Below are 288,358 nucleotides of genomic sequence, written 5' to 3' on the forward strand. Positions count from 1 at the left end.
CTTTTGCTCTTGGGATACACACAATATCAACACCATACCACTCCTGGTTACTTTGACTGTGTCCACTTTTCCCAACACCTTCCTCACTATCCTTGTGACTTCAAAAGGGTTTCCCAAATGAACATCCTTATCCAAACATCCTCCAACAAGCAACGATTCATCAGACTCATTTTCCACAAACATTTTAGCCCTTTTTGCTCCATTCTTGGACTTCACTGTTCTTGGACTTCATCTTTCTCACAAACTACTCGACACGCTTTCATCTTCAAACAACACTTCTGCTTCCGCCATTGCAACTTCTCCCGATAAGATAGCCAACTTACCTCTATTTTTGTCAGCCATCGTTCACCTTTCACCATCCCCTTTCATCTCTATGGTCAAAAATCCGGTTAGAGAGCAGTCGAGCAGTGATTGGTCCAAAAACCTGACTAATTGTGTTTCAGTAGACGGCTATGTTCATTGGCTACAATTTCCCCGTTATAAAATTATAGTAAGCAGTTGCGAGAGCAAAATGGATTTTGGATAGCAAACTGGAAAATTGGTGAGGGAGAAAGATACATTTGTGCTCACGGCTCCCATCCTCTGCTTGCTTGACCACAGTTCTCTCTTGACTCAAGTGTTTCTTCTCATAATTAAGTTTAATCTTGCTCGAGCACAAATCGGAATTCACACCACAAAGAATATTTGTTTGTCAAATGGCAGTCAAGCATCGATCATCATGTCAGCAGAATAAGTCCTTTGATATTTATCAAAGGCAGCATCAAGCTCATCACGCTGCACTTTTACCACCCTGTAAAGTTCATCTATTTAATCTGTAGCCTAATAAACTGCATCCTACTGAGCACAGATGTCAATTCAACATTGGTTCTTCAACGTAATTTCATGTAAAAAAATATATATTTTTGTCATTTTGCAGATGCTCTTGTCTAGAGCGACTTACATGAGCAATTGCTCAAGGGCACATTGACAGATTTCAGTTATTGTCCCAATGCTCTAGGCTACCTGCCGACCTAGATGACATGGAAACAACGTTGATTCAGTCAGTGTGTGCCCAGTGGTTGGTTTCCCAAGGCGTTGTGGGCGGACTACACACCATATTATCGCTTTACTCCAAGTTTACTTCAATATGATGGTTATTATATCAATATTTCAGTATAAAGGTGTTTCCACTGCCCTTTCTCGCTTAATTCATTTTACCGACATAAAAAGATCCCACCATGTCAAACAAACAAATTCTGTTTGCATTTATAAAATGTACCGAAACTTCCTGTTTCCCTCATAGGTGTTTTTTTTTTTGTATATACGGTATGACTTTACTCACATAACTGTGGATGGAAACGTGGTTAGTAATAGACATAACAGATATTCAAACGGGACAATCCGACAGGGCATAGAAAACAATGGAGAAATACTCTTGGGGGACTATCGCATCACTAAAAGTGTCAGCATGCTTCCGTCATGGCTGTCGGCTAGCTGAGCCAAAGAGTACACTCGCATACTCCCTTAAAATACCTTTGCTGAAAAACAATTAAAATGCAGCATAGGGTACGGTTTGTCAATTTTGAGTAGCCAAAATCAGAATGAATCTAACTCAAGAAATCTGTCATTCATTTTAACGTTTTTGCCGAGATCTTAGTCGCGCAACTTTACATCTAAGATGTTTGGTGCAGTGTTTCTCAATGAAAAAACATGCATGAAAATGAGTCGTCTCTTGTGGAATGACAACAAAGACTTCATTGAAGAATCCCTGTTGACCAATCACTGACAAAGGGCCGTAGACTTCGGCTCCGAACTTCGGCTTGCCTCCAGAAAAAATGTGCGCCCGAACAGCCGAAAAAACCCTCACAGAAGTCCGAAACAGCACAAAATGTAGTCATAATATATGCACAAACTCTTCTGAACTGTTTTGGCTGGAAGCTTATGGACACTTTAAGCCTCGACACATTTCTACTTAAGAACATATTCCATTTCACCATTTCAGAATAATTCTCTAAGAAAACCTAAGGTAACCTCCCTCTGAAGTTTTCTGTGGAACTTCCAAGTTAGTGAGATGGTACCTGGATTGTTTTCTCCCATACATCAGTCCCAAAATACCAGAACAGTAAACATAGATATCCAAAACCACTATTTGGTCTGATAGCAATGCCGTGCAGTGCAGAAGTGCCGGCCTTCACTGGAATAGAACAGACCTCTTCCATGGAAATGAGAACTGAGTTGACAAATAATATCACCAGCACTTACACACAAATTCTTATCATACTCAAACGTCAGTGGTAAGACATTTTGTCACATGTGATAACCATCAGAGCTTCTGGGTTGAGGACCCTGGTGGTTAACAAAATTTCTCTGATTGCTGTTCCTCTGAACTCCAATTAATGGCTACATGAGATTTAATTTTGGTAGTAATAGCTTAACAGTGAAAATGTGACAGTGCTGTCAACAGGCCTCTTGCATACATAATCAGAACAGATGTTGATAGTAACGCTAATTTAATTCTCCAGAACAGAAGGATGATGGCGACAAATAGGCAGGTTATGTACATATTTTAATCACTCTCCATACGGGCAATCAAGAAGCCATTTTTTTCCTACTGCCAATTAAATCGCCAAGTGGAAGATCTTGTATCTTAATACTAGGATTTGTCAATTATGTTTAAAACATATGGTTATATGTATGCAGTGGCCACACTTGCGACTTACCTGGCTGCTGGCCTCTGACATGCAAAATGTGTTTGGGTAAGAGTAGGGTAGTTTCCCCTAGACGCTAGGGTAAACTTCACCCCGCAGCAAGTTTGGAATGACTTCAAATGTTTGACTTGCAGCATTCCATCTGGTAAACAACCCAAAATACAATCTTTGTAAACAATGACATTTAAATCAGGAAATGGTTTTATATAACATTTGAACATCAGATACAGAGGATTATGTTTTTCTATATGTATAAAAAAATACATACAATGAAGGAAGTAAATAAATTAGAAAAAGACATTTGAGAGTGAGAGCAGGTGTTCAAGTTGGTAGATGAAATACAAAAGGCACTAAATGTACTACATTCCAGTTAAGACATCGAACAGAAGAAGAAAAATAAAATCATATAGTGCTTGTGGTCTTTGATATGCGGGATATAGTGCAGGTTTTGCAACATACAATATTATATAAACAAGCACCAAATGACACACACTATATTGCTACTTAACAGCTAAACGTACAACTTCACACTTAAGACACGTAACAGTGGAATGGGTTTTGTAAACTGTACTTATCCAAACTTAGACACCGTAATTTTTTGAGCATTTGAGCTTACTGTAAACTAAACACTTTTTCATAATGCATAATCAAGGACAATACTACTTTAACTATTACCACACACACACGCACTAATACTGCACAAGCACAAGATAAGCTACAGTACTTGATACATTTTTTGGAATGTAAATTGTCAATTACTTTTGCTATATTTTGCAGGACTAGTGGATAAGGCAGTTTTGGAATAAAGGAATGACGCTTCCTCTAGCACTCTTGGGTGATCAAAACCATTTTGTCAACAGCGAAAACAGTTAAAAACACTAAAGACAGATTTTTAAGACATGACAGTGGAGGGCTCAGCATCAACACAGAGCATTAAAAAAATAAAAATAAAATAAGATACACAATATCAAATTGGAATTCTGAAACTCATAATTGATTATTTTGCTAAAACACCAAGAGATACTACCATTGAGCAGAAAGGAATGAATTACAGTAAGGAGCACTATATTTTACGTACATTAAACTATTCATATGCATAAATGTTGGTCGGGGTAAGACAACTGCATTTAGGAATCAAGGAAAACATTAAGAGGTGTTGAATGTCCCAATTTAGACTTGGTTTCAATTCTCCTCATTAGGAAATGCGACTGAAAACAGGATTTGGGGGGGTGCTTTGATGTGGGTGTCTAGTGTGTGTTCGAACATGGGAAGAGTTTGCACTTTCACTCTGTCTAGATAACTTGAAACAGTGTAACCAGGTATTGTGTCTGGGATTAGCCTAGCCTAGCTAGCAAGATGGTCAACTTAATTTGCCAATTAGCTTCAGCTAGCTGGTGTGAGACCTTGGCAAAATTGGTTTAACTTTGGATAGCCCATCTGTAGGGCAAGTTAGGGACCGTCAATAAATTACACTATATAAATGGAACCAAAATTTCTTGTTGCACACCTTTTAATAATTGTCTCATTAATTGCTGTGAATATTTGTACATGAATTTCAACAATTTACAGTTGGTTTGAGGTCAAGTCATTGACATTTGGAGCTATTTGCATTAAAAAATATTGTCCCATGTACATTGTGTAATTCACTGATGGTCCCCAACTACCCTCATAAGGATATCTAATGTCAAACCAAATTCAACATGGACATTATATCAGGTAGCATGCAGCTGCGCTCCAAATTAATGATTACTTGGGCGCTGCCAGCTGTGGACAGGTTTGAAATAACAGTTATCCTGGGGTTGAGTTTATGGTACCCTTCATTCCATGACATATAATTAGGAAAATATTGTCTCACAAATCTCTGTTTTGTACGAGACTGACTTTATGACCCAAATTATCCTATTTGCACTTTGTAGTCAATTTTGACACTAAAATAAATGTTTGACTCATAGACGCCACATAGCCTCTTTTCAAAAGGAAAAGTTGCTTATTACGTTCAGTTGCTCTTTAAACGGACTATTCATGCATCTCTTCAATCAAACATGATTGACTCATTGGAATAGAAACATTTGGCTTTGTAACATAAAATAAGACTTAAAGTGTGAACTTTGAATATATTTAAAGCACAGTGATACATCAAAGTAGAGTTCTTAATGGAAGATATTTGGCCCATGATATTATCAGTCTCACATGAAATCTAAAACAGATGTCAAAACGAAAATAATGTCAAACATGGTTTTTGTCATAATTAGTTGTGCTTAGTTAATAAATTACATGTAAACAGTGTATAATATCTATACAATAAAAGCAATGTCAAAAAAAATTGGTCATTGTCCATGTTTCCATTTAACAGTTCAGTTTCTAAGCCAGTGGCAGGTAGGGTTTTAGTCATGGATATATCAATGCAATGTGCCAACCTATAGGACAATACACAAACTCTACACCAAAGTAATTTCACCATGAGGCTTGACATGGCTGTGTACCAGCGTGATATATGGAGTTAATCTAAATATGTTACAAGGTAACAATTTTGTTAAGGCAACATGATTGCAGACAAAACACCAATGCATTTCAGTTATCCTGCATCTAAACCATCAATTTAACATCCAATGTGTTGGACTGAGCTGATCGTTAACATGTTGTTATCATGGTTCCTGGATTGTAAAACAAAAAAACAGCTAAAGCCTATGTATTTTACGCTTCCTACGCATGCAGGTAATGCACAGTGCCTTTAGAAAGTATTCACACCCCTTGACTTTTTCCAAATTGTGTTGTGTGTTACAGCCTGAATTTCAAAAATATTATATTGAGATTTTCTGTCATTGGCCTACACACAATACCACATAATGTCAAAGTGGAATTATGTTTTCATACATTTTTACAATGAGTTTACTCAACCCCTTTGTTATGGCAAGCCTAAATAAGTTCAGGAGTAAAATGTGCTTAACAAGTCACATAAGTTGCATGGACTTAGTGTGTGCAAGAATAGTGTTTAACATTATTTTTGAATGACTACCTCATCTCGGTACACCACACATACAATTGACTGAGGGTCCTCAGTCAAGCAGTGAATTTCAAACACAGATTCAACCACAAAGATTAGGGAGGTTTTTCAATGCCTTGAAAATAAGCATTGGTAGATGGGGGGGAAGAAAATAAGCACATTGAATATCCCTTGGTGAAGTTATTAATTACATTGGAGGGTGTATCAATAAACACAGTCACTGCAAATATACAGGTGTCCTTCCTAACTCTGTTGCCAGAGAGAAAGGAAACCACTCAGGGATTTCACCATGAGGCCAATGGTGACTATAAAACAGTTAGAGTTTAATGGCTGTGATAGGAGAAAACTGAGGATGGATCAACAACATTATAGTTACTCCACAATAATAACCTAAATGAGTTAGTGAAAAGTGAAAAGAACGAAGCCTGTGCAGAATTTAAAAAAATATTCCAAAACATGCATCCTGTTTGCAATAAGGCACTAAAGTAATACTGTAAAAAAAATGTGGATGGATCAACAACATTGTAGTTACTCCACAATACTAACCTAAGTGACAGAGTGAAAAGAAAGAAGCATGTACAGAATAAAAATATTCCAAAACATGCATTTTGTTTGCAATAAAGCACTAAAGTAAAACTTCAAAAAATGTGGCAAAGAAATTAACTTTATGTCCTAAATACAAAGAGATATGTTTGGGGCAAATCCGACAACACATCACTGAGTAACACGCATGGTGGTGGCTGCATCATGTTACAGGTAACATGCTTGTAATTGGTAAGGACTAGGGAGTTTTTGTGGGGGAAAAATAAACAGAATAGAGCCATGCACAGGCAAAATCCTAGAGGAAATCCAGGTTCAGTCTGCTTTCCAACAGACACTAGGAGACAAATTCACCTTTCAGTAGGACAATAACCTAACACACAAGGCCAAATATAGACTGGAATTGCTTACCAAGACGACATTGAATATTCCTGATTGGCCTAGTTACAGTTTGGACTTAAATGGGCTTGGAAATCTATGGCAATACTTGAAAATGGCTGTCTAGCAATGATCAACTTGACAGAGATTGAAGAATTTTAAAATAATAAATGTGCAAATACTGTACAATTCCGGTGTGCAAAGCTCTTAGAGACTTACCCAGAACGACTCACAGCTGTGATAACTGCCAAAGGTGATTCTAACATGTATTGACACAGGGGTGTGAATACCTACGTGAATTTAATATTTCTGTATTTCATTTTCAACAAATTTGCTAACAAAAACATGTTTTCACTGTCATGATGGGGTATTGTGGGTAGCTGGGTAAAAAAAAAACGTATCCATTTAGAATTCAGGCTGTAACACAATAAAATGTGGAGTACGTCAAGGGGTATGAACACTTTCTGAAGGCACTGTTTTTCTAATCTCTGTGTTGTATTATTGTATTGAAAGCCTTGGTAGCATAACTGTTTTATCACACACATGAACATGCAATGAATGCTTTCAGCAGACAAAAGGAGAAATTAATGACAAAAAAAACTATTTCAAAACTGCATAAATTCTAACCTTGTATTTAAACAACACCCACCCACCCATCCCAAAGCAGCGAGCTATGGTGGCCTGTCCCTTTTGGTCTCCAGTTCTCTTCAGTTTTTCCTTATGTCAGCGTAGACCACTGGCTCCATCTTGTGGAATGAGTTGGGGCTCTTGGTGCCTGAGTGATCCAACTGGGCGTATATCACCGGTCCCTGTTGTGATGAGCATATGGATGGGTGGAGAGATGAGGAAAAGGGGAGGGGGGGGGGGGGGGGGCTGTGTTAGTAAAAATACATGTCAGACTGGTTCAGCTGTTAAGTTCAAATGGCCGACTGCAGATGGAAGCCTGTAACAACGCCAGACTGTAGCACAAAATAACAGTCTGGCGTTGTTACAGGCTTCCATCTGCAGAATCACACAAAACAAAACTAATTTAAATTTAAAAAGAAAATCATAGGAAACATACAGTGCCTTCAGAAAATATTCATACCCCTTGACCTACAGTATTCAAAACGTTGTTGCGTTAGAGCCTGAATTCAAAATTCTCACCCATCTACACACAATACCCCATAATGGCAACGTGAAACCAATTACATAAGTATTCACACCCGAGTCAATACTTTGTAGAAGCACCTTTGGCAGCGATTACAGCTGTGAGTCTTCCTGGGTAAATCTAAGAGCTGTGGCTCCTGAGTGGCGCAGCGGTCTAAGGCACTGCATCAAGTGCTAAAGGCGTCACTACAGACACCCTGGTTCGATTCCTGGCTGTATTTAATTTTTTACATTTTATTTCACCTTTATTTAACCAGGTAGGCTAGTTGAGAACAAGTTCTCATTTGCAACTGCGACCTGGCCAAGATAAAGCAAAGCAGTTCGACACATACAACAACACAGAGTTACACATGGAATAAACAAAACATAGTCAATAATACAGTAGAACAAAAGAAAACAAAAAGTCTATATACAGTGAGTGCAAATTAGGTAAGTTAAGGCAATAAATAGGCCATGGTGGCAAAGTAATTACAATATAGCAATTAAACACTGGAATGGTAGATATGCAGAAGATGAATGTGCAAGTAGAGATACTGGGGTGCAAAGGAGCAAGATACATAAATACATACAGTATGGGGATGAGGTAGGTAGATAGATGGGCTGTTTACAGTATCACAACCGGCCGTGATTGGAAGTCCCATAGGGCGGAGCACAATTGGCCCCAGCGTTGTCCGGGTTTGGCCGGTGTAGACAGTCATTGTAAATAAGAATTTGTTTTTAACTGACTTGCCTAGTTAAATAAAGGTTAAATGGAAAAAAAGATTTAAAGCTTTTGCCAAGTAATATTTTCTAAAATCTTCAGGCCCTGTCAAATTGGTTGTTGATCATTGCTAGACAACTATTTAAGTCTTGCCATAGATTTAAGTCAAAACTGTAACTCTGCCACATTCACCGTCTTCTTGGTAAGCAATTCCAGTGTTTATTTCACCTTGTGTTTTAGGTTATTGTCCTGCTGAAAGGTGAATTTGTCTCCCAGTGTCTGGTGGAATGCAGACTGAACCATGTTTTCCTCTAGGATTTTGCCTGTGGTTAGCTCCATTATATTTATTTTTTTGCCTAAAAACACTTGTCAGGTCCTTAACAATTACAAGTGTCATGACTCTCCTGGTCAAGGATCCAAGGCCTCAGATTAGCTTGGCAAATGGCTGACAGATAACCAGACCCCCCTCTCTTACTGGAGAGGAGGGCTGGGCCCATTTTATGACACCTCACGCCAATTGTAATTGTATGCAGCAGACGACTCCTTTTGGTCTCTAGTATTAAGATCGGAATGTCTTTGTTATGAAGACATTTTGCCGCCCAAAGAGTGAACTTTGGAACAATATTTCTAAGCTACGACTGTTAAGAATGGTCAGTGAGGATCTAAAGAATAATCATGTCATATTGCTTTTCATTTTGTGATTCTATTAAAAACTGTATAAACTAAAATACTGTAACTTGAAGAGCTTTCACACTGTGTATGTCAGGTTTACATCCTTTACGTTGTGTAGGAAATATCAAGAACAATGAAACTATTTTTTTTTAAGATTGGAATGTGATTTTAGTTTTCTAACGAGATCATAGTTAATGTGTAACGGACATGAAAACGAAGCCACGCCCCGAATGAGGTCAGAAGAGTGTGTCAGTGTGATGGAACCACCCTTTTTGACCAGAGTGCTTAAGAGGACTCGCTAAGGATTAACGGACCAGCAGAAGTGAAGCATGAGCTAAATGTTGAAATGGTTGAAACTCTAAAACCAGAAAACTTGTAGCTATGGCTACACGGCCGAAAATGTTTAGAACTTTAAATCTCCACACAAGGTGAAGAAGATAAAGACTATACCAAAACATTTGACAGTCTGCATCTGTGCATAACACGTTGTATTGACAACAAAAAGTTAATTGCTTTGCCACATTTTTTACAGTATTACTTTAGTGCCTTGTTGCAAACAGGATGCATGTTTTGGAATATTTTTTTATTCTGTACAGGCTTTGTTCTTTTCACTAACTCATTTAGGTTAGTATTGTGAAGTAACTATAATGTTGTTGATCCATCCTCAGTTATCCTATCACAGCCATTAAACTCTGTAACTGCTTTAATATCACCATTGGCCTGAGTTGTTTCCTTCCTCTCCTGCAATTGAGTTAGGAAGGACGCCTGTATCTTTGTAGTGAATGGGTGTATTGATACACCATGCAAAATGTTATTAATAACTTCACCATGCTCAAAGGGAATTTCAATGTCTGCTTTTTTCATTTTTACCCATCTACCAATAGGTGCCCTTCTTTGCGAAGCATTTGAAAATCTCCCTGGTCTTTGTGGTTGAACGTGTGTTTGAAATTCACTGCTTGACTGATGGACCTTACAGACAATTGTATGTGTGGGGTACAGAGATGAGGTAGTCATTCAAAAATTATGTTAAACACTATTATTGCACACAGAGCGAGTCCATGCAACTTATTATTTGACTTGTTAAGCAAATTTTAACTCCTGAACTTATTTAGGCTTGCCATAACAAAGCGGTTGAATACACTCGAACATTTCAACTTTACTTAAAAATAACTAACAATTGTCTACATTTCGGAAAACATAATTCCACTTCGACCTTATGGGGTATTGTGTGTAGGTCAGTGGCAAAAAAATCTCAATTTAATCAATTTTAAATTCAGGCTGTAACACAACTAAATGTGGACAAAGTCAAGGGGTGTGAATACTTTCTGAAGGCACTGTAGATGGGGAGGAAACAACACACAAACAACTGAAAAGTACAGTACAGTACACAGGAATGTAGCCACCACAGATCTGCCCCGACACGTCTCTTAAAGTAATAAGGGAGAGGCGCCTCTCATGACGTCCCTCACAAGATCAGCAAACGAAACCAGTCGACCGGCAAAGTTGACCGTAAACAAACGCCTCTCAGAGAGACACAAAGCATATAAGGTTCTTTTTTTCCCCAGACATAATCCTACAATATCAGTTTAAATTAGAGGACTCCTATGAACATTCATATGCAATGCATAACACCTTCATAGGCACTAAATGAACATCTATGCATGCTTATGTCAGCAACAGCAGCTTCGCAAAAGAATATGCTGTGACACTCCGGCCTGCTGTTGTTGACATAAGCATTTAGAGTTCAACCTAAATAAGAGGTCTCACACAATACTTGTTAATGTACTATCTTGTTAATCACCGATCCTAGTACTGGAAAGCTACAGGATGTGTGGGCTTTTGTTTCAGTCCAGCACCAAAACACCTCATCAATTCAATAATAATTGATGACTATTTGGATCAGGTGGGTCACTGCTGGGATAGAACAAAAGCCTGCTCCAGGCCCAGGGTTGGTGACCACTGAAGTCAGTCTGTAGAGAAGGGGTATCTGCCTACAGTACTTAAAGGCTGCAATGTCTACGGGTCTCTATCTTAGACTTAAAGGGACATTACACTTCAAAATCAAAGCTTTCAAATGTTTTCAGACCTTAAAAGTAATCCAACTTCAAGATAAATCCAAACTAGGGCTGGGCAGTATACCGTATTTTACTATATACACCGGTATTGATGCACGGACCGGTTTGGGTTTTTACTTTACCTTCTATAACGGTATTTGAATGTTTGGTTTGTTAAATGTGATACTGTGTGCAACGTCCATTTTTATAGTTTACACCGCTACTTGAGTCACCTCTCTCTGCTTTATCTCCATGACACATTCCACGCAGACCAAGCCCGCCCCCTGTCACTCAAGGAGTGCATTTGTTGTTCCTTGACCACAAGACACTTGCGTTCAGTCTGCATGGTCAATGCAGCACATGCAGAAATGTTGATGACAATGATGCTGTTTTCACTTTGCTTCTTAATATAAATCCACTAGCGTTCTATAATTACACTATACGTTTGTGTTACTTACATCTGCAAAAGGCTAGTTTGTCTTTTCTTAGCAAGTTGGGCCTAAATCGTGTTAGCCGCTAATACTAAATCGCTAGTTAGCTGGCTACCTAGCTAATAAATGTAGAGTCAGAGTAAGCATAACTAGCTATACAGCCCGATAGTACCAGTAATGGTGTAGAATCAGCATGTTGTTTGTGCAACAGTGTCTTCTAAATCAAAGAGGAATATGTAAATATGTTAGCTACATGAAGTAGCTAAGAGAAAACATTCAATGTTCACTCAAGTGTTTTGCTCTAAATCGGAAGTCAAATCGCAATTGCAATATTTGGTTAAAAATAAGGTCTAGATTGGTTGCCCATATCGTGCAGCCCTATGTGGCAGCATATAAATGATCTCAAATGAGTGCAGGAAATACAGAAATGTATAAATTGTTTTAAGTTTAACTGAACTGTATAAAACAATCAGACTAGAGAAAGACCCATTAAATTAACTTAGAATGTATGTGCTGCCACCCTAGGGTAACACACTACTAGCAAAACGTAGAACTTTTATACCGTCAACATAAAAATAAAAATACTGTGATTATATTATATTTTGTCCATATCGCCCTAGTCCACATCCCATGCCAATTGTTGTGCAAATCCATCTACGCGTCAACCCCAAATGAATGGGAAAGACAAGCAATGCAAAATGGTGCTTATCTTTTCCATTGATTTTAGTTTGAGGCATATACAGTGGCAAGAAAACGTATGTGAACCCTTTGGAATTACCTGGATTTCTGCATAAACTGAACAAATGATCTGATCTTCATCTAAGTCACAACAATAGACAAACATAGTGTGCTTAAACTAATAAAACACAATTTATTGTATTTTTCTTGTCTATATTGAATACATAATTTAAACATTCACAGTGTAGGTTGGAAAAAGTATGTGAACCCCTAGGCTAATGGCTTCTCCAAAAGCTAATTGGAGTCAGGAGTCAGCTAACCTGGAGTCCAATCAATGAGACAAGTTTGGAGATGTTGGTTAGAGCTGCCTTGCCCTATAAAAAAAACACTCACAAAATTTGAGTTTGCTATTCACAAGAAGCATTGCCTGATGTGAACCATGCCTCGAACAATAGAGATCTCAGAAGACCTAAGATTAAGAATTGTTGACTTGCATAAAGCTGGAAATGGTTACAAAAGTATCTCTAAAAGCCTTGATGTTCATCAGTCCACGGCAAGACAAATTGTCTATGAATGGAGAAAGTTCAGCACTGTTGCTACTCTCCCTAGGAGAGGCCGTCCTGCAAAGATGACTGCAAGAGCACAGTGCAGAATGCTCAATGAGGTTAAGAATCCTAGAGTGTCAGCTAAAGACTTACAGAAATCTCTGGAACATGCTAACATCTCTGTTGACGAGTCTAAGATACGTAAAACACTAAACAAGAATGGTTTTCATGGGAGGACACCACGGAAGAAGCCACTGTTGTACATAAAAAACATTGCTGCACGTCTGAAGTTTGCAAAAGTGCACCTGGATGTTCCACAGCACTACTGGCAAAATATTCTGTGGACAGATTAAACTACATTTGAGTTTTTTGGAAGGAACACACGACACTATGTGTGGAGAGAAAAAGGCACAGCACACCAACATCAAAACCTCATCCCAACTGTAAAGTATGGTGGAGGGAGCATCATGGATTGGGGCTGCTTTGCTGCCTCAGGGCCTGGACAGCTTGCTATAATCGCCGGGAAAATTAATTCCCAAGTTTATCAAGACATTTTGCAGAAGAATGTTAGGCTATCTGTCTGCCAATTGAAGCTCAACAAAAGTTGGGTGATGCAAAAGGACAACGACCCAAAACACAGAAGTAAATCAACAACAGAATGGCTTCAACAGAAGAAAATACGTCTTCTGGAGTGGCCCAGTCAGTCTTGACCTCAACCCAATTGAGATGCTGTGGAATGACCTCAAGAGAGCAGTTCACAGCAGACATTCCAAGAATATTGCTGAACTGAAACAGTTTTGTAAAGAGGAATGGTCCAAAATTCCTTCTGAACGTTGCGCAGGTCTGATCCGCAACTACAGAAAAAGTTTGGTTGAGGTTATTGCTGCCAAAGGAGGGTCAACCAGTTATTAAATCCAAGTGTTCACATACTTTTCCCACACTGCACTGTGAATGTTTACATGGTGTGTTCAATACAGACATGCAAACGTATAATTGTTTGTGTGTTATTAGTTTAAGCAGACTGTGTTTGTCTATTGTTGTGACCTAGATGAAGATCAGATCAAATGTTAGGACCAATTTATGCAGAAATCCAGGTATTTCCAAAGGGTTCACATACTTTTTCTTGCCACTGTAGCTGGACTTACACAACACATGGCCTGGGACATGGACTCATCTCGACATTAGACTACTTTCTGAGGTCTGAAAACAAATGACAAATTACATTTGAGTGTATTAATACCTGTGTTTGGTTATGGAGAGTGTCCACCTGGGTTGTGTTCAGTAGGTAGAATAGTCAACATTTTGTTACAATGTTCCTGTACTTAACACAACCCTGGTGTTCCAGGTCTGAAATCAGATGGATGAAAAACTAAAGAACAAGCAGACACAGAAGCCATCAAGGAGATCAGCTTGAAACCCTATGCTGTAGTAGTCAAATGTTGGCTTGTCAATGACGGTAATAGAGTTGGCAAGAGCACAAATAGATCTGGGCAAGGGTAATGCTGTAGTGCAGATGAAATCCTGTGACTAGCGAGGTTTGGCTGCCAGACAACCTGCCCGCTCGACCCCATTCCCTCCTCCAGACGATCTCTGGAGACCTTCTCCCATTCCTCATCCCAGGCCACTGGCTGCATCCCCTCTGACTTTAAAATGGCCCGAGTCGCTCTCCTCAAGAAACCAACAATCGACTCATCTGACGCCAAAAACTATAGACCTGTATCCCTTCTTTCTAAAACACTTTAGCACGCGATCTTCTTGACCCAAACCAGTCAGGCTTCAAGACGGGTCACTCAACAGACTGCTCTTCTCTGTGTCACAGAGGCTCTACGCACTGCCAAAACCGACTCTCTCTCCTCTGTTCTCATCCTCCTAGGTCTATCTGCTGCCTTCGACCCTACCTAAAAACAAGAAGCGGTGCAGGTTCTAATCCAGGCACTTGTCATCTTCCATCTGGACTACTGCAATTTGCTGTTGGCTGGGCTCTGCGCTAGTGCCATCAAACACCTGCCACTGCAGCGTTTTCAACCTTCCCAAGTACTCCAATGTCACCCCACTTCTCTGCACACTCCACTGGCTTCCAGTCAAAGCTTGCATCAACTACAAGACCATGGTCCTTGCCTATGGAGCAGCAAGAGGAACTGCCTCTCCCTACCTTCAGGCTATGCTCAAACCCTACACCCCAACCTGAGCACTACGTACTGCAACCTCTGGTCTCTTCGCATTCCCACCCCTATGGGAGGCTAGCTCCTAGTCCAAGCTCTTACGATACTTACTATGCCTGTAATATGTGGTTGTCCCACCTAACTATCTTAAGATGAATGCACTAACTAAGTTGCTCTGGATAAGTGCGTTTGCTAAATTACAAAACATGTCAAATGTAGTGCATCTCAGCTCTAGTTAGTTAGTTAGTGGATCCCTCTCCACCCTGTAAGTGTCCCCTGGGCGACGGTGGGTGTGGATGGTTGGTTTGTCACTCACTGTAGCTCCTACCTGGACCGGGGTGGAGTGGCTGCTACACCTGGAGCCATCCAAGCTGGACTCTGGTTTCTTCCCCCCCGGGCGTGTGGCGTGGGAGCTCACACTCTCCACTGAGGTGCAGCTAGTTTTTACGCCGGGTGAGGGGTTTGCAAACCAGAGGTTTGTTTTGTGCAGTTCGGGAAGCGTTGGCGCATAGAGAAATAGGCAACATGGACACATACAGACACAGACACAGGAGAAGACTTACGGGACAAAAATGCAAATGAGAAATGGGCAGATTCTGCATAGGTTATGTGGCACATTTTTAAATGACTGCTCCTAGTGGTTGGGAGGAGAGGTTTGCAGGAGTGACATACATTGGGTAGAGACACGGTACTGGAAGATTAACAAAGCATTTGTATGGGCACCAGGAGCAAATTCAAATAAAGATCGTCTTTCATCATATGGAAGACAATAACTGATCAACTAAGAAAAAGCATCAACTTAACAAAAAAAAGTGACTTAAAAAACAATTTGTTTACCTAATAGCCTATACTACAATCAATTGGTCAATAAGATAAGAGAATAAATAAAGAAGTGGATTAGAGAAAAACAACATTCCCCACCCCAAAGATGTGGTCACCCACTTGAGAGATTAGTTGTGTGAACATTCAGATGTGTACATACCAATGTCAATCAGTCGTCCACTAAACACTGAAGAGCAAACATGGCACTCTAAAGAAACACACACACCATGTATATGTCCCAAATGGCATCCTATGCCCTAAATAGTGCACTACTTTTGACAAGAGCCCTATAGGCCCTGGTCAATAGAAGTGCACACAATATAAAAAAAATAGGGTGCCATTTGAGACGCAGCAGTTTGTTCACTCTACAAGATCTCTCAGCTCACATCTAACCAGGGGATGTATTAAGCGTCTTAGAGTAAGATAAACTATAGAAAAACCATATACATTTCATTTAAAATACATACAATATAATTTATACATTTTAAAAATGATTCTAGAAATTAATCTGAGGTGGCAGGTAGTCTAGCGATTAGAGCGTTGGTACTGTAACCGAAAGGTCGCTGGATCGAACCCCTGAGCCGACAAGTTGAAAAATCTGTAGCTGTGCCCTTGAGCAAGGCACTTAACCCTAATTGCTCCTGTAAGCTAAATGACTAAAAGGTCATCTTGAAACTGTTAGCATTTAGTTTTTTGTGAGACTTGAAGAACATGTGTATGTTGTTCAGAAGGTAGTGTTAGAGGAAACATGTGACAGAAGAGGGAGGGATTAGTGGTTAGTAGTGGATGAGTGACATGTGAGTGGCAGACAACAACATGAACGTTAGATGACAAGCCAAGCTTAACGATGCGCTTTTTATACTTCACTGTGGGCACTGACAGACATGATATCTCTCGTCTTTCTACATTGCTGTCAATAATTATGGTGGATTTGGATGATAGGCTAATTATAAAAAAACATTCCAAATTGAGTCTAAATGCAGTTTTAATCGCAGTGTTTAAAAAATTATCTATTTAAATCTAATGTGATATCCACCCAAAAATGACTTTAGCCAAGATAATTTAATGAAAAAATTAAGTTGCACACATTGGTGTTTTATTCCTATTACAATCAGGGAGGGGCAACTTTGATGGCAGTGGGGGCCACAAAATCTGAACTCATGAGGAGCCGTAGTGGCTTGCGGGTCTGCGTACCCACATCCATGCATGCAGTCAGAGCTGGCCCTATCTTTTTGGGGGCATTATTGCAATTCTACACATTTTGCCATGGGGCGGAGAGAAAATGTTGCAGTTTTAAAGCAAGTTTGCTGAAATTCTACACATTTTACCATGGGGCTGAGGGAAGATTTTGCAATTGTATAATTCATTTTATGCAATTCTACTCATTTTGCAATGGGGCGGAGATTTTTTTGTTGTTGCAGTTTTACAGCGAACTTCCTGAAATCTACAAATTCTGCCATAGGGTGGAGAGCAATGTTTGCAGTTTTTAAAATGATGTGAGAGTGACTAACAAAATCAAAAATGGGGTCCCCCTTCAGTAATTTGACCATGATTACTACAAGTTTAGATAGCTGGCAAGACAAACTTACCAATGACATGGGCAAATTGAGTGACTGCAAGTGGCTGACATCATGAGAAAACCGCTGATGCACAATCAAATTTCGAACTTGCACCTACTATTCTAACTCTCAACATTAAGTTGAGACCCCTACTGAGTTGGGGGGAAATTGATTTGCGGGCCTACAAAAGGGGAGCTGCCGCCAATTGCCCATTCCTGCATTAAATCATCAGGAGTCCATCTTAGTCTACGACTTTCGCTAAGTTCACGATTCCGTTAGTCAGCACTTCCCCTACTGATTTGGATGTGCGTCAACTAATGCTTTATATTAGGCCTAAGTCATGAAAAAACCTTGACCCCAATCATGTGATACAGAGAGAAAAGAGGGAAGTGTCTAAACATCTAGTTAGAACTAGCGTGACGTCCTCTACTCATGTCTCTCATCCAGCCGCGTGTTTCGAATTAGTTTTCATTTAAGGTTATTTAGGACACAAACATTTTTTTATCAAATCACAAACATGTTACTGTATTATTCCAAGCGAGGGCACAAGCGACAATCTACCATAACCCAAACCCCATATCCCATGCAGCGGAGTTAAGGTCTGCTGACTAAGAACGTGTGTGTACTGGGAAGTAGAGAGAAGAGATATTCATGGCATGCCCCTCAACCCAACAGGCCATTAAAACATCAGTTTGAAAGTAGACCTCCATTCACTGCAAAGGCCGCATACACAAAAAAAAACAACCATGAACATCTGATACATCATTTCTGCAGAAATTAAGTTCCTTTTGATTAATCTTGGTTTGACAGTAGAGTAGTAGTCGCACACAAAATAAAATTATAGAGTATAGAAAACATTAAGAGCACCTCCTCTTTCCATGACATAGACTGACCAGATTGAAGTGCCTTTTAACGGTGTATGGTAGGTAGTAGGTTTGTGTCAAGAACTGCCACACTACTGGGTTTTTCACACCACCCTACAGGACCTCCAGCAAACTTGACACAACTGTGGGAAGCATTGGAGTTAACATGGGCCAGCATCCCTGTGGAATGCCTTTGACACCATGTTTGTCCATGCCCTGATGAATTGAGGCTGTTCTGAGGGCAAAAGAAGGGGTGCAACTCAATATGAGAAAGGTGTTACTAATGTTTGGTATTCTCAGTGTATATCACCAGGATAAGAGTCCTCTGTGTGATTTCATTTGTTTGATAAAATATTTCATATCATTTCATTTTTAGATACCTCCTAAAATACTCTACAGATACTGACGGTCAGGTGTAATGATTGATACTGACCAAAGTAAAGTTATTCAAGTACTATTAAAGCCATCTACTACCTTGATGGTAATACAAGGGAGAATGCCTTACCCTTCGTATTCATGGGTGGTTTGATGCCTCTTGATGATCAGGCAGATAACCACAGAGATGAGGATAAGCCCGATGACGGCGCCGCACACGGCGACCACAATGACGGCCGTGTTGTCTTGAGGGAGAGACTCTGCAAAACAAGACAACGTAAGCATCATCATACAACATAACAATTACGTTACAAAGTCACAGCTGTGCAAATACTACTAGGACCCTACACATTTTTTTAATTAAACTTAGTAGGGAATCAATTAAATGTATTGAAGTCTATCATAATAGATTAACATAATGCATCAGTGAAAACTGAATTTTGGAAAAAAATAAATGGAATTTGGAAAAACAAATAATACCAATTTTATAGGGCCCTATAATACCAGTTCAATGTTTGAGACGTTAAAAATCAGTGTTAAAATTGTGAATCTCTTGTACGAGTGTTTCTCAATCCCTGGTTAGTAAAATATGATTAATCACTCAGTTGGTTTGTTAGGTGAAATGTATTTTCTGGCTGTTTTATTCCAAGTCATCCTTCAACGTGAGAGACATTGGTCAGGTCCTATTTAAAAGTGAATTAAGTTTTGCTGTACTGTTGTGAATCTATTTGCAAGTTTACCTTTGATGACGACCTTGAGCTGTGTCTGAGCGGCGGTGCCAGATATGTCAGGCGGGTTAATCACGGCACACGAGTAGGTGCCGTTGTCGTTGAACTGCGCCTCAATTAAATGGATTGAGGCATCTTTTTTGTTCAGGTCTCCCGCCCATTTCACCCTGTCTTTGAATTGAGCCACACTCCCTGGGTAGTGGTTCGCAGAAGTGTAATAGAAAATCTATAAAAAATATTAAAAAAAGACATTGAATACATTTTTTTATATATAAGAATGACGGAAGAGAAAATAGATTGCGCAAGAATTGCACACAGTGTCAGCGTCCCATATGACACCCTATTCCCTTTATGGTGCACTTCTTCTGAGTATGCCCATGGGGCTCTGGTCAAAATTAATACACTAGGCTATATAGGGAATAGGTTGCCATTTGAGATATAGCCAATGACTAAGGACTCATAACAGGAAATGGGAAAGACAAGCAAACAGGTTTAACCGTTGGGATGCTTATGGCTTACCTACATGACTGGGCACTTTTGCCAAGCAACAGCAAAACTTCCCCTGATACTATGTGTTATGTTCGTATCTGCTACTGTACCAAACTGATGGGCAATTTGTTTAGCATTTACATGACAGACAGATATCCTTAATAGTCATTTTGTTTAAAAGTTGAGAGTGGACAAATAGCTGTTTGCATTAGTGTGGGTGTTGGTGACTCCCTCTCCAACTGCACTCTGTTACGAGGCCGGATACAAGCACAGCATTATGGGCAAGATGAGCCAGCTAGCTAGATCTCTAGGGGAGGGAAATGGGAATAGGGGGACTAGTTACGCTTGTTCCTGCCATTTCCATTCAAATCTCAGCATTGCAAATATTAATTAACCTTCAGAAACTACTCTGTCAGGCTCAACAATCTTTCCACATAAACAGGTCAAAGTTACTGCGTCAATGAGTTGTGGGTCATGTTCATTTGGCCACACAATATATTTTTTTGAAAGAGGAAACAAAAATCTATGTACATATTGCCCTGAACCAGAGGAGGGGAGGAGCACTGAATTCAAAGCTTAAGTTTGGAGAAACATGAAAGGGAAGGACGCAGATGGTCAGGAAGAAGTGGCCTAGAACATAACACAATCCTCCTCAGGCTCCTTTCCTTTCATTGGACCAGTCACAAACACACACGCAAACTCCCTCACTCTTTTCTGTGGCAGTGGGCCTAAATAATACCAGGAAACATGTTGTGCTAGAACACCCATCGGTGGAAGATCTGAGAGTAAGCTCTTGGGAGTTTCATGGACCTCAGAAAAAGAAAGGACTCACGGAAACAGCACTTCCGGCGTCAGATCCCGCCGGGCAAAACGACCAGGTGACTGTGGCTGCACTGCTGATCACTTCCCTGGACTTGAAAGAACACTTGAGGATCCCCGTGGTGCCATTCTCAACCAGCACTTCCGCCGGGGCGTACAACTCTATAGCGAATGTTAGATTTATACCTGTTGATAAAGAACCAACATTCAATTTCTTGCTTAACTTCACTAGGGTAGGGGGCAGCATTCAGAATTTTGGAATGAAAAGCGTGCCCAAAGTAAACTACCTGCTACTCAGACCCAGAAGCTAGGATATGCATATAATTGGTAGATTTGGATAGAAAACTCTAAAGTTTCCAAAACTGTTAAAATAAAGTCTGTGAGTATAACATAACTGATATGGCAGGCGAAAACCTGAGGAAAATCCATCCAGGAAGTATTATTATTTTAAAAGGCTGTTTTTCCATTGAAAGCCTATCCACCATACAAAGACTTAGGACCCAGTTCACGATCTCTATGGCTTCTTCTACATGTGGCCAGTCTTTAGTAGAGGTCGACCGATTAATCGGAATGGCCGATTAATTAGGGCCAATTTCAAGTTTTCATAACAATCGGTCGATTTAAAAAAAATATAATACACCTTTATTTAACTAGGCAAGTCAGTTAAGAACACATTCTTATTTTCAATGACGGCCTAGGAACGGTGGGTTAACTGCCTTGTTCAGGGGCAGAACGAAAGATTTTTACCTTGTCAGCTCGGGGATTCGTTTTTGCAACCTTCCGGTTATTAGTCCAACGCTCTAACCACCTGCCTTACATTGCACTCCACGAGGAGCCTGTGTGGCAGGCTGACTACCTGTTACGCAAGGGCAGCAAGAAGCCAAGGTAAGTTGCTAGCTAGCATTAAACTTATCTTATAAAAAACAATCAATCTTAACATAATCACTAGTTAACTACACATGGTTGATGATATTACTAGTTTATCTAGCGTGTCCTGTGTTGCATATAATCGATGCGGTGCCTGTTAATTTCTCATTGAATCACAGCCTACTTCGACAAATGGGTGATGATTTAACAAGCGCATTTGCGAAAAAAAGCACTGTCGTTGCACCAATGTACCTAACTATAAACATCAATGCCTTTCTTTAAAGTCAATACACAAGTTTATATTTTTAAACCTGCATATTTAGTTAATATTGCCTGCTAACATGAATTTCTTATAACTAGGGAAATTGTGTCACTTCTCTTGCATTCCGTGCAAGCAGTCAGGGTATATGCAGCAGTTTGGGCCGCCAGGCTCATTGACTCACTGTGTGAAGTCCATTTATTCCAAACAAAGGCCGTAATTGTTTATGACATAACATTGAAGGTTGTACAATGTAACAGCAATATTTAGACTTAGGGTTGCCATCCGTTAGATAAAATACGTAACGGTTCCGTATTTCACTGAAAGAATAAACGTTTTGTTTTCTAAATGATAGTTTCCGGATTCGACCATTTTAATGACCAAAGGCTCGTATTTCTGTGTGTTATTATGTTATAATTAAGTCTATGATTTGATAGAGAAGTCTGACTGAGTGACGGTAGGCACCAGCAGGCTCGTAAGCATTCATTCAAACAGCACTTTCGTGCGTTTGCCAGCAGCTCTTCGCAATGCTTCAAGCATTGTGCTGTTTATGACTTCAAGCCTATCAACTCCCGAGATTAGGCTGGTGTAACCGATGTGAAATGGCTAGCTAGTTAGCGGGGTGCGCGCTAATAGCGTTTCAAACGTCACTCGCTCTGAGACGGAGTAGTTGTTCCCCTTGCTCTGCATGGGTAACGCTGCTTCGAGGGTGGCTGTTGTCGATGTGTTCCTGGTTCGAGCCCAGGTAGGAGTGAGGAGAGGGACGGAAGCTATACTGTTACACTGGCAATACTAAAGTGCCTATAAGAACATCCAATAGTCAAAGGTATATGAAATACAAATCGTATAGAGAGAAATAGTCCTATAATAACTACAACCTAAAACTTCTTACCTGGGAATATTGAAGACTCATGTTAAAAGGAACCACCAGCTTTCATATGTTCTCATGTTCTGAGCAAGGAACTTAAATGTTAGCTTTTTTACATGGCACATATTGCACTTTTACTTTCTTCTCCAACACTTTGTTTTTGCATTATTTAAACCAAATTGAACTTGTTTCATTATTTATTTGAGGCTAAGTTGATTTTATTGATGTATTATCTTAAGTTACAATAAGTGTTCATTCAGTATTGTTGTAAATTGTCATTATTACAAATGTAAAAAATATATATGTTCGGTATCGGTGTTAAAAAAAATCATAAATCGGTCGACCTCTAGTCTTTAGGCATTGTTTCAGGCTTTTACTCTGAAAAATGAGGGAGATACAGCACTTTCAATGAGTGGACAGTGAAAATTTCCAGACATGAGTCCAGCGAGCGATCGAGAGTGCACCTTTCTTGTTTCTCCTTTTCTAGTGACGAAGCTTTTGTCCGGTTGAAATATTGATTATTTATGACAAAATCAACCTGAGGATTGATTTTAAACATCGTTTGACATGTTTCTATGAACTTTTATTGTACTTTTTTGATTTTTCATCTGTCTGTTGTGACCACGCTTTGTTCAAATGGATTATTCAACAAAACGCACCAACAAAACGGAGGTTTTTGGATATAAACATGGACTTTATCGAACAAAACAAACATTTAATGAGTAAATGGGAGTCTTGTGAGTGCAAACATGAAGATCAAAGGTAAGTGATTAATTTTATCACTATTTCTGACTTGTGTAACTCCTCTACTTGGCTTGTTACTGTTTGTAATGATTTGTCTGCTGGGCGCTGTTCTCAGATAATCGCATGGTATGCTTTCGCCGTAAAGCCTTCTTGAAATCTGACACCGTGGTTGGATTAACAAGAAGTTTCTTTAACCTCTCTCGGGTATGTGGGACGAAATCGTCCCACCTAGTCAACAGCCAGTGGAATCGAGTTCCGCGAAATTCAAAAACCTTAAAAATGCTGTAACTTCAATTTCTCAAACATATGACTATTTTACACCATTTTAAAGACAAGACTCTCGTTAATCTAACCACATTGTCCGATTTCAAAAAGGCTTTACAACGAAAGCAAAACATTAGATTATGTCAGGAGAGTACCCAGCCAGAATGCACTCCCAGGACTTCTACTTCAACCACAAATGTTGTTTTGGTTCAAAATAATCCATAGTTATGTTCAAATATCCTCTGTTTTGTCCGTGCGTTCAGGTCCCTATCCGAACGGTGACGCGCGGACGCATGACGTGACAAAACTTTTCAAAATATTCCATTACCGTACTTCGAAGCATGTCAAACGCTGTTTAAAATAAATTTTTATGCGATCTTTCTCGTAAAATAGCGATAATATTCCGACCGGGAGACGTTGTTTTCGTTCAAAGACTGAAAGAAGAAAATGGTGTCTTCACGTGCACGCGCACACCCGTGTCATTGTTCTCAGATCGACCACTATCCAAAACCCCTGCTGTTTTTCAGCCAGGGACTGCAGAGTCATCATTCCCCGTTCTGGCGCCTTCTGAGAGCCTATGGGAGACTTAGAAAATGTCATGTTACAGCAGAGATCCTCTGTTTTCGATAAAGAGGCTATAGAAGGCCAAGAAATGGTCAGAGAGGGCACTTCCTGTATAGAATCTTCTCAGGTTTTGGCCTGCCATATGAGTTCTGTTATACTCACAGACACCATTCAAACAGTTTTAGAAACTTTAGGGTGTTTTCTATCCAAATCAAATAATTATATGCATATTCTAGTTTCTGGGCAGGAGTAATAACCAGATAAAAAAACGTACCCGATTTAATCCGGACGTGAAAATACTGCCCCCTATCCTAAACAGGTTAAACCCATGTATAACACTTGTATGTTTCATGAATTTTTATGAGAATTTCTGTTTTTGAATTTGGCGCTCTGCAATTTCACTGGATGTTGGCCAGGTGGGACGGTAGCGTCCCACATCCCCTAGTGAGGTTAATGTATTCAACGTTGAGAAGCTGGGAGGGATTGGGACTCTATAGGCACTTATATGTATACATCAAAGCTTTGATGCTTTATAGCTGCTTGGCCTAAGTTTGCCTAATACATCAGACTGTTACCTTGGTTACCCCATGGATATTCAGTCTGAAAGAAGTCACAAGATTCTCAAACCAGAATGTTGAATAAAATTATGTTAAAATGTACTTCACCGGTTGTCCGTGCTGTTGGTCATTATGACAGTAGTAAGTGAAGATAAAATGTCCACAAGAAAGTATTATTAACCTGACTTTATAGGGTGCCGGTCTGTATATGGCTCTGTAGGCTTGTATTTTCAATCTCCTGAAGCATTGCATGTGATGCACAATAGGTAAACAATAGCCAAATGTTGTCGACCGAAGCACATTTCCTCGCATTCAGCTGGAAGTACTTGCATCTCACCGCAAATTCAAAGTCAGCAACGTTCGATCAGTGGTTTGGTTTCTCTCAGCCATTGTTTACATATCTTGCAAGTGTTTACGTTGTGTGCATCTGCCTCTAACCCTAGGAAGCTCTTTGCTACCTTCTCCTCCCTCCTGAATCCTCCTCCCCCTCCCCCCCCCCCTCCTCCCTCTCTGCGGATGACTTCGTCAACCATTTTGAAAAGAAGGTTGACGATATCCGATCCTCGTTTGCTAAGTCAAACGACACCGCTGGTCCTGCTCACACTGCCCTACCCTGTGCTTTGACCTCTTTCTCCCCTCTCTCTCCAGATGAAATCTCGCGTCTTGTGACGGCCGGCCGCCCAACAACCTGCCCACTTGACCCTATCCCCTCCTCTCTTCTCCAGACCATTTCCGGAGACCTTCTCCCCTTCCTCACCTCGCTCATCAACTCATCCTTGACTGCTGGCTACGTCCCTTCCGTCTTCAAGAGAGCGAGAGTTGCACCCCTTCTGAAAAAAACCTACACTCGATCCCTCCGATGTCAACAACTACAGACCAGTATCCCTTCTTTCCTTTCTCTCCAAAACTCTTGAACGTGCCGTCCTTGGCCAGCTCTCCTGCTATCTCTCTCAGAATGACCTTCTTGATCCTAATCAGTCAGGTTTCAAGACTGGGCATTCAACTGAGACTACTCTTCTCTGTGTCACGGAGGCTCTCCGCACTACTAAAGCTAACTCTCTCTCCTCTGCTCTCATCCTTCTAGACCTATCTGCTGCCTTTGATACTGTGAACCATCAGATCCTCCTCTCCACCCTCTCCGAGTTGGGCATCTCCGGCGCGGCCCACGCTTGGATTGCGTCCTACCTGACAGGTCGCTCCTACCAGGTGGCGTGGCGAGAATCTGTCTCCGCACCATGCGCTCTCACCACTGGTGTCCCCCAGGGCTCTGTTCTAGGCCCTCTCCTATTCTCGCTATACACCAAGTCACTTGGCTCTGTCATATCCTCACATGGTCTCTCCTATCATTGCTATGCAGACGACACACAATTAATCTTCTCCTTTCCCCCTTCTGATAACCAGGAGGCGAATCGCATCTCTGCATGTCTGTCAGACATATCAGTGTGGATGACGGATTACCAGCTCAAGCTGAACCTCGGCAAGACGGAGCTGTTCTTCCTCCCGGGGAAGGACTGCCCGTTCCATGATCTCGCCATCACGGTTGACAACTCCCTTGTGTCCTCCTCCCAGAGTGCTAAGAACCTTGGCGTGATGCTGGACAACACCCTGTCATTCTCCACTAACATCAAGGCGGTGACCCGATCCTGTAGGTTCATGCTCTACAACATTCGCAGAGTACGACCCTGCCTCACACAGGAAGCGGCGCAGGTCCTAATCCAGGCACTTGTCATCTCCCGTCTGGATTACTGCAACTCGCTGTTGGCTGGGCTCCCTGCCTGTGCCATTAAACCCCTACAACTCATCCAGAACGCCGCAGCCCGTCTGGTGTTCAACCTTCCCAAGTTCTCTCACGTCACCCCGCTCCTCCGCTCTCTCCACTGGCTTCCAGTTGAAGCTCGCATCCGCTACAAGACCATGGTGATTGCCTACGGAGCTGTGAAGGGAACGGCACCTCCATACCTTCAGGCTCTGATCAGGCCCTACACCCAAACAAGGGCACTGCGTTCAGCCACCACTGGCCTGCTGGCCCCCCTACCTCTGAGGAAGCACAGTTCCCGCTCAGCCCAGTCAAAACTGTTCGCTGCTCTGGCACCCCAATGGTGGAACAAGCTCCCTCACGACGCCAGGACAGCGGAGTCAATCACCACCTTCCGGAGACACCTGAAACCCCACCTCTTTAAGGAATACCTAGGATAGGATAAAGTAATCCTTCTAACCCCCCCCCCCCCCCCCCTTAAAAGATTTAGATGCACTATTGTAAAGTGGTTGTTCCACTGGATATCATAAGGTGAATGCACCATTTTGTAAGTCGCTCTGGATAAGAGCGTCTGCTAAATGACTTAAATGTAATGTAATGTAATGTGTGCGAATTGCGCCAGAAATGAAAATACAAACCGACAGAACCATATACAGACCAGCATACTAAAAGTTGGGCTAACAACACTTCCCTGTGGAAATTGTCTCAGATTGCCTCCAACAAAGACAACAGCTAAAATAAATCCAAATTAAGTTTATTCAACATTCTGACTTGTAATGGGACTGTTTGGAAATGTTGAGCCTACAATGTAAGAGACGAAAGTGTAAGTAATCCGCTCTCGGATTCTAAAAGGCACTAGGCGCAAGTAATTTCCAGCTATCGGGAAAAGAGGATATACAGACATTCGCTTCTGTGTTCTTACAACAATCTGTGTTAGTGTTGTCAGGATACCAGTATCGCGATACTAGGAAGTAAGGAAGCAAAGGAAACAAAACATGAGGGAAAACAGTCCTAATGTTTATGAAAATAATTTTAAAAACGCCTTATTGTCACCCAGTCACATTTGTTTATTTTGCAAGCTATAGCACACAATATTTTACAAGAGTAGGTTTTAAAAGGACCATAGAGTTAAGTCTGCTTCTGGGTTTTTGCCAAAGAAAATCTGGTATCGTAGTATCACAATACTGCTATTGTGACAACACTAATCTGTGTTTACTAGTTTTTCATAGCTTAAAGCATATACAGCGAGTCGTTCAACAGATTTCTGTACATATTTGACAACATCTTCTCCAGTTAGAGAGAGCCAGGTCAGAGAGGAAGGCATGCAGTGACAAAAACATGCTGACAGTGCAGAATGCAATAATAAAACAGCTGGACACTTTCCCTGCAAGCCTTTGAATTTCAACCCAACAGACTGTGTGCAAGCAACACACAAATAGAAACCAAGTCCATTGGAAGTGATATGACATCTCAAAAGTGCAGTAGACAACAAATGATGCGCTAAAATACCCATGACATTTTATCTTTTACACCAAAAAAAATGATAGAACAAGGAGCCAGATGTTTCACCGGATGCTTCAGATTTATACATTCGGTTGGAATTTCCACTACCCACCAAATATGGCAAGGAGAGGAAGCAGTTACTATCTGCATCACATGCCTTAATTAGAAATACGACTATCGTACCAAGTCACGCACTAACTTTACTAACTAAAGCCAACTATTATCGTCGTTTAGCTAGGTACAGTAGCCAGCTAACTAAAGCATACTATGTTAGCGGAGCGAGTACGGAGCGAGATGGAATTGGGCCAAGTACGGAGCGAGTACGGAGCGAGATGGAATTGGGCCAACATTCTGCAGATTTGCTCATCAAAGAAAAGCCTGATCTCAATTCAGGACGGACGATACCAGTATCGCGATACTCATTAGTATCGTGGCAAGGAAACAAAGCACGAAGCAGATTTAACTTCTTTAGGAAAACAGCCCTAGTGTTGGAAGCAAACATCATGTTGTCATCCAGAAACACATGTATTTATTTTCCAAGCTATAGCACACAATATTTTACATACAGCAGGGTTTTAAGGGACAAAAGAGTTTGATCTCCTTCATGTTTTCATTTTTGCCATGGAAAATACATTGCGATACTGGTATTTCCCCGGCACTGGTGCACTAAGTTTTGTTGACCATTTCAAATCAAAATGTTGTCGTCACATCTTCCGAATACAACAACCTTACAATGAAATGTTTACTTACAAGCCCTTAACCAACAATGCAGTTCAAGAAATAGAGTTAATAAAATATTTACTAAATAAACTAAAGTAAAAAGAAATCTAATCAATCAAAAAGTAACACAATAAATGTACATAACAATAACAATGGGGGGGTGGCGGTGCGCTCCGGTACCGCTTGCCGTGCGGTAGCAGAGAGAACAGTCTAGGACTTGGGTGACTGGAGTCTGACAATTTTTTGGGCCTTCCTCTGACACCGCCTAGTATATGGATGTCAGGAAGCTTGGCCCCAGTGATGTACTGGGCTGTACGCACTACCCTCTGTAGCGCCTTACGGTCAGATGCAGAGCAGTTGCCATACCAGGCGGTGATGCAACCGGTCAGGATGCTCTCGATGGTGCAGCTGTAGAACTTTTTGAGGATCTGGGGACCCATGCCAAATCTTTTCAGTCTCCTGAGGGGGAAAAGGTCTTGGTGTGTTTGGACCATGATAGTTTGTTGGTGATGTGGACACCAAGGAACTTGAAACTCTCAACCTGCTCCACTTCATTGCTGTCGATGTTAATGGGGGCCTGTTCGGCCCTCCTTTTCCTGTAGTCCACGATCAGCTCCTTTGTCTTGCTCACATTGAGAGAGGTTGTTGTCCTGGCAGTCTCTGACCTCCTCCCTATTGGCTGTCTCATCGTTGTCTGTGATCAGGCCTACCACTGTTGTGTTGTCAGCAAACTTAATGGTGTTGGAGTCGTGTTTGTTTACAAGGAGTTCAAGTGTGAAATGTAGTTATTGAGCATGCACACATGCTCCCTAACAGAAATATGCAAATACATGTTAGAATGCGCCAATAGGATCTCGCTAGTTCGTGCATGGCTTTGCCCACCTCCTTGCTTGCTCTGCCCACTATAATATTTTTTTTCCCCCCCATTGAAAAATAAACCATCATAGTTATGAATATCGTTGCTAAAAATGACGAACTAAGTTAAATCTTTTTAACTTGCTGTAATTTGAATCCGTCATATTTAGCCAATAAGTTGGTCAATTCTTAGTTATCATGCCAAAACAATAAATTCAGAAATATTTAGAGGTCATTAAGTCAACAACATGTGTCAAGTGTCACACCAACGGGCACACTCGCGTAACTTGAGATATTCTTTGGTTTTGTGCCAACTAGTTACGTTACCTAGCAAACAAGTTAAGCTAATCAAACCCCATATATTAGGAATCTAACCAGCTAGCAAGTACTCTAGTTACTATCTGCATCACATGCCTTAATTAGAAATACGACTATCGTACCAAGTCACGCACTAACGTTACTAACTAAAGCCAACTATTATCGTCGTTTAGCTAGGTACAGTAGCCAGCTAACTAAAGCATACTATGTTAGCAATTATCTAGCATGCAAACTACTGTACTGGCTAGCTCACTAGCTAGCTATCAACTATAGCGACCATATTGTTATCAGCTTGGCTAGAGCAGTACTTACCGAAAATAAGACATATGGTTATTCCACATAGTAAAACACAATTGCACGCGGGGTTTGTCCGTCTTAGCTCCATAACTTAGAACGCATCAATATTGCCCCCTCCCTGTTTTAGTTCTAACGTTAACCAGCGTTCAGCTGCTCATCCACTGCACCCTCTTCCTGTAAGCGATGTTCGTGGGGCGTTTAAGCCCTAAACAGCGCTTGACTGGCTGCTCGGTCTCACAGGCTGCGTGCCGCCCTCAAGACCAGAGCCAACCGATACAAGTATCAACGAGCAACATTCAAACAGAAACAGAAAGCGAACGCCTAATGATGTGGAAACCAAGGCTTTCTGAAGCCTTTTGGGCTTTCACCAAATTGTGCTGAAAAATAGTTAATTGCTCAGTTTTTAACACAATGACCATTAGGGACCTCTGCTGGTCAGCAATGAAAAGCAGCGTTTGATGTTCATATAGAAGGTTATTCCACCATATATCACACATCGTGGTGCAGTGGTTAGTCGTGGGTCTTAGCCTATTGTCACTTACAGGTTCGCACCTTCCATCATGCTTCCCTGTTTTGCTGTGGATCCCTATTTTTTGCTGTCAAAAACGGTGCATCTATGGCATTATTTAGGATAGAAGTTTGGGATGAACGAGTGACGAATTTCCGGACAAGGGTGGTCCATTTAAAAATCATTCCTTCCTCCCTCGCCCTGCAAGTGTCAACTCGTCAGACGTCATGAAACGTCATCAGAAGTGTCCACTTCATTTCAGGGCTGAGGGGATAGGGTGTGTCTTTTAAGAGTTTGGATCAGTAGCGCTGTGAAAACTGCATCGGAGCTCCGGTATTGATCGTTCCATCACTACTCAAGCCTAGAGAGGGAAAAAGGTGATATAGCAAGCATCTTTCAAAATTAAGGCAACTTTATGCTAAAATATCACTGATATTATATCAGACTGATTTGTTGTAAATAATCAATCTTTATGTGTTTGTTAGCTACCCAGATAGCACACATACTGTACATCGCGCCGACGTCGGCTTGATGTATACATGATACATTGGGTTGATGTAGTATGGAGAATTTGCACATTGGCAAGACGTGCATTAGATTGCATTCACCCTAGCCGCTCTGCAGACGACATAAAAAATAGCTTTGAGGTCGGATCCAACAGTAAATAATCTTTAACTATATGATAGGAATTACCCATACCCAGTGGCAACCCGTCATTCAAGGCAGGTGTTCTGAGCCCCACCTGTTTAGTTAACTGTTGCCTGCTTTGCATGTTAATTTGGCCATTTTAATACGTCTCACATATCAGGTTACAAACATTGTAAAAAAATAAAATAATCTTTGAGTTAAGAAAGCCGCATTAAAAAATTGTCTATTTTTTTTTGCTTTCTTGAGTAAGGCTGCTCCAACATTCAGGTGTTTCAGTCTAGCTCAGTGCGTTCTGTGGTGGTGGGGCAGCCAGCAGAAAATACAGAGTGTTGGGGTTGGTAATGCTCTCTAGTTGCGCAGGGATTGGCTCAGTGTTCTGTCACTCATGGGGACACGATGTAATCGCGAAATCAACAGGGAGAGTGCGAAAATTCAAGCCCCTTGGGTGCTGACATAGATTTGCATTAGAAGTGCCTGTTTAAGAAGGCTCAAGGCCATTGGTCAAATTAAAGTTTATTTGTCACGTGCACTGAATACAAGAGGTGTAGACCTTACAGTGAAATGCTTACTTACAGGCTCTAACCAACAATGCAAAAAAGGTATTAGGTGAACAATTAGGTAAGTAAAGAAATAAAAACAACTGTAAAAAGACAGTGAAAAAGAACAGTAGCGAGGCTACATACAGGCACCGGTTAGTCGGAATGATTGAGGTAGATATGGTTAAAGTGACTATACATATATGATAAACAGAGAGTAGCAGTAGCGTAAAAGAGGGGGTGGCGGGACACAATGCAGATAGCCCGGTTAGCCAATGTGCGGGGGCACTGGTTGGTCGGGACAATTGAGGTAGTATGTACATGAGTGTATAGTTAAAGTGACTATGCATATATGATAAACAGAGAGTAGCAGCAGCGTAAAAGAGGGATTGGAGGGGGCACACAATGCAAATAATCTGGGTAGCCATTTGATTACCTGTTCAGGAGTCTTATGGCTTGGGGGTATAAACTGTTGAGAAGCCTTTTTGTCCTAGACTTGGCACTGCGGTACCGCTCGCCATGCGGTAGTAGAGAGAACTGTCTATGACTGGGGTGGCTGGGGTCTTTGACAATTTTTAGGGCCTTCCTCTGACACTGCCTGGTGTACAGGTACTGGATGGCAGGCAGCTTAGCCCCAGTGATGTACTGAGCCGTACGCACTACCCTCTGTAGTGCCTTGTGGTCGGAGGCCGAGCAATTACCGTACCAGGCAGTGATGCAACCAGTCAGGATGCTCTTGATGTTGCAGCTGTAGAACCTTTTGATGATCTGAGGACCCATGCCAATTCCTTTTGGTTTCCTGAGGGGGAATAGGCTTTGTCGTGCCCTCTTCACGACTGTCTTGGTGTGTTTGGATCATTCTAGTTTGTTGGTTATGCGGACACCAAGGAACTTGAAGCTCTCAACCTGCTCCACTACAGCCCCGTCGATGAGAATGGGGGCGTGCACGGTCCTCCTTTTCCTGTAGTCCACAATCATCTCCTTAGTCTTGGTTACGTTGAGGGATAGGCTGTTATTCTGGCACCAGCCGGCCAGGTCTCTGACCTCCTCCCTATAGGCTTTCTCGTCGTTGTCTATGATCAGGCCTACCATTGTTGTGTCATCTGCAAACTTAATGATAGTGTTGGAGTCGTGCCTGAACATGCAGTCATGGGTGAACAGGGAGTACAGGAGGGGACTGTGAGCACGCACCCCTGGGGGGCTCCAGTGTTGAGGATCAGCGTGGCAGATGTGTTGCTACCTACCCTCACCACCTGGGTGAGGGTAGGTCCGGTTGCAGAGGGAAGTGTTTAGTCCCAGGACCCTTAGCTTAGTGATGAGCTTTGAGGGTACTATGGTGTTGAACGCTGAGCTGTAGTCAATGAATAGCATTCTCACATAGGTGTTCCTTTTGTTCAGGTGGGAAAGGAAAGTGTGGAGTGCAATAGAGATTGCATCATCTGTGGATTTGTTTGGGCGGTATGCAAATTGGAGTGGGTCTAGGGTTTCTGGGATAATGGTGTTGATGTGAGCCATTACCAGCCTTTCAAAGCACTTCATGGCTACGGACGTGAGTGATACAGTCTGTAGTCATTTAGGCAGGTTGCCTTCGTGTTCTTGGGCACAGGGACTATGGTGGTCTGCTTGAGACATGTTGGTATTACAGACTCAATCAGGGACATGTTGAAAATGTCAGTGAAGACACCTGCCAGTTGGTCAGCACATGCCCGGGGCACACATCCTGGTAATCCATCTGGCCCCTCAGCCTTGTGAATGTTGACCTGTTTAAAGGTCTTACTCACGTCGGCTACGGAGAGCGGGATCACACAGTCGTCCGGTACAGGTGATGCTGTCATGCATTCCTCAGTGATTTTGCTTGTCTGGTAGGCTCATGTCACTGGGCAGCTCGCGGCTGTGCTTCCCTTTGTAACCTGTAATAGTTTGCATGCCCTGCCACATAATACGAGCGTCGGAGCCGGTGTTGTATGATTCAATCTTAGCCCTGTATTGACGCTTTGCCTGTTTGATGGTTCGTCGGAGGGCATAGCAGGATTTCTTATAAGCTTCCTGTTTAGAGTCCCACACCTTGAAAGCGTCAGCTCTACCCTTTAGATCAGTGCGAATGTTGCCTGTAATCCATGGCTTCTGGTTGGGGTATGTATGTACAGTCACTTTGAGGACGGTGTCCTCGATGCACTTATTGATAAAGCCAGTGACTGATGTGGTGTACTCCTCAATGCCATCGGAAGAATCCCGGAACATGTTCCAGTCTGTGATAGCAAAACGGTAGTTTAGCATCTGCTTCATCTGACCACTTTTTTATAGACCGAGTCACTGGTGCTTCCTGCTTTAATTTTTGCTTGTAAGCAGGAATCAGGAGAATAGAATTGTGGTCGGATTTACCAAATGGAGGGCGAGAAAGAGCTTTGTGCGCGGCTCTGTGTGTCCGCGTCTCTGGTCACAGATAAAATGACATCAAATCACGTTATATCTACCGTAGCTTTGATTGGACTGATCATGTCAACATCATACTTTCAAAATCATAGCTTGCAAGCTAGACAAGCAGTCAGCATCATGAATCGAGTCAACAATCTGCTGCAAATCCTTTTCAACCCTTGTCAAATGAAGAGAAATTATATGTAAAACGTATCTTTGCTCATTGGCCATTGGACATAAACATTACTCAACAATTTGTAAATCGCAAATTCAACAGTGAGTGGTTTGGAAGGAATCAGTGGCTACCTGCAAGTGTTGCAAAGCAATCACTTGCCTGCTATTCAGTGGAGAGGGTGTGTGGTCCAAGTCTGGGTTTAAGGGTCTTATTTCCAAGCTTAAAAGGATAAACATTCACATGCAACACCATGGGTGAGAAAAGGTTGAATACATTGGCCTTGCTGTCAATCCAACATGGCTTCTGCCACGTTCAAAACTCAGAACTGGTAAATCTCAGACTTGAGTTCAAGACAACTGGGAACTCAAATAAAAATGAGCTCCGACTGGGAAAATACGTTTTGAACGGTCATCCAACTCGGAATTCCAAGTCAGGAACCCGGCCTCTTTCTAGAGCTCCGACCTGAAGATCACTGACATCATGATTCACCATTTCCCCCCCCAGAGTTCGCAGTTGTCTTGAAAGCACCATAAATCCAGAGAATGCCAGACTTCGATGATAAAGTTTGATGACAAAATTTGCTCACAAGAAGGACCCCGGCGCAACCTTCCTGTTCAAGTGAGCACAGCACAGCAAGGTGAGTCCAAAAATGTATTGTATGCTGCTGCATAAATTACAGTTGAAGTCAGAAGTTTACATACATTTAGGTTGGAATCATTAAAACTCGTTTTTCAACCACTCCACAAATTTCTTGTTAACAAACTATAATTTTGTAAGGCGGTTAGGACATCTACTTTGTGCATGACACAAGTAATTTTTCCAACAATTGTTTACAGCCAGATTATTTGAGTCAATCATTTGAGTCAATTGGAGGTGTACCTGTGGATGTATTTCAATGCCTACCTTCAAACTCAGTGCCTCTTTGCTTGACATCATGGGAAAATCTAAATAAATCAGCCAAGACCTCAGAAAAAAAATTGTAGACCTCCACAAGTCTGGTTCATCCTTGGAAGGAATTTCCAAATGCCTGAAGGTACCACGTTCATCTGTACAAAGAATAGTACGAAAGTATAAACACCATGGGACCACGCAGCCGTCATACCGCTCAGGAAGGAGACGCGTTCTGTCTCCTAGAGATGAACATACTTTGGTGCGAAAAGTGCAAATCAATCCCAGAACAACAGCAAAGGACCTTGTGAAGTTGCTGGAGGAAACAGATACAAAAGTATCTATATCCACAGTAAAACGAGTCCTATATCGACATAACCTGAAAGGCCGCTCAGCAAGGAAGAAGCCACTGCTCCAAAACTGCCATAAAAAAGCCAGACTACGGTTTGCAACTGCACATGGGGACAAAGATCATACTTTTTGGAGAAATGTCCTCTGGTCTGATGAAACAAAAATATAACTTTTTGGCCATAATGACCATGGTTATGTTTGGAGGAAAAAGGGGGAGGCTTGCAAGCTGAAGAACACCATCCCAACCGTGAAGCACGGGGGTGGCAGCATCCATGTTGTGGGGATGCTTTGCTGCAGGAGGGAGGTGTACTTCACAAAATAGATGGCATCATGAGGTAGGAAAATTATGTGGATATATTGAAGCAACATCTCAAGGCATCAGTCAGGAAGTTAAAGCTTGGTCGCAAATGGTTCTTCCAAATGGACAATGACCCCAAGCATACTTCCAAAGCTAAAGGACAACAAAGTCAAGATATTGGAGTGGCCATCACAAAGTCCTGACCTCAATCCTATAGAAAATTTGTGGACAGAACTGAAAAAGCGTGTGCGAGCAAGGAGGCCTACAAACCTGATTCAGTTACACCAGCTCTGTCAGGGGTGAATTTTGGCCCATTCCTCAACTTATTGTGGGACGCTTGTGGAAGGATCCTGAAACGTTTAACCGAAGTTAAACAATTTAAAGTCAATGCTACCAAATACTAATTGAGTATATGTAAACTTCTGACCAACTGGGAATGTGATGAAAGAAATAAAAGCTGAAATAAATCATTCTCTCTACTATTATTCTGACATTTCACATTCTTAAAATAAAGTGGTGATCCCAACTGACCTATGACAGGGAATATTTACTAGTATTAAATGTCAGGAATTGTGAAAAACTGAGTTTGAATGTATTTGGCTAAGGTGTATGTAAACTTCCGACTTCAACTGTAGTAGAAGGGTGAACATGATGAGGCTCGGGTGGCTGTGGTCCTTGACAATTTTCTTGGCCTGATGCGTTGGGCCCTTTGGAGAGCCTAGCGGTTGCGGATGGTGCATCTGTAGAAGTTTGTGAGGGTCTTGGGGGCAAATACACATTTCTTCAGCCTCCTGAGGTTGAAGAAGTACTGTTGCGCCTTCTTCACCACACTGTCTGTGTGGATGGACCATTTCAGATCGTCAGTGATGTGCACGCCAAGGAACTTGAAGCTCTCCACTGTGGCCCTATTGATGTGGATGGGGGCATGCTCTCTCTGCTGTCTCCTGAAATCTAGGATCAGCTCCTTTATTTTGTTGACGTTGAGGGAGAGGTTATGGTTATTTTCCTGGCTGTCTCATTGGCACTATGAGCTCAGACGGCACTATGGTGTTTAAGGCTGAGCTGTAGTCAATGAACAGCATTCATACATAGGTATTCCTCTTGTCCAGATGGAATAGGGCAGTGTGATTGTGATTGCATCATCCGTCTATCTGTTGCAGCGGTATGCAAACTGTAGTGGGTCTAGGGTGTCAGGGAAGGTGGAGATGATATTATCCTTAACTTGCCTGTCAAAGCACTTAATGATGACAGAAGTGAGTGCTACAGGGCAATAGTCATTTAGTTCAGTTACCTTCGCTTTCTTGGGTACAGGAACAATGGTGGACATCTTGAAACAACTGGGATAGGGAGAGATTCAATATGTCACACTCCAGCCAGCTGGTTTGCACATACTCTGAGGATGCGGACAGGGATGCCGTGAGGGGTTAACATGCTTAAATGTCTGCATTGTGTTTTCCTCGAAGGGTGCAGAGAAGGTGTTTAGCTTGTCCGAGAGCAAGGTGTTGGTGTGCGCCACGTGGCTGGTTTTCCCTTTATAATCCGTGATTGCCTGGAGTCCCTGCCACATACGTCCAGTGTCTGAGCTGTTGAATTGCGATTCCACTTCTTCTGTACTAATGTTTTGCCTGTTTGCTTGCCTTACGGAGGGCATAGCTGGACTGTTTGTACTCATCCATGTTCGCAGCAGTGGCTCCTCAGAGGAGGAAGGGGAGGGCCATCCTCCTCAGTGAAATAAATACAAATTGTGAAACACTAAAAAAGTTCTCCTTTTTAGATAAAACTATATTAAATATATTCATATGTCACCAAATAATAAATTAAAACACACTGTTTTGCAATGTAGGTCTATAGTAACTTCAACAGCACTCTCTGGGGTAGCACCATGGCGTAGCTGGAGGACAGCTTGCTAATGTCCTCCTCTGGGTATGTTGACTTCAATACAAAACCTTGGAGGCTCATAGGCCTCACCCACTTCCATAGACCTACATGGTAATTATGACCACTTCCGGAGGATGACCTCCAACCAATCAAAGCTTTTGCAGTATGTTGTCCATCCAATCATAGGATTAGGATCAGAGAATGAACCTAGTGTGTTGTATTGGGGTTGTGCAACAGAGCATTATGGGGGGTGGTGGTTCTATGTGTTGAGAAGCTTGGTAAATTAGTGACATTATTGGATGGAGATTGAAAAGTGATAGTTTAGCATTTTTGGGATATTCAATTCAAGTTAGTTTCTTCAAACTACAGGAGAAGAAGGAGGTAGATACATTGTTTTATTCGTTTTAGAACTTAATTTTTGTGTCCAGTTAGTACAATATTTTTCAATTTGCCTTGCTAACTTCAGTAGCAAGTAGCAGTAGCTCCAGTGTGCAGTTTTTGCCGCCAATGCTACCGCAAATGTTGTTGACTTTTTGTTTAAGAACCCCTCTCATTCTCTGTGGTACATGGAAAAGGTGTGAATTAAAACCAAGGGTCAACCTCTGCCTGAGATCAGTTTCATGAAGAAGGATGAAAAGGTGAGGGCATTAAATACCAACTGGTATCAAAAGATTAGCTGGTTAACAGGGAGCCTTTCATCAAGCCGCCTGTATTGCTGGCCTTGCCTGCTTTTTGGAAAGTCTGAGCCTTGGTCGAAAGGTGGGTACAGTGACCTGAAGAACATTGATCATTCAGCTAAACGGCAAAACAAAAGCAGGGAGCATATAAATGCCCACATCAAATTCAAGCTTCTGGGAAAAAGCCGCATCGATCATGACGACGGTCTGGGTATTAGTGATGGGTCGTTCGTGAACGAGTTGGCTCTAAGAGACGGCTCTTGTAGGTGAACGTTGGGAGCTGGCTCGCATATCAGAAGAGCCGAATCTATTTATAAAAATATAAAAAATTAAGATATGAATAATCAAAAGATTTAAATTAATAGAATTAACTAATTCAAAGAACTTTTTTTTTTTTAAATAATATAGGTCTAAATGCTCAAGCGCACACAATCATTCTGACTGTCTGCTCAGACTAACAGCCTCACCTGTTGTTCCTGTCAATCAGACACGCAGTGTCAACCAATGAACCAAAGTTGCATAAGGGAGGGCCGAGCCAACTCACTCACAGTCACACACTTAGCAGCCGAGGAGAGAGAGGAAAGACAGCTGTGAAAACAACAGCTGGAAGATTTGTCAGAGGCACAGTAGCATTTGGATGCATTTTAATAATGTAGACAATGTTAGAGCACAGTGTAGAATTTGCCAAAACAAAATCTCATATAAAGCCGGTTCTACGCACAACCTACACCGGCATATGCGAACTGTGCACCCAACTGTGAAGCTAGCTGTAGCGGAGCTTCGAGAAACTAGCGGGCCTGCTAGTGATAGTGGTGGAGCCAGCATCTCCACACGTGGAGATGTATCCACTCAGTCAAGTAGCTCTACTCCGCGACCCACAGCAACGCAGTCTTCTATGGACCAGTTTATGCCAAAGTCTATGTCTGTAGCAAAACAAGGCCAAATTAATATTGCATTGGCTAAAATGATTGCCACCGATTTCCAGCCATTTTCGATTGTAGAGGACAGAGGTTTTGGAAATTATAGAAATAGTCTATATCCAATGTACACAATTCCATGCAGGAAAACCCTTTCAAAATCACTTATTCCACAACTGTATGAGAGCACACAGGCTTCGGTGCGGGAAAGAGTCCAAAAAGCTACTGCAGTTTGCCTTACCACTGACTGCTGGACATCAAGGGTAACCACTTCTTACATGTCGGTTATATGTCACTTCATTGAAGTTTTTCCGATGTCTAGCTGTCTTCTGGACTGCTTTGAGTTCAGCGACAGACACACCTCAGAGAACTTGGCAGAGGAACTGTTGAGAGTGGCCAGAGAATGGCAAGTAGATGGAAAAGTGGTCTGTTGTGTTAGCGACAATGCAGCTAACAACCAAAGCCATGAAAATGTTAAAATGGACTCATCGTCCATGTCTTGCCCACACAATCAACCTGATTGTAAGAGATGCTCTGAAGGTGATGAAGCCCACTGTGGACAAAGTGAAAGCAGCTGTGGAACACTTCCACAGGAGCTCAGTAGGTGCTGAAAAACTAAAGTCTACACAATGCCAGATGGGGATGCCTGAGCTGAGGCCTAAACAAGACTGCACGACAAGGTGGAATTCAACATTTTATATGTTGAAGAGGTTTTTTGAGTCAAAGGATGCCATCATCTCTACCCTGGCCATTGTCAATGCACCTGTTAATGCTCTGACCCAAGAGCAATGGGAGGAGGTGTGCAGTGTCCTGGAACCCTTTGAGCAGGTCACTGTGGAGATCAGTGGAGAGAGGTACAGTAAGCAGTTATTACTACATCATTATTTAATCCAGTATTATATATGAATATGAGCAGTAGATGAGAATGTAGTATCAGTAGTCAAAACATGAACCTGAACTAATAAGTTACTGTTCTCTCTTTTCAGCTATCTGACAGCCTCAAAAATGATACTCCCGTGTAAGGGTCTGCAGCGAATCCCAGCCACCAGTCAGAGAGAAGCAAATGTAACCAGAACACATGTGACTGAGTTGATGGACACTTTTACAGATACAGGTATCCTGTGTGTATTTGTTTTCTCTCCTTCTGCCCTATTCACAGGTGGCAGTCATCAGTCGCCAATCAGAAGACACACCTGCTCCTTTTCTCTTACCCAATCACATCCCCTTTCCCTTGGTTGAAAAGAAACCCAATCAGTTGTCTCTAGAGCTCTCTCTTTTGTTTTTGCGCCTACATGTCACATTTGTCCGTTATTATGTGAGTATGTATTGTTGTGGTGTATGACTGTTTGTTTGTTTGTTGGTGGGAAAAGGGGATACAAAGCCAAGTCGCCCATGGGCATACATTACCCGTAGGAAAACTTTGTCTAAGTACTCTAGTTAGAACTGGGCGGACCACCCACTGTATTTTATTGGTTAGTTAGCTAGCTGTTCATGAAGCAGGCTAGACTAGCTTAGGTTGTTTTTAAAAATATTTATTAGTTCTTTCCTTGGGTCCAGCTCAGCCCCCCCCCCCCCCCCCCCCCATTACTGTGTGTTTGAACAATAAACCTTAAGTGTTTGACGGTAGATTTAGGTTGTCTGTTGTTTTTAGTTCTCACTGTTCCTTTTCGCTATTATGATTTGCATGAGATATGTTACGGGTCTCGTTTCCATCCCCCCTAGACTGCAGGGTCAAAGGGGTTCGTAACAGACACCCTATGTTCATCAATGGACAGAAAGTTCCACAGAATGGAATATAATCACATGCTATCAGAAACCGCTGCACTTGACCCCAGGTTTAAGAAGTTAGCCTTCAGTGATGCCAGAGCGATTGATGAGGCTCTTCAAAGAATAACCTCAGCAGCAGGGAGGGACAGCCCCAGCAGTCAGCTGGCTCAGGCACCAAGGCAACAGGAAGAAGAGAGATCAGATGGAGGAGAGGCACCAGCAGTAGTGCCACAAACGTCTGCTGTTTGGATGCTGTTTGACGAGAGAGCAACTGGGGATGCAGCACGAAGGAATCCCTTAGCAGATGCGATAATGGAGGTCCGATCCTATTTGGAAGAGCCCCTCCTCCAAAGATCTGCAGATCCTCTGAGCTGGTGGAAGAACAAGGCCTCTGTCTCCCCACGGCTTACTAAAGTCATGACAGGGAGACTCTGCATAGTGGGCACATCCGTTCCCTCTGAGAGGGTCTTCTCGAAAACGGGACAAATAATTACTGAGAGAGGAAACCGCATCAGCCCCTCAAATGAGGCAGCTTGCATTTCTGAATGCAAATCTCTCATAAAAGTAAAATATGGTCAGCATTGCTGTGTGCGGCTGGTTATAACATGGCAATAAAGAAGAGAGAGAAAAGAGGGACCAGTTTAATGTTTTAAGTGGGATGCTGCAGGTTTGCACATTGTTTTTTATTTTTCTTTGATATGGTGCAATATTATATTATTATGTTGTTCAGATTGTATTCGTTTTGAATTGTTACATTTATATGCACTTTGTTTATATACATTAAAAAGTTATCCACAATGTATTTAAAAATGCATTGGTTTGTTATGAAAAAGATTTCTATTTGCATTTAAAGAGTATGATTTCATTGAATAATTTAATTAGAATTGTTTTAACACCAATCATAGTCAAACTATCGCAAACTGTTTGACTTTAAAAAATATAAAACATATTTTTATTAAAGAGCCGTTTTGGAGCCAAAAGAGCCGGCTCTTTTTGGTGAGCTGAGCCGAACGAGCCGGCTCACTGAAAAGAGCCGGAATGCCCATCACTACCATATTCAAACTGCGCAACACAATGAGAAAGTTACAGGCTGACCAACGCGACGCGAGTGTTGCAAAATAATTTAGAAATCTATGTTATTCAATTATTGCACCCACACTGCTCACGCGCGCCAAACGCGATCACGACACGCAGGTTAAAATATCAAAACAAACCCTGAACCAATTATATTAATTTGGGGACAGGTCGAAAAGCATTAAACATGTATGGCAATTTAGCTAGTTAGCTTGCACTTGCTAGCTAATTTGTCCTATTTAGCTAGCTTGATGTTGCTAGCTAATTTGTCCTGGGATATAAACATTGAGTTCTTATTTTACCTGAAATGCACAAGGTCCTCTACTCCGCCAATTCATCCACACATAAAACGGCCAACTGAATCGTTTCTAGTCATCTCTCCTCTTTTCAGGCTTTTTCATCTTTGAATTTATGGTGATTGGCATCTACACTTTCATAGTATTACCACGACGACCGGCAAAACATTTCGTCTTCCAATTACCCATGTGGGTATAACCAATGAGGAGATGGCACGTGGGTACCTGCTCCTATAAACCAATGAGGAGATGGGAGAGACAGGACTTGCAGCGCGATCTGCGTCAGAAATAGAAAAGAGTTATATTTTAGCCCTTGGCATCGCAGACGCTCGTTGGCGCGTGCGAGCAGTGTGGGTGCAATATTTGAATAACATGGATTTCTAAATGTATTTGGCGACGCTCGCGCACACGACGTGTCCGGTCTGGTCAGCATGTTACGATGCTTTACTTGCTGAACATATGAAACTTTCTACAATCTTTTTTGGGATGTCGAAATCAATTCAGAATTATTTGATAGCTTCCATAGCATCATCCATTAAAAGTTGGATGAAAACAAGACCATTTTTCAGTCTGATCAGCTGTAGGCTACTAATAAGAGCAGCTGCATTCAGCCTATGTGCGCTGGTAATGTTCTGTATGTATAGTCCATTTGTGTGTCAGGAGAAAATGTGAATGTGATCCAATTTGATTTGTATTCAAAATTGGGCTGGCTAGGCTGCCTATATGTTTTCAATCCAAAATTATTAACTGGAATTCATCAATCAACATAATGTGAGTAGATGTGAGCACATGTTTTATACGGCTTAGAGTTGCATTGGCCTGCATGATGCAAACATGCATAAAACAAGTTCAGCCCTGTGAGTTCTATTGTCTATCAGTTTTTGTCTCTGTGTCTGGGTAGTGGAAATACCTATCCTAATCTAGTCTAAATATAATTCATATGAACAAGTGTAAGGTTGCTGCAGTTTGACAGGGTTTCATATTCTCCTGACCAGGAGTTTTTATCAGTTTTTTTAAAACCATGTGACCTGATTAGGGAAAACTGGTCTATTCATAGCCCTTACGAAACCTTTTTAGAACTGATTAATCACTGTCCTACCTTATATGGTCCAGAGTTGTCCTGGTTAGGTTAACAGATAAGGAAAAATTGCCCCCCCCCCCCACACTCTGTGACCTATGGTGCCACCAGTCTGCTTGCAGTTGTCAGTTATCGTCAGGTATGTGGATGATCAGGGCTTTATTCAGGAACGTTTCTTGGGCTACTTTGATGTGTCATGTGGGCGAGATGTGCAGTCTGTATTTAACTTAACGGAGAAACTTCTTGTTCAAACCTACGCTGGCACAGCTGTAATGGAATGTATCAGCTATTTGTATTTCCAGCTAAGTCCCCTCCTGTTCCCTGATTTAAGAGGTATGACCACTCCACTCCACTACCATTGTCAACTCTCTCCTGACATGAACTGAAGCCACATCTCATGTGCCCGCTCATCTACTGGCACATTGAATGTTTCCTCTCCAAGCACTGTGAGGACCCCTATCAATTTTTTGTCATTACTGTATGTAAAGTCAATCAATCACACACACAAACACAATCACATTATTACACATCAATGATTTTACTCCTTGCTTGGACTAACTCATTCTTAGCTATTTTGTCTAAGTGTGTTGTGTTATTGTTTTTTTGTCTTCCCTGTCAAATCCTATCCTGCACTGAAGTCAAGCCTCTGAACACTTCAACTCATGCCTCATACACTCATAAAATCTAATTACATTTTATTAGTCACATAGACAAATTTAGCAGATGTTATTGTGGGTGTAGCGAAATGCTTGTGTTCCTAGCTCTAAGAGTGCAGTAATATCTAACAATTCACAACAATACACATTCATCTAAAAGGAAAATAATGGAATAGAGAAATGTATACATATTTTGATGAGCAATTGAGTGGCATTGACTAAAATACAGTAGAATTGAATACAGTATATACATATGAAATGAGTAAAGCAATATGTAAACATTATTAAAGTGACTATTTTCCCATTATTAAAGTGACCAGTGGTTTCATGTCTATGTATATAGGGCAGCAGCCTCTAAGTTGCAGGGTTGAGTAACCGGGTGGTAGCCGGCTAGTGATGGCTATTTAACAGTTTGATGGCCTTGAGATAGAAGCTGTTTTTCAGTCTCTTGGTCCCAGCTTTGATGCACCTGTACTGACCTCACCTTCCGGATGATAGCGGGGTGTACAGGCCGTGGCTCGGGTAGTTGATGTCCTTGACACCAGATGCTGTAGAGGTCCTGGAGGGTAGGATGTGTGCCCCCGGTGATGCGTTGGGCAGACTACACCACACTCTGGAAAGCCCTGCGGTTGCGGGTGGTGCAGTTGCCGTACGAGGCGGTGATACTGCCCAACAGGATGCTCTCAATTGCGCATCTGTAAAGGTTTGTGAGGGTCTTAGGGACCAAGCCAAATTTCTTCAGCCTCCTGAGGTTAAAGAGGCGCTGTTTCGCCTTCTTCACCACACTGTCTGTGTGGGTGGACCATTTCAGATCATCAGTGTTGTGTACACCGAGGAATTTGTAGCTTTCCACCTTCTCCACTCCGGTTTCGTCAATGTGGATAGGGGCGTGCTCCCTCTGCGATCAGTGCCTTCGTTTTGTTGATGATGAGGGAGAGGTTATTTTCCTGGCACCACTCCATCAGGTCTCTCCTCCCTGTAGGCTGTCTCGTCATTGTTGGTAATGAGGCCTACTATGTGTTGTCTGCAAACTTGTTGATTGAGTTGGAGGCGTGTGTGGCCACGCAGTCATGGGTGAACAGGGAGTACAGGAGGGGGCAGAGTACGCACCATTGTTGGGCCCCTGTGTTGAGGATCAGTGAAGTGGAGGTGTTGTTTCCTACCTTCACCACCTGGGGGCGGCCCGTCAGGAAGTTCAGGACCCAGTTGCACAGGGTGGGGTTCAGACCCAGGGCCCCGAGCTTGATGATGAGCTTGGAGGGTACTGTGGTGTTGAATGCTGAGCTATAGTCAACAGCATTCTTACATAGGTATTCCTTTTGTCCAGGTGGGATAGGGCAGTATGCAGTGCAATGGTGATTGCATCGTTTGTGGCTCTATCAGGGCGGTAATCAAATTGAAGCGGGTCTAGGGTGTCAGGTAAGGTAGAAGGTATATGATCCTTAAATAGCCTCTCAAACCACTTAATGATGACAGAAGTGAGTGCTATGGGGCGATAGTCATTTAGTTCAGTTACCTTTGCTTTCTTGGGTAGAGGAACCATGGTGGACATCTTGAAGAAAGTGGGGACAGCAGACTGGTATAGGGAGAGATTGAATATGTCTGTAAACACTCCAGCCAGCTGGTCTGCACATGCTATGAGGACGTGGCTAGGGATGCCGTCTGGGCCGGCAGCCTTGCGAGGGTGAACACGCTTAAATGTCTTACTCACGTCGGCCACGGAGGAGGAGAGCCCACAGTCCTTGGGAGTGGGCTGCGTCAATGACCCAACACACCTCCAGGCTGTGTAAGGGCTATTTGACCAAGAAGGAGAGTGAAGGAGTGCTTCATCAGATGACCTGGCCCCCAGAATCACCTGACCTCAAACAAATGAGATGGTTTGGGATGAGTTGGACCGCAGAGTGAAGGAAAAGCAGCCAACAAGTGCTCAGCATATGTGGGAAACTCCTTCAAGGCTGTTTGAAAAGCATTCCAGGTGAAGCTGGTTGAGAAAATGCCAAGTGTGCAAAGCTGTCATCAAGGCAAACGGTGGCTACTTTGAAACATATAAAATATATTTTGATTAGTTTAACACTTTTTTTGGTTACTACATGATTCTATATGTGTTATTTCATAGTTTTGATGTCTTCACCATTATTCTACAATGTAGAAAATAGTAAAAATAAGGAAAACCCTGGAATGAGTTGGTGTGCAAACTTTTGACTGGTACTGTATATACAGTGCATTCGGAAAGTATTCAGAGCCTTTTTTCCACATTTTGTTACGTTACAGCATTATTCTAAAATGGATTTAAAAAACAAATCCTCATCAATCTACACACAATACTCCTAATGACGAAGCGAAAACTGGATTTTGGGAAGTTTTGCAAAGTTATTACCACTAGAAAACAGAAATACCTTATTTATGTAAGTATTCAGACCCTTTGCTATGAGACTTGAAATTCATCTCAGGTGCATCCTGTTTCCATTGATCATCCTTAAGCTGTTTCTACAACTTGATTGAAGTCCACCTGTGGTAAATTAAATTGATTGGGCATGATTTGGAAAAGCACACGCCTGTCTAAGGTCCCACAGTTGACAGTGCATGTCAGAGCAAAAACCAAGCCATGAGGTTGAAGGAATTGTCTATAGAGCTCCGAGACGACAGGATTGTGTCGATGCCCACATCTGGGGAAGGATACCAAAGAATATCTGCAGCATTGAAGGTCCCCAAGAACACAGTGGCCTCAATCATTCTTAAATGGAAGACGTTTGGAATCACCAAGACGCTTCCTAGAGCTGGGGGGGGGGGGGGACCTCGGACAGGGAGGTGACCAAGAACCCAATGGTCACTCTGACAGAGCTCCAGACTTCCTTTGTGGAGATGGGAGAACCTTCCAGAAGAACAACCATCTCTGCAGCACTCCACCAATCAGGCCTTTATGGTAGAGTGGCAAGACGGAATCCACTCCTCAGTAAAAAGGCACATGACAGCCCACTTGGAGTTAGCCAAAAGGCAGCTAAAGGCACCATCCCTACGGTGAAGCATGGTGGTGGCAGCATCATTCCGTGGGGATATTTTTCAGGGACTGAGATACTAGTCAGGATTGAGGGAAAGTTGAACGGATTAAAGTACAGAGCGATCCTTGATGAAAACCTGCTCCAGAGCGCTCAGAACCTCAGACTTGGGAGAAGGTTCATCTTCCAACAGGACAGCGACCCTAAGCACACAGTCAAGACAACACAGGAGTGGCTTCAGAACAAGTCTCTGAATGTCCTAGAGTGGCCCAGCCAGAGCCTGGACTTGAGCCCGATCGAACATCTCTGGAGAGACCTGAAATTGCTGTGCAGTGATGCTCCCCATCCAACCTAAGAGCTTGAGAGGATATGCAGAGAAGAATGGGAGAAATCCCCCAAATAAAGGTGTGCCAAGCTTGTAGCATCATACCCAAGAAGTCTTGAGGCTGTAATCGCTGCCAAAGGTGCTTCAACAAAGTACTGAGTTAAGGGTCTGAATACTTAAGTAAATGTAATATTTCAGTTTTTTTATTTTTTATAAATTATCTTTGTCATTATGGGGTATTGTGTGTAGATTGATGAGGGGAAAAAACTATTTAATCCATTTTAGAATTAGGCTGTAACCTAACAATATGTGGAAAAAGTGAAGGCGTCTGAATACTTTCCGAATGTAATTATTATCATTATACTTTCCGAATTCAATTCTTATTATTATTATTTTTTAAATTAAGATGTTTATCTTTAAGATACTTTCAGGACTGTTTTCAGTGACTGCATTGGTACTGGCTGGGTATACTGGCTCCTTTAATATGTTTTTGTCATAGGCAAGGTTCTCCTTTCCGCAAAGATTTGCCAGAAAAATATTTCCCTCTGTTTTGATATGACTTCCAGTTATTTTCTTCTTCTGTACTCTGCTCCAGGGGCACTCTGGAATCTCTGCGCCTGCAGCTGCACCTCTGAGATGAGACCCTCCGCCACTACCAACCATTATCAGAGCTGCTTTGCCAATCCATGGGCCACCATCTTAATGTGAGTGCCAAATCAATGCCACACCTCTGTCTCTCATGTGTCTCCTGGGTTGCCGTAGATCAGAGCTAAACCGCTCCGGTCCTCAAGGGCCACAGGCCATGTATGCTAGTTTTCATCCTTTGCTTTTTAACTGGAGAATCAACAGTTTTTCAAAGCTTTTTTTAGTACATTAAATAATAACCTTTATTGGATTATATGTAGTAAGATGCTTGGTCTTAATCCTGATTAATTAAGTCTATATTGTGTGGTTGATTTGTTGCATTATAATATATGCCCCTTAGCAGATGCTTTTATCCAAAGCAATTTACAGAACAGAGTGCATTTTGAGATGCAGCCCATATCTGTACTGTAAGGTCAGCCTCTTCACAAAGCAGATGACACCCACTTCCCTATGCGGGCCCTGGTCAAATGTAGTGCACTATATAGAGAATAGGGTGCCATTTCAGACACATACACTATCAGCACGGAATGGTGGTGGTGCATGCAGTTTGGGACAGCCCCAAAATGTGTACTACACACAGCTTAAGTTTAACATATTTATTCTTAATCGGAAAACATTATTTTTGCCAGAAATGGTCTCTGGGAATTTTTCTCGGTATCACACACAAGTGATAAAAAATACGGAATACATAATGTAAGATTTGCAAAATAAACATGTGGCGATCACACAATGCACACAAACTAATTTGATCACCCTGTTGTTGCAGGAAATTTCCACGTTAAAATGTCAGACTTGATTTGCCCTAACAAAAAAATTATTAACCACTGCAAAAATGTAAATTAATTATAATTCTCACAATAATTCACATTTCCTGTTGCTGCAGGATTATTTTCCTGCTGTGAGAATCTGCTCATATTAAGGCCATACAGCACTGCTGCCTGTCAGTGGTAGTACCGATAAGTATAGGGTCTGTATTCATAGTGTTTCAGAGGAGTCTTGATCTAGGTTCAGGTCTGACCTTTTCATGCAATGTTATTCATTATGATCTAAAAGGCAGAACTGATCCTAAATCAGCACTCACACTGAGACATTTTATGAATACGGGCCTAGATTAAGTGTCTGATTTGGTCTCTACCATCTCTCTCTTTATCTCTCCACCTGTAGAGTGTCAATGAGCTGAATCAGTGGCTCCTGGCCCTGAGGAAAGCCTGCAGCCACAACAGACACTCCTTCCACCCAGGGGTTTACACAGGAGAATGATGGAGCTGCTGCCACCAGAAGGACAAAGCAGGTACTGCAGTTTGACGTGCCAATGCAATGCATTAATACAGTAAAGGGGGATACCTAGTCAATTGTACAACTGAATGCATTCAACTGAAATGTGTCTTCCGCATTTAACCAAACCCCTCTGAATCTGATAGGTGCGGGGGGCTGCCATAATCAACATCCACAGCGCTTGGGGAACAGTGGGTTAACTGCCTTGCTCAGGGGCAGAACAACAGATTTCTACCTTGTCAGCAAGGGGATTCGATCCAGCAACCTTTCGTTTACTGGTCCAACGCTCGAACCACTAGGCTACCTGCCACACAAGGTGCTAGCCCTCCTGGGCAGCTACTTGGTGTGCAGGTTTTTGTACCAGCCCTACTCTTAACAACGATTCAGCAAATCGAGCTCCCGGTGACCAGCTGATTACTTAAATCAGGTGTGTTGGAATAGGGTTGGAACAAAATCCTGCACACCCAGTAGCTCCCCCGGGAGGAGGGTTGGCCACCCCCTTGAATACATTATGGAAAATGCTGGACAAATGGTAGGTGGGGTTAAGTCAATATTTGCTCTTGTCCATTCAGACCAAGGATGTGACAAGATCAAACATGGGGTGACATTACAGGAGTTGTACGATCCCCTCGACCCAGACCTGGAATACCAGCTTATCTACCGGCACCTTATTGGAGTCCAACAAGCTATGAGGTACAGGTCAAAACACATCGGAGAAGCCTATATCCCTCTTGTTAATACTCACAGGCAGACCTGTGTTCAAATTGTATTTGTTTTGATTGACAGTTCTGGTTGCCTAGTGATGAATTTTAGTCCCGCTTCAGAAGCGGCATTCCTTTACAGACAAGTAAAATGCCCGCTCCAGAGAAGGTTTCGTGTCTGCAATTAAAAAGCCGTAATGTACCCTTACAGATAAACAAACATGCCTTAGCCAAGGCACTTTCAAGCCTAGCCTATATGACCGCGGTAGATGTACAGTAACTTCATTGGCCAGCACCAGTGGTCATATATAAGTAATAGGACCATTATTCTGCATTGTGAATTGACGTGGAATTGTATGGTTTTTTACTTATCGTTTTAACGGAAAACAGATTTTTTTTTAATTGCACTTTAAACATTAAGCTACATTTTCCATTTGCCACATGCCAAGAATAGTCTCAAAAGTGCAATCAATTGCTCAAGGTATTTGAAAGAAAACATTTCAACCCATGCCTGTTAACAAACATATTGACCAGTCAAGTAAGTTCCTGTGTTTTGGTACTGTAGGCTGCTGCACATTGACTTAATAATATATTACATTTTTTACCTATTTTTTCTCCCCAATTTTGTGATAATTAGTCATGTCCCATCAATGCAATTCCCCTACAGACTTGGGAGAGGTGAAGGTCGAGAGCCATGCTTAACCCGGAAGCTAGCCACACCAATGTGTCGGAATTAAACACCGTACAGCTGGCGACCGAAGTCAGCTTGAACGCTCCCTGCCCACCACAGGAGTCGCTAGAGTGCGATGGGAGAAGGAAATCCAGGCCGGCCAAACCCTCCCCTAACCTGGATAACGCTGGGCCAATTGTGCGAGGCCTCATGGGTCTCCCGGTCACGGCCGGCTGTGACACAGCCTGTGATCGAACCCAAGTCTGTAGTGATGCCTCAAGCACTGTGATGCAGTGCCTTAGACCGCTGCGCCACTTGGGAGGCCTTGCACATTGACTTTTGACAGTTGGATTGTTTTATGTTTTCTTTCAAAGAAAAATATCAAGGGCGGATTCGTAAAAAATGCTATATATATACCCAGATTTCAGAGCACTCTCGTCTGAGAGTGCCAGAGCTCAGAATAATTGATGAATCTATGAATGCTCAACACCCGTTGAATATGGTCGGTGTCAGTAAATGTCTGCAAAAAAGCTTAATTCAATTGTTGCCAGCAGCACAGTTACAGTCACCAACACTCTGGATAACATGAAAACAGCCTAACCAGCTCTGCTAGGGTAAGTAAAATGGTCAAAGTGAAGTGTTCTCTCATTTGTGTCTGGAAGTAGCTTGCAAGCTAGCCAACGTTAGCCAGTTAGCTTGGGTGCTTGAATGCGGTTGTGAGGTTAGAGAGCTCTGAACGTTCTGTGAGCAAAATGCTCTGAATTTTAATGGACAATCTGACAATGCTCTGAATTTACGAATGCCCATTGCGCATTCTGAGCAAACTCTGGCACTCCAGATTTAATTTACAAACACTCCCCAAGACAGATGAAAAGGATGACGGAGAGACTTTGGAAGGCCAGGGCCCAGATGCATGAAACATCTTAAGTGTTCCACTTAAGGATTTACCTTGAGGAATAATTTCCCCATACCTAAGGGAATTGTTTAAGTGTGTTGCAGAGAGCAACAAATGTTTTCTTTAGGTAAGGGTATTTTACAGTAATTTGAAGGCATGTACAGCAGAAAGAGTCTCTTGTTACCATGGAGATGACCTGATTCCCTGATTTATTTTGGGAGATCGCAAAATATAACTTCTACATTCAAGACATGATAAACAAATTGATTCAAAAGATAATGAAACATGTTATTGTAGTAACTTTTTTTCTCAACTTGTTTCTATTAATTTCTAGCATGTCAACCTAACTTACAGAGTAGGTACAGTTGAAGTCGGATGTTTACATACACCTTAGCCAAATACATTTAAACTCAGTTTTTCACAATTCCTGAAATGTAATCCTAGTAAAAATTCCCTGTCTTAGGTCAGTTGGGATCACCACTTTATTTTAAGAATGTGAAATGTCAGAATAGGAGTAGAGAGAATTATTTATTTCAGCTTTTATTTCTTTCATCACATTCCCAGTGGATCAGAAGTTTACATATACTAATTGAGTGTTTGGTAGCATTGCCTTTAAATTGTTTAACTTGGTTCAAATGTTTCTGGTAGCCTTCCACAAGCTTCCCACAATAAGTTGGGTGAATTTTGGCCCATTCCTCCTGGCAGAGCTGGTGTAACTGAGTCAGGTTTGTAGGCCTCCTTGCTCGCAGATGCTTTTTCAGTTCTGCCCACACATTTTCTATAGGATTGAGGTCAGGGCTTTGTGATGGCCACTCCAATACCTTGACTTTGTTGTCCTTAAGCCATTTTGCCACAACTTTAGAAGTATGCTTAGGGTCATTGTCCATTTAGAAGACCCATTTGCAACCAAGTTTTAACTTCCTGATTGATGTCTTGAGATGTTGCTTCAATATATCCACATCATTTTCTTGCCTCATGATGCCATCTGTTTTGTGAAGTGCACTGGTCCCTCCTGCAGCAAAGCAAACCCACAACATGATGCTGCCACCCCCGTGCTTCACAGTTGGGATGGTGTTCTTCGGCTTGCAAGCCTCCCCCTTTTTCCTTCAAACATAACCATGGTCATTATGGCCAAAAAGTTATATTTTTGTTTCATCAGACCAGAGGACATTTATCCAAAAAGTACGATCTTTGTCCCCATGTGCAGTTGCAAACCGTAGTCTGGCTTTTTTATGGCAGTTTTGGAGCAGTGGCTTCTTGCTGAGCGGCCTTTCAGGTTATGTCGATATAGGACTCGTTTTTACTGTGGATATAGATACTTGTGTACCTGTTTCCTCCAGCATCTTCACAAGGTCCTTTGCTGTTGTTCTGGGATTGATTTGCACTTTTCGCACCAAAGTACGTTCATCTCTAGGAGACAGAACGCATCTCCGTCCTGAGCGGTATGACGGCTGCGTGGTCCCATGGTGTTTATACTTGCGTGCTATTGTTTATACAGATGAACGTGGTACCTTCAGGCGCTTGGAAATTCCTTCCAAGGATGAACCAGACTTGTGGAGGTCTACAATTTTTTTATGAGGTCTTGGCTAATTTATTTTGATTTTCCCATGATGTTAAGCAAAGAGGCACTGAGTTTGAAGGTAGGCCTTGAAATACATCCACAGGTACACCTCCAATTGACTCAAATGATGTCAATTAGCCCATCAGAAGCTTCTAAAGCCATGACATCATTTTCTGGAATTTCCAAGCTGTTTAAAGGCACAGTCAACTTAGTGTATGTAAACTTCTGACCCACTGGAATTGTGATTAAGTGAAATAATCTGTCTGTAAACAATTGTTGGAAAAATCACTTGTGTCATGCACAAAGTAGATGTCCTAACCGACTTGCCAAAACTATAGCTTCCGACTTCAACTGTAGATGGCTTTCTAGCCAGCTAGCTTTGTAGCCATGGATTGTGCACCTTCCATTGTTTAGCTAAGTACCTAGCTAACTATACACCTAGCTAGCTGGTTGATGTTTTCCTTTTGCAACAGGGCAGAGGAAAGCAACATTCAACTCCACAAATGCTGTTTACATTGATATCCATACTAAATAAAGCACTTAAGGGGAACCTTTAACTTTTTCACTTAATTTAGGGGGGGAATTCACCTTAAAGGTTTTGTGCAACTGACTTAAAGTTAAAGAAACTTTAAGGGAAAAGATAAGGGGGGAAATTAACTTAAGATGTTTTATGGGCCCAGGGCCCAGTTGCATAAAACATCTTAAGCGTTTCCCTTAAGGAATAATTTTCTTTACCCAAGGAAATTGTTTAAGGCCATTGCATAGAGCCCCTCAAATATTTCCTTAGGTCAAAGCATACTTAAGGGGTTTTATGGTAGTTTGAAGGCATGTATGGCAGAAAGAGTATCTGGTTACCATGGAGATGCCTGACTCACTACATAAATGACTCCTCAAAGAGATTGCTATCATTTTGTGAGATAGCAAAATAAAACTTCTACAATCAAGACAGGATAACCAAATTGCTTCAGAAGATAATAAATCACGTTTCTTGTAGTCACTTTCTAGTACATCAAGTTAACTTACAGAGTACCTATAGCAAACTAGCCAGCTAGCTTTGTAGCCATGGATTGTGCACCTTCCATTGTTTAGCTAAGTAGTTAGCTGGTTGATGTTTTCCTTTTTTAACCACCCCTTGTGTACCCTTAAACTTTTCACTTAATTTACGGGGGAAATTCACTTTGAAATGTTTTGTGCAACTGACTTAAGGGGGAATTAACTTAACGTGTTTCATGCAATTGGGGCCTAGGCTCTACAGTGCTACAATTTTGTGGGGCATGTGCTACTAAATATTTTGCCGTTCTACCTGCAATTTTTATTTGGGAGCACCAGTGCCCCTACAAAACAATCACCCAGGTATTAACTGTTGTAGTGATTTTTTTCACTGTCCCACAGCCTCAGTAGTATGCAAACATATGGTGGCACAGAAAGAAAGGAAAAGGGAGAGCTTATTCAGGAAATTAGATTCAAATGTAGCTAGGATTCAAATTGGCCCAATGCAGGCTATATCTCAATCTTAAAATATTTTTTTTAATGGTGCTCTTAAACCCTGTATTTTGTAATTGCTGGCAATTCTTATTATTAAAGTGGAAATATGCAGTTACTACATCACTTTTTGGACTTATAAATGAATTATGTAAACCTATTGATTATTGAAGCGTATAACTTATAAATTCCCCATGTGTCATAAGCGTCGTAATGATCGGACCAAACTGCAGCGGGAATGTGAATCATCTTCTTGATTTATTAAATAACACTGAACAAAAGCACGACGAAAAACAGTCCTGTAAGGTACATAGACTATACATGGAACAACCACCCACCAACACAAGAGAAAATAAACCCACTTAAATATGGCCTCCAATTAGAAGCAACGATAACCAGCTGCTTCTAATTGGAGGTCGTTCCCAAAACTAACATAGAAATAGACAAACTAGAAAACCCACACAGAAATAGAAAACATAGAACATAAACCAAAAACCCCGAAACACACTAAACAAACACACCCCTGCCACGTCCTGACCAAACTACAATAACAAATAACCCCTTTTACTGGTCAGGACGTGACACCATGAGCTTAGTTCTACTGTCGTACCCCATCAGAAGCCATAATATTAGCTTGTTTTTCCAATATTTGTAAACAAAGTAAATGTATAAAAAAAACACAGATAGCTTCAAAACATGGTTTAAACGGTTATTTCAATATCATGTATGGTCAGTGTCACGTCCTGACCATAGAAAGCTTGTATTTTTCTATGGTAGAGTAGGTCAGGGCGTGACTGGGGGGTTTTGTCTAGTTTATTTATTTCTATGTTTGGTTCTAGTTTCTTTTTTCTATGTTGGGGTTTTTGTCTAGTGTAAATTTTCTATGTTGTGTTCTAGGTTCTTTTTTCTAGGTTGGGGTTTTTGTATGATTCCCAATTAGAGGCAGCCGGTCATTGTTGTCTCTAATTGGGGATCATATTTAAGTTGTTGTTTTTCCCACTAGTGTTTGTGGGAGATTATTTTGAGTTAGTGTATGTTGCACCTCTTCGTCACGGTTTGTTGTTTCTTTGTTTATAGCATGTCTTGCATAGTTTCACAGATAAATAAATATGTGGAACGATACACACGCTGCGCCTTGGTCTCATTCATACAACAACCATGACAGTCAGTCCTTGCATCCATAACTCTGTCTATCAATTTGAGTGTGGTTATATTTCCCTAGCCGCATCTCTCAACCTTTTACCGAAACAGTGACGTTGAGAAAGCTTTGTTATTGTTTTAACTGTGGATTGCCGCTTTAATACCTAAAAAAAAAAAAACATTTCTTTGTGTGCCCCTACATTTTTCAACTTAGGAGCACAAATTCTGAAGGTAGGGTCCTTGAAACATTTAATGATATACAGTATATAATCAAGTTGCTGGTTATTATTTGTTTGAATGCATATGATTGTATTTTTATAGATTGTAATGAAAGACAACAGGCCAAATTATGTGTTCTATACCAGTGGTTCCCAACCTTTTTTGATTACTTTACCACCAACTGAATTTTGCTCTGCCCGGAGTACCCCTGAAGTACCCCTTTATATGCATTTTACCAGTAGGCCTATGGTCTCATGAGTCTTCTCAAGTACCCCCTGTTGATAGACCTAGTACCCCTGGTTGGGAACCACTGTTCTATACTATCTGCCCTTCTATACCCTTCTACGTGCCTTCCTAGACATTAGAGGGAACACATTTGTCATGGTTATGATTGCGGTTGTGGTCCTGCAGCTATCACGTTGTAGCTTTTTAAGTGCACATGCAAATACTCTGAGTGCATTGTCGTACATCATGTTCATCTGCAACATCTGCGGTGCTGCTTGTGGCTAAAGTGTGTTTGAAAGATATGTCTCTGTGTATCTCTGTGCTGGTTGATCCTAGTCTGTAATCTGTTATCTGGCCTCCTGTCCCAGGTGAGAAGAAGCTGGACGGGGTCACAAGGTTGTTCAGTGTCCTACAGGACCTGCAGGACTCTCACACTGCAGTGGAGGAGGGGAGGTCAAAGAATATAAACTTTCTTCTGGAGCGGCAAACGTAACAGAACGTCAACTCAACAGGCAGTTTTCAGGCCTAGGATGTCCCAAATGATACTCCCTCATCCCCTTTATAGTGCATACAAAGATATCCCAAAAATGCATACAAAGATAACCCAAACCCATTCCCTCCTCAGTCCCCACCTTTATCTCTGGAATGTTTTAGCATTCAGGTTCAAAAAGTAACTTTCTGAGCACTTCTACAATGGGCAAATATGAATGGAAGGTTTCATTCAAATCAAAAGGTATACTGTCAAAGGGATTAAATTCAAATAGATTTACTGTATCCTAGACTTTTTACATGCACTTGTGAATATGATGCTCTGGAACAGTATAAACAATTGTACAGATGAGGAGAAAAATGCATTTCAGAGGACAGATTGACTGTATATGTATGCCAATTAATTTTTCAAGTGTTAAAATTGAGAATGAATGGACCCCTGAAAGATTATTCTCATACATTCTCAGAAATGTGAAGTGGAAGATATTGTCATCCCTTTATTAATGTTGCCATTCTGTGTAAATTCTAACCTTTTTATATGTTAGGTTTTTATTGTATGTGTGCATATGTTCTTATAAATCTTATACATTTATATTGTACATTTTTATATGCTATTTTCTTTCTGTTTCACCACGTGAATGTAAAATGTTGGACCATTAACATAGTTTATTGTTATTAACCACTAGGTGGCTCAGTTGCATAAGTATACTTGTGAAGTGCTATACAGCCATGCTAAACAGTATAGTGTAAAGTGAAGTTGCACCTAGACGCTGATCTTGGGTCAGTTTAGCATTTTCCCCAATAATGGTCAAGAATTGGGGGAAGGGAAGCTGATTCTAGATCTGTACCTAGGCAAAACTGTACCCTGGCGCTGTACGGTATACAGGGTTGGTGTACTTTCTACTGTATCTTTCCAGGAAGAACCAAATGGTTAACTACTTCCATGTTGCATAACAACACATTTTGTGTAAAGCACCTGCAAGTACAGTTTGAAATTCCAGTTCTCTCTAATAATTTAAGAATTATCTAAATGTAATTCAAACCAGCTATACAGTGGACACCAATGTGGTGCTGGCTTGTATAGTGACTGTGTGGCTATAGATAGGCAATACTTTATAAAAACATTTACACATGAAATGCATTAATTTCTGATTTAATCAAGTGCAATGTATATTAGATTATAAAAATGGAAAATGTGTTGCTTTACATGTGACCAGAGTACATGCTTAATTAATTGTGTGCAAGGTCATTAAAAACTACTTGTATTGTATGTAAAAAAAAATAAAAAACTCTAAACATCTAGCCAACATTGATATAAAGACATTTGCTTATCAAAAGTTTCAGTCTACACTCTTAGTTCTATATAGTGCTTTCAGCATGCCTATCTTATTACTCAAATGTGGGTTCACTTACAGTATTACAGTTGACTTACAGTGGCATATTAATATCTGTGTCACTCCTTGTTGAAGGACACAGTGCAGTATCCCAAGTCAGACAATTGTTAGCGAAATATTACATAAACATGCATTAAATAATGGTAATCAAGGCTCATGTAGTATCTGTTTGCATAGTTTGGCTTAAGTCCAGATCTTCAGCCCTACAGAAAGAATGTACTTCCTGTTGTGGCTTCAACCTCTCATGGAAACAAGAAACATCCAAGCCCCTTTGCTCCCCCTTTCCTCACTCAATTTTAAGCAGAGGCGGCTCCAGAGAGGGCCTTGCCGGTTCTGACACACCCTCACTAGACCTAGCACCACCATGAAACAATTGATAAGTACATACATGTACACCAGGCATCCCTACGCAACGACCAAGCTACCCCAGTGACAATTATTGGTGCCGCCACTGATTTTAAGACATATGGCGACATAACATATTAATTTATGCCACAACCAACTATGGATAGGTTATCCACTTTCCACTTCTGTAAACCTGTGATCTGGATGTTCCATTAATTTTGAATTGTTTATATCAATAATGCAGCTTTAGGAATGGGAAAATGCAATTGTATCTCTTCTGTCATAAGCTTTTTTTTTATTAATCTGGTTATCAGCTATATATCAACTTTCTTACACTCAGTACAGGAACCTAAATTAGTGAGACATTTTCATACTGCAAGAGTAATCTAATGTGGAATTATTACAATGTTCCCAATTCCCATTTATTTAGAAAGACCTTCAGGTTTTTCCTCATGCATGTATAGGGGTGTCTACACAATCTATGGTATAGATTTGAATATGGATGTAGCTCAATTTACTCAATCTACCCGTTTGACCTGCTACATTCACAACTCATCATTTACCACCGCTAAGTCTAGGTTCATTTGTTGACTAAACATTACTAACCATGAGACATCACTTCAACAAGATCTTTCGCCACCCATTGCATTACACCCTATTGGAAATTAGCATTTTTATATAAGCATGTAATAGGCTAACCTCATCCTTGACACTCAGGGCCACAATATAGATTAGACACTGACAAATGACCACAATCTATCAATGTTGTGCCACAGCCATTGAGATGCCTGAGGCGATGATTGTTGAGTGCTTCAAAGGGTATTGATGATGGACCAGTGCACATTTAACTTTATTTTTTATTTAACTAGGCAAGTCAGTTAAGAACAAATACTTATTTACAATGACGGCCTACCCCGGCCAACGCTGGGCCAATTGTGCGCCGCCCTATGGGACTCCCAATCACGACCGGATATGGTTCAGCCTGGATTCAAACCAGGGACTGTAGTGTCGCCTCTTGCACTGAGATGCAGTGCCTTAGACATGGCACCACTCGAGAGTCCACACTAAATCACTATGGCACTAAATCACATTCAATTTATAGGTGTAACTGATTGAGAGTTGTTCAAATGTCTCTGCTTAAAATACTTTTTTCTTTTACCATAAATATTGCAAAATATAAGATAGGGCAAGGCTACTTATAGTTGTCATTTCCAAATATCCAGTAGACTTACTTTTCAATAAGTTTCCCTTATACAGGTCTGTGTATTTAGACTGTATGGTATTATAACAGTAGGCAGTGTAATTACAATGTTATTATATTGTCAGTTCATTATCTCGATTGTATGTATATTTGGAAATCCTTAAGTGTGAGTTACAAAAAAAGTATATTGTAATTATTGTAAATCGTATTAGGGACAGTGCTATAGCCTATTGTTAATTGGGATCTAATTTAATGAATTTTCAGGAAAGATAACAATTTCCCAGTGATTCAGCACCAGGTGCACAGAAATTCCTGTAAGCAAGTTGAACAACTGGACCAATGAATAATCTGGATAAATTATTATAGTCAATCCTACTTTCTCTTACACCTTAAATATACAAAATATGCAACTATTTATGAATGCCTTCCAAGCCGGCCACAACATTGTTGGCCTTCTTCTATTCACAACTCTCTCAGCAACAGCGTCCACTTCCTTAGCTCTTTGTTTGGTTGAGCCAGCGAAAGGGGAGGCTACAGAGGCAATAAAAGAGGCCAAACATCCATTGCGCCCCAAGCGAAACATTGAAAACCTCCTCATCTTCTGTGTTCAATACGCCACATGTGCGACTGACTGTGCGTACTGGTCAACGTTTTTAAGAGTCAATTTATGCTTCATCCGAAAATGTGTTCGGAGGCGCCGTATGGATGGTGTGACGCACCCGCGGAGGCCAAATTGAGCTCTGTTCCGCATCACCGTGTGCCTCTCAAATTGTGTAACAATGTGTAGGACTCCGTATAGCTCCGCATTTACATGATTGGTTGATGGTAGGTGAGGGCGGGAGGTCCTGTATAAACACAAACTCACTTCCTTGACAACTTCCTTCACAACAGCTCTGCGCTGCGCGACGAAGCGCAAGAACTATGAGTGCCATGACTTCTGTAGAGGCTATCACCGTACGTAAACGCTGCACGACCAATGCAGACTACAGATTGACCATACAGCGCCTTTAAGAGTCGTGGACGGGAATCGAAGCTGCATGATTGCATGTGAGTTGCTGATGCTTCGTTGCACACCAAAACCGCAAACAAGAAGGCAGACCGAGGACTTGGCATATTGTTACGTTGTTGTTTCTGTTTGCTATGAGAAAACAATCACATTTTGTTTCTGAAAACAATCTCATTTTGTTTCTGAAAGTCGCATTTTGAAATTAAACCGGCATCTCAGTCGCCTGAAATTGCCAAATGCGGCTCGCATCCTATCACACTCTCCCTTTCAGCTCCAGCTCAGCATCCATATTTTTTGTGCATCCCCGTGTTGGTGTATAGGGAGTGGCAACCTTCTGATAAATCAACCGATCAGCGCACCCCTCTCCTATAGGAAAAACAAATACGTTTATGCGTAAATTGTACATTAAAAGGTAAGCGTTTCTTTCATGCATATTTATCGGGATTCGTTGAGCTGAAGTAGAAATGCACACCACGCTGTAATTGGTATAACAATAGGTCAATAGGTTTTATGTGATTGGATGCGCATTCTGTTTCCCTAGCACAGAAATATCAATTCGCAATATAATTGTGTAAACAATGTATCCAACAAGCTTAGCAATGACAATGTGTCACTCAATAGCCTAATGGTCCTTCGATGCTTAGAACATCAAATTGTAATATTGTAGCCAAGCTTAGCCCTACTGCACTGTCATATATATATATATATATATATATATATATATATATATATATATATACAAAAGTATGTGGACACCCCTTCAAATTAGTGGATTCGGCTATTTCAGTCCCACTCGTTGCTGACAGGTGTATAAAATCGAGCACACAGCCATGCAATCTCCATATATAAACATTGGTAGTAGAATGGCCTTATTGAAGCACTCAAATCAAATTTTATTGGTCACATACACATGGTTAGCAGATGTTAATGCGAGTGTTGCGAAATGCTTGTGCTTCTAGTTCCGACCATGCAGTAACATCTAACAAGTAATCTAACAATTTCACAACAACTACCTTATACACACAAGTGTAAATGAATGAATAAGAATATGTACACATAAATATATGGATGAGCGATGGCCCGAACGGCATAGGCAAGAAGCAGTAGATGGTATAGAGTACAGTATATACATATGAGATGAGTAATGTAGGGTATGTAAACATTATATAAAGTGGCATTGTTTAAAGTGACTAGTGATACATTTTTTTTTTTTTATTAAAGTGGCTAGAGATTTGAGTCAGTATGTTGGCAGCAGCCACTCAATGTTAGTGATGGCTGATTAACAGTCTGTTGGCCTTGAGATTGAAGCTGTTTTTCAGTTTCTCGGTCCCAGCTTTGATGCACCTGTACAGACCTCGCCTTCTGGATGATAGCGGGGTAAACAGGCAGTGGCTCGGGTGGTTGTTGTCCTTGATGAGGACAACAATGGAGCAGTTGCCGTACCAGGCAGTGATACAGCCCGACAGGATGCTCTCGATTATGCATCTGTAAAAGTTTGTGAGTGTTTTTGGTGACAAGCCAAATTTCTTCAGCCTCCTGAGGTTGAAGAGGCGCTGTTGCGCCTTCTTCACCACGCTGTCTGTGTGGGTGGACCATTTCAGTTTGTCCGTGATGTGTACGCTGAGGAACTTAAAACTTTCCACCTTCTCCACTACTGTCCTGTTGATGTGGATAGGGGGGTGCTCCCTCTGCTGTTTCCTGAAGTCCACGATCATCTCCTTTGTTTTGTTGACGTTGAGTGTGAGGTTATTTTCCTGACACCACACTCCGAGGGCCCTCACCTCCTCCCTGTAGGCTGTCTCGTCGTTGTTGGTAATCAAGCCTACCACTGTAGTGTCGTCTGCAAACTTGATGATTGAGTTGGAGGTGTGCATGGCCACGCAGTCATAGGTGAACAGGGAGTACAGGAGAGGGCTGAGAACGCACCCTTGTGGGGCCCCAGTGTTGAGGATCAGCCGGGTGGAGATGTTGTTTTCTACCCTCACCACCTGGGGGCGGCCCGTCAGAAAGTCCAGGACCCAGTTGCACAGGGCGGGGTCGAGACCCAGGGTCTCGAGCTTAATGGCGAGTTTGGAGGGTACTATGGTGTTAAATGCTGAGCTGTAATCGATGAACAGCATTCTTACATAGGTATTCCTCTTGTCCAGATGGGTTAGGGCAGTGTGATTGCGTTGTCTGTGGACCTATTGGGGCGGTAAGCAAATTGGAGTGGGTCTAGGGTGTCGGGTAGGGTGATGGTGATGTGATCCTTGACTAGTTTCACAAAGCACTTCATGACGGAAGTGAGTGCTATGGGGCGATAGTCGTTTATCTCAGTTACCTTAGCTTTCTTGGGAACAGGAACAATGGTCGCTCTCTTGAAGCATGTGGGAACAACAGACTGGGATAGGGATTGATTGAATATGTCCGTAAACACCCCAGCCAGCTGGTCTGCGCATGCTCTGAGGACGCGGCTAGGGATGTTGTCTGGGCCGGCAGCCTTGTGAGGGTTAACACGTTTAAATGTTTTACTCACGTTGGCTGCGGTGAAGGAGAGCCCGCAGGTTTTGGTAGCGGGTCGTGTCAGTGGCACTGTATTGTCCTCAAAGCGAGCAAAGAAGTTGTTTAGTTTGTCTGGGAGCAAGACGTCGTTGTCCGCGATGGGGCTGGTTTTCTTTTTGTAATCCGTGATTGACTGTAGACCCTGCCACATATGTCTCGTGTCTGAGCCATTGAATTGCGACTCTACTTTGTCTCTATACTGACGCTTAGCTTTTTTGATTGCCTTGCAGAGGGAATAGCTACACTGTGTGTATTCGGTCATGTTTCCGGTCACCTTGCCATGATTAAAAGCAGTGGTTCGCGCTTTCAGTTTTGCGCGAATGCTGCCATCAATCCACGGTTTCTGGTTGGGGAAGGTTTTAATAGTCACCGTGGGTACAACATCAGTGATGCACTTGCTAATAAACTCGCTCACCGAATCAGTGTATACATCAATGTTGTTGTCTGAGGCTATCCGGGAACATATCCCAGTCCATGTGATCGAAGCAATCTTGAAGCGTGGAGTCAAATTGGTCGGACCAGCGTTGAACAGACCTGAGCAGGGGTGTTTCCTGTTTTAGTTTCTGTCTATAGGCTGGGAGCAACAAAATGGAGTCATGGTCAGATTTGCCAAAAGGAGGGCGAGGGAGGGCTTTGTATGCGTCGCGGAAGTTAGAGTAGCAATGATCCAGAATTTTGCCAGCCCGGGTCGCGCATTCGATATGCTGATAAAATTTAGGGAGCCTTGTTTTCAGATTAGCCTTGTTAAAATCCCCAGCTACAATAATTGCAGCCTCAGGATATGTGGTTTCCAGTTTACATAGAGTCCAATGAAGTTCTTTTAGGGCTGTCGAGGTATCTGCTTGTGGGGGATATACATGCCTGTGATTATAATCGAAGAGAATTCCCTTGGTAGATAATGTGGTCGACATTTGATTGTGAGGAATTCTAGGTCAGGTGAACAAAAGGACTTGAGTTCCTGTATGTTGTTATGGTCACACCACGACTCGTTAATCATAAGGCATACACCCCTGCCCTTCTTCTTACCAGAGAGATGTTTGTTTCTGTCGGCACGATGCGTGAAGAAACCGGGTGGCTGTACTGACTCTGATAACATATCCCGAGTGAGCATTGTTTCCATGAAACAGAGAATGTTACAATCTCTGATGTCACTCTGGAAGGCAACCCTTGCTCTAATTTCGTCTACCTTGTTGTCAAGAGACTGGACATTGGTGAGTAGAATACTCGGGAGCGGTGAGCGATGTGCCCGTCTACGGAGCCTGACCAGAAGACCGCTCGGTCTGCCCCTTCTGCGGCGCTGTTGTTTTGGGTCGCCTACTGGGATCCGATCCATTGTCCTGGATGGTGGTCCACACAGAGGATCCGCTTCGGGAAAGTCATATTCCTGGTCGTAATGTTGGTAAGTTGACGTGGCTCTTATATCCAATAGTTCTTCCCGGCTGTACGTAATAAGACTTAAGATTTCCTGGGTTAACAGTGTAAGAAATAATACATAAAAAAACAAAATACTGTATTGTTTCCTAAGAACGCGTAGCGAGGCGACCGTCTCTGTCGCCGCCATCCTAGTGGCTTTCAACGTGGCACCGTCATAGGATGCCACCTTTCTGACAAGTCAGTTCATCAAATTTCTGCTAGAGCTTCCCCGGTCAACTGTAAGTGCTGTTATTGTGAAGTGGAAACGGTCAGCGCAAAGTGGTTGGCCACACAAGCTCACAGAATAGAACGACAAGTGCTGAAGCATGTTGCAGGTAAAAATAGTCTATCCCCAGTTACAACACTCACTACCGAGTTCCAAACTGCCTCTGGAAGCAACGTCAACGCAAGAACTGTCCTTCGGGAGCTTCATGAAATTAGTTTACATGGCTGAGCAGCTGCACACAAGCCTAAGATCACCATGTGCAATGCCAAGCGTTGGCTGGAGTGGTGTAAATCTCGCCACCATTAGACTCTGGAGCAGTGGAAACGCGTTCTCAAATTTACACTTCACACTTCACCAAATGGTATTCACACTTCACCGTATGGCATTCCGATGGACGAATCTGGGTTCGGCGGATGCCAGTTGCACGCTACCTGCCCGAATGCATAGTGCCAACTGTAAAGTTTGGTGGAGGAGGAATAAAGGTCTGAGGCTGTTTTTCATGGTTCAGGCTAGGCCCCTTAGTTTCGGTAATGGGAAATCTTAATGCTACAGCATACAATGACATTCTAGACGATTCTGTGCTTCGAACGTTGTGGCAAAAGTTTGGGGAAGGCCCTTTCCTGTTTTAGCATGACAATGCCCCCATGCACAAAGCGAAGTCCATACAGAAATGGTTTGTCGAGATCATTGTGGAAGAATTTGACTGGCCTGCACAGAGCCCTGACCTCAACCCCATCAAACACCATTGTGATGAATTGGAACTCTGACTGCGAGCCAAGCCTAATCACCCAACATCAGTGCCCGACCTCACTAATGCTCTTGTGACTGAATGGAAGCAAATCCCCGCAGTGTTCCAACATCTAGTGGGAAGCTTTCTCAGAAGAGTGGAAGCTGTTATAGCAGCAAAGGGGGACTAACTCCATATTAATGCCCATGATTTTGGAATGAGATGTTTGACGAGCATGTGTGTCCACATACTTTTGGTCATGTAATGTATATAGGCTACCAAGTAGCAACTTTGTATTGTCAAGAATATAGCCCCTAGCAGAGCTGTCATAAAACTGCCCTGAGGAAATATTCTGAAAGCATATACAGGACTATTGCATAAAATAACCTACGAATTGATGTTGATACATGAGTCGACTGAATGGTGCTGATGATACTGTAAAAGCATCTTTGCATTTTGTCAGTCGTCTTATCTCGAAACCTGCATAAGTGCGCCGTGGTGCTAGAACAGTGATGTAACATTGTCATGAATTACATATTATGGTTGGAGAGATGTTATTTGTCTTGTAGGCCATGCATGCAATTGGGAATACAGCTGATCAGATCTCAGAGTGTGTGGGCAGAGCCTAGTGCAATGAAGTCCTCTCATAGACATGTGATGCTATGGCACTGGCATAAGGCCACCCTAACCCTAACAGAAGTCTAATAACCACTATTATAACCACAATTCTATAAATAGCCCTAGGATATTTATTTGTAATGAATGCACAACCAAAGACAAGACCAAATGTCTCTTTTTCTGTCAGTGAATAATCTTGAAATACAAACTTTAGCTTTGAGGCAAAACGGGAAGCTCTTTTTGTGAAAGTGAACACATTTAAGTCCCTGTGCATTAATTCACCAACAACACACTTGAAACTATACATTTGACTTACTAAGGCCCATTGGCCAGAGTTCAGGAGAATCAACAACATAGATGATTAACCCAAATCAGAAATAGGGCCTATTGTTTTCTTATCTATAGTTAAAAACATTTTTTTTTAAAAGGAACCACTCAATTATTTAAATGTGTAGGCCTTTACAGTAGTACAGTATAGGCTATACTTGCTACACCTTGACATGGCTTAAGTTTTAAAAGGGCTGGAGATCTCAACAAGAAACCCAGCTAGTACAGAACGTTCCTGTAATGTTTCTATGAACCGAATTGTCCTTTACAGATGGATAAAGCTAGCGTCGTCACTAATACACTTTGATGCTTCCACTCCTCTCCACAGCTAAAATGGAGAGAGATTGCCACCATTCCGATTTCTAGTGCCTCAAACCGAAAGCCTTGATAGGGACTTTCTCATCCCTGCACATCTCCCCTGTACATGATGAACATGCTGAAGTCCAGTGGACTGAAGATCCCTGGCAGGGGCCCAAAGCACTCCCCTGGCCCCGTGGGACGAACCTCTGGTGGGGGATCTGCTTCCGGCACTGTGGGCCATAAAGACAGTAAGTCACTTCTTCACACTTCAAGACTTCCTCTAGACTCTCAGGAAGAGAGCGGATTTTCTATCACTTAATTAGGCTATCAATCATGGTGGCATTTCATCATTGGAAGTGACCAGCGATTCCTTGATTGTTGTAATTGATTGTTTGTTTGTTGTCAGGGCCCTGAGTTTTTCCTGGTCAGCTCATGTTGTCAGAAAAAACTCGGGGCACTAGGTACAGTATTATGCTTTAGGTCAGAGTTTTAAAAACTTTTTGGGTTACTGTAGCCCCAATCACATTTTGCTTTGTCCGAAGTACCCCTTCATGTGCAACTGATCATTAGGCCTGTGTTCTTATGAGTCTTCTCAAGTACCCCTTGTGGATATGCCAGGTGCCCTTAGGGGTATTGGCACCTCAGGTTGAGAATCATTGTTGTAGGAGATTTTGTTGTGATTCACGGAGATGACATCTTAGTACTAAACCATATTTGTCTACCACCATGACAAATCCGAAACCTACTCTCCATCTACCCAGGTGTTGACAGTGTGTAAAGCCAACAGAAATAGGACACTTACGTTATTCCCGGTATTAGATCACATAACAAGCCCAGACCCTAGGCAGGATGATGTTTATTGTCATGAGTCTTATCCTGGGCAGAACTGAGCAATTTCCCCTTAAATAGGCCAGCTGTGAAGTCAAAATTGGCTATATTGTAAAAATTAGCCGTTTAAAAAAAAAAGCTTTTTAGTCTTAATTTAAGGTTAGGGTTAGCAGTGTGGTTAGGGTTAGGTTTACAGTTAGATTTTATGACTTTGTGGCTGTGCGAGCTATTGACCACTCTGCAGAACTGCCTCCAGAACAAGAGTCATGACGAAAAACGCTAACCTTGCACAGCTTTCTGCAAAATTACAGCTAGACTCTCCCTCCCAGCTGCACTCAGCTGATATTAGCCTACAGGAGGCCAAACACTGTCTGGGGGAGTCTGGGCTGCTTCTGCTGTCTTGTTATTTGCATTAGCCTGTATGGGAGAGTTCAATCAGAGGCAGCCGTGTCATGGTTTAAGTTGACGGTGGAATGTTGTGAGCAAAGGAAAGGAAAGAGAAAAACACAGGAAGTACAGTCGTGGGTAAATAAGAATCAGGCATTGCAGTAATGCCTTTGACAGTGCATATGTTTTTTATTTATTTTTTGTTCCTCCTTCAAAAGGACTATTTTGCAGTGCAGTGTTAGTGTATGTTGTAAGTATAACTACCAATAAACTATGTACAATTAACTATCAATAGATAGATATTTTAAGGGATGTAGGACTAATAGTGTTATTTGAATTCCTTCTCAATTATCCAAATTCACAAAGTCATGTGAATTATCTTAGTTATTGAATGTTGGTAAAATGCCTCTCTCCATGCACAGTTTTGTAACACAATATGAATATATGTTGTAAGCAATATTAGCAATGCTTTATTTATATAAAAAGGAAGTATTTTTAAATCGTTAGAGGTAGGCCTACTTCAAGTCCCTCTCAGTTACCTGAACAAACAAAACAATGCCATTGAATTATCTTATTTATTGAATGTCCCCATTTCTCAAGCGCCCTTACGGAGGAGGCCCCCTTACGCATGCATCCATAAGCCAACATTACAACATCTACAACAGCTGCATAGGCCACAATGTCACTCTTTAAGACAGTTTTCAACACCTGGAACCATGGCTCCACAGCAAAAAAAAATCAAACTTAGTCTCTATAATATTTTTCTAGATCAGGGTCATTTCAGGAACAGCTGGTAGTCATAGTAATTTACCTAATCCTACTAACTGACTGTCATCCTTTCCCACATCAGTGTTCATCAACTGCCTGCCTGCAGTGCACACAGAGAATCAGGTTAGGGCTATTGAGTGAATAGCTGTTTGGTCATCAAATTTCCATTTGTGTACTAAAAGCCCTGCTCTAATTTCCTTTTTAGTTCAAGATCATTGCCATTGTTTCTGTCGTTGATTGGTGATATAATACAGTACATACTCTTCCCTTTATTGAGGTCCAATTGATTTGATAATAAGCAGGCAGGCCTAGATAATGTCCTCTTGTTGTCCTGTCCCTATGTTCATCCTCCTTGGATTTCAATACCAAAAGGCTACTTTTTCCATTTAGAAATATATTGTGATTACAGTGAGGGGAAAAAGTATTTGATCCCCTGCTGATTTTGTACGTTTGCCTACTGACAAAGAAATGATCAGTCTATTATTTTAGTGGTAGGTTTATTTGAACAGTGAGAGACAGAATAACAACAAAAATATCCAGAAAAACGCATGGACAAAAATGTTATAAAATGATTTGCATTTTAATGAGGGAAATAAGTATTTGACCCCTCTGCAAATGACTTAGTACTTGGTGGCAAAATCCTTGTTGGCAATCACAGAGGTCAGACATTTCTTGTAGTTGGCCACCAGGTTTGCACACATCTCAGGAGGGATTTTGTCCCACTCCTCTTTGCAGATCTTCTCCAAGTCATTAAGGTTTCGAGGCTGACGTTTGGCAACTCGAACCTTCAGCTTCCTCCACAGATTTTCTATGGGAGTAAGGTCTGGAGACTGGCTAGGCCACTCCAGGACCTTAATGTGCTCCTTCTTGAGCCACTCATTGGCCGTTGCCTTGGCCATGTGTTTTGGGTCATTGTCATGCTGGAATACCCATCCATGACCCATTTTCAATGCCCTGGCTGAGGGAAGGATGTTCTCACCCAAGATTTGACGGTACATGGCCCTGTCCATCGTCCCTTTGATGCGATGAAGTTGTCCTGTCCCCTTAGCAATAAAACACCCCCAAAGCATAATGTTTCCACCTCCATGTTTGACGGTGGGGATGGTGTTCTTGGGATCATAGGCAGCATTCCTCCTCCTCCTCCAAACACGGCGAGTTGAGTTGATGCCAAAGAGCTCCATTTTGGTCTCATCTGACCACAACACTTTCACCCAGTTGACCTCTGAATCATTCAGATGTTCATTGGCAAACTTCAGACGGGCATGTATATGTGCTTTCTTGAGCAGGGGGACCTTGCGGGTGCTGCAGGATTTCAGTCCTTCACGGCGTAGTGTGTTACCAATTGTTTTCTTGGTGACTATGGTCCCAGCTGCCTTGAGATCATTGACAAGATCCTCCCGTGTAGTTATGAGCTGATTCCTCACCGTTCTCATGATCATTGCAACTCCACAAAGTGAGATCTTGCATGGAGCCCCAGGCCGAGGGAGATTGACAGTTCTTTTGTGTTTTTTCCATTTGCGAATAATCACACCAACTGTTGTCACCTTCTCACCAAGCTGCTTGGCGATGGTCTTGTAGCCCATTCCAGCCTTGTGTAGGTCTACAATGTTGTCCCTGACATCCTTGGAGAGCTCTTTGGTCTTGGCCATGGTGGAGAGTTTGGAATCTGATTGATTGATTGCTTCTGTGGACAGGTGTCTTTTATACAGTTAACAAACTGAGATTAGGAGCACTCCCTGTGAGTGTGCTCCTAATCTCAGCTCGTTACCTGTATAAAAGACAGCTGGGAGCCAGAAATCTTTCTGATTGAGAGGGGTCAAATACTTATTTCCCTCATTAAAATGCAAATCAATTTATAGCATTTTTGACATGCGTTTTTCTGGATTTTGTTGTTGTTATTCTGTCTCTCACTGTTCAAATAAACCTACCATTAAAATTATAGACTGATCATTTCTTTGTCAGTGGGCAAACGCACAAAATCAGCAGGGGATCAAGTACTTTTTTCACTCACTGTATATATAATGGTGCACTAACATACAGTTGAAGTCGGAAGTTTACATACACCTAGGCCAAATACATTTAAACTCAGTTTTTCACAATTCCTGACATTTAATCCTAGTAAAAATTCCCTGTCTTAGGTCAGTTAGGATCACCACTTTATTTTAAGAATGTGAAATGTCAGAATAGTAGTAGAGAGAATTATTTATTTCAGCTTTTATTTCTTTCATCACATTCCCAGTGGGTCAGAAGTGTACATACACTCAATTAGTATTTGGTAGCATTGCCTTTAAATTGTTTATCTTCGGTCAAACAGTTCGGGTAGCCTTCCACAAGCTTCCCACAATAAGTTGGGTGAATTTTGGCCCATTCCTCCTGACAGAGCTGGTGTAACTGAGTCAGGTTTGTGGGCCTCCTTGCTCGCACATGCTTTTTCAGTTCTGCCCACACATTTTCTATAGGATTGAGGTCAGGGCTTTGTGATGGCCACTCCAATACCTTGACTTTGTTGTCCTTTAGCCATTTTGCCACAACTTTGGAAGTATGCTTGGGGTCATTGTCCATTTGGAAGACCCATTTGCGACCAAGCTTTAACTTCCTGACTGATGTCTTAAGATGTTGCTTATTCACATAATTTTCCTACCTCACGATGCCATCTGTTTTGTGAAGTGCATCAGTCCCTCTTGCAGCAAAGCACCCCCACAACATGATGCTGCCACCCCCGTGCTTCACGGTTGGGATGGTGTTCTTCGGCTTGCAAGCCTCCCCCCTTTTTCCTCCAAACATAACGATGGTCATTATGGTCAACCAGTTCTATTTTTGTTTCATCAGACCAGAGGACATTTATCCAAAAAGTACGATCTTTGTCCCCATGTGCAGTTGCAAACCGTAGTCTGGCTTTTTTATGGTGGTTTTGGAGCAGTGGCTTCTTCCTTGCTGAGTGGCCTTTCAGGTTATGTCGATATAGGACTCATTTTACTGTGGATATAGATACTTTTGTACCTGTTTCCTCCAGCATCTTCACAAGGTCCTTTGCTGTTCTGGGATTGATTTGCACTTTTTACACCAAAATACGTTCATCTCTAGGAGACAGAACACGTCTCCTTCCTGAGCGGTATGACAGCTGCATGGTCCCATGGTATTTATAATTGCGTACTATTGTTTGTACAGATGAACGTGTTACCTTAAGGCGTTTGGAAATTGCTCCTAAGGATAAACCAGACTTGTGGAGGTCTACAATCCTTTGCTGAGATCTTGGCTGATTGCCTTTGATTTTCCCACTGTTGTTAAGCGAAGAGGCACTGAGTTTGAAGGTAGGCCTTGAAATACATCCACAGATACACCTCCAATTCACTCAAATGATGTCAATTAGCCTATCAGAAGCTTCTTAAGCCATGACATCATTTTCTGGAATTTTCCATGCTGTTTAAAGGCACAGTCAACTTAGTGTATGTAAACTTCTGACCCACTGGAATTGTGATTAAGTGAATTATAAGTGAAATAATCTGTCTGTAAACAATTGTTGGAAAAGTTACTTGTGTCATGCACAAAGTAAATGTCCTAACCGACTTGCCAAAACTATAGTTTGTTAACAAGAAATTTGTGGAGTGTTTGAAAAACGATTTTTAATGACTCCAACCTAAGTGTACTGTATGTAAACTTCCGACTTCAACTGTATTAGGGACAACAAATCTGGGTTGTGGTAAATTCAATTTAAATTATGTCAATTTAGGAAGTAGACTGAAATTCCAATTCAAAAATGTTCTCATATGCTAGGTTTCCGTCCAATTGGTGACAGCTTTTCATATGAATATTCGAAAATCTCAATAAAAACAATACACGCATTTTCCCACCAGACATGTGTTTCCATCAAATTAACTTGTTGCAGATAAAAGACTGTGTGTGATAACATAGTGAACATAAAAATAACTGTGGCATTTAAATTCCCACCTACGAATAAAAAATACAAGTTAAATGGGTTTCCATTGCATGTTCAACTCTACTGGAGGTTTTGTCAGCAACAAAAAAAAGCATTACATAGCGAAATTTGTTCCCACTCTGGTCTTGGCAAGTGCGGTCTAGCCAACAACTCGCAGATACAGTGCTGGTAGGCTACCTACATGATAAGATTATGGATAAGAGCGAGATTCTTTTTATTTGTCAAACGGCATCCAAGCATCTATCATCGTGTCACCAGAATTAGACCCTCAATATTTATTGGAAAGCAGCATCAAGCTCATAACCTTGCACTTTCACCACCCTTTCAAGTTCATCATTACTTATTTTACTGCGTGCTTTCCTGAGTCGTAGTGGGAGGACCAGACAACATATCATCGCGCCACTCCAAGTTTACTTCAATATGATGGTTATACTATAAATATTTGCACATAAAGGCGTTTCCACCCCCATTTCTTGCATAATATATTTAACAGACACAAAAAGATCCCACTTTGTCTAGTGTATTTTGTTTTGTCGACATTTGGAAAGTTTACAGACAAATTTGCTCTTTCCAACAGGCCTGTTGTGACATTTTTCATCCAACGTGTACTTTACAGGATGGAATCTTGGTTATAGAGAAGCATTGAGGAAAATTTCCTTGAAAATGAAATTGACTGAATTGAAATGGAATGACCCAACCCTGCTAAAAATCGTTTGTCAATCTCATAAAAGCGTACATGGTATTACCTCATAACTGCTCCCAATGGTTCTATCTTTAGAGGTCATGTCCTTGTAACTGTCGAAACAAAGAATCATAACAGAGAGAAAAGTGTTTAGGTATCGCCCCTAAAAGCCTAGTCCTAGTCTCTCCTTCTCTCACTGTCCTTAAAATCAGCCCCATAACCGTGAATGCTACACATTAGCTATAGTATTTTTATGAGGAATTAACATCAGTTTATTATTAGGGAAGCCAAAGAAATGTTCAACTTCACTTATTGGACTTAAGTCTCTGAAAGCTTTCAGTTCTCAGAGAGAGAGAGAGGGGCAGAGAGAGGGGCAGAGAGAGATAGAGAGGGAGAGAGCAAGGGAAGAGAGAGTGAGGGAGAGGGAGGGGGTGTTCTAAGGAGTTGTGGTGGGGTGATTGTGTAGGGCTGGTTTGAATAGTTGGATTCAGATGGTGGTGGGAGGTGGCTAGGCACAATAGTGAAAGTGAGGCCTGTGTTCTTGCTCTTCCTCCTGCCTGCCTCATTTTCCCCTTGATCTTCCGTTGCCCTGGCAACCCAGCCACTTGGACTAGCACTGCGCCTGTCTTTTTTGGTGCATGCTTGTTTGTCTGGCTGGGACTTGTAGAGGGAGAAGGGGGTGGGTAGAGTTCTTCTCTGTGTTGGCCCAGTGATGTGGCACAGGGCCATGGTGTTGACAAAGCTCACACATATGATACACACAACATGCACAAGCAGGAGCATGCTCACACACCCATACCCCCTGCAACTGCACATATTACATACAGCACCTGCTACTGCACACACTTTATTACTTCACACATACACACCAACACAAACATACTGCATAGTACACACATATTACCTACGCAAGCACACACATGACCTCACAGGACATTGTCCTCATTATCATGTGGCCGATGTGCAAAGCTTTGTTTGGTAAAAAAAAGTATCTGTGTTTTGGAGGTATAATAACTTGAAATATGAAGGGTACAAGTGACTTTCATCGTCCCATTATAAATCACTTTATTTGGGGTTAAAATTACATTTTAATGTACACTAGCAATTGAAAATCATAGGCTATGCCCTTTTCTATAAGAGTCCCAAATATAGTGGAAGTTCAGATTTAATAGGCCTTTTCAAACACACATTAGTTATGGCCAGAAAGAGTAGCTGTTGGAAGCAGGGGCAGTGTCCCAAATGGCTCCATATTCCCAAAATAGTGCACTACTTTTGACCAGAGCCCTATGGGTCCTTGTCAAAAGTAGCACTGCACTACATATATGTATTGCATGTTCACAGGGTTTCATCCAGCATATCCTAGTCTTTGTCAAGAAAGACTAGAGTTTGATTTATCAGTGCTGCTTGAACCTAATCTCCACACAAGCTAGATACTGATGTTTTTCCTCCTTAGATACCTGCTGAAACACCCATTACACTTATGATTAACACTCATTACACTTAAATGTGTTTATTTTGTGTTCACATCAAAATACAGTTGCCTTAATGACATTGTTTGATTTTGTTTTGTTTAATGTACAACATTATTGTATTCTGTAACCCATCAAGATTGATGTTATAATCACTCTTCATTCATGCAATTACAGTGTATAGATTTCTAATGTATTAACGTAAAACACATTGTACAAAACAAAATGTTTTCTAAGTGGTGACTGTTACATTCCTGCGGGGGAACATACAAGACAGTGCCTTCAGAAAGTATTCACACCCCTTTACTTTTTCCACATTTTGTTGTGCTACAAGGTTGGATTAAAATGGATTTAATTATCTTTTTTTTTTCAACGATCTATACAAAATACTCTAATGTCAAAGTGGAAGAAACGTAAAAAAGAAAAAAAATACTAATATATCTTGATGACATAAGTATTCAACCCCCTGAGTCAATACATGTTAGAATCACCTATGGCAGCGATTACAGCTGTGAGTCTTTCTGTGTCAGTGTCTTAAGAGCTTTGCACACCTGGATTGTACAATATTTGCACATTATTATTTTTAAATTCTTCAAGATCTGTCAAGTTGGTTGTTGATCATTGCTAGACAGCCATTTTCAAGTATTGCCATAGATTTTCAAGCCAATTTAAGTCCAAACTGTAACTAGGCCACTCAGAAACATTCAATGTTGTCTTTGTAAGCAACTTCAGTGTATATTTAGCCTTGTGTTTTAGGTTATTGTCTTGCTGAAAGGTGAATTTGTCTCCCAGGGTCTGTTGGAAAGCAGACTGAACCAGGTTTTTCTCTAGGATTTTGCCTGTGCTTGGCTCTATTCTGTTTAGTTTTTTTGTGATTTTTTTTACTCCCTAGTCCTTGCCGATGACAAGCATACCCATAACATGATGCAGCCACCACCATGCTTGAAAATATGAAGTGGTACTCAGTGATGTGTTGTGTTGGATATGCCACTAACAAAACACTTTGTATTCAGGACATAAAGTGCATTTCTTTGCCTAATGTTTTGCAGTTTTACTTTAGTGCCTTATTGCAGACAGGATGCATGTTTTTGAATATTTAGGTTAGTATTGTGAGGTAACTACAATGTTGGTCCATCCTCTGTTTTCTATCATAATAACTGTTTTTTGAGCAGTGTCCTTCCTCTCTGGCAGCTGAGTTAGGAAGGACACCTATATCTTTGTAGTGACTGCGTGTATTGATACACAATCCAAAGTGTAATTAATAACTTCACCATGCTCAAAGGGAATTTCAATGTCTGCTTTAAATTGTTATACCCATGTACCAATAGATGCATTGGAAAACCTCCCTGGTCTTTGTGGTTTAATTTGTGTTTGAAATACACATCTCGACTGAGGGACCTTACAGATAATCATATGTGTGGGGTACAGAGATGAGGTAGTCATTCAAAAATCACGTTAAACACTATTATGTCCATGCAACTTATTATGTGACTTGTTAAGCACATTTTTACTCCTGAACTTATTTAGGCTTGCCATAACAAAGGGGTAGAATAATTATTTACTTAAAACATTTCAGATTTATTAATTGGTAAAAATGTATAAAAACATAAATTCCACTTTGACATTATGGGGTAATGTGTGTAGGCCAGTGACACAAAATCTAAATGTAATAACTTTAAATTCAGGCAGTAACACAACAAAATGTGGAAAAAGTCAAGGGGTGATAATACTTTCTGAAGGCACTGTACCTCCATAAATGCCATTGTACGATCCCATTAAGTTTCAAAACTGAATTATCATGCTAAAACCCACATTCTTTTGTTCAATGTAGTACCCATTTTGCAACCAAGTCTATCGGTCTCACAACATATGGGAGCAATTGAGGCATAAAAACAGCCATTGGGCCCCCTCCCCCACTCTTGTGGTTTTAGAGAGACAGTCCTGGCACCAACCGTACACACACACACACACACACACACACACACACACACACACACACACACACACAGCTTAGCTGCCTTGCTACAGTTAACAGCTTGTGTCTCTCTCACCAGAATGGATAGTGCTCATCTAAACATCATGTGTCAAACAGCGAAGTACCGGTCAAGTCATCATTACATGAGAGATAATCTCAGACACAGTTTTCATTAGGAAGTAGAGTAATGGCTAACCTCGCATAAACACCGTTTTGTGATGTGATATGACGAAATTGGATAAATAGATGCTTGAGTGACTGGATTTTGAATGCATTGTTTTCTCTTGATTCAACGTGCCCGCCACCCACCCGCTCTTCATCCATTCAATATTTCATGACCCTAAACCCGTCAAACCCACTCATCACTATTATAGATCTTCTACATTTGTATTATGACTGAATTGAGAAAACTGGACTGTAACCTGCGTACAACACAACATATTAATCCTATAGACAAGCTACGTTGTTTAGTTGATTATTTTTCACATTATTTGTTTGTAGACCTGTATGTATCGCCTTTTCTCTCCCCTATTCAGCACTTTTGTTCCTATGGCATGCACTGCTCTTCATCATTGTAATCAAAGCCATACTGTAGATCCATGTCCATTTGAATGAATATAGGAATTATCTGATTGTAACCTATAATCTTGTCTACAATAGTAATGAATGTAAATAGGAATTCCATGATTGTAGCCTACATGATCTCATACTCTCTCTCTCTCTCTCTCTCTCTCTACATCCATAGACTCCCAACACAAGCAGACCTCCCCACTCCCCAGCAGCAATGCCTCGGAGAAGTCGTGCTCCAAAACATCCGAGGTGGGGGACGACGTCCTGGGGGACTACGTAGTTGGCGAACGCGTCTGGGTCAACGGGGTCAAACCGGGCGTCATCGCCTACCTGGGCGAGACCCAGTTCGCCCCGGGACAGTGGGCTGGGGTGGTCCTCAACGACCTGTTGGGCAAAAATGACGGCTCTGTGGGCGGCGTGCGCTACTTTGAGTGCCAGCCACACCAGGGCATCTTCACGCGCCCCTCCAAGCTCACCAGGCAACCGGTGGGCGAAGGGAGCGACGGCCACTCTGCTGATTCCCTGACGGCTCAGAACCTGACGCTCCATGGCGTCAACGGGGCTTCGCCCGCTGGTCAGCGCGCGGTTATGCCACTCAGGGAAGGAATGCTCAACAGTTCGGTAAAGACAGGTAACGAGTCAGGTTCCAACATGTCCGACAGCGGCTCGGTCAAGAAAGGCGGGGATAAGGACCTTCGAGTGGGAGACCGCGTGCTGGTGAGTCCATGTCCCACACACACACACACACACACACACACACACACACACACAGTGTTGGGTTACCAGTATGCTTCAGACATAGTTTCTAGGTCAAGTATACTGAACACAAATATAAATGCAACATGTACATTTTTGGTCCCATGTTTGATGAACTGAAATAAAAGATCCCAGAAATTTTCCATATGCAAAAATAGCTTATTTCTCTCAAATTTCTTGTCTGAGACCAGCCACCCAGACAGCTGATGAAACTGTGGGTTTGTACAACCAAAGAATTTCTGCACAAACTGTCAGAAACCGTCTCAGGGATGCTCATTTGCATGCTCGTCGTCCTCACCAGGGTTTTGATCTGACTACAGTTTGGCGTCGTAACCAACTTCAGTGGGAAAATGCTCAGCTTCGATGGCCACTGGCACGCTGGAGAAGTGTGCTCTTCACAGATGAATCCCGGTTTCAACTGTACCGGACAGATGGCGTTGTGTGGGGAAGCAGTTTGCTAATGTCAACGTTGTGAACAGAGTACCCCATTGTGGAGGCGGGGATATGATATGGGCAGGCAAAAGCTACGGACAATGAACACAATTGCATTTTATCGATGGCAATTTGAATGCACAGATACAGTGACGAGATCCTGAGGCCCATTGTTGTACCATTCATCCGCCGCCATCACTTCATGTGTGACCGACCACCTTGATTCGGTCTTATGTAGCAAAATTTGAAATTGTGTTTTTTTTTTTTACATTGGATAAAAACATAGACACAGAGCTACAACATGGTATATCATTCACTACATTTGAGAAATAATGGAAAGGTAATTCTGCTTTGAAAGTTGATAAACTTGTAACCTCACTTTTGAGAAAATGGCCTTTGAATGTTTTGATACCTACTGGAGAGCTCTTCTTTGTCTACACCCATTCAGCATCGTTCACACCCTCTTAAGCTTCAGCCCCCACTCAAACTCTTACCATTTTACTCACCCTAGCAGAGATGGTTAGGCTGCTTTCATGTTATCCAGAGCGTTGGTGACGTTGGTGAAGCGTTTAATGACGCTTTTTTGCCAGCGTTTACTGACACGGCCATATTCAACAGGTGTTGTGCATTCGTAAATTGAACAGTTATTCTACACTATGGTACTCTCAGACGAGAGTACTCTGAAATCGGAGTAGATGGCCAGACTGAATTTACGAATGCATCCGAAATGGTTACTTGCATAGTGGAGTCTTTTGTTAACCTCTCTTGGGCAGGGGGCAGTATTTTCACGGCCGGATGAAAAACGTACCCAAATTAAATGGCCTACTAATTAAATGGCCTACAGGAACTAGAATATGCGTATTATTAGTAGATTTGGATAGGAAACACTCTGAAGTTTCTAAAACTGTTTGAATGATATCTGTGAGTATAACAGAACTCATATGGCAGGCAAAAACCTGAGAAAAATCCTACCAGGAAGTGGGAAATCTGATGCTGGAAGTCTATTCAAGTCTTTGCCTATCTAACACACAGTGACTTAGGGTTCATTTTGCACTTCCTAAGGCTTCCACTAGATGTCAACAGTCTTTAGAACCTTGTTTCAGGCTTTTGCAGTGAACAGAGAGCGAACAAGAAGGCCGGGGAGTTGGTGACTCAGGGAAGGACATGAGTTTTGTGGTGTGCATTCACGTGAGGAGGTAGCTGTGTTCTAAAATGTTTTTCAAGACATTGGAATCGTCCGGTTGGAATATTATTGAAGTGTTATGTTAAAAAGGCCCTAAAGATTGATGCTATACAACGTTTCACATGTTTCAACGAACGTAAATATATATATTTTTTTAAATTATGGACTTTATCGAACAAAACAACATTTATTGTGGACCTGGGATTCCTGGAAGTGCCTTCTGATGAAGATCATCAAAGGTAAGTGAATATTTCTAATGCTATTTATGATTTTAGATGACTCCAAAATGGCGGGTATCTGTATTGCTTGATGTCTTTTTCTGAGCGCAGTACTCAGATTATTGCAAAGTGTGCTTTCCCCGTGAAGCTTTTTTGAAATCTGTCACAGCGGTTGCATAAAGGAGAAGTTCATCTATAATTCTTTGAATAACAGTTTAATATTTTATCAACGTTTATGATGAGTATTTTTGTAAATTGTTGTGCTGATTCACTGGTAGTATTGGAGGCAAAATATTTTCTGAACATCACGCGGCAATGTAAAATGCTGTTTTTGTATATAAATATGAACTTGATCAAACAAAAAATGCATGTATTGTGTAACATGATGTCCTAGAAGTGTCATCTGATGAAGATCGTCAAAGGTTAGTGCATAATGTTAGCTGGTTTTCTGGTTTTTGTGACGCCTGTCCTTGCTAGGAAAATGGCTGTGTGGTTTTTCTTGTGTTGGAACTGTCCTAACATAATCTAACTTTATGCTTTCGCCGTAAAGCCTTTTTGAAATCGGACAATGTGGTTACATTAAGGAGACGTGCATCTTTAAAATGGTGTAAAATAGTCGTATGTTTGAGAACTTTGAATTATGACCTCCCCAAGAGAGGTTAAGACATGTCGCTAGCTAGGTAAACAATGAACCATAATCAAAACTCATGACGTTACTACCCTGCATGAATCTGCAGGTAGCTAACCAGCGTCTATCAACAGTTGTTGCAGTGACATTCTATTGAAATGGATACTTGCATAGTGGAGTCTTTTGTTAAGACATGTAGCTAGCCAGCTAAACAATGAACCAGAATCACAACTCATGACATTACTACCATGTATGAATCTGCAGATAGCTAACCAATATCTGAAAATGTAGCTAGCTAGACTATCTGTCGGATGCCATGGTTGCTCTTAGTTTGAAGATGTAATCTGGAGACAGGTGTTTTCTCCTTCTCCTTAGCTATCATACTTGAATTCCACTGATTTCAAAACTCGGTCCTCCATAAGGTGGAGAGCCACACTTATGCAGTTTTACTATGCAATACATTTTTCAAAAATACGCATTAGACAGGATTACCTAGACATACTTTCCAGCTCAAATACACAGAAGCGTACTATATGGCAGACCAATCCAAACTCATCTTTGGCATGTCCAGCCCACTCATTATCTCAGCCAATCATGGCTAGCGGGAAGGTTGCCGCTTTTTCCATGGCTAAACCAACTAGGCTCATAATCTAACAATTTTATTCGTATTTACAGATGGCATACAAGTTTGTTATTAAGGCACATGAAAGTTCACATGTTCGAGAAGAGATTTCTGCCAAAAAACGCATTTTGATTTAAAAAAAAACGTTTACTTTCAAATGGCTCTCCTGTGAAATAGTGACCCACGACATACGCCTAGTTTCCTGAAACGGGTCACATGTTTCAGCAAGATAATGCTCGGCCCCATGTCGCAAGGATCTGTACACAATTCCCATTTCTTCCATGGCCTGTATACTCATCAGACATGTCACCCATTGAGCATGTTTGTGATGCTCTGGATCGACATGTACTACAGCATGCTCCAGTTCCCACTAATATCCAGGAGTGGGACAACATTCCACAGGCCACAATCAACAGCCTGATAAGCTCAATGCGAAGGAGATGCGTCGCGCTGCATGAGGCAAATGGTGGTCACACCGGACACTGACTGGTTTTCTGAGTCAAATGAAATCCATAGATTAGGGCCCAATGAAATAATTTCAATTGACTAATTTCCTTATATATGAACTGTAACTCAGTAAAATCTTAGAAATTGTTGCATGTTGCGTTTACATTTTTGTTCCCATTTTGCAACTTTCATACCCACATAGTATCAAGACAAAACCACTCTTGAAAAAACAATGTGTAAATGTTTTTCACTGTGTGGAAACAGATGATGGAAAATGATGTTGTTGACATGAAGAGCACGTTTGCTTTGACCCTCGCTCCACGAAAACAATGACCAAAAATTATGAAAGTTCCATCCTAACTTATTATGATTTACCTGTAAATCTGCTATCTTTATTGATCATTCTGAAAGTCTGAGAAACCAGACCTGGACTGATTCTGCACTCCCACAAAAGGTCAAGGACTGCCATTTACACAATGTTCTTTCAACCAAACCACACTCTCTAAACAACAATTGGGTCACATTGCCATTAATTTACCGTTGGGTTGCGCTAAATGCTCAGTTTTGTCAATCACATTGGATTACTGTCTGGAGATCCCACCGCTGACATAATTTTACCTTGCTTCTCCACTCTGCTCTAACTCACAGCTATTCTGTGAGTGTGTTGGTCAATATGGATACTGGATAGGGATTTGTGAAACTTGTTTCAAAATTGTCAGCCTCTCTTGCAATATTGATATTGTGTATTTTGGTGCTCTACATTTCAATCTTGATGCTTTGTGATAGGCTCTGACTTGTATTCCAATTTTGTACACAATACCCAATGGTAATCTCAAACTCCTGCAAGAGTAGAAAATATTGTTTTCGAGAAATCCCTGAAAGGTTTATCAAAAGTATTACATTTGAATGCATAAATGCAGCTGTAATTGCTGTGGTTTCTCATGTCTGACCATAGTTTTTAACCACTTGCCATGGAGTCCACCTTCCATGCTCTCTATGGATATAAGTATGTTTTCGCTAAAGCCTTCCCAACAGCCTCTGCCCACTAGAACTACTCATCAACCAGCACCAGCTTTCAAGGCCCTAAGCTGTGAGGTTGAAACACTGAGTAATCAGTTGTTACCACTGGGATTAACACTGAGTAGTACCTAAATGACAAGGTAGCACCATGCCTATTCCTTCATGGGTTGTAATGGGGATCTGAAGGCCTAATGGACGCTCAGTCACTAACATCCCCTGCCTAGTTAGAAGGATCGTGTTATCAGGGGTTTGGGACATAATGAAGTCTGTGTCCAAAATGGCACCCTATTCCCCTTGGTCCATAAGGCTCTAGTCAAAAGAAGTGCACTATAGGGAATAAGGAGCCATTTGGGAGGCACCCATAGACAATCCAGACGACCCTGTTAGTCAGAGACGGAGATCCCTCATCATTAGAGGGAAGACAAATGCTTCCTGAAAAGAGAGAACTTCTGTCGCCAAATATACATGAGTAACGTCTCATGTTGCTCTAGCTTTGATCTATGTTAAAGGACCACCCAGAGCCTGCATGGGATCGTTTTGTTGTAGCCAGCCATGTTATGTTAACTTCACTGGAGGGCACTTCTACAGCTGTAGATTAGGGAGGAGTTTTTTTACTAATTTAGTCTTGACAAGAGTTGTTTGACTTATACTTCATACATATTTCAGAACCATTTTGCGACTTTTAGGGTTGAAGGATTAACATGGTTGTAAAGGTTTTGCTCACTGTCACACCCTGACCTGGTGCACCTGTCCTTGTGATTGTCTCCAACCCCTCCAGGTGTCCCTTATTATCCCCGGTGTATATATCCCTGTGTTTCCTGTCTCTCTGTGCCAGTTCGTCTTGTTTGCCAAGTCAACCAGTGTTTTTCCTTGCTCCTATTTTTCCCAGTCTCTGTTTGTTTCTAGTCCTCCTGGTGTTAACCCTTGCCTGTCCTGACTCCGAACCCACCTGCCTGACCACTCTGTCTGTTCTGACTACCAGCCTGCCTATCCCCTTGTACTATTTTTGGACTCAGATCTGGTTTCTGACTCCTGCCTGGCCTGACCTCGAGATTGCCTATTGTCTGGTACTATTTGGACTCAACCGTCTGCCTCCTGTGTCTGCATTTGGGGCTCGCCTTGTGTCCTTATAGCTCACTGCTTTTTAAGACCACTATCTTGTCAAGTAACCAGCGACTAACCCCACTTCTAGAGGCGTCTGGCTATAGCCTCTTACTGTAATGAATGGCAGTCTATGCACACTCTACCCAAACACAAACGTACACTGAGATTCCAACAAACATATACACACACACTACATGTGACACACATGGCACGCGTAAACATGCATACTGACACCACACTAGTGAAGTCGGTTCGGTTTTGGTTAGATTATAAAAAATAATCCAGAATATTAAATACACTATGCATTATGTTGGTTGACAACTGTAACAACACAGAATAAAACAATTAACCTTTACTGCAGTGGGCTAAATCAGGGTCACACAGACTGTTTCTTGGTAGTTTTAAACAAATCTACATTGAAACCAAAGTCTACACCTCACATACATGGTTATTTTTTTATTTAATTTAATCTTTATTTAACTATGGGGGAACTGTACCATGTCAGATATAGGGTTGAATTGTATTCAATTTTGAGTTTGCATCCAAATATTACACTTTATATACAGTTGAAGTTGGAAGTTTAAATACACTTAGGTTGGAGTCATTAAAACGTGTCTTTCAACCACGCCACAAATTTCTTGTTAACAAACTATAGTTGTGGCAAGTCGGTTAGGACATCTACTTTGTGCATGACACAGATAATATTTCCAACAGACAGATTATTTCACTTTTAATTCACTGTATCACAATTCCAGTGGGTCAGAAGTTTACATACACTAAGTTGACTGTGCCTTTAAACAGCTTGGAAAATTCCCGAAAATTATGTCATGGCTTTAGAAGCTTCTGATAGGCTAATTGACATAATTTGAGTTAATTGGAGGTGTACCTGTGGATGTATTTCAAGGCCTACCTTCAAACTCAGTGCCTCTTTGCTTGACATCATGGGAAAATCAAAAGAAATCAGCCAAGATCTCAGAAAAAAAAACTTTAGACCTCCACAAGTCTGGTTCTTCCTTGGGAGCAATTTCCAAACGCCTGAAGGTACCATGTTCATCTGTACAAACAATAGTATGCAAGTATAAACACCATAGGACCACGCAGCCGTCATAACGCTCAGGAAGGAGACGCGTGCTGTCTCCTAGAGATGAACGTACTTTGGTGCAAAAAGTGCAAATCAATCCCAGAACAACAGCAAAGGACCTTGTGAAGATGCTGGAGGAAACAGGTACAAAAGTATCTATATCCACAGTAAAACGAGTCCTATATCGACATAACCTGAAAGGCCGCTCAGCAAGGAAGAAGCCACTGCTCCAAAACCGCCATAAAAAAAGCCAGACTACGGTTTGCAACTGCACATGGGGACAAAGATTGTACTTTTTGGAGAAATGTCCTCTGGTCTGATGAAACAAAAATAGAACTGTTTGGCCATAATGACCATGCTTATGTTTGGAGGAAAAAGGGGGAGGCTTGCAAGCCGAAGAACACCATCCCAACTGTGAAGCATGGGGGTGGCAGCATCATGTTGTGGTGGGGCTTTGCTGCAGGAGGGACTGGTGTACTTCACAAAATAGATGGCATCATGAGGCAGTAAAATTATGTGGATATATTGAAGCAACATCTCAAGACATCAGTCAGGAAGTTAAAGCTTGGGTCGCAAATGGGTCTTCCAAATGCACAATGACCCCAAGCATACTTCCAAAGTTGTGGCAAAATGGCTAAAGGACAACAAAGTCAAGGTATTAGAGGGCCATCACAAAGTCCTGACCCCAATCCTACAGAACATTTGTGGGCAGAACTGAAAATGCATGTGCGAGCAAGGAGGCCTACAAACCTGACTCAGTTACACCAGCTCTGTCAGGAGGAATGGGCCAAAATTCACCTAACTTATTGTGGGAAGCTTGTGGAAGGCTACCCAAAACGTTTGACCCAAGTTAAACAATTTAAAAACAATGCTACCAAATACTAATTGAGTGTATGTAAACGTCTTACCCACTGGGAATGTGATGAAAGAAGTAAAAGCTGAAATAAATCATTCTCTCTACTATAATTCTGACATTTCACATTCTTAAAATAAAGTGGTGATCCTAACTGACCTAAGTCAGGGAATCTTTACTAGGATTAAATGTCAGGAATTGTGAAAAACTGAGTTTGAATGTATTTGCCTAAGGTGTATGTAAACTTCCGACTTCAACTGTATACTTCAAAATATGTGAACACAGCAAAACATGAGAGCAAAAAAAACGAAAGCTCTTTGTCAGCAGGTGACGGGTTTGCTTGTGTAAATGCACATCAGAGGTTGGCGCGGTGGTAGTCTTTTTATGATTCTGCACATCAGTCTTATGCAATGAATTATTGATTGATTCAGTGTGTGTTATTGATGACCACTGCTATTAGCACCATACTCATGAAAAATTAGTTTAAAATTAGCCATAATAATATTAATACTAAAGCTTATTTAAACGAAAATCATAAATAATTTACATAATTTAGCAGACACTCTTATCCAGAACAACTTACTTATTGGTCTCCCATGGGAATCAAACGCACAACCCTGGCGTTGAAAGCACCATGCTCTACCAATTGAGCCACACATCACCATAATAACCAAGGTTTCTTACAAGTGTATATGGTTACGCTTGTTTTTAATCTGTGAGAGACACGCTACCACTGGTGGAAAGAGGCTGTATGGCACACAATGAGTTGCTTAATGCATGCTTTACGTTACCTCGTGACACGTCACGATGTAATGTGCAGCGTCAGAGGGGTCCGTTCTTTTTCATATTTTCTCATATACTATTGGTCTATTTCCATGTCAATCAACGCTTGAATAGAAACGTAGCTAACACCCCGGATTTTGATGCTTACACAGTCGCTACAGTCCCATTAGTTTTCATTGCAGCCTCGTTTGAATGCTGCGGTTATTAATGAATGTGTACGCAATACCGTTAGGTAGCAGTAGCCAACTAAAAATATCAAACGTTTTAGACTTTATTCTCAAAATACATTATTCTCAAAATTGTATTTTGATTTTATTATGGAAATATTGCGACTATTCATCAAATTTAATTTGGACCTTTATTCTCAAAATTTCAACTCTCTCAAAGTATTTCGAGTTTTTTAAGTACTATAAGTGCAACAACAAAAAACTCCAAGCACCACCACGCATCACCGTTTATTTTTTACCTTCACTTGGCACTAATACTCTTCCGTAATGCAGTGAATCTGTGCAAAATAACCCGTAAAGAACATTTAACCATCTCTATTAATTATGTTTTATTGATGTATATTTCACTATCTGCGTAGCACAATAACACAGTTGGTGGAAGTTATATATTTTTTGAATGCAAGGCAAACTAACTGACTCATAGGACTGGTCTTACACATCCTCAGTATGATGTCTTAAGCGAGACTAGCCTAAGGGTTACACTTCATTTCACCTAACTGTATCTTATAGTGCATCTGTCTAACCTCCATTTGAAATCATAGACAAAGCTATCACAGCCTAGTGCCCTGGTGTAGCTCTCTGTGTCTTGGACTAAAACTGAGTCGCTTTGAGTCACATCTCAGGCCAACTTTCAGATAAACAGGAAGTTAGAGAGGCAGTAGCCAAGAGGAGTCTTACAGTACGTTGCTGACTCACTGTCTCTGCACTGCTGGCAGGCACACTCAGGCTTTAATCTGTGAATCCTTATGCAGTCATCCATCCATTCAACTGGCATCACAAGCAGCCCACTACTGTGTTTTGCCTCATGGCTTTCACACTTTGCGTCACAGTTTTCCATCACAGTTCTCTCGAAAATGGACAGGTTAGGGATGGAAGGGAACACTCAGATAACAGTGAACCAGCAAGATCTCCTATTTTGTCAACCCAGGTCAATGTCTTCTCCTTATGTTTTGACAAGCTAGGTTGTGGTCTATTTCACACAGTATGTTTTCCTTGGTGTGAAAGCTGTTTTGGACATGGTCTGTCATGCTGTGCAGGTTTAGGGAAAGGGGAATACCTAGTCAGTTGTACAACTGAATGCATTCAACTGAAATGTGTCTTCCATATTTAACCCAACCCCTCTGAATCAGAGAGGTGTGGGGGGCTACCTTAATTGACATCCAAATCATTGACACCAGGGGAACAGTGGATAAACTGCCTTGCTCAGGGGCAGAATGGCAGATTTTTACCTTGTCAGCTCAGGGATTTGATCTTGCAACCTTGCGGTTACTAGTCCAACGCTCTAACCACTAGGCTACCTTCCGTCCCTATAAGTAAACAAAGTGAGTTAGGAAGAGAAGATTCGACATTCTTTGGGAGTGTTTTTGTTATCTCTATGTAGATTCATGGGTGATGAATCTGTCTGTCTGCCACGTCAAGCTGGAGCTTCTCTTCTCAGAGGAAGTGAGAAGTGAGGATGTTACAGTGACAGTACTTGTATTTCACGTACAAATGTGCACCATATGTGGATGAGAAGGAGTGGAAGTCAGAGATATTTAACCTGTTTTGACTGACATTGACATTGATGATGACTATCATTATTATTATTTATTAATAATAATTCTTGATAAATAATTATATCTAATACATATTGTATTATAATATTTATAATTATTTATATGTATTATAATAAATAACGTTTATTATTTATTATAAACATGTATTAATCGATCAACCCTTAACATTCATTGTGCAGTTTTTATCCTCAAACATCAGCAGTAAGTTCTTAAAACACGTCATGACAAGACAACCTACAGCACAACTGATTTGTATGAATTTGATGAATACAACATTATAATTCACTGGAAACTGCTCTGTGCTGACAATGCCATGCTATCCATAAGGGCAGTGTGCTGTAAGTAAGTTATGCTCTTTTCTCTTTCCATAAAGGCAATTACTGTAGGTTCTTCTCTAGCCCACTCACAAAAGGCCTCTGTGTCCCGGGATCAGTCTGGAGAAGATGTGACTCAAAACAAGATGTCAGTAGTCATGAGTCAGATGTTGGGTAGTGAACAAAGCACTATTCTCCACCAACTCATTTCAGTGACAGACATTGTCCATCTCTACTACATTCACACACAACATTTTTTTTAAAGATTGTGGATAACAGAGTGTTATCCACAATCTTTAAAAAAAATGTTGTGTGTGAATGTCAATGTCATTATAATGCCTCATTATAATGTATTATAACGCTATGAGAATGGTGTGAGGGCATTATAACACTTTGCTTCATAAGGCATTATACAGCCTTGTCATAATGCTCTATAGATATAGATGTTAACGAGTAATTATTAGTGCCTATTTCATGGAGAGTCCTTATTTGCATTATGCATAGCTCATAAGATTTTATAAATGTGCTTATAATCCATTATAAAGACAGTATTAATAGGAAGTTTTACCAAGTTGTGAAATGGAGTGTATTTTTTCCAGTAAATAAGCCTTGTGGAGCAATAACATCTCAGTCTTTGTTATTTGCATTTGTGTTGTCATCATACCATTTAGAAAACAATATCTTCTCACAGCCAGAAGTGGAATCAATATGGCTGTCTGTGAAATAACAGGAGAGTCCTTTAGGGGATTGAAAAAAGAGTGAAAGCTATACCAGGTTTTGCCATCAGATGAATTCAGACTGAATTTCATTGTTCTGCTCCTAGGAGTGCTTTGAGTAAGAGATACACACTGGCATGGATGATATCATTGTTTGGCCTCTAGGATGATGACATCATGTGTGTGTTTATCATGTTCATAAAAAAAAATCCTGTATATTTGTTGTTTATGTGGAAAGAGATTTGATATCGAATCGATCATTGAGAATTTGTATTTATATTGGTTTATTTGTATATTTTGGTTTAGTGAAGATCAAGGAGAGGTTATTTCACTCATTGCCGATTGTTAGGTTATTGTTTAGGGGTTGGGCAGATGACTTAAACATTTTAATCAGTTGTTGATTACAGATTACATGGCAACGAAAGTAATAAGTAACATAATGCATTGGATTACTCTATTATTACTCTTAAAGGAGTATTCAAAATAATCTGATTACATTTGGATTACTTCCATTTCTATCACTCAGATTTTTTAAATTCAAAACGTGCCCCTAACATTCAATAGAAAAACAAAGAAACACAATATCAAGTAATCTAAAACTCTTTTTATCTAAAACTCTTCACATTTCATGTTGCTGCTGGATTATTTTCCTGCTGTAGCAAACTGGCTCAAATTAAGATCCTACATCTGTATTTACATTAAATACACAGAAATGTCACGACTTCAGCCGAAGTTCGGTCCATACTGGACCCGAGGCGTCGGGCGAGGGGCCTTCAGTACCTTGTGGAGTGGGAGGGGTACGGTCCGGAGGAGAGATGCTGGGTGCCGGTGGAGGACGTGTTGGACCCTTCGATGCTGTGGGAGTTCCACCGTCTCCATCCGGATCGCCCTGCACCTCGTCCTCCGGGTCGTCCCCGAGGCCGGCGTCGGCGCGCTGCTGGAGCCACGCGTCAAGGGGGGGGGTACTGTCACGACTTCAGCCGAATTCAGTTCCTCTCCTTGTTCGGTCGGCGTCGCCGGTCTACTAGCCATCGCTGATCCACTTTTCATTTTCCATTTGTTTTGTCTTTGTTTCTACACACCTGTTTTTCATTCCCCTAATTATTGTTCATGTATTTAACCCTCTGTTTCTCCCATGGTGTTGTGCGGGATTGTTTTATGTCATGTTTGGTAATGTTGGTAACTGGTTATTTCGACGGGTGCTGTTTTTTTACAAACAAGCGTTCGTAAAAGTTGATGTTCGTGTGTTTGTGTTTGGGCAAGTGTAGTGTTTTACCTTGCACCATTCATTATTCTGAGTAAAGTTACGTTGCTCCCAATTCTCTGCTCTCCTGCGCCTGACTGCATACACCAGCTACACCCACTATTATGACAAGAAAAAAAAAGGGATATATTGATGCGCACTTTTTTCCATTGTTACAGACAGAGGTGGTATCAGCTCTACCTGTGCTTTTCCACGGTTATAGTGGATGTACTTCTAGCCAACTCGGGCTACGTAAGTACCGTTGCTTATATGTGAATTTCAGTTCGGAGCACGCCAGATGCATGTTGGACATGGTTGGGTCGGATTTTCCCAGAGAATCTCGTTTCCTCGTGAGTTTGGCCTCCTTTGACACTAGCAAATCACATGCCAATCATCTCGTGGGGCGTTCCAAAAGCATATTGTTGGTGCTGCTTGGCAACAGACAGCGCATCTCAGTATGAAGCGCTGTGCACAGTTCATTTATCTCATCAGCTGGTCATTTTTTTCTTATGACAGGTACATTTTCTGCAGCATAAGTAGCCTATAGCATGCCATGATGATACTTGGAAAGTTGTATGTCAATATACAGTATACCATGTCTGATTATCTTAGATTTTATATTATTATTATTTTGGGGGGTTTGGGAGAGGACACAATATTGTTGGTGTAACGGTATAGCTTCCGTCCCTCTCCTCGCCCCAACCTGGGCTTGAACCAGGGACCCTCTGCACACATTAACAACTGACACCCACGAAGCATCGTTATCCATCGCACCACAAAAGCCGCAGCCCTTGCAGAGCAAGGGGAACAACTACTTCAGGTCTCAGCGCGAGTGACGTCACCCGATTGAAACGCTATAAGCGCGCACCACCGCTAACTAACTAGCCATTTCACATCGGTTACAATGGCATTCCAAAACACTGAGAATGGAACTCTGTTTGCATCGGTACACTGTTTGTAGATGATTGAACGTTTCTGAATCATCAGTCTGCCTGATCGCACTAGTGTAACCGGCTGTGACCTTTTCAGACAATGTAGGCCATATCAGCTTTTTCAGTCATGCACGATTACACATCAGGTCCGTCGCTCCGTTGTCAACTCCGAGTTGTCAACTCCGTCCGAGTTGTCAACTCCGTCCGAGTTGTCAACTCCGTCCGAGTTGTCAACTCCGTCCGAGTTGTCAACTCCGATGTCTCCCCATGCAACACCAAGATGCCTGTCTGATTTCACCCTTATGTGTCTACGTCCTTTAGTGTCACTATGGGATACATGCATAACATCCCAATCCCACCTTCTAAAAAGGCAACACTCCATTGTCACTGAAAGTAGCCCAATGGTTATTGTTACCTTTTTTGGTATACAGTATATACTGTAGTGGTGAAGACGTCGTGCAGGATTTCGCCACACTACATACCTTATTTTTAAACCTGTAAGAACATCCTTGCACAGTTGGAAAAGGATGTCGCAAACAACATGTCTTTTTTTCAAGTATACACATTTTGGGGGCATCTGAAATAACAAAAATATCACATGCCAAGAAACAAACGAGCAAAAAGAAACAGAAAGACAACCTCATGTCTACCTCAGTTGCAGTTTTTCTAGATTTTATCTTTCTATGCAAGGTATTTTGGACATGATAATTACCAAGATGTTGCAGCTGTTCATCATGCTCCTTTGTATTTTCAGGTGGGAGGCACTAAGACAGGAGTGGTGCGCTACGTGGGGGAGACTGACTTTGCCAAGGGTGAGTGGTGCGGCGTGGAGTTGGACGAGCCCCTGGGGAAGAATGACGGTGCAGTGGCTGGAACCAGGTATCTCTCTCTCTCTCTGTGTGTGTCTTTCTCTCTCCCCCTCTCCTACTTGATCTAACTCCCTCTTTATTTCAATTTTTATGTCTCTCACTGTCTCTTTCTCGCTCTCCTACACACACGCTCGCATGCACGCACACAAAGCCCCCACACAGATCTGTCTAGCAGATCTAGCTGTAGGCCTAGTAGTGGCTTAAACAAATCTATCATGTGTGGTTTAGTGTCAGACAAGACAGCATCATTCTCTTTTTAGCTGCAATTCCACTGTATGGTAAATTATTAGAGCTAGGCCTTCCCCTCTGTAACACAATATTCAATTGAATTATTTCCAAAATGGTGGAAACATAAATCGCTGTGCAAACAGAAGATGACTTCACTCTCCAGAATATGACTTCACTCTTCTACCTACAAAATTAATCCCAAAATAAAAAAATAAAAATTGAGATGGAAAGTAGCTGTGCTAACATATACTAGCAGCAACATGCTCTAGTTTCCTCGACTTACATATTTGATTTTTGAAATATGCCTTAGAAAGCTTTATTTCAATCAACTTAACCAAAAGCATGTTTTCCGCCTCTCAAAGTGATTGATTTCTATTAAAATACCTTTTGATGTGAAAGAATGCTCGACAGCAACTAGTCATGACTTGCATCACATTTTACAGTAATATATTATTAATGACATAATACATACTAGACCATTGATATAACTTTTCCAACATGCCACTAAAATGAATGTAATGTAATGTTTCCCAATAGTCTTGAAAGGCCAGTCTTAATTCCTCATTGCCACCTTTCTTTCATAACCTCTGATTTGAAAGGACTTGATTCCACTTGACATGATGGAACCTAGTAGTGGGCACCAATATCGATAATTCGATATTATATTGATATCATTTTCATATCAATCTGAGCAAGGCATATTGTGATATCGGTTCATCCTTCCGGTTTACCTAACCCTTCATAAAAGAGAGGGAAAAAAGTAAACATAACTGTAACTGCATGCAAAAAACCCTCTTAACTTAGCATAATTACATACTTAGTTACATAGGCAAATCAAATCAAATGTTATCTGTCACATTCGCCGAATACAACAGGTAGACCTTACCATGAAATGCTTACTTACAAGCCCTTAACCAACAATGCAGTTCAACAAAGAGTTAAGAAAATATTTACTAAATAAATGAAAGTAACAATAACGAGGCTATATACAGGGGTACAGAGTCAAAGTGCGGGGGTACAGGTTAGTCGAGGTAATTTGTACATGTAGGTAGGGGTAAAGTGACTATGCAGAGATAATAAACAGCGAGTAGCAGCAGTTTAAAAACAAAGGGTGGGGTGGTCAATGTAAATAGTCTGGGTGGCCATTTGATTAATTGTTCAGCAGTCTTATGGCTTGGGGGTAGAAGCTGTTAAGGAGCCTTTTGGACCTAGACTTGGCGCTCCGGTACCACTTGCCGTGCGGTAGCAGAGAGAACAGTCTATGACTTGGGTGACTGGAGTCTTTGACAATACATTGAGACAACAGGAAATTCACCATGTATTTACGTCGCCGAGACATAGCATGGGAATATTTGTCTAAGAGGGCCTCGGTCGAAAATACTAAATGCGCTATGAAACTCTCTCCAGTCGCTCCTTTGCAGACATTGGGATGCATAGGCATGATGTCCGATGTCAAGTACTCATTAATTATCCCTTCCTTTAGTAAACTATGGCCCACTTCCTTGCAAGGTAGAAGCAAAACATTTATAAAAAGAGCTAATTTTACTCAAAGATTTTTAAAGGGTATTAGTCATAAGACTTTTAAATAATAATACATAATTTGGTGGGTGCTTATATTTGTCCTATTTCACACGTATTAATTGGAAATTAGCTTTTTTGCATATCCCAAGTCCCCCTGAGACACCTTCGGAGAGTCGCCATTATCAACGGCGACCCTGGAGCAATTAGGGTTAAGGGCCTTGCTCAAGGGCACATTGACCTTCTTTTTTTTTTTTACCTTGTCAACACTTGGATTCAAACTAACAACTTTTTTGGCTACTGGCCCAACACTAACCGCTTGGCTACCTGCCACCTTGTGTTTTAGCATGTACAAAGTAACAAAAACAAAACAGATAACTTAGCAAACATTTAAAAAAGCAACCTAAAACAATGAAATTGACTGAATATTCACATTTAAAAAAATGGGCGAGACAAAAGATTTAAGTGCCTTTGAACAGGGTATGGTAGTAGGTGCCAGGCCCGGTTTGTGTCAAGAACTGCAACGCTGCTGGGTTTTTCACACTCAACAGTTTCCCGTGTGTATCAAGAATGGTCCACCACACAAAGGACCTCCTGCCAACTTGACACAACTGTGGGAAGCATTGGAGTCCATTTTTTTTTATTTAACTAGGCAAGTCAGTTAAGAACAAATTCTTATTTACAATGATGGCCTATGAACAGTGGATTAACTGCCTTGTTCAAGAGCAGAACGACAGATCTTTACCTTGTCAGCTCAGGAGTCGATCTAGCAACCTATCAGTTACTGGCCCAACACTCTAACCACTGAGCTACCTGCCGCCCCAGCATGCCCGTGGAGTCCATGCCCCGACGAATTGAGGCTCCGTCCCTCGGACCCCGGGCCAAAGCGGGGCCGCCGCTCCCCCCTCCAACTCACACTACCCTTACCGCGCAAGGTGTTCTTAATGTTTTGTACACTCAGTGAAAAGCCCGAGCGTCCTTCGATCGTCTCATTCATTAGTAGAGGTGAACAGTTTCAGGATTTTTGGAGTCGACTCCGACTCCTGTGGTTGGAGTTAAGTTAAGAGTCGACTCTTGCTCGACTCCCAAAACACGCTAAAATGGCTGCGCACACACCACCTCGTTATTACAGAGTCCTACTAGGAAGACACATTTTGCATTCTAGGGAGGACTGGCATGAACATGATACTGCCCATTTGCTTATCAACTTATAAAAGGCCTATTTTGTTTGTTTTTAGATTGTGATGTGTAGGAACTAGAATATTTCAGTGATATTTCTGCTGTGCGCAGCCTTGACAGATCCCATGGGATGATGCGGTGCATTCTACACCGATAAACCTATTATTTGCTGTGTTATGAAATTATTATCCAAGCATTTTCTTTATTCCAAAGGACGATTCGAACAGGATTAGTTTTTCCAAACGGCCCCCTGTAATTATTATTATTATTTTTTATTTATTTATTAAATTGACTCTTATGACAGAAGTCTGGGATGGAAGTTTTTATTCTAGGCGTGAAGATATTTCAACGTCATGTCTAGACGATGACAGGCTACACTGATAACTCATGCTTGGCTGACAGATGTATCGGTGTCTCCATAATATTTAAATTGAGGAAGTGTGATCATAATCATTATTTTAGTGATCGTTGGTAGACGTCCCTCCAAGTAAAAATATCCCTCATTCTGATGATTTGAGCTGCAACATTTTGGGGGTCTAAAACTCACCTTTCTGGTAATTTTTTTAAATAAATTGCTGAGGTGTACTCACTTCTGAGGACACAAGCTCAAATGCATGCAAATATTCAGAAAATATGAAAAATCATATATGATTTATTTTCCTATTCAAAAAAGTGGGGCAATAGAGCATGAAATAATTGAAATGCTTTCTAAATATGGTAACAACAATTTATTGGCGCAAGAAGCTCTGAGGGCCCGGAATAGGCTACCCACTGGTCACAGATGTCATTTCAACATCTAGTTTTGATTTACATTTGGTTGAAAATTACCATGTCATTGGATTTAGGTAAAAAATTACAGGTGAGAAAAAGACAATTCCCTTGCGTTGATGACTTTTTGCAAATCCAATCCCTTTTCCAGGTTGATTCAATGTCATCATGTAGATTTTATTTGTTGAAATGACGTGGAAACAACATTGATTCAACCAGTGTTTGTACAGTGGATAGTTGTTACAATGTTGCAAGTTCGCTATAGCAACAGCTTCGGGCTGGACACAGTTGATTGATTTGGTATAATGTTGCAATTCACGAGCGAATCTTCAAGTCAAACAGATAGAAGGGGAGGCAGACAGGCAGAGTAGAGAGATTAATGCATTTTTACTTAGTTGACAATGGAAGTTATAGGACTACTGCTGCATTGGCCTATAGGCTATCTCTAAGTTCCATGCGCTCATTTATTTTGCCACCAATGGCTCACGGTGTATCAATGTGTCCATATGGCAGAAGCTGGTGCTCTTGCATTAGTTGAATTCTTACTTTCAGATTTGTATCATTTTAATTGAAATTTGTATTATTAGAGATAAATGAGGAATGAAAATGTTGTTATTGAAATTAAACTGCAGATCGGTAGAAATATTATAATAAATTGTAAACTTCCCCAAACTTGAAACTCACTCGCCGCCTATGTCAGCTACCCAAGTTTATCAGGCATTGTGTTATCTTGGAAAATACCGTCCGTATTTTCTTCTTAGCCATGATCAGCTCAGAAATTAACGAGTAGGCCTACAAATGTGAACTCGCCAATTATCATGGCAATTTATCCCTCTAAGTGGAACTCGCGTACAGCAGTCATGTGTAGTCTAATTTCATTCCATAGGCTATTTCACATTTTATCTGTATGGTTTTTAGGATATGGTGTGTTTGATAAGATGTTAATTCATATTCACGTCGAAGCGCATTTGTATTTGATATCGGCCACCATTTAGGCTATTTGATTGGAAACACGCATGATGTAAAAATTGTCTGTTTCATGACAATGTCATATATTTGGGTGCCCTGTAGGCTACAAAAAAGTCCAAAGAGGCTATATACTTTTTCTACGTATAGGCTACATAATTTATGTTAGATGACTTTGACAGAGCGTAGCAGTGCGTCTCTCCAACTGCACAATGGAGAGGCGCGGTGGGCATGGACAAGATACATACACTATATATACAAAAGTATGTGGACACCCCTTCAAATTAGTGGATTTGGCTATTTCAGCCTCAGCCGTTGCTCACTGGTGTATAAAATTGAGCACACCACCATGCAATCTCCATAGACAAACATTAGTAGTAGAATAGCCTGACTGAAGAGCTCAGTGACTTCCAACATGGCACCATCATAGGATAACACCTTTCCAACAAGTCAGTTCGTCAAATTTCGGCCCTGCTAGAGCTGCCCCGGTCAACTGTAAGTGCTGATATTGTAAAGTGAAAACATTTTGGAGCAACAACGGCTCAGCCGCGAAGTGGTAGGCCTAGGGTTGCAAAAGGGTCGGAAACTTTCCGGTAAATTTCCGGACATTTTTTGGTTAAACTATCCCCAATTTAATGGAATTGCAACCCTCTGCTGTCACAGATCCCCCCGGTACTGCTGCTCATTCTGTTCATCAGTTCCGGAGGTCGACGTCACCGGCCTTCTAGGCTACACTGAACTGGATTCATTATCATCAACCCCAGACTTTTCTGATTACGCACACCTGGTTCCCATTTCCCCTGATTAGTACAGTATATTATATATGTGCCCTCTGTTCCCCATTGTCCTTGTCAGATATTGTTCCCATGTCCGTTGGTTGTGTGAGTACCATTGCGTTGTTTCAGCTTTTGTGCTGCGTGCTTTGTGCATTGTGTATTACGGGTCTCGTCCCATATCGTTTTTCAAGGTTTACCCTCGCTCTTTTGTTTAGGTACATCCCAGTGTTTTGTATACGGGTTTGTTTTGGGTGTATTAAAAACCCTGTGTATCCCTGTGTCTGTCTCCAAATCCTTTATACCAGCGTGACATCTGCATGCACAGTGCATTCTTCCATCACATGTACAGCTGATTCTCAAGATCTTGCACACTAATGAGACGCTATTGAGCCCACACTACTACACTGTCTGAGCCAAGGACTAAATGCTTTCTGGTAAGTTTTGATTACAATACTGGTTGGGGTGAATATATTTTATGTGACGTACATTATGTTTTGTAAATAGCAGCCTACAGCAAAGTGTGTTTAAATCACTTGTAACTTGTTAACAATTTCTGCTAATAAGTTTTTGCTACCATGTGGGTTTTAGCTTGCTTGAGCCTGCTAACTGAGTAGTGTTAATTCACCTGTTTCCATACATGTTTCATTTTAAAACATTTATCTTACAAAGGAGTTGTTTAATCTAACTGGTTAACTATTTATCTGTACATGGAATAAAAAGTACTACTAATGTAGATTATTTTCTAATCTTTACAGGAAAATGCCACGGGCACTATCTGATGTGTGGAGACATTTCACTGCAGCTAATGTAGAAGTAAAAGCTGTGTACATTTGCAAATACTGTGGCAAATCACATGCGAAGAATGCAACAAAGATGCAGAACCATCTGGCCAAGTGCATGATGTTCCCTCAGCACTCACAACAAGCAACCTCTGACAAAAGTCCCTTTACTTCTATTCGAGGTGAAAATGATGAATCAGACACCTTATTGATAGCAACAGCTCGTGGTCCTCCTGGAATCAGAAGTTTTTTTGACTCAATGGAGGAGCGTAGTCAGAGAAATGCTGATGAATGTCTTGCTCGAGCTGTGTATGCAACTGGTTCACCTCTGATGCTCACAGGTAATGTGTATTGGAAGAGATTTCTGAATGTTCTTCGCCCAGCTTACACCCCTCCAACCAGACATGCTTTATCTACTCATTTGCTGGATGCAGAGTTCAACAAAGTTCAAGTGAAGGTCAAGCAAATCATAGAGAAAGCAGACTGTATTGCAATCATCTCTGATGGGTGGTCGAATGTTCGTGGGCAAGGAATAATTAACTACATCATCTCCACCCCTCAACCAGTATTCTACAAAAGCACAGACACAAGGGACAACAGACACACGGGTCTCTACATTGCAGATGAGCTGAAGGCAGCCATCAATGTCCTTGGACCACAATGCTGCGAACATGAAGGCTGCTTGGTCTAAAGTGGAGGAGTCCTACCCTCACATCACACCCATTGGCTGTGCTGCTCTTGCATTGAATCTGCTCCTCAAGGACATCATGGCACTGAAAGAAATGTATACACTCTGCAAGAGAGCCAAGGAAATGGTTAGGTATGTGAAGGGCCATCAACTTATAGCAGCAATCTACCTCACCAAGCAAAGTGAGAAGAATAAGAGTACCACATTGAAGCTGTCCAGCAACACCCTTGGGGTGGTGTTGTCATCATGTTTGACAGTCTCCTGGAGGGGAAGGAGTCTCTCCAAGAAATGGCCATATCACAGTCTGCCGATAGGGACAAACCCATCAAGAGGATCCTCCTGGATGATGTATTTTGGAAGACAGTGGTAAGCAGCCTGAAACTCCTGAAACCTATAGCAGAAGCTATTGCACGGATTGAGGGAGACAATGCCATCCTGTCTGATGTTCAGACTCTGCTTGCAGATGTAAGAGAAGAAATCTGTACGGCCCTGCTCACTTCACTGTTGCTCCAAGCAGAGGAAACTGCAGTTCTGAAATACATCAAAAAGTGTGAAGACTTCTGCCTGAAGCCCATACACGCCGCAGCGTACAAGTTTGACCCCAAGTATGCTGGCAAGAGCATCCTGTCTGGTGCAGAGATCAACAAGGCTTATGGTGTCATCACTACTGTGTCTCGCCACCTTGGCTTGGATCAGGGCAAGGTTCTTGGCAGTCTGGCGACGTACACTTCCAAGCAAGGGCTTTGGGATGGAGATGCAATATGGCAGTCGTGCCAACATATCTCATCAGCCACCTGGTGGAAGACCCTTGTGGATCTGAGGCTCTTTCCCCTGTTGCCTCCATCATCCTCCAAATCCCACCAACATCAGCCGCCTCAGAGTGCAACTGGTCCTTGTTTGGAACACACACACCAAAGCACGCAACAGGCTGACCAATACAAGGGTTGAAAAATTGGTGGCTATCTGGGCAATTTGAGGCTTTTTGAGCCTGACAACGAGCCATCCTCAACAAGGTTGGAAAGTGACAGTGAAGATGAGGCATCAGAGTCTGATGTTCAAGAGGTGGACATTGAGGAGGTCCAGGGAGAAGACATGGAAGCCTGAGAGGAAGACAACCAAAGCTTTAGTTTCCAGACTATCATTTTACAGATGTATGTTGAAAAAGTTTTTGGGAGATGAGATGGATCATTGGGGATCATTCAATATTCCCTTTCTTTTGTTGTTCAGTGAAATCATCCCATGTGAAGAGTCAACTCATTTAATTAAAGTTCAATTCATAACTAAATTGTTTTTTTATTTCTATTGGAAGGATTTAATCATTTGCAATTATGTCTCCATATGATATGGTAAATATATCTGGGGTGGCAAGTAGCCTAGTGGTTAGAGCGTTGGACTAGTAACCGCAAGGTTGCAAGATTGAATCCCTGAGCTGACAAGGTAAATATCTGTTGTTCTGCCCCTGAACAAGGCAGTTAACCCACTGTTCCTAGGCCATCATTGAAAATAAGAGTTTGTTCTTAACTGACTTGTCTAGTTAAATAAAGTTAATAAAAAATATATCCAATGCAAGAAACAATTAAATGGTATTAATTTGCATATATTTCTGTTAATTCCCATATATTCCCATTAATTCCCACCTCTGAATATTCCCCAAAATGTGCAACCCTAGGTAGGCCACACAAGCTCACAGAACAGGACCGTAGAGTGCTGAAGCGCATAGTGGGTAAAAATCGTCTGTCCTCGGTTGCAACACTCACTACCAAGTTCCAAACTGCCTCTGGAAGCAACGGAAGCCTAGCTTGTAGGCCTATGGTCCTAAATGAAAGGGAAACAGATTACCATTTGTAGCCTCAGACCACTGAAATCAGTCAAAACGAGCTCAATAACTCAATGCATGCACACAGTCCTATTGAATATGAATTCACCTATATTGTGAGTAGGCCCATGCCGTCTTGATGTACCCAGTTTATCAAGAGATTTACAATTCAAATAAATTCTTACCATTATGTTGCTATGTAGTTAGATTGTTAAAAACAAAGTCAAATTGATTGAATTGATACATGGCTGTCTCTGGGAATATTTCTCATCAAAAAGTTAACAATTCATTATATTTATTATCGGCATTAAATGTCGGCCTACTTGACCCCCCACAAATCGTCATTTGCCCTTAAAAACCCATATCGGTCGTTCTCTACTTCTGACCCAGGTACTTCCAGTGTCCGCCCAGGTTTGGACTGTTCGCACCCATCCACAAGGTGATCCGTATCGGTTTCCCCTCCACCAGCCCGGCCAAGGCCAAGAAGAGCAAGCGCATGGCCATGGGGGTGTCATCCTTGGCCCACAGTCCCAGCAGCTCGTCCATCAGCTCTGTTAGCTCTGTGGCTTCCTCGGTGGGCGGGCGGCCCAGTCGCACTGGCCTGGTGAGAGATACACATGCATGCATAGACATAAACACACCAATGAATTTTCATGACTATAACTGTCAGTCTAATGGAGTGGTATCATTCATGTGCCTTCAGAAAGTAGTCATACCCCTTGACTTTATTGTGTTACAGCCTGAATTCAAAAAGGATTAAATAGATGTTTTTATCTCACCCATCTACACATAATACCCACAATGACAAAAAAGCGAAAATATGTTTTTAGAATTTATTGCAAATGTTTTCTAAATGAAAAACAGAAATATCTAATTTACGTAAGTATTCACACCCTTGAGTCAATACTTTGTAGAAGCACCTTTGGCAGTGCTTACATTTGTGAGTCTTTCTGGGTAAGTCTCTAAGAGCTTTCCACGCCTGGATTGTGCAACATTTGCCCATTATTATTTTTTTAATTCTTCAAGCTCTGTCTAATATCCAACGTTTTGACATACAAGCTGTCTTCATCAGGGTATAATGAAGACAGCTTGTCTGTTGAAACGTTGGATATTAGGTTATTAAATTATTGCACCTGAGCTCCTAGAGTGTGCGGCTCTCCTTTTCTTTTTCAATCATTGCTATACAACCATTTTCAGGTCTTGCCATAGATTTTCAAGTAAATTAAAGTCAAAACTAACTCAGCCACTCCGGAACATTCACTGTCTTCTTGGTAAGCGACTCCAGTGTATATTTGGCCTGTGTGTTTTAGGTTATTGTCCTGCTGAAAGGTGAATTCATCTCTCAGTGTCTAGTGGAAAGCAGACTGAACCAGGTTTTCCTCTATGATTTTGCCTGTACTTAGCTCCACTCTGTTTCTTTTTTATCCTGAAGAACTCCCCAGTACTTAACGATTACAAGCATACCCATCACATGATGCAGCCACCACTACGCTTGAAAATATGAAGAGTGGTACTCAGTAATGTGTTGTATTGTATTGGATTTGCTCCAAACATAAAACATTGTATTCAGGACAAAAAGTGAATTGCTTTGCCACATTTTTTGCAGTATTACTTTAGTTCCTTGTTGCAAACAGGATGCATGTTTTGGAATATTTTTACAGTTGAAGTCGGACAATTCCAGAAAATACACTTAGGTTGGAGTCATTAAAACTCGTTTTTCAACCACTCCACAAATGTCTTGTTAACAAACTATAGATTTGGCAAGTCGGTTAGGACATCTACTTTGTGCATGACACAAGTAATTTTTCCAACAATTGTTTACAGACAGATTATTTCACTTATAATTCACAGTATCACAATTCCAGTGGGTCAGAAGTTTACATACACTAAGTTGACTATGCCTTTAAACAGCTTGGAAAATTCCAGAAAATTATGTCATGGCTTTAGAAGCTTATGATTGGCTAATTGACATAATTTGAGTCAATTGGAGGTGTACCTGTGGATGTATTTCAAGGCCTACCTTCAAACTCAGTGCCTCTTTGCTTGACAACAGTGGGAAAATCAAAAGAAATCAGCCAAGACCTCAGAAAATAAATTGTAGACCTCCACAAGTCTGGTTCATCCTTGGGAGCAATTTCCAAACGCCTGAAGGTACCACGTTCATCTGTACAAACAATAGTATGCAAGTATAAACACCATGGGACCACGCAGCCGTCATACAGCTCAGGAAGGAGACGCGTTCTCCTAGAGATGAACATAGATGAACGTAGTTTGGTGCGAAAAGTGCAAATCAATCTCAGAACAACAGCAAAGGACCATGTGAAGATGCTGGAGGAAACAGGTACAAAAGTATCTATATCCACAGTAAAACGAGTCCTATATCAACATAACCTGAAAGGCTGCTCAGCAAGGAAGAAGCCACTGCTCCAAAACCGCCATAAAAAAGCCAGACTACGGTTTGCAACTGCACATGAGGACAAAGATCGTACTTTTTGGAAAAATGTCCTCTTGTCTGATGAAACAAAAATAGAACTGTTTGGCCATAATGACCATCGTTATATTTGGAGGAAAAGGGGGAGGCTTACAAGCCGAAGAATACCATCCCAACCGTGAAGCACTGGGGTGGCAGCATCATGTTGTGGGGGTGCTTTGCTGCAGGAGGGGCTGGTGCACTTCACAAAAGAGATGGCATCATGAGGCAGGAACATTTTGTGGATATATTGAAGCAACATCTTAAGACATCAGTTAGGAAGTTAAAGCTTGGTCGCAAATGAGTCTTCCAAATGGACAATGACCCCAAGCATACTTCCAAAGTTGTGGAAAAATGGCTTAAGGACAACAAAGTCAAGGTATTGGAGTGGCCATCACAAAGCCCTGACCTCAATCCTATTGAACATTTGTGGGCAGAACTGAAAAAGTGTGTGCGAGCAAGGAGGCCCACAAACCTGACTCAGTTACACCAGCTGTCAGGAGGAATGGGCCAAAATTCACCCAACTTATTGTGGGAAGCTTGTGGAAGGCTACCCGACCTGTTTGACCCAAGTTAAACAATTTAAAGGCAATGCTACCAAATACTAATTGAGTGTATGTAAACTTCTGACCCACTGGGAATGTGATGAAAGACATAAAAGCTGAAAGAAATAATTCTCTGTACTATTAATCTGACATTTCACATTCTTAAAATAAAGTGGTGATCCTAACTGACCTAAGACAGGGAATTTTTACTGGAATTAAATGTCAGGAATTGTGACAAACTGAGTTTAAATGTAGTTGGCTAAGGTGAATGTAAACTTCCGACTTCAACTGTATATTGTGCAGGTTTCTTCTTTTCACTGTCAATTAGGTTAGTATTGTGGAGTAAATACAATGTTGTTGATCCATCCTCAGTTTTCTCCTATTGCAGCCACTGCTGGCTTGCCTCTGAAGCAAAGCAGGGTTGGTCCTTGGATAGGAGACCTGATGCTGCTGGAACTGGTGTTGGAGTGCCCGTAGGAGGCACTCTTTCCTCTGGTCTAAGAAAATATCCCAATTCCCCAGGGCAGTGATTGGGAACATAGAGGGCTGTCTTTCGGAGGAGACGTTAAACATGTGTCCTGACTCTCTGTGGTCACTAAAGATCCCATGGCACTTATCGTAAGAGTAGGGGGGTTAACCCCAATGTCCTGGCTAAATTCCCAATCTGGTCCTCATACCATCATAGCCACATAATCATCCTCAGCTTTCAATTGGCTCATTCATCCCCCTCCGGTCCCGTGTAACTATTACCTAGGTCGTTGCTGTAAATGAGAATGTGTTCTCAGTCAACTTACCTGGTAAAATAAGGGTTAAATAAAATTAAAAAACTCAAACTATTTTATAGTCACCATTGGCCTTATGGTGAAATCCCTGAGCGGTTCTCTTCCTCAAAGGCAACTGAGTTAGGAAGGACGCATGTATCTTTGTAGTGACTGGGTGTATTGATACACCATCCAAAGTGTAATTGATAACTTCACCATGCACAAAGGGATATTCAATGTCTGCTTTTTTATTTTTACTACTTATAGGTTTCCTTCTTTGCGAGGCATTGGAAAACCTCCCTGGTCTTTGTGGTTGAATCTGTGTTTGAGATTCACTGCTCGACTGAGAGACCTTACAGATAATTGTATGTGTTGGGTATAGAGGTGACTTTATCAATATTTTCGCTTGTATTTACCCCCCAAAAATGAAATGCTAATTAGCTGCTAATGTGGCTATCATAAAGAACTACAAATGGCATGATGATCTGGACGAGACTGCCCGAATCGAGACAAAGGTAAGAATCTCTGGATTAACTATCTAATGTTAGCTAAATGTAATAATGATTAAATTGGCTACATTTCTTTAAAAGGACAATTTCGTGAACTATCTTGTGCAAGTTTAAAAATGTACACAATACCTGTTAGCAAAAGTGTCAGCTAGAGATGATGTGCAGGAGCATGCAGGGATTTTTAGTTTTGCATAATGTCTATTTTGAAGCTAATTAGCATTTTTGAATCTGAGAGTAAATTGAGCTGAATATATTGATAAAAGTCACCTTGTCCGAGAGAGATTTTCATGGTTCTCAAAACATCACACCAGGGTAAGCCTACACGAAACACAGCCCTTATTTTATGTTTTTTTAATGTTTTCCCTATGGGGAAAATGAATGGTGGAAAACGATAGAAACCATTTCCCTGTTTAATCTCTAGGTTTTATGGGAATTTTGAAACCTCCACTGTGAGGCTCTGTAGGAATTAATGGAATTCTACAGTATTTCAGTTAAAGGACAAAATTACATGTATTTAAGTATTGTTTTGTTGTAGCGGGGACAGTAACATTAGTACTTTCCAAAACATATAATTGGAAAATGTTTTATATATTCTGTAAGTGTTTTATTTTTTATTTTTAGCTCACATAATATAATTTAAAATATGCATTAAGATGTCTGTAATATAATAAATGTGTCAAAAACAAATATAGACATTAAATGAATTTCTATGGCTTTCAAAATATTTTTTACAATGGTGGGTGAGTGCCAAGATGGAGGAGCGGGGGTTTCAAAACAGCGCCCTCTGTTTGTCATCTAGTGTAGATATAAATAATTGAGCGGTATGCACACATCAATTAAAAACTTGTCCCAGGTGCTGGATCAGAGAGGACAACGTAAAACGAAAAGTAAATCTGTACACTGGAAAAATGCTCCCAAAGCGTTTAATTGCATTAAACACATTTTTGCAGACCTTTTGACAGACACAAACAGACTGAAAGATGACAGAGAGCAAGAGATGGAGAGAGACACATGAGACAGAGGATGAGAGAGAGAGATTAAGAGAGGGCAGAGAGGGAGACAAAGAAGACATGCAATAGATAGAGAGCAAGAGATGGAGAGAGAGAAAAATTAGACAGAGGATGAGAGAAAGATTAAAAGAGGGTGGTGCGTGCATATGAGAGAAAGATTAAAAGAGGGAGACAAAGAAGACACGCAATACAGTGCCTTGCAAAAGTATTCAACCCCTTGACATTTTTCCTATTTTGTTGCATTACAACCTGTAATTTAAATTTATTTTTATTTGGATTTCATGTAATGGGCATACACAAAATAGTCCAAATTGGTGACGTGAAATAAAAAAATAACTTGTTTCAAAAAATAAAAAACGGAAAAGTGGTGCGTGTACATGTATTCACCCCTTTGCTATGAAGCCCCTAAATTAGATCTGGTGCTACCAATTACCTTCAGAAGTCACATAATTAGTTAGATTGCACACAGGTGGACTTTATTTATCTGTCACATGATCTCAGTATATATACACCTGTTCTGAAAGGCCCCAGGGTCTGCAACACCACTAAGCAAGGGGCACCACCAAGCAAGTGGCACCATGAAGAACAAGGAGCTTTCCAAACAGGTCAGGGACAAAGTTGTGGATAAGTACAGATCAGGGTTGGGTTATAAAAAAAATATCAGAAACTTTGAACATCCCACGGAGCACCATTTAATCCATTATTAAAAAATTTAAAGAAAATGGCACCACAACAAACCTACCAAGAGAGGGCCGCCCACCAAAACTCACGGACCAGGCAAGGAGGGCATTAATCAGAGAGGAAACAAAGAGACCAAAGATAACCCTGAAAGAGCTGCAAAGCTCCACAGTGGAGATTGGAGTATCTGTCCATAGGACCACTTTAAACCGTACACTCCACAGAGCTGGGCTTTACGGAAGAGTGGCCAGAAAAAAGGCATTGCTTAAAGAAAAAAATAATCAAACATGTTCGGTGTTCGCCAAAAGGCATGTGGGAGACTCCCCAAACATATGGAAGAAGGTACTCTGATTAGATGAAACTAAAATTTAGATTTTTGGCCATCAAGGAAAACGCTATGTCTGGCACAAACCCAACATCTCTCATCACCCCGAGAACACCATCCCCAAGGTGAGGCATGGTGGTGGCAGCATCATGCTGTGGGGATGTTTTTCATCGGCAGGGACTGGGAAACTGGTCAGAATTGGAGGAATGATGGATGAAGCTAAATACAGGGACATTTTTGAGGGAAACTTGTTTCAGTCTTCAAGAGATTTGAGACTGGGACGGAGGTTCACCTTCCAGCAGGACAATGACCGTAAGTATACTGCTAAAGCAACACTCGAAGGTGGTTTAAGGGGAAACATTTAAATGTCTTGGAATGGCCTAGTCAAAGCCCAGACCTCAATCCAATTGACAATCTGTGGTATGACTTAAAGATTGCTGTACACTAGCGGAACCTATCCAACTTGAAGGAGCTGGAACAGTTTTGCCTTGAAGAATGGGCAAAAATCCCAGTGGCTAGATGTGCCAAGCTTATAGAGACATACCCCAAGAGACTTGCAGCTGTAATTGCTGAGAAAGATGGCTTTACGAAGTATTTTGGGGGGTGAATAGTTATGCACGTTCAAGTTTTCTGTTTTTTTTGTCTTATTTCTTGTTTGTTTCACAATCAAAAATATTTTGCATCTTCAAAGTGGTAGGCATGTTGTGTAAATCAAACGATACAAACCCCCCCCCCAAAATCTATTTTAATTTCAGGTTGTAAGGCAACAAAATAGTAAAAATGCCAAGGGGTGAATACTTTCGCAAGCCACTGTACATGAGACAGAACACATACACTGTATTTGGCACAATAGAAACATTTTAGAGACAAATCACACACAAACACAGTAGTGACACATTACATAGAATAGTTACAACACGTTGGGGACACAATTACTGATTATCATAGCACATAAATATGCAATATTTTTTTTAAAGATAGTATTGATATAAAATCAGTATTGATGGAAATGTCTGACTGTATGTCACCCCTCCCCCTCTTATCAGGCAGTCAGGTGACATATTTGGAAGATGTAGCACATTAGGTTAATTAACCTCAGCCAGCATTAGGATGCCCTAATTATCACATTCTGGCACATCAGGTGGCCATCTTGGTGCTGGCAGTAGGGCTAAAGTACAGACATACTGTATATACCCAGAAAACATGACCCCATTGGCCCCATGTGGGTATTCGGTGGCCAAAGTGAGCACGGGCTAGCCCACACCAAGCCAAACACAGGCTAGCCTACACCAGCTCAACACGGGCTAGCCCGACACGGGTCAGCCCACACCAAGCCCAACACTGTCATGGTTCCACCTGTCACCAGAGGGCGACAGAGACCGTCCTAGAGACATTAACAACACTCAGGTGTGTCCTATTTACTCGTTATGATTTCCCTGTTAAAAGGGGTGTGTTTTCTGTTGTCCTTTGCAGAAGCTTGAATTGTATACCGTGTGCGGTCGTTTCCTGAGTGAGGTTTCGAGACTTAGTGGTTGTTGTTTTTCTAGTGTACTTTGATCCTAAAGTATTCATGTTTACCCTTAACCGCTGATTCTGCAACTCTCCCAAATATCACAGACCCTCTGGGCACTTACCGATTTTGTCCAACCACAGCCCAACCCCAACCCAGGAGGAGCCAATGCCCAAGTCTCATCGCCCAGTGATACAGGTGTCTCCATAGTTCCTCCAGGGAAGCTGTACCGGGAACCCAAGATCCCAGCCCCCGAGCAGTATGACGGCCACCCGGGAGGATGCAAGAGGTTCCTCACTCAGTGCGCTCTGGTGTTCGAGCTACAGTCCTCCTCGTTCCACACCAATCGGTCCATGATAGCCTACATCATCTCTCTACTCTCGGGCAAGGCCCTTGCGTGGGCAATGGTGGTGTGAGAACAGCAGCCACCATACTGCAGCTCCACATTAGCCTTCACTGCCAAGCTGCGACAAGTGTTCAACCACCCAGTCGGTAGACGAGAAGCGGAAAGCCGACTGTTCAACCTCTGCGAAGGGGCCAGACCAGTGGCTGACTTCGCCATTGAGTTCCGCACTCTCGCCACCGGGAGTGGGTGGAATACTGAGGCACTGGTCACCGCTTTCCACCAGGGTCTGTTAAACTCCATCAAGGATGAACTTGCCACTTGGGAACTGGGAGAGGACCTCGAGTCCCTGATAAAGCTGGCCATCAGGATTTACAACCGCATCCGACACTACCACTGGTTTCCGGAGCACCCCAAGCCCCCCGAGCCCAGCATTAAGGAGCCCAGGCAGCTGGGATGCACACGTCTGAGCCCGCAGGAATGTGACAGGCGCATGAGCAACGGCTGCTGCCTCTACTGCGGAGGTCTCGGCCATCTCCGTTCTACATGCCCAGAGTTGACGGGAAACACCAGGCTCGCCAGGACAAGGGGAGACCCTGACGAGCTGTGCAGTTACTACCCCAGCTACCCAGTCACCGTCTGACACTACCCGCAACCCTCCATTGGGACAACCGTCAGCACCACATTCAAGCCTTCGTGGACTCTGGGGCCGCGGATAATTTAATTGAGAATTGCAAATCCCCTGAGTGAAATGCCCCATTTCTCTGCAGGTTCAAGCCCTCGATGGATGCACCATCGGCCCTGGCCTGGTGGAATATCAGACCAAGCTCATTCTACTGCAGGTTGGGGTGAACCACTCAGGCTCTTAGTTTTCTTTTGATCACTGCTCCCGAGAACCCCCTTATCCTAGTGTACCCCGGGCTAGTGCTACAACCCACTATTCTCCTGGTCCACAGGACACCTACTAGACTGGGGTAAGAACTTCCAGACTAAATACTTAAGACCCCCACCAAGAGCCTCGCCGTGTTCCCCGGCATCCACTGAAGACCAAAACTTTTCCTCTGTTCCTCCCGAGTACTTTGACCTCCAGGAGGCCTTCAGTAAGAGACAATCCGCCACCCTCCCTCCTCATCGTCCATACTACTGCGCCATAGAACTCCTACCCAGCTCCACCCCTCCCCGGGGCCATCTGTACTCCCTCTTGACCCCTGAAGCAGCAGTCATGGACAATTACATCTGGGAGTTGCTGGAGGCAGGTTTTATCCACTCCTCTACATCCCCAGCTAGTGCAGGCCTCTTCTTTGTGGCAAAGAAGGATGGAGGTCTGCGTCCCTGCATCAATTACAGAGGGCTGAACAGGATTACAATTAAGAATCGTTACCCCCTACCTCTGATGTCTGCCGTCTTGGAGTTTGCCTATAGGGCCCAATTCGTCCCCAAACTGGACCTCCGCAACGCTTACAATCTGGTGAGAATCAGGGAGCGAGATGAATGGAAGACTGCTTTTAACACCCCGAGTGGCCACTATGAGTATTTATTCATGGCCTTCGGGATTACAAAACTCACCGGCAGTCTTCTAAGCATTGGTCAATGACACGCTTAGGGATGTGTTGAATCGGTTCGTCTTTGTTTCCCTCGACGACATCCTGATCTTCTCCAAGACCCTTCCGGAACACATCCTGCACGTTCGCCAAGTCCTGAGATGCCTCCTGCAGAGTCAACTATACATCAAGATTAGACAAGTGTGACTTCCATGTATCCCAAGCTTCTTTCCTAGGCCACATTATCTATCCCGCTGGCATCCAAATTGACCCCGTAAAGGTGAGTGCGGTCACAGACTGGCCTCTGTCCCGCCTCACTTAAACAAGTCCAGTGGTTTTACGGACGTTTTGACATTTTATATGCAACTTTGGTGCGGGGAGGCGCCTCATGGCCCTAACCCGCATGTCCCAGAACCATTCTTGCTGGACCCGCGAGGCTGACAGCGCATTCGGGTAGCTTAAGGGACGTTTAATCTCCGGACCCATCCTCGTCCATCCTGATCCTACCCGTCCCTTCGTGGTAGAGGTGGATGCCTCAGACACCGAAGCAGGGGCGGTCCTTTTACAGCGGAACGAGGGGGACAAGAACCTGCACCCATGTGCCTATCTCTCCAAGCGGTTCTCGCCAGTGGAACGCAACTACGATGTAGGCAACCAGGAGCTCTTGGCAGTTAAGTGGGCCCTTGAGGGGTGGAGACACTGGTTGGAGGGGCACCTCATCCTTCTGTGATCTGGACGGACCATAAGAACTTGGTCTCCATTCAAGAAGCCAAGTGGTTGAACGCTTGCCAGGCTAGGTGGGCTCTGTTCTTTAACAGGTTCAACTTTGCACTAGCCTATCGCCCGGGATAAAATAATCAGAAAGCAGACGCCCTGTCCCACCAACACAATGTCTCTGAGGAGAGGGACTCTGAGCCTATCATCCCCAGCTCCCGCAATGTGGCCCCTGTGATATGGAGTATTGATACCATGGTCCAACAAGCCCAGACCCGAGAACCTGACCCCGGCTGGGTCCCACTGCAGACTTTATGTTCCGCGATCAGCCCGTTCCTGGGTACTACAATGGGGACACTCCTCTGAAATTAACTGGGCATCCAAGGGTTAATCAGACACTGGAGTTCCTGAGGTGGAGATTCTGGTGGCCCAACATGATTGAGGATGTGAGATCCTTCGTTATGGCCTGCTCCACCTGTACCCAAGCAAGTCCTCACAACAGCGACCGGCTGGGTTGCTCCAACTTCTGCCCATCCTCAGCCGGTCCTGGTCCCACCTGTCCATAGACTTTATCACAGAGTTACCCCCATCCCAAGGGCTTACCACTATCCTGGTGGTTGTCGATCAGTTTTCCAAGGCTGCCCATTTCATCGCCTTACCCAAGTTGCCCTCAGCGAAGGAGACCGCTGATCTCATGATTACCCATGTCTTTCAACTACACAGACTTACCCAGGACATTGTCTCGGATCGTGGGCCCCAGTTCGTCGCACTGTATTGGAAAGCCTTCTGCTCCCTGTTGGGGGCATCAGTGAGTCTTTCCTTGGGGTTCCACCCACAGTCTAATGGAATAACGGAGCGGGCCAACCAGGAGTTGGAGAAGTTCCTCTGCTGTTTCGTCTCCACCCAGGCCAGCAACTGGACCAAGTTCCTCGTCTGGGCAAAGTATGCTGACAACACACTGCCGAACTCGTCCACTGGACTGTCACCGTTCGAGTGTCAGTTCGGGTTCACCGAATTGTTGTTCTTTGCAGAATCCATGCATGCGCACAAGGATGCATACGCCTGGGTGACCCAGTTTGGCTCTACTATTTGGATCACAATTCAGATCTGTTCAAATCAGGCCAGAGGTAGGCAATTTTGGTTTGAGGGCCATATCGGGACTTACAAATTCAATGGTGGGCGTCACAAATTTTCTTTGGACGGATTTGTTTGTCAAAAGTAATTTGGGGGTCAGAAAAAAATATGTATTATCATGTCTGCATACTTTCTATCTAGTTTAAGACCTTGAAGTGTTAACTCATGTCATTTTATCCAAAAGAATCATGTAATCTTTAAAAAAAAAATATAAAAAGGAATCCATCACATCCACAGCACCCACCATTTGAACAGCTCTTGGGCCGGATCCGGCACAGGGGTCGTATGTTGCCCACCCTTGGTCTAGGCCTGTTGTTCAAATGTCTGAATTTATATTCGGTATATACAAAAGTATGTGGACACCCCTTAAATGAGTATATTCTGCTATTTCTGCCACACCCATTGCTGACAGGTGTATAAAAATCGAGCACACAACCATGCAATCTCCATAGACAAACATTCCCAGTTGAATGGCCTTACTGAAGACCTCAGTGACTTTCAACGTGGAAGATGTGCACCTTTCCAAGAAGTCAGTTTGTCACATTTCTGCTGTGCTAGAGCTACCCAGATCAACTGTAAGTGCTGTTATTGTGAAGTGGAAACACCTAGGAGCAACAACTGATCAGGACACACAAGCTCACAGAGCTGGACCGCTGAGTGCTGAAGAACAGAGCCCTGACCTCAACCCCATCGAACACCTTTGGGATGAATTGGAACGCCGACTGCGAGCCAGGCCTAATCACCCAACATCAGTGCCGACCTCCTTAATGCTCGTGGCTGAATGGAAGCAAGTCCCCGCAGCAATGTTCCAACATCTAGTGGAAAGCCTTCCCAGAAGAGTGGAGGCTATTGTAGCAGCAAAGGGGGGACCAACTCCATATTAATGCCTATTATTTTGGAATGAGATGTTCGAAGAGCAGGTGTCAACATACACTACATTACCAAAAGTATCTTTAGTTTGCTCCTAATTCTTTTTTCTAATGCTCCCAGACAAATGTCCTCAATAATAATTAAAATATCATGAAAGTCTCTTATTTCATGCAGCATAGAAATCATTTTTTAAATTGAGTGTGTATAAAAAAAAATGTGTAATGCTGCAAGACAAATTTCCTCTTATCTTATTTGTTTCTCTCACCTCCTTCCCCCCTCTCTCTCTCCCCCATTCCTCCCCTACCCAACCACTCTTCCCCCCCTACACAACCCCCCCTCCCCCTCCATAGCTCACAGAGACGTCGTCACGCTATGCCCGCAAAATTTCAGGCACTACTGCGCTGCAGGAGGCACTGAAAGAGAAACAGCAGCACATCGAGCAGCTGCTGGCCGAGAGGGACCTGGAGCGGGCCGAGGTGGCCAAAGCCACCAGCCACATCTGTGAGGTGGAGAAGGAGCTCAGTGTCCTCAAGGCCCAGCACCTGCAGGTAGGCAGTAACCTGAGTGGCAGTTTTTGTCATCATGCCATGAAATTGCAAGCCCTCTTTTTGTACTGCGTTGGTCAGTTTTATGCGATAATATTGCGATGCTTTCACTGTTTTATGCTGAAACAGTGAGGTGATTGGTCAAATTCACAATAACTGTTGTTTTTGCAAAAAAATATTCTATCGCAGAATCGCAGAACCCTGGAGGGACTGGCTTACTAGACTCAAAGTAGGGCTGGGCGATATGGACCACAAGTCATATCCCGATATATTTAGGCTGAATATCGATATAAGATATATATCCCGATATTTTTTTCCGCAAAGTGAGAGCAAATGTTCAGTCAAAGTCAAAGCCAGATATGACATGTCTCAAGTAGTTTTATTGAAACCGGCTATTTCAGTGAACAGTTGAAAAATCAAATGAATAAATAATAAACAGGGCTCTTCACCTGGTTCAGATTAAATGCTCAGCTGTTCAAATAACAATAACATGTAAACATAAACACTGTATAACAACAGGAGTACCTTTTTTTTAAATCAAAGCTCCATAAGGTGCACATTTAAATAAAAATATCTTAAACAAAAATAGCCTATAAAATAAAATAGGCCTATCTTTTTCTGAAATAAATATTATATATATTTATGAGAAAAGTCAACTTTATTTTAGTTTGACAACTTTAAATGGCTTATTAAAATCAAATTACAGATTTCTTCTCCTTTCTAACAAATCCACAGATGCAAATAACGAACATTACAAAATAATAAAATGACAAACCCTAGTAAGGGCAGCAATTATATATAAATAAAGAACAAAATAAAGTGCTCAGTTTGAGAAAACGTTTTTTAAACATCAGCCTGAGATTACCATTTGCTTTTTGTTAACTCAATTTCTTATCTGAACAGCCTCAACCAGTTGCACAAGAAACAGACTATCAACTCAAACATTTTCCCCCTCTTTTTTTACTTTGATAAACAGTAATGCTGTCTTGAGGTAGACATTAGGCACACTGCGGGAAAATGAAGTTTGCAGTGAGCTTTGTTTCGGGGCTGGAGCTTTTTCGGGTTGTCGACGGCTTGCGGCTGGGGCTTCTGCAGCGCGCAGTTTCACATACTCTTCGTATTGCAGTTTGTGCCATTGTTTTAGGTGGTGAAAAAGATTTGTAGTGCTTCCACCCCCGGCTGTAACTTTTTTATGGCACTGCCTACATATAACGTGATTTTGTTGCTCATCTGATACTTTGAATCCGAACCATCTCCAAATTACTGAGCCAATGCTTTCTCTTTTACTAACCAATTCCTCCTCAAAACGCTCCGCAGACGCTGTTGCTTCCTCCATGTTTGTTGAAGTGTCTGTTCCTGCCCCTCCCCCCTCTGTGCATGAAAGAGGAGGGGCGGGGAGCAGCGCAGAGCGCTCCAGGTCTGCAGCTTGCTTGGAGCAAGGATCAAAGCGCAAATTTGAACTATATCGATGTATGCGAAATGGTCTAATTTCATATCACATTTAAAATATATCGATATATTTTTTATATCGATATATCGCCCAGCCCTAACTCAAAGCGGTACTAAAGTGTAAATAAACCATCTCTAATGCACTTTGGTTCGCCTGGAGATGTGCAACGTTCATAAACAAATCAGTTAGTCAGCTACTTCTGACGAATCAGAATCTCATGCAAGCTGAGCCTCAAAATCATAATGTTATCTCCCATGGTTATCTCTCTTTTCTAGACAAGGTGCACGCTAGTTTTTGCATTCCCGGGTGCCCTGTTTGGGTGGAGATTTAATTTACCGAGCAATGGAATAATATGCTAAATCCACCCACCCAGGGCACTGGTGATGCAAAACTAACGTGGCCAAGGAAAGCAAGTCCAGCGCTCTCAACCAATCAGCATTTATAGCGGAAACAGAGAAGGTCTTGGCCTTTGGCTAGCTATACCTACGTTTATGTCTCCAACCATGCTGTCAAAGGCACACAGGTAGGGAATAAGCTAGCATTTATTTCACTAGAAAGTTGCTAAATGCATGCCAGACAAAGCTTCTCTAGTGCGTTCTTCACGATAAAACAGTCACCGTAGGTGACTCGGGAATTTAAAGAGCTCCTCAACCAGAAAAAAAACAAGTGTTTAAATCATGTGGCAGTAAAGAGGAAAGGAGGTAACATCAAAATCCTACTACTGCAAAGGGAGGCTTACTGGATATCGTATCTAAAACATTGACCCCTAGAGGTCTGAATATTGACTTTGATCTCATGCCCTTCTTATGAACAAATCTTTATTTTATGAACAAGTTTTATAGATGTATATATTCTTTCTACAGCTTATTAGCCTACACCAAATATGTTCCCCCGTTGATGATGCTCATTATACATTAAGGTTGAACCAAAAGATTACATGTAACGAAACGAAATATGAAACAATTATGTGAAATTGAATTAAACAATAATGTATGTTGATGCTAATGTGATGTACAATATTCAATTGTTTCTATATGATAAGAATAGCTTACTATATTTAATATGCCAAAGTTTTTTGTTTTTTTTTACAGTTTCACTAATTCATTTTAATGAACTTAATAATTATGACACACCCCTCACTAGTGTCATTGATTGCACGAATTGCACTGTTTGTCTACATAACCTGGTTCAAGTATTTATGATATTACCCTGAGAAAGGCACAGTAATGTGAAACGTTGGTAAATACCCATTACATTTGCTTTGCTTTATCTTGGCCAGGTTGCAGTTGTAAATGACAACTTGTTCTCAACTTGCCTACCTGGTTAAATAAAGGTGAAATAAAATAAAATAAAAAAATAAAATTGCTGGGAGTTTATACATGGAGTGTGTGACTTAGTTTATTCGCCGTTAGTCAGCACCTCCACATAAACACATTTTTTATGGGTGTGCGCCTGCTCATGTTTTTTTAATCTAGTAAAGAGGAAAGGAAAAATGTTCAGAGGAGACTCAAAAGCAAGATCAAGGAGTGCAAGGCAGCCTACAAAGACAAATTAGACAATGTTTTTAAAGACAATGACAGTAGGAAAGTCTGGAAAACCATCACAGGTTACAAACCAAAGAGACATTGCATGACTGTCGGTAATGACCTTGTCTTTGCAAATGTTTTGAACAGTTTCTATTGAAGGTTTGACATGGGTGATTTTACATCGCAGCATAAGTGGCCATGGACAATATAGACAGCATACCAGCTGTTGATATACAAATCCCTGTGATGACGTCAAGCAACACTTTCAACATGTCATCCCAAGAAAATCATACGGTCCAGACAGCTTTAGCAGGAAGGCTCTCTGGGCAGGCACAAACCAGCTTGCACTACCGTTCCAGAAGCTGTTCCAGCTGTCACTGGACAGCGGGATAATTCCAGACTTATGGAAAAAGTTGCTGATTGTCCCAGTACCTAAAAACAACAGGCCAAAAGAAAAGAACGACTTACGTTCTGTAGCCCTGACATCTGTACCTATGAAAACAAAAAAAACATTATTTCTGGTGTCTCATCCCAACTAGATCCAAACCAATTTGAATACCGCGCCTCCAGGCGTGTTGATGATGCGTTACTGGACATGCTGAACATCATATACGAACACTTAGAACAGGCAAATAGCCTAGTGAAAATTGTATTCATTGACTTCAGTGGTGGACAAGCTGGTGAATTTGGGTGTCAACTCTCTACTGATCAAGCGGATCAACAGTTTCCTTGTGAATTGTACCCAACAAGTAAAGTTCAACTCTGCCATCCCCACATCTAGAACGGTGAATACGGGAGCCTCACAATGTTGGGTACTTTCACCGATCCTGTACACACTGTGAACGAACGATGGTCAAGCCTCTGAGCCAGCCCACACATTCTTTAAATATGTAGATAACACCGCTCTTGTGCATTTTTCCTCCCAGACCAAGGTTTTGACAGAGAAACTGTCAAATTCATCCAGTGGTGCGCAGATAACTTTCTTGAAATAAACATTAAGAAAACAAGAGATTGAAATTGATTTTAGAAGGAATGGAACTGCACTATCCCCTACGAAGTTCAATTGGAAATCCGTCGATAGAGTGACCACGTATAGATATCTGGGAATCGAAATAGACAAACTGAAATTCAATGACTGTATCCTTGCAAAGACAAAGAAACTTCCACATACAATGTTTATTTTACGCAAACTGAACCATTTTAATGTTGATTGCCATATCCTACAACTGTTTTACAAATCTGTCTTGCAGAGTGTGCTGTCCTTTTGTCTTACCTGCGTGTTTGGAAACATACGAGCACAAGACCAAGTCAAGCTTCAGCGCTTGATCAAGACGGTGGGAAGGATAATTGGTATAGATCAATAATCAGCCACCAGTCTGTACACAAAACCTATCCTCCAAAAACTTGAAACCATTTTACAGGACAGTACCCGTCCCCTTCATTCAAAACTCAGTCACAGCAGCAGCCGTAAAAGTGGAAAGAGACTTCTTTAAGACCACCAGTGGCGCTTTTATAGCTCAATCTAATTCGCTGATTAAAAAAAATCCATAGGTCTAACGGACACATGCTCAAACTGGCGCACTTTTGACAGACTTCAACATCTGCAAATTATCGAGATATCAAAGTGTCACCAATAAAAACCTAAACAATAGGCCTATAGCAAATGTAGCATATGGAACACATTTTTCAAATGCAAATAGCACTTTTCGGTAGTGCTCAAAGCATGCAATTCCGAGATCAGCATTTATTTTTCATCTCGAAGCATTGAACCCAATCAGTCCTCCATGACAACAAAATCATAAACAACAGTGTAGTAACAGAGTTGGCTAGTCCTTAGTTTTTGTGTTATGCTCATGTAAAACAATTTGGCTAATCTATATTTCCATATTTCCCAGTCACTTGAAGGTCCAGGGGTATTAAATATATTGGAATGACTGGCAATCTGACACTTGTTTTTTTTCTTCATGTAAAGATATAGCCTAATCATATTATTATCTGTAGTAGAAAGGGATGGGTAAGAAGAAGCCTGCATAACCCATCCATAAAGTAACATGAAACATCCATTTATGGCCAGCTATGTAAACTCTAACATTGACTTATCCTGCAATATGTCATTCAATTGGTTATATTCATTTTGGCTCTTCTAATACCTCTTATTAAGCAGGTTGACATTTATTGGGATGAGTCTTGTCCTTGAGGCAGAACCGAGCGATTTCCGCTAGATGGGCCACCTGCAAAATTGGATATATTGTAAAAATGTATGAAATCAGACATTTGCTTTTTGGTCTTAATTTAAGGTTAGGCCTTAGGGTTAGCAGTGTGGTTAAGGTTGGGTTTAAAATGTTATGACTGTGGCTGTGCTAACTAGTGGCCAATCTGCAGAGCTGCCTCCAAAACAATATTTGTGATGAAAAACGCTAACCTGCGCCCCTTAAAGGGAAAGGAATTGAAAACTTTATTATCCCACCGGGGGAAATTAATTTGCTTGTGTGCTTAAAAATATGGTATATAAGAACAGAAAAATACACAATCAAATAAATGTAAAGTGCAATAGCCTGCATATTTACTGTGAAAGTGCAATATGCTGTACACTCACGTGACCAATAGACTATCCATTGTGTATATCAGTTGAAGTCGGAAGTTTACATACACTTAGGTTGGAGTCATTAAAACTCGTTTTTCAACCACTCCACAAATTTCTTGTTAACAAACTATAGTTTTGGCAAGGCGGTTAGGACATCTGCTTTGTGCATGACACAAGTAATTTTTCCAACAATTGTTTACAGACAGATTATTTCACTTATAATTCACTGTATTACAATTCCAGTGGGTCAGAAGTTAACATACACTAAGTTGACTGCCTTTAAACAGCTTGGAAAATTCCAGAAAATGATGTCATGGCTTTAGAAGCTTCTGATAGGCTAATTGACATAATGTGAGTCAATTGGAGGTGTACCTGTGGATGTATTTCAAACTCAGTGCCTCTTTGCTTGACATCATGGGAAAATCAAAAGAAATCAGCCAAGACCTCAGAAAAAAAACTTTAGACCTCCACAAGTCTGGTTCATCCTTGGGAGTAATTTCCAAACGCCTGAAGGTACCACGTTCATCTGTACAAACAATAGTATGCAAGTATAAACACCATGGGACCACGCAGCCGTCATAACACTCAGGAAGGAGACGCGTTCTGTCTCCTAGAGATGAATGTACTTTGGTGCGAAAAGTGCAAATCAATCCCAGAACAACAGCAAAGGACCTTGTGAAGATGCTGGAGGAAACAGGTACAAAAGTATCTATATCCACAGTAAAACGAGTCCTATATCGACATAACCTGGAAGGCCGCTCAGCAAGGAAGAAGCCACTGCTCAAAAACCGCCATCAAAAAGCCAGACTACGGTTCGCAACTGCACATGGGCACAAACATCGTACTTTTTGGAGAAATGTCCTCTGGTCTGATGAAACAAAAATAGAACTGTTTGGCCATAATGACCATTGTTATGTTTGGAGGAAAAAGGGAGAGTCTTGCAAACCTAAGAACACCATCCCAACCGTGAAGCACGGGGGTGGCAGCATCATGTTGTGGGGGTGCTTTGCTGCAGGAGGGACTGGTGCACTTCTCAAAACAGATGGCATCATGAGGCAGTAAAATTATGTGGATATATTGAAGCAACATCTCAAGACATCAGTCAGGAAGTTAAAGCTTGGTTGCAAATGAGTCTTCCAAATGGACAATGACCCCAAGCATACTTCCAAAGTTGTGTCAAAATGTCTTAAGGACAACAAAGTCAAGGTATTGGAGTGGCCATCACAAAGCCTTGACCTCAATCCTATAGAAAACTGAAAAAGCGTTTTTGAGCAAGGATGCCTACAAACCTGACTGTTACACCAGCTCTGTCAGGAGGAATGGGCAAAAATTCACCCAACTTATTGTGGGAAGCTTGTGGAAGGCTACCCAAAACATTTGACCCAAGTTAAACAATTTAAAGGCAATGCTACCAAATACCAATTGAGTGTATGTAAACTTCTGACCCACTGGGAATGTGATGAAAGAAATAAAAGCTGAAATAAATCATTCTCCCTAGTATTATTCTAACATTCACATTCTTAAAATAAAGTGGTGATCCTAACTGACCTAAGACAGGGAATTTTTACTCTGATTTAATGTCAGGAATTGTGAAAACTGAGTTTAAATGTATTTGGCTAAAGTGTATGTAAACTTCCGACTTCAACTGTATATACACACACAGTACAGTTCAAAGATTTGGGGTCACCGAGAAATGTCCTTGTTTTGGAAAGAAAAGCACATTTTTGTCCATTAAAATACCATCAAATTGATTGGAAATACAATGACATTGTTAATGTTGTAAATGACTATTGTATCTGGAAACTGCTGATTTGAAAAAAATATATGGAATATCAACAGAGGCGCATTATCAGCAACCATCACTCCTGTGTTCCAATGGGACGTTGTGTTAGCTAATCCAAGTTGATCATTTCAAAAGGATAGTTGGTCATTACAAAACCCTTTTGCAATTATGTTAGCACAGCTGAAAACTGTTGTACTGATTAAAGAAGCAATAAAACTGGCCTTCTGTAGACTAGTTCAGTATCTGGAGCATCATCATTTGTGGGTTTGATTACAGGCTCAAAATGGCCAGAAACAAGATCTTTCTTCTGAAACTCGTCAGTCTATTCTTGTTCTGAGAAATTAAGGCTGTTCCATGCGAGAAATTGGCAAGAAACTGAAGATCTCGTATAACGCTGTGTACTACTCCCTTCACAGAACAGCGCAAACTGGCTCTAACCAGAATAGAAAGAGGAGTGGGATGCCCCGGTGCACAACTGAGCAAGAGGACAAGTACATTACAGTGTCTAGTTTGAGAAGCCGACATCCATCATAATTCCTCAACTGGCAGCTTCATTAAATAGTACCCGCAAAATACCAGTCTCAAAGTCAACACTGAAGAGGCGACTCCGGGATGCTGTCCTTCTAGGCAGAGTTCCTCTGTCCAGTGTCTGTGTTTTTTTGCCCATCTTAATCTTTTCTTTTTATTGGCCAGTCTGAGATATGTATTTTTCTTTGCAACTCTGCCTAAAAGTTCAGCATTCCGGAGTCGCCTCTTCACTGTTGACGTTGAGACTGGTGTTTTGCGGGTACTATTTAATGAAGCTGCCAGGTAAGGACTTATGAGGCGTCTGGAACGTTCTTGATACACACAGGAAACTGTTGTGTGAAAAACCCAATTCTTCACACAAACTGGTGCGCCTTGAACCTACTACCATACCCTGTTCAAAGGCACTTCAATTTTTTGTCTTGCCCATTCACAGTCTGAAGGGAAAATCATACATAATCCATGTCTCAATTTTCTCAAGGCTTAAAAATCCTTCTTTAAGCTGTCTCCTCCCCTTCATCTACTCTGATTGAAGTGGATTTAACAAGTGACATCAATAAGGGATCATAGCTTTCACCTGCTCAGTCTGTCAAGGAAAGAGCAGGTGTTCTTGATGTTTTCTACTCTGTGTATATCACTTGTAGACTAGCACAGGAAAGCAGCGCCACAGATGAAAGGAGAAACTAGTGATCAAACCTGAGTTAGTCGCTTATCTTTGGTAGAGCGTGCGCGGCTTGCCTTGCTCCCTCCAACAGTAAAATAAACTGAGATTGAGATTTTTTTTCATGAAACTAACACAAAGTAATATAACTAATAATAATGCAGTACTTTCCACACAAAGAAATATTGTAAAGTAACACTTTACTTTTGTTAAATGTGACTAGTACTATGTAATATATTACTTTTCCAAGTAACTAATCCCAACACGGGTGATGATGATGGTAATTAGCCATAAAAGCCGTTTGGCTGTGCAAGGACAGTGGTGACAGTTTGGCTACCTCCAAAATAGCACCATATTCCCTATATAGTGCACTTGGGTGTGAGCATGTGTGCAGCGACAGTGACAGGGGCATTTGAATTGGCACCATATACATTTACATTTACATTTTAGTCATTTAGCAGACGCTCTTATCCAGAGCGACTTACAGTAGTGAATGCATACATTTCATAATTTTTGTTTTTTTTCTGTGCTGGCCCCCCGTGGGAAACGAACCCACAATCCTGGTGTTGCAAACGCCATGCTCTACCAACTGAGCTACAGGGAATACATAGTGCACTACATAGGGAATAGGTTGTCATTACAGGGAATACATAGTGCACTACATAGGGAATAGGTTGTCATTATACAGATGTAGGATCTTAAATTGATCACTCTTTTGTTGCTAAGAATTTTTTTGCACAGCAGGAAATGCAAACTTGTAGTGTATTCAAGATTTAAAAAGGCTTCTAAGGTTTGTAATTTCCACTTCAAAATATATCAAGCCCTACAAAAAATTTCCATTAATTATAATCCACATAATAATTCACATTTCCTGTTGCTGCAGGACTATTTTCCTGCTGTAAATAACTGGCTCAAATTAAGATCCTACATCTGTAGTTGCATGCTGTCACGGTCACTGCAGACTACACACTCACACCAGCCAAATCAGCAGCACCCACTCTGACTCAACCAGGGAAATGTCTTAATATGTCATCCCAATGAGTCTGCACATGTTGATGAGTCATGCAATGACTGGGCTCTTGACTGAATTAAGAGAAAAGCAACTGCATATTTGTCAGACAAATTAATCTGTTAGATATGGAAGTTGACAACATATAGGGCTGGTATCCCAGCCAGATTAAGCCTAATCCAAGACTAAAAAGCATTCTCAATGGTGGTTATCCATTGAAATAATGGTATTGTAGTAGTGTGTACTGTACATCATTGGAACTGACTGACACACACAAATACACACTTGCAGGAAAGCATATCTACTGTGCTCTGGTTCGCCCCGAGGTGTGCTTCGAGTGAGTTTTTTTTTTAGTCCAGGACTAAAATGTATCTGTGTCTGGGGTTGTTCCATGTCATTTATTTATATATATATATATGTATATGTTTTTTTACCTTTTATTTAAAATTTCAGCAAGCCATGATACCCACCATCTCAGATTGTTCTGAAATCGTTTCTGTAGTTAAAAACAGATAAGATAAGCATTACGGAAACATTTTGTTGAAATATAATTTGATCTCTGAGAAATTAAGCTAATTGATTGCACCCAAGTTGGCCATTTTAATTGATAGGATACAATAATTATTAATAATATAATATTCAATTATAGTACCTAACATCCAAAGTTTTTTTTAACGACGGGTAAGACAAAGAAATGGTCAAAAGCCAACCACGGACCCCCCACACCCCACACCAATCCCAACCCAACAACCAGTATATACAGTGCATTCGGAAAGTATTCAGACCCCTTCACTTTTTCCACGTTTTGCTACGTTAACACCTTATAATAAAAAGTATTAAATAAATAAAAATCCTCATCAATCTACACACAATACCCCATAATGACAAAGTGAAAACAGGTTTTTATTATTTACATAAGTATTCAGATCATTTGCTATGAGACTCGAAATTGAGCTCAGGTGCATCCTATTTCCATTGATCAATCTTGAGATATTTCTACAGCTTGTTTTGAGTACACCTGTGGTAATTTCAATTGATTGGACACAATTTGGAAAGGCACACACCTGTCTATATAAGGTCCCATAGTTGACAGTGCATGTCAGAGCAAAAACCAAGCCGTAAGGTCGAAGGACTTGTCCGTAGAGTACTGAGACAGGATTGTGTCGAGGCACACATCTGGGAAGGGTTACCAAAACATTTTTGCAGCATTGAAAGTCTCCAAGAACACAGTGGCCTCCATCATTCTTAAATGGAAGAAGTTAAGAACCACCAAGACTTCCTAGAGCTGGCCGCCCGGCCAAACTGAACAATCGGGAGAGAAGGGCCTTGGTCAGGGAGATGATCAAGAATCAGATGGTCACTTTGACAGAGCTCCAGAGTTTCTCTGTGGAGATGGGAGAACCTTCCAGAAGGACAACCATCTCTGCAGCAATCCACCAATCAGGCCTTTATGGTAGAGTGGCCAGACGGAAGCCGCTCCTCAGTAAAAGGCACATGACAGCCCACTTGGAGTTTGCCAAAAGGACTCTCAGACCATGAGAAACAAGATTCTCTGGTCTACGGTGAAGCATGGCGGTGGCAGCATCATGCTGTGGGGATGTTTTTCAGCGGCAGGGACTGGGAGACTAGTTACAATTGAGGGAAAGATGAACGGAGCAAAGTACAGAGAGATCCTTGATAAAAACCTGCTCCGGAGCGCTCAGGACCTCAGACGGGGGCGAAGGTTCACCTTCCAACAGGACAATGAACCTAAGCACACATGCAAGATAACACAGGAGTGGCTTTGGGACAAGTCTCTGAATTTCCTTGAGTGGCCCAGCCAGAGCCTGGACTTGAACCCGATCGAACATCTCTGGAGAGACCTGAAAATACAAACCTTTTTCTCCTAATAGCAGGAACAGCACCATGTAGTGGTCAGAACCTAGTAACATTAGGATGTTGGATGAAACACACCAAATTCACTGAGAATACATAACATAGGATGAAGAAACAAAACTCAGAGCCTCAGCTCCATACTACTTGTCAGACAGATACATTTTGAAAATGTGTAACTCATTGTTGGAAAAAGGTTTGGTCCAAATCAGATGTTAGGTAATATATTTATTGAATGTTATAAGAATCCTATATATTAAAAGTGACGCTTTGGGTGCAATCAATTAGCTTAATTTCTCAGAGATCAAATTATATATGTTCCTAACAAAATAAACGATTTCAGAACAATCTGAGATGGCGGCTGTCAAACTTCTTTATTGTGCTTTTTGAGGTGGAAAGAACCTCTGGGAAACTGACCCTTATTGTGTAATCAACAGACTACAACAAAGAAATCTACTCAACTAGACAAATAAAACATGATTCATTCATCAATGTTTCTTTTCATTGTACATTTCACTGTACACGTAAACCAGGCCAAATTAGTATTGGTAAGTGTACTTACTGAGAACTTGTCAAAGCACTTAGTGATATAGCTCATCCCTGATATGTTTTTTTCTCTGATTACAGTATGTCACAGAGACTGAAAGCAACCTCCAGCAAGTCAAAACTCTGTTGGCAAGCACTCAGAAGGACAAAGTAGAGCTGGCCAATCAGCTTGAAGAAGAGAAAAGGTACGGTGTCAGGGATTTCTATGGAATGATTCATTTGTGGCACAAAAGTATATAAATAATAAATTGCTTAGAGCAATTGAATATATATATATATATATATATATATATATATATATATATATATATATATATATATACTGCTCAAAAAAATAAAGGGAACACTTAAACAACACATCCTAGATCTGAATGAAAGAAATAATCTTATTAAATACCTTTTTCTTTACATAGTTGAATGTGCTGACAACAAAATCACACAAAAATAATCAATGGAAATCCAATTTATCAACCCATGGAGGTCTGGATTTGGAGTCACACTCAAAATTAAAGTGGAAAACCACACTACAGACTGATCCAACTTTGATGTAATGTCCTTAAAACAAGTCAAAATGAGGCTCAGTAGTGTGTGTGGCCTCCACGTGCCTGTATGACCTCCCTACAATGCCTGGGCATGCTCCTGATGAGGTGGCGGATGGTCTCCTGAGGGATCTCCTCCCAGACCTGGACTAAAGCATCCGCCAACTCCTGGACAGTCTGTGGTGCAACGTGGTGTTGGTGGATGGAGCGAGACATGATGTCCCAGATGTGCTCAATTGGATTCAGGTCTGGGGAACGGGCGGGCCAGTCTATAGCATCAATGCCTTCCTCTTGCAGGAACTGCTGACACACTCCAGCCACATGAGGTCTAGCATTGTCTTGCATTAGGAGGAACCCAGGGCCAACCGCACCAGCATATGGTCTCACAAGGGGTCTGAGGATCTCATCTCGGTACCTAATGGCAGTCAGGCTACCTCTGGCGAGCACATGGAGGGCTGTGCGGCCCCCCAAAGAAATGCCACCCCACACCATGACTGACCCACCGCCAAACCGGTCATGCTGGAGGATGTTGCAGGCAGCAGAACGTTCTCCACGGCGTCTCCAGACTCTGTCACGTCTGTCAAGTGCTCAGTGTGAACCTGCTTTCATCTGTGAAGAGCACAGGGCGCCAGTGGCGAATTTGCCAATCTTGTTGTTCTCTGGCAAATGCCAAACGTCCTGCACGGTGTTGGGCTGTAAGCACAACCCCCACCTGTGGACGTCGGGCCCTCATACCACCCTCATGGAGTCTGTTTCTGACCGTTTGAGCAGACACATGCACATTTGTGGCCTGCTGGAGGTCATTTTGCAGGGCTCTGGCAGTGCTTCTCCTGCTCCTCCTTGCACAAAGGCGGAGGTAGCGGTCCTGCTGCTGGGTTGTTGCCCTCCTACGGCCTCCTCCACGTCTCCTGATGTACTGGCCTGTCTCCTGGTAGCGCCTCCATGCTCTGGACACTACGCTGACAGACACAGCAAACCTTCTTGCCACAGCTCGCATTGATGTGCCATCCTGGATGAGCTGCACTACCTGAGCCACTTGTGTGGGTTGTAGACTCCGTCTCATGCTACCACTAGAGTGAAAGCACCGCCAGCATTCAAAAGTGACCAAAACATCAGCCAGGAAGCATAGGAACTGAGAAGTGGTCTGTGGTCCCCACCTGCAGAACCACTCCTTTATTGGGGGTGTCTTGCTAATTGCCTATAATTTCCACCTGTTGTCTATTCCATTTGCACAACAGCATGTAAAATTTATTTTCAATCAGTGTTGCTTCCTAAGTGGACAGTTTGATTTCACAGAAGTGTGATTGACTTGGAGTTACATTGTGTTGTTTAAGTGTTCCCTTTATTTTTTTGAGCAGTGTATATAAAAAAGTTTCCACTTTCATGACAACAGGATATTACTATTGTCATTTCGGCAATTGAAACCAATACTAAAACCTTCCTCAAGTGCGAAAATCCCCTCTATTATTCCATTTATGCTACTCAGAAGAACATTGCTAGGGCATTGTCATTTTCATATGCCCTGCTTTTAAAATACACATCATTTTATTAGCTAGCTGCACTAGCCATCTTTGGTAGAACTTTCAGCTGTGAATAAAATCTATTGTTCCAGTAAAATAGATATTATGTGTCCCATGGCACCGTATTCCCTATATAGTACTACTTTTTTCAATAGGGTAGCCATTTGGAACGGATCCATGGTTGTCGGTGCTGTGATCAGACCTGTGCCAAATACATATGTCAAACACTTTCACATACTTAAAGTGCGCTTGATTTAACCTGACCAGTTTTCAGGGTGGGAGTATTTAGCACTTTTGGGACTATTCCATTGCACAGGGCAAGCTTAGTAGTCAAGTGTACCTCAAGTGATTGAATTGACATACTGTATGCAGTTCTTGAAGTGGGACAATGCTTTCCTATACAGTGTACTGAGTCCGACTCCTCTAATTTTCTACTGCTGGAGTACTGGCACCTTTTATGATGAGTACGGTCACCAAAAATGAGTACCCACACCTATTTAATTCTACTTCATGCACTGTCCGTATGTATTTGATCCAGGTGTGGTACTGTGTAGCTCAGTTATTAAGAGCATGGTGCTAGATACGCCAAGGTCGTGGGTTCATTCCCCACAGGGCTCAAATACGCATGTCAAAAATGTATGCAGTCACTGTACTGTAAATTGTTTTAGAAACCATTTGTTGGGTCGTGATGCTCTTCTGTGGCACTGCCCCGACACCTTGTGGCCGATGTGTTATTACAGGAAAGTGGAAGACCTTCAGTTCAGAGTGGAGGAAGAGTCAATCACCAAAGGAGACCTTGAGGTATTTATCTACCGTTTGGTAAAAAGCTTAGATCAACAATAGTTTGATAAACATGTTTTGAAGGGATGAGAATGTGTGTTTATAAGATTACTTTAGCAAAAGTGATAGAATTTTGCTCTTTCTATAGTGTAATGTGAAAGATATTGAGTAGTAGGCTGGTAGCAGTCGACACTATGATGCTCAGTTAGGTTAGAGTGACCAAAAGCCTGTGCCAAACATAGCGATTAAAACAAGAAGTGAGCAAAGATAGACAGAGGGACGTTTCACATTTTCAATGTTTAGGGGCGGCAGGTAGGTTAATAGCCTTGGGCCAGTAATGGAAAAGTCACTGGTTTGAATCCCTGAGCTGACTAGGTGAAAAATCTGACTAATATGCCCTTAAGCAAGGCACTTAATCCTAATGACTAAAATGTAAATGTCTATCCTCCTCCAATCTTTTGACAGCTGTTACAGAAAATCACATGTGATGTGTATTTTTCACACAGTCTCTTCAATCTGTACAGGTTTCTGTGTCTTGTCTTTTTTTCTACCTCTGGTCTCTCTCCGTTCTCTTTTCCTCTCTGTAGACTCAGACGAAATTGGAGCATGCCCGTTTTCGGCAGCTTGAGCAGAATCTGTTCCTCGAAAAGTCGAGAGCAGAAAAGCTTCAGAAAGAATTAGAGGTGAATCGGGTAACTGGAAAAGCTAGCCCATCCTAGAGCCCCTGCCTGTATCCATTTTCCTTTGCGCTTCTCCCCTGTATCTTTTGTTTTGGTTGCTGTGGGACTTGCAGCACAAATCCTTGTCATTCCTGTCCTGCACCTGTTTCCAAACTCAGTCACTCATACAGAAAATCCTGTCAGTTACATCATCAAACGGCATAGACTACAATCAGAATTGGATGCCATTGCCCTGATTTATTTACCAATGCCAGGAATGCTCTGTACCGATATTAGGTTTCATGTTGAGAGAAACAAATTTCAAGCCTGACGACTCACACTAAATTCTTCCACTACTCTGTCGTTGCTAAATACTTTAGTCTGAGACTGCCATCAATGAAGTTGTTTGTGGTGACGAGGGGCATTGTACAAAACAAAGTAATTTAACCAATCAGAGTATCAAAGCCAATGACGAATTTTCAAACCGCCACTTTACCTACGTATGTTCTGGCTCTGGCCCAACCCATAGGTTTCTGGACCAATCAGAAATCCCCGAATGTGTTTGCATTCGGTGATGGGTCGGAGAGGTACTCAGATCCAGACTCATTGCGGATAAGAAACGAATGTCTGTGGACGTGGTGTAGCGTTTGGCTGGAACAAGGAGTCTGAGTAATCAGGCAAACAAATTGCACAAGTGTAACCTGAATTGATTATTTCATTAATGAATGAACAATTGGCCTCACATCCAATAGAAAACCTCTCTATCTCTGTCTGCGTCTCAAATGGTACCCTATTGCCTATATTGTGCACTACTTCTGACCAGAGCCATATGTGCTCTATAGGGAATAGTGTGCCATTTGAGACACAGCCTCTATCTATTTCTCTCTTGGCTCTCAGCTCTATTTCTCTTGGCTCTCTTTCCTCGTTCCTTTTGCCGCCCACTCAGAAAAATCTTGTTTGAGTTCGCATGGGTGCAATGCTGGAGCGATTGTCAGCTGTAGTCAGTGTCGTTTCCACTGTTGATGTCATAATTTTGCATTAGTTTATAAGGAGGTTAAATTGGTGGCATAATATTAGAATTGGCACCAATGTCAAACTTCCATTAAGTTCTGCTGAGGACCATAATCTTGCCTTATACAGTCACACAATCTTTTTGTGGTGAAACACACTTAGCACATTTGGGTCATGAATGTTATATAGAGCTACAAATATACTGATTTTACCTACAGGGAAGACGCAGACTTGATGCAGCACCCTTGAGGTTGGGTAAGAGAACCAAGGTGAAACAAAATGGACTCGTCGTTTCGTTCAGCTATCTAAACTGTTTGATTCCCAGTTGTCTATTTTTGACGACGTTGATCTTGTGAAGTCAATCTTGCCTTTTTCTTGAACTTAATTATTATCTGAATGCTATTAGGAAACTTTTTGATAACTACTTTTTCTAGAAACTGATAAACTGTAGCGTTGATTTTGCCTCAATAGTCTGTATTAACATACTATGCACTCCGTGTCATTATGTCTGCTCTGTCAAACATGGAGTTCTGTCATTTTAATTGGATGTTTGAAAATGTCACACTTTAATTGCTATGTGTGCTCCTAGTGATTGCCTATCTATGTGTAGTGTTATGTCTGGGGGTTTCTGTGTGGGCTTTGTGCATCTGCCTGGCTTCTAGAGTGACAAAATAGCAAAGAATGGCTTGCTTTCTTTTCATTAGGTTGCAATGCACCTGCTGATTTTAAAAGCTCAACTTGTTTTTGATGTCTGCGAGCAAAGCGTTTCATCAAACCAAGGGATTTCCACTGTAATGCTGAGCAGTCTGCTGGCCCAGCTTGTACGTTCATATGAGTTTCAATAGTCCTCTTTTCCTGGGCCTGCATGCTGTATTCAAGCATTTTATTTGAACGCTTGGTGCTTGAAAGATGTCATCCTGTTTCAGGCAAGACGTCATCCCCGTTACAGGACTGACACTATCCGGTAATGGATATGTCATTCTGTTACGGGAATGATACTCCTGACAGTTTCAGTAATGACTCAAACCACATTAAGGCAATGACGGTCTCTCTCTCTCTCTCTCTCTCTGCCTCCACAGCAAAGCACGGTTGAGGAGCAGAGCCGCGTCATGCAGCTGGAGGATGAGCTGGCTTTGCGGCGGGCCGAGATCGAGGAGCTCCAGGTCCGGCTCCGGGATGCGGCCAAGGACGGGGACTCCACCCAGGGGCCGGTGGCCCAGTCGGAAACCCTTCTGCTCCGGGAGCAGCTCCTGACGGCAGGCCGGGAGCACCACAAGGAGAGCAGCCAGCTAAGGGAGAAGTACGAGGCTGCAGTGGCAACGGGCCAGGAGGAGACAGACAAACTGAAAGCCATGGTGGACAAACAGAGCCAGGAGATCATCGAGCTGAAGCAGAGAGTCCAGCAGGCCACTACAGAGAACATGGAGATGATGGACAACTGGAAGGTGAGAGGCACTATTCTCAGAATATAAAGGGAATTAAATTACTAATTTGGAAATGTAGGTCTCTCTCTCTCTCTCTCTAATCTTGTATCTCTCTCTCTCTCTCTCTCTCTCTCTCTCTAATCTTGTATCCCTCTCTCTCTAATCTTGTATCCCTCTCCTCAAGGTCAAGCTGGACACCCTGGTCAACGACCACCAGCGTTCCCTGGAGGACCTGAAGGCCTCGCTGTCCAGCGGCTTGGCCAAAGGCCAGGAGCAGGAACCCCAGGAGCTGAGGACCACACTGGAGAGCCTGCGCATGGAGCACCAGCTGGAGCTGGAGAATCTCAAGGCCAGGCATGAGATCGAGGCAGCCATGCTGGCCAAGGAGCGTGACGATCTGCGCTCCCGCCTGCAGGATGCCAAGGACCAGCTGGGCGAGAGCAGCCAGAACTGGAATAGCCAGGCCCAGACGAAGGCCAGGAGTGACCAGCAGACCCTGGAGCTGAGGGAGGTCTGGGAGAAGTTCCAGAAGGCCCAGCTGAGGGTGGGCGAGCTGGAGAGGCTGCAGGGCGAGCAGGACGGTGCCCGAGACGAGCTCCGGGAGCGCTTGGAGCTGGCTGAGAAGAAGATGGTGGACTACAAGGCCCTGCAGAAGGCCGAGGCCCAGAGCAGGCAGGAGCTCTACAGCATGGAGGAGAAGCTGAGGGTGACTGAGAACCGGCTGCAGGCGGTGCAGGATGACCACCACATGCCACAGGATGCCAACGTGAGTCCTCTGGGGGGATAACTGTGGTAGCATTGGTTGTATATGCTATGCTGTGCTCCAGATGAGATTAGAGTCCTGTGACCCAACTATAAAATGAACTAAGGTTGCGTTTAGATTGGCGCTAAAGTCCTTATTCATGTGATCTAATGCTAGCTTTCTAGAAACATTCTTTACACAAGTAAGTAAAATACTTCCACATGATATCCATGCTTTTCTAGTTCCTTGTGTGTTTCCATATCTTTTCCCTCAATAAACAAATAAAGCAATGAGTTGTCATGGATTTTAACTCTCAATTTTGTCTCCCTCTCAGGTTATAGAAAATAATGACATCTTGGAGGAAAAGATGAAGCTAAAACAGAATGTTGAAGGTATCGTAAATGTTAACCGGGTTAATTAAATTGTATTGTTACTGTAAACATATTTTTAGGTAAATGAGGATGTTTTAAAGACCCTTAATGTTCAAACTGTGTTATAGTAAAGCATTTCAAATGTCAGACCTCTGCAGGCTTTTGATTGTACTTTGAGGACCTTGCATACCGTAAAACTTCAGTTATTGGAATCATCCGTTTTTACTGCCAGTAAGAAACAGCTAGCCCTTGGCTGCTAACAGCTGAGAACTGCTAGCTAACTGGCATGCACAAAACAGTCAACATCGGGTGTAAAGACAGAAATTGAGAAGGGTCTATCTGCAGACTGTGTTTACTACATGCTGCACCCACTTACTATATGCCACGCCCACTGCCATTGAGGCTGTTAGCTATTTACCAGCCTCCCGAGTGGTGCAGAGGTCTAAGGCACTGCATCTCAGTGCTAGAGGTGTCACTACAGACCCTGGTTCGATTCCAGGCTGTATCACAACCGGCCGTGATTGGGAGTCCCATAGGGCAGCACACAATTGGCCCAGCGTCGTCCGGGTTAGGGTTTGGCCGGGGTAGGCCGTCATTGTAAATAAGAATTTGTTCTTAACTGACTTGCCTAATTAAATAAAGGTCAAATAATTTTTTTTAAATAAATGTAGGACACCGGCACACAGTGTCCTTCGCCCCCGCCTGCTAAACACTGCTTTCGCACAGTTATTTTAACGTTAGAGCAAAGGTTGGCTACACTAGCTACCTACTTCCCTCACCGTAACGTTAACAGAACTGCGGCGTAACGTATAGTGCCACTACCCAATAGTGCCACGCAAGAGTTGGGTTGGCTACACTAGCTACCTACTTCCCTCGCCGTAACATTAACAGAACTGTGGCGTAACGTTAACAGAACTGCTGGCGCAGAATGTAGTGGGTGCGGCATGTAGTAACCACAGTCTGCAGATAGACATTATTGCAGAAATCATCCGATCGTCCTCGTGGTAAAAGTAAGAACTGCCGAAAATGCACAGTCAAAGAGGAGAATAATTATTCTGTCAAGAGGTATACTAAAACAAAACATATGTGACACAGTGTGTAAAGGATAACACATTAGTGAAGGAAATGAAGAAATTCATTAAAATGCTGGAAGTGAATGGTAGAATTAAACAAAATGTACTATGCAAATGAGCAAAAGCTGTATGGGTTAAGGAAATAGAAGCCTTTCTCTAATAAGCGTCTGTTGTGTTCATTGATTTAAGCAAATAAACGCCCAGGCTATTAATTTAAGTTTTACGGTAGTTAGATTCCAAGGCTTTTGACCAATGGTGGTTTTACGTTTCTTTCAGAAACTATGGAGAATCTGACCAAAAGAGAAAAAGAGGTCTCTACTCTCACATCACATGTCGATGCCCTGAAATCACAGATAACTGGTAAATGATACTGCTACGACTACGATATGTTGCGTTAAAGGTGAAACGAGACTCCGCACACTGATGAAGACCTGATTGGTTGAGACATTGTCAAATAAATTCCCATGGGAGCATAGAATGTAATGTGTGGAGTATATTTTCACCTTTTATTGAACATTCTTTGATATCTAGAACCGATTCAAGTCAATAGATGTGTGTATGTATGTACTCTCTTTTTTCAATTTATTATATTTTGCACTCCATGAATGTCTTGACATACGACACCTTCATTCTCTATCAACTACATGTACAGTATTTGATTGCCTGAGAACATTTACTCTCAAATATACTGCATGAAAATATTTTTAAAATGAAATGATAAAACTAAATTAATTAATAATAAAACAAATGAATAATAAAAATAAATCATTTCACTGACTGGTGACTGAATATACATATCCTTTTTTTAAACAAAAATATAAACGCAACATGTAAAGTGTTGGTCTAATGTTTCATGAGCTGAAATAAAAGATCTCAGAAATGTTCCATACGCACAAAAAATGTTTGCCAAGATAATCCATCCACCTGCCACATATGGCATATCAAGAAGCTGATTAAAGAGCATGATCATTACACAGGTGCACCTTGTGCTGGGGACAATAAAAGGCCACTCTAAAATGTGCAGTTTTGTCACACAACAAAATGCCACAGTTTTGAGGGAGCGTGCAATTGGCATGGTGACTGCAGGAATGTCCACCAAAGCTGTTGACAGAGAATTTAATGTTCTACCATAACCCTCCTCCAACGTCATTTTAGAGAATTTGGCAGTATGTCCAATCGGCCTCACAACTACAGACCACGTGTATGGAGTCGTGTGGGCGAGCAGTTTGCTGATGTCAACGTTGTGAAAAGAGTGCCCCATGGTGGCAGTGGGGTTATGGTATGGGCAGGCATAAGCTACGGACGACAAACACAATTGCATTTTATCGATAGCAATTTGAATCCACAGAGATGCCGTGATGAGATCCTGAGGCCCATTGTCGTGCCATTCATCCGCCGCCATCACCTCATGTTTCAGCATGATAATGCACGTCCCCATGTCGCAAGGATCTGTTCACAATTTCTGGAAGCTGAAAATGTCCCAGTTCTTCCATGGCCTGCATACTTACCATGTACAACAGCGTGTTCCAGTTCCAGCCAATATCGAGCATCTTCGCACAGCCATTGAAGAGGATTGGGACAACATTTCACAGGCCACAATCAACAGCCTGATCAACTTTATGCAAAGGAGATGTGTCGCGCTGAATGAGGCAAACAGTGGTAACACCAGATACTGACTAGTTTTCTGATACACGCACCTACCTTTTTTTAAGGTATCTGTGACCAACAGATGCATATCTGTATTCCCAGTCATGTGAAATCCATAGTTTAATTTATTCATTTATTTCATAATTTCATAATTCATCATTCATTTATTTCAAATGACTGATTTCCTTATATGAACTGTAACTCAGTAAAATCTTTGAAATTGTTGCACTTTGCGTTTATATTTTTGTTCAGTGTATATATATTTAAAGCGTTGACATTGCAGCACTTGTTGGTCCAAACCAAACATTTAACTCTAAATCCTTCTCAAACCTCTTTTTGTCCACCAGCCTTGGAGGGCAAAGTTCGCTTGGGTGAGAAGAAGGGCGATGCCCTGGTCAAGGAGAAGATGCGCCTGGAGGCCGACCTCGAGTGCATGACCAAGAAGTCCCATGATGCATCGGGACAGCTGGTTGTCATTAGCCAGGAGCTACTGAAGAAGGAGAGGTCATTTAATGGAGAGAGAGCGAGAGAAAGAGGGAACACTATTGATTTTACACCACAGCTCAGTATTTTCCCTTTGAAATAGGGAATAAAACATGGCAGCCCACCCACTGCTACAAGATATAGCTTACATTCATCTGAAGGAGATTAGATGTTTGCTAATGCACTTGTATGAAACTGTCCCCAGTCTTTACACATACAGTATTTTGTGCTAGAGTCGTGCGTTTTCAAAGACTGACAAAACAGTCGCAACTCGTCTTTGTGATATGCAGTCCCTAGACGTATGCTAGACATCTGTTTTATGAGGATCAATCCACTTAGGTTAAAAGCAGTTAAGGTAATGGAGAAAATTAGCCTGATTAAAAGTAGGCCCAAAAGGCCTTTTCACCCCTCAAATCAATGCATTGTCATAGCTGAGAATGCTATGTTACTTTAAAGTGTCCCATTACTCAGTCTAAGGCGTTTAGGGAGATTACGCACAGCGCTTAGGCCTGGAAATATAAGCAAACATTTATTGAAAGGACAATAGCACAACATTATGTATCTCAGTGACCCTTAGTTCACCTAAGTTTGCAGTATTTGACTGTGTCGTCTGCCTTTCATGGAGAAAAAAGAATATACCATGTATCATTGATAGGTTTGGGTCATTGATAGTGAAACAACCCTGAATCTAGCCTGGGTGCCAGTCTCTTTCTGCTCTCTTGCCAACTCTGGGGAATTGTCATGCAAATGACATCATTGGAGTTGGCAAGAGCACAATCAGGTCTGGGACCAGGCTACCCTGAATCAGTAAGGCAAGGGTAAATCTTAACGGTATTCTTTATTGTATCGTCCCCTTGTGTCAGGAGTCTGAATGAGTTAAGGGTGTTACTGCTGGATTCCCCTCGCCACTCGCCCGGCCTGGACCGAGACCTGAGCCGAGAGGTGCACAAGGCTGAGTGGAGGGTGAAGGAGCAGAAACTCCAGGATGATATCAAGACCCTGAGAGACAAACTGCTCCTGCTGGTGAGAGGGGAGGGGCTGGGAGATGTCAATCACAGTGCTGGCTACGCATCACATCATGTGTCCATCAACTTAGGGTTGTATTCACTAGTAACCAAATGGGAGTAAACAGGCTGAAACGAGGAGGAATGCTTGTTTCTTTGCTAAACGTTTTGCTATGGTGTGTACTAATCAATACGACACAGTTTGTTGTGTTCCCACAAAGATGGAATCTGGTCTAGAAGTAGAAAAGGTCTACATGATTAAGATTATACATGTTCCATGTTTCTTATTTAAAGTGGATACAGTATTTGGCTATTATTTCGTTCATGTCTGTATCCTATATGATTTAAAATATGCTTGACTCTGTGTAGTCATATCAAAGGCAGATCTAGCAATGACAGATGTAGCCCTCCACATTTTTCCAGCAATGGATTGAATAACTAAAAAGGGTTGTGTTCATTAGGGCCCACAACTATAAAAGTCAAGGTAGTCTATTTCTGTTAAAGTCTGTTTTCTTTATTTTAGTGCCTAATGAACACCCAGTTGATCCTTACGCTTTGTGTGTGTTCTCAGGGCAGGGAGAGGGGCTCGTCCCCAGATCACCGGCGCTACTCTATGCTGGACCCGTCGACCCTGGACTCGGAGGTGACCCGTCTGCGCCAGCGGCTCATGAGCACAGAGGAGGCTCTGAGGGGAGCCCTGGAGCACAACCAGGAAGTGGACCAGCTGGTGCAGGCCATGCGCACGCACCCAGACAAGAGCGAGGTAAACTAGAACAGGACCACCTCTAGCTAGCACTTGTTTTGCCTTTCTGGGACAGAATTTGTTTTATAGTGGCTATTTTGAAGTAGGGTCTACTTGCAATGACTGTGATTGTTTTTCCCTATTAAACTTAGTTTTTATCCAGAGCGACTTACAGTCACCCTAATTTAATGTAATATAAGCTACAGTTGCAGGCACTAAAAGTTAGGCCGTGTCATGGTTTTAGCAGAACAATTCCCACAATGTGTGCAACAAAATGTGGCACTCTATCGTCTCCCAGTGGTGTAAAGTACGTATGTAAAAATACATTAAAGTACTACTTAAGTCTGGGTTTTTTTTCGGTATCTGTACTTTACTATTTACATTTTTGACAACTTTTACTTTTACTCCACTATATTCTGAACGAAAATAATGCACTTTTTACTCCATACATTTTCCCTAACACCCAAAAGTACTTGTTACATTTCGAATGCTTAGCAGGACAGGGGAATGGTCCAATTCAGAAGATCCCTGATCATCCTTACTGCCTCTGATCTCGCGGGCTCACTAAACACAAATGCTTCGTTTGTAAATGATGTCTGAGGGTTGGAGTGTTCCCCTGGCTATATGTAAATTTAAAAAACAGGAACATCGTGTCATCTGGTTTGCTTAATATAAGTAATTAGAAATTATTCATATTTTTCCTTTTGATACTTAAGTACATTAAGCAATTACATTTACTTTAAACCCAAGTATTTTACTGGGTGACTTTCCTTTTACTTGAGTCGTTTTCTATTAAGGTAACTTTACTTTTACTCAAGTATGATAATTGGGTACATTTTTCACTACTGTTGTCTCCTTGCGATAGTTTGTCACAGAAACCTTTACCAGCAATGGTAACATGAGTTTGATTGGCAAATGTAAAAAAAAAAAAAATGTGTTTCTTGAACGGCAAACAGTGTATGTACCATGTAACAAAGTACTAACAACACTGCAATTACACTGTACTTGCCTTTGTAACATCCACATAAATGCATGGTTTCAGTGTAATTTAATATAAAGTGGTACCGAAGGATGTTCGATACAAAAGTCAGGATATATGAGTTTGAATAGTGTAAATGCACGCTTCTTTCATGATTCTCTTTCAGGTGCATGGTGGTGCAAATTCAGCCAATGGGATTCATCAACAGAATTCTTCCTTTACTCAAGATGTAGGTATTAATTCATCATAATAGCACATCAATCACACATGTTGTATGTCATATCAATTACATTTATCTTAACTCTATAGATCAGTTATAGATCAGTTAGTTACTCACTGTCTAGAGATTTACTAAATGCCACTATTGCCATTCCCACAATGAGTTACATAAATACAACATTAACAGCCGGTTTACCTAACACAGATAAAGACTAGTTCTAGACTTAAAAGCATGCTCAATAGAGAATCTCCATTTAAAATGCTTTTTATTCTAAAACAAGGCATAATCTGCCCTAAATTAATACTCTGATATGTATTTGACACATTATTTGAGCTTCTTCAATTTGATGGCTTGCTCCCCAGGAACAACACTGATATAGGAGAAGAAGAGCTCATCTTGAATTGGGGAAATGCAGAGGTACATTTTAAAAGAAGAAGTCAGTACGACTTGGGACTAGCACTCCACTGGACTCCAGACAACATTTTCTGTTTACAGTTACTACCAAAACAATGTATTTCTATCTCAATATGTACATTCATCTGTTGCAAAAAAGAAAAACACCCATTAGCCAAACTTAAGACAGCTTGAAGATACTGTAAAGTGGTTGACAGAGGTGAAGAATTATAGGTATGACTTTTGAAAACTGACACATACCCTGCCTACATACCCAAGGATGGAATTGGACGTTTGGGCATGAGATAACCTTTTATGTTAGTTTATTAGAGATCATGACCCAATGAGCCATGAGGGACGAATTGTGACTCCAGAGAATGAAATGACTCTGGTGTCTGATTGAAAACAAAGATTAAGAATTTGGCCTCAATCCATCACTTTTTGTTTTATTTATTTGCCACACTTCTTTTTTTATCCTTCTTAGATTACTGTAGCTGATTTGATTTGGCCAGTGACGTTCAATTTGCTTCATAGCGAACATGCTCTGTAGCGAACATGTGAATGAAACTGGGATGCTGCTGGATTTAGGCTGATGTTGTATCTACATATGAATATAACTGCATTATCTGAAACCTGTGCATAATGTAAAAGTGTATTTAGCCAACTGAACCAATCCAACTCGGTGCCGTATGTGCACCAAATAGCTATCAGTTTAATGGTTTACTCATTTGAACTGAGTTATCCTTAATTCCACTATGGCTTTACTGGATAGCGGGAAACCATACCACTTTGTAGTGTTTTCATACACGTGAGAAGAAAAAAAAAGAAAAAAGAAAGTCTTAACTTCCTATTGTTGATCATTTATCTAAAGAAAGTTCAACCTGGATCAATGCCTTGGGATCACTTTGTCCTTTGATTCGAGTAGGCCACTCAACGGCTGTTTGGAGCACAATGCAAACAATGGAACATTCAAAGATTGTGTCCCAAATGGCACTCTATTCCCTATATAGTGCACTACTTTTGACCAGAAAAGTAGTGAACTATATAGGGAATAGAGTGCCATTACTGATGGAGGCCAACTGTAACTGCTTCCTCCATTCTGGATGATCCCTCCCTTCTGGATGTAAACAACTAATCACAATGTACAGAATTGATACGTTACGGTCTTCCAATGTTATTATCTCCATTGAACAAGCCAACGGGGAGATTCTAAGTGCAGTCCATTACTGTATTCTTGGGAGATTAGTTGATATTCTGCCTGCGTCTCGAATGGCACCCTATTCCCTACGTACAGTGAGCTCCAAAAGTATTGGGACAGTGACAAATGTTTTGTTGTTTTGGCTCTATACTCCAGCACTTTGGATTTGAAATGATACAATAACTATGAGGTTAAAGTGAAGACTGTCAGCTTTAATTTGACGGTATTTTCTTTCCTTATCGGGTGAACCATTTAGAAATTACAGCACCTTTTGTACATAGGGGGGACCAAAGGTATTGGGACAAATTCACTTATGTGTATTAAAGTAGTAAAAAGTTAAGTATTATCGCAGTGCTAGAGGCATCACTACAGATCTGGGTTCGATCCCGGGCTGTATCATAACCGGCCGTGATCGGGAGTCCCATAGGGCGACGCACAATTGGCCCAGCGTCGTCTGGGTTAGGGGAGGGTTTGGCCGGGGGGGCTCTAGTGACTCCCTGTGGCAGCCCGGGCGCCTGCAGGCTGACCTCGGTTATCAAATGAACGTTGTTTCCTCTGACGCATTGGTGCGGCTGGCTCCCGGGTTAAGCGGGCGGGTGTTAAGAATCGTGGTTAGGCGGGTCATGTTTCAGAGGACACCTGACTCGACCTTCAGAGCCCGTTGGGGAGTTGCAGTGATGAGACAATGTCGAAATTGGGGAGAAAAGGGGGTAAAATACAACAACAACAAAAATAATAAGAATAATATTAATAATAAGTTCAGTATTTGGTCCCATATTCATAGCATGCAATGACTACATCAAGCTTGTGACTACAAATTTGTTGGATGCATTTGCTGTTTTATTTTGGTTGTGTTTCAGATTGTATTGTGTCATTTTGGAGTCACTTTTATTGTAAATAAGAATAGAATCTGTTTCTAAACACTTCTACATGAAAATGGAATAACTAATCCTGAATGAAATTGTGAATAATGATGAGTGATAAAGTTAGACTTACAAATATCATACCCCCAAGACATGCTAACGTCTCACCATAGCAATAGCAGGGGAGGTTAGCATTTTTGGGGGTATGATATTTATGCCTCTAACTTTCTCCCTCATCATTATTCACGAATCAATCAGGATGATCCGTAATCATGGTAGCATCCGGATTAATGTAGAAGTGTTTAGAAACATATTCTATTCTTATTTACAATAAAAGTGACTCCAAAATGACACAATACAGTATTTACCATTAATTTCTATTGGGCACAAAATAATCTGAAACACAATTAAAACAAACAGCAAATGCATCCAACAAATGTGTAGAGTCACACCCTTGATGTAGCGATTGCACGCTATGAATATAGGACAAAATACTCAACTTTTGACTACTTTAAAACACATATAGGTCAATTTGTCCCAATTATTTCGGTCCCCTAAAAATTGGGGTTCTATGCACAAAAAGTGCTGTAATTTATAAAAGGTTCACCTGATATGGATGAAAATACCGTCAAATTAAAGCTGACAGTCTGCACTTAAACCCCGTAGACATTGTATAAATTCCAATCCAAAGTGCTGGAGTACAGATCCAAAACAACAACAAAAAATTGTCACTGTCCCAATACTTTTGGAGCTCACTATATATTGTGCACTACTTTTGACCAGGGCTCTACCCCTGGTCTAAAGTAGTGCACCATTTTGAATGCAGACTCTGTCTTTGGGAGAACATTATTTTGATGTGACTAATGTGGAATGTAAGACTTGGGGATTGACATTTCATGGGCAAAGTGTAGGGCTGGCCTCTGGTCAGCGAAACTGAAGCAACAAATTGTTATTGGATATTGTATATGGCCTTTTTCAGATAGGGAACACTTCGTACCCTTAATGTTGTAATGATTTCTGAGATTGAGTCATTAAATGTTAACAATGTGGGCAAAGGATTATGGTGTTTTATTTAATGTGGACATATTTTCTGATGTGTTAAGCATTTATTCATGTCGTGTGCAGACTACGTAATGAGCAGCTGACCAATTACGCAAGGCTTTAGTTCTGGGTTAACCGAGATTAGGCCTTTATTTAACACCCATTTACAATTTTCTCACTCACAAATAAATCTTGTTTGTAGTGTTCTTACCTGCTGGACATGCACACACATTCAGGCAGGCAGACACACACACACACACACACACACACACACACACACACACACACACACACACACACACACACACACACACACACACACAGCTCCCACTGGTGACTAATGGTGTCACAATAAACATTTGGCTCAGTTGTGGAAGTGATGTATCATTCATGGGAAAATTGCTGCCAAAAAGTGCAGCAACAAACATTTTTGTGAAGGTGTTCAGAAATCTACTTCTAAAAGTGGGACCAGACAGAGTACAATACTGTACTCAAACACTAGGGGCAAAGTAGGCTGCTATTCATGATTTATGCATTTGGCCAATGTCACCAAGTATATGAAGCGAGCTAGATCACATGCAAAGGGACAGTTTGGGCACTGCTCAGGTGGCTGACCAAAATAGTTCACAATTCAACTCTTGGTATCATACAGAGGTAAAGTATTGTTATCATATTACATGTTGAAATTGTATATTTTAGGTGTTCCTTTTTCACTATAGTTGAGAGTCAATTCTAAAAAGCACCTAAATTAACAAACCAAATAATACATTGTCCATTATATATAATAATCCTTTATAATACATTATATTAGTCCCAATTAGTTTTAAGACCAGTTTTTGTGCAGTCAAGTGTAAATGTTTAGTTATTTAGTTAAATGTTTAACACGGAGTGTGATATTTGTTTGTTTGTTTTTACAACAGGTTTAACTCACGACCCTCTCCAGGCGAGTTCCCCCCCATGGTTTCCCAGAGGTTCCTTAATCCTAGCTATATGTAAATTACAGCCAATAGATGCTGTTGTTGAGTTGGACCGGGATTAGTGGAGGCGAATGAGTTTCAATTTTACTGGATTAGCTACAGAACAAAGAAACGGGACACACTCCACTGTTAAAGAAAATAGAAAAAACGGGGGAAATAGAAAAATAATCTCGGTGATAACGTTTTGCTAACGAATTTTGTGCAATAATGCTTCAGATTACAAGGTTTCGAAACCCCGATATTAATGCTAGATTTTAGATTGGAATTCTACCCAACAATTTCGGTTGGATTAAACGGGGAATAACCATATTCCGGGATTGACAGTGTAAAACAATTTACACGTTGATGTTGGTAAGGTATGCATCATGTTATTGTAACATTTATGAACATTCAAACATAAAACCGTGTCTTTTGTACACACGTGACTTTTTATGACTGTACAAATTGTGAAATTACAGATTAGAATTCTGGGGGAGGAGATGGGCCAGCTCGATTGAACCATCTCGCTATTTCCATAGCTAGCTAGCTAGATGCGGACAATGGTATGGGCAAAATTATATTTATGTTGCTATATTGTGTATTTGATATGTGTACAGCCAACTGAGCAACTACATTTCGCAGAATGATACGATGTACGACGAGTCTTGGTTGGGTGTGCGCACGGATGGTTTAGCTAACGTTAGCAAGAAAACTAATTTAGCTGGCCAGCTACCGGTCATTGTTTTGTTGCCTGTTATTAGCTAAAACGGATGTCATATTACATTTAGTGTGTTGAGTATAAATTAAGACATTTTTCAAGAGCACGTCAACCATTTTACTTTAGTGAAAGCTTGCTGGGTAGCTACCTAGCTAGTTTAGCTAGCTAATTAAATTAGACTCGAGCGTTTTGTTCCATTCTTGTCAACATGATCTAGCTAGCTAGCAGGCAGCCCACATAGACATTGGTTGAAAAACACCTTCACAACTGTCATGCACAGTTTTCTCTTCCCAATCTCATCCACTATTTTTGCATTGATGCTAACGTTAGGTAGTTAGCCTACATAGCTAGCTAGGTAGCTACAGTCAGGATTCAAAACTCCCCATTGTAGCTAACCTGGAGTAGGGCGTGTAGCTAGCTAGTGTACTATAGCCAGCAGATTCTGACCCAACTGATGTTATGATTGTTTACACTGAGCTGCACTGGGGTCGAACGTAATAATGGTTAGATTAAGACAATGCGGAGCAGGCACGAGATATAGGTCGGAAAACGTACCTGCAGGGATGGGATGTGCCACTGTTATCCAAATGTGACCTATATCCAAACTAAAAGAAGATTGAAATACTGCTATTTCACTGGAAAACTGCCCTTCTTGTCCTCAGGCTAGATTGTAGAAGCCACCACTGCCATTCCAGCCAATCAGCTCCTTTGTTGTGGAATGGCACACAATGGCTGCTGTGGGTACTGCTAGCTAGCACGAGGATGAAAAGGCAGCTTTCCGGAAAAAATAGCAGTCTTTCAATCTTCCGTGTGTAACAGTTAGCATAATGGGACAATTCGGAGTACAATGCAATTTCTAATCCCTGGATTGAGGTATGTTTTCGACCCAGTGCAGTTTAGTGTAAACAAGTGTAACATTAGGGTCATAATCTGCTGGCTAGTTAGTTTTCTATCATGTCATGAACATATCACTGAAGTTCACCTCAAACAAGCTTCACATGCAGTTTACCCAATGCATGCATTACCTGAGACATGATATAAAGGCAGCTAGCTACAGTAACCTATGCCATGCCAAAATGTTCTACATTTTATTAATTTAGTAGACACTCTTATCATAACTCTAATTGCTCCTGTAAATCGCTATGTGCCTTGCCAGAGGACTTGCTGTTACTGGCCCAAAGCTCTTAACCGCTAGGCTACCTTAGTAAATTTACCTCAGTAAATGTTACAAGTAGGGATGTGACAAATGGACAATTTTGCTTAAAGGTGCTACACATAGGATATTTAGGAATTTTTGGATTGTAATTTCAAAAATGTCCCTAATATATCTGCATCAATAGTGGAATGATAGTGTTTCACAGTCTTACTTACCCACCAGTGTTGTGATATTCATCTATTGATTTCTCCCGCTGGTCCGGCATCCCAAAATGGGGAAAACTGTTTTGACTTGTGGCTGTGTTGTCTAGGGAAATCGGGTCAAGTAGCCAGTGTAGAAAGCGCTCTGTCATTTTCTGGTTGCTAAAATTCTACACGGTTTGCTCAATTGCCATTTGCGTGAGAAAACATTGCTGTGAAATGGCTTTTCGATTTCAATAACAAACAATATCGTTTTTACAGCTGTTTGAAGCTGGTGGACCAAAACTCAAAGTAAAAGGCACAAGTCTCCGCCAAATTGTGGGGGATGAGGGAGATTTATTTTGAATGCAGCCTAGTGATGTTGTAATTCACTGATCTTCCATTTTAATGTTGAAACTTTTTTTTTTTAATCGGTTTTCCTTTTAAACAATAAGAAAATAAACATTCAATTCACAATGCAGAATAATGGTCCTATTACATATCTATTAGAGGTCGACCAATTAATCGGAATGGCCGATTAATTAGGGTCGATTTCAAGTTTTCATAACAATCGGCATTTTTGGACACCGATTATGGCCGATTACATTGCATTCCGCGAGGAGACTGCGTGGCAGGCTGACTATCTGTTATATGAGTGCAGCAAGCAGCCAAGGTAAGGTGCTAGCTAGCATTAAACTTATCTTATAAAAAACAGTCAATCTTAACATAATCAGTAGTTAACTGCACATGGTTGATATTACTAGTTTATCTAGCTTGTCCTGCGTTGCATATAATCGATGTGGTGCCTGTTAATTTATCATTGAATCACAGCCTACCCCGCCAAACGGGTGATTTAACAAGCGCATTCGCGAAAAAACACTGTCGTTGCACCACTGTGTACCTAACCATAATCATCAATGCCTTTCTTAAAATCAATACACAAGTAAATATTTTTAACCCTGCATATTTAGTTAATATTGCCTGCTAACATGAATTTATTTTAACTAGGGAAATTGTGGCACTTCTCTTGCGTTCTGTGCAAGCAGAGTTAGGGTATATGCAGCACTTTGGGCCGCCTGGCTTCTTGCGAACTGTGTGAAGACCATTTCTTCTTAACAAAGACCGTAATTAATTTGCCAGAATTGTACATAATGATGACATAACATTGAAGGTTGTGCAATGTAACAGCAATATTTAGACTTAGGGATGCCACCTGTTAGATAAAATACAGAACGGTTCCGTATTTCACTGAAAGAATAAACGTTTTGTTTTCTAAATAATAGTTTCCGGATTTGACCATATTAATGACCTAAGGCTCATATTTCTGTGTGTTATTAGATTATAATTAAGTCTATGATTTGATAGAGCAGTCTGACAGCAGTGGTAGGCAGCAGCAGGCTCGTAAGCATTCATTCAAACAGCACTTTCCTGCATTTGCCAGCAGCTCTTCGCTGTGGTTCAAGCATTGTGGTGTTTATGACTTCAAGCCTATCAACTCCCGAGATTAGGCTGGCAATACTAAAGTACCTATTAGAACATCCAATAGTCAAAGTTATATGAAATGCAAATGGTATAGAGAGAAATAGTCCTATAATAACTACAACCTAAAACTTCTTACCTGGGAATATTGAAGGCTCATGTTAAAAGGAACCACCAGCTTTCATATGTTCTGAGCAAGGAACTTAAACGTTAGCTTTTTTACTTGGCACATATTGCACTTTTACTTTCTTCTCCAACACTTTGTTTTTGCATTATTTAAACCAAATTGAACATGTTTCATTATTTATTTGAGACTAAATAGATTTTATTGATGTATTATATTAAAATAAGTGTTCATTCAGTATTGTTGTAATTGTCATTATTACAAATGCATAAAAATCGTCCGATTTAATCGGTATCGGCTTTTTTTAGTCCTCCAATTATCAGTATCGGTGTTGAAAAATCATAATCAGTCAACCTCTAATATGTATGACATTCTCGGGAGATAGTTTCGAAGTGCCTCTGAACGTACATATTACTTTTATTTTTGTATTTTATTTTACCAGGTATGTTGACTCACATGCTGAGCACACCGCTCGCATGTGCGAGCGCTGCAAAATACATTTACACATACATGTTATTCAATCATTGCACCCACACTGATCGTGCGCCTCAACGAGCGTCTGCGTGGCCAAGCGCTAAAATAGAAATAGGTTCTATTTGTGACGCTCAACGCGCTGCATGTCCGGCCTCTCCCATCTCTTCATTGGTTTTTAAGAGCATATACCCACGTGCCATCTCCTCATTGGTGTTTAGGAGCATATACCCACGTGGGTGATTGAAAGATGAACTGACGTCCACACTCCAGTCAGTTGTAGCATCGTAAAGATGGTTGCCAACCGCCATATAAAGTCCAAAGAAGTAAAAAAAGAAGACTGAAGGAGGAGAGATGACGAGAAAGGAATTTGGTTTACAGTTTTATCTGTGGATTAATTGTCAGAGTAGAGGACCTTGTGTGCTTCAGGTAAAATAACAACCCAATGTTTATATCCCAGGAAAAATTTGCTAGCAACGACAAGCTAGCTAAATTGCCATAAGTGTTTAATGCTTTTCGACCTGTCCACAAATTAATATAATTGGTTCAGAATTCATGATATTTCAACCTGCTTGTCCTGATCGTGTCTGGTATGGGGGTACAAAATCAATGCGCGCGTCTCGTTTAGTCAGCATATAAGAACACATTTTAATTACTTTTCTGTAAAGGAGAAGCGGCACTAGCATCCATCATTAGGCGACCAGAACTCTCAATCAAATAATCTCGAGCTGACCACTCTAAAAAAGTACTTTAAAGTTTAAATACTGTGATTCACCAAGACATTTAGTAGAAAGAAAATACATCTGCTAGGAATCAGCTCTTAAGATTCAGTATTTTTGGAACGGAGACTGATTAGTTGCCATACTTCCAAGAACACAAATGCTTGCATCTTTCATAGCGAGCTACCAGTAGTTGATTGGAAGGTAGCTAGCTAGGAGCTTTGAACTGTATCAATACAGCTGAAGTTGCTTGTTAAAGGCAAAAATGCATATTTTTGTGTATATTGTGCTTGGGCATTTGTTATTTCACTGGAAGCTTACCACTCTGACTTTAAAATGAGATAAAAAGTTCCACATTTACAACTAGTGATGCACCGATATCACATTTTTGACCGATATCCGATATTTTCCTTGCCAAAAAAACACAGTTATTTTGTTGGAATTTACGTATGTCCCCATTACCAGCAAAACATGATCAAAACCTATTTCTTTCACTATACAAAACCTATACACCATAGTATGCATGTTGTGAAGCTAATAGCAGTGACACTATTACTGTATAACTCCGTTAGGGCAACATCTGACAAATAGCGCACTTGGTAGTGTGTACCGGTGCTCGACCAGTCGGCGAAAGCCAACATCACCCACGACAGAGAACGGTTGATTGTCAAGTGCATTGAATTCCATTAGATTGGCTTTAATGGATTTCGCCTTTGAGTTGCCAACCACCATATAAAGTCCAAAGAAGTAAAAAAGAAGCCTGTGGAAGGAGGAGAGATGAGAAAGGAATTTGGTTTACCGTTTTATCTGTGGATTAATTGTCGGAATAGAGGACCTTGTGCATTTCAGGTAAAATAACCCAATGTTGATATCCCAGGACAAATTAGCAAGCTAGCTAAATTGCTATAAATGTTATTACGGTAATGCTTTTCGACCTGTCCCCAAATTAATATAATTGTTTCAGAGTCTATGATATTTCAATCTGCGTGTCGGTTTTGTGTCTGGTGTGGGTGTACAAAATCAACATGCATGCGTTTTGGTCAGCATGTAAGGTGGTACCAACCTTACTAAAGTGTCTTCATTAGTTACCACAGTCACAAAGTCATAAACCCCTCTTATTTCTACAATTTCTCTTCTTAAAATGTGATTTTAAACCTATCCTTAATCACACTGATAACCTTGTGCCTAACCTTTTTAAATGAAGACCAAAAAACAAATTTTACTTTTCATGCATTTTTACGATATAGCCAATTTGACATTGTGGCTGTGGTAACTAGTGGAAACCTTACTGAAGCACGTTATTCCTACTACTCTCAATTGGCCTCCCCTTACTCACAGGGAACCTCTTAGGATCCCTCTCCCTGGACCCATCTTCCTCTACTACTCTCTTCACTGCCTCATCAAACCTGTACTACTTGGGGCTATACAGTGCTACCATTTTACTCACATATGTACCTACATATTTTAGCTGTGCAACCTGGAATTTTATATTTAGATGCCCCAAGAAAAAGTAATAATTCTAGCTTTATTACCTCAAATATTTGTCATTGTGCTCCTAAATTTCTTTGTGTGCGCTTACAGTTTTCAACTTAGGTGCGCACGTGCTCCTTGTAAAAAAAGTCCAGCATAGAGCCCTGCTACTCTGACCCTGGCAACCTTGACCTGGCTTTCTCTCACTGGACACTCTTGATCTCCAGCATGGATACCCCTATAGTTAACATGCACAGCTTTTCCCACCAATACTACATATTCCTTTGTCTTATGCCCTCCTGCACACTTCTCACATCTCGAGATCTCCCTCCTACACACTGCTGCATCATGACCATAAGATGAACCTGTGAACTGTGAACCTCAGTTGTTCCGTGTATTTGAAGTTATCCAGAACTAGCTGGATCTCCAAACTGCGTTCCCCTGCTCAAATGTAGCTCTCATCAACCAGACTACTATATCATATGATGTGGTAAGCTGATACGTAAAATACTTATCCAGGTGTTATAAGATATGGCATGCGTCAGCAACGTCTGAGCAGAGGAATGGCTAGAATGACTCATGGCTATGCCTATCCCACACCGCATGCATAATAGCCTAGCTGATGCATGTCTACAGCCTAGTAGGCCTACTACAGCCTCTGGGATCATGCCTGGCATGCCCAAACATAATTAATTAAATGTCAATGATCAGCACTGAGCCTAACAATTTAGATACAGTTGTGGTCTTCAAAAGGTCTCCGGCCGTAATGGCTTGTTAAGGGGTATAAGCAAAGTGTTGTGTATCAATGGCAGCGAGTGCCACAAGCCTCTTAGTGCAAAACCAGCTCAGAAAACCCTTATACCCCTTCTGAGTACATTGTAGCCTAATAACTCTGGCTAAATAATGCTTGGGCAATTATTCAACAAGTAAAGGATCAGCTCAGCCCTCTGTAGCCTGCAGAGGTTTACATGACATGAAGGAAATAACAGTGCCGGCTTCCCGGGGGGACTCAAATGGGTTAGGATGTCATTAGCTGGAGCATTTAAGCATGGCAGCTAGAGCAGCATTTTATCATTTTAAGATCAAGGCGTACTCTCATACCAGGGAAGTGTTCTGAAGTGTAGCCATACTGTTGTGGTTCTTTTTTGTTTCTTTGGTAGAGGCCAGTTTATCTCACAATCAAGGCACAGGCAAAACATTTTAGGTACTGTAGCCTGGTGGTATCATAAATGTTGTACATAAATGGGCTACAGTCTGAAATTATTTGCTGTAAGGCAAGAGAGGCCACTATTGCAAACAGTTTAATTGTTTTTGTTTTGTCCTTGTCAAAGATGGCAATGTTTTTAGTTTTTTTTAGAATAGCCCTTTATACATACATACATACATACATACATACATACATACATACATACATACATACATACATACATACATACTGCAAAAAAAAATAAAGGGAACACTTAAACAACACATCCTAGATCTGAATGAAAGAAATAATCTTATTAAATACTTTTTTCTTTACATAGTTGAATGTGCTGACAACAAAATCACACAAAAATAATCAATGGAAATCCAATTTATCAACCCATGGAGGTCTGGATTTGGAGTCACACTCAAAATTAAAGTGGAAAACCACACTACAGGCTGATCCAACTTTGATGTAATGTCCTTAAAACAAGTCAAAATGAGGTTCAGTAGTGTGTGTGGCCTCCACGTGCCTGTATGACCTCCCTACAACGCCTGGGCATGCTCCTGATGAGGTGGCGGATGGTCTCCTGAGGGATCTCCTCCCAGACCTGGACTAAAGCATCCGCCAACTCCTGGACAGTCTGTGGTGCAACGTGGCGTTGGTGGATGGAGCGAGACATGATGTCCCAGATGTGCTCAATTGGATTCAGGTCTGGGGAACGGGCGGGCCAGTCCATAGCATCAATGCCTTCCTCTTGCAGGAACTGCTGACACACTCCAGCCACATGAGGTCTAGCATTGTCTTGCATTAGGAGGAACCCAGGGCCAACCGCACCAGCATATGGTCTCACAAGGGGTCTGAGGATCTCATCTCGGTACCTAATGGCAGTCAGGCTACCTCTGGCGAGCACATGGAGGGCTGTGCGGCCCCCCCAAAGAAATGCCACCCCACACCATGACTGACCCACCGCCAAACCGGTCCTGCTGGAGGATGTTGCAGGCAGCAGAACGTTCTCCACGGCGTCTCCAGACTCTGTCACGTCTGTCAAGTGCTCAGTGTGAACCTGCTTTCATCTATGAAGAGCACAGGGCGCCAGTGGCGAATTTGCCAATCTTGGTGTTCTCTGGCAAATGCCAAACGTCCTGCACGGTGTTGGGCTGTAAGCACAACCCCCACCTGTGGACGTCGGGCCCTCATACCACCCTCATGGAGTCTGTTTCTGACCGTTTGAGCAGACACATGCACATTTGTGGCCTGCTGGAGGTCATTTTGCAGGGCTCTGGCAGTGCTTCTCCTGCTCCTCCTTGCACAAAGGCGGAGGTAGCGGACCTGCTGCTGGGTTGTTGCCCTCCTACGGCCTCCTCCACGTCTCCTGATGTACTGGCCTGTCTCCTGGTAGCGCCTCCATGCTCTGGACTCTACGCTGACAGACACAGCAAACCTTCTTGCCACAGCTCGCATTGATGTGCCATCCTGGATGAGCTGCACTACCTGAGCCACTTGTGTGGGTTGTAGACTCCATCTCATGCTACCACTAGAGTGAAAGCACCGCCAGCATTCAAAAGTGACCAAAACATCAGCCAGGAAGCATAGGAACTGAGAAGTGGTCTGTGGTCCCTACCTGCAGAACCACTCCTTTATTGGTGGTGTCTTGCTAATTGCCTATAATTTCCACCTGTTGTCTATTCCATTTGCACAACAGCATGTGAAATGTATTGTCAATCAGTGTTGCTTCCTAAGTGGACAGTTTGATTTCACAGAAGTGTGATTGACTTGGAGTTACATTGTGTTGTTTAAGTGTTCCCTTTATTTTTTTGAGCAGTATATATATATATATATATATATATATATATATATATATATATATATATATATATATATATATATAATATATATATATATATATATATATTATAAATTACCAAAGCAACAAATCTAACGCTTTTTCAGTCACATGCACCTACATTAATAATTGTGTTTGACATCTACAAGCGAAATTGGAACCGGAACCATATTGGTTCATTTGCATTTTTCCATTTCAACATCAGTGGCTTTGTCAATTTCCATGCTCTTTGTTTTTTGACATTTGTACTTGTGACTGAGTGACATTGCATTTGAAGTAGCCTAACCACTGCCAGCCAGAAAACACTTCATTTGAGTTCACTGCTGGTGGCTTTCTCTGACTGCGAACAAAATGACAGTGCCCCCTTCTCAAATGTTTTGTGCCTCTTTTGCCTTAAAGTTGGGAGTGAAAGAAGCCGTCTATTTCGGTGGTGTAATAGTTTTCAAGGGGGCTTATGTTTGCTGTTGGTTCAGGGGAGGCCCTATTCAGACAGGCATATTGGTGCGGTTGAGACTGTCTCTCTCTCTGCCCTCCCTTACTGTGGAGTCTATGGTTTGAGGCAGCCCTGAGAGGCTAGGATAATGGCTCCCAGTGTCTGGAGAGATTAAAGGCCGGAGCTGCATTGTTCAAATGCCTCGAGATTAGTTTCCAAGGAGCAGATTGCTGTTGCCATGAGAACGCAGCGCTTGGAATTAGGATAGGGGGGGAAAACATTATTTTTATATGCCCCACCCTTTCCCTCCCACTATTATTTACCCTTTCTTTCCTCGACTTTGTATTGACACGGATTATATTGTCCAGTTAACATATTTGTGATGAATGTTAGGCCTACTCCCCTGCAAATAGGCTAATTGACCCTTTTCTAAGCCCCACACCATTGGTTACTGTCGATCATGAGCAACGTGAAGTTCATAGGTGCACATCAAATTTGGTGTCAGATGACAGCTGAGTCTATTTATTTTAAGACATATACTGTATACATATTTTTCAAAAATGTTCCATCCTAAAAATGTGGAATAAGTAAAGGCTTTGATTTCTGGTCAAACAGATGGAAAGGTGGTCTTAGAAAACATCTAGCAGACAAAGTCTTAAAATGTATTAGAAATACATCAAAACACAATTATGTTAAAGACCCTGGCAACTAATATCAACATTTTATATTGTTTTTCAGAAAATATTTTCCTTCTGTAAGTAAAAAAAAATATATAGCCTTGTGTCTTGTCATTGTGTTACCAAAAATCTACATATCTTTAAGATATTTTATAGTTTCTCTCCTTCATGAGGGAGGATAATGAAAGTTCACAGAAGTAACAAGTAAAGGTAGACCTACCAATTAGTTAGTGTTTTTGTGATAACAATTAGTTTTTCGATTTATTAAGTGATTAAAACAAGTCATGCTGTTACCAAATTGGTAACATAAACACTTAAAAATCTGTAACAGAATGACTGTAACTGAATTGGCTACAATGGGAATTTTTGCTACTATCCTCCCTTCCACCCTTCCATACTGTTATGCTCAGCACAATGTTTTCTTTCTCTTTCTGTCCTGTGGTGGTCAAAGCAAGAGTGTGAAAACCGTCTGGACAACCTCTCCCCCTGTCTCTCTTCTATCTCTCTCTCTCCAGTTAATGTCAGCTCTCCGTCTTTTACTGACACCTACCCATGAGCCCCCTCTCTTTCCATACTGTAACCAGCCCTCTCACCCACTGAGCACCGACCGACATCAGACGATGAGAAGTAGTTGAAATTTGATCAGTCAAAATCTGAACCAATCATAAATGACTGTTTCACAAGTTTGGACAGCACAGTAGAGTACAGTAAAGAAAAGTATAGGACAGTACAATACAGTACTGTACAGTAGAGTTTAGAACAGTACAGTAGCACACTAGAGCACAGTATAATACTGAACTGTACTGTAATAAACTGTACTGAACTATACTGTGTTGAACTGTGCTGTACTCTACTGTGCTGTACTGTGATGTCCAAACTTATGAAACAGACGTCGATGATTGGTACAGATTTGTGGTGGACAAACCACATTTGGTCTTGTTTGTGGGAGGAGCTCATTAGAATAATAGCCAGTGTGTAGAATAATACCCAAACATGCAAAGGAGGCTAGGAAATGTTTCTACCTTCTGTGTACCTATTTAGGATACATCACCATGAACAGAATGATATTCATAATTATGCATTTCTGTATAGTGCACATCAGAGACCCATGATGTCATTCTGTTACTGGGTGTTAATCCACTTCAGTTACTGTATTACAATAAACAAAATAGATTTGTTCAAACTCAAGGTGTCATATCATAGCTGACACTCCTTTAAATTTGGAGTAGATATTTAAGAGTTTTTGGAAAATGTGGTCACAAAAAAATGAGGGAGATTTTACCATCATTCTGTTATCAAACTATACATCTGCACAGTTTTTCGAGTAAATGTGTTTTAGTTGCATTTTCAGTGGAAATTGTTAAAAGTAATCAGTGTGCATAGAATTGTATGGTTTGTTTAACTTTGCAATCAATGGTTTTTGTTTGACATTCTTTTAAAGTGAAAAATCGGAATATCAGCGTCATTGTAACATTGCCCGATGACAAAATTCGGACAACATTTTACTGGGAAGCCCAATTCCCCGTTCAAACTAGTGGAGAAAACCCCTCAGAATGATTTCAAACTGTGTTTTTAATACTCGGTGAAGATAAAACACAAACTAACCTTTACTAATCAGGAACCTCTCGGGTATGTTGTGGTGAACTGTTATAACAATTGCTTTACTGGAACCTGGTCAAATATTTTTTTTTTGTGTGGCTAGCCACTGGATGACTGAATGCACTGTGTCAGCATGTAGCTACTAACCACTTTTAGAGCTAATTAATGCTCTCAAATCATATCCTGATGTCGACCGCAGATGAGGGTTATATACATAATATAGCTAACTTAGCTAGCTAACATACATTTGGAGAAAACAAGGTATAATTAACTGGCTAACTAGCATTAGCAGCATGTTCAATGGTGGCCAGTGCAGCTAGCTAACAGTTTGTAACAGTTGCCATCCAATGGAGCACTGTGATTGATTGCCCAACAATCTGGGGCGGGGTTTAGCGAAGGGTCAATTACGAGTTCTCCTACACGGCTGGCCATTTTCCAAATGACATTGAACATTTAGGGCTGTTATGGTCAAGGGATTTTGGGTGAATTATTTGTCAGCGTCATTGCTATAAAAGATGCACTTTTTCTCTTTTTGAGCCGGGGGGGCTCAACCGTAGACTTGTTTGCTACAACACCTTGCTTGTTTCCACAAAGAACAAGAAAGTTTCATCACATTGTTACCATGGAAATGGAGTCAACCGCAGGAATTCCTGTCTATCCCATCCATAGATATACACGGAGTGTACAAAACATTAGGAACTTGTTAAATCCACTTCAATCAGTGTAGATGGAGGAGACAGGTTAAAGAAGGATTTTTAATCATTGAGACATGGATTGTGTATGTGTGCCATTCAGAGTGTGAATGTGCAAGACAAAATATTTAAGTGCCTTTGAACGGGGTATGGTAGTAGGTGCCAGGTGGACCGGTTTGAATGTGTCAAGAACTGCAGCGCTGTTGGGTTTTTCACGCTCAACAGTTTCGTATGTGTATTAAGAATGGTCCACTACCCGAAGGACATCCGGCCAACTTGACACAACTGTGGGAAGCGTTGGCGTCAACATGGGCCAGCATCCCTGTGGAACGCTTTCGACACCTTGTAGAGTCCATGACCCGACAAATTGAGGCTGTTCTGAGGGGGGGAAAGGGGTGCAACTCAATATTAGGAAGGTGTTTCTAATGTTTTGTACACTCAGTGTAGCATGACCATACTATGTTTAAGGTCCCCGTCTTCAGTCAGATGTTCATCCATAATCGCCTGTTACACGATTATACATTTACCGTGCCAGCCCTAAATTTGAAATTAGGCCTAATCGGGAGCAAACAGAATTTGGATACATTTTTCTTTCAATTCCTAGACACTTCCAACCTCTACAGTTATTTGCTGAGCTACCTTCTAAGGAGAGCAAATTTAAGGATGAAGAGATTCAAATAAATATTCAGAGCTATCTTTAATTGGCTGACAAAGGCTTATCGTAATTAGCTACTTTCGCATGTGTGTGACGGATTTGGGTATTAGCATATTACATGGAGGGTATTACCGCCACTTTTAAAAGCCTCTTAATGAGAATAAACCTCCCCCTCCACCCAAATGACCCCCCCATCCAACTGCCATGTTTTATCACAATTCAAAATGCAGCCAAACCCTGTTGTCAAATGAAATGGGCTTCTTGTTGTTTTATTGGTGCGATGAATGGCAGAAACACCTTATTCACTCCAGATCAACGTCATGTGCATTTGGTTACTGCTCATTAATTTGTAGGCTTTAGCTTCCTTAAATGGCAGGACATGACTTTGTCTACCTAGCATATGCCATATACTTAGACCATGTATACACAGCCTCCTTTTCTGCAGACGTGGGTAACACTGAATCATTGTTCAGTGTTTTATTCAGAACCGAGCTCTGGGGTGAAGTTTCCCCTAAGTACAGATCTGGGATCACCAATCATAACATCAACCATTAGTGAGTAAAATTCTAAACTGACCCAAGATCAGTGTAGGAGCAACTTCATCCTACTCCCAGAAGTGACTGATGGGATGCAGACGAGGTACCATCCACATTTATGTAATCTACACAGGCTGACACAAATGACTGTTTCGGTTCATCTTCTTGATAACTTATTGAAAGCCCTCTGTTTTGTGTCCCCTCAGAAGAGGAATGGCACAGATGAGGAAGTCGGGATGTGACGGGATAAGGACTAACTCCCAGACTGAGCTGCGGGTCCCACAGGTGTCGGCCAGACAGGAGATCCTCACCAGCCTAGTGTCTGCGCTGGACTCAGTGGTAGGACCACTCGCACACTTACACATACGCTATTAGTTTTGCCACGGAAAAAAAAACATATCAAAGATTGATTAGTCAGGCAGTGTTATTTCAATGACTCATTACAAAAGCAAATTTGGCAATTCCACGGGAGCTGAAAATATTTTGGATTGTTCTGGCAATTCTCACATTGGGAGGATGGATTTTTGAAATGCTTTTTACATTTGTATCACAAACCATAAAAAAAAAAATCATGATTAAAGTGGCCATTTTTGGCTATTTTTAGACCTATACATGCCTCCTGTAAGACCCTATGATCTGTGAACTACATGATACAGACAACATCTTGGTGTCATTATACTCCTTATGGTGTTCTCTCAAATATATGTATTGATTCCAAAATAAAATGTCACATTAATTTATTCAACATTAAAAATATTAATTTCTCAAAATGACCCTTTTTGATTTTGTTCATTTTAAGACTTTGTTTAGAACAATATACTCTACAATTACATCAAATTGCCAGAGTGGGCTCTCTGCTAATTCTGAAGATATGCTACATTTTATGAGCACCACCAACACAGTGAATGGGAACATAGATTCAAAGGGAACTCCCGCTGCTGGTCACTTGCTGAATGTGCAATCCTAAAGGAGACTCAAGGCCCAAAGCTCTTAACTGCTAGGCTAGCCTCTCTAGGGTAGGTGGGACGAAATCGTCCCACCTACTCAACAGCCAGTGGAATCCCGTGGCGCGTTATTCAAATACCTTAGAAATGCTATTACTTCAATTTCTCAAACATATGACTATTTTACACCATTTTAAAGACAAGACTCTCTTAATCTAACCACACTGTCCGATTTCAAAAAGGCTTTACAACGAAAGCAAAACATTAGATTATGTCAGCAGAGTACCCAGCCAGAAATAATCAGACACCCATTTTTCAAGCTAGCATATAATGTCACATAAACCCAAACCACAGCTAAATGCAGCACTAACCTTTGATGATCTTCATCAGATGACAATCCTAGGACATTATGTTATACAATACATGCATGTTTTGTTCAATCAAGTTCATATTTATATCAAAAACCAGCTTTTTACATTAGCATGTGACGTTCAGAACTAGCATACCCACCGCAAACTTCCGGGGAATTTACTAAATTACTCACGATAAACGTTCACAAAAAACATAACAATTATTTTAAGAATTATAGATACAGAACTCCTTTATGCAATCGCTATGTCCGATTTTAAAATAGCTTTTCGGTGAAAGCACATTTTGCAATATTCTGAGTAGATAGCCCAGCCATCACGGGCTAGCTATTTAGACACCCACCAAGTTTAGCCCTCACCAAAGTCAGATTTACTATAAGAAAAATGTGAGAGGTTAAGAGAGGTTAAAGAGGTTAAAATCAATTTTTATGCAATTTTTCTCGTAAAAAAGCGATAATATTCCGACCGGGAAACCCTGTTTTAGTTCAAAGACAGAGAAAATAAAAACATGGGGTCGCCTCGTGCACGCGCCTCAGTCTCATTGTACTCTGATCGACCACTTACCAAAGGCGCTAATGTTTTTCAGCCAGGGGCTTCAAAGACATCATTCAGCTTTTTCCCGCCTTCTGAGAGCCTATGGGAGCCGTAGGAAGTGTCACGTTACAGCAGAGATCCTCAGTTTTGAATAAAGAGAGTCAAGAAGCCCAAGAAATTGTCAGACAGGCCACTTCCTGTAAGGAATCTTCTCAGGTTTTTGCCTGCCATATGAGTTCTGTTATACTCAAAGACACCATTCAAACAGTTTTAGAAACTTTAGGGTGTTTTCTATCCAAAGCCAATAATTATATGCATATTCTAGTTTCTGGGCAGTAGTAATAACCAGATTAAATCGGGTACGTTTTTTATCCGCCCGTGCAAATACTGCCCCCTACCCCCAACAGGCTAGCTGCCGCCCCATCTATTGCCACTTGCGGTGTAAGTTTGAATACCCCATGGGGCACATAATACATCTTTGAAATTTGTATTTTTGGTACTGTGTTGGAAAGAAAAGTGCAATCGTCACCTTGAAAATGGAGATTAGGTGCTCAATTCAATCCAGCCCGCATTGCAATATTTATGCAGTAGCTATTTTTCCAATGGTCAAATTAACTCAAACCTCCACCCTCTCCGAGTTCGGCATCTCCGGCGCGGCCCACGCTTGGATTGCGTCCTACCTGACAGGTCGCTCCTACCAGGTGGCGTGGCGAGAATCTGTCTCCGCACCATGCGCTCTCACCACTGGTGTCCCCCAGGGCTCTGTTCTAGGCCCTCTCCTATTCTCGCTATACACCAAGTCACTTGGCTCTGTCATATCTTCACATGGTCTCTCCTATCATTGCTATGCAGACGACACACAATTAATCTTCTCCTTTCCCCCTTCTGATAACCAGGCGGCGAATCGCATCTCTGCATGTCTGTCAGACATATCAGTGTGGATGACAGATCACCAGCTCAAGCTAAACCTCGGCAAGACGGAGCTGCTCTTCCTCCCGGGGAAGGACTGCCCGTTCCATGATCTCGCCATCACGGTTGACAACTCCCTTGTGTCCTCCTCCCAGAGTGCTAAGAACCTTGGCGTGATCCTGGACAACACCCTGTCATTCTCCACTAACATCAAGGCGGTGACCCGATCCTGTAGGTTCATGCTCTACAACATTCGCAGAGTACGACCCTGCCTCACACAGGAAGCGGCGCAGGTCCTAATCCAGGCACTTGTCATCTCCCGTCTGGATTACTGCAACTCGCTGTTGGCTGGGCTCCCTGCCTGTGCCATTAAACCCCTACAACTCATCCAGAACGCCGCAGCCCGTCTGGTGTTCAACCTTCCCAAGTTCTCTCACGTCACCCCGCTCCTCCGCTTTCTCCACTGGCTTCCAGTTGAAGCTCGCATCCGCTACAAGACCATGGTGATTGCCTACGGAGCTGTGAAGGGAACGGCACCTCCATACCTTCAGGCTCTGATCAGGCCCTACACCCAAACAAGGGCACTGCGTTCATCCACCTCTGGCCTGCTGGCCCCCCTACCTCTGAGGAAGCACAGTTCCCGCTCAGCCCAGTCAAAACTGTTCGCTGCTCTGGCACCCCAATGGTGGAACAAGCTCCCTCACGACGCCAGGACAGCGGAGTCAGTCACCACCTTCCGGAGACACCTGAAACCCCACCTCTTTAAGGAATACCTAGGATAGGATAAAGTAATCCTTCTAACCCCCCCCCCCCCTTAAAAGATTTAGATGCACTATTGTAAAGTGGTTGTTCCACTAGATATCATAAGGTGAATGCACCAATTTGTAAGTCGCTCTGGATAAGAGCGTCTGCTAAATGACTTAAATGTAATGTAAATGTAAACTCAGATTGGTTTTGGGTACTGTATTAAAAACCTACAACTGTTACCAATGTGATCCTTCTTACAGGTATAATTTGACTTTTTAGAAGTGTGTGGGCACTGTATGAATGTTGTAAATAAAGGATTTTAAATACCTGCCCCATGTGGAATTAGCATTTACAGCCATTGAACATTGAGCCAACTGTCTTAGTGGACTGTGCCACCAATCAGTAATTGTGGTTGGTAAAAAAAATACAACAAGTTAACATGACCACCATTGTCATCTATTTCATTGTTATGATGGATGTAGCTACGAATATAAATGTATAGTCCTCATTGTCTACGTTTTTTTTCTTCTTCGTATAAGCACCGATGTGTATGAAACGGTAAGCAAAAACATTGAATTTGGTCATATGCGGAAATGTTCCTTACACTCCACTTACCAGGACCATTGCCAAATAAGGCGCGCTGTCACCTGCTTTTATAATAAGCCTTGAGGTGGTACCACCCAGAAGAGTTTATTTCATACCGAACCCCTCCCTTGAGATGACGTAGGGGGACCTTCTCAAGGTGCCTCTCTACATCATGATTTCAATGGTAGAGTTCAACCGCTAGGGGCAAAAAGAGCTAGATTTACTACTAAAATAACAAAAAATAGCACTTTTGTAACGAACTGTCAAAATGAAGAACAGAATTGGCATGTTTCACTAGAATGCCAAGAGTGTGCAAAGCTGTCATGAAGGCAAAGGGTGGCTACTTTGAAGAATCTCAAATATATTTTGACTTGTTTAACACTTTTTTGGTTACTACATGATTCCATATGTGTTAATTCATAGTTTTAATATCTTAACTATTATTCTACAATGTAGAAAATAGTAAAAAAAATATATATATATATCAGTTGAAGTCGGAAGTTTACATACACTTAGATTGGACTCATTAAAACCTGTTTTTCAACCACTCCACAAATTTCTTGTTAACAAGCTATAGTTTTGGTAAGGCGGTTAGGACATCTACTTTGTGCATGACACAAGTAATTTTTCCAACAATTGTTTACAAACAGATTATTTGACCTATAATTCACTGTATCACAATTCCAATGGGTCAGAAGTTTACATGCACTAAGTTGACTGTGCCTTTAAACAGCTTGGAAAATTCCAGAAAATGTCATGGCTTTAGAAGCTTCTGATAGGCTTATTGACATAATTTGTGTCAATTGGAGGTGAACTTGTGGATGTATTTCAAGGCCTACCTTCAAACTCAGTGCCTCTTTGCTTGACATCATGGAAAAATCAAAAGAAATCAGCCAAGACCTCCACAAAATATTGTAGACCTCCACAAGTCTGGTTCACACTTGGGAGCAATTTCCAAATGCCTGAAGGTACCATGTTCATCTGTACAAACAATAGTACGCAAATATAAACACCATGGGACCACGCAGTCGTCATACCGCTCAGGAAGGAGACGCGTTCTGTCTCCTAGAGATGAACGTACTTTGGTGCGAAAAGTGCAAATCAATCCCAGAACAACAGCAAAGGACCTTGTGAAGATGCTGGAGGAAACAGGTACAAGAGTATCTATATCCACAGTAAAACGAGTCCTATATCCACTTAAAAGGCCGCTCAGCAAGTAAGAAGCCACTGCTCCAAAACCTCCATAAAAAAGCCAGACTACGGTTTGCAACTGCACATGGGGACAAAGATCATACTTTTTGGAGAAATGTCCTCTGGTTTGATGAAACAAAAATATAACTATTTGGTCATAATGACCATCGCTATGTTTGGAGGTAAAAAGAGGGACGCTTGCAAGCCGAAGAACACCATCCCAACCGTGAAGCACGGAAGTGGCAGCATCATGTTGTGGGGCTGCTTTGCTGCAGGAGAGACTCGTGCACTTCACAAAATAGAGGGCATCATGAGGCAGGAAAATTATGTGGATATATTGAAGCAACATCTCAAGACATCAGTCAGGAAGTTAAAGCTTGGTCGCAAGTGGGTCTTCCAAATGGACAATGACCACAAGCATACTTCCAAAGTTGTGGCAAAATGGCTTATGGACAACAAAGTCAAGGTATTGGAGTGGCCATCACTCAATCCTATAGAAAATGTGTGGGCAGAACTGAAAAAGCATGTGCGAGCAAGGAGGCCTACAAACCTGACTCAGTTACACCAGCTCTGTCAGGAGGAATGGGCCAAAATTCACCAAACTTATTGTGGGAAGCTTGTGGAAAGCTACCCATAGCGTTTGACCCAAGTTAAACACTTTAAAGGCAATGCTGCCATATACACTCAATTAGTATGTAAACTTCTGACCCACTGGGAATTTGATGAAATAAATAAAAGCTGAAATAAACCATTCTCCCTACTATTATTCTGACATTTCACATTCTTAAAATAAAGTGGTGATCCTAACTGACCTAAGACAGGGAATTTTTACTCAGATTAAGTGTCAGGAATTGTGAACAACTGAGTTTAAATGTATTTGGCTAAGGTGTATGTAAACTTCCGACTTCAACTATATATATTGAAATTAGTAGGTGTGTCCAAACTTTTGTCTGGTACTGTGTATATATATGTATGTAATGTGTGTGTGTGTGTGCGTGTGTGTGTGTGTATATGTATGTGTGTATATGTAATATAGTAAAATATGTGTACATGCCAATACAACCAAAAGTATTTATACAGCAAAAATGGCTAGGGATTGTAAGAAGTCGGAAGAAGAGTCATTGAATAGAACAATATTCTAAATGTTGATTAAGTGTACTTTGAGCCTCACAGTAACACTGGCAGATGTTTTACTTTATTCACTCTTAAGCTGTTCGAATACTCATACTAACCGTACTATTTGTGATGTAAATTGAGTATGTAGTATGCTTATTGGTCATCGTATGGATGTAGGTAGTATGCCAAAAGACGTACTACATTCGCCAAAATACGAAGTATACAAGGAGTGGACACTATTAGGGCCCATAATGTAATTATTCAGAAAATGGGTGTGGATTCACATTTTCAGATTTGAAGAAAATTGAGAAATATACAGCCGAAGTCTGACGAGAGCGGATTCAAATTCATTGCTTTAACTAACTATGACAAATGTTGAGCAATGTAATGACTTTTCAAATAAGTTACACGTTATGGTGGCTGACAATTTGTTAGCTACGCTAGCCTTACAAACCACATAGCATATCATTACTGCAGTTGCAGTAATGTGGCTACTCACACATCAAACTTGCCAGTATATTAACTATTTGCTATCTAACTACCCAACATTTATTGACTTGGTTATTCACGTCCTTCTTAGCTTAGTTAAGTGGTATAGTCGTTATGCGTTCTCAATGGACATTGTTAATGAAGTCGTCAGATGTCTAGCTAGTAATTTGTTAGCTATGTTAATAAGCTAGCAAGAAGTTGCATAGCAACAGCATCTACTTCCGGTAGAAAGGCGAAGTGCTAGTACACTCAACTGAAAGGATACCGTTCATTTACAGTATTCTAAAATTAACTAATAGTATGTAGTGTATATACTCATTAAATATGTAGTATTTAGTATGGGTTTTCAAACACAGCTTTAGTCTTGCTTGAGAGGTGACCTATGACCTTGTCTTTTAACCTGTGTTCCAGTGTACGGCCATGTCAAAGCTCAATGCCGAAGTGGCTTGCGTCACAGTGCACGAGGACAGCGTGATCGCCGTGGGAACAGAGAAGGGAAGAGCTTTCCTCAACTCACGGAGGGAAATACAAACAGACTTCCACAAGTTTTGCAGTGAGTGCTTCGCTGTGTACTGGGCAAAAAAGCTGAATTGGGTATAATTTGCCCAAATCACATAACACGATTAGGCTAGATTTTTCACTTGGAGCAAAATTTCTATAACTTTTTCCTCACAGATCCTACTTTTGTCTTGGAGTTGAACTTATTTTTTAATTTTTTTTAGCCTAAAAAGGTTTTGTCTTATTTAAGTAATTCAATCTCTAGTTTTACATTTACATTTGAGTCATTTAGCATTTGCTCAAATCTGGAGTGTAGAACCATTTTTATTGTTTGTATCTCTGTAATGTGTCTCTATCCATGTAACTGTATAGTGAATGTATCTATATACTTTTTTTAAAGTGGGGACCACAATGGAAATAAGTCCCTGACTTTATTGTGCAATCCCAGTCAAGTAAAAAAAAAAAATCTATGTACTGTGTAAATATGTATTTATTTTTTTTACTCATAAATAAATCTATCAATCAATTCTAAAGCAATTGAGAACCAGAATAGCCCAACTTTGAGTGAAACTGGCAAGGTGAAAAGTAGAGATGTATGCCTTTAGTTTCTCATGCTTGATTCTTTCAGGGGTGCCCTGTCTGCAAGGGCTGACCACAGTGAATGCCCATGCCAAAGTCCAGGAGAGTGAATCCAGCAAGCTTGGCAAAGAGGGCGGGCACGGCAAACAAAGGGCGTCAACAGATGCCCACTCTAACATCTTTGTCTTGAGGAAAATGGTGGAGGAAGTCTTCAGTGTGCTTTACAGTAAGGGCTTCAACATACCTCACCAAACAAAGATATCATTTTTATAGGCCTGCGCTATTGGAATTATTTATATTTTCTAATTTAACTTCCTAATTTCTACTTTCTCATAATTGAAATCAAATGTCAAACACATGATTGAATGTTGATATTTATAGTAATTTGACATGCAACAACGTTTCAGATGAAACGTTCCTTTTCTAATCTCTACCTTCTCATAACTAAAATCCTATTTCTGACACGTAATTGAATGTTGTCTACATTGTCAAATCAAACTTTATTTGTCTCGTGTACAGGATGCAACAGGTGTAAAACAGTCCAGCGAAAGGCTTGCTTACAAGCTGTTTCTCAATAATGCAGCTTGTAAGTAAGCATTTCGCTGGACTGTTTTACGCATTTTTTATTTTATTATTTCATGTGATTAGTGATTTAATTTGTCCCTCATTTTAAGGTCAACCCACTTATGTGAACTGAACTCTCATTTATTATTGTGAAACTATTCCTTAAAAAAAAAAATCTAAAGAAACATTGAACATCTAATAGTCAAATCATAGTGTAAAAGCAGGTGGAGCTTGCATTCAATTGCCACGTTCTGTTGCACACAGCAAGCTTCCATTCCTCCTGCCACAAGGGGGTTTTATGGCTGATTTAAGATGAAATCATCAACCTTGTTACTGTCAACCCTGTAACTTTATTTGGCACATAATAGGAACTTACTATAGTATTTTTTGAGATGGGGAAAACTAATTTTGTTTATGACGTTGACATAATTTTTCAATTAGGTGAAATCAAAAAAACATTTGACCAAGTTACACTTCTCAAAAGGCACCGAATTAGTGGAACGACCCAGTAATAATAACAATAGAAGCAGCAGTATATATTATAGGTGAATGTGCGTGTGCATGTGTCAAACAGTCGTTTGACATATCCTTTTCTAATTTTTAGCATCTCACAACAGAAAACATGTTTCTGACAAGTCATGGAATGTTGCCATTTACAGTCATTTGACATGCTGTACGTATGTGATAATTTTCCAGGTGAGGCTGTTGGGAAGAGCAACAGCCTGGTCCCTGTGCCTTATGAGTGGATCCTGAAGGACCCCAGCTCTGTGGTGGCCCACGGCCTGCCTGAGGGGATCGCCCTGAGGAAACCTGCTGAGTATAACACCAAGACCTTAATGAAGATCCTGGAGCAGAGTAACCGCATTTACTTCACTGTCAAAAGGTGATCTCACTCCATACAGTACTCTGTGATGTACCTGCATAAATGGCAGAAGTATAGCAGCATAATTAGGATTGATCCAGGGCTGGTCTTGTTATTGACACACATCTTTATCTTCTCCTGTTTCCTTCTTCTTCATCATCTGTTTATAGAGGAACAGAGGAGCCTTTGCGCGAGGCTAAGTCCAGTGCCGGCAACGTCAGCAACCACAACTCCTTCTCGGGCACCACCAAGATCCTAGCCAAACACGGCCCAGCCTCCAAGCCTGCCGCCACCGCCCAGGAATTGTCCACTGCATCGGTCTCGGCCAGCAACTCCATGCTCTCCAGCTTCCTGTATGGCATGCCCATGTCCTCCCTGCCGCACCCTGACGGCAAGCTGGACCTCAAGCCCACGTCCCTCCTCAACCTGGATAAAGACCGCGTGGGGGCCTGGGTGGCAGGGGCGGAGAAAGGGACGGCCGCCAAGGACAGTTCCGACAATGGTAAGTTATATATATATATATATACACCGTCGGACGGCCCCACAGGAAGAAGCTGTTGCTGAGGTAGCAGATGATGGAGATCCAGGTTACTTCTGACAAACCCTTCACCATTTTGAGTCACTGTTCATTTTCTGTGTCTGTAATTTAATTAATTTGGCAGGGGAGTGGTTACTATTCTCCCTGTAATTTTTGCTAGTGGTTATACTACTGGCTGTCATTTCACATAACTTATTTGATCGAGAATCACTTTTGATTATGGCCATTTTCATTTTTCAAGATTTGCTTGGCCTTGAAAGCATGATTTAAGGCTTTAAATAGGCTTTAAAATAGGCTTAACACTGCTACGCTTGTGAGTATGTTTATCAATGTTTAATTTCTGTCATTTTGCGGATAGTACTCCAAGGGGAGTTGGGCCAGAGTCCTCCCAGCATCCACGTCTCCAAGCGCCTCCTGTTTTCCCTCGTACATGAGAAGTCAGGTAGGCTTGAACTGGACACAGACAGTAGGCCTGTAAGGCCACATACTTTTCTCACCAACTCGTTTGTGCTGTCTCAGATATTTTCTATTCACATTGTTCATGGTTGCAGCGTCTATGGTGGATGTGTAACAGGTACAGCTTAGCTCAGTTTGACTCGGCTCAGTAGTGTAAAAAAGGGTCAGAGTCTTTAGGCATCTCACCCCACCCCCCTGCCAGACAATGCATATACTCTACATCTGGGTATAGACAATCTCTCAAATGTGGACTCAGTCTTAGAGAATGACTTGTCGGCTCACTTAATGGCTCTTTTTTTCATGTAAATCCCACATTGCAGTTAATTAAAGGGGATGATATCAATCAACCAATGTTTTTTCCCTCACGCTATGGGACTCCTCTCCTTTGTGTTGTATAACATGATTGAGAATTATAGTTTTACATTTTTTAAATTTGATTTCATATTATTTTTAACATTTGACTCAGCGATCTGGCCTTATTACAAGATATTGCAGATTAGAGTGAAGCAAGACAGTGCACTCACACAGAGTATCTGCACATGTGCACCATGCTGCTGGAACATGATAGCTGCCGGACCAAAACAGTGTGAAGTTTATGCTAGCGTGTCATACTCTTAAGTTTTTGCAGGTGTCTGATTTTTAATTATTTTCTCATTCAACTTTGTCAGGGTTTATTCTACATAGTAAATTATTGGGTGGGCCGTCTAAGGCCATACAGTATGTTTTTAGAAATACATTTTGGTGTTGGTAAAACGCATTCAGTGTTAACTGTAAGGGATACTTCTGCATTTTGGCAATGAGGCCCTTTATCTACTTTCCCAGAGTCAGTTGAACTCATAACATTTTTATGTATCTGCGTGCAGTTTTAAAAAAAAGTTGCTAACTAGCACAATTACTAACTAGTGTTAGCGCAATGACTGAAAGTCTATGGGTATCTGCTAGCACTTTGGATAAAATGCTAAATGGCATATATTATATATTAGCACGCTAGCATATACACATAGACTTCCATTCATTGCGCTATCGTAAGTTAGCATTGGCTCGCAAAACTACGTCAACATCCTTCATACTGAAAATAGTATTCCTTTAAACGACTGAAACCAGATAGAAAGTATGTAGAAAAGATTATGGACCAATACATTTTTACATAATGTAATCTTTGAGAACTAACAATCACCTAATTTAAAGCTAAACAGTCAGGGAGTATTTTTGGCAGCAAGGCATTATACCAATTTGCAGTGAGGCCCCTTAGACCTCGGTGAAGACTGAATTCAGCCCCACGCCGCGCTCATGGGCCAATCGCGCCCATTGTCATGCCCCCTGCAATGCCCACCAGGGTTGGGTTTAATTCCACAAATGATATTCTAATTTAATTCCTTATCCCTGTAAATCCCATTTCAATGTTTTGGTAAAATGTAATTCCCAATTCAATATTATTCCTCAAATTCAATTCCGTCAGGCTGATAATGTAATTGTTCAGACAGCCTAGCTATACTGGAAATATAGGAATAGCAGTTAAAATGATCTAAAACAAATCCTGTAGTCAATTGTTGATACTAAGTGCATTATTTCCATTAACTGGGAAATATACAAATATTGAATTCCAATTCAATTCCAAAGATTACATTTTTTACAATTCAAATAGAATTCCAATTCAATTCTATAACTTGAACATTTTTGAAATTCAAATTGATTTCCACGTAAATTTTCCACTTCATGATTGAATTCAATAATTGAATAGGAATTTCAAATTGATTTGGAATTGACCCCAACCTTGATAACCACCACCAAAGGCCCTTTCAAAACCCTCATAGTGTACATGTGGAAAGTAGACATACAGATTGAAGAACTTTATTTTTTCCATCCTCCCTTTCTTCACTTATTTTTTATGTTTACGTTATTTTTATTTTGCGCTCAACAGAAAAATGGGACTCATTCATTCGAGAGACAGAGGACATCAACACGCTGAGAGAATGTGTGCAGATCCTGTTCAACAGTCGCTATGGTGAGATGGTCAACCACTATTGCAGGGCATTAGCAACAAACACTTTTAGGGTTTTAACAACTTTCCAGTTTCCCGGACCCAGATTAAAGTTAGTCCTAGTCCAAAAAGTACTTTCAGTGGATTCTCTGGGAAAACGTCCCTTATACAATTTATTTAAAAAAATGTTTTACTATACAATGATTGTGTTTAGTCAGTTTCCAGCTGTCATTACTGCATATAAATCCATACATTATACCCTTTTAAGACAGCATTGTAGGGCCTCATGATTGAAATCCGTCAATAATTTCTGACAACCACCTTATTTTCAGCGGAGGCCCTGGGCTTGGACCACATGGTTCCAGTGCCGTACCGGAAGATAGCCTGCGACCCAGAGGCTATGGAGATCATTGGCATCCCAGACAAAATCCCCTTCAAGAGGCCCTGTACCTACGGAGTACCCAAACTCAAACGCATCCTGGAGGAGCGCCACGGGGTCCGCTTTGTAGTGAAAAGGTAAACACTGATCTGAGATCAGTCTGGGAAAGTCTGTCATTTTTGTCTCTCATTCTTCCCTCCAAAAATAAGAGATTGCACTGTAGTGTGTAGTGCACCCATATAAGGGCTGAATAACACATCATACCAGGGTTGTGTTCATTAGGCTCCAAAATATATATATTATTTTACTGAAACAGGGAAGAACTACAACTAATGCAGTTGTCCAATAAGAAACATGCCCTAATGAAAACAATCCTGTTTGAGGACCACTGTTTGATGAGCTACAAAAGCATGCACATCATCTCATCTATCTATAATTTCCTATTTGGAAAACTGAATCAATGAAGGGAGAAGTGTCAAACCACGGCATCTGTCGGTTAAATACCCTTCCCTCCTCCAATAGACAATGCCCCGCTGACTGGTAACCACCACCGCACACCACACAGCATGGTGCCTCCTGCTCTCTGGCATATTGAGCCAACGTCTCGCTGTCATTCAACCCATTTGATGAAGTAAATGTAGATTGGGCGACAGGCTTAGTTTGAGTCAACACCGGTATCAGCGCATGGCCCATGCACAAGGCGACATGGGCATGTCATTAATGTTAATACAATTAGAGCAGATTGAAGATTATATTTTTATCCAAGAGTGATTCACTCCCGACTTTGTTTTTGATATTTGTTCTTGTTGTTGTTTATTCAAGATGGCCCAGATATAGACCGTGCAGAGATGTCTGTTTAATCTCGTGAGATGTCTGTTCAGTTCTCTTGTTGACATGTGCACTGTTGTTCACCAACAGTTTACTACAAGGGGCCCTCCCTACTTGACTGTTATCAATGACCAATAATCATATTTATAAACAATAACAACCCTCTGTTCTCATTCCAGAATGTTTGACGAAAGGATTTTCACAGGTAATACTGAGTATTTTTTCATCTTGCATTGTTGATTTCTAAAGAAGCCCTTAGCATGCCTTTTAGCAATGCCATGTCCTTATTTTTCTTCTGATACCATGGATGTTTAGCTGTAATAGCTTGTAGTCCATCATGGCTGATCTGATTGATTGATCTGATTGATTCTGTTATGTTGTGTCACGAAGCTGCTGGTAAGGTGGCCAAGGAGGAGGGGAAGCATGACATAAACTCCATCTTTGAGGATGGTTTCCCTGACAACCTCCAGGTCCCGTCGGCTGCACTGGAGCTGGTCACCAATCCTCACAGCAGCAGGTCTGTACGCAAATCCTAGGACTGAGTCAGTAATGTAGAGGGTGTAGTGACGCTAGATGTTATTTGGAATCATCAGAAAAATGTGTTCCGCACCTGATTTAGCCAATCTGCATCCAGAGCTATAACAGACAATTAGATCAGGAGACAATACAAACAAACTTTTCAACCCGTTGTAATATATTGATAGAGCCATTCAGTGAATGCTACATGTCTATCACTTGGTAATGGAAGGCCATACCCTGACACACCACAATGTATCTATGCCAATTAATTTATGTCATATTTCGAAATTGTGCATTTGTTGTCCTTTTCAGATCTACAAGCTCTTGTGTGAGTCCATTGGCTGACTGCGAAGCAGGTTAGTGACAAGGCTATGCTATAGCCTACTATAGTAATACTTTCATGCAAACCCAATACGTGAACTCTGAGGTTAGCACTCCTTTTTACAGTAGTCTACATTTACATTTTTTTTTTTTTACATTTTAGTCATTTAGCAGACGCTCTTATCCAGAGCGACTTACAAATTGGTGCATTCACCTATAATATCCAGTGGAACAACCACTTTACAATAGTGCATCTAAATCTTTTAAGGGGGGGGGTTAGAAGGATTACCTTATCCTATCCCAGGTATTCCTTGAAGAGGTGGGGTTTCAGGTGTCTCCGGAAGGTGGTGATTGACTCCGCTGTCCTGGCGTCGTGAGGGAGCTTGTTCCACCATTGGGGTGCCAGAGCAGCGAACAGTTTTGACTGGGCTGAGCGGGAACTGTGCTTCCTCAGAGGTAGGGAGGCGAGCAGGCCAGAGGTGGATGAACGGAGTGCCCTTGTTTGGGTGTAGGGCCTGATCAGAGCCTGAAGGTACGGAGGTGCCGTTCCCCTCACAGCTCCGTAGGCAAGCACCATGGTCTTGTAGCGGATGCGAGCTTCGACTGGAAGCCAGTGGAGAGAGCGGAGGAGCGGGGTGACGTGAGAGAACTTGGGAAGGTTGAACACCAGACGGGCTGCGGCGTTCTGGATGAGTTGTAGGGGTTTAATGGCACAGGCAGGGAGCCCAGCCAACAGCGAGTTGCAGTAATCCAGACGGGAGATGACAAGTGCCTGGATTAGGACCTGCGCCGCTTCCTGTGTGAGGCAGGGTCGTACTCTGCGAATGTTGTAGAGCATGAACCTACAGGATCGGGTCACCGCCTTGATGTTGGTGGAGAACGACAGGGTGTTGTCCAGGGTCACGCCAAGGCTCTTAGCACTCTGGGAGGAGGACACAAGGGAGTTGTCAACCGTGATGGCGAGATCATGGAACGGGCAGTCCTTCCCCGGGAGGAAGAGCAGCTCCGTCTTGCCGAGGTTCAGCTTGAGGTGGTGATCCGTCATCCACACTGATATGTCTGCCAGACATGCAGAGATGCGATTCGCCACCTGGTTGTCAGAAGGGGGAAAGGAGAAGATTAATTGTGTGTCATCTGCATAGCAATGATATGAGAGACCATGTGAGGATATGACAGAGCCAAGTGACTTGGTGTATAGGGAGAATAGGAGTGGGCCAAGAACAGAGCCCTGGGGGACACCAGTGGTGAGAGCACGTGGTGCGGAGACAGATTCTCGCCACGCCACCTGGTAGGAGCGACCTGTCAGGTAGGACGCAATCCAAGCGTGCGCGGTGCCAGAGATGCCCAGCTCGGAGAGGGTGGAGAGGAGGATCTGATGGTTCACGGTATCAAAGGCAGCAGATAGGTCTAGAAGGATGAGAGCAGAGGAGAGAGAGTTAGCTTTAGCAGTGCGGAGAGCCTCCGTGACACAGAGAAGAGCAGTCTCAGTTGAATGCCCAGTCTTGAAACCTGACTGATTAGGATCAAGAAGGTCATTCTGAGAGAGATAGCAAGAGAGCTGGCCAAGCACGGCGCGTTCAAGAGTTTTGGAGAGAAAGGAAAGAAGGGATACTGGCCTGTAGTTGTTGACATCGGAGGGATCGAGTGTAGGTTTTTTCAGAAGGGGTGCAACTCTCGCTCTCTTGAAGACGGAAGGGACGTAGCCAGCGGTCAAGGATGCGTTGATGAGCGAGGTGAGGTAGGGGAGAAGGTCTCCGGAAATGGTCTGGAGAAGAGAGGAGGGGATAGGGTCAAGTGGGCAGGTTGTTGGGCGGCCGGCCGTCACAAGACGCGAGATTTCATCTGGAGAGAGAGGGGAGAAAGAGGTCAAAGCACAGGGTAGGGCAGTGTGAGCAGGACCAGCAGTGTCGTTTGACTTAGCAAACGAGGATCGGATGTCGTCAACCTTCTTTTCAAAATGGTTGACGAAGTCATCCGCAGAGAGGGAGGAGGGGGGGGGGAGGGGGAGGAGGATTCAGGAGGGAGGAGAAGGTAGCAAAGAGCTTCCTAGGGTTAGAGGCAGATGCTTGGAGTTTAGAGTGGTAGAAAGTGGCTTTAGCAGCAGAGACAGAAGAGGAAAATGTAGAGAGGAGGGAGTGAAAGGATGCCAGGTCCTTAGGGAGGCGAGTTTTCCTCCATTTCCGCTCGGCTGCCCGGAGCCCTGTTCTGTGAGCTCGCAGTGAGTCGTCGAGCCACGGAGCAGGAGGGGAGGACCGAGCCGGCCTGGAGGATAGGGGACAGAGGAAATCAAAGGATGCAGAGAGGGAGGAGAGGAGGGTTGAGGAGGCAGAATCAGGAGATAGGTTGGAGAAGGTTTGAGCAGAGGGAAGAGATGATAGGATGGAAGAGGAGAGAGTAGCGGGAGAGAGAGAGCGAAGGTTGGGACGGCGCAATACCATCCGAGTAGGGGGAGAGTGAGAAGTGTTGGATGAGAGCGAGAGGGAAAAGGATACAAGGTAGTGGTCGGAGACTTGGAGGGGAGTTGCAATGAGATTAGTGGAAGAACAGCATCTAGTAAAGATGAGGTCAAGCGTATTGCCTGCCTTGTGAGTAGGGGGGGAAGGTGAGAGGGTGAGGTCGAAAGAGGAGAGGAGTGGAAAGAAGGAGGCAGAGAGGAATGAGTCGAAGGTAGACGTGGGGAGGTTAAAGTCACCCAGAACTGTGAGAGGTGAGCCATCCTCAGGAAAGGAACTTATCAAGGCGTCAAGCTCATTGATGAACTCTCCAAGGGAACCTGGAGGGCGATAAATGATAAGGATGTTAAGCTTGAAAGGGCTGGTAACTGTGACAGCATGGAATTCAAATGAGGAGATAGACAGATGGGTCAGGGGAGAAAGAGAGAATGTCCACTTGGGAGAGATGAGGATTCCAGTGCCACCACCCCGCTGGCTCGATGCTCTAGGGGTATGCGAGAACACGTAGTCAGACGAGGAGAGAGCAGTAGGAGTAGCAGTGTTATCTGTGGTGATCCATGTTTCCGTCAGCGCCAGGAAGTCTAGGGACTGGAGGGTAGCATAGGCTGAGATGAACTCAGCCTTGTTGGCCGCAGACCGGCAGTTCCAGAGGCTGCCGGAGACCTGGAACTCCACGTGGGTCGTGCGCGCTGGGACCACCAGGTTAGAGTGGCAGCGGCCACGCGGTGTGGAGCGTTTGTATGGCCTGTGCAGAGGAGAGAGAACAGGGATAGGCAGACACATAGTAGACAAGCTACAGAAGAGGCTACGCTAATGCAAATGAGATTGGAGTGACAAGTGGACTACACGTCTCGAATGTTCAGGAAGTTAAGCTTACGTTGCAAAAATGTTATTGACTAAAATGATACAGTACTGCTGGCTGGTGGAGTAGGCTAGCTAGCAGTGGCTGCGTTGTTGACTTTGAACGTGTAGCTGGCTAGGTAACCTCGGTAGTTTCAGTACTACACCTTGTCATGATACAAAGCAACTTTGTAGCTAGCTAGCTAACATAACACTAATCAAGACGTTCCTTGTAGTGTATTTAGTTTCAACAATGCTGCTCGTCGGTAATAGTTGGCTAGGTTAGGAAAAATGGCGTCGCGGGGGACGGAAATAGCTGGCTAGCTAACCTCGATGGCTGGCTAGCTAACAATTATCAATTAACAATTATCAAGTTATGACAAAGACAACTAGGTAGCTAGCTAGGTAACACTGCACTAGTCAAATCGTTCCGTTGTTTAGTATTAGTAACTACAGCGCTGCTAGTCGGTAACGGATGGCTAGCTGGCAGTGGGTTAATGATGACTAGGTGTGTTGAGTAAGTCTGGCGCCGCGTCGCGGCTGGCTAGCACACCTCGATAATACTCAAACTCAAACTACACAATTATCTTAGATACAGAGACAGCACAGACAACTATGTAGCTGGCTAACTAACACTAACACCACACTAATCAAGTCGTTGCGTTGTAATGTAATAGTTTCTGCGGTGCTGCTAGTCGGTAGAAGTTGGCTAGCTAACAGTGATGACTAGCTAGCTAGCAGCTAGCAGTGTTGACTACGTTAGGAGGACGAAGATAGCTAGCCTCGATAATTACTCAGTTACTCTAAACTACACAATTATCTTTGATACAAAGACGGCTATGTAGCTAGCTAAGAAGAATTGCTCAGATCAAACAAATCAAGCCGTTGTAATGTAGCGAAGTGGAATATTACCTGTGGAGCGAAGCGTGGTGCGACTGCTCGCTCCAAACCGGAAGTCAGGTCTAATAAGTTTCATTTTGCATATCCACTCTTTAACCGTCGCTTGGGATTCGCAAATGAAAAACCTCTTGAAGTTCTCCGTCCCGTATGCGGGATCAACATCCAGCGTAAAATCATTTCGCCATATTCATAACCGAACAATAGAAAAATGTATTTTTTTATTTTTTTTTTCAAATATAGGACTATTTTATATCGTTTTATAGATACACCTCTCCTGAATCGAACCGCGTTGTCCGATTTCAAAAAGGCTTTACAGCAAAAGCAAAACATTAGATAATGTTAGAGGAGTATATCGTCAAAGTATTCACATAACCATTTTCCGACCAACCACATGCATCACAAATAACCAAAAAACAGCTAAATGCAGCACTAACCTTTGACAATCTTCATCAGCTGACACTCCTAGGACATCATGTTACACAATACATGCATTCTTTTGTTCGATAAAGTTCATATTTATATATAAAAACAGCATTTTACATCGGCACGTGATGTTGTCTAACTATTTTCCCTCAAATGCATCTGGTGAAACAGCGCTACAATTTACTAAATTACTATTCGAAAACATTTTTAAAATGTAATATTGTCATTCTAAGAATTATAGATTAACATCTCGTGAAAGCACCCGCAATGCCAGATTTAAAAATAACTTTACTGGGTAATCACACTTTGCGATAAAAGGGGATGCGATACTCAGAAAAATAGGCTACCGTTACAGGTCAGCGCCATCTTGGAACAATCGCATATCAAATCTACTCTTGTATACTATTGTAAATAATCCCTTACCTTTGATTATCTTCATCAGAAGGCATTTCCAGGAATCCCAGGTCCACAACAAATGTATTTTCGTTCGAAAAAGTTAATCATTTATGTCCCAATAGCTTCTTGTTGTTAGCGTGTTCTGAAGGCTGCACCAAATGTACCGTCGTCCGCGGGACTTCTCTGTCACCAAAATGCAAAAAAATATATATTTAAGTTCGTTCAAACATGTCAAACGTTGTATAACATAAATCTTTAGGGCCTTTTTCAACCAGAGCTCCAATAATATTCAAGGGGGACGGTTGCATTGTCTTTCAAAACGTTTCGAAAGGGGAGGGCGTCATAATGGTGATGGCCCTCCCCATGTGACCAAGATCAACAGCCTCTCATTCTGTCAGTTTTCACAGTAGAAGTGTTTGAGTTGGAGGCCGTTTAAAATGGGCACGTATTTTTATCAAAAATCGCTGTAGCGCCCCCTATCCTAGGCGACCGTCAAGAGGTTTAGACATCTGATACAGAACATACTTACTTAAAGCATTTGAAACACATCTATAAAAATCCAATGTCACTTTCTGGGAGAAAGATCTAGCTTTACCCCAAATGGAACCATATTCCCTATATAGTGCACTACTTTTGACCAGAGTCTTATGGTCCCAGGTCAAAGTAATGCACTATATGGGGTGTCATTTGGGAGGCAGCACTGCTGTATGAACTGTTTTTACTGTTACTCTTTAAGGGCCTTCAGGAGATTGTATTCCCTTGAAAAAGATTAAGACGGAACCCCCAGATGGGGAAATCATCCAGGTGACTGTACCAGGTAAGTGGTGCGCCTCCGTCATTATAGTACCTTTGAAATACCTTTAGCTGTTAAACCAGATAGCATCTGGGGAGTAGCAAGTCAATATAGCGGAGAAATACAGTACCAGTCAAAAGTTTGGACATACCTACTCATTGCAGATTATTTTTATTTTTACTATTTTCTACTTTGTAGAATAATAATAGAATAGTAGTGAAGACATCAAAACTATGAAATGACACATATGGAATCATGTAGTAACCAAAAAAGTGTTAAAGAAATTAAATTATTTTTCATATTTGAGATTATTCAAAGTAGCCACCATTTGCCTTGATGACAGCTTTGCACATTCTTGGCATTCTCTCAACAAGCTTCATGGGGTAGTCACCTGGAATGCATTTCATTTACATTTACGTCATTTAGCAGACGCTCTTATCCAGAGCGACTTACAAATTGGTGCATTCACCTTATGATATCCAGTGGAACAACCACTTTACAATAGTACATCTATATCTTGTTGGGGGGGGGGGGGGGTTAGAAGGATTACTTAATCCTATCATAGGTATTCCTTAAAGAGGTGGGGTTTCAGGTGTCTCCGGAAGGTGAGGGAGCTTGTTCCACCATTGGGGTGCCAGAGCAGCGAACAGTTTTGACTGGGCTGTGCGGGAACTGTGCTTCCTCAGAGGTAGGGAGGCGAGCAGGCCAGAGGTGGATGAACGCAGTGCCCTTCTTTGGGTGTAGGGACTGATCAGAGCCTGAAGCTACGGAGGTGCCGTTTCCCTCACAGCTCCGTAGGCAAGCACCATGGTCTTGTAGCAGATGCGAGCTTCAACTGGAAGCCAGTGGAGTGTGCGGAGGAGCGGGGTGACGTGAGAGAACTTGGGAAGGTTGAACACCAGACGGGCTGCGGCGTTCTGGATGAGTTGTAGGGGTTTAATGGCACAGGCAGGGAGCCCCGCCAACAGCGAGTTGCAGTAATCCAGACGGGAGATGACAAGTGCCTGGATTAGGACCTGCGCCGCTTCCTGTGTGAGGCAGGGTCGTACTCTGCGAATGTTGTAGAGCATGAACCTACAGGATCGGGTCACCACCTTGATGGTAGCGGAGAACGACAGGGTGTTGTCCAGGGTCACGCCAAGGCTCTTAGCACTCTGGGAGGAGGACACAATGGAGATGTCAACCGTGATGGCGAGATCATGGAACGGGCAGTCCTTCCCCGGGAGGAAGAGCAGCTCCGTCTTGCCGAGGTTCAGCTTGAGGTGGTGATCCGTCATCCACACTGATATGTCTGCCAGACATGCAGAGATGCGATTCGCCACCTGGTTATCAGAAGGGGGAAAGGAGAAGATTAATTGTGTGTCGTCTGCGTAGCAATGATAGGAGAGACCATGTGAGGATATGACAGAGCCAAGTGACTTGGTGTATAGCGAGAATAGGAGAGGGCCTAGAATTGAGCCCTGGGGGACACCAGTGGTGAGAGCACGTGGTGCGGAGACGGATTCTCGCGATGCCACCTGGTAGGAGCGACGTCAGGTAGGACGCAATCCAAGAGTGAGCCGCGCCGGAGATGCCCAACTCAGAGAGGGTGGAGAGGAGGATCTGATGGTTCACAGTATCAAAGGCAGCAGATAGGTCTAGAAGGATGAGAGCAGAGGAGAGAGAGTTAGCTTTAGCAGTGCGGAGAGCCTCTCAGTTGAATGACCAGTCTTGAAACCTGACTGATTTGGATCAAGAAGGTCATTCTGAGAGAGATAGCAAGAGAGCTGGCCAAGGACGGCACGCTCAAGAGTTTTGGAGAGAAAAGAAAGAAGGGGTACTGGTCTGTAGTTGTTGACATCGGAGGGATCGAGTGTAGGTTTTTTGAGAAGGGGTGCAACTCTCGCTCTCTTGAAGACGGAAGGGACGTAGCCAGCTGTCAAGGATGAGTTGATGAGCGAGGTGAGGTAGGGGAGAAGGTGTCCGGAAATGGTCTGGAGAAGAGAGGAGGGGATAGGGTCAAGCGGGCAGGTTGTTGGGCGGCCGGCCGTCACAAGTCGCAAGATTTCATCTGGAGAGAGAGGGGAGAAAGAGGTCAAAGCATAGGGTAGGGCAATGTGAGCAGGACCAGCGGTGTCGTTTGACTTAACAAACGAGGATCGGATGTCGTCAACCTTCTTTTCAAAATGGTTGACAAAGTCATCCGCAGAGAGGTAGGAGGGGGAGGAGGATTCAGGAGGGAGGAGAAGGTGGCAAAGAGCTTCCTAGGGTTAGAAGCAGATGCTTGGAATTTAGAGTGGTAGAAAGTGGCTTTAGCAGCAGAAACAGAGGAAGAAAATGTGGAGAGGAGGGAGTGAAAAGATGCCAGGTCCGCAGGGAGGCTAGTTTTCCTCCATTTCCGCTCGGCTGCCCGGAGCCCTGTTCTGTGAGCTCGCAATGAGTCGTCAAGCCACGGAGCAGGAGGGGAGGACCGAGCCGGCCGGGAGGATAGGGGACATAGAGAGTCAAAGGATGCAGAAAGGGAGGAGAGGAGGGTTGAGGAGGCAGAATCAGGAGATTGGTTGGAGAAGGGTTGAGCAGAGGGAAGAGATGATAGGATGGAAGAGGAGAGAGTAGCAGGAGAGAGAGCGAAGGTTGCGACGGCGCAATACCATCTGAGTAGGGGCAGAGTGAGTAGTGTTGGAGGAGAGCGAGAGGGAAAAGGATACAAGGTAGTGGTCGGAGACTTGGAGGGGAGTTGCAGTGAGATTGGTAGAAGAACAGCTTCTAGTAAAGATGAGGTCAAGCGTATTGCCTGCCTTGTGAGTAGGGGGGACGGTGAGAGGGTGAGGTCAAAAGAGGAGAGGAGTGGAAAGAAGGAGGCAGAGAGAAATGAGTCAAAGGTAGACGTAGGGAGGTTAAAGTCACCCAGAATTGTGAGGGGTGAGCCATCCTCAGGAAAGGAACTTATCAAGGGGTCAAGCTCATTGATGAACTCTCCAACGGAACCTGGAGGGCGATAAATGATAAGGATGTTAAGCTCTCTGGCGCAGGCGTTCCGCTAGCGACCCACCTCGACAACATCTGGTGAAATTGCAGCACGCCAAATTCAAAATACAGAAATACTCATAATAAACATTCATCAAAGATACAAGTGTTATACATCGGTTTAAAGATGAACTTCTTGTTAATCCAGCCGCTGTGTCAGATTTCAAAAAGGCTTTACAGCGAAAGCATACCATGCCATTATCTGAGGACAGCGCCCCGCTTACAAAAGCACACAACATTTTCAAGCCAAGTGGAGGAGTCACGAAAGTCAGAAATAGTGATAAAATTAATAACTTACCTTTGATGATCTTCATCTTGTTGCAGTCATAAGAGTCCCTGCTACACAATAAATGTTTGTTTTGTTCGATAAAGTTCCTCTTTATGTCCAAAAAACTCTGTTTTGTTGGCGCGTTTTGTTCAGTAATCTACTGGCTCAATGGCGGTCACAACATGCAGACGAATACATCCTAATAGTACCGGTAAAGTTCATCGAAATATGTCAAACGATGTTTATAATTAATCCTCAGGTTGTCTATTGTCTAAATAATCGGTAATATTTAAACCGGACAATAGCGTATTCAGTAGAAAGGAAAAAGAACGAAGGGTGCGCAATCGGTCACGCGCGCAAACCAGCTCTGCTTCATTCTACAGTCCACTTAGAAAATGGTCTCATTCTTCCTAATTTTTCAGAAAACAAGCCTGAAAAAATGGCTAAAGACTGTTGACATCTAGTGGAAGCCATAGGAACTGCAATCTGGGTCCTAACCCAATACATCCTGTATAGGCATTCAATTGAAAACTACACACATCAAAAATATACCACTTCCTGGATGGATTTTCCTCAGGTTTTCGCCTGCCATATCAGTTCTGTTATACTCACAGACATTATTTTAACAGTTTTGGAGTGTTTTCTTTCCAATTCTACCAATTATATGCATATCCTAGCTTCTGGGCCTGAGTAACACGCAGTTTACTTTGGGCACGCTTCTCATCCAGATGTCGAAATACTGCTAAATAAAGGTTCAATTTAAAATAAAATACAAATGTATTCATGTCTGCAAATACACCGTGTGTTTATGCAAAGGAGGCACATATAATTGTATTGGTTTTAACACAAAATATAAAAACGATGCCTGTTACCATTAGAAAATGTGCATATGAGTACATTCTAAGGAGAGAAAAAAGTGACATTTGACAATAAATGTAATACCCGAGTTCCCATCCCAGAACTCCGGCAGTAAAAAATTGTATGCGCTATAATTTTGTGAATATCTTATGGATTTTAAAGATTAAAAAAGTAGAATATAAATCCATTGTCCAGCTGTTGCATTTATTAGAATTTGTTTTTAAAACCTTTTAACAATTTTGATGACCTTTACTAGATTGAGGCGGGGTGTTAACAGGAATCCAATACCGCTGGAATTTACTTTGTGTGTGTGTGGTAGGAGGTGGAAGAGGAGTGTTTATTCCACACCTGTTTCATTCACTCTGTCCTGATCCATGTCTATGTTCCCCGACCATATTTTGTGCCAGCTCCCAGGAAGTGATCCTGACACAAGTTATTTCCTCTAGTTACCCTTACCTTGTGGGGCTGTTCCCCTTTACACTTACCGTACTTATACTTGCATGACAATGAAAGCAGTGGAGTTAGCAAGAGTTTAAACAGATCTGGGACCAGGCTAGTATTGTCTCTCCTCTCACGTGGCTGTCCTGATATCCAGTACCCTAACACTGCTGTCTGTCCCTAAGTTACCCAGTACCCTAACACTGTGCCGCATGTATTTTATTAAGTACCCTAACCATGTGCCGGCCTTCCTCCCCCAGATGCCAGTGTTTCAGTGGAGGAGCCAAGTGAGCCTCAGGCTGACCCAGTTGCAGCAGCAGTGTTGGCAGTAGCCACCCCGGCACAGGCTGCTCCCTGCCGCCCTTTGGAGACCCACGCAGGTAACTGCAGCCTCGCCTTCCTTCTCCACCTCACGGCTGCACCAGGACAGCCCAGACCCGACGCCACTGGGCCTACTACCGCCAACACGGTCTCTCCCTCTGTTAGGGAGCTAGATTACCAGCACACGTATGGAATCACTTTTCACAGATACTCCCTGCCTCTTTTCCCCCCTCTCACACTTCCTACCCCACCCCGAGTCACTAGTACCCAGTATCATCTCTTACACTCCACCTCCCACCTACTCTCTGCCAAACCTGTAACACACTAAGTAAGTAATAGGCCGCCTGCTCTGGACACACACTGTCATCAGTTTTTTATTTATTATTTTTTATCCCATTTTTTATGGTATCGATGAATTTGGCTTTCATCATTGGAAATCAGACTTTAAGAACGTGTCATTTTCATTTTAGAATCTGATGGATGGTGCGGAGATCCAGTATTTTAGCTAGTATCCATAAGCAATACCTCAGATTAAACACAGTTAAAGCCTGTGTTCCCACAAAACATATTCAAAGAAAGATTGGTCAACAAATGACCATTTTTGCAAACATTCAGATCGGTTTCAGTTTCCTAATATAATAACTGCAATAGAAAACCTCTATTTATAAACAAATGTAATTTGAGAATTGACCAAAACTGGGTTTATTTTGTCCAGTTTGTGAGTTTCACTAAAGCTATATGTTTTTAATTTGGACTCTGTCTCAGGTTTGACGGTACAGTTCATGCACCGTACACAAATTCTTGTCTCAACCCCGGCCAACAGCCCCTGCAGCCCAACCCCCTACCCTAGTCACCCACGCCCTAGGCCTAAACATCCATCCCCAAGCCCTGATTGTAGTCGAGTAGCACGGGGTAACTAAGGACACTTGAGTACACTACATTCTCTTTCTGAACCTCAATTCTAAGTTGTGCTATAGTTGTGGAGCTATACTAGCCTGAGTGCCAGTCTGTTTGTGCTATCATGTCACTCATTGTCATGTTTGGCTCGTTATTTGAAGATTCGTAGAGAAGAGGAAAGAAAAGGAATTGTCCTCAAGTGTCCACGCTAACCTCTTGTCTAGATCCTTAGACATTTTGTTTGTTTTATTTGGTTGCTATGATATGTTCAAGTTTTCTTTTCCAACGATGATCATGAAGGAAAAAAACACGGGTAAGTGCAGAAAAATATCATGCAATTTTTTTCCTACAGCATATTACCAGATAAACAAATTATATACAACAATATCTTTGCCTTATGATCAAGTTTTTTTTTTGCATTATGATCAAGGATTTTTTCTGAATCAAAATGTGGTGGGTGTGCACGGCTGAATTTTGGAGGGAAACGTTTTTGCATTTTTAAGGCAATTTCCTGCAATTCTCCATGGAGTTGAGAGGACATGTTGCAGTTTTAAAGCTAATTTCCTGCGATTCTATGCATGCTGAGATGTGTCTGTTACTTGAACTCTGTGAAGCATTTATTTGGGCTGCAATTTCTGAGGCTGGTAACTCTAATGAGCTTATCCTCTGCAGCAGAGGTAACTCTGGTTCTTCCTGTCCAGTGGCGTTCCTCACGAGAGCCAGTTTCATCATAGCGCTTGATGGTTTTTACGACTGCACTCGAAGAAACTTTCAAAGTTCTTGACATTTTCCGGATTGACTGTTCTTCATGTCTTAAAGTAATGCTGGACTGTCGTTTCTCTTTGCTTTTTGAGCTGTTCTTGTCATAAAATGGACTTGGTCTTTTACCAAATAGGGCTATCTTCTGTATACCACTCCTACCTTGTCACAACACAATGCGCTCAAACGCATTAAGAAGGAAATAAATTCCACAAATTAACTATTAACAAAGCACACCTGTTAATTGCAATGCATTCCAGGTGACTCCCTCATGATACTGGTTGAGAGAATGCCAAAAGTGTGCAAAGCTGTCATTAAGGCAAATGGCGGCTACTTTGAAGAATCTCAAATATAAAATATATTTTGATTTAACACTTTTTTTGTTACTATATATATATATTTATATTTAATTATTTTTTCGTGTCATAGTAAATATTGATGTGTTTTTAGCAAATGTAAGCAACATTTGTTTGTCGGTAGCCTGTAAAATTTTTTTTTTTTAATTGAATACGTCCTCCTCGTTTTATATTTCCATTTCGGTTGACCGGTCAGTCTGTATTTCTGAGGTTTGTATCTTTGAGGTTCTTCTGTTGTTTGAGCTTTGTCATTTTTTAAAACAGTATATCTTGGCTTGACAAACAGTAGCATGAGTTGTAAGTACCAATGTGAAACCTTTTTAACTGGACTTGCTAACCCTGCTCACTTCTTTGCCGTCTTCCTTTCAGCTGAAGCACTTTCATCTAAACCAGCTTCTCAAGGCCTCAGAAGATCTTCTGAAGGTAAAAATAGGATGGACAACCTGTCTCTAAGATCTTTCAGCTGGATGCACTGTATGCTTACATTGGACAAAGCCTAACAAATCCATTTCAAATGATTGATTGTTAAAGGTGTAATCTGTGATTTTTTCACTTTTGCACTTTTAAATTGATTCTGGATTAATATAATGTATAAATGCCTCATGAGTTTAGTTCAACTGTTTTACCCCTTCAGGCCATTGTTGATTCAAACTGCAGTTTTAATGCATTGGAATCTGTTGTAACTTGTACATGTATCACATTCTTCTTCACTAATCAGGTCGTTTTCTTCAGCTCTGAATAAAACACTCACAAACATTTCTCTTCATTTGCTTTTTTCCCGGAAAGGAAATCTAGCTGAGGACATAGGTGAAATTATCCTCCAGCTTCGGAGGCAAGTGGAAAGCCTATTCAGCACTAAGTATGGTAAGCTGCCTAATACACTTACCTGCACACTCAATGTTCAGACTCTGGCCAAGCGAGAGCAACTGACTCGAGCAATAAATCATAAATTATAGACTTCATCAACCGTTTCTACACAGCCTCATAATTTTCTTACTTTGATAATATGCCACAGAGTAAGCAATGATTCTCAAAAATATATATTTAACTATCCTGGGAATAATTTCAGTTGGTGCTGTATATGAACTAATATACATGGGTTCTAACTTGAACAATTATTTGTTAGTTTACAATTGTACAATTTATGCTCCGTGCATATAAAAACCACAAAGACTGCCGGAAAGCCCCGAACACAAGATCATAATTTCGGACTCACACAGTGGAGGAATATATTGCTGGTAGACTCCTCTACATGGTTATCTGGCACGCACCAAGTGGCACTTCACTTTTTAGTTTGAGTAGCATTCCAGTTTAGCTCGCACTTGGCAGGCCATATAGAAACTCCCCTAGAGCTACAGAACGGACTAATTACCGCAACGCGCAGCCCCCACATATTCCATATTCCGTTCCTAAAATCTGCCATCAGTACAGTGTAGGGAATATCTTTGAGTAGCCCATAGAAGATGGTAGAATACAATTCTGCTGCAGGTGATGCATCAACCCGCGTGGATCCATAAGACGAGCCATCCACACACACAGTTTCAGCCCCAGCCATAGGGCTCTATACAGTAACCATGACCTCCGTAGCGGCCAAACCTACTCTTTCCCATAGGCTTGTACTATCTATAGTAGGACAGTACCAGCAGTTAGCTACCAACACCTGGCAGACATGTTTACATTTGGTTAGTTTTATCAGTGTTATTTAGATGGAAGATGTGAACTACATGTGGTAGCTCTATAGCTAGTATATGTTAGCATAGAGGTAGAAAGCTAGCTCTTTCACTTACCCTGTTCACTTCTATGCTCACTGAAGCCTGTGATAATGCTCAGTCTGCTGATGCTGCTGGCTGTTTGAGATGCTTTAGAAGTTACGTTGATGGTAGGGCCAGCATTCACTTTATGAAGCAAGTTCTTGTCCTTCCATTGTTGATAGCTGTGGAAGTTCCCAGGGATTAAATATGACATGCAGATTGACCATAGACACCCAATTCGCCCGCCTCATTCTCACCAATGTATCCCACTTTGTGACGCTGATCGAGGGGCGTTATGGGACTGTTTCTGAAGTTAGAGCTGACTTGGAGAAATCCTCAAACCCAACTTGAGGAAAACATTACAATATTATAACTGATTTAAGAGTTTGTAATTTGGGTATGTTTTCTTTTGGTGCTCTAAGCTATTATTATATTTGTTTCTGGCATTGAGAAGTAAGTTCTACACTGCCTTTAAAGATGTCTTCCAGCGATTTTTGAACTTATACTGTTGAAAAGTGATATCCCAAGTGTAAACACAGTAAAGTACAAAAACTAAAGGGTACAAAAATATGTTTTGAGTTAGTCTGATCGGAATCCGTGATGTCATCAGCCTCCCCTCTTGCTTGAGGAACAATAGAGGAGAAATAGAGAACAAAAGAAGAAAGGTCCACCCTCCCACTTGTGCTATGTCATGACTTACCTGGACCACCTATTGAGATGTGCCTTTTGTTAAGTAAATCCGGTGTTTAATGAAGTGAAAAGGAGACTGGAGTGCCTCTTTAAATATTGAACAGCATAGGGATTTTGCATGAAATGAATCACCCACATTCCTCTCCATTTCTCATCCCCCTCTCTTTCTGTAGCTGAGGCCCTTGGACTACCTGAGTCTGCAAAGGTGCCCTACTCCAAGTTTCAGATGTACCCAGAGGAGCTGTGTGTCACAGGGCTTCCAGAGGGCATGACTTTCCGTAGGCCCAACTGTTTCGGAGCGGCCAAGCTGCGCAAGATCCTGGCCGTTGGCAGCCAGATCCACTTTGTTATCAAAAGGTCAGAGGTCATACATTGTCACAGGGGGCAGGGTGCATCCCAGTAATATCTCCTTTCTCCAGAAGTTTGCAGTTGTTCATATCCCTTCATTGATTTCAAAGGAAATGACTGGTATATGGAAACACTCTAGCCCATGCCTACACCAATCTAATGCTTTTGTGGGGAGCAGTGAACAAGTGCACACTTCAATAGGATTATTGGAACGCAACTAAGGTCATGGTCGCATTCCAGGCTGATTACATTGCAGATGTTGCATTACATCAACCAACGGTTGCATCATCGACTGCCCAGTCGGGCATCAGACTGCTATATCATATGATGTGGTTAACTGATGTGTAAAACACTTATCCAGGCGTTGTGAGATATAGAAGGCATCTGCAATGTAGTCAGCCTGGAACACAATCCTTGTTTGTATATTATTATTATTGTTGTATGAAGAGGATATAGGTAAAACGTTGTATACATTGGTGCAGGAATGAAGCACAAAAGCATTATTTGTGTGCAAGCTTCTCTTTATGAAGTTCTAACCATGTTTTGTTGTGGTATACTATCCAGGCCAGAACTGTTAACAGATCAAGTCAAGCTAGAACCGCCTCCTCTCCCAGCCTGTGATTCAGGTGAATACATCTTCATCCTAAATGCCAGCTGATTTAATGATTGTATCACAGTTGATTTGAACAATTTTAACATTCAAAAACACAAAGTAAGTTTACAAACTAGATTAAACATCCCCACTGAATATAATGGCCAATATCTCAATAGTTTGAAATAAATTTGAATTTTGGTTCAATGACGATTCATTACTGAATTGATTGAGTGTAAATGGGCCCAACCCTCTTATAATGTTCTCCACTGTGTCCTTTACCATTAGGCCCTTTTAAAGCAACTATTATTCTACACATGATCAGTTCAAAATGTTGAGCCCATACATTAGAATTAACTCTGTAATTAATTAATTAATTAAAATGAGCTGGTAATTCCACATTTAAGGCAGTGATTTGGATCCATATTTCCAAATGGGTCTGGTGAACTGGTTGTATTCACTGCAAGTTTAGACATTTTTTCCACAGACCTGGACTCCAAAGATGCTTTGTCAGAAGACGTAGGGGCTGCAATGCAGAGACCAAGCTTCCCAGGTAATAAGGAGACCAAATACTTGATTCAATATCGGTACATTCATTTGCCCTCCTATACTTTGAGTAATACATAGTGGATATCATATGGAGCCTGATTAGGATTGTTTTTTTCCTCTTGCTTGTTCACTTTTTCTCTAAAATGAGAAGCACTATTTATATGCCGCAATCAGCTTCAAGCTGCAAAGGTGTATATGAAATAAATTAAACAAAACTACTCCATTCATCTGATGTTGTCATATGGTTCTGTTGACAGATAGCTTAGAGGCCAAGCTGTCTAGGATCGACCTGGCCAACACCCTGAGAGAGCAGGTCCAGGACCTCTTCAACCGGAAGTATGGGGAGGCACTTGGTATCAAATACCCTGTCCAAGTGCCTTACAAGAGGATCAAGAGCAACCCGGGCTCAGTGATCATCGAGGGCCTGCCCCCTGGTATCCCCTTCAGAAAACCCTGTACCTTTGGCTCGCAGAACCTGGAGAGGATCCTGGCAGTTGCCGACAAGATCTGCTTCACCATCACCAGGTGGGTAGTTCTCCTTCACGTTTTCATGGGGTTGTGGAAAGAAGACATATGGCAGGGATGTTCAGCTACTGGCCCTCGGGACAAACTATTGCTACTTTTCTTTTCTCCCTGGTAGTTGGTTGATTGATGTTAAGATTTCATCTATGTTTATCTCTTACAGACCTTTCCAAGGACTCATCCCTAAACCAGGTAACTCCATATATTTTATGAAGCAGATATTCAATTCATATTTCTGAATTTTCATTTCAAATCCAATTTTATTGGTCACATATACATGGTTAGCAGATGTTAATGCGAGTGTAGCGAAATGCTTGTGCTTCTAGTTCCGACCATGCAGTAATATCTAACAAGTAATCTAACAATTTCACAACTACCTTTTACACACAAGTCTAAAGGAATGAATAAGAATATGTACATATAAATATATGGATGAGCGATGGCCGAACAGCATAGGCAAGATGCAGTAGATGGTGTAGAGTACAGTATATACATATGAGATGAGTAATGTAGGGTATGTAAACATTATATAAAGTTGCATTGTTTCACGTGACTAGTGATGCATTTATTACATTCAATTTTTAATTATTAAAGTGGATAGAGATTTGAGTCAGTATGTTGGCAGCAGCCGCTCAATGTTAGTGATGGCTGTTTAACAGTCTGATGGCCTTGAGATAGAAGCTGTTTTTCAGTCTCTCGGTCCCAGCTTTGATGCACCTGTACTGACCTCGCCTTCTGGATGATAGCGGGGTGAACAGGCTGTGGCTCGGGTGGTTGTTGTCCTTGATGATCTTTTTGGCCTTCCTGTAACATCGGGTGGTGTAGGTGTCCTGGAGGGCAGGTAGTTTGCCCCCGTTGATGCGTTGTGCAGACCTCACTACCCTCTGGAGAGCCTTACGGTTGTGGCCGGAGCAGTTGCCGTACCAGGCGGTGATACAGTCCGACAGAATGCTCTCAATTGTGCATCTGTAAAAGTTTGAGTGTTTTTGGTGACAAGCCAAATTTCTTCAGCCTTCCGAGGTTCTTCTTCACCACGCTGTCTGTGTGAGTGGACCATTTCAGTTTGTCCGTGATGTGTACGCCAAGGAACTTAAAACTTTCCACCTTCTCCACTACTGTCCCGTCGATGTGGATAGGGGGCTGCTCCCTCTGCTGTTTCCTGAAGTCCACGATCATCTCCTTTGTTTTGTTGATGTTGAGTGTGAGGTTATTTTCCTGACCCCACACTCCAAGGGCCCTCACCTCCTCCCTGTAGGCTGTCTCGTCATTGTTGGTAATCAAGCCTACCACTGTAGTGTCGTCTGTAAACTTGATGATTGAGTTGGAGGCGTGCATGGCCACACAGTCATGGGTGAACAGGGAGTACAGGAGAGGGCTGAGAACGCACCCTTGTGGGGCCCCAGTGTTGAGGATCAGCGGGGTGGAGATGTTGTTTCCTACCCTCACCACCTGGGGGCGTCCCATCAGAAAGTCCAGGACCCAGTTGCACACTCGAGACCCAGGGTCTCGACCCAGGGTCTCGCGCTTAATGACGAGTTTGGAGGGTACTATGGTGTTACATGCTGAGCTGTAGTCGATGAACAGCATTCTTACATAGGTATTCCTCTTGTCCAAATGGTTTAGGACAGTGTGATTGCGATTGCGTCGTCTGTGGACATATTGGGGCGGTAAGCAGATTTCGTAACAAGTGCATGACTTGTTAGGAAATGTCCCGTGTCAACTGTGAACTCATAGATAGTGTAGTAGTAATAAACACTGAGTGTACACAGCATTAGGGACATATTCCTCATATTGAGCTGCACCTCTTTTTGCTTCACACAGGAAACTGTTGTGTGGAAAACCCATCAGCGGTGCAGTTCTTGACACACTCAAACCGGTGCGCCTGGCACCTACTACCATACCCCGTTCAAAGGCACTTAAATATTTTGTCTTGCCCATTCACCCTCTGAATGGCGCACATGTCTCAAGGCTTAAAAATCCTTCTTTAACTTGTTTCCTCCCCTTCCTCTACACTGATTTGAAGTGTATTTAACAAGTGACATCAATAAGGGATCATAGCTTTCACCTGGATTCACCTGGTCAGTCTATGTCAGGGAAAGAGCATGAGCAAGAATGTTTTGTACACTCGGTTGTATAATGACATTACATTTGTCTCCCTCTTAGCACCTCGTCGGATCACTTTATTGAAGAAGGCCTATGCCTCAATAAGTGGTGAGCATTATAATTGTGTTACATGTTCATTTTGATGCAGTAAGAACACTTGGGTTTGAAACTGTCATGAATGCATGCACTGAATATGAGCATTCAGATACCCAGAGCAAGCAAAAAACAAAGTAAACCATGCACTTATAAGAGTCAACTGCATACATGTATTTATTTTATTTTCCCACCAATTCTGTTTGACTCCTCTCCTCCTGAAATGACAGATGAGGAAGAGGTTAACTGCATCGGTGAGAAAGTGATCCTTCGCGAGCAAGTGAAAGAACTCTTCAACCAGAAATATGGTCAGTGTATATCCTTCATTCATACTGTATGCTTTATCTATACAAGCCTTAGTGAAAACAATAATCCTAACTTACACTTACGTTTAATATTCACTTAGTCTCTCATTGATATCCATGCATGACTTAGTGAAAATTCAAACTAAGTTGAAGGTAAGGTCTGCCCAAAACTGACTGAAAAGATTCTTGTTTAGGTCATGCTTTGGGCCTGGACCACTCTGTCCTGGTCCCATACAAGCTGATCCGTGCCAGTCCCGAGTCTGTGGAGGTTAGTGGCCTTCCGGACGATATTCGCTTCCGAAATCCCAACACTTACGACATAGTCCGCCTGGAAAAGATTCTTCAAGCCCGAGATGAGATTAACATCAACATCAAAAGCCAGCTACAGTGAGTGTCTGTGTAATTGTTTATAATAGCGTCAATCTGAAGTTTGTGGAAATATCCCAGATTGTGGATACAAAGTCTAAAATGTGAAAGAAGGACATGAAAGAACTGTACACGTTGAAATTATAGTAGAGAGACTCATTCTTGGGCAAAGCCAGGCTCACCTCTGGTCATTTACAGAAATTAAATTCATATTTAATAAATTTTCTTTTCTACAGGCCTTTTGCAGAAATATGCACCCAAACATGTAACACAGGTAAGGATTGTTCTACAGTAACCTATTTATTTTTTTAAAAGCAACGCAGTCTATAAGGACACGTGCTTTAGCAGTATGTTCAAAACAACATTATTGTTTTTGTGTTTTAAGAAGGGAAAGAGGTTTCTACCAATCGACGCAAACGCAAAAGAGTCCTGGAGAGCAGCCGGCTGTCCTTACCCTCTGAGTCAGGGGTATCAACCAATCAGATTCCAGTGATGGTACGTGGGAATAAGAAAGCTATTATATAACAGTTTGTTGTATTTACGTGATCACTCAAATGTATATTACATTTGTAGGTATTAAAGGCATTTGTAAAAGGCACTAATAAGGTTGTGTAATTGGACAGGAATTTGCTTCTGCAACAGCATAACTAGTCTCCCTCATGCTCTCTCTAATGATCCTTCTATTGCTTTGTCTCTTTCTGCTCGTAGCAATGGCCCATGTACATGGTGGACTACAGTGGAGTGAATGTGCAAGTCCATGGGAAGGTGAAATACTAGAAGAGGAAAAATATGCTATGCTACAGGAAGAGAATAGACATGAGAGGACTTTATCAAAGCTGTACTTATAACCACATCTCCAAGTTTCAGCTTTGCCCGTGTGCTGTTGCTTAAATACTCTTTTGACTGAAAATATAGGTTTGGATGTGTGTTTTGGAATGGTGGCGATTGCCAATATTAGGTGGCTTGGGTGGAAAGGTGAGGAGGAACTATAGAATCTGTGCAGAATTTGTTGCAGGATGCTTTCTTTTCTTTTGTCTTCCCCCACAAGTCCTGATGGGGCTTTCTTGATACACCTATTTCAAAAGTGATTAAAAAAAACGCTATTCAAACCGACTGGGGTTATGTTATGGCACTAAGCTTATGGAACTCACAATTACTGAAGTACTCACCCTTTTTAAATAATTTTTATCAGATCCAACATGGAGACTTTCATTATGGGGTGTAACTACGGCACAAATGTATTGGATCAATCTGGTTTTACAACATTCAGATATTTGTATGATTATTTATTTATTTATTTTGAAGATGGAAAAAAAACATGTGCAGGGATGTAAATTACAATGTTCAGTAATCTAAGTACTGAATCAAATGTCTCTACAACACTAACTACTACTGTATGTAACTCAAAAAGTATATAAATTGAAAAATGTTTGCCTTCAGGTGTGCGTACCGGTATTCTCCGTGGTAGGAATAACCCAAGGTGATAGCACTATATCTAAGAAAATGTTTCATATTTTGTATAACTACATGGCTTTTCTTTTATCACAGTACTTGTACATGGAGTTGAGATTTCTCAACTCGGCTTTTCTTATGTTTGTTCCACATCTGCGCTAAGTTGAAATGTCTCATTAAGTCAACATGAATGTAATGTGTGTAAAAGAAAGAATGGTCTGTGTTATCCTGTAACGATTGTCTCTGGATTCACCAGTATTTATATGCTGTACCTTAATGCCATTTAGGCCTTTGAAATAAAATGTGCTGCCTTGCACTTTCATTGGACTGCAGTGACTTTGTGTGTGATGAATGCAAGTAAAAAAATAAAAATAATTCTAAAGAAGGCTTAAACCTACTACTTTTGTATTTGTATTGTGTCATTGACTGTCATGGTATCATTAGAGAAATTAAAAGTATATGATGGAGCTTTGAAAGGACAATTGACAGCTAAGTGCTTTTAACTACCTAAGACTTAGAGGCTTAAACATTTTAAATTACATTAAAAAAAACATCTGGCTGTCAGTAGCTGATGACGACAAGGTTAAAAAAAACCTTGACAAGGTTAAAAAGAAACCCCACCTCTTTAAGGAATACCTAGGATAGGATAAAGTAATCCTTCTAACCCCCCCCCTTAAAAGATTTAGATGCACTATTGTAAAGTGGTTGTTCCACTGGATATCATAAGGTGAATGCACCAATTTGTAAGTCGCTCTGGATAAGAGCGTCTGCTAAATGACTTAAATGTAAAATGTAAATGTTAATATAGACGCTTATACCACAAAAAAAAGCTAATCCTGTGTCAAACACTATACAAGTAACTTTAGCACATTTGACTCAGCCACTTAAGATGAGTTTTCATTTTCGGTTGCATTCACATGTCCTCATTTGCCAAGCAACTATTGTTGTTCAGACACAGAAATAGAATGAATAGAAAGAACATGGAAGCTCCTTGGGTGCACTCAAAATGGCTGCCTGGTATTGTGGTGCAATTTCCATGGTAATTAGAAATGTTCTATCAACTGATGCTGGATTGCCATGGTAATGTAGAATGTTCATTCAAAAGATGCTAACTGATGTGGGCCATGCAATGGAATGTATTTTTTGTAATGTCAGTTGAGTTGACTCAACAATTCACAGCACATATTGAAAGGTACACGTCCTGCTTTAACTCTAGGTTGAAGACAACGGCATCACAATAATGCAGAGGTTCTACTACTCCGAATCAACAATAGGACCAGCTCAAGCGTTGTACGCTGCCTAGGCAGAAGGCAAGCGGTCTAAAGCATATAAGGTTGGTGGGAGAAAAAAGCATTTTAAGATAATGCCAGAAAAAAGAAAAACATCTCGCCAGCTAGCTAATGTTTTGGTTGAAGATTACAAGATTAAGACAACAGGGTTCTAATATTCCATAACTCCTTGCAATCAATGGCGTTAGTCCCATGAATTTGTTTATTTTCAAATGCTTCCGCATGGAATTATTGTGTTGTCTTAACCTTGTATTTTTTTTTACCTAGCTTTCACTTCTTGGCATGTGTACACACAAAATGTCAGCCCCTCCATTATGCCATAGATACACACAGCGAGGCAGCCATAGCGTACTCCCGTTACTCCCATGTTAAATTGCCAACTTAACTCATAACCCGACAAAGGCTGTATTTTTTTTATTATCAACAAACTACGTATCTAAAAATACATTCTAAACGTAAACATTTTAGCATTAAAACCCTTGAGTCTAAGCGGCTGGGGGAATTAATTTAAGATGGTCATAAGTATAATTTAGCTATTTCATTTTGAGTTTAAGGACCCCTTAAGGTATCAACAAAAAAAGTATAGAAACGCATTGAATACAGCTTAACAGATAGTAAAAAAAGGGTCCGTCATGGTCTGGGGCGGTGTGTCACAGCATCAACGGACTGAGCTTGTTGTCATTAGAGGCAATCTCAACGCTGTGCGTTACAGGGAAGACATCCTCCTCCCTCATGTGGTACCCTTCCTGCAGGCTCATCCTGATATGACCCTCAAGCATGACAATGCCACCAGCCATACTGCTCGTTTTGTGCGTGATTTCCTGCAAGACAGGAATGTCAGTGTTCTGCCATGGCCAGCGAAGAGCCCGGATCTCAATCCCATTGAGCACGTCTGGGACCTGTTGGATCGGAGGGTGAGGGCTAGGGCCATTCCCCCCAGAAATGTCCGGGTACTTGACTTGGTGGAAGAGTGGGGTAACATCTCACAGCAAGAACTGCCAAATCTGGTGCAGTCCATGTGGAGATGCACTGCAGTACTTAATGCAGCTGGTGGCCACACCAGATACTGACTGTTACTTTTGACCCCTCCTTTGTTCAGGGACACATTATTCAATTTCTGTTAGTCACATGTCTGTGGAACTTATTCAGTATATGTCTCAGTTGTTGAATCTTATGTTCATTCAAATATTTACACATGTTAAGTTTGCTGAATATAAACACAGTTGGCAGTGAGAGGGCGTTTCTTTTATTGCTGAGTTTCAAAAAAATGTATTTAACCCCTTATTTTTGGCACTAAACTCTCTCCATATACGGTATACAACATTCAGTTTTTAAACTGGTATGGGGGACCTTCAGACAAGTCTTGTGAGGCTTGTAGGCATCCTAGAGCAAAACAGAGACTTGTTCACCTTTCCACAAAGGGGTCATATTAGTGTGTAGCCCAAACTGTTTGTACGCTACAGACATAAATTGGCAGATCGGCTGTACCAAATTCAGACAAGTCCCAAGATGCTTGTGGGGTTCATAGAGAAAAATGGATGACACCATACTGTTCGTGAGAGTCTTGCCTTTCCATAGAAGGGTCATAATAGTTAGGCCAAACCATTCGGACGCTACAGACGACTTTGTGAGAATATCTCTAGTTTAAACTGACAGATTTTGATGGGGAGTTTTGTATTATGCTAATTCGTTTTCCACGGGTGCACGGAAATCGACTCTAGGAGTATTTAACAGATCGAGCTGTCTGCATGGAATGAACATCAGTGTATCAGCCAAAGAGCCGATTCCAACGGACTTTCTTCAACTACACTGAACAATAATGTAAACACATGCAACAATTTCGAAGATTTTACTGAGTTACAGTTCATATAAGGAAATAAGTCAATTGAAATAAATGCATTAGGCCCTAATTTATGGATTTCACATGACTGGGAATACAGATATGCATCTGTTGGTCACAGATACCTTTAAAAAAAAAAAAAAGAGGTAGGGGCGTGGATCAGAAAACCTGTCGGTATCTGGTGTGACCACCATTTGCATCATGTAGCGCGACACATTTCCTTCACATACAGTTGATCAGGCTGTTGATTGTGGCCTGTGGAATGAAGGTTGTCCCACTCCTCTTCAATGGCTGTGCACAGTATCTAGATATTGGCGGGAACTAGAACACGCTGTCGTACACGTCGATCCAGTGCATCCCAAACATGTCTGGTGAGTATACAGGCCATGGAAGAACTGGGACATTTTCAGCTTCCAGGAATTGTGTACAGATCCTTGCGACATGGGGCTGTGCATTATCATGCTGAAACATGAGGTTATGGCAGTAGATGAATGGCACGACAATGGGCCTCAAGATCTCATCGCGGTAGCTCTGTGCATTCAAATTGCCACTAATAAAATGCAATTGTGTTTGTTGTCCGTAGCTTATTCCTGCCCATACCACCATAACTCCACCGCCACCATGGGGCATTCAATTCATTCACAATGTTGACATCAGCAAACCGCTCGCCCACATAACGCCATACACGCTGTCTGCCATCTGCCTGGTACAGTTGTAACCGGGTATCATCTGTGAAGAGCACACTTCTCCAGTGTGCCAGTGCCATATATGGGCTCATGAGTGGCGCAGCGGTCTAAGGCACTACAACTACAGACACCCTGGTTCAAATCCAGGCTGTATCACAACCGGCTGTGATTGGGATTCCCATAGGGCGGCGCACAATTGGCCCAGCGTCGTCTGGGTTTGGCCGGTGTAGGCCGTCATTGTAAATAAAAATGTGTTCTTAAATGCTTGCTTTGAAAATGGCTGTGTGATTATTTTTGGCAGGGTACTCTCCTGACATAATCTAATGTTTTGCTTTCGCTGTAAAGCCTTTTTGAAATCGGACAACGTGGTTGGATTAACAAGAGTCTTATCTTTGAAATGGTGTAAAATAGTCATATGTTTGAGAAATTGAAGTTACAGCATTTTTTAGGTATTTGTATTTCGTGCCACGCGATTCCACTGGCTGTTAACTAGGGTGGGACGCAAACGTCCCACTGGCCCAGAGAGGTTAACTGACTTGCCTAGTTAAATAAAGGTTACATTTAAAAAATAGATATTATAATAAAAAATACAAAAATCTTAGGTGAGCATTTGTCCACTGAAGTTGGTTATGACGCCAAACTGCAGTCAGGTCAAGACCCTGGGGAGGGTTACAAGGAAGCAGATGAGCTCTCAGACGGTCCCAGAGGTGAAGAAGCCAGATGTGGAGGTCCTGGGCTGGCGTGTTTACATGTGGTCTGCGGTTGTGAGGGTATTTGAATGTACTGTCAAATTCTCTAAAACAACTTTGGAGGCGGCTTATGGTAGAGAAATTAACATTTAATTATCTGGCAACAGCTCTGGTGAACATTCCTGTAGTCAGCATGCCAATTGCACACTCCCTCAAAACTTGAGACATCTGTAGATTTGCCTTTTATTGTCCACAGCACAAGGTGCACCTGTGTAATTATCATGCCGTTTAATCAGCTTCTTGATATGCCACACCTGTCATGTGGATGGATTACCTTGGCAAAGCAGAAACGCTCACTAACAGGGATGTAAACAAATTTGTGCACAAAATGTGAGAGAATTAAACTTTTTTGTGTATATGTAAAATTTATGGGATCATTATTTCAGCTCATGAAACCAACACTTTACATGTTGTGTTATATTTTTGTTCAGTATAGATAACCAACCCTGCTTTTAAGATCCCGAAAAGCTGTTACATACCGCTTTGTTTGAACAATAGTAGGAGAAAAGACCACTAAATTAAATTATATCAACTGCCAAAGGACCAGATTAGGCTATTATGCCACGATGATGATGGAAAGCTGTGGGCTCCGGTTACTCGACACATTTATTATGTGTTCGAACCACTTCATCACTTGTTTGTATCGAACTAGCTATGTGTATTGAACAAAGCTTGCTTGTAGTGAGGACTAGTGAGCTGTATCGGTCAAAATAACAGCAATAATTTTCCTCTGCATTTGGATATTTATGCAAACCTGCAGATTCCACCAAGTAGGTGTAGTTATCGCCATAGGCTACTTTGGGCCATTTGGCAGGGTTGTCTCCCCAGCTTGACGGTCTCTGGCAAGTTGAAAGCACAAAATATATAGGCAAGCCAACAATAATCAACTTTTCTAAATACCTCGACCTTTCCAAGACAAGCAAAAACATGTTAGTAGTTACACAACATATCTAAGACTAGCGAATTAGATCTAGATTAATGTATCTTGATAGCCAGCCAGCTAACAGGCGAAAAAGATAGAAATAAACAAACGGTGACATAAGTATAACGCAACGGCTTTACTGTCAGCGTTAGAAGGTCGGGTAACAAATTAGTGGCTGAATAACTATCATGCAAATAATTTGTGGCAGCTGAAAATGTTTATTGAAACGACAAAAAAAAGTGTCAGTAGTTCACTTAGGATAACGCCTAAATTAGGCTAATTACAGTAATGGGAGTACAATACAATACCCTTAATCGGGGGCGTGGTCATGTAAAGCTATGCCTCGTTGTGTGTGTCTATTATTGGGTTGAATGGGGAAGGCCATTCTATTCATTCTATTTCTGTGGTTCAGACAGATTGGTGGCTAGCCAGTTTGGGTTGGTATGCAATGTATGATTAGCATAGATACATACATACATTTCCGAATCGAAGGATTCATTGCTTCGCCAACATGTTTGTTTTATAAATTTGCTTGAACGTTTACCGCCTGACCTGGAATCAGTCGTATTGTAAAAATGAGGCATTTTAAGAATCCAAGCTAGCTGGCTAGCTAGCTTTCCATCTTGTAAACTCAATATGCTTTGCTAGCGTAACGTTAGCCAATTTGCTAGCTAACCGTTAGCGGACTAATCGTGTAAACGTAAATTATTTTGGTTTGCTAGCTAACGTTACATTTTATTGATGTGATAACGTTAGCTGGCAAGGTGTCCTGTAGTTTGTCCATCTGTCTTCCTAAACCTAGCTAACGTTAGTTTACCAGCTTCCGCTTTATTCCTTTAACTATCGTTTTGTTTACTGGATTTGACGTAACATTAGCTGGCACTGGCTAGTAACTGCAAGATATGGCCACTGCCTCTAGCTCCTGTGTGGGGAGAAATGTGTCTAGAAATGGACCCTCTGTCTCGACCCCGACCTCGGGAGCACCTGGACAATCACAGCCTATGGTCGTTGTATGGGAATGGCAGGATGATCTTGGCGTCTGGCGGCCATACAGTGGCCAGGTGAGCGGCTACATAGAACAATGTTTCTCTTCTCCGCGGGGACACAGAGGTGGGAGTCCTGGCTCCACCAGTATCTGGCTCGGACAATCAGATCCCAGTTTGTCGCCTTATCTTATAGACATACCAAGCTTGAAGCAGTTCCGCCAAGATACAGGTAAGGAAATTAAGCCACTGCACTACTATGTATGCTTTATATTACAACTCAACGGAAGCCTTCGGGCTTTAGTTTATGCCCTAGTTAGCGCAGCGCTAGATAGCTAGCTGTTGTTGTGATCATGTGTTAGCTACCACAAACCAAACATAATCGCATTGCTTAGCTTGATAACAGCTATAGCGAAGAGTCAGCTGCTTGTCTATTTCCCAGCGATGGCAACGTTTTCTTTGGCAAACTAGTTAGCTGGCTAACTGTAACTGCAATGTCACATAGATTATATTAGCCAGGGATATACTCTACATGACCAAAACTGTGGACATTTAAGTTACTCATCGAACATCTAGTTCCAAAATCAAGTGCATTAATATGCATTTGGTCCCCCTTTGCTGCTACAACAGCCTCCACTCCTCAAATCAAATTTTAGCAGATGTTATTGTGAGTGTAGTGAAATGCTTGTGCTTCTGGGAAGGCTTTCCGCTAGATGTTGGATCATTGCGGGGACTTGCATCCTTTCAGCCACAAGCATTAGTGAGGTCGGGCACTGATGTCAGAGTATCAATTCATCCCAAAGGTGTTCGATGGGGTTGAGGTCAGGGCTTCCACACTTATCTCAACAAAGCATTTCTGTATGGACCTTGCTTTGTGCACGGAGGTATTGTCATGCTGAAACAGGAAAGGGCCTTCCCCAAACTCTTGCCACAAAGTTGGAAGCACAGAATCACCTACAATGTCATTGTATGTTGTAACATTAAGATTTCCCTTCACTGGAATGAAGGGGCCTAGCCCGACCCAATAAAAACAGCCCCAGACCATTATTCCTCCTCCACCAAACTTTACAGTTGGCACAATGCATTGGGGCAGGTAGCATTGTCCTGTTATCTGCCAAACCCAGATTTGTCTGTTGGACTGCCTGATGATGAAGCGTGATTCCTCACTCCATCATTCAACACTTGGCATTGCTCATGGTGATCTTTGGCTTGTGTTAGGCCATGGAAACCAATTTCATGAAGCTCCTGATGAACAGTTATTTTGCTGACGTTGCTTCCAGGGACAGTTTGGAACTCTGTACTGAGTGTTGCAACCAAGGACAGATTCATTTTATGCGCTTCAGCACTCGGCGGTCCTGTTCTGCAGCTGAGCTATTGTTGCTCCTAGACGTTTCCACTTCTTAATCAAAGCATTTACAGTTGACCGGGGCAGCTCTAGTAGTGCAGAAATTTGACGAACTGACTTGTTGGAAAGGTGGCGTCCTATGACGGTGCCACGTTGAAAGTCACTGAGCTCTTCAGTAAGGCCATTCTACTGGCAATGTTTGTCTATGGAGATTGCATGACTGTGTGCTCAATTTTATACACCTGTCAACAACGGGTGTGGCTAAAATAGCAGAGTCCACAAATTTGAAGGGGTGTCCACATACTTTTGTGTATACATCTATATTGTATATAAAATGGACAATCCATTTTAATGCAGACTAGATCAAAACATGAATCATTGAAAATGTCAAATTACCCAATGGCTCATGATCATTTTCTGGTTAAAAAAGTGGGGATGCAGATGCTCCGCTTGCTCCGTTGCTCAGACGTTAATGGATGTTCAGTGTACTTAGTTGACATCATTAACCACACTACTACTAGACTAAGACTATAATTAATAAATAGTTTGGCGTTCACTGATGTCTATTGCATAATTTTCTGTGCAAAGCACTTTTGCCTCATGAGTACATTATTAAATCAGTGTTCTTTTCTCTCTAGGGAAAACGCGGTCTGTACGCCGTCAATTGTTTGCCCAGTCCTCAGGCTTGGGTAGCGGAGTATATTGGGAGTGGGTGAATGACGAAGGAGGATGGACTCCATACGAGACTCGCACTTCTATCCTACTAGAACACAGCTACCAGGCACGGCAGGCCACGGCGGACATTGTCTCACACGGCTATAACTACATAGTGGACCTCACGGCGCTGGCCCAGGTCAACAAGGCCACGGGCTACCGGCGGCAGGTACGACGGCAGGGTAACCTCCCCTACCCACTGGCATCTGGTGCATCCGTCATCCACTCGGGCCCGGCCTGCTCCTGCCAGCAGTGTCTGAGCCACAGCAGCACTGGCCCCATGACCAGCCGCTCGCGCCACTCCTTCTCGTCGGGGCAGCTTAGCCGGCCTAGCCTCCAGGTCCCTAGCAGGGCGACTGGAGCTCACCCCACCTCAGTATACTCACCCTACCCCAGGAGGCCTCTTTCTGTGGGGGGTATGGCGTGGGGAGGCCCCTGGCCACTGGCACCCTCCGCTAGTCAACTCCCTGGAGCTCAACTGGCCTTCTCCACCAGTGCCAATGGCTTAAGGTGGGTCCTTAGGTCCATCTTATGGCCTTTTCAACCGGCTTTGTTGGCATTGTTTGAAAAGTAATTGTCGACTCATTTAGGAGCTTATTCATTTAGACTAATAGTCTTTGAGTTGAGTAAGGCATAGCCTACTGATAGAGGGTCGGATTGACATTTAGGCAGAGTTTACACAGGCAGCCCAATTCTGATCTTTTTCCCAATTATTGGCAAATTACCAGATCTGATTGCTCAAAAGACCAATTAGTGGCAAAAAATCAGAATTGGACTGTGTGTAAACGCAGCCTTAGACCAAATTGTTGTTTTGAACCAATTTATTTCTATGGTCTATAATTTCATCTTGAGCTGAGTGACATATCGTTATGTTTTGGGGTTAAACTACAGTATATCATAGAGTGCTGAATCTGAAATATTCACAAACACTGGTCGAAAACACCAGGATAAGCTCTTTTGTTGACCTCCACTAAAGAGGAAGTGGTGTTACGCAGGATAGGAAACAAGATTTGTGACCCAAAGCTCTGCTTGGTCAACACGCCCGCTGATGTTTAAAGGGTTACATTACATCAACTGTTGCGTGTCACACACACTTCCTCTCATTGTTGTGTCACCATGTGGTCCCTGGTTGTAGTAGGCCTAGGCTGTGTCACACCATGTGACGAACAAAGCACGCGACGAAGTGGATGACATACTAGTATGTCATCCTTGTGACGGTTATATAGCATTTTTGTTTTCAATAAAACCTTAGTGGCACTATTTCTGAATATTTTGAAGCAGACTTGATGCCACACAGCGCCTGCCAAATATTCTTAAAATAACTTGAGTGAAAAGTGGCAGCATTAAGCAATGTTGAACATAAACATTCACATTACTCCAGATACTTATCAACTTGGAGAGAAAGCACACAAAGTACAGTACATTCAGAAAGTATACAGACCCCTTTTTTCACAATTTATGTTATAGCCTTATTCTAAAAATGTTTTTGTTTTTTTTTACATTTTTGCCCCCCCCCAAAAAAAGATACCTTATTTACATAAGTATTCAGACCCTTTGCTATGAGACTTGACATTGAACTCATCCTGTTTCCATTGAGCATCCTTGAGATGTTTCTACTATTTGATTGGAGTCCACCTAGGGCTGGGCGATATGGCAAATCAATTATCACGATATCTATATATTTTTTCATTCGATAACGATAATTATGACGATATTACTCAAATAATGTTTAAAAGGTGCATATCTGCTTCAGACTCAAGAATGCCTAATGCCTTAACAAACTACTATCCAGGTAGCCTAGTGGTTAGAGCATTTGGCCAGTAACCAAAGGTTGCTAGATCGAATCCCCGAGCTCACAAGGTAAAAATCTCTCGTTCTACCCCTGAACAAGGCAGTTAAGCCACTGTTCCCCGATAGGCCATCATTGTAAATAAGAAGTTGTTCTTAACTGACTTGCCTAGTTAAATAAAGGTTTCATAAAATAAAAATGACGTTAGCTACACATAAAATTATACTTTAAGGAAAATTGTTCCATGTTTGCGGCCAGGGAGCACGTACCTGGGGTCAATTAAATTCATAAGCCTCTTGAAACCTTCCTTTTTGACTGTGCTAATTGGTAGCATGTCCTTAGCAATGCAATGCATAATAGCAGTTGTGATGTCTTTGTCTTTTCGATGTTTGCTTGTAGGGCATAAACACTGTCAGTGTTGATTGCTTCGGGCAAACATCCCTAGATTGGCTGGTGCTTGAGGGGCATTCATCAATACCGTGGCGCAAACTCAAACTTCCTGCATGTTCCAAAGAGTGATTTTGCTTCAGATTTTGAAAAAGGTTTGTCGTATTACCAGACTTCGTAGCCACCTGTCTACGGCACAATTTGCACCGAACATTGCTCTGCTCTTTGTCGGACTTCAAAAAGCCAAACCACTTCCAAATTACTGCAACAGTTTAACCCTTTTTATCAATAATTTCTTAGCCATGGAGAAGGAGCAGCTCCCAACTATCACTGTTTTTGCCTACATCACTCATTTTTCGTGGTTAATAGTGGCTAATCCATCACTTGAGGTGCTAAGTGTTTTTTGTGGGCGTATACCTCTCCACGTGCATATTTACGTTTACGTCATTTAGCAGACGCTCTTATCCAGAGCGACTTACAAATATTGTCACATCTCTGCATGTTCCTGCTGCGTCAGAGGTGAAATGGACTGCTGTACCTAATTATTCTATTTCGACCTTATCGAAAATGAATCTAAATGTTTTTATATCCTTATGGTGGTATATTCAATTGATTGGACATGATTTGGAACTGCACACACCTGTCTGTATAAGGTCCCACAGTTGACAGTGCATGTCAGAGCAAAAACCAAGCCATGAGGTCGAAGGAATTGTTTGTTGAGCTCCGAGACAGGATTGTGTCGGCACAGATCTGGGGAAGGGTACCAAAAAATGTATGCAGCATTGAAGGTCCCCAAGAACATAGTGGCCTCCATTCTTAAATGGAAGAAGTTTGGAACCACCAAGACGCTTCCTAGAATTAGCCGCTTGGACCAATTGAGCAATCGGGGAAGAAGGGCGTTGGTCAGAGAGGTGACAAGAACCCAATGCTCTCTCTGACAGCGCTCCAGAGTAAAAGGCACATGACAGCCCACTTGGCGTTTGCCAAAAGGCACCTAAAGACTCTGACCATGAGAAACAAGATTTGATGGTCTGATAAAACTTAGTTTTACCTATGGCCTGAATGCCAAGCATCATGTCTGGAGGAAACTTTGAACCATCCCAAAGGTGAAGTATGGTGGTGGCAGCAACATGCTGTGGGGATGTTTTTCAGAGGCAGAGACTGGCAGACTAGTCAAGATCAAGGAAAAGATGAAAACCTGCTACAGAGCGCTCAGGACCTCAAACTGGGGCAACCTTCCAACAGGACAACGACCCTAAGCACACAGCCAAGACAACATAGAAGTGGCTTTGGGACATATCTCTGAATGTCCTTGAGTGGCCCAGCCAGAAGCCGGACTTGAACCCGATCGAACATCTCTGGAGAGACCTGAAAATAGCTGTGCAGCGACGCTCCCCATCCAACCTGACAGAGCTTGAGAGGATTTGCAGAGAAGAATGGGAGAAATTCCCCAAATATACGTGTGCCAAGCTTGTAGCGTCATACCCAAGAAGACTCGAGGCCGTAATCGCTGCCAAAGGTGCCTCTACAAAGTACTGAGTAAAGGGTCTGAATACTTATGTAAATATGGTATCAGTTTTTATTTTTGATACATTTCTAAACTTGTTTTTGCTTTGTCATTATGGGGTATTGTGTGTGTGTGTGTGTGTGTGTGTATATTGATGAGGGGGTGAAAAAACAATTTAATCAATTTTAGAATAAGGCTGTAACTTAACAAAATGTGGAAAAGGTCAAGTGTCACAATACTTTCCAAAGGCACTGTATCTGACGCACTGGATTAGGGCTGGGAATTGGCAAGGACCTCACAATACGATATTATCGCAATACATAGGCTTGTATTGCAATTCTCAGGGTTCTATATATATTGCTATTTGATGCTCCAAATATTGCTCACTATATATCTGCTGCAAAGAGATGAGAAAACGAGTTTTGATCAGTCAGGAAAATAAAAGTGCTGAAAACATGTTAGCTCACTATTTAAAAAGATGCCGAACAAATGTTTTATAGGATGAGAAATACTGGCGTTTTGGAGCAGGTACAGATGACCACCGGTAGCTAACGCTACCTAAAGTATTAAAAATATATATATATATATTACAGTTGAAGTCGGAAGTTTACATACACCTTAGCCAAATACATTTAAACTCAGATTTTCACAATTCCTGACATTTAATCCTAGTAAAAAATGTCTTGGGTCAGTTAGCACCACAACTTTTTATTTGAAGTATGTGAAATGTCAGAATAATAGTGGAGAGAATTATTTATATCAGCTTTTATTCCTTTCATCACATTCCCAGTGGGTCAGAACTTAAATGTAAGTCATTTAGCAGACGCTCTTATCCAGAGCGACTTACAAATTGGTGCTTGACATACACTCAATTCATTTTTGGTAGCATTGCCTTTAAATTGTTCAACTTGGGTCAAACATTTCAGGTAGCCTTCCACAAGCTTCCCACAATAAGTTGGGTGAATTTTGGCCCATTCCTCCTGACAGAGCTGGTGTAACTGAGTCAGGTTTGTAGGCCTCCTTGCACACTTTTTCAGTTCTGCCCAAACATTTTCTATAGGACTGAGGTCAGGGCTTTGTGATGGCCACTCCAATACCTTGACTTTGTTGTCCTTAGGCCATTTTGCCACAACTTTGGAAGTATGCTCGGGGTCATTGTCCATTTGGAAGACCCATTTGTGACCACGCTTTAACTTCCTGACTGATGTCTTGATGTTGCTTCAATATATCCACATAATTCTCCTCCCTCATGATGCCATCTATTTTGAAGTGCACCAGTCCCTCCTGCAGCAAAGCACCCCCACAACATGATGCTACACCCCCACAACAACCGTGCTTCACGGTTGGGATGGTGTTCTTCGGCTTGCAAGCCTCCCCCTTTTTCCTCCAAACATAACGATGGTCATTATGGACAAACAGTTCTATTTTTGTTTCATCAGACCAGAGGACATTTCTCCAAAAAGTACAATTTTTGTCCCCATGTGCAGTTGCAAACTGTAGTCTGGCGGTTTTGGAGCAGAGGCTTCTTCCTTGCTGAGCGGCCTTTCAGGTTTTGTCGATATAGGACTCATTTTACTGTGGATACCTACACTTCCTCCAGCATCTTCACAAGGTCCTTTGCTGTTGTTCTGGGATTGATTTGCACTTTTCGCACCAAAATACGTTCATCTCTAGGAGACAGAACGCGTCTCCTTCCTGAGTGTTATGACGGCTGCGTGGTCCCATGGTGTTTATACTTGCGTACTATTGTTTGTACAGATGAACGTGGTACCTTCAGGCGTTTGAAAATTTCTCCCAAGGATGAACCAGAGTTGTGGAGGTGTACAAGTTTTTTTTTTTTTTTCCTGAGGTCTTGGCTGATTTTGTTTGATTTCCCCATGATGTCAAGCAAAGAAGCACTGAGTTTGAAGGTAGGCCTTGAAATACATCCACAGGTACACCTCCAATTGACTCAAATGATGTCAATTAGCCTATCAGAAGCTTCTAAAGCCATGACATCATTTTCTGGAATTTTCCAAGCTGTTTGAAGGCACAGTCAACTTAGTGTATGTAAACTTCTGACCCACTGGAATTGTGACAGTGAAATAATCTGTCTGTAAACAATTGTTGGAAAAATTACTTGTGTCAAGCACAAAGTAGATGTCCTAACCGACTTGCCAAAACTATAGTTTGTTATCAAGAAATGTGTGGAGTGGTTGAAAAACGAGTTTTAATGACTCCAACCTAAGTGTATGTAAACTTCCGACTTCAGTTGTATATACAGTACCACACAAGTTTCTTTATTTTTACTATTGTCTACTTTGTAGAATAAGAGAGCTGAAATGAAAACAAAGAAATAACACATGGAAACATGTAGGATGCAAAAAAGTGTTAAACAAATCAATATATTTTAGAATCTTTAAAAGAGCCACCCATTGCCTTGATAACAGCTTTGCACACTCTTGGCATTCACCCAACAGTCTTGAAGGAGTTCCCATATATTTTGTGCTCCTTAGTGGCGCAGCGGTCTAAGGCAATGCCTCTCAGCGCTAGAGGCATCACCACACAACCTGGTTCGATCCCGGCTGTATCACAACCAGCCGTGATCGAGAGTCCCATAGGGCTGCGCACAATTGGCCAAGCGTCGTCCGGGTTAGAGGGTTTGGCTGGGGTATTCCGTCATTGTAAAATAAGAATTTGTTCTGCTGCTTTTCCTTCACTCCGCAGTCCTACTCATCCCAAACCATCTCAATTGGCTTGAGATCGGGTGGTTGTGGAGTCCAGGTCATTGCAGAAATCGACCATGAAGGCCTGATTCACGCCGTCTCCTCTGTACAGTTGATGTTGAGATGTCTGTTTCTTGAACTCTGAAGCATTTATTTGGGCTGCAATTTCTGAGGCTGGTAACTCTCTAATGAACGTATCCTCTGAAGCAGAGGTAACTCAGGGTCTTCCTTTCCTGTGGCGGTCCTCATGAGAGCCAGTTTCATCATGGCGCTTGGATGGTTTTTGCGACTGCACTTGCAGGAACTTTCAAAGTTCTTGACATTTTCCGGATTGACTGACCTTCATGTCTTCAAGTAATGATGGACTGTCGTTTCTCTTTGCTTATTTGAGCTGTTCTTGCCATAATATGGACTTGGTATTTTACCAAATAGGGCTATCTTCTGTATACCACCCCTACCTTGTTACAACACAACTGTTTGGCTCAAACGCATTAAGAATGACATTGTTTTATTTCATTTTTTAAAATGTAATTTAATTAGGCAAGTCAGTTAACTTCTCTGGGCCAGTGGGAAGTTTGCATCCCACCCTATTCAACAGCCAGTGGAATCGAGTGGCGCGAAATACAAATGCCTCAAAAATGCTATAATTTCAATTTCTCAAACATATGACTATTTTACACCATTTGAAAGCTAAGACTCTCGTTAACCTCTTACATCTAGACGTTCCGCTAGCGGAACACCTGCTCCAGTATCCAATGATAGGCGTGGCGGGAATTACAAATTCATCAAAAATACAAAAACTTCAATTTTTCAAACATATGACTATTTCACAGCATTTTAAAGACAAGACTCTCCTTTATCTAACCACACTGTCCGATTTCAAAAAGGCTTTACAGCGAAAGCAAAACATTAGATTGTCAGCAGAGTACCCAGCCAGAAATAATCACACAGCCATTTTTCAAGCTAGCATATAATGTCACAAAAAACCAAACCACAGCTAAATGCAGCACTAACCTTTTGATGATCTTCATCAGATGACAACCCTAGGACATTATGTTATACAATACATGCATGTTTTGTTAAATCAAGTTCATATTTATATCAAAAAACAGCTTTTTACATTAGCATGTGACGTTCAGAACTAGCATTCCCACCGCAAACTTCCGGTGAATTTACTAAATTACTCACAATAAACGTTCACAAAAAACATAATTATTTTAAGAATTATAGATACAGAACTCCTTTGTGCAATCGAGGTGTCCGATTTTAAAATAGCTTTTCGGTGAAAGCACATTTTGCAATATTCTGAGTACATAGCCCGGCATCACAGGGCTAGCTATTTAGACACCCAGCAAGTTTAGCCTTCACCAAAGTCAGATTTATTATTAGAAAAATGTTATTACCTTTGCTGTCTTCGTCAGAATGCACTCCCAGGACTTCTACTTCAATAACAAATGTTGGTTTGGTTCAAAATAATCCATCGTTATATCCAAATAGCGGCGTTTTGTTCGTGCGTTCCAGACACTAGCCGCAGTGTAAATAAGGGTGACGAGCACGGCGCAATTCGTGACAAAAGATTTCTAAATATTCCATTACCATACTTCGAAGCATGTCAACCGCTGTTTAAAATCAATTTTTATGCCATTTTTCTCGTAAAAAAGCAATAATATTCCGACCGGGAATCTGCGTTTAGGTAAACAGACAAAAGAAAACAAAGCATGGGGTCGACGCGGGCACGAGCCTGAGTCTCACAGTACTGTAACCAGCCACTATCCAAACTCGCTACTTTTTTTCAGCCAGAGCCTGCAAAGCCACGATTCAGCTTTTTGCCGCCTTCTGAGAGCCCATGGGAGCCGTAGGAAGTGTCACGTAACAGCAGAGATCCTCTGTAATGGATAGAGATAATCAAGAAGGGCAAGAAATTGTCAGACAGGGCACTTCCTGCATGGAATCTTCTCAGGTTTTGTTCTGCCAAATGAGTTATGTTATACTCACAGACACCATTCAAACAGTTTTAGAAACTTTGGAGTGTTTTCTATCCAAAGCTAATACTTATATGCATATTCTAGTTTCTGGGCAGGAGTAATAATCAGATTAAATCTTTTTTTTTTCCGGCTGTGAAAATACTGCCCCCTAGCCATAAAAAGGTTAATCCAACCATGTTGTCCGATTTTCAAAAAGGCTTTACAGCGAAAGCAAAACATTAGATTATGTCAGGAGAGTACCCTGCCAAAAATAATCACACAGCCATTTTCAAAGCAAGCATATATGTCACAAAAACCAAAACCACAGCTAAATACAGCACTAAATACAGCACTCTTCATCAGATGACACTCCTAGGACATTGTTATACAATACATGCATGTTTTGTTCAATCAAGTTCATATTTATATCAAAAAACAGCTTTTTACATTAGCATGTAATGTTCAGAACTAGCATACCCACCGCAAACTTCCGGTGAATTTACTAAATTACTCACGATAATCGTTTACAAAATACATAACAATTATTTAAAGAATTATAGATACAGAACTCCTTTATGCAATCGCGGTATCAGATTTTAAAATAGCTTTTCGGGCAAAAGCACATTTTGCAATATTCTGAGTACATAGATCAGCCATCACGGCTAGCTAATTTTACACCCACCAAGTTTGGGACAACCTAAACTCAGAATTACTATTAGAAAAATTTGATTACCTTTGCTGTTCTTCGTCAGAATGCACTCCCAGGACTTCTACTTCAACAACAAATGTTGTTTTGGTTCCAAATAATCCATAGTTATATCCAAATACCTCCGTTATGTTCGTGCGTTCAGGTCACTATCCGAAGGGTAATGCGCGAGCGCATTTCGTGACAAAAAATGTCAAAATATTCCATTACCGTACTTAGAAGCATGTCAAACGCTGTTTAAAATCAATTTTTATGCTATTTCTCGTAAAATAGCGATAATATTCCAACCGGACAACGTTTTATTCATTCAAAGAGAGAAACATGGCGAAGTCTCGTGAACGCTCATCTCCAGTGTCACTGTCCCCAGGCTGACCACTTACAAACTCTGCTGCTGTACTTTGCCCAGAGATAGGAGACGCGTCATTCTGCTTTCTAGAGGCTTTAGAGAGCCAATGGAAGCCTTAGAAAGTGTCACGTAACAGCACAGATGCTGTAATTTCGAGAGAGATGCAACAGAAGGACAACACATTGTCAGACATGGCACTTCCTGCATGGAATCTTCTCAGGTTTTGACCTGCCATATGAGTTCTGTTATACACAGACACCATTCAAACAGTTTTAGAAACGTTAGGGTGTTTTCTATCCAAATCTACTAATTATATGCATATTCTCGTTTCTGGGCAAGAGTAGTAACCAGTTTAAATCGGGTACTTTTTTTATCCGGCCGTGAAAATACTGCCCCCTAGCCCCAACAGGTTAATTAAGAACAAATTCTTATTTACAGTGACGGCCTAGGAACAGTGGGTTAACTGCCTTGTTCAGGGGCAGAACGACAGATTTTTACCTTGTCAGCTCGGGGATTCGATCTAGCAACCTTTTGGTTACTGGCCCAACGCTCTAACCACTAGGCTAAATAAATTCCACAAATTAACTTTTTAACAAGGCACATCGGTTAATTGAAATGCATTCCAGGTTAGTACCTCACGAAGCTGGAATGCCTAGAGTGTGAAAAGCTGTTATCAAGGCAAATGGTGGCTACTTTGAAGAATCTGAAATATACACTTTTTTTGGTTACTACATGATTCCATATGTGTTATTTCATAGTTTTTATGTCTACACTATTGTTCTACAATGTAGAAAAAGAAAGAAAATCCTGGAATGAGTGTGTCCAAACTTTTGACTGGTGCTGTATACATATATACACTTTAGGTATCGCTACACTAGATATGCGTAACTGCGGTAGGCCCTCTCTGCATGTGTTCTGGAATACTTGCAGCAGGACTTGTTTCTGCTTTTGCTCTGCTCTCCCTTGGGCACCACTGAACACAGGCCTCAATGGAACAACATGACAGATTTGGAAACCAGGAGGAAATACCGCACAGTGCACCGCAGTCCCCCTGGCCTTTGTCTGACGTGGAGCAGGAAAGACAGATTTTTGGGGGTCCATTGTTCTCCTCCTCATGGGGGCAGGTTCAACTCTGAACACAGGCAGGCATGTTTTAGCAAGGCCACGCTAGCTCCCCATCCATCATTAATCAGAGGAAGGCCATTTTATCTTCTGTGGATTTCCTAGCGTTTTAGTTTAGAATGTTGAAATTCAAATCGTAACCTTTTAGTATTGTTATTGATATACTTGTTAACCTGCAGTGACAGGCTGCAGAACTATTCAATATAGATGATATCGTGGATGGATTCTGCGGTGTCGAGCAAATTTTCTTTGAGAACCACCACATCAGTTTTTCACTTGATTGCTTATGTAATGGTGTGTACGGATTCGTGTGTGCCTTTTTGCCTCCACAATGCTCTGTTAATGTCTGTTTTCCTGTTTCCTCTGCCACAGTATCCCCGCCATTCCTGTGCAACTGAATGGATCCACCAGTGTGAGCTCAGCCCTGGCAGGTAAACAGGTCCCAATAATTCATCCAATTTTCACGCCCCCCATGGTGGTACTACCTGTATTCTTACAGTCCCCATCCATGTGAATTCTAGCGGTTTCGGTAAAGCATTGTTTTTCCTGTTGATGATGGCAGAACTATCTGCTCCATGCGTTTACGTCTCAGTTTGAAAGTAAGAGGGTGAAAAAGTGTTGCGTTTTCACACTCATAAGTTCGAAAAATCGATGTTTCAGCCAAATGTGTAGCCTATGGCAAGCTAATGTCTTAACAAAGATGGCTGATACACCAGAAATGGGCTACACATTTGACAGCACTGTTCAGCAATTGTGTGCTTTAGTAAGCTTATTTGATAGACCTGACAGATTTTAGAGGCACAGCTTTTGTTGACCAGTCATTAAAGCAGTGATACAGAGAACTCCTGTGTGATTTCATGGCAATGGCCTGTCACTGTCTATGGTGTGAAAGCCATTGTCTCTCTAGACAACTAGCCTAGCACCTCAGTTTATCACTGTGCACAATCTCCACAGACCAGGCCCTGTTGTGCTCCAACCAGGCTTGGTTCTTGTCAGTTGCCCAGCCCATGATGTCGTTTATTTTCCAGGGTAGTCTCAGGGGTTTGTGGTCTTAATGAAAAGGGATAGTTAAAGCAATAGTTCCCTTTTTTCTTTCTCGTTAGATTATTTTCGTTACACTTAGGGTGTTGTCGTTTTATCCAAACCGTTTATTTTATTTGTTTATATGGTTATTTCGCAATGTCCTAGCTAGCAGTTTATCTTTTTATGCAAAAATATCTCATTCCCGTTGAGACAGACTGAGGATATATATGTATGTGTGACCAACAGCAATTCAGCTTCCTTTGCATGTGACTGGTCATAAGTCATGACAAGCTCTGATCTGTGAGGAACACTTTTGGTCCAGTTGGGCTTTAGCTAAAATGTTTTGTAGAGAGCCAATGTAGAGTGCATTTTTGAAGATTTTCTTTTGTCACATTTGTAAATATTTTTTTGTGTGCTGGTATTCCTCTTTTTACAACGTACCCTTAATGAATAACAGATTTTTTTTTTCACCTAGTTGGTTCAGGGATTCAAATCGGCAACCATTCAGTTACTGGTCCAATGCTCTTAACCACTAGGCTAAATGCTGTCCAGAATCGAGGCAGAACCTTACAATATGGCTTTAAAGAGGAAATCGATGCATTTATCACATCAGCCCACATCTATTACTGTGGAATGTTAGTCAAACACATTTTCTTTACTGTACAAACATTGAATCCAAATTACTTCTTATTCCTGAATCCGATGTTCTCTATTTAGACCAAGCAGAATTGGTCTGGAAGCTTCCCAAACTTCCCAATACACGCCCTCTTTTCCCACCAGCCAGTCACTGCTTTATCCACCATGTCGCATCCCTTTGGTCCCGATCCCCTTCCAATCCCCCCCACCCCCTCTGCATGTCTCCACCGGTCCTCCCCTGGCCACCCACTCCAGGCATGGCCTCCATTTTGATGTCAGCAGTGGGACTCGGCGTGCGCTTCATGAGTGCCCCCTCCTCCGCTCCTCCTCCCCCCAGCAGCAGCAGCAGGCCCGCGGGCTCCAAAAGTCGCAGCTCGGTTAGGAGGGAAAAGAGGCAGCACAGGACAGGTAGCTACGCCACCCACCCCCCTCCTACCCCCCCATTATGGGCCTGCATCCAGCTCTGTGCCTTGTCACATCCAATGCTTTCCATTGTGTTGTCATCTTGAATCATCCCAAACAAGTTGTAATACATGTTCCCTTTTTTTTTTTTATTCCTTGTGTTTTTGTGGTGGGAAACTAATATGCCTGCCTGGTGAAACATTGGAGATATCCAAGCTAGGAATTCCTATTCTCACTCAGTTTTAGGATCTCAATAGTCACTACAAAAGACTTACAATCAATGGGAGTGATGGGGGCAACTGAAATCAACTCATTGATTTGGTTTGACTTGACTTAAAGGTGATTTGGCACAAAATACATGCATGGTTGCCCCTATTACTTCCATTGATTTTTCACTAGTGGTGGCTAAAGTTAGCTCAAGTTAGTAGTGGCTTTTTAAATAAACCTGATCCATGGATTACATTTCCCCTGGCTGATATACTACTATCGTGTAAGGAACCATTTATCATTAAGTTGTGTGTGTATTTTATATTATATATGCATTTCAAAATGTAACCTGAAAGGCATCTCGGGCAGTGTGTTTTGATTGATTTCTGCAGGCTTGTATAGCTTCCTTTTATTTGTCTTACATGTGCTCGCTCTTTTATCGCATTCCATCGCCCACTTGTCTCTGTACGAATCATTTGCCCTTCCGTGACTCTCTCATTCATATCCACAAATCAGTGTTGTGATGTTGCTTGGCAGTCGACACCGTATTCATTAGCTAACAAACATTGGTGTGTTTCCTTCAGAACTAATCGTGTTCCTGCTTTTTGGATCCAGCTTATCTTCATATAATGCTTTTTATTTACAAAGGTGTTATATGAAGATGGCAGAGCGGACTGACATTCACAAATCTAACTCTGAAGAAGGATCCCAAATGGCACCACATTCCCTATATAGTGCACTACTTTTGACCAGGGCCCACAAGTCTCTGGTCAAAAGTAGTGCACTATGTAGGGAATAGGGTGGCATTTGTGATGCAGACCCTGACTTAGAAAGAAGGAAGAGCAAGAGGGTGCTTTTGGCACATTAGTGGATTAGTGTCAATGACAGCCATAACTGTCAAACATTAATACTGTGTGCTTCAAACTCATGTTACATTTTTGAGCAGTGCTCTTGCATGGTACAGATTTGCCAACGAAGCCTGCCTAAAGTCTGAGCTGCAGCGAAGTGTGTAGGCTACTTCTGCAGAATGAGTTGGGAATTTTTGCTTTAGGCTTTCAGAAGGCAGAAATATAAAATACAGCGAAAAGTGAAGTGTCAGTTAAAAATGTTTTCGGATTAACTATAGGCTATAAAATCTAGGCTATTATTTCTGTGAACATAATTTGTTCGCAAACTGCAAAACAACTAGGCAACCACTGTAGTTTCAACCACTGAAAGCCATGGATAAAAAAAAAAAAAGTCTATACAATTTCTGTCATTATAATACCACCTGTGTCCTGTGTGTGGTTGGCTTCTCCCCAACTCTGTTCATTGTGTCCACTGTCCTCTCAGTCCCGGCCCAGAAACCAGAGGATGTCATTCACCGCTACATGGAGGAAGTGGCCTCTGCTCAAGACGAGGTACGCATGTCAATGTCAATCTCCCTCCATCTTATTTATTTGTTTTTTTGGTATAGGGTGAAGTCGCCCCTAGACGCTGATCTTGGGTCAGTTTAGCATTTTCCCCACTAATGGTTAAGGTTAGGATTGGGGGAAGGGAATCTTATCCTAGATCTGTACCTAGGGGGAACTTCTCCCTGGGGCTGTCTTTTTACGCAGCATTCACTGAAGTAGGGCTCTTGCAGGAGAATCAGTCTTGTTTCCTCGTTCTGGTACACTGGAAATCATTGTAAACATTAAATTAATTACACCTGCTTTTGTTTGCATGTAGTCTCTGACTTAAACCATTTTTGTAAAAATTATACATTCATGTGAAGATGATGTGATTTTTATTTTATACAGAGCCACTCATTTTATTTGTATTGAAGAAAGAAATGTGTTATTTTGCAAAGAATTTGCAGTATGCATGTTGAAAGCAATATGATTTCTCTAAAATGAACACAGGCTTAGCCTATTTCTAAAGCAGTATGAGCAAACCAACTGCTGTTTTGTATACAATACCCATCTGTATCCCCAAGTTATGCCAACCTCAATTTATAGACTTGCAATATAATATCATAGAGATCCTGCAATAATTGTTCTCGTGTAATTTTATTATAACATTCTCCCTGTGGTTTTAGGACTGCATCATCTGTATGGACCGGCTGTCTTGTCCGTCGGATTATGACGTGGCGTCTGAGGGAGCCCAGTCCATCCAGCCTGGCGCCGTGGGCAAGTTCAAGTGTGGACACTCCCTGCACATGCTCTGCATGCTGGCCATGTACAACAATGGTACCAAGGTGGGTGCCACAGATATCCTAAATGTAATTCAGTTGGTTACCTGGAAAACACCAGCCCACATATTGTCCTACATAGAAGCATAACCTTATAATAAAGCATTATAATGGCTTGTACATGCTTATAACAAGTAATGAAGCGTTATACCTGCAGGCTAAAAGTTAAGCGTTACCCACAACATGTCATATTACAGTGCCTTCAGAAAGTATTCACAACCCTTGACTTTTTCCACATTTTGTTGTTACAGCCTGAATTGAAAATTGGTTAAATTTAGAATATTTTGGTCATTGGCCTACACACAATACCCCATAATATCATAGCGGAATTCTATTTTTTGAAATGTTGATATTAATTAACAATGAAAAGCTAAAACGTCTTGAAGGGCTGTGGCGGTCATTAAATTTTGTCGGCCGGTGATTGTCAAGCAAATAACTGCCGGTCTCACGGTAAATGACTGTTAATTAAACACATGTAGCATCTCCTGGCTTCCACGCATAGCCTACAAGCCACTGATGTAGACCATAGGAACATCTACATTTTAAAAAGTCTAATAAATCCATGTAATATAGCCTACACCATCACAGTAAATCCGTTATGTATTTTAGACAGGTCTAAAGAAACATGATATGAAGATGTAGTCTATTTCAAAAGTATAGAATAGCATACTCTGAGTTGTCCATATGTTAGGCCCTGATCAGGCTATGGGCTACACTGTGGGTTACACTAGTTAATTTAGCCTACAAGATTTGCTTAGAATTCCGTGCCATTATTTTATAGTTTGAAGAATACAATTGAACATAGCTGAATAAAATAGAAAGGATATTTTCTCAAAGATTTGAGTGCGCACATGTGGCTATTCTGTGTTGATACAAATGTTGGGCTATATGTTTTGATTTTGGATACATTCTAAGGCTCCATGATGCGACTCCAATGATTTGAAAAAAGTCGCATGAAAGGCATGAGCTCTGCTTTGTTTTTTGCGCAGGCTGTACATTGTCAGTCTCTCATTCACAATTTGACAAGCACTTGACAATGCCACAAATTTCCCGGCTGCCCCCCCTTTTTGTGGCCGTAATGCCCCCTAAAGAAATCCATGACTTTTGCGGCCGTTGTGCCCTTGGGCTGAATATAATAATTATAATTCCCTTCTGCGTGCTGAAGCACCTCACTCACATGGCTCTCCGTCACATGATTGGGTCTTTCTCACAGGTAGCCCGAAGACCGACATATTGGCGACGCAACTGTGTGCGTCCTTATCCAATTCCAAAGTGCATATTTAAGATATTGGAAGAACTGTCCACATTTACTTTTCGTCAGCCAACAAGATGAGTAGGCCTAACAAACAGCAAAAGCACTAGCCTGTCAATCTACTATCCCCCATAGTACAAAAGTTGACTCTTATATGTCTCTACACCTGTTGTAAAGCGTATTAATGTGCTTCATTTTAAGAAGTTAATTGGCCACTTTTTAGTTGTGATACAAACCTTATCAAAACGTATAGGCCTATGGGCTAGGCTACATGAGGTGTGTGACTATGATTTTTAAAGTCGTGAAAAAAAAGAAGCATTCTGTTTCTTGAATCATTCACAAGTGATAGGCTAATATTGTCAGCCAGCATACTATTCTTAATTTAATCTAGTCTTTACATATACTAAATAATCTGTGAAATTTGATTTAGAATGGACCATTATCATGCACCTGTCTCGAAACGGGCAGCTGAAAAAAAAAAAATACATGTACTACTTTCACTAGCCTGTAGAAAGCTGATGAGATCCTCTAAATTTTTAATAGAGGCCATCAGTCTGTTTTCTCACGCAGTTGCATAGCCTATAGAAATGTTGCACAACATGAGCTCATGGGCTCTCATGAAGGGTTTGATTACGTTTGCATTGATGTCAGAGTGATTAGAGGGACAATGTAGTGCTGAGTACCAGGCAGTTAGCAAGTTTGGTAGGCTACTAATGACCATCAGCAGCATTGGAGCTTGGAGAAGCTTAATTACCGTGACTAAACGGTCAGGTGGAATTTGACTGCCATCATGACCCGTGACTGCCGGTGTGGAGGTAATACGGTCATCGTAACAGCCATAGTTTTGAGTTTAAGTATTCTACCCCTTTGTTATGGCAAGCCTAAATAAGTTCAGGAGTAAAAATTTGCTTAACTCGCATAATAAGTTGCATGGACTCACTCAGTGTGCAATAATAGTATTTAACATGATTACCTCACCTCTGTATTCCACACACAAAATTATCTGTAAGGTCACTCAGTTGAGCAGTGAATTTCAAACACAGATTCGATCACAAAGACCAGGGAGGTTTTCCAATGAATTGCAAAGGGCACCTATTGGTAAAAATAAAATAAAGCAGACATTGAATATCCCTTTGAGAATGGTGAAATGATTTATTACACTTTGTAGTGACTGGATGTATTGATACACCATCCTAAGATACAGGTGTCCTTCCTAACTCAGTTGCCGAAGAGGAAGAAAACCGCTCAGAGATTTCACCATGAGGCCAATGGTGACTTTAAAACAGTTACGGAGTTAAATGGCTGTGATAGGAGAAAACAACTGGATCAATGGATGAAAACAATGGATCAATAACATTGTAGTTACTCCACAATACTAACCTAAATGACAGAGTGAGAAAGAAGCCTGTACAGAATGTGTGTGTGTGTGTGTGTGTGTGTGTGGTGTGTGTGTGTGTGTGTGTGTGTGTGTGTGTGTGTGTGTGTGTGTGTGTGTGTGTGTGTGTGTGTGTGTGTGTATATATATACACTGCCCAAAAAAATAAAGGGAACACTAAAATAACACATCCTAGATCTGAATGAATGAAATAATCTTATTAAATACTTTTTTCTTTACATAGTTGAATGTGCTGACAACAAAATCACACAAAAATAATCAATGGAAATCGAATTTATCAACCCATGGAGGTCTGGATTTGGAGTCACACTCAAAATTAAAGTGGAAAACCACACTACAGGCTTATCCAACTTTGATGTAATGTCCTTAAAACAAGTCAAAATGAGGCTCAGTAGTGTGTGTGGCCTGTATGACGTGGCGTTGGTGGATGGAGCGAGACATGATGTGCTCAATTGGATTCATGTCTGGGGAACGGGCGGGCCAGTCCATAGCATCAATGCCTTCCTCTTGCAGGAACTACTGACACACTCCAGCCACATGAGGTCTAGCATTGTCTTGCATTAGGAGGAACCCAGGGCCAACCGCACCAGCATATGGTCTCACAAGGGGTCTGAGGATCTCATCTCGGTACCTAATGGCAGTCAGGCTACCTCTGGCGAGCACATGGAGGGCTGTGCGGCCCCCCAGAGAAATTTCACCCCACACCATGACTGACCCACCGCCAAACCGGTCATGCTGGAGGATGTTGCAGGCAGCAGAACTTTCTCCACGGCGTCTCCAGACTCTGTCACGTCTGTCACGTGCTCAGTGTGAACCTGCTTTCATCTGTGAAGAGCACAGGGCGCCAGTGGCGAATTTGCCAATCTTGATGTTCTCTGGCAAATGCCAAACGTCCTGCACGGTGTTGGGCTGTAAGCACAACCCCCACCTGTGGATGTCGGGCCCTCATACCACCCTCATGGAGTCTATTTCTGACCATTTGAGCAGACACATGCACATTTGTGGCCTGCTGGAGGTCATTTTGCAGGGCTCTGGCAGTGCTCCTCCTTGCACAAAGGCGGAGGTAGCGGTCCTGCTGCTGGGTTGTTGCCCTCCTACAGCCTCCTCCACGTCTCCTGATGTACTGGCCTGTCTCCTGGTAGCGCCTCCATGCTCTGGACACTACGCTGACAGACACAGCAAACCTTCTTGCCACAGCTCGCATTGATGTGCCATCCTGGATGAGCTGCACTACCTGAGCCACTTGTGTGGGTTGTAGACTCCGTCTCATGCTACCACTAGAGTGAAAGCACCGCCAGCATTCAAAAGTGACCAAAACATCAGCCAGGAAGCATAGGAACTGAGAAGTGGTCTGTGGTCACCACCTGAACCACTCCTTTATTGGGGGTGTCTTGCTTATTGCCTATAATTTCCACCTGTTGTCTATTCCATTTGCACAACAGCATGTGAAATGTATTGTCAATCAGTGTTGCTTCCTATGTGGACAGTTTGATTTCACAGAAGTGTGATTGACTTGGAGTTACATTGTGTTGTTTAAGTGTTCCCTTTATTTTTTTGAGCAGTGTATATGTGTGTGTGTGTGTGTGTGTGTGTATATATATGTGTATATATATATGTGTGTGTATATATATGTGTATATATATATGTGTGTGTATATATATGTGTATATATATATGTGTGTGTGTATATATGTATATGTGTGTGTGTGTGTGTGTGTGTGTGTGTGTGTGTGTGTGTGTGTGTGTATATATATATATGTGTGTGTGTGTGTGTGTGTGTGTGTGTGTGTGTATATATGTATATATATGTGTGTGTGTGTGTGTGTGTGTGTATATATATATATGTGTATATGTATGTATGTATGTGTATATATATATGTGTATATATATATGTATATATATGTGTATATATGTATGTGTGTGTATATATGCTTCATGGTGGGAACGACAAATGCAAAGATCATCCGCTCACCTACTCTGCGTCTCACAAAGGCACTGCGCCATGAAGGCCTGATTCACGCAGTCTCCTCTGAACAGTTGATGTTGAGCTGTTTGTTGGTTTGAACTCTGAAGCATTTATTTGGGCTGCAATTTCTGAGGTTGGTAACTCTCTATTGAATGTATCCTCTGCAGCAGAGGGCTTATGAGCTGTTCTTGCCATAATATGTACTTGGTCTGTTAACCCTATTTGGTATCTTCTGTATACCACCCCTGCCTTGTCACAACATTACTGATTGGCTCAAATGCATTAAGAAGGAAAGAAATTCCACAAATTAATTTTTAACAAGGCACACCTGTTAATTGAAATGTATTCCAGGTGACTACCTCATTCTCTCAGCTGGTTGAGAGAATGCCAAGAGTGTACAAAGCTGTCATCAAGGCAAAGGGTGGCTACTTTGAAGAATCTCAAATATAAAATATTTTGATGTTTTAACACTTTTAACTACATGATTCCATATGTTTCATAGTTTTGATGTCTTCACAATTATTCTACAATGTAGAAAATAGTACATTTATAGAAAAACCCAGGAATGAGTAGGTATGTCAACTTTTGACTGGTACTGTATGTAAATGAGGTATTTCTGTATTTCATTTTCAAGAAATAAAAACCTGTTTTCACTTTGTCATTATGGATTAGTGTGTGAGAAATGTAATCCATTTTGAATTCAGGCTGTAGCACAACAAGTCAAGGTGCCTTCAAAAAGTATTCATACACTGTGCAGTGTATTCGCACCCTTTGACTTTTTCCATGTTTTGTTACAGCCTTATTTTTTAATTTTAACCGCCTTTTTCTTCCCAATTTCCATCTTGTCTCATCGCTGCAAGTCCCCAATGGGCTCGGGAAAGGCGACGGTAGAGTCATGTGTCTATGACACCCCTAACCATGCTCCTTAACACCCGCCAGCTTAACGCGGAAGCCAGCCGCACCAATGTGTCGGAGGAAACACTTTCCAACTGGCGACCGGGGTCAGCCTGCAGGCACCCGGCCCGCCACAAGGAATCGCTAGGGCACGATGAGCCCCGGCCAAACCCTCCCCTAACCTGGACGATGCCGGGCCAATTGTGCGCCGTCCCATGGGACTCCCGGCCACGGCTGGTTGTGGAAGAGCCCTGGAATGAACCCGGGTCTGTAGTAACACCTCTACCACTGCGCCACCCGGGAGATTCTCATCAATCTACACACAATATGCCATAATGACAAAGCGAAGAGAAAAAAAACGGGTTTTTCAAAATGTTAGCAAATTTATGGAAACAGAGAAAAGATACCTTATTTACATAAGTATTCAGACCCTTTGCTTTGAGATTCAAAATTGAGCTCCGGTGCATCCTGTTTCCGTTGATCATTCTTGAGATGTTTATACAACTTTATCGGAGTCCACCTGTGGTAAATTCAATTGATTGGACATGATTTGGAAAGGCACGCACCTGTCTATATAAGGTCCCACAGTTGACAGTGCATGTCAGAGCAAAAACCAAGCCATGAGGTTGGAGAAATTGCCCGTAGAGCTCCTGAGACGGGATTGTTTTGAGGCACAGATCTGGGGAAGGTTACCCAATCATTTCTGCAGTGTTGAAGGTCCCCAAGAACACAGTGGCCTCCATCATTCTTAAATGGAAGATGTTTGGAACCACCAAGACTTCCTAGAGTATTCAGACCCTTTAACCTTTACTTTGTTGTCGCACCTTTGGCAGTGATTACAGCCTCAAGTTGTCTTGGGTATGACGCTATAAGCTTGGCACACTTGTATTTGGAGAGTTTCTCCAATTTCTTCTCTGCAGAGTCTGTCAAGCTCTGTCAGGTTTAATGGGGAGCGTCGCAGCACCGCTATTTTCAGGTCTCTCCAGATTATTTTGATCGGTTTTAAGTCTGGGCTCAGGCTGGGCCACTCAAGGACATTCAGAGACTTGTCCCGAAGCTACTTCTGCGTTGTCTTGGCTGTGTGCTTAGGGTCGTTGTCCTGTTGGAAGGTGAACCTTTGCCCCAGTTTGAGGTCCTGAAGAGCAGGTTGGAGCAGGTTTTCATCAAGGATCTCTTTCCCCTGATCCTGACTAGTCTCCCAGTCCCTGCAACTGAAAACATCCCCACAGCATTATGCTGCCACCCATGCTTCACCGTAGGGATGGTGCCAGGTTTCCTCCAGACGTGACGGTTGGCAATCCGGCCAAAGAGTTCAATCTTGGTTTCATCAGACCAGAGAATCTTGTTTCTCATGGTCTGAGAGTCTTTAGGTACCTTTTGGCACACTTCCAGCAGGCTGTCATGTGCCTTTTTACTGAGGAGTGGCTTCCGTCTTGCCACTCTACCATAAAGGCCTGATTGGTTGGGTACTGCAGAGATGGTTGTTCTTCTGGAAGGTACTCCCATCTCCACAGAGGAACTCTGGAGATCTGTCAGAGTGACCATCAGGTTCTTGTTCACCTCCCTGGCCAAGGCCCTTTTCCCCCCCAGTTGCTCAGTTTGGCAAGGCGGCCAGCTCTTGGAAGAGTCTTGGTGGTTCCAAACTTCTTCCATTTAAGAATGATGAAGGCCACTGTGTTCTTGGGGACCTTCAATGCTGCAGAAATGTTTTTGCCTCGACACAATCCTGTTTCGGAGGTCTATGGACAATTCCTTCGACCTCATGGCTTGGTTTTTGCTCAGACATGCATTGACAACTGTGGGACCTTTTATATAGAAAGGGGTGTGTGTGTGTGTGTGTGTGTACCTTTCCAAATCATGTCCAATCAATTGAATTTTCCACAGGTGGACTCCCATCAGGTTGTAGAAACATCTCAAGGATGATCAATTTTGTGTCTCATAGCAAAAGGTCTGAATTCTTATGTAAATAAGGCGTTTCTCTTTTTATTTGTAGTAAATTTGATACCATTTTTAAAAACCTGTTTTCGCTTTGTTGTGGGGTATTGTGTGTAGATTGAGGAAAAATATTTTAATCAATTTTAGAATGAGGCTGGAACAAAATGTGGGAAAAGTCAAGGGGACTGAATACTTTCCGAATGCACTGTACAGATCCTTTTGGTATTTTGTAAAGAAAGTCTGCCTCCGTTGGGTGTCTTCTAAGGTGGTTGACTGTCTGTTCTCTGTTCCAGGATGGCAGCCTCCAGTGCCCCTCATGCAAGACAATCTACGGGGAGAAGACTGGGACGCAGCCCAAGGGGAAGATGGAGATCTATAGTATCTCCCAGTCCCTCCCTGGCCACCCCGACTGTGGAACTATCCAGATAATTTACAGCATCACCCATGGGATACAGGTACACACACAAGACACACACACACAAGACACACACATTAGACACCACGAGCCACTCACTCACTCACTCACTCACTTCCTCACTCTCTCCAGGGTCCAGAGCACCCTAATCCCGGGCAGTCGTACACCTCTAGAGGCTTCCCTCGCTTCTGCTTCCTCCCAGACAACAAAAAGGGCAGAAAGGTAAGCAGCTATCTTACAACGAACCAACACACTGCAAACAGTTGACAACACCCTGGATGTGCTCATAAGGGCACGCAACAGAAAATGAGCAGTTCTCAGTTTTTTTCCAGTTTGCTCCCTAATGAACACAACCTTTGACTCTGCTCTGCTCATGTAACCGGTGCTGTACTGCACCGCCGTAGCTCCGCTGTGTGTGTGTGGTCCTTTTGTAGCTCCGTTGGTAGAAGACGTGGACTTCGGTGATCAGGCTGTTTTCAATGTAATGAGTTTCATCTGCATCCAAAAGAAAATACAAAAACATTTGTAGAGCACATATGTTCTGCCAATCATTGCCTCTCTCTACAACATAGACACAATACAAAGGACGGTGATCCGTCAAGGAGCTAGCCATCATTCACAAATACAACACACTAGCTAGCTAACAACCAGATGTTGAACAGAAAAGGCGTGCCTACCTCTCTGCGTCAAAATGATTTGAGCATGCAGGGCAAAACGTAAGTACCCGCTCCCCTATTCCCCAGGATTCGGTCAAGCATAATAACTCGACATGCTATATGAATTTACAAACCTGGTGAAATTCACAAAATATTTGAACAACTGTTACACTCACACATTCCTCATATGTGCTAAAACCAGTCTAGGAAGTCTGACTGAGCAGTTTCAGGGGGGGAAAAGAAAAAATATTTAATTTTCAGGTGTACCATTCAAAATAGTGAAACCTCTCACTTGAATATCTTGTTCCAATTTCTCATTACTATTTTAATTTACCATTCATTGCGACCAACTCCGCTGCTCTGTTGGCTATATTTAATAAATGCTTATTTACTGTACAGTGTGAGCTAATTGTTTTATTGATAATTCATCCAAATGTTCTTGCCAAAGAAAAATCAATTTCTATATCTGATGTCCTGTCACTGTCGACGCGAAATCAGATGGGCATACTTCTACCATAACCTAGAGACAATGCAGACCACCTTAAAAGGGACATTCAGCATTTTATAACTTAATGTTAGACTACTTTCAGGGTGAGAAACCTTCTATGGGCCAGGAGAAACTTAAAAGGGGGTTTACTTTTAAAGGGGGCCGAACTGACAGATTTTGCTTCGGGTTTTCCTTATTTGAGAACACAAGATTTGGGTCTTGGAGGCATGGTTGGATGTGTGTGTGTGTGTGTGTTCGCACGTGGGAAGCGTTTGTACGTTAACTATGGCAAAACGGTACCACAGTCACTTACTCGTCTAAATAACTTCAAAACATTCTAACCTGCTCTGCTAGGGGGAGTAAAATGGTTAGAGTGAGGTGTGAAAGTCACTGTAAATTAGCTCATACTCTTATAGTTCTATGTTCACTATGTATTTTGTATATAATATACAGTATTTACATTGTTTAAAGTCCTCTCTATTGTCTCTATATTACATTTCTATATGTCTTGCTAGCAGCACCATTTTACCAAGTCAAATTCTAAAGGTGATTCTGAAGTACAGTACATGGCACTTTTGCCAGCCAGTGTGCGACCGTGGCAGTTAGGTCGCTGTTGGATATCTATGGGGATAGTTGGTGATTATCCAATTACACAATGTACGTGGGACAATATTTTCTAGTTTTCTCATTAAATGTCAAAAAGTGTACTTTCAAGGTATTTGTTTATTTTTAAATTATCCAGAAATTAATGTAAAATGTTGTTATTAATCTAAACACGGATCATATTTCAGAGCACACGGTAAGGTTTCAAATGACACCAAGACTGTCTTTGTAGCATCTACACACTCATCGTTGTAGTGTCTTTAAAGAAGGCCTGGGTAAGGTAAGGCCAAAATGTCACATTTTTAATTTCAATCAATTATTTCTCAATAATAATTTTGGGTAGACTTCAAAGGTATGCCAAAGGGCATTTCAATGCATTTAATTTCAGGAACATCATATCTTTGAGCCAATCTCGTATGGCGTTGCCCACTACAAACTTCAAGTAACTTTGGCCACCGCTAGCTAAAAGTCCATGGCAGTGATGGGGGCATGTCATCTCTAATTTCATGTCTAATTTCATGTCAGGTGCTGGAGCTGCTGAAGGTGGCTTGGACACGGCGCCTCATTTTTACGGTGGGAACGTCCAGCACCACGGGCGAGCCCGATACGGTGGTGTGGAATGAGATCCACCACAAGACGGAGATGATGTCCAACGTGTCGGGCCATGGCTACCCGGACCCCAACTACCTGGACAACGTGCTGTCCGAGCTGGCCTCCCAGGGGGTGACCGACGACTGCCTCCTCAGACAGGAGGGCCCCAGCCAGGGAGGAGCGTCAAACTCTAGACTGTGAAAACTGACCTTGAATCAGTTACTGAAATCTGGTTATGGCTAGGGAGCATCCCACTGTGAAACTGACCGTGAATCACTTTCCTTGTAATGTCACAACTTCAACATAGAGAACATAAGGGATAAACCAAGTATTCACATTCCCACCTGGATGTGTTTTTATTAAGTATTCAATGCAAAGCGTATGTCTAAGTGCAGTGTGCTGAATACTGCACATACTGATAATGTGGGGTTTGACTTGGACTTTATTTGCCATAGTAGTGCTCCATCAGCTCTTGGTTTAGTCACCTAGGCTGTCTTTCAAAAGGAACCCTGTATACATCCCGATATACTTTTGTAGTTGTCTGTCTCTGTCTCTGTCTCACCTCTTGACATGCACCATGGAAAGTGCCAGCTCTCGCGGGGAATATAGAACATCAGTAGCACTTTTAGTTTTGACAGTGCATTTAATTAACACATGTTAATTACCAGGTTATGTGGTTGATAGTTAAAAAATATATATTTTTTAAGTAAATTATGCAAATATATTTTTTTTTCTTTTTCTGTTGAGCAATGTAGTTACCAAATACACAGGCATATAACAAAAACAAAATGGTAGCAAAGTGAGTACTTGTTTGATTGTGTTATAATGGAGGAAAAACTTTTTTATTGGGCATTTTCATTTTTGGCTGTAATGAAAGCACAGTAAAGGAACAGATTTGCCTGTAAATGCCAGTTATATTAGAAGCATAACCCGTAAGAGAAACTTCTCACTTTGCCTTTGTTTCAGTTGTATTTTTTGTTCTTAATGCATTATAATTGAAAGGTGGAATCCTTAGTTGCTACATCCATGTTTTACTTAAATTAATGATATGTACCCATTGATTCTTGAAAAATATAACTTATAAATGCCTCATGAGCTTAGTTCAATTGTCATACCCCATCAGAACCCAAAATAGAAGCTTGCTACTCCAATGTTTAAATAATGTATATTTAAACAAAATCTGAATAGCCTCAACATGTTTAAAACTATACATTTGTATATAATGGATGGTCAGTCCTTGCATCTATGAATTTTGAGAGTGGTTATGTTTCTCCAGGCCCATCCCTCAGCTTTTTACCAAAGCACAGACAGGGTGATCGCTTTATTTAAAAAAAAAAAATTCACCAGGTAGGCAAGTTTGAGAACAAGTTCTCATTTACAACCGCGACCTGGCCAAGATAAAGCAAAGCAGTTCGACACATACTACAACAGAGTTACACATGGAGTAAAACAAACATACAGTAGAATATAAGTCTATATACAATGTGAGCAAATGAGGTGAGATAAGGCAGGTTAAGGCGATAAATAGGCCATGGTGGCGAAGTAAATGCAATATAGCAAGTAAAACACTGGAATGGTAGATTTGCAGTGGATCAATGTGCAAAGTAGAAATACTGGGGTGCAAAGGAGCAAAATAAATACAGTAGGGGAAGAGGTAGTTGTTTGGGCTAATTATAGATGGGCTATGTACAGGTGCAGTAATCTGAGCTGCTCTGACAGATGGTGCTTAAAGCTAGAGAGGGAGATAAGTGTTTCCAGTTTGAGATTTTTGTAGTTCGTTCCAGTCATTGGCAGCAGAGAACTGGAAGGAGAGGCGGCCAAAGGAGGAATTGGCTTTGGGGGTGACCAGTGAGATATACGAGCTGGAGTGGGTGCTACGGGTGGGTGCTGCTATAGTGACCAGCGAGCTGAGAGAAGGGGGGACTTTACCCAGCAGGGTCTTGTAGATGACCTGGAGCCAGTGGGTTTGGCGACGAGTATGAAGGGAGGGCCAGCCAACGAGAGCGTACAGGTCGCAGTGGTGGGTAGTATATGGGGCTTTGGTGACAAAACTGATGGCACTGTGATAGACTGCATCGAATTTATTGAGTAGGGTATTGGAGGCTATTTTGTAGATGACATCGCCGAAGTCGAGGATAGGTAGGATGGTCAGTTTTACGAGGGTATGTTTGGCAGCATGAGTGAAGGATGCTTTGTTTTTGCGAAATAGGAAGCCAATTCTAGATTTAATTTAGGATTGGAGATGTTTGATGTGAGTCTGGAAGGAGAGTTTACAGTCACCTAGGTATTTGTAGTTGTCCACATATTCTAAGTCAGAACCGTCCAGAGTAGTGATACTGGACGGGCGGGCAGGTGCAGGCAGCGACCGGTTGAAGAGCATGCATTTAGTTTTACTTGTATTTAAGAGCAGTTGGAGGCCACGGAAGGAGAGTTATGGCATTGAAGCTCGTCTGGAGGGTTGTTAACAGTGTCCAAAGAAGGGCCAGATGTATAGAGAATGGTGACGTCTGCATAGAGGTGGATCAGAGAATCACCAGCAGCAAGAGCGACATCATTGATGTATACAGAGAAGAGAGTCGGCCCAAGAATTGAACCCTGTGGCACCCCCAGAGACTGCCAGGGTCCCGGACAACAGGCCCTCCGATTTGACACACTGAACTCTATCTGAGAAGTAGTTAGTGAACCAGGCGAGGCAATCATTTGAGAAACCAAGGTTTCAATTAAGGATTTTATCTTTAACCATTTAAAATTGGGGAAACAAGCAGATTTGTAATGCAGTCACTCTTAATGCAAACAAAGCTGGGCCTGTGTTCATAAAGCATCTCAAAGTAGCAGTGCTGATTTAGGATCAGGTCCTCCCTGCCAATGTAATCTTATTCATTATGATCAAAAATGCAGAACTGATCTTGTATCAGTACACTTAGTGTCCTTCTGAGACGCTTTATGAATACTGGCCCTGATGCTTTGCTACACCCACTTACAGTGCATTCTAGGCCGTCATTGAAAATAAGAATTTGTTCTTAACTGACTAAATAGTTAAATAAAGGTGAAAAATAAAATTCGCAAAGTATTCAGACCCCTTGACTTTTTCCACATTTTATGTTACAACCTTATTCTAAAATTAATTTTTTTCCCCCTCATCAATCTACACACAATACCCCATAATGACAGCATAAACAGGTTTTATACATTTTTGCAAATGCATTAAAAATAACTGACTTTTACATAACTATTCAGACCCTTTACTCAGTACTTTGTTTGAAGCACCTTTGGCAGCGATTACAGCCTCGAGTCTTCTTGGGTATGATGCTACAAGCTTGGCACACCTGTATTTGGGTTGTTTCTCTCATTCTTCTCTGAAGATCCTCCATGACCATGGCCCTTCTCCCCCGATTTTCTTAAGAATGATGGAGGCAATTGTGTTCCTGGGGGCCTTCAATGCTGCAGAAATGTTTTGGTACCCTTCCCCAGATCTGTGCCTTGACACAATCTTGTCTGAGCGCTCCGAACAATTCCTTTGACCTCATGGCTTGGTTTTTGTCTGACGTGCACTGTCAACTGAGGGACCTTTTATATAGACAGGTGTGTGCCTTTCCAAATCTATTGAATTTACCACAGGTGGATTCCAAGTTGTAGAAACATCTCAAGGATGATCAATGGAAACCGGATGCACCTGAGCTCAATTTCGAGTCTCATAGCAAAGGGTCTAAATGCTTATGTAAATAAGATATATATATATATATAAGTATAAATATATAAGTATAAATATATAAGTATAAATGTGCAAAAATGTCAACCTGTTTTCATTTTGTCATTATGGGGTATTTATTGAATCATTCTTTATTAACAGCAAGCTGGAGAAGTCAGTCAAACATGGATGCATAAAGTACCAGTCTGAAGTGAGCTCTTCCAAGGCTGTCACGTTAGTTCTCTCGTGCTGCTTCCACAGACAAGTTATATTTGCATGATTTAGCTTATTCATAATTAATTCATCATTAATGCTTGCTTCATGTATGTGACCGACCAGTAGCTCACGAGGCTTCTCTCCAAGCTGAGACCTTGAATCTTAGATATCCCTTTCGGTCTCAAAACAATGTTCTGGGCGTACTGCCAAATTGCAGATACCGATTAGTGAGGATTCCCCCCCCAGGCACAATCAATCAGTCACTTGCATGAACCTTGTCGAATTGGTTATTAGAAAAGCACAAACATAAAATGTTTCTTCACATTCCCTCCCCTTATCACTTTTGTGACAATCATTACATTTCAAGGTAAGCATTGGATTATAGCTTCTATCAAAAGGTTCTATACTTCTATTAAAGTAAGGGAAATCAACACATAACCAGATTCTTCAGTATTTCAAACCCTTCGTTCTGTGTTATACAATAGTACAGTCATGGCCAAAAGTTTTGAGAATGACACAAATATTAATTTCCACTAAGTTCGCTGCTTCAGTATCTTTAGATATTTTTGTCAGATGTTACTATGGAATACTGAAGTACAATTACATGCATTTCATAAGTGTTAAAGGCTTTTATTGACAATTACATGAAGTTGATGCAAAGAGTCAATATTTGCAGTGTTGACCCTTCTTGTCCAAGACCTCTGCAATCTGCCCTAGCATGCTGTCAATTAACTTCTGGGCCACATCCTGACTGATGGCAGCCGATTCTTGCATAATCAATGCTTGGAGTTTGTCAGAATTTGTGGGTTTTTGTTTGTCCACTTGCCTCTTGAAGATTGACCACAAGTTCTCAATGGGATTAAGGTCTGGAGAGTTTCCTGGCCATGGACCCAGAATATCGATGTTTTGTTCCCCAAGCCACTTAGTTATCACTTTTGCCTTATGGCAAGGTGCTCCATCATGCTGGAAAAGGCATTGTTCGTCACCAAACTGTTCCTGGATGGTTGGGAGAAGTTGCTCTCGGAGGATGTGTTGGTACCATTCTTTATTCATGGCTGTGTTCTTAGGCAAAATTGTGAGTGAGCTGTGGTGGCTAATTTCTGCATTACCAAATGTGGAGAGAGACAAACTTCACACACCAGTCAGTTATACTTAAACTACATCATTAATAAGAGCTTTGCAAAAGCACTTGACTTTCAATGATGCGCTATCTCTAATGAACCATTGAAAGTGACAACACAAAAGTACAAAGATCTTTTATAGCCAAGATACACCCCTCTCAACAGATACAAAGAATGGTGACAAGGTTAAGATTTGTATGAAAGATATCTATAAAACATAGCAGACAGCAACTCCTGTGTCAACAGTTTTCATTGTATAGACCAGTGTCTGGTCCTCCTACTCCAAACTGCAATCCACTTTAATGACCTGACATTGTTCCACGTAATGGAAACAGATTATAATGTTAGAATGCATTAACTTCCTGTTCAAATTCACTGGTGTTACCTAAACAATAAACCAAGCAACAGCCAAATATAGCCCAGCGCGCACAACCAACTCTCCTATCCTTACCAGTAGGCAAAAATATAACCCCTACTCAAACAACGTTCTGCCTTACCTCTATTGTAAGATTAAAACCACACTTTACAACTTTCTCTTCTCTTTCGGCTTCACACTTATGAAATATCCAAGACATTAAAAATAACATGTAAAGAGCCAAATTTATAAAATGCATCAGTCAATCCATAAGAACAAAAAACACATTTCGGTGGGCACAACTCTATCGCAATTACCTATCAGCTCATTATTATAACTAATTAGATTCAGGTAACTGTCTCTTTGATTCAGTTGCTTAAATCCAACTCCTATTCGCAGTATGTTATTTCAGCAGGCCATTTAGGCAACAGACAACGTATTATATCAAAATTGCCTCGCTATTTATGTTGAATGAATTCGTCTTTCAATTTGAACCAAACAAGCTATTAAAACGTTCAGTTTATATCTTCAATAAACACTAGCGACCGTATCTTTCCAGGCAAAACATATCAATAGTTGCATTACAGTCAGAAACCCAGATTTTAGTCAATTGGTGCATTGGCCGGGAAACGAACCCGAGTCTAGCAAGAATTCTACCACTGGACCACCAACGCTATTGAAATGACGGAGACTCCTCGCAAATAACCCTATTTATAATTGTCTGTAGTCGTAAAATCAGGCACGTACAACCGAGACAATTCCCAGAAAATAGCCCTAATTTAAAGGTCCAAGCGTTACTCCGGCGATGATTCTCACATGCCAAATTAATAGTTAGCAGTCAAAGAGTAAAATCGACATTCATAGACTAGGAAACAGATCTTGCGCCTTTTAATAAAAGTAGATTGTTTTCTCATGCAACGTATTTCAATTACTTTACTACATCACATTAATCACGCAATGATAATTAGTTTGATGGATACCCTAGGCTTTGAATCTCGACGTAATTTGTCGTACAATCTTAATTCGCTCTAACTTTATGGAAAACAGTTTATTCAATAAATCCAGCAACTCCTCTCATACTGGGAGGAAAAAATAAAACCGTTTCAGACCTTAAGGGCAGTTTTATTTCAACTGTTGTACCCAGACGGAGATAATCCAATAAGCATTTATAGTTACATCGTTAGGGTAAGATAACCAAAAGTGGACACACTCCAATCAGGTTCTAGAGCACAATTTCCCAGACATTGTAGACAGTTTAATAATGCTTAAAACCTCATCTTTATCAAATTATCCATTAAAGATACCAACTCAAAACCTACGTACGTCTACGAATGGGTGGTTTAAATTGTATCTAATTATATTCTCAGCATTACTTTATCAAATCTCTAGTAATTGATTATACACATACAATTTATCATATATTCACAGAATCCTTAGAGATTCTTAGGTACTCACATAGAACTTTAAGGATCACCCACACAGGATTGGTCAGATGCTCACACAGAACTGGTCGGATGTCCACACAGAACATCAGAACATAATTGAAAGGTTACCCCCACAGAGTCAACCTACCCCGCTCACACAGAACGCTCCTACAAAGATTACCTAGTGGTCCCAAAACAAAATACTCACACAGAGTAACCCAGGGCATACCTGGCTAGCACATTCAAAATAATTGGAATTCACCACCTCTGAGAGTCACTTAGACAGTCCCACAGACACTTTCAGAACGAGGTCCTTCTTCCAATAGGGCTTCGCCAAGTACCGTGTTTCTCACAGGACACACAGTCTCCCTGGCCCCTCACCCCCACAGACCGCACCAATCCCCACTGTGATCAATTCAGTGTCAGGACGGCTCTAGGTCACCCGCAACCGACCAGTGGCAGAGTATCTTTGAGTCCGCAAACTCTCAGATTACTCTCCTCTGACTCGGCCCTGCTTACGCCTCCAAGGTGCCCCCCTCACAAAGGAATGCACCACTCGGCTCGCTGCCTCTCAGATCAAAAGTTTGTCCATCTGCTTCGTTCCCGAAGTGTGGTTTCCCTGAGATCCCAAGTTTGAGGGATCCCTCGTGCACGATTTGCCCAGATCGTCGGGAGCGGTAACCAAGTGAAGATTCACATCCCGTCGCCAAATATGGTGGCTAATTTCTGCATTACCAAATGAGGAGAAAGACAAACTTCACACACCAGTCAGAGTTATACTTAAACTACATCTTTAATAATAAGAGCTTTGCAAAAACACTTGACTTTCAATGATGCGCTATCTAATGAACCATTGAAAGTGACAACACAAAAGTACAAAGATCTTTTATAGCCAAGATACACCCCTCAACGTACATGACGAACAACAGATACATAGAATGGTGACAAGGTTAAGATTTGTATGAAAGATATCTATAAAACATAGCAGACAGCAACTGCTGTGTCAACAGTTTTCATTGTATAGACCAGTGTCTGGTCCTCCTACTCCAAACTGGAACCGTCTCTCCCTGGTACGGTATAGAACAGAATCATTAGCTCATGTTCTCTGGAATGCTCTTTAGGCTTTATTACCCAAAGACATCGTAAATCTCCTCTGTCAGTGCTATCTCATAGAGGCCCATCCTCTGTAAAACACACACACAATAGTTAACAGAATACTCCATTCTGTCAACTAAAACAACCATTATAACAATCTTGCAATTTTCCACGACAGAGCCCACTCCCTTGGCTGAGAAGCAACCCCACACATGAATGGTCTCAGGATGCTTTACTGTTGGCATGACACAGGACTGATGGTAGCGCTCACCTTGTCTTCTCTGGACAAGCTTTTTTCCGGATGCCCCAAACAATTGGAAAGTGGATTCATCAGAAAAAATGAGGTCCAATCCCTGTACCTTTTGCAGAACATCAGTCTGTCCCTGATGTTTTTCCTGGAGAGAAGTGGCTTCTTTACTGCCCTTCTTGACACCAGGCCATCCTCCAAAAGTCTTCGCCTCACTGTGCGTGCAGATGCACTCACACCTGCCTGCTGCCATTCCTGAGCAAGCTCTGTACTGGTGGTGCCCCGATCCCGCAGCTGAATCAACTTTAGGAGATGGTCCTGGCGCTTGCTGGACTTTCTTGGGCGCCCTGGAGTCACATTCACAACAATTGAACCGCTCTCCTTGAAGTTCTTGATGATCCGATAAATGGTTGATTTAGGTGCAATCTTACTGGCAGCAATATCCTTGCCTGTGAAGCCCTTTTTGTGCAAAACAATGATGATGGCACGTGTTTCCTTGCAGGTAACCATGGTTGACAGAGGAAGAACAATGATTCCAAGCACCACCCTCCTTTTGAAGCTTCCAGTCTGTTATTCGAACTCAATCAGCATGACAGAGTGATCTCCAGCCTTGTCCTCGTCAACACTCGCACCTGTGTTAACGAGAGAATCACTGACATGTCAGCTGGTCCTTTTGTGGCAGGGCTGAAATGCAGTGGAAATGTTTTTTGGGGATTGAGTTAATTTGCATGGCAAAGAGGGACTTTGCAATTAATTGCCATTCATCTGATCACTCTTCATAACATTCTGGAGTATATTCAAATTGCCATCATACAAACTGAGGCAGCAGACTTTGTGAAAATTAATATTTGTATCATTCTCAAAACTTTTGGCCACGACTATGGTAATACTATCATCATAATAAAGGTTATACTTCTATTAACAGGAGTGAATTCATAAAAAAATATACACACATACACAGCATGTTAATTAGGCAAACTAAGCAAAAAACACATCCTGCAGCCCATTTGGCATTTTGTTATCCCCAATTTACAGGGATTCCATCCAAGTTGCAAGTGTCCACTCTGGTTGTCGGGAATTATTCTTAGTGACAGTGGCAATGTATTTGGTGAGATCAGTCATATTAGAAGAGTGGGACAAAAGTACTGGGACAAAAGTACAATATTCATCGCCAATGATTGCGTGAGTGCCCCCTTGACCTGCAGAACCAATTTACGTAATTATTTTATCATTGCCATATTTCTCTGTGGCTAAAGATCTCCCGAATTTGGTCTAGGACACATGCAACTCCATACCCAGGTAAAAACACACCAAAGAACCTGGAGGGAAAAGGCAGTTGATAGCTTTGACTGGATGCTGTCACGTTCGTCGTAAAGATGGGACCAAGGCGCAGCGGGAATATGTCTGCTCATCTTCTTTATTTAATGAGAAGAAAACGAAACAAAACACTTAACCTGTTTGGGATAGGGGGCAGTATTTTCACGGCCGGATAAAAAACGTACCCGATTTAATCTGGTTACTACTCCTGCCCAGAAACTAAAATATGCATATAATTAGCACATTTTGATAGAAAACACTCTGAAGTTTCTAAAACTGTTTGAATGGTGTCTGTGAGTATAACAGAACTCGCATGGCAGGCCAAAACCTGAGAAGATTCCATACAGGAAGTGCCCTGTCTGACAATTTGTTCTCCTTCTAGGGCATCTCTATCAAAAATACAGCATCTCTGCTGTAACGTGACATTTTCTAAGGCTTCCATTGGCTCACCTGAAGGCGCCAGAAAGCGGAATGACGTCTCTGCAGTCTCTGGGCGAAAAAAAGCAGGAGTTTTTGTGAGTGGTCAGGCAGGGAACAATGACAATGGAGTGCGCATGCACGAGACGACTCCATGTTTTTCTTTCAGTCTATGAATGAATATAACGTCGCCCGGTTAGAATATTATCGCTATTTTACCAGAAAAATAGCATAAAAATGTATTTTAAACAGCGTTTGACATGCTTCGAAGTACGGTAATGGAATATTTTGAATTCTTTTGTCACGAAATGCGCCCGTGCGTCACCCTTCGGATACTGACATGAACGCACGAACAAAACGGAGCTATTTGGATATAACTATGGATTATTTCGAACCATTGCCCTGTCTGACAATTTGTTCTCCTTCTAGGGCATCTCTATCAAAAATACAGCATCTCTGCTGTAACGTGACATTCTCTAAGGCTTCCATTGGCTCTCAGAAGGCGCCAGAAAGCGGAATGACGTCTCTGCAGTCTCTGGGCGTCTCTGCAGTCAAATTAGCTAGCCTGTGATGGCCGAGCTATCTACTCAGAATATTGCAAAATGTGCTTTCCCCAAAAAGCTATTTTAAAATCTGACTCCGCGATTGCATAAAGGAGTTCTGTATCTATAATTCTTAAAATAATTATGTTTTTTGTAAACTTTTATCGTGGGTAATTTAGTAAATTCACCGGAAGTTTGCGGTGGGTATGCTAGTTCTGAACATCACATGCTAATGTAAAAAGCTGGTTTTTGATATAAATATGAACTTGATTGAACAAAACATGCATGTATTGTATAACATAATGTCCTAGGAGTGTCATCAGATGAAGATCATCAAAGGTTAGTGCTGCATTTAGCTGTGGTTTTGGTTTTTGTGACATATATGCTTGCTTTGAAAATGGCTGTGTGATTATTTTTGGCAGGGTACTCTCCTGACATAATCTAATGTTTTGCTTTCGCTGTAAAGCCTTTTTGAAATTGGACAATGTGGTTAGATTAACGAGAGTCTTGTCTTTAAAATGGTGTAAAATAGTCATATGTTTGAGAAATTGAAGTTATAGCATTTTTAAGATATTTGTATTTCGCGCCATGCTCTACCATTGGATATTGCTAGCGGAACGTCTGTCCCTAACAGGTTTTAATACAAAAAATAACGACGAGAAACAGTCCTGTAAGGAACACAACTACACAAGGAACAACTACCCACAAAACCCAAGAAAAAACATTCCTATTAAATAGGACCTTCAATTAGAGGCAACGAGGAACAGCTGCCTCCAATTGAAGGTCAACCCCATAAACTAAGCATAGAAATAGAATAACTAGACACAGACATAGAAGGAGACTAACATAGAACATACCCCAAAAAAACGAAACACATAAAACAAATTCCCCCCTGCCACGTCCTGACCAAACTACAATAACAAATAACCTCTTTACTGGTCAGCACGTGACAGTACCCCCCCCCCCCCCAAAGGTGCAGACCCCGGATGCACCTCAAACAAAAAAACACAAAATAAACACAAAAATAAACCCCAAAACAAAAATAATCCCAAACTAAAAAGGGAGGGAAGAGAGGGTGGCCACCGTCACCGATGGTTCTTGTGCTACATCCCCCCCTCCCCAATCCTCCTACTATGGAGGTGGCTCAGGCTCTGGCCTTAGTCCCCAACCTAACATGTCCACCCCCGCTGAAGGCTCAGGGCTAAGGCGCGTCGATGGAGACCTCGGGCTGATGCGCGTCGATGGAGACCTCGGGCTGATGCGCATCGATGGAGACCTCGGGCTGATGCGCGTCGCTGGAGACCTCGGGCTGATGTGCGTCGCTGGAGACATCGGGCTGATGCGCGTCGCTGGAGAGCTCCGGACGATACGCGTCGCTGGAGACCTCGGACTGGAGGGCGACTCTGCAGGCTCCGGACTGGGGGGCGACTCTGCAGGCTCTGGACTGGGGAGCGACTGCAGGCTCCGGACTGGGGGGCGACTCTGCAGGCTCCGGACTGTGGGGCGACTCTGCAGGCTCCGGACTGTGGGGCGACTCTGCAGGCTCCGGACTGTGGGGCGACTCTGCAGGCTCCGGACTGTGGGGCGACTCTGCAGGCTCCGGACTGTGGGCCGTCTCTGCAGGCTCCGGACTGTGGGCCGTCTCTGCAGGCTCCGGACTGTGGGCCGTCTCTGCAGGCTCCGGACTGTGGGCCGTCTCTGCAGGCTCCGGACTGTGGGACGACGCCGGAAGCTCTGGACGGGGAAATGTCGCCGGAAGCTCTGGACGGGGAACTGTCTCCGGAAGCTCTGGACTGGACAGGCGCACTACAGGCCTAGTGCGTGGGGCTGGCTTTGGAGGCGCCAGACTGTTAACACGCACCTCAAGGTCAGTGCGAGGAGCAGGAGCAGGACGAACTGGACTGGGCTGACGCACTGGAGGCCTAGTGCATGGGGCTGGTACTGGAGGTACCAGACTGGAGACACGCACCTCAGGGCTAGTGCGAGGAGCAGGAACTGGATACACCGGGCCATGAACACGCACTGGAGATCTGGAGCGCACAGCCTGCACAACCTGTCCTGGCTGGGTGGTAACAGTAGCCCTGCATGGGCAGAGTGCTGGCACAGGGCGAACTGGGCTGTGCAGAGACCTGATGGCTGCCGTGCATAGAGCAGGCATAGGGTAGCCTGGGCCTAGGAGACGTACTGGTGGCCAGATGTACTGCACAGGCATACTCCTACCTGGCTGGATGCCCACTCTAGCACGGCACTTGCGAGGGGCTGGAATCGCTCGCACCGGACTGTGCGTGCGCATGGGCGAAATCGTGTGCACTTCCGGATAGACCGGCGCTCTTCTGATCCGCTGCTCCCCATAATAAGCACGGGAGTTGACTTAGGGCTCACCCTTGGCCCTGCCAAACTACCCGTGTGCCCCCCCCCAAAACATTTCTTGGGGGTGCCTCTCGTGCTTCCGTCGTTGGGCATGCTCTTCATACTGTCGCCGTTCCTCCCTCGCTGTCTCCACCTGTTTCCATGGCAGGGTCTTGTCCCCTGCCATTACCTCCTCCCATGTCCATGATGTCCTCCACTCCCTTCTCTCCCTGGCCCAGGATCCTTGCTCCTCCTGGGCCCGCTGCTTGATCCGTTGGTGGTGGGTAGTTCTGTCACGTTTGTCGTAAAGATGGGACCAAGGCGCAGCGGGAATATGTCTGCTCATCTTCTTTATTTAACCTGTTGAGGACAGAACCCCTAGCCAACAGCCAATGGCATCGCATGGCGCGAAATACAAAACCAACTAAAATACCACAATTCAATTTTCTCAAACAATCAACTATTTTACACCATTTTAAAGATAACTCTCGTTAATCTAACCACATTGTCTGATTTCAAAAAGGCTTTACAGCGAAAGCAAAACATTAGATTATGTTCGGAGAGTACATAGCCACAAATAATCACACAGCCATTTTCCAAGCAAGCATATATGTCACAGCTAAATGCAGCACTAACCTTTGATCTTCATCAGATGACACTCCTAGGACATTATGTTATACAATACATGCATGTTTTGTTCAATCAAGTTCATATTTATATCAAAAAACAGCTTTTTACATTAGCATGTGATGTTCAGAACTAGCATACCCACTGAAAACTTCCGGTGAATTTACTAAATTACTCATGATAAACGTTGACAAATACATAACAATTATTTTAAGAATTATAGATACAGAACTCCTTTATGCAATCGTTACAAATAATCCATATATATATCCAAATACCTCCGTTTTGTTCGTGCGTTCAGGTCACTATCCGAAGGGTAATGCGCGAGCGCATTTCGTGACAATTTTAAAAAAAATATTCCATTACTGTACTTAGAAGCATGTCAAACACTGTTTAAAATCAATTTTTATGCTATTTTTCTCATAAAATAGCGATAATATTCCAACCGGGCAACGTTGTATTCATTCAAAGAGAGAAAGAAAAACATGGCGAGTTCTCGTGAGCGCGCATCTCCAGTCTCACTGCCCCCAGGCTGACCACTTACAAACTCTGCTCCTATACTTTGCCCAGAGACAGCAGACACCCCATTCCACTTTCTGGCGGCTTTAGAGAGCCAATGGAAGCCTTAGAAAGTGTCACATTACAGCACAGGTGCTGTAATTTCGATAGAGATGTAACAGAAGGACAACAAATTGTCAGACAGGGCACTAAATACTGCCCCCTATCCCAAAGAAGTTAATGAGAAGAAAACGAAACAAAACACTTAATACAAAAAACAACGACGAGAAACAGTCCTTTAAGGAACACAACTACACAAGGAACAACTACCCACTAAAAACCCATGAAAAATACCCCTATTAAATAGGACCTTCAATTAGAGGCAACGAGAATCAGCTGCCTCCAATTGAAGGTCAACCCCATAAACTAAGCATAGAAATAGAATACCTAGACACAGACATAGAAATAGAGTAACATGGAACATGTCAAACACAAAAAAACAAAACACATAAAACAAAAACCCCCCTGCCACGTCCTGACCAAACTACAATAACAAATAACCTCTTTACTGGTCAGGACGTGACAGATGCTGTGTACAGGTTGCTGGCTCGGACTCTGGTCTCACGGTAGAAATGGTGAAAGACAGGGCCATAGTGAATGCCATTGTCACCATTACTTCAGCTGGTTAGAGGGGTTGAGGCACACACTTCTCGGTCTAATTATCTTCCATGCATCTAGATACCATCTGTGGTCACCTTCGCCATAACATCGAGAGAGGACAGACCAGAACAGTTTAGTCTAGGGCATTTCTGATTCAGGAAATCCAGCTAACTCTTCACTGTATGACAAATTAGTACTACTAGCAATATTCTTAACAACACAGTTGAAACCATTTTTGCAAATTGGCTTATACTCCCCTATCATATTGGCGATCTCACCCCAGACTTACGGGGTCAGGGCGTTAGAGGGCTAATCATTAGGGAGAAATCCCGACCATCCAGCAGACCCAATCTGGTGAGATTTGTGTTGAAGCAAGACAAAAGCAAAACAACAGTAAAATGGACTACAGACAGAGAATTACAACCCTTTATAACTCCATCTTAAAATAGTTGCATCCCATAAGGTAATAGTAAAATAGACTAGAGACTGGGTTCCCTCATTCAGGGGCAGCTCTCTTTCTCTCTCTCTCTCATGCTCCGAATCTCACACAGTACTGTTGATAAATTATAAACTACTTCCTAATTATCAGTGTTTTACATATTACATTTAAATGTCACCCAATGTCTCTAGCCTTTCTAGTGTGGATGATCAGGCCTCACCAAAGTCAGAACAGAGGTCAGAGGTTTTTCCACCCCATTAAGTGAGTTTTTCATTCCCTGTACCTCAGACTCATTATTTAAAGACATTTCAAACATTCCAAACATTTAACATTTTGTGTACCAGGTTTACATTGAATGTTTCAGTACATTTCTTATCAAGAGAATTTACATGTGTGCAAATAAAATTCAGACAATAGATAGTTCAGAAAATGTCATTTGTGTGCCCTTTTAAGGTGCAACCGTTCTAACCTGTGAAAAACCCACTAAAACCAAAATAAAAAGACCCCACACAATAAATCAAACACAGTATTAACACGACTAACAAATATTCATAGCAGGTGGGTTATATGTGGGAGCTGGCGTGTGTGGTAAAACATAGGCCTGGCCATTTTGGTCATTTTTACCCTAACTTAACCTGTTAGCGCTAGGGGGCAGTATTGACACGGCCGGATAAAAAACGTACCCGATTTAATCTGGTTACTACTCCTGCCCAGTAACTAGAATATGCATATAATTATTGGCTTTGGATAGAAAACACCCTAAAGTTTCTAAAACTGTTTGAATGGTGTCTGTGAGTATAACAGAACTCATATGGCAGGCCAAAACCTGAGAAGATTCCATGCAGGAAGTGGCCTGTCTGACAAGTTGTGTTTCATCTTGGCTCTTTTTATTGAAGACTGAGGATCTTTGCTATAACGTGACACTTCCTATGGCTCCCATAGGCTCTGAGAGCCCGGGAAAAAGCTGAACGATATCGAGGCAGCCTCTGGCTGAAACACTTTATCGCGTTTGGCAAGTGGCCGATCAGAGTACTATGGGCTTAGGCGCGTGCCCGAGTCGACCCCATGCTTTATTTTCTTTCGTCTGTTTACCTAAACGCAGATTCCCGGTCGGAATATTATCGCTTTTTTATGAGAAAAATGGCATAAAAATTGATTTTAAACAGCGGTTGACATGCTTCGAAGTACAGTAATGGAATATTTAGAATTTTTTTGTCACGAATTGCGCCATGCTCGTCACCCTTATTTACCCTTTCGGATAGTGTCTTGAACGCACAAACAAAACGCCGCTATTTGGATATAACAATGGATTATTTTGAACCAAACCAACATTTGTTATTGAAGTAGAAGTCCTGGGAGTGCATTCTGACGAAGAACAGCAAAGGTAATAACATTTTTCTTATAGTAAATCTGACTTTGGTGAGAGCTAAACTTGCTGGGTGTCTAAATAGCTAGCCCTGTGATGCCGGGCTATCTGAGAATATTGCAAAATGTGTTTTCACCGAAAAGCTATTTTAAAATCGGACATATCGAGTGCATAGAGGAGTTCTGTATCTATAATTCTTAAAATAATTGTTATGCTTTTTGTGAACGTTTATCGTGAGTAATTTAGTAAATTCACCGGCAGTGTTCGGTGGGAATGCTAGTCACATGCTAGTCACATGCTAATGTAAAAGCTGGTTTTTGATATAAATATGAACTTGATTGAAGAAAACATGTATGTATTGTATAAGATAATGTCCTAGGGTTGTCATCTGATGAAGATCGTCAAAGGTTAGTGCTACATTTTAGCTGTGGTTTGGGTTTATGTGACATTATATGCTAGCTTGTAAAATGGGTGTCTGATTATTTCTGGCTGGGTACTCTGCTGAGATAATCTAATGTTTTGCTTTCATTGTAAAGCCTTTTTGAAATCGGACAGTGTGGTTAGATTAACCTGTTAGGGCTAGGGGGCAGTATTGACACGGCTGGATAAAAAACGTACCCGATTTAATCTGGTTACTACTCCTGCCCAGTAACTAGAATATGCATATAATTATTGGCTTTGGATAGAAAACACTCCAAAGTTTCTAAAACTGTTTGAAGGGTGTCTGTGAGTATAACAGAACTCAAATGGCAGGTCAAAACCTGAGAAGATTCTGTACAGGAAGTACCCTGTCTGACCATTTCTTGTCCTTCTTTGCCATCTCTATCCATTACAAAGGATCTCTGCTGTTACGTGACACTTCCTACGGCTGCCATAGGCTCTCAGAAGGCGGCAAAAAGCTGAATCGTGGCTTTGCAGGCTCTGGCTGAAACAAAGTAGCGCGTTTGGGTAGTGGCTGGTTACAGTACTGTGAGACTCAGGCTCGTGCCCGTGTCGACCGAAAGCTTTGTTTTCTTTCCTCTGTTTACCTAAATGCAGATTCCCGGTCGGAATATTATCGCTTTTTTACGAGAAAAATGGCATAAAAATGTATTTTAAACAGCGGTTGACATGCTTCGAAGTACGGTAATGGAATATTTCGAATTTTTTTGTCACGAAATGCGCCATGCTCGTAACCCTGATTTACCATTTCGGATAGTGTCTAGAACGCACGAACAAAACGCCGCTGTTTGGATATAACGATGGATTATTTGGGACCAAACCAACATTTGTTATTGAAGTAGAAGTCCTGGGAGTGCATTCTGATGAAGAACAGGAAAGGTAATAACATGTTTGTTATAGTAAATCTGATTTTGGTGAAGGCTAAACTTGCTGGGTGTCTAAATAGCTAGCCCCGTGATGGCTGGGCTATGCACTTAGAATATTGCAAAATGTGCTTTCACATATCGAGTGCATAGAGGAGTTCTGTATCTATAATTCTTCAAATAATTGTTATGCTTTTTGTGAACGTTTATCGTGAGTAATATAGTAAATTGTTAGTAAATTCCCCGGAAGTTTGCGGTGGTATGCTAGTTCTGAACGTCACATGCTAATGTAAAAAGCTGTTTTTTGATATAAATATGAACTTCATTGAACAAAACATGCATGTATTGTATAACATAATGTCCTAGGGTTGTCATCTGATGAAGATCATCAAAGGTTAGTACTGCATTTAGCTGTGGTTTGGGTTTATGTGACATTATATGCTAGCTTGAAAAATGGTTGTGTCACATCCTGGCCAGTATAAGGGTTAATTGTTATTGTAGTTTGGTCAGGACGTGGCAGAGGGTATTTGTTTTATGTGGTTCGGGGTGGTGTTTTGGTAAAAGGGTGTTTGATTTAGTATTTCCGGGTTTTTGGTTTATGGTTATGTATTTCTATGTGTAATCTAGTAAGTGTGTTTCTATGTAGAGTTAATTGGGGTGGACTTCCAATTGAAGGCAGCTGTGTGGTGTTGCCTTTGATTGGAAGTCCTATATTAGTTGGGTGTGTTTGTCTGTGTGTTTGTGGGAGATTGTTCTGTGTTTAGCCTTGTGCCTTGCCAGACTGTCTGTATATCGTTTGTTCACTTGTTTTGTTATTTTGGTGTTCATTTTGGGAAGTTAATAAACCTCAAGATGAGCTTACACATACCTGCTGCGTTTTGGTCCTCCATTACCGACGACAACCGTGACAGGGTGTCTGATTATTTCTGGCTGGGTACTCTGCTGACATAATCTAATGTTTTGCTTTCGTTGTAAAACCTTTTTGAAATCGGACAGTGTGGTTAGATAAAGGAGAGTCTTTTTAAAATGGTGTAAAATAGTTATATGTTTGAGAAATTGAAGTAATAGCATTTTAAGGTATTTGAATATCGCGCCACGGGATTAGACTGGCTGTTGCGTATGTGGGACGATTTGGTGCCACCTACCCTAGAGAGGTTAACAAATCTGTAGGACCTTCAAAACGTTGGTGCTGGCTTATCAGCTCAATATTCGGTACTAAACACATTTACTTGGATCTATTGCAATTCTGGACACAGTTCCACGTATTGGAAACATGTTGTTTTAGATGACATTACCTTCTTACTAAAATCACTGTTGCTACACAAACTCTAAAATTGATTAACCTGTTAGGGCTAGGGGGCAGTATTGACACAGCCGGATAAAAAAACGTACCCGATTTAATCTGGTTACTACTCCTGCCCAGTACCTAGAATATGCATATAATTATTGGCTTTGGATAGAAAACACCCTAAAGTTTCTAAAACTGTTTGAATGGTGTCTGTGAGTATAACAGAACTCATATGGCAGGCCAAAACCTGAGAAGATTTCATGCAGGAAGTGGCCTGTCTGAGAAGTAGTGTTTCATCTTGGCTCTTTTTATTGAAGACTCAGGATCTGTGCAATAACGTGACACTTCCTACAGCTTCCATAGGGTCTCAGAGCCCGGGAAAAAGCTGAACGATATCGAGGCAGGCTCTGGCTGAAACACTTTATCGCTTTTGGCAAGTGGCCACTCAGAGTACTATGGGCTTAGGCGCGTGCCCGCTTCGACCGAATGCTTTCTTTTCCTTTGTCTGTTTACCTAAACGCAGATTCCCGGTCGGAATATTATCGCTTTTTTATGAGAAAAATGGCATAAAAATTGATTTTAAACAGCGGTTGACATGCTTCGAAGTACGGTAATGGAAAATTTAGAATTTTTTTGTCACTAATTGCGCCATGCTCGCCACCCTTATTTACCCTTTAGGATAGTGTCTTGAACGCACGAACAAAACGCCGCTGTTTGGATATAACGATGGATTATTTTGGACCAAACCAACATTTGTTATTGAAGTAGAAGTCCTGGGAGTGCATTCTGACGAAGACAACAAAGGTAATAACATTTTTCTTATAGTAAATCTGACTTTGATGAGTGCTAAACTTGCTGGGTGTCTAAATAGCTAGCCCTGTGATGCCGGGCTATCTACTGAGAATATTGCAAAATGTGCTTTCACCGAAAAGCTATTTTAAAATCGGACATATCGAGTGCATAGAGGAGTTCTGTATCTATAATTCTTAAAATAATTGTTATGCTTTTTGTGAACGTTTATCGTGAGTAATTTAGTAAATTCACCGGCAGTGTTTGGTGGGAATGCTAGTCACATGCTAGTCACATGCTAATGTAAAAAGCTGGTTTTTGATATAAATATGAACTTGATTGAACAAAACATGCATGTATTGTATAACATAATGTCCTAGGGTTGTCATCTGATGGAGATCATCAAAGGTTAGTGCTGCATTTAGCTGTGGTTTGGGTTTATGTGACATTATATGCTAGCTTGAAAAATGGGTGTCTGATTATTTCTGGCTGGGTACTCTGCTGACATAATCTAATGTTTTGCTTTCGTTGTAAAGCCTTTTTGAAATCGGACAGTGTGGTTAGATTAACGAGAGTCTTATCTTTAAAATGGTGCAAAATAGTCATATTTTTGAAAAATTGAAGTAATAGCATTTCTAAGGTATTTGAATAACGCGCCACAGGATTCAACTGGCTGTTGAGTAGGTGGGACGCAAGCGTCTCACCTAGCCCATAGAGGTTAATAATTATTGGAGATTGAATGAGACGTTTTTGACAATCATTCATACCTTTGTCCCAAATGTCCCACTATGATGCAAACACAGATGGCGGCCTTTAATTTAATTGGTCCCAAGGCTCAATCCCTCTGTTTTTCATGTGACCTTGTATTGAAACATTTACTTCTTTATATTACTAAGACATTGCATTATTAGAGTGCTATCTGAAAGCCACTAATATTACCATTCACTTTGTTACTTTCACTAGTCTCCATATGTTTCCTTAAACTACGACTATCAAGACCCTCCCAATCACTACTGTTAATACACGGATCACTCTCAATGTTCTGCTTTTACCCCTATTATAAAGTTTAAAAACAAAACGAATATGATAACTTTCTCCATATTGGAAGGCATTGTTTTCATTTTAGTCTACCCTATCAATGTTACTCTATATGTATTACCAATTTCTGTTGGATATTCACTTTATGCTTCAAACTTATTAAATGTCTTATGTTGAGATTCATATGTAAAAATTATCAAAAACATCAGCCAATTCAGAAGGGGAGAACAACTTTGGAGGGAGCTTCTTTTTTTAAGGTAGCTCTCGAGTCTCTTTCTGGGATCAACTTTCACTATAACTGGGCTGTCTCTGTCTCTCAGTCCCCTATAGAGGGCTTGCGCTGTCCATAATAAGTCTCTACCAAGCAAGTTAAACTGTAGTAACCCATTATACATTCATACATTATCAAATCTATTAACCCTGTATACTATTAATTTCTCTTAATACTTTTTACACCACTTACGTAGGTCTAAGTGTGGGAGTGCAAGTTGTAGATCATTTTTTTCATTGTTACTTCATCAAATCTCTAACCCATTACACTCTTCACAAATTCCTCTTTTACACTAGTGTTCTATTCATACAGGATTTTAAACATTTACACTTGTGTTCTATTTAACAGCATATTCAGGAATAGTACTTTCTCCTTTCATATCTCCACATGCGTAATAACATTATAAGTCAAACTCCACTAATGAGACATGTTATCCTCTGAGGCATATTATCACGTTATCCTCTGATACATATTATCCTCTACCTGTAGATCCGACGGGCGGCGGTGGACAGAACCCGTAGATAACATTATAGATCGAAAACTCCGCTCACACCAAACTGGTTAGGGTATTCATTCAGACACACACCTCTTTCACACTGAAGCTACTCCCCTGACAGCTCTCATTCACAGTACTTAATAGTAATTATATCTGTTATTTTCCAAATTTCAATATTCTTATTGTTCCAATAACAATCCTCCTATTATCCAAATTTAAAGTGAGATTAATATCCAAATTTCAAGTCAGATTAATATCCAAATTTCAATCTTTATTATCCAAATTTAAATCAACTTAACATTTCCTTTCCACACTCACACAACTCTCACATCAACATTCACTTATTCCCAAACACACTCAATAATCTCTCTTATTACTCTCTGTGCATCTTCAACGATTCTCGTCACTACTTCCTATACACCATATGCATCTTCACCAGTTCTCTTGCCGATACTTGCTATACATATAAAATAACAACTCGTGCACAATAATATCTCGTGCTATTTGTAGTGGCTGCAAACCACATGGACACTTCATCAATAAATGCCTACAGACACCTGTCAGCTGGGCTTTCCATGGTATCGTTACACACCCTCGCTCTAGTCTTCTCACCATAAGACTAGTGAGTAGCCTTCTCGTAAGACTATGGGTACCTTTTTTATATTGTAAAGTTTTATTTATTTTTATACAGATTCATTTAAATTGACTTACTGAAATTCAGTCGCCGTGTCCCTCAATTCTTTGAGAATGATGTATCAAATTGTCACTCAAACTTGTCATGGAAATTACCACCAGGGACACCTGAAGTCAATCTTAAATGAATCATTCTTTATTAACAGCAAACTGGAGAGGTCACAGTCAAAACGTAGATGCATAAAATCAAATCAAATTTGTTACATGCGTCGAATACAACAGGTGTAGACCTTACAGTGAAATGCTTACTTACAAGCCCTTCAGCAACAATGCATTTTTAAGAAAAATAAGTGTTTAAGTATTTACTAAAATAAACTGAAGTAAAAAAGAAAATAAGAAATTAACAAATAATTAAAGAGAAACAATAAAATAACAGTTGCGGGGCTATAGACAGGGGGTACCGGTACAGAGTCAATGTGCGGGGGCACAGGTTAGTCGAGGTAATATGTACAGTTGAAGTCGGAAGTTTACATACACCTTAGCCAAATACATTTAAACTCAGTTTTTCACAATTTCTGACATTTAATCCTAGTAAAAATTCCCTGTCATAGGTCAGTTAGGATCACCACTTTATTTTAATAATGTGAAATGTCAGAATAATAGTAGAGAGAATGATTTATTTCAGCTTTTATTTCTTTCATTACATTCCCAGTGGGTCAAAAGTTTACATACACTCAATTAGTATTTGGTAGCATTGCCTTTAAATTGTTTCACTTGGGTCAAACGTTTCGGTTAACCTTCCACAAGCTTCCCACAATAAATTGGGTGAATTTTGGCCCATTCCTCCTGACAGAGCTGGTGTAACTGAGTCAGGTTTGATAGCCTCCTTGCTCTCACACGCTTTTTCAGTTCTGCCCACAAATGTTCTATGGGATTGAGGTCAGGGCTTTGTGATGGCCACTCCAATACCTTGGATTTGTTGTCCTTAAGCCATTTTGCCACAACTTTGGAAGTATGCTCGGGGTCATTGTCCATTTGGAAGACCCATTTGCGACCAAGCTTTAACTTCCTGACTGATGTCTTGAGATGTTGCTTTAATATATCCACATCATTCTCCTACCTCATGATGCCATCTATTTTGTGAAGTGCACCAGTCCCTCCTGCATAACATAACAATGGTCATTATGGCCAAACAGTTCTATTTTTGTTTCATCAGACCAGAGGACATTTCTCCAAAAAGTACAATCTTTGTCCCCATGTGCAGTTGCAGAATGCGTCTCCTTCCTGAGTGTTATGACGGCTACATGGTCCCATGGTGTTTATACTTGCGTACTATTGTTTGTACAGATGAACGTGGTACCTTCAGGCATTTGGAAATTGCTCCCAATGATGAACCAGACTTGTGGAGGTCTACAATTCTTTTTTCTGAGGTCTTGGCTGATTTTGTTTGATTTTCCCATGATGTCAAGCAAAGAAGCACTGAGTTTGAAGGTAGGCCTTGAAATACATCCACAGGTACACCTCCAACTGACTCAAATTATGTCAATTAGCCTATCACAAGCTTCTAAAGCCATTACATCATTTTCTGGAATTTTCCAAGCTGTTTAAAGGCACAGTCAAGTTAGTGTATGTAAACGTCTGACCCACTGGAATTGTGAATTAAAAGTGAAATAATCTGTCTGTAAACAATTGTTGGAAAAATTACTTGTGTCATGCACAAAGTAGATGTCCTAACCCACTTGGTAAAACTATATTTTGTTAACAAGACATTTGTGGAGTGGTTGAAAAACAAGTTTTAATGACTCCAACCTAAGTGTATGCAAACTTCTGACTTCAACTGTATGTTAACATTGCCAAAGCAAGTGGAATAAACAATACAAAATGAGCAATTCTCTCTCTCTCGCTGTCTTGACATTCCTCACAGTACAGTCACAGATGGTATGTAGGCTGATTGATAGAACCTGCAGACCTGTTTGAGGGACAACTGGACAGAACTTATCAGAATTTTTGGACTTCAGCTGAGACACTCGTCTCGTTTCCCATCGTTCTATTTACTTGTTACATGTGTATTGAAATATTGAGTCCCTCTCACATAATGTGAATTACATCTACTGGCCAAATGCAGTCACCATCCACTTCAGCTAGCATTTACTGTTTTCAGGCCTGGTTTAAAATGTTCAGGTAAAGCTCTTTGGAGGAAGTGTCAAAATTGTGACACAGGCTTTATTGTTATGGTTATGTATGTGTTGGTACTGTATGAACAATAAGGTATCCAATATTTTAAAATGTGACATGGGTTGATGTTACTATTATTAATTCTGCATCAAGTCTCAAATATGGATGAACAGTGGTGTATAGAATAACCCGTGTTCTACTATTTTTGATCCACTTGATGGCAGTAATTTGCTACCACCTTCAAAGAGGTCTAATGTGTTTTTCTAATCACCTTTCAAATACTGAGCAAATGTTCAAATTAATGAAATTCCCTGAATTTGCTTTGCGAATGTTGCTTTGATGGATACTAGATTTGATTTATATAATTTATTTAAGTGACATACATCTTCCAGTGCCACTACACTAAACAACACTAAACAATACATTAATTGAACTATAACCGTGATGAACTGTTAGGGCCTACATTAAGCTGTCGCTTTACCATGAAGTGAATCCTTACCACCGCTACACCTGGCTATCAGCGGAGTCTTGTCTGGCAGCGAAACAGTTCATTCAGCCTCATTTACTGCCTTAAAAAACATGGCTGACTTGCTTAGACAAATGTGGTTTCTACTGACAATTGAGAAGTACAAACTAGGGGTAAAGGGAACGATGAGGGGATGAGCCAATCCGTAATTTAGATTAAGACATTAATGAGCGAGTTAAGACGAACATAGTTAATTTGTTCAGCACTTTTGAAATGTACAGTGACAGAATTCAGAACATGGGCCGTTCTTACACTATTCTACCTGTACTCCAAGTCAGAACCGTAGGATAAATTAAGGGTGCACATAAGCAGAAAATGAAAGCTCTTATAATATTCGATCATGACATTTCTCCAAAACATGCTATAGGCTACATGTGCACCACCAAGTCAGAACAGTAGGCTAAGTTATGAGGGGGAAAGAGACCAAATTATTAGGGTGAGGCACATGGGCTACTAACAGCTTACTACACAACATACGATTAGTATTACTTTCTTAGCTACAGTATACATATCTCCCTGGCATATTACATAATTTATGCAGGATCATGCAGGACATTTTTGGACTCACCTTGTTGTGCTGTGCTCACTTGAACAGGAAGGTGGCGCGGCGGTCGTTTTTGTGGGCAAATACTAATTGAGTATGTAATCTTCTGACCTACTGGGAATGTGATGAAAGAGATAAAACCTGAAATAAATAATTCTCTCTACTATTATTCTGACATTTCACATTCTTAAAATAAAGTGGTGATCCTAACTGACCTAAGACAAGGAATAAGTTTCACAAAAAATGTATAACAATTCTCTAGCCCACAGATAGTTATGAGTCGAACACTTTTTTTTTGTGATTCTGTGTTCTGACATATTTATCAGTCTGTTCCTAGATATGACTGGTTGTGATTCAGTCACATGCAAAGTTCAAGTATTATGCAAAGTGTGTAATGTTGAGCCCCCAACTCCTGTCTGTCACTTGCTCCAATAATTATCTTAAACATATACAGATGAACGTGTGGTCTGTACTTTGTGAATATTCCATTTTGATTTCACAAATATTCCCATTTGTTCTCTCTGCTGTAAAATAAAGATGTGTTTTAGAATTACTGCCACAGACATATGTTAAATAATCATGCACCTTCTCATTGGAAGAGAGGGGAGGGATCAGAAAATAAAGAGGCAAAGGCCTGAGGCTACAGTCCATTAACAAATGACCAGCCATGCTGCCACACTCACCTGCAGTACATTCCTCTCCCCATCCCCACCTACTTACACACATGCAATTCAAGGAAGATCTAAGTCTGTATTCACAAAGTGTCTCAGGGTAGCATTGCTGATTTAGGATCACTGATCAGGTCCCTCTATGTAGTCAGCAGATGCAGCTGCTGTTTCAGCACTGAGTACCGGACCCAATTATAGGAAAAGTCACATGTAATAAGTAATTATGGAGATGATACAATTGTCTTAATTTTGAATTGTCTTTTGATGACATTTTATTATAGGAGATATCATTCTGATTGACTCCTCGCCACAGTGCACAAAATGTTTCCAAAAATGTATTTTTCATGCTCTCGCCTATGTAGATCTAAAACTCATCAGTATTGGCAACCAAAGAAATGTCTGCTTTCATGGATATAAACAAAGATTTTTGGAATTCTTATCAAAATTTCAGAAAAAGGCCTATTTAATTAAAGTGACATAAAAAATGACTTCATAATCTCCAGCACCACCCCAACATCAACATGTGAAATCAAGAAAGATCCAGTGTAATATATTATAAAAATAAAGCGAACTGGATGGAATATGGGGAAAAATGCACCAAATTATTTTTCAATCTTCAATATAGAAATGCTACCCAAAAAAATGTATTAAAACTTGTTACAAATGATGGAGTCACGCATGATTCACCAAATTTATATTTTGAAATAGGAAGTAAAGTACTTTAAGAATATGTTTTCGTTTCAGGCTCCTCTATCTCCACTAACTGAAACGAATTGTATGTTTTTTTTCCCCTAATGATAATGTAATATTAGCATCTGTACAGAAAGACTCTCATGTGAAGGCCAAATTACAGAGGAGGAACTGCTTAATGCAATTGGAGCCTTTAAGGATGGGAAAACTCCAGGGCTGGATGGCATACCAGTGGAAGTATACAAAACATTTTTTGATATATTCAAAGGACTATTATTAGCTCGTTTTAACCACTCCTATATAAATGGTAGATTATCAGACACGCAACAAGAAGGTCTGATATCATTATTATTGAAACATGGCCCAAATGGTATATATAAAGATCCAGTCCATGTAAAAAACTGGAGACCTCTTACACTTCAGTGTTGTGATGCAAACATCCTAGCAAAATGCTTGGCGCATAGAATTAAAAAAGTATTGTCAGATATTATTCATCCTCATCAGACAGGTTTTTTACATGGACGATACATTGGAGATAATATAAGACAAGTACCGGAAACAATAGAATACTATGAAATATCGGGGACACCAGGCCTGGTTTTCATAGCTGGTTTTGAAAAGGCTTTTGATAATGTACGACTGGAGTTTATACATAAATGCCTAGAATATTTCAATTTTTGGGAATCTCTTATAAAATGGGTTAAAGTTATGTATAGTAACCCTAGGTGTAAAATAGTAAATAATGGCTACATCTCAGGAAGTTTTAAACTATCTAGAGGAGTAAAACAAGGTTGTCCACTATCAGCATATTTATTTATTATTGCCATTGAAATGTTAGCTGTTAAGATTAGATCAAACAATAATATTAAGGGATTAGAAATCCGTGGCTTAAAAACTAAGGTGTCATTGTTCGCCGATGATTCATGTTTTCTTTTAAAACCACAATTAGAGTCTCTCCACGGCCTCATAGATGATCTAGATACTTTTGCTATCCTCTCTGGATTAAAAAGAATCACAAAAAAATGCAAATTTTACATCACCATGTAGTTTACCAATTAAATGGTCTGACGGAGATGTGGACATACTCGGTATACAAAACCCAAAAGAAAGAAATGATGTCACTCCAATAAATGTTTATAGAAAGTAACAAAAATAGATAAGATCTTGCTACCATGGAAAGGAAAATACCTGTCTATTGGTGGAAAAATCACCCTGATTAACTCTTTAATCATATCACAGTTTACCTATTTGCTTATGGTTTTGCCTACACCTAGTGACCTGCTTTTTAAATTATATGAACAAAAAATATTCAATTTTATTTGGAACGGCAAGCCAGACAAAATTAAAAGGGTCTATTTATATAACGAATATGAATTCGGAGGGCAGAAATTATTAAATATTAAAGCATTAGACCTCTCACTAAAAGCATCAGTCATACCAAAGTTATATTTAAATCCAAACTGGTTTTCTAGTAAATTGGTATGAATGTCTCATCCTATGTTCAAGAAGGGCCTTTTTCCCTTTATTTAGATTTCACCTGCCCACTTTCGGTTGTTTGAAAAGGAAATCATCTCCAAAATATCTAATATAAGCCTTAGAAAGTTGGTTTCAATTTCAGTTTAATCCACCTGAAACGACAGAAAAAATAATACAACAAATATTGTGGTTAAATTCAAATATAGTAATTGATAAAAAACTATTTTTCAAAGAAATGTAAAAAAAGGTATAATTTTAGTGAATTATATTATAAATAGGACTGGTGGAGTGATGTCACACATGCAGCTAACACAGACATATGGAAATGTCTGCTCCACCCAAAATTACAACCTTACCACAAAAATGGAAGAGGCAAGTAGAAGGGGAAAAAAGTAAGTAACTTGTATGTCGGCCCTGTATTAAAGAACATAAATGGTTAAAGAAAAGTGTGATAAATAAAAACATATACCAATTTCATTTAAGGAGCAAAAAACTGATAGCTGTGCCATATAAATTGCAAAATAGTTGGGAAGAGATTTTCGATGTGCCCATTCCATGGCACATGGTTTATGAATTGATACGCAAAACAATGCCAGATTCAAAACTTCAAATTTTTCCATTTAAATTACTATACAAAATTCTTGCAACTAAAAGAATATTATATATATGGGGGATACAATCTTCCCAGCTCTGCAGATTCTGCTGTGAGGAGGCAGAGTCATTAGATCATTTATTTTGGTATTGTCCATATGTTGCTCGTTTTTGTTCATAGGTCCAGGAATGGCTGAAGAATTGCAACATTTGCCTAGAACTAACAATGCAGATAGCAATACTGGGTGATTTGAAAAGCCATAGTCAATCAATCAATAATATAATAATTATTTTAGCAAAAATGTTTTTTTAATTTACAATATGTAGAAGCTATGAGAATAGAAAGGTTCCATTGTTTTGTGAAGCATCACAGCACAGTTGAAAAATATATGGCAAATAGAAATCCGAAATGGATGATGTTGAGAGATGGATGGAAAGGGTTGAATGGAGCTGAAGGGTGGGACTAATAACAAGATAAACAATGTAAAACATACGGGGTCTGTAAAACGCATATAGGTTCAGAACTTTTGTGATATAGCACAGTTACAAATAGAAATCAAACTAGATGGACATCAGAAATAGAGGAAGGACTAAAAACAAATAAAAAATAACTATTGTAAAATAGACTGTCTGTAAAATGTGTATAAGATGAATAAATTGAAGGTAAAAGCCGAAGTGTTTATTAGTTTACTCCAATTGGGCAATCGGTGGTAGGGTTTGCGGGGAATAATAATAAAGGTATATTCTTTAAAAAAGTATGTATGTCTATATAGGTATGTGTATGTATATATGTGTATATGTATGCATGTGTGTATGGATATATATATTTACCCCAAAAATATATGGGGGATTGGAAATGATGCAGACAATTACATTGATGGAAGCAATATTCTTTCCGCAATATTAAGCAACAAAAAAAAAACGTGAAATGGCGTGTTTCTATGTTTTGTATTAAAAAAGATAAAGATAATTGTTTCCATTGACATCATCAACTAATTAGTAGGCAATTAGTAGGCAGTGCCTACTTGTAATTGGTTAAATTCCCATGAAGCACACCGATTATGTCATTGGAAACACTTATCTTCCTCTATCTTTTTTACTCCAAAACATAGAAACAGGCCATTTTCACTTATGTTGATGTTGGGGTGGTGCTGCAGATGAATATAAAATATTTAGAAATGTCCCTTTAAGTTCAATTGCATGTAGTAACTCTTAAAGTCCTCTGGATGGCAGTAGAAATCAGTAATTAACCCTGGAGTCCATATGAGACCTTCATGTAGAACCTTGAAATGACAGATAACAAGTGTATTCAAACAAATACGTAGCATTAAATATAGAGGCAGTCAGACTTGTATCACAATTTTAACTTCTTTATTTTTTTTATTTTTTTTACAGCCAAGGCCCATATCCACAAAGCATCTCAGAGTAGGATTGATATCTATACCTTTTAGGTCATAATTAATACAATTATATGGATTGATCCAACATAACCATTCCTACTCTAAAGCATTTTATGGATACTGGCCCAGTTACATACAATTTAAGTCTTTATTTTAAGTATGGGACCCACATGGGTATAAAAGGTTTGGACGTGGCACAACGGATCTAGGTTTGGGGCCCTCAGCCTTGGCTTTAACTAACATAATGGTATAGAACACACTGATCTCCCTCTCTCTCCCTCTTTTATTTGTCTTTCTCACTTGCTCTCTTTTCTGAAGGATCAATATATTGGAAGTAGAATGCACGGAAGGTTCTGGCCTTCCCCCAGGCAGACCCCCAGGCCCTTCAAAGAGGAAGAAAGAGACCACAGCAAAATCGTTTTTCATACACAATTACATTTTCATGTTAAATGTACAGTATATTGGCAAAGCAATGAAAGTTGTGTGGATGTGACTGGCTAGTACAACTGTTACCCTATTAAAAGCCAAAATCAAAGTTTGTCTCAACAGTTGTAGTATCTTGTGAATATGGAATTTAATTTGGAATTTCACTAACTAATTAGGATACAAACAATACAGTTTATAAGTATGTGTAAAGCTATAAGATCCATATCATCGTACGATAAAACAAGTTGGAATAATTAAACACTTTGATGCCAAATTGTTCTCTTCCCAAAGAGACTAGGAGGAGGTGGTCCAGGTCTCTGATTGGGTTGGATGCAGTGAGGACCACCATACAAGAACTCTCTGAGCTGCAGCAGGTCTCAAAGCCAAAAGACTCATTCATCTGCCTTGTGTGCAGAGGTAAGATATATGAAGAGCATTTCACAATATATCCTCAAGTGAACACTGTTTGAACACTAAAGATTGTATTATTGGAAGCTTGGGCAAGAGTGAGTTTCCATCATATTTCTTCTACTAGTCATTATTTCAAATAAGTGAAGGGAAGTGGACAAGTGCACATTTTGGGACGAAGGAGAGAGAACTGTAACATAGCCTATAGATTGCAGACTAGCGTCCTGGCCAAGGGGTGTACTTGTACATCAAGCTGCCTCACACAACACAGACAGGAGGGTAAGGGCCCTTAACTTTTTTGTCTGATATACCTTTCCATTGTATACAACTCACATCCTTGTTACATATTTGATTGGCACATTAGTTGCCAAATCAATCCTTTAACCCAGTGTTTACCCTGGTCCTTGAGTACCCCCAACAGAACACATTTTTGCTTTAGCCCTGGACAAACGCTGTGGGGGGAAATGTTGAATTAGCATTACTTAAAACCTCTTTGGGGTAGGTGGGACGCTACCGTCCCACCGGGCCAACATCTGGTGAAATTGCAGAGCGCGAAATTCAAATTACAAAAATTGTAATATTAAACATTCATGAAAATACATGTGTCATACGTCATTTAAAAGCTTAACTTCTTGTTAATCCAGCCGCTTTGTTAGATTTCAAAAAGGCTTTACGGCCAAAGCACACAATGCGATTATCTGAGGACCTCCTGCGACGGTCCACAGTCCGGAACCTCCTGCGACGGTCCACAGTCCGGAACCTCCTGCGACGGTCCACAGTCCGGAACCTCCAGCGACGGTCAACGGTCCAGAGCTTCCAGGCAAGGCGTCCAGTCCAGCTCCAGGGCAGGAGCCTTCCTCTGCGCCGGTGGCCAGTCCAGGCACGGTGTCCAGTCCCGCCCCATGGCCGGAGCCGCCTTCTGCGCCGGTGCCCAGTCCAGGCACGGCGTCCAGTCCAGCTCCATGAGCCTTCCTCTGTGCCGGTGTCCAGTCCAAGCACGGTGTCCAGTCCAGCTCCATGGCAGGAGCCCTCCTCTGCGCCGGTATCCAGTCCAGACACAGCGTCCAGTCCCGCTCCTAGGCCGGAGCCTTCCTCAGCGCCAGTGCCCAGTCCGGGCGCGGCGTTCAACCCAGCTCCATGGCTGGAGCCTTCCTCTGCGCTGATGCCCAGTCTAGGCATGGCGTCCAACCAAGCTCCAGGGCCGGAGCCCTTCTCTGCGCCGACGCCCAGTCCAGGCATGTCGTTCAGCCCGGCACTATGGTCGGATCCGGGGTCTGGGGGGGGGGGGGGCTACGACCCTCACCGGAGCCGCCACCGACACCAGTCACCCCCCCAAACCCTCCCATTTGGTTTCAGGTTTTGCGGCCAGAGTCCGCACCTTTGGGGGAAGGGGGGGGTACTGTCACGCCCTGACCATAGAGAGCCCTTGTTTCTCTATGGGCGTGATGAGGGGGTGTTCTAGTTTAAAAATTCTATGTTGGTGTTTTGGTTTGGTTCCCAATTAGAGGCAGCTGGTAATTGTTGCCTCTAATTGTGGATCATATTTAAGTAGCTATTTTTCCCACCTGTGTTTGTGGGATATTGTTTTGTGTTTGTGCATGTGCACCACGTAGTCACGTTTTGTTGTTCATTTATTGATTTATTTGTTTTTGCTTGAAGTTTCACTTTGTAATAAATATGTGGAACTCAACATCCGCTGCGCCTTGGTCCCGTTCTTACGACAACCGTGACAGTCACGAAAGTCAGAAATAGCGATAAAATAAATCACTTACCTTTGAAGATCTTCATTTGATTGCAATCGAAAGGGTCCCAGATACATAGCAAATGGTCCTTTTGTTCGATAAAGTCCTTCTTTATATCCCCAAAAAGTCAGTTTAGTTGGCACGCTTGACTCAGTAATCCAACGGTTTCCCTCTTTCAAAATGCAGACAAATGAACCCTGTAAGTTACCAATAAACCTTGTCCAAACAAGTCAAACAACATTTCTAATCAGTCCTCAGGTACCCTAATATGTAAACAAACAATACAAATTTAAGACAGAGAATAGTATGTTCATTACCGGAGATAAATAACGAAGTGTGCGCTCTCATCCACACATGCGTGAAAACACTACAGCCAAAATGGGAGCCACTTACAAAAACTACAAATTCTAGCTCATTTTTCAAAAAACAAGCTTGAAACTCTTTCTAAAGACTGTTGACATCTAGTGGAAGCCCTACGAACTGCAATCTGGGTGGTGTTCCTTTTATATTCCCATAGAGACCCATTATAATCAGTGGTGAGCGCCCCAAAAAAATCTGGTTGGATTCTCCTCGGGTTTTTGCCTTCCATATCAGTTCTGTTATACTCACAGACATTATTTTAACCTCTTACATCTAGACGTTCCGCTAGCGGAAAACCTGCTCCAATATCCAATGATAGGCGTGGCGCGAATGACAAATTCCTCAAAAATACAAAAACTTCAATTTTTCAAACATATGACTATTTTACAGCATTTTAAAGACAAGACTCTCCTTTATCTAACCACACTGTCCGATTTCAAAAAGGCTTTACAGCGAAAGCAAAACATTAGATTATGTCAGCAGAGTACCCAGCCAGAAATAATCAGACACCCATTTTTCAAGCTAGCATATAATGTCACAAAAAACAAAACCACAGCTAAATGCAGCACTAACCTTTGATGATCTTCATCAGATGACACGCCTAGGACATTATGTTATACAATACATGCATGTTTTGTTCAATCAAGTTCATATTTATATCAAAAAACAGCTTTTTACATTAGCATGTGACGTTCAGAACTAGCATTCCCACCGAACACTTCCGGTGAATTTACTAAATTACTCGCGATAAACGTTCACACAAAACATAATTATTTTAAGAATTATAGATACAGAACTCCTCTATGCACTCGCTATCCGATTTTAAAATAGCTTTTCGGTGAAAGCACATTTTGCAATATTCTCAGTAGATAGCCCGGCATCACAGGGCTAGCTATTTAGACACCCAGCAAGTTTAGCCCTGACCAAAGTCAGATTTACTATTAGAAAAATGTTATTACCTTTGCTGTTCTTCGTCAGAATGCACTCCCAGGACTTCTACTTCAATAACAAATGTTGGTTTGGTTCAAAATAATCCATAGTTATATCCAAATAGCGGCATTTTGTTTGTGCGTTCAAGACACTATCCAAGGGTGACGAAGGGTTACGCGCCCGACGCGTTTCGTGACAAAAAAATTCGAAATATTCCATTACGGTACATCGAAGCATGTCAACCGCTGTTTAAAATCAATTTTTATGCCATTTTTCTCGTAAAAAAGCGATAATATTCCGACCGGGAAAGCGTGTTTACGTTCAAAGACGAAAGAATAAAAACATGGGGTCGCCTCGTGCACGCACGCGCCAGTCTCTGTACTCTGTTCGACCACTATCAAAATGCGCTAATGTTTTTCAGCCAGGGCCTGCAAAGCCACGATTCAGCTTTTTGCCGCCTTCTGAGAGCCCTTGGGAGCCGTAGGAAGTGTCACGTAACAGCAGAGATCCCCTGTATTGGATAGAGATAATCAAGAAGGCCAAGAAATGGTCAGACAGGGTACTTCCTGTACAGAATCTTCTCAGGTTTTGGCCTGCCAAATGAGTTCTGTTATACTCACAGACACCATTCAAACAGTTTTAGAAACTTTGGAGTGTTTTCTATCCAAAGTTAATAATTATATGCATATTCTAGTTTCTGGGCAGGAGTAATAATCAGATTAAATCGGGTACGTTTTTTATCCGGCCGTGAAAATACTGCCCCCTAGTCATAACAGGTTAACATATCCTAGCTCATGGGCCTGAGAAACAGGCAGTTTACTTTGGGAACCTCATTCATACAAACTTCCGAATACTGCCCCCTACCCCGAAGAAGTTAAATGATAGGTATGTACAATCCTGTTACTCTGGTTGTGTAAGTTGCTGTTTTCACCTAAACTCTGTACCTAATCCACCATGGCTGTGCACATCACGTGTTCTTACCCCCACCCTCTGTACTCTGAAACTTGCATGTTCGGAACGAGGTATCTTTGTTCCGAACAAAGTCTCTCCTTATCCTCTATTCTAAGAACACACAGTTTTTAGTATACGCAGGAGAACACAGAGGACTCAGAATATTTGACCACCTCATCCAGTAGATATCGGTTGGGTCGACACATTGAGACAGTTGTGGTGGATTAAGGAAATGTAACAAGGTTGAGCTATATAAGGCAACCTCCAACTCAGAATCATTGAGCTCTCACTCTATTCACTTGTGTGTGTGTGTGGTGTGACCTGCTCCCCTATTAATACATTTTGAATAAAGAATATAACCTGATTGTTAAATGGTTCATCTCTCTTCTCATTATTGATTAGAATTTCCACGACAGTATTTGGCGACGAGGGTGGGATGTGCAACTTCACTTGCTGACCACTCCTGAAGACCTGGGTAAACTGTTCACAGGAGATTCCAAATTGGAATCTCATGGAAGCCACACTCCTGAAGGAGCATCCTGAATCCCACCTAAGGATCTGAAGGGAAGCAGGGCGGGTGGATACCACATCCCGAACATAGAAACATTGAGAGAGGTGAGATTGAATATTTTCAATAGGTTGAAGCTCCTGTTGAGGGTACGCCCAGAGCGCGACTCTCTGAGAAAGAGAGGCAATGGCTGGGGTGACTAGCAGGACTGGGCTAGGTTGATTGGGTGTTTGTAAGTGAGTTAATCCTTAGACACATATATTAACTGGACAGTTGAGGTCTAAACCAAAATTCCAGGGCCGTGTCTGGTTTGATCACAGCAGGACTGGTGAGGTAGTGTAAGAACAAAATTCCAGGGTGCAAGTAAACTTCTCGCGAGAGTTTCTTTGCCTGGTGATTTCAATTTATAACGTGCATTTGTTTTGTAGTGTTCTTAGAGGGCAAACCAAGTCTGCCATTTTAAAGTGGAAATAACAAACTTTAGAAGCCTTTTTAAACCTCAAATGCACTACAAGTTTGCATTTCCTGCTGTGCAGGAAAGTTCCTGTAACATCAGGGTGATTAAATTAAGATCCTACATCAGAGAGGTAGGGCAATTGTCGCAGCAATAGTCGTGTTTACAACTGAAAAGTATAGCCTAACTCTGCCTTTCAGTGAGCAGTAAAGGTTGTTGATGAAGTATACTGAGATCTGAGATGCCATATTGTGCTTTTCCAGAACTCACAGATAGGCGCACACACCACACACACACACACACACACACACACACACACACACACACACACACACACACACACACACACACACACACACACACACACACACACAGACTTTAACTTAATTGGATATTGTTGTATGTGTAATCAATAGTTAACTTAGCTATGCAAAGTGGCAGACAGGTAACCATTTACATTAACTCATTATTACTCTGTCAATAAACACCATCAGCCATTAGAAGATCTAGCTATGTTAGCTACGGAAAGTAATGGAGAAATCTGACGGGCAGCTTCATCTTGTAGCAGGTTGAGGGACTAACTTATTTCCACTAGCTACTACTAGCTAGCGTGACTATAGCCATTAAGTATATAGAGCGAGCTAGCCAGCCTGCTAGCTAGCCAGCTAGTGCAATCAGACTTTGTTCAGTTGTTAAGTTTGTTCTATTGGCATGCTAACTTCATAGTAAGTTCTGCATCTTAGCTAACATTAATATTTTTATCTTCCAGTCTAATCTTCCAGTTTCTCACAGTCTAATCCTTTCTTTTTAATGCCAACATAGGCTGTAAACACCACCCCCTAAGCCCGTGAATATTGTATTAGGGGGCATGTAATTCCGGGTATGGAAAATATATATATATTTTTTTCTGTTATTCAATTTAAAATGTTGACACTAGAAATTAGAAAACAAGTCGATTTCCGTTTTTCCATTTGACTCTGAAATCAAAGTAACAAAATGTACACGGACCTTGTAGGGGCAATCTTTGCAAGTGGGAGGGTATCTGATTTCATTGGTCCTCATCTCGCAGCTAAGACACTTCATTCATGATAAATGGAGTTAGCAGTGAGTTAGCCTGCCCTAGAGCAGGTTAGTTCTGAAGGATTCATTGCCATAGCAATTTACCTAGCTAAAAGATGAGCCACTTTCTTGGTGCTGGTTAAACTCAGAGTTAACTTCTCTGACTCCTCAAACCAGGTACCTAGTATACCCCTCTGGTCCGCTTACTATTTCCATGTTAAATGCATACATTCAGACAGGTTATGGAACAGTTAATCAGACATAGAACTCCTAGGCATGGTGAGTTGACTTATTCGTAGGAAGACTAGTTTGTTTAGTAAGGACGCACAAAACCTACCACGGTAGTTATTTTATGGCTGGTTATGACACCTACATAAGACTGTCAAAACCCACAAAACCTAGCACACAAGGCAAAACATATTGCATTATACTATAGCCTACTTGTTTATGTTATATAATATTTTCAGAAATGTACCATATGAAATTATGATTGTAATTGCTCACACATTGATGTCAGGCATGCACCTACCCCAGTGCTATGTTTCTGATGAATGTAGGAGCAGATTTCAGGAGCAGGACAAGACACCCTCTTTTTGACTGATGACTGACATAAAGGCATGTACGTGATATTCCTACAATATCTGTATTATATGATTATGATGCTCATAATGCTTCTTGACGGTGTCATAAAGTGTATTTTCTTAGTCCAAGTAACATGACACAGGATGGTCATAATGCTTTATGACATTTTCATGAAGTATATTTTCCAGAAGTTATTTGAAATGTGATAGAAAAAAATGACTGTAAAGAATTCATTACAACAACAACAAAGGACTTAAGAAACTTTAAGACAAAAGGCAGGGAAAAAAACATTTGAACAAATGTGGGGTTTGACACTCTTATGTACTGTAGGTGTCATATAACCAGCCATAAAATAACATAATAAATGTTACAACAGGGTAAATATATGGGTCGTGACAGTGTTATGACCATATTATGACAAGTTATGACAAGCTGTTATGACATATGATATGGTTATGACCGTGTCATAACAGGTTTAATGACACTGGGTGTCAAGTAAAGTGTTACCGAATCCTTTCTCTCTATGAAATGAAACTGTAGTATGTGATGTGGTGCTACTTCTTCTGTAGAGGGCAGCATTGTATCATCAAATTTAGAAACCAGCAATGAGACACGTTCACTCTCCCTTACATCAAAGATGCCACATGCTGCTCAGATATTCATGGGTACCTTTCCATGTTGTTGCCACTACACCCGTATGAAATATAGATCAGTCAGTTGTTGAATATCAGCGATTCAAGTCGTTGCCTTCGCTGAGGGAAGGACACTCCATTACAACTGCACTGACCCAAGTCTGGACAAATTACTATCTACTTCACTGGCTAGGTTGAGGTTTTTCCATGGGTGAATGACCTCATTGCTGAATGGATAGATAAAGTTATATTTGAAAGACAATTGTTCCTATTTGAAAGACCGTTGCAGTAAATATTGGACATCATCATCAGCAATCTCTCAGGGTTGAGGATGATCTCTTTTTCACAGGTTTTGCTTGTAGTGGGTCCTGCTGTGGCTGAGCAGACCGATCCTGCAGCCACAGACATGTCCATAGACAATGCAGGTCAGGTTGGAAGGAAGGAAGTGTTGGTTTTGTTGGTGGGTTGAGGGTCCTTTCATTTTTTCATTGGCCAGAGTGATGCGGGTTAGCATTAAAATGTGAGGGGGAACGATTGTGTAGGGTATCTGTAATAAATTGAGTGCCTTAACAATCAAGCAGCCCCTTAACCTCAATGAAATAGAGTACATTTAGTTTGTCTCATAATATTTTACACACAAGTTAATGGATTAAGTCAAAGTTAATTTTTTTTGCAATAACATCTTAGACTTTCATCTTGAAAAAAAAGCTTTTCAAGCATCAACTTCTAATCTATTGGTTGCTCTTTGAAATATTTACATTTGATCAGTATAGACCAGTAATGCTGTACATGCACCATTTTACTTTCAGAATTATAAAGCCTCTCTGATCAAGCTTCATAGAGTCTTATTAAGTATGCCATTACTTCTGATGTTAAAAGCATATTAGAAGTGAGATCAAAACTCATGCCGCTCCCTCGGCAAGGCTTTACATTGCTTAAATACTCTGAGTCTCCAGCTCCTACAGTATAGAGAGATGGCGCAGCCCATAAGACAGGATCTACTCAGCTCCCGCATTCCCATTTCAATTTCCAGGGGATGAGAACCTCGCTGACTATCTTTATTAGGAAACATCTATGCTGTTTGTTGTCTGTAATTAAAATGAAGCTTGGGGATGATGATAACTTCGCTTGGACCTGAGGCACCTTATCTTCCTTAGATGGGATCTCAGCGCTGACTCAAGAGGATTTTCCCTCCCCTGTCCTCTGTCTCTCTATATTTCCTCTTTAAAAAATATATTTTAATAGATATGAAAGAAGAATGCTTTGCTTTTCTCCCATTTCATACAGTATAAGAGTAAATGACTGACGTAAATATAATAAAGAAACTTCATATGACAAAAACGCATGTCAGAGGATTAATTGGGCTTTCCATTCATGGGGAGTTTTATACATTTTTGTATAATCATTGTATAATGTACAATAATGTCCATATTAATGCAATAGCATAAATATTTACTGCATTACAACACTGATGTCTTAAAGCTAAAGCCTACCATTCGAAAAACAACAAATCAGCTGCCCTACCACTGATTTAGGCATACAGCAGAAAGATGGGCTAATTAAATTTAACCCCTCTCAACTTTCAAAGACAGTACTCTAGATGCAAGGACTGACAGTCCACAACCTCCACATGATAGTTGTAACCATGTTATGAAGCTATACATTGTTTACAACGACATTGTTTAAAAACAATGGAGTAACACAAGCTTATATTTTGGGTTCTGGTGAGGTAAGTGTAAAAGGGGTCGTCTAAAGGAGACCAAGGCGCAGCGTGTATGGTGCTCATTCTTTTCTTTAATTGGAAAAAACAATTCAACAAACGACCGACAACAGTTCCGTAAGGTACACTTGACAAAACGGAAAACAACTACCCACACCCACACATGAAAAACAGGCTGCCTAAGTATGGCTTCCAATCAGAGACAATGATAGACAGCTGCCTCTGATTGGAAACCATACCTGGCCAAAACATAGAAAACAAAAACATAGAAATAGAAATCTAGAAAACCCCACATAGAAACAGAAAACCAAAACCACCCAAAACACCCACCTGTCACGCCCTGACCACTCTACTATGGAAAATGACCTCTTACAAGGGTCAGGACGTGACAGTAAGACTGTTGTACAAAGCAGTTGTACTAGACAGTTGCACTATCATGAGGTCACAGGAGGTTGGTGGCGCCTTAATTGGGGAAGACGGGCTCGTGGTAATGGCTGGAGCAGAATAGGTGGAATGGTATCAAACACATGGTTTGATGCCATTCCATTTGCTCCGCTCCAGACATTATTATGAGTCGTTCTCCACTCAGCAACCTCCACTGCATGAGGTATTTATAAGTGATATTCTTCAAGACCCAATGGCTATATGTCATTCATTTAAAAGTCCAAAAATGGATGTACTATATTTATTTAAACTTTATTTAACTAGGAAAGTAAGTTAAGAACAAATTCTTATTTACAATGACGGCCTACCCTCCCCCGGCGACGCTGGGCCAATTGTGCGCCGCCCTACTAATCCCAGACTGTAGCTTTAAGGCCAGTACCATCCATTTCAAGTAGCTCATCACTCGCCCAGTTAGGGGGAGTGATGAGCTCTACAGCAGAGTCTCACAACTCAATCGCTGGTTGAAAACTGTTTTCTGCCCCTCCCAAAAGATAGAATTTGTAGATAATTGACCCTCTTTCTGGGACTCACCCACAAACAGAACCAAGCCTGGCCTGTTGAGGAGTGACGGACTCCATCCTAGCTGGAGGGGTGCTCTCATCTTATCTACGAACATAGACAGGGCTCTAACTCCTCTAGCTCCACAATGAAATAGGGTGCAGGCCAGGCAGCAGGCTGTTAGCCAGCCTGCCAGCTTAGTGGAGTCTGCCACTAGCACAGTCAGCGTAGTCAGCTCAGCTTTCCCCATTGAGACCGTGTCTGTGCCTCGATCTAGGTTGGGCAAAATTAAAAATGGCGGTGTTCGCTTTAGCAATCTCACTAGTATAAAGACCTCCTCCATTCCTGCCATTATTGAAAGAGATTGTGATACCTCACATCTCAAAATTGGGTTACTTAATGTTAGATCCCTCACTTCCAAGGCAGTTATAGTCAATGAACTAATCACTGATAATAATCTTGATGTGATTGGCCTGACTGAAACATGGCTTAAGCCTGATGAATTTACTGTGTTAAATGAGGCCTCACCCCCAGGTTACATTAGTGACCATACCCCCCGTGCATCCGGCAAAGGCGGAGGTGTTGCTAACATTTACGATAGCAAATTTCAATTTACAAAAAAAAAAAACAACAATGACGTTTTCGTCTTTTGAGCTTCTAGTCATGAAATCTATGCAGCCTACTCACTCACTTTTTATAGCTACTGTTTATAGGCCTCCTGGGCCATATGCAGTGTTCCTCACTGAGTTCCCTGAATTCCTATCGGATCTTGTAGTCATAGCAGATAATATCCTAATTTTTGGTGACTTTAACATTCACATGGAAAAGTCCACAGACCCACTCCAAAAGGCTTTCGGAGCCATCATCGACTCAGTGGGTTTTGTCCAACATGTCTCTGGACCTACTCACTGCCACAGTCATACTCTGGACCTAGTTTTGTCCCATGGAATAAATGTTGTGGATCTAAATGTTTTTCCTCATAATCCTGGACTATCGGACCACCATTTTATTACGTTTGCAATTGCAACAAATAATCTGCTCAGACCCCAACCAAGGAGCATTAAAAGTCGTGCTATAAATTCTCAGACAACCCAAAGATTCCTTGATGCCCTTCCAGACTGCCTCTGCCTACCCAAGGACGTCAGAGGACAAAAATCAGTTAACCACCTAACCGAGGAACTCAATTTAACCTTGCGCAATACCCTAGATGCAGTTGCACCCCTAAAAACTAAAAACATCTGTCATAAGAAACTAGCTCCCTGGTATACAGAAAATACACGAGCTCTGAAGCAAGCTTCCAGAAAATTGGAACGGAAATGGCGCCACACCAAACTGGAAGTCTTCCGACTAGCTTGGAAAGACAGTACCGTGCAGTATCGAAGAGCCCTTACTGCTGCTCGATCATCCTATTTTTCCAACTTAATTGAGGAAAATAAGAACAATCCGAAATTTCTTTTTGATACTGTCGCAAAGCTAACTAAAAAGCAGCCTTCGCAAATGGAGGATGGCTTTCACTTCAGCAGTAATAAATTTATGAACTTCTTTGAGGAAAAGATCATGATCATTAGAAAGCAAATTACAGACTCCTCTTTAAATCTGGGTATTCCTCCAAAGCTCCATTGTCCTGAGTCTGCACAACTCTGCCAGGACCTAGGATCAAGGGAGATACTAAAGTGTTTTAGTACTATATCTCTTGACGCAATGATGAAAATAATCATGGCCTCCAAACCCTCAAGCTGCATACTGGACCCTATTCCAACTAAACTACTGAAAGAGCTGCTTCCTGTGCTTGGCCCTCCTATGTTGAACATAATAAACGGCTCTCTATCCACCGGATGTGTACCAAGCTCACTAAAAGTGGCAGTAATAAAGCCTCTCTTGAAAAAGCCGAATCTTGATCCAGAAATTATAAAAAACTATCGGCCTATATCGAATCTTCCATTCCTCTCCAAAATTGTAGAAAAAGCTGTTGCACAGCAACTGACTGCCTTCCTGAAGACAAACAATGTATACGAAACGCTTCAGTCTGGTTTTAGACCCCATCATAGCACTGAGACTGCACTTGTGAAGGTGGTAAATGACCTTTTAATGACGTCAGACCGAGGCTCTGCATCTGTCCTCGTGCTCCTAGATCTTAGTGCCGCTTTTGATACCATCGATCACCACATTCTTTTGGAGAGATTGGAAACCCAAATTGGTCTACATGGACAAGTTCTGGCCTGGTTTAGATCTTATCTGTCGGAAAGATATCAGTTTGTCTCTGTGAATGGTTTGTCCTCTGACAAATCAATTGTAAATTTCGGTGTTCCTCAAGGTTCCGTTTTAGGACCACTATTGTTTTCACTATATATTTTACCTCTTGGGGATGTCATTCGAAAACATAATGTTAAATTTCACTGCTATGCGGACGACACACAGCTGTACATTTCAATGAAACATGGTGAAGCCCCAAAATTGCCCTCGCTAGAAGCCTGTGTTTCAGACATAAAGAAGTGGATGGCTGCAAACTTTCTACTTTTAAACTCGGACAAAACAGAGATGCTTGTTCTAGGTCCCAAGAAACAAAGAGATCTTCTGTTGAATCTGACAATTAATCTGGATGGTTGTACAGTCGTCTCAAATAAAACTGTGAAGGACCTCGGCGTTACTCTGGACCCTGATCTCTCTTTTGAAGAACATATCAAGACTGTTTCAAGGACAGCTTTTTTCCATCTACGTAACATTGCAAAAATCAGAAATTTTCTGTCCAAAAATGACGCAGAAAAATGAATCCATGCTTTTGTTACTTCTAGGCTGGACTACTGCAATGCTCTACTTTCCGGCTACCCGGATAAAGCACTAAATAAACTTCAGTTAGTGCTAAATACGGCTGCTAGAATCCTGACTAGAACCAAAAAATTTGATCATATTACTCCAGTGTTAGCCTCCCTACACTGGCTTCCTGTTAAGGCAAGGGCTGATTTCAAGGTTTTACTGCTAACCTACAAAGCATTACATGGGCTTGCTCCTACCTATCTTTCCGATTTGGTCCTGCCGTACATACCTACACGTACGCTACGGTCACAAGACGCAGGCCTCCTAATTGTCCCTAGAATTTCCAAGCAAACGGCTGGAGGTAGGGCTTTCTCCTATAGAGCTCCATTTTTATGGAATGGTCTGCCTACCAATGTGAGAGACGCAGACTCAGTCTCAACCTTTAAGTCTTTACTGAAGACTTATCTCTTCAGTAGGTCCTATGATTAAGTATAGTCTGGCCCAGGAGTGTGAAGGTGAACGGAAAGGCTGGAGCAACGAACCGCCCTTGCTGTCTCTGCCTTGCCGGTTCCCCTCTTTCCACTGGGATTCTCTGCCTCTAACCCTTTTACAGAGGCTGAGTCACTGGCCTACTGGTGTTCTTCCATGCCGTCCATGGGAGGGGTGCGTCACTTGAGTGGGTTGAGTCACTGACGTGGTCTTCCTGTCTGGGTTGGCGCCCCCCCTTGGGTTGTGCCATGGCGGAGATCGTTGTGGGCTATACTCGGCCTTGTCTTAGGACGGTAAGTTGGTGGTTGGAGACATCCCTCTAGTGGTGTGGGGGCTGTGCTTTGGCAAAGTGGGTGGGGTTATATCCTGCCTGTTTGGCCCTGTCCGGGGGTATCATCGGATGGGGCCACAGTGTCTTCTGATCCCTCCTGTCTCAGCCTCCAGTATTTATGCTGCAGTAGTTTATGTGTCGGGGGGCTAGGGTCAGTCTGTTACATCTGGAGTATTTCTCTTGTCTTATCCGGTGTCCTGTGTGTATTTAAATATGCTCTCTCTAATTCTCTCTTTCTCTCTTTCTGTCTTTCTCTCGGAGGACCTGAGCCCTAGGACCATGCCTCAGGACTACCTGGTATGATGACTCCTTGCTGTCCCCAGTCCACCTGGCCGTGCTGCTGCTCCAGTTTCAACTGTTCTGCCTGCGGCTATGGAACCCTGACCTGTTCACCGGACGTGCTTGTTGCACCCTCGACAACTACTATGATTATTATTATTTGACCATGCTGGTCATTTACGAACATTTTAACATTTTAACATTTTGACCATGTTCTGTTATAATATCCACCCTGCACAGCCAGAAGAGGACTGGCCACCCCTCATAGCCTGGTTCCTCTCTAGGTTTCTTCCTAGGTTTTTGGCCTTTCTAGGGAGTTTTTCCTAGGGAGTTTTTCCTAGCCACCGTGCTTCTTTCACATGCTTTGCTTGCTGTTTGGGGTTTTAGGCTGGGTTTCTGTACAGCACTTTGAGAATATCAGCTGATGTACGAAGGGCTATATAAAAATAAATTTGATTTGATTTGATTTAGTTGGGCTGAGAAGTCTGCACTGTATACAAAGTCAGTGAGAGCTCTGGCATAGACATCCTAGCTGGAGGCCACAAAAGCACACACTAATGTCTCTTCTCTCTCTCCATATTTTATGAAACCAATCATTTGGAGCTTCTGTTTCTCTTTTTATGTCTTAAATTTTCCCATCTAAACTGAGAAAAAAATGTAAAAGCAACATGTAAAGTGTTGGTCCCATGTTTCATGAGCTGAAATAAAATATCCCAGAAATGTTCTATATGCACAAAAAGCTTATTTCTCTCAAATTGTTTACATCCCTGTTAGTGAGCATTTTTCCTTTGCCAAGCTAATCCATCCACCTGACAGGTGTGGCATATCAAGAAGCTGATTAAACAGCATGATCATTACACAGGTGCACCTTGTGCACCACTTTAAAATGTACCGTTAAGTCACACAACACAATGCCACAGATGTCTGAAGTTTTAAGGGAGCATGCAATTGGCATGCTGACTGCAGGAATGTCCACCAGAGCTGTTGCCAGAGAATTGAATTTGGCAGTACGTCCAACAGTTCTCACAACTGCAGACCACATGTAACCACACCTCCACATCCAGCTTCTTCATTTGCAGGATCGTCTGAGACCAGCCACCCAGACAGCTGATGAAACTGAATAATATCTGCACAAACAGTCAGAAACATTATCAGGGAAGCTCATCTGCTTGCTCATCGTCCTCACCAAGGTCTTGATCTGAATGCAGTGGGCAAAGGCTCACCTTTGCTGGAGAAGATGGCATTGTGTTGGTGAGCGGACTGCTGATGTCAACATTGTGAACAGATTGCCCCATGGTGGCAGTGGGTTTATGCTATGGGCAGGCATAAGTTATGGACAACGAACACAATTGCATTTTATCAATGTCAATTTGAATGCACATAGATACCGTGACGAGATAATGAGGCCCATTGTAGTGCCATTCATCCCCCACCATCACCTCATGTTTCAGCATGATACCGCACGGCCCCATGTCACAAGGATCTGTAACCAGTTCCTGGAGGCTGAAATTGTTCCAATTCTTCCATGGCCTACATATTCACCAGACATGTCACCCATGTTTGGGATGTTCTGGATCGACATGTACTGGCGTGTTATATTGGCGTGTTCCAGTTCCCGCCAATATTCAGCAACTTTGCACAGCCATTGAAGAGGAGTGGGACAACACTCCACAGGCCACAATCAACAGCCTGATCAACTCTATGCAAAGGAGATGTGTCGTGCTGCATGAGGCAAATGGTGGTTACACCAGATACTGACTGGTTTTCTGATCCACAGCCTTACTTTTTTTTAAGCTATCTGACCAAAATATGCACATCTGTATTCCCAGTCATATGAAATCCATAGATTAGGCCCTCATGAATTTATTTCAATTGACTGAATTGTAGCTCAGTAAAATCTTAGAAATTGTTTTGTTTATATTTTTCACAAGAATCGATGACCACCATCGATGAGTCAAGGTAAAAAGCTTAGAAGGCATCCAGGGCCATAAATAAGGCTACGAATAACTCCCATAACCATATTAACTTCTATGGGCTAGGTGGGACGTTTGCGTCCCACCCTAGTCAACAGCCAGTGGAATCGCGTGGCGTGAAATACAAATACCTCAAAAATGCTATAACTTCAATTTCTCAAACATATGACTATTTTACACCATTTTAAAGCCAAGACTCTCGTTAATCTAACCACATTGTCCGATTTCAAAAAGGCTTTACAGCGAAAGCAAAACATTACATTATGTCAGGAGAGTACCCTGCCAAAAATAATTACACAGCCATTTTCAAAGCAAGCATATATGTCACAAAAACCAAAACCACAGCTAAATGCAGCACTAACCTTTGATGATCTTCATCAGATGACACTCCTAGGACATTGTTATACAATACATGCATGTTTTGTTCAATCAAGTTCATATTTATATCAAAAAACAGCTTTTTACATTAGCATGTGATGTTCAGAACTAGCATACCCACCGAAAACTTACGGTGAATTTACTAAATTACTCATGATAAACGTTGACAAAATACATAACAATTATTTTAAGAATTATAGATACAGAACTCCTTTATGCAAACGCTATGTCAGATTTTAAAATAGCTTTTCGGCGAAAGCACATTTTGCAATATTCTGAGTACCGTAAATTCCGGACTATAAGCCGCAACTTTTTTCCCACGCTTTGAACATCGCGGCTTAAACAATGACGCGGCTAATATATGGATTTTTCCCGCTTTCAATAAAAATAAATAAAAAAAAACACATTCTGTGACGTGCTCAGTTTTTTGCCGGCATGAAGCTTTCATTAGACCAATGAAATTTGTTTACTGTTTAGATTAAATCGAGCGCTCTCAATCTTCCCATCATTCTGATTACGGTAGTCATTTTGTCACCCTCATCATGGCAAAGACACGGAGAAATGCATATGATGCAGCTTTCAAGTTGAAGGCGATTGATCTGGCTGTTGGAAAAGGAAATAGAGCTGCTGCACGGGAGCTTGGTCTTAATGAGTCGATGATAAGACGTTGGAAACAGCAGCGTGAGGAATTGACTCAGTGCAAAAAGACAACTAAAGCTTACTGCTCATTTTTTATTTTTTGTTACAAGCCGTTTCGTTAAAGCCTATTTATTTTTGTTACAAGCCGTGTTTCGTTAAAGCCTATTTATTTTTTGTTACAAGCCGTGTTTCGTTAAAGCCTGTGTAAAGTTCATTTGTTTCAATGTACCGGTAAGCACCTGCGGCTTATAGACATGTGCGGCTTATTTATGTTCAAAATAATATATATTTTTTAAATTCAGTGGGTGTTGCTTATATTCAGGTGCGCTTAATAGTCCGGAAATTACGGTACATAGCTCGGCCATCACGGCTAGCTATTTTGACACCCACCAAGTTTGGGGCTCACTAAACTCAGAATTACTATTATAAAAATTGGATTACCTTTGCTGTTCTTCGTCAGAATGCACTCCCAGGACTTCTACTTCAACAACAAATGTTGTTTTGGTTCCAAATAATCCATAGTTGTATCCAAATACCTCCGTTTTGTTCGTGCGTTCAGGTCAATATCCGAAGGGTAACGCGCGAGCGCATTTCGTGACAAAAAAATTCAATATATTCCATTACCGTACTTAGAAGCATGTCAAACGCTGTTTAAAATCTTTTTTTTTGCTATTTTTCTCGTAAAATAGCGTTAATATTCCAACCGGGCAACGTTGTATTCATTCAAAGGCTGAAAGAAAAAAAATGGAGAAGCCTCGTGAATGCGCATCTCATTCTCACTGTCCCCAGGCTGACCACTTACAAACTCTGCTGTTGCACTTTGCCCAGAGACAGCAGACACCCCATTCCACTTTCTGGTGGCTTTAGAGAGCCAATGGAAGCCTTAGAAAATGTCACGTTACAGCACAGATGCTGTATTTTCGATAGAGATGCAACAGGACAACAAATTGTCAGACAGGGCACTTCCTGTATGGAATCTTCTCAGGATTTGGCCTGCCATATGAGTTCTGTTATACTCACAGACACCATTCAAACAGTTTTAGAAACGTTTGTGTTTTCTATCCAAATCTACTAATTATATGCATATTCTCGTTTCTGGGCAAGAGTAGTAACCAGTTTAAATCGGGTATGTTTTTTATCCGGCCGTGAAAATACTGCCCCCTAGCCCCAACTTGTTAAGACCGCCATTGATAAATAGTCTAAGCATTCTGTTGTCATATTTTTATGTCAAGTCAACGAATCTAAAGACCTTCCTGCATGAGTAAGTGTTTCTTGCTGGCTGGGCCACTTTGCATTATCCACCACAGTGTCATGTTTCATCTCTATAAGTGTTGACTCACTACTCAACAAAATGGGCAAGCAGTGTTTACAACTCTCTCAGGCTACAGTAGGTGCAACAGCCTGTCTCGAACACAAAATGGAATCATTTTGCCTCTCATTGCCGCCACTATCAGCTCATTACTACAGCCAGATGCATCGGGTCTCGGCTACTCCTTTGAGTGCGGCTGAGAAGAATTCATTACATTTGCACAGTAAAGAAAGTGACGTGTACGTCTTAGGTGAAAGCCTTGTGTATTGTTTACCTGACTTTCCGTAATATGTCTCACATTTCCCGAGATACTACATTTGGTGCCTTATTTACACGTGTAAAATGGGTAGTTTGGATCCTGGATGCTGCTTTTTTTGATAGGCGTTAGTTATTCACGATAATCCACGGGTAATGCCTGCAGAGCCTACCTGACCTGGGTTCAATACAGTAAAAATACAGTATCAAATAATTCACCTGGGCTTGATTAAGCTTTTATGGAGAAATGGACCAATACAGTAGTCGTAAAAGTACAAACCTCGCCCCTTTGTCATATGCTTCATAAACAGTGAAATTCTTACTTAACAATGCAGTGAGAAAAAAAAATAATAATAATTATAACACAGGCAATAAATACACAATGAGTAACGTTGACTTGGCTATATACATGGGGTACTAGTACCAAGTCAATGTGCATGGGTACGAGGTAATTGAGGTAGATATGTGCATATATACATTACCTTTGAAAAGTATTCAGACCTCTTGACTTTTTCCACATTTTGTTACGTTACAGCCTTATTCTAAAATGTATTACAAAAAAATTTTCCTCATCAATTCATGCACAATTACCCATAATGACAAAGCAAAACCAGGTTTATAGATATTTTTGCTAATTTATCATTTTTTAAAATCTGAAATATTACATTTAGGTAAGTATTCAGACCCTTTACTCAGTACTTTGTTGAAGCACCTTAGGCAGCAATTACAGCCTTGAGTCTTCTTGGGTATGACGCTGCAAATTTGGCACACCTGAATTTAGGGAGTTTCTCCCATTCTTCTCTACAGATCCTCTCAAGCTTTGTCAGGTTGGATGGGGAGCATCGCTGCACAGCTACTTTCAGGTCTTTCCAGAGATGTTTGATCAGGTTCAAGTCTGGGCTCTGGCTGGGCCACTCAAGGAAATTCAGCCATTCCTGCGTTGTCTTGGCTGTGTACTTAGGGTCGTTGTCCTGTTGAAAGGTGAACCGTCTGAGGTCCTGAGCGCTCTGGAGCAGGTTTTCATCATAGACCTCTGTACTTTGCTCCGTTCATCTTTGCCTAGATCCTGACTAGTCTCCCAGTCCCTGCCGCTGAAAAACATCCCCACAACATGATGCTGCCACCACCATGCTTCACCGTAGGGATGGTGCCAGGTTTCCTCCAGACGTGAAGCTTGGCATTCAGGCCAAAGAGTTCAATCTTGGTTTCATCAGACCAGAGAATCATGTTTTTCATGGTCTGAGAATCATTAGGTGCCTTTTGGCAAACTCCAAGCAGGCTGTCATGTGCCTTTACTGAGAAGTGGCTTCTATCTGGCAACTTTACCATAAAGGCCTGATTGGTGGTGTGCTGCAAAGATGGTTGTCCTTCTGGAAGGTTCTTCCATCTCCACAGAATAACTCTAGAGCTCGGTCAGAGTGACCATTGGGTTCTTGGTCACCTCCCTGACCAAGGCCCTTCTCCCCTGATTGCTTAGTTTGACCGTGCGGCCAGCTCGGTGTCTTGGTGGTTCCAAACTTCTTCCATTTAAGAATGAGGGAGGCAACTTCAATGCTGCAGAAATGTTTTGGTACGCTTCCCCAGATCTGTGCCTTGACACAATCCTATCTCGGAGCTCTACAGACAATTCATGGCTTAGTTTTTGCTCTGACATGCACTGTCAACTGTGGACTTTCAACTGTGGGACCTTATATAGACAGGTGTGTGCCTTTCCAAATCATGTCCAATCAATTGAATTTACCACAGGTGGACTCCAATCAAGTTGTAGAAACATCTGACGTAAACAGGATGCACCTGAGCTCAATTTCGAGTCTCATAGCAAAGGATCTGAATACTTATATAAATAAGGTATTTCTGTTTTTTATTTTTTATAAATGTGCAAAAACATTCTAAAAACCTGATTTCGCTTTGTCATTATTGGGTATTGTGTGTAGATGGCTGAGGAAATGTTTTTATTTAATCCATTTTAGAATAAGGCTGTAACCTAACAAAATGTGAAAAAGTCAAGGGGTCTGAATACTTTCCGAAGGCACTGTAGATAGGGGTAAAGTGACTAGACAACAGGATAGATAATAAACAGTAGCAGCATATGTGATGAGTCAAAAGAGTTAGTGCAAAAAAGTCCTGGTAGCTATTTGGATAACTATTTAGCAGTCTTATGGCTTGGGGTTAGAAGCTGTTCAGGGTCTTGTTGATCCCAGACTTGGTACATCGGTACCACTTGCCGTGCGGTAGCAGAGAGAACAATCTATGACTTGGGTAGCTTGAGTCAACACATCCAAGGCTAGTGTAAACAGAAAAGTTGCAAATCTGATGTTGAAGAGAGATAGATCTCATTAAACATATTTTACAAATGTAAATCCACCCTTAGTATTTGGACACCAGTGAGCCATTACAGACCATTGTGTCAAAGAGCCCAAGACCCTTTGACTGGCTAGTAGGTGGGGATCGTAGAGAAAGCCTGGCTCTAAAGCAGTATAAAACTTTGGCCCTCATTATACTTAATTTCCAAAGAGCAGAAGCACAAACTTAACCAGGCTGTTAGCAAGCACAGGCCCTATGAAGCAGCTCCACCACAGGCATACTAACCAGGTGGAATTTCAAACGTTCAGTGAAGTACATCACAAATGTTATGTATGACATAGACATATGCAAAGATGTAGGTAATTTTGATGATTTTATCCATGTCATTAACTTGAACATTTTGAGCCAGTTTCCCAGATCCATCAGTTTAATTTTGGTACAAAAAGAATGCTTTATGGAGAACCTCCGGGAAACTGGTGTTTCACCTGTCTTTGTGCTTGTCTCCAGCCCTCTTCAGGTGTCACCCATCTTTCCCTATTATCCACAGTGTATTTATACCTGTGTTCTCCGTTTGTCTGTTGCCAGTTCATTTTGTTCGTCAAGCCTACCAGCGTTTTCCTCCTTTCACCTGTCTTTTTCTAGTTCCTGTTATCTAGTTTTCCCGGTTTTATCATTTCTGCCTGCCCTGACCCTGAGCCTGCCTGCCATTCTGTAGCTTCTCACACCACCCTGGATTATTGACCTCTACCTGCCCTGACTCCGAGACTGCCTGACCTTCTGTACCTTGTGGACTCTGATCTGGATTACTGACCTCTGCCTGCCCTTGACCTGTCATTTTGCCTGTCCACTGTTCTAGTAATACACTTTTGTTACTTCGACATTGTCTGCATCTGGGTCTTCTCCTGAAAAGTGATAGTACGAACTGGCCTCTTCGCTTCCGCCGCACCGACCCTATAACTTTGGGATTGACCTTCTCCCAGGCACCACTCTGCCCCGTGGACGACTGCACTCTCTGTCAGGTCCGGAGACCAAGACTATGACGACCTACATTGAGGACTCCCTAGCTGTAGTGTTCATCCGTCCTTCTGCTTCCCCCGCCGGCGCCTGTGCAATGACTACCGGGGCCTCAACGACATCACAGTGAAGAACCGCTACCCGCTACCGCTCATCTCCTCGGCCTTCGAGCCACTCCAGGGGGCCACCGTGTTCTCCAAGCTGGAGCTACGGAACGCCTACCATGGTGCGGATACGGGAAGGGGACGAGTGGAAGACTGCCTTCAACACAACCCAGCGGTCACTATGAGTATCTGGTCATGCCATTTGGCCTCACCAACACCCCTGCTGTGTTCCAGGCTCTGGTGAATGTTCTCCGCAACATGTTGAACTGGTTTGTCTTCGTATACCTCGACGACATCCTCGTTTTCTCCCGCTCCGCCCAAGAACATGTGCTCCACGTCCGACAGGTTCTCCAACACCTAGAGAAGCTGATTTTTGTGAAAGCAGAGGAGTGCGAATTCCATCGCTCCACCATCCCCTCCATTGATTACATCATCGCTGCAGGGAGTGTACAGATGGATCCCAGGAAGGTGAGAGCGGTGGTGGATTGGCCCCAGCCTATGTCCACAGTGCAACTGCAACATTTCCTGGGATTCACAAACTTTTATTGACGCTTTATCCGGGGTTACAGCACCCTGGCTTCCCCCGTCTGCACTCAACTCTCCCAAGGTTCCGTTCACGTGGTCCCCAGCTGCTGACCGGGTGTTCTGGGATCTCAAACACACTTTCACCACAGCTCCCATCTTGGTTCATCCTGACCCGTCCCGCCATTCTGTGATGGAGGCCGATGCTTTGGATGTCAGAGTACTGATGTCCTGTACCAGCGTTCTGCCCTGGACCTCAAGTTACATCCCTGCACCTTCTTCTCCCATCGCCTCAACGCCACGGAGAGGAACTACGATGTTGGGAATCGTGAGATTCTTGCGTTGGAGGAGCGGAGGCATTGGCTGGAGGGTGCGGAAAATGCATTCATTGTGTGGACAGACCACAAGAACCTGGAATATCTCCGAACCGCCAAGAGTCTCAATTCCAGGCAAGCTAGGTGGGCCCTGCTTTTCACCCAGTTCAAATAAGTCGCCGCATGCACGATCTGTGCACAGAACAAGACTCCCCGGCAAGCTCCGGCTGGTCTCCTTCAACCTATACCTGTCCCTCACCATCCCTGGTCTCACATATCCCTGGACTTTGTCACGGGTCTCCCCCCGTCTGATGGCAACACCGCCATCCTGACTGTAGTGGACCGGTTTTCCAAAGCTGCCCACTTCATTCCGCTGCCCACTTCATTCCGCTCCCCAAGCTACCCTCTGCCAAGAGACGCCCAGCTCATGGTGCAGCACGTCTTCCGGATCCATGGACTCCCATTGGACATAGTCTCCGACTGGGGTCCTCAGTTCTCGCCCCAGTTCTGGAAGGCGTTCTACACACTCATTGAGTCGTCGGCCAGCCTGTCCTCCGGTCGGGTTCCACCCCCAGTCCAACGGCCAGTTGGAGTGAGCCAACCAAGACCTGGAGATGACGCTACACTGCCTGGTCTTCACCAACCCTACCACCTGGAGCCAGCAACTAGTGTGGGTCGAATATGCCCGCCTCACCCTTCCTTGCTCTAACACGGTTCTCTCATCCTTTGAGTGTTCCCTGGGTTATCAGCCCCCACTCTTCCCGGAGGAAGAGGTCGGCGTAACCTCAGCCCGGTTGTTTGTCCGCCGCTGTCGTCGTGCCTGGAAGAGAGCCTGCCACCGGAACCCGGCTCCCCGGTATCGTCTCAGGCAGAGGGTATGGCTTTCCACCCGAGATCTGCCCATCTGGGTGGAGTCCCACAAACGTTCCCCTCGGTTTATCGGCCCTTTCCTCATCTCCAAGATACTTAGTCCTTCTACTGTTCGTTTTCTGTTTCCCCGTACCCTCCATATCCATGTCTCACAGCCATTTGTCTCCTGTTCCACATTAGAGTATCTAGCTGGTGGTTGTAAAATGAGATTTGACTGCCTCAGAAGACATACATTAAAAACAAGATTAAAACCCTCATCAAACATGATGGAGTAACCGACATCAGACTAGGACTGTATCAAAACATAGTGGTTAAAAATTCTCATTGCTGATGGCAGAAATTTCCGTCTGCAGTTTTCAGCATTATGGTTCCTTAGTCATAGGTTGCATCCCAAATGGCACCCTATTCCCTTTGTAGTGAACTACTTTTGACCAGGGCCTAAAGGGTAGTAGTGAACTACATAGGGAATAGTGTGCAATTTGGAATGCAGTGTGCAGTGTGCTTAAAAAGTCTCATTGCTAATGGCAGAAATTCCCATCTGAGGCTTTCAGCATTATGTAATGAAAATCTCTTGCGAAAAAGTGCAAAGCTATGTATGTAAATACAGAAAATATGCAAATACGGGAGGCTTTAGGGTTTCTGCCCATTAAAAATAGACATGGTGCATCAGTGAGTCAAACTTAAGTCAAATCGACTGCCATCCACAGACTATGGACTGTCTTCCCTGAAAGTACAATTTAATGTTGTTGTTGGCAATTACAAAAGGTTTGTTGGATCAATACGTCTCGGGAACAATGTAGCAGACATTAGGCGTGTGAAGATCAGAGTCTTACTGGGTCTAGCTAGCTGTATTCCTTTGACTGAGATGTTTAATCATGCTTGATTAGTAAGTGCTATAAAAATCAGAACCAGCGAGTAAGTATGAATTTTAAAGGTAGATGAAATTCTTTCAAAACAATGCTTTATTTTGATAATCGTGGTTAGGAGTTACCACAAAAATAGCGTCTTAGCAATTCCTAAAGCAAGAATTTTGCTTGGACTGTCTGGGAGTGGTCTGAGTGAGGGGCCTTATGGGAGGGATATGTAACCTGAAAACTAGCTGTTATTGGCAGAGAGGTTTGAAATTCTCTTTATTGGTCTATTAACTTATAACGCTTGGTGATGTCGCCAGGTAGCTCAAAACTCCATCCCACCAAAACAGGCTGACATTTCAGGCGGTCTTTTCAAACGGCTTTTACACTAAAAGCGCAATATCATAATTTCCAAAATTTCACAGTTTTATTCTAACCTCATAGTGTGGAAATGTTCATAAAACACAGAAAAATTTCTTTTTTGACTGCACTGGGCATTTAACCCCACTGACTCAAGAGCTATGACATTAACTAAAGAATTAAAACTGGTAATATGTCCTTGAAAAAAAGGGCTGCATTGGTTATTATGTACAATAGGGTTTGGGATAGGGGTACAGATAAGGCATAGAGGTTTGGTCACTAATGGCCTTGGGTCAATTACCCTCTTGATTGAATTCTGTATTGATATCTGCCCAACTCTGAATAACCCTGCCTGTTCAGTCACTTAACCCTGTGTATATTTTACCTACAGCGCCTTCAGAAAGTATTCATACCCTTTGACTTATTCTGCATTTTGTTGTGTTACAGCCTGAATTCAAAATGTATTAAATCGATTTTCTCTCTCACCCATATACAGTGCATTCGGAAAGGATTCAGACCCCTTGACTTGTTCCACATTATTTTACGTTACAACCTTATTCTAAAATGGATTAAACACACTTTTTTTCTCATCAATCTACACACAATGCCCCACAATAACAAAGCAAAAACATAATATTTACATAAGTATTCAGTATTTTGTTGAAGCACCTTCGGCAGCGATTACAGCCTCGAGTCTTCTTGGCTATGATACTACATGCTTGGCACACCTGTATTTGGAAGGAGTTTCTCCCATTCTTCTCTGCAGATTCTCTCAAGCTCTGTCAGGTTGGATGTGGAGTGTCGTTGCACAGCTATTTTCAGGTCTCTCCAGAGAAGTTTCATACGGGTTCAAGTCCGGGCTCTTGCTGGGCCACTCAAGGACATTCAGAGACTTATCCTGAAGCCACTTCTGCATTGTCTTAGCTGTGTGCTTAGGGACGTTGTCCTGTTAGAAGGTGAACCTTCGCCTGAGTCTGAGGTCCTGAGAGCTCTGGAGCAGATTTTCATCAAGGATATCTCTGTACTTTGCTCCGTTCATCTTTCAATCAATCCTGACTAGTCTCCCAGTCCCTGCCGATGAAAAACATACCCACAGCATGATGCTGCCACCACCATGCTTCACCGTAGGGATGGTGCCAGGTTTACTCCAGATGTGAAGTTTGATTTTCAAGCCAAAGAATTCAATCTTGGTTACATCAGACCAGATAATCTTGTTTTTCATGGTCTGAGAGTCTTTTAAGTGCCTTTTGACAAACTCCAAGCTGGCTGTCATGTGCCTTTTACTGAGGACTGGCTTCTGTCTGTCAACAAAAGGCCTGATTGGTGGTATGCTGCAAAGATGTTTGTCCTTCTGGAAGGTTCTCCTATCTCCACAGAGGAACTCTAGAGCTCTGTCAGAGTGACCATCGGGTTCTTGGTCACCTCCCAGACCAAGGCTCTTCTCCCCTGATTGCTCAGTTTGGCCGGGCGGACAGCTCTAGGATTATTCTTGGTGGTTCCAAACTTCTTCCATTTAAGAATGATGGAGGCCATTGTGTTCTTGGGGACTTTAAAGGCTGCAGACAATTTTTGGTACCCTTCCCCAGATCTGGGCCTCAACACAATCCTGTATCGGAGCTCTATGGACAATTCCTTTGATCTCATGGCTTGGTTTTTGCTTTGACATGCATTGTCAACTGTGGGACCTTATATAGACAATCCTGTCTCGGAGCTCTACGGATGATCAATGAAAACAGGATGCAAATGAGCTCAATTTCGAATCTCATAGCAAAGGGTGTGAATACCTATGTAAAGAAGGTATTTCTGTTTTTAATTTTTAATACATTTTCAAACATTTCTAAAAACCTGTTTTTGCTTTGTCATTGTGTGTAGATTGATGAGGAAAAATATAAATGTAATCCATTTTAGAATAAGGCTGTGCTGTAGCATAAAAAAAATGGGAAAACGTCAAGGGGTCTGAATACTTTTCGAATGCACTGACACACAATACCCCATAATGACAGTGAAAACATGTTTTAGAATTTTTTGCTAATTTATTGAAAATTAAATAGAGAAATATCTAATTTACAAAAGTATTCACACTCCTGAGTCAATACATGTTAGAATCACCTTTGGCAGCGATTACAACTGTAAGTCTTTCTGGGTAAGTCTCAGAGTTTTCACATTATTCTTTAAAGAATTATTCAAGCTCTGTCAATTTGATTGTTGATTATTGTTAGACAGCCATTTTCAAGTATTTCTATATATTTTTAAGCCATTTTTAAGTCAAAACTGTAACTAGGCCACTCAGGAACATTCAATGTTGTCTTGGTAAGTAATTCCAGCATAGATTTGGCCTAGTGTTTCAGGTTATTGTCCTGCTGAAAGGTGTATTGATCTTCCAGTGTCTGGTGGAAAGCAGACTGAAATAGTTTTTCCTCTACTAAGCTGGAATTGTTTTAATATGGTCATACCATGGACCATTTAGCTATTTGATTTGGAATTTTAGGACCCTATAGATATATAAATATATATATATTGAATTTGGCCTTTACTACTATAGCCCATAGAAACACATTTAATAACTCATGAATAACTGATGAATGGCAAAACAAATAAATCATAAGAAATACAATTTTGAAGTGTGTGTCCAATATCTAGGAGACATAAGAAAGCTCAAGAAATATTTTAGTTTTTTAGACACATTTAACCCCTTATTTTTGTTGGCACACAACTACATACCTCCATTAATTTGTATTGGTTACCTTCAGATGAGTCCCGTGACATGTTTGGGGGTCATAGAGCAAAACGGAGAACACCTTCGTGTTCATGGGAGTCTCATTGTAAATTCAGACTGTAACACAACAAAATGTGTAAAAAGTCAAGGGTTTCTGACTACTTTCTGAAAGCACTAAGTGGCTCTGTACTACTATAGCTAGGTTATCTCTTCAGTGAGATGTGTGCCTGACATTTTTAGCCCCAGTAGTTTAACCTGTTAGGGCTAGGGGGCAGTATTGACACGGCTGGATAAAAAACATACCCGATTTAATCTGGTTACCACTCCTACCCAGTAACTAGAATATGCATATACTTATTACATATGGATAGAAAACACCCTAAATTTTCTAAAACTGTTTGAATGGTGTCTGTGAGTATAACAGAACTCAAATGGCAGGTCAAAACCTGAGAGATTCCTTTACAGGAAGTGGCCTGTCTGACCATTTCTTGAACTTCTTTTCCATCTCTATCATTTACTAAGGATCTCTGCTCTAACGTGACACTTCCCACGTCGTCCATAGGCGCTCAGAGCCCGGGAAAAAACAGAATGTCGTCATTCCAGCCCCAGGCTGAAACACATTATCGCCTTTCTCAAGTGGCCGATCAAGGGACACTGGGCTTAGGCGCGTGACCCGACCGCCCCCGCCTTTGGGATTTTTTCCTCTGTTTGCCGAAAAGGAGATTCCCTGTCGGAATATTATCGCTTTTCTACGAGAAAAATGTCGTAAAAATTGATTTTAAACAGCGGTTGACATGCTTCGAAGTACGGTAATGGAATATTTAGAATTTTATTGTCACGAATTGCGCCATGCGCGCGACACTTCTTTACTATTTCGGATAGTGTCTGGAACGCACGAACAAAACGCCGCTATTCGGATATAACGATGGATTATTTTGGACCAAACCAACATTTGTTATTGAAGTAGCAGTCCTGGGTGTGCATTCTGACGAAGACAACAAAAGGTAATCAAACTTTTATAATAGTAAATATGATTATGGTGAGTGCTAAACTTGCCGGGTGTCTAAATAGCGAGCCCGTGATGCCTGGGCTATGTACTTAGAATATTGCAAAATGTGCTTTCACCAAAAAGCTATTTTAAAATCGGACATATCGAGTGCATAGAGGAGGTCTGTATCTATAATTCTTAAAATAATTGTTATGCTTTTTGTGAACGTTTATCGTGAGTAATTTAGTAAAATGTTAGCGAATTCCCCGGAAGTTTGCGGGGGGTATGCTAGTTCTGAACGTCACATGCTAATGTAAAAAGCTGGTTTTTGATATAAATATGAACTTGATTGAACAAAACATGCATGTATTGTATAACATAATGTCCTAGGGTTGTCATCTGATGAAGATCATCAAAGGTGAGTGCTGCATTTAGCTGTCTTCTGGGTTTTGGTGACATTATATGCTGGCTTGAAAAATGGGTGTCTGATTATTTCTGGCTTGGTACTCTGCTGACATAATCTAATGTTTTGCTTTCGTTGTAAAGCCTTTTTGAAATCGGACAGTGTGGTTAGATTAACGAGAGTCTTGTCTTTAAATAGCTGTAAAATAGTCATATGTTTGAGAAATTGAAGTAATAGGATTTTTAACGTTTTGAAAATCGCGCCACATGCTGCCAGTGGCTGTTACGTAGGTGGCAAGCGTCCCACCTAGCCCATAGAGGCTAACATCCACAAATAGAACAAAACAACCATACAAAACAACATTTAACAAAACCTGAAATACAGGAAAAATCTCCGTATTGCACACTTTGTTTCTCCTTCTCTGATGTGGCCATGACCTTTCCTGCAGATGCCGTCTTGCTTCTCTCTCCACACAGCAAAGGAAAGAGACATATTCAGACTCCTTGCTAATAGTCAGTGCTGCTTCCAAGAGACAGCAAATCAACAGTGGACACTGAGGCAGGACCGTTGCATCTCCAGGCAAAGCGACTGTGAGTCTCTCCAGCTCGACCACACACAGGGTCACAGCGGGACAGAGCCAATATGGCTGACAAGCTTCAACCGAGGACCCGAAAATATACTGCTCCTTGGGGGCACGCTTGGCTTTTTAAAATTTTACCATGCAAAGACAAGATTCTTCCTCCAATTCCATTAGAGGAAGGAAAATAGTATTAATAAAAGATCAGTCAATCAAACATGTCGCACTCTTGGGCATTCCCACATGCCTATTGAGTTGACATAGCAGAGCGCTGCTGTGTGAATTTGCGTTTTTTTTCCTATGTTATAGAGTGGGTTGCTGAGTGTATTGTGTGATTTATTCCACATATTCCAGCAGTGGCAAAAATCCAATCATGCCTGGTGAGGAAGAACTCTGACTCTCCTCCTTTCCCATCAGCCTCCTTT

General features: G+C 41.7%; 4 protein-coding genes across 16 annotated transcripts; 3 read left to right on the forward strand and 1 right to left on the reverse strand.

Moving 5' to 3' along the window:
- Window positions 1–2,870: 2,870 nt before the first annotated feature.
- LOC106567551 (myelin protein zero-like protein 1) lies at window positions 2,871–30,640 on the reverse strand. 2 transcript variants are annotated; one of them, XM_014137000.3, is made up of 6 exons: window positions 30,243–30,640; window positions 20,669–20,841; window positions 19,360–19,573; window positions 18,750–18,879; window positions 15,317–15,437; window positions 2,871–7,418 (listed from the first exon to the last, which is right to left on the reverse strand). In XM_014137000.3, the coding sequence occupies exons 1-6, from the start codon at window positions 30,313–30,315 to the stop codon at window positions 7,317–7,319; spliced, it is 813 nt and encodes a 270-aa protein (XP_013992475.1). In that variant the 5' UTR covers window positions 30,316–30,640; the 3' UTR covers window positions 2,871–7,316. The 2 variants fall into 2 exon arrangements, with proteins under 2 accessions (XP_013992475.1, XP_013992476.1); XM_014137001.3 differs by having other exon boundaries at window positions 15,329–15,437; window positions 30,243–30,638.
- A 30,173-nt stretch (window positions 30,641–60,813) lies between these two features.
- LOC106567552 (CAP-Gly domain-containing linker protein 2) lies at window positions 60,814–143,045 on the forward strand. Of its 6 annotated transcripts, none has more exons than XM_014137002.3 (19): window positions 60,814–61,370; window positions 67,139–67,358; window positions 77,902–78,443; window positions 92,596–92,720; window positions 101,819–102,032; window positions 114,189–114,386; window positions 126,421–126,524; window positions 129,139–129,199; window positions 129,766–129,861; window positions 131,067–131,117; window positions 131,928–132,293; window positions 132,457–133,038; window positions 133,349–133,406; window positions 134,735–134,818; window positions 136,453–136,609; window positions 137,452–137,611; window positions 138,164–138,355; window positions 139,480–139,542; window positions 139,896–143,045. In XM_014137002.3, the coding sequence occupies exons 2-19, from the start codon at window positions 67,235–67,237 to the stop codon at window positions 139,905–139,907; spliced, it is 3,189 nt and encodes a 1,062-aa protein (XP_013992477.1). In that variant the 5' UTR covers window positions 60,814–61,370; window positions 67,139–67,234; the 3' UTR covers window positions 139,908–143,045. The 6 variants fall into 6 exon arrangements, with proteins under 6 accessions (XP_013992477.1, XP_013992478.1, XP_013992480.1 ...); XM_014137003.3 differs by having other exon boundaries at window positions 60,814–60,999; XM_014137004.3 differs by lacking the exon at window positions 60,814–61,370 and adding an exon at window positions 62,851–64,898.
- Window positions 143,046–144,027: 982 nt separating this feature from the next.
- On the forward strand, window positions 144,028–194,208 carry LOC106567554 (general transcription factor II-I repeat domain-containing protein 1). Of its 6 annotated transcripts, none has more exons than XM_014137008.3 (27): window positions 144,029–144,361; window positions 158,131–158,263; window positions 165,219–165,360; window positions 165,934–166,110; window positions 167,145–167,331; window positions 167,481–167,812; window positions 168,207–168,290; window positions 170,226–170,309; window positions 170,618–170,801; window positions 171,672–171,697; window positions 171,883–172,009; window positions 172,324–172,367; window positions 178,081–178,161; window positions 182,968–183,087; window positions 185,410–185,463; window positions 185,827–185,904; window positions 187,655–187,838; window positions 188,394–188,455; window positions 188,894–188,974; window positions 189,228–189,495; window positions 189,656–189,684; window positions 191,656–191,703; window positions 191,919–191,996; window positions 192,188–192,380; window positions 192,596–192,633; window positions 192,745–192,854; window positions 193,068–194,208. In XM_014137008.3, the coding sequence occupies exons 1-27, from the start codon at window positions 144,351–144,353 to the stop codon at window positions 193,134–193,136; spliced, it is 3,024 nt and encodes a 1,007-aa protein (XP_013992483.1). In that variant the 5' UTR covers window positions 144,029–144,350; the 3' UTR covers window positions 193,137–194,208. The 6 variants fall into 6 exon arrangements, with proteins under 6 accessions (XP_013992488.1, XP_013992483.1, XP_013992484.1 ...); XM_014137009.3 differs by having other exon boundaries at window positions 188,909–188,974; XM_014137012.3 differs by having other exon boundaries at window positions 144,029–144,356.
- Window positions 194,209–199,674: 5,466 nt separating this feature from the next.
- LOC106567555 (putative E3 ubiquitin-protein ligase DTX2) lies at window positions 199,675–230,615 on the forward strand. 2 transcript variants are annotated; one of them, XM_082960275.1, is made up of 9 exons: window positions 199,675–200,512; window positions 202,264–202,849; window positions 213,238–213,296; window positions 214,780–214,932; window positions 216,466–216,533; window positions 217,193–217,351; window positions 225,081–225,242; window positions 225,335–225,424; window positions 227,474–230,615. In XM_082960275.1, the coding sequence occupies exons 1-9, from the start codon at window positions 200,200–200,202 to the stop codon at window positions 227,738–227,740; spliced, it is 1,857 nt and encodes a 618-aa protein (XP_082816401.1). In that variant the 5' UTR covers window positions 199,675–200,199; the 3' UTR covers window positions 227,741–230,615. The 2 variants fall into 2 exon arrangements, with proteins under 2 accessions (XP_082816401.1, XP_013992490.1); XM_014137015.3 differs by lacking the exon at window positions 214,780–214,932.
- The last annotated feature ends 57,743 nt before the right edge of the window (window positions 230,616–288,358 follow it).

Source organism: Salmo salar, chromosome 13 (assembly GCF_965601325.2).
Source record: "Salmo salar chromosome 13, fSalSal1, whole genome shotgun sequence".
Lineage (NCBI taxonomy): Eukaryota > Metazoa > Chordata > Actinopteri > Salmoniformes > Salmonidae > Salmo > Salmo salar.

Excerpts from the sequence above, each read along its gene's own strand:
- LOC106567551 (XM_014137000.3), bottom strand. The coding sequence starts at position 30,315 with ATGGAGCTAAGACGGACAAACCCCGCGTGCAATTGTGTTTTACTATGT. Across the intron at positions 19,574-20,668 it reads ACGCCGGAAGTGCTGTTTCC|ATTTTCTATTACACTTCTGC; the intron begins GTGAGTCCTTTC and ends TATTTTTTATAG. Across the intron at positions 18,880-19,359 it reads GCTCAAGGTCGTCATCAAAG|AGTCTCTCCCTCAAGACAAC; the intron begins GTAAACTTGCAA and ends CTTGTTTTGCAG.
- LOC106567552 (XM_014137002.3), top strand. The coding sequence starts at position 67,235 with ATGATGAACATGCTGAAGTCCAGTGGACTGAAGATCCCTGGCAGGGGC. Across the intron at positions 92,721-101,818 it reads GGTGCAGTGGCTGGAACCAG|GTACTTCCAGTGTCCGCCCA; the intron begins GTATCTCTCTCT and ends CTTCTGACCCAG. Across the intron at positions 131,118-131,927 it reads GGTTGGGTAAGAGAACCAAG|CAAAGCACGGTTGAGGAGCA; the intron begins GTGAAACAAAAT and ends CTGCCTCCACAG.
- LOC106567554 (XM_014137008.3), top strand. Across the intron at positions 188,975-189,227 it reads GCAGAGACCAAGCTTCCCAG|ATAGCTTAGAGGCCAAGCTG; the intron begins GTAATAAGGAGA and ends TTCTGTTGACAG. Across the intron at positions 192,381-192,595 it reads AACATCAAAAGCCAGCTACA|GCCTTTTGCAGAAATATGCA; the intron begins GTGAGTGTCTGT and ends TCTTTTCTACAG.
- LOC106567555 (XM_082960275.1), top strand. The coding sequence starts at position 200,200 with ATGGCCACTGCCTCTAGCTCCTGTGTGGGGAGAAATGTGTCTAGAAAT. Across the intron at positions 217,352-225,080 it reads TGTACAACAATGGTACCAAG|GATGGCAGCCTCCAGTGCCC; the intron begins GTGGGTGCCACA and ends TCTCTGTTCCAG. Across the intron at positions 225,425-227,473 it reads ACAACAAAAAGGGCAGAAAG|GTGCTGGAGCTGCTGAAGGT; the intron begins GTAAGCAGCTAT and ends ATTTCATGTCAG.